General features: G+C 37.7%; 2 pseudogenes; both read right to left on the bottom strand.

Moving 5' to 3' along the window:
• Positions 1-2738: 2738 nt before the first annotated feature.
• Positions 2739-3685, bottom strand: LOC138848862 (RRP15-like protein pseudogene; annotated as a pseudogene).
• Positions 3686-57185: 53500 nt separating this feature from the next.
• LOC100354939 (NADH dehydrogenase [ubiquinone] flavoprotein 2, mitochondrial-like) lies at positions 57186-207514 on the bottom strand (annotated as a pseudogene).
• Positions 207515-270762: the final 63248 nt, after the last annotated feature.

The raw sequence follows: 270762 nt of genomic DNA, 5'->3' as shown, positions 1-270762 counted from the left end.
ATTTAAATATCCCTTTCTTTTCTCATTTGCTGAGACAAAATATTTTTAAATACTTGGACCTTCCCTCAAATAAACATTTCAGAACGTTCTACTGAGTGATTTTAGGGTATATGTATTGAAGATAACCTCTGAACCATTCTATCGAAAGGGTTTTCAAGGAATATTTTTCAATATGTTGAACATAAAGTATGGAATTCTAGGTAAACTGAAGGTAAATTGAAAATAATTTTTTTTTTACAGGCAGAGTTAGACAGTGAGAGAGAGAGACAGAGAGAAAGGTCTTCCTTCCATTGGTTCACCCCCAAAATGGACACCATGACTGACATGCTGCACTGATCTGAAGCCAGGAGCCAGGTACTTCCTCCTGGTCTCCCATGCGGAAGACTTGGGCCATCCTCTGCTGCCTTCCCGGGCCACAGCAGAGAGCTGGACTGGAAGAGGAGCAACCGGGACAGAATCCAGGGCCCCAACCGGGACTAGAACCCCATGTGCCAGCGCTGCAGGTGGAGAATTAGCCTAATGAACCGCAGAGCCGGCCTGAAAATAAATTTTGTATACCAATTTTATACTAAAGAGCTAAACTACTAAGATATGTCAGCTATTTTCAGTACTAAATAGTCTGAGTTTCAAATTTCAATACCTGAAAGCAATTAGTAGCCAACATTAAACTATGCTAAATGCTTAGAAAACATCCACGCCAGCCTTCACTACTGTACTACTTTATTTTTTACTTATAAGACTCTGTTTAATTTTTTCATCAATTCTCACATATATGTGACACTAATACAAAGAGAGCAGATTCAGAGTGGTTCCTAGATACAATCCCAAAGAATATAACATCAGGAAGAAGAAAATCCTAATACTGCTTGTTTAGTTGAATGGAGGTGAGGGTGGTGGGAATGAAGTTCTTACCTTTTTCCCCTCCTTAGAGAATTTAAAGATAACACAGAGAGAATCATCATAATTATTTATCTCACGTTGCCAAAAAATAATATTGCAGGTGAAGTATTTAGGGTAGAGGAGACATAGACTAGTCAAAACATTCACATAAAGATACAGTTTCTCAAATAACAGGCTTGCTCTTAGATTTATATTTAACATTTTTATATCCAAGATGCAGAAATACTTATAGAAGATATCTATATAACAAAAATTATTTTGTGTAATTCATATATGCTTCATAGCCTTCTAATGTAAGTGATACCCACTGATATCATCTAAAATGAAAACTTTATTTATTTATTTAAGTTAATTTATTTTATTTATTCAGGAAAAATTTTGCAAACTTTTTGCATGGTGACCCAGGAACTGATTGATAACAAAATGTAAAGTTTAATATTTAGTCCTGTGGAAAAACAAGTTTTTAGGGTTTATACATTTTTTCCCAAAATTATCTATGAGTTAGGTTACACTGAAATATTATCAATTAGGATACTGAGCACTCCTGTATTAACACTGAGGAATATATTCCCATTTATTCATATTAAAGTGACAAAATGGCAGTTCTATACTATAAGATACTGAAATTCAGAAGTTGGAAAATACAAAATGCGTTTTGAGCTTTGCCATTTTAACCACTTGATATTTTTGGTGTCTACCTTTCTTTAAGATAGCAAATACCAGGCCATGGACTAATTTAATGTAGGCCACATAATACTGGTAACACTCAAATGGGTTTAAAAATACAAACATTTATGCTTTAGCACATTGTTTTGGGAGAATATTATCCCTTCAATATATAACAGATGCAAGTACCTACAACCGGGTAATGGGAGGCAACTATTTTTGTTATGGAAATTATGGAGAAAGGGACAGAACATTTTCGAAGAAGAACCACTCACCTTAATAAATAATTCCCTTACAAACTTGTGATCTGGGGCTGACTTTCACAGGAATTTTGGAATAATATTCAACAGTCTTACTTTTCTCTTTTTATTTAAAAGCTCAATTGATACTAAAGTCAACCAATTCAAGGAAACTTTTAAGGAAACAATATGCAATGAAGTCTCAAATCAGATGTAATATTCTGATGCAAAATTACCTGTTACCTCACTCCATTATTTCATGGCTTAGGTTATCCATAAAAAACAATTTAAGCTAACTCAAATGTTTTGGGAGACAAAAAGAGAGAGATTAGAGCATACCAAATATGTTTCCTAAGAAAGCAAGTATCTTGCATAAGATACACATGAAAATCTCCATCTCAATGAATTCTAAAAAGTAAATGTTAAGTACTTGTTAATATTACTTAGTATATAAAAGGAAATAATATAAAAGTAGAGATCTAGTATTTTTAAAATATTTGTCAGATTACCTAAAATTAAATTCATTGCACAAAATCAAAAATATTAATTTTATGCATGGGTTTCTCAATAGCTTACTAAAACAGACAAAAAAATATCCATCATTCCTAAAAGCTACAAACATAGTCTCTAAAATGGAAGGCAGAGAAATGTTAGCTTCAAAGAGTTCATTTTATTCATGAATTGGCATTGCATGCCTAGAAACACTGGTGACACTGAAACAACCTAGCACAGACATGACCAACTGTAAACATCTGACCATACTGGCACAGTGTGAATCCTGCTGATCAAGTGGATGTATTTTTTGTTGCAAATGTTTTGAGGAACAATGCCTAAAATTATACAAAAGTTGAAAATCCAATTTTAACAAAGTTTACATGTAAAGGGGGAACATCAAAGCTGGTAAGTCTTTTGGCTTCCTTACAAATGGTATCATTATAATTCCAAAACTGTCGGAGGATAGAGTATCTTTGTTGGAAAAATTAACTGATTGAAAACTATGTCGCCTCTATTGTTTAAGAGGTCAGAGTCACTTGCAGATCCTGGTCTGCTGTTATCTGGCCCATCACTTTCCTCGTCCCAGTCTTTCATAGATGCTCCCATCATGAAATCATCACAAAGGATCGTCCAACCTGGGCCCTCTTCTGATTTCACTTCAGTCTGTTTGGCTTTTGAGTTCTTCCCAGTTGAACTTTGCTCATTGGTACTTCCTTCCATTCCTCTCAGAACATTGATAAAATCTTCCTTAGAAACAGTTGATATCAACTTAGCAGACTTTCTAATACAGCCCCCAGCTTCTTTACCCTTTTCTTCAACATTCTTTTGATGGTATTGAACAGGATTAACCAATTGCACCACACCCCTCCTTGCAGTTCTCTGCAGATTTCTCCCTGCTTCTTTGTCTTTGACAACATCTGGCTTTACTCTGCACATCATTTCCCACTCCCAGCTCTTATCAAGCTGTTTTCTTCTCTCAAGTCTTTCTTGCTTTAACTTTTCTTTTTCCTTTTCCAGTTCTGTATTCTTGACTAGAATGGTGGGTTTACTTTTAGGAGTTTTCTTGTTGAGGGTTTTAGCCCTGGCATCCGCCCAGCCCATCTTAGTCCCAGCACATGCTTCTGCGGCATTTTCCTTTTTCTTTGCCACAGGGTTCAACATCATCCTCATTGTCAGCATCTATCGCTTCATCTTCAGAAAAATGACCCTATTCTGATCCACAGCTTCCTACAGATCCTCCACTGTCGGAAGCACCTTTCACCTCCTCTCCCAGCTCAGATGCTATGACTTTGGCTATAATTTTCACCTTCTTCTTCTTCTTTAGTGAATTTTTCAGCTTTTTCCCCCACACTAACAGGTGAGTCCTATACAGCTGCAGCCCTCATTCTCTCCCTACATTCCTATTTTTATTGCAACATTTTTCAAAATAGCAAGAAACAGAAAAAAACTAAGTGTCCATCCATTGATTTTGGATAAAGAAACTGTGGCATACATGCACAAAAAAGGCTACTCAATCATAAAACAGTGCAGTCTTGTTGCTTATAAACTGTAAGTGATAGATGGAGCTGCAATTTTTAGGTGAAGTGAAATGACCTCTTGTTGTATTTTTTTATTTAATGAATATTTTATTTAATGAATATAAATTTCCAAAGTACAGCTTATGGATTACAATGGCTTTCCCCCCCATAACGTCCCTCCCACCCGCAACCCTCCCCTTATCCACTCCCTCTCCCCTTCCATTCACATCAAGATTCATTTTCGATTCTCTTTATATACAGAAGATCAGTTTAGCATACATTAAGTAAAGATTTCAACAGTTTGCTCCCACACAGAAACATAAAGTGAAAAATACTGTTGGAGTACTAGTTACAGCATTAAATCTCAATGTATGGCACACTAAGGACAGAGATCCTACATGAGGAGTAAGTGCACAGTGACTCCTGTTGTTGACTTAACAAATTGACACTCTTGTTTATGGCCTCAGTAATCACTCTAGGCTCTTGTTATGAGCTGCCAAGGCTATGGAAGCCCCCTGAGTTCACTGACTCTGATAATTTTTAGACAAGGCCATGGTCAAAGTGGAAGTTCTCTCCTCCCTTCAGAGAAAGGTACCTCCTTCTTTGATGACCTGTTCTTTCCACTGGGATCTCACTCACAGAGATCTTTCTTTTAGGTTTTTTTTTCCCCCAGAGTGTCTTGGCTTTCCATGCCTGAAATACTCTCATGGGCTTTTCAGCCATATCTGCATGCCTTAAGGGCTGATTCTGAGGCAAGAGTGCTGTTTAAGACATCTGCCATTCTATGAGTCTGCTGTGTATCTCACTTCCCATGTTGGATCATTCTCTCCCTTTTTTATTCTATCAGCTAGTATTTGCAGACACTAGTCTTGTTTATGTGATCCCTTTGGTTCTTAGTCCTATCATTATGATCAATTGTGAACAGAATTTGATCACTGGGACTAGTGAGATGGCATTGGTACATGCCACCTCGATGGGATTGAATTGGAATCCCCTGGTATGTTTCTAACTCTACTGTTTGAGGTAAGTCAGCTTGAGCATATCCCAAATTGCACATCTCTTCCCTCTCTTATTCCCACTCTTTTATTTAACAGTGATCACTTTTCAGTTAAGTTTCAGCACTTAAGAAGAATTGTGTATTGATTACAGTATTCAACCAAAAGTATTAAGTAGAACAAACAAACAAAAAATACTAAGACGGATAACATATTAAGTTGTTCATCAACAGTCAGGGCAAGGGCTGATCAAGTCACTGTTTCTCATAGTGTTCATTTCACTTTAACAGGTTTCCTTTTTGGTGCTCAGTTAGTTGTCACCTATCAGGGAGAACAAGGGGTATTTGTCCCTTTGGGGTTGGCTTATTTCACTCAGCATAATGTTTTCCAAATTCCTAACAGGCATCACTTTTCAGTTAAAATTTAAACACCTAAGAATAATTGTGTGTTAATTACAGAGTTCAACCAATGGTACTAGAACAAAAAAAAATACTAAAATGGATAAAGTATTACATTGTACATCAACCGTCAGGACAAGAGCTGATCAAGTCACTGTTTCTCATAGTGTCCATTTCACTTCAACAAGTTTCTTCCTCTTTGGTGCTCAGTTAGTTGTCACCAATCAGGGAGAACATATGATATTTGTCCCTTTGGGACTGGCTTAATTCACTCAGCATGATGTTTTCCAAATTCCTCCATCTTGATGCAAATGACCGGGTTTCATTGTTTTTGACTGCTGTATAGTATTCTATAGAGTACATGTCCCATAATTTCTTTATCCAGTCTACTGTTGATGGGCATTTGGGTTGGTTCCAGGTCTTAGCTATTGTGAATTGAGCTGCAATAAACATTAATGTGCAGACAGCTTGTTTGTTTGCCAATTTCATTTCCTTTGGGTAAATTCCAAGGAGTGGGATGGCTGGGTCGAACGGTAGCGTTATCTTCAGGTTTCTGAGGAATCTCCAGACTGACTTCCATAGTGGCTTAACCAATTTGCATTCCCACCAACAGTGGGTTAGTGTCCCTTTTACCCCACATCCTCTCCAGCATCTATTGTTGGTAGATTTCTGAATGTGAGCCATTCTAACCGGGGTGAGGTGGAACCTCATTGTGGTTTTGATTTGCATTTCCCTGTTTTCTAGTGATCTTGAACATTTTTTCATGTGTCTGTTGGCCATTGGATTTCTTCTTTTGAAAAATGTCTATTGAGGTCCTTGGCCCATCTCTTAAGTGGGTTGTTTGTTTTGATGTTATGGAGTTTCTTGATTTCTTTGTAGATTCTGGTTATCAACCCTTTATCTGTTGCATATTTTGAAAATATTTTTCCCATTCTGTCAGTTGCCTCTTCACTTTCCTGACGGTTTCTTTTGCAGTACAGAAACTTCTCAATTTGATGCAATCCCAAATGTTAATTTTGGCTTTGACTGCCTGTGCTTCTGGGGTGTTTTCCAATAAGTCATTGCCGGTACCTATATCTAGTAGGGTTTTTCCAATGCTCTCTAATGATTTGATGGTGTCAGGTTGTAGATTTGAGTCTTTAATCCATGTTGAGTGAATTTTTGTGTAAGGTGAAAGATAGGGGTCTTGCTTCATGATTCTGCATGTGGAAATCCAATTTTCCCAGCACCATTTATTGAATAGATTGTCCTTACTCCAGGGATCGATTTTGGATCTTTGATCAAATATGAGTTGGCTGTAGATGTTTGGATTGTTTTCTGGTGTTTCTAATCTATTCCATTGGTCTATCCATCTGTTTCTGTACCAGTACCATGCTGTTTTGATTACAACTGCCCTGTAGTATGTCCTGAAATCTGGTATTGTGATGCCTCCAGCTTTGTTTTTGTTGTACAAGATTGCTTTAGCTATTCGAGGTCTCCTGTGTCTCCATATGAATTTCAGCATCATTTTTTCCAGATCTGAGAAGAAGGTCTTCGGTATCTTGATTGGTATAGCATTGAATGTATAAATTGCTTTTGGGAGAGTGGACATTTTGATGATGTTGATTCTTCCAATCCATGAGCATGGAAGATTTTTCCAAGTGAGAGTGGCAAGATGGTGGAATAGGAAGGGAGCACATTGATAGTCTGGGGAGAGACAGTTCAATAAAAGTGGAGATACTGCAGGTTCAAGGAAGAGTAGGGGAAGAAACAGCAGAAGAAACTCTTCCGGAACTAGTGATTCACAGTGGACCTGCGTGGAGAGCGTGGGAGTCCACAGTTCGGGACACCAGTGGCAGACTCAACACACCACCACTGGAACGCGAGGTCTACCAAGCCTAACCTGGGAGTGTCACCTTTGGCACACCAAACAGAACTCTCAGGCCACACCCATCTCAAGCCTCTAAGGCTCCATCAAAAACAGACAGTCCACTTAATCTAGAGTCATAGTATAACAAGAAAAACACCATAGTGAAGAAACCAAATATCTCCAAATGCCAAACAACAAACACAAAAACCGATGTAATAGAACAAGGAAGTCACCATGATGCCCCCAAATAAAAAAGACACCCCAATTCAAGATTATGAGGATGATGAGACAGAAGAAATGCAAGAAGCAGATCTCAAAAAATTGATAAGAACATTAAGAAGTTCTCAAAAACAAATTCTTGAACTACAGAAATCCTTAATGGACAAGATAGAAAATCTCTCTCATAAAAATGAAATATTAAGGAGGAATCAAAATGAAATGAAACAACTAGTAGAACAGGAAACTGTGATAGTGACGAGAAATCATAATGAAGTGAAGAATTCAATAGATCAAATGAAAAACACATTAGAGAGCCTTAAAAACAGAATGGGTGAAGCAGAAGAGAGAATATTGGACTTAGAAGGCAGAGCACAGGAAAGGATACAGTCAGACCAAAGAAAAGAAGAGGAAATTAGAAATCTAAAACATATTGTCGGGAATCTTCAGGATACTATTAAAAAAACCAACATTCGGGTTCTAGGAGTTCCTGAAGGCATGGAGAGGGAGAAAGGATTAGAAGGCCTTTTTAGTGAGATATTAGCAGAAAATTTCCCAGGTTTGGAGAAGGACAGAGTAATCCTAGTACAGGAAGCTCACAGAACCCCTAATAAACACGACCAAAAGAGAGCCTCACCACGACACGTTGTAATTAAACTCTCCACAGTGAAACATAAGGAAAAGATCCTAAAATGTGCAAGAGAGAAATGTCAGATTATTCTGAGAGGATCTCCAATCAGACTCACAGCTGACTTCTCATCAGAAACCCTACAAGCTAGGAGGGAATGGCGATATATAGCCCAGGTACTAAGAGAGAACAACTGCCAACCCAGAATATTATATCCTGCTAAGCTATCATTTGTGAATGAAGGTGAAATAAAGACCTTTCATAGCAAACAGAAATTGAAAGAATTTGTCACCACTCATCCAACCCTGCAAAAGATGCTTAAAGATGTGTTGCACACAGAAACTAGAAACACGGTCATCAATATGAAAGAAGGTAAAGGAAGGAAACCTCACAGCAAAAGATCACAGGAAATTCAAAGCATATATTAGAACTTATCTTTGGTAAATGGCAGGGCAGTTACCACTTATCATTAGTCACATTGAACGTTAATGGCCTGAACTGTCCAGTTAAAAGACACAGATTGGCTGATTGGCTTAAGGAACAAACCCCATCTATTTGCTGCTTACAAGAAACACATCTTTCCAAAAAGATGCATACAGACTGAAAGTGAAAGGCTGGAAAAAGATATACCATGCCAACAGAAATGAAAAAATAGCGGGTGTAGCCATCTTAATATTGGACAACATAAACTTTACCACAAAAACTGTTAGGAGAGACAAAGAGGGACACTATATAATGATTAAGGGATCAATTCAACAGGAAGATATAACAATTATCAATGTATATGCACCTAATTACAGGGCACCAGTTTATTTAAAAGATTTGTTAAGGGACTTAAAGGGAGACTTAGACCCCAATACAATAGTACTGGGGGACTTCAATACTCCACTCTCAGAAATAGATCAACAGGACAGAAGATCAACAAGGAGACACTAGATTTAAACGACACTATAGCCCAAATGGATCTAACAGATATATACAGAACTTTCAGTCCTACAGCTAAAGATTTTACATTCTTCTCAGCAGTACATGGAAGCTTCTCTAGGATTGACCACATACTAGGCCATAAAGCAAGTCTCAGCAAATTCAAAAGAATTAGAATCATATCATGCAACTCCTCAGACCATAAAGGAATGAAGTTGGAAATTAGCAATTCAGGAATCCCTAGAGCATACGCAAACATATGGAGATTGAACAACATGCTCCTGAATGAACAATGGGTCACAGAAAAAATTAAAAGAGAAATCAAAATTTTTCTGGAAGTAAATGAGGATAACAGCACAACATACCAAAACTTATGGGACGCAGCAAAAGCAATGTTAAGAGGAAAGTCTATAGCAATAGGTGCCTACATCAAGAAATTGGAAAGGTACCAAATAGATGAGGTTTCAATTCATCTCAAGGATCTAGAAAATCTGCAGCAAACTAAACCCAAATCTAGTAGGAGAAGAGAAATAATTAAAATCAGAGAAGAAATCAACAGGATTGAATCCAAAAAAAAAATTACAAAAAATCAGCCAAATGAGGAGCTGGTTTTTTGAAAAAACAAACAAAATTGATACCCCATTGGCCCAACTAATTAAAAAAGAAGAGAAAAGACCCAAATCAATAAAATCAGAGATGAAAAAGGAAATGTAACAACAGACACCACAGAAATAAAAAGAATCATCAGAAATTACTACAAGGACTTGTATGCCAGCAAACAGGAAAACCTATCAGAAAAGGATAGATTCCTGGACATATGCAACCTACCTAAATTTAACCAGGAAGACATAGAAAACCTAAACAGACCCCTAACTGAGACAGAAATTGAAACAGTAATAAAGGCCCTCCCAACAAAGAAAAGCCCAGCACCAGATGGATTCACTGCTGAATTCTACCAGACATTTAAAGAAGAACTAACTCCAATTCTTCTCAAACTATTCAGAACAATCGAAAAAGAGGGAGTCCTTCCAAATTCTTTCTATGAAGCCAGCATCACCTTAATTCCTAAGCCGGAAAAAGATGCAGCATTGAAAGAGAATTACAGACCAATATCCCTGATGAACATAGATGCAAAAATCCTCAATAAAATTCTGGCCAATAGAATGCAACAACACATCAGAAAGATCATCCACCCAGACCAAGTGGGATTTATCCCTGGTATGCAGGGATGGTTCAATGTGTGCAAAACAATCAATGTGATACACCACATTAACAGACTGCAGAAGAAAAACCATATGATTATCTCAATAGACGCCGAGAAAGCATTTAATAAAATACAACACCCTTTCATGATGAAAACTCTAAGCAGACTGGGTATGGAAGAAACATTCCTCAATACAATCAAAGCAAACTATGAAAAACCCACTGCCAACATCCTATTGAATGGGGAAAAGTTAGAAGCATTTCCATTGAGATCTGGTACCAGACAGGGATGCCCACTCTCACCACTGCTGTTCAATATAGTTCTGGAAGTTCTAGCCAGAGCTATTAGGCAAGAGAAAGAAATTAAAGGGATACAAATTGGGAAGGAAGAACTCAAACTATCCCTCTTTGCAGATGATATGATTCTTTATTTAGGGGACCCAAAGAACTCTACTAAGAGACTCTTGGAACCATAGAAGAGTTTGGCAAAGTAGTAGGGTATAAAATCAATGCACAAAAATCAACAGCCTTTGGATACACAGGCAATGCCACGGCTGAGGAAGAACTTCTAAGATCAATCCCATTCACAATAGCTACAAAAACAATCAAATACCTTGGAATAAACTTAACCAAGGACGTTAAGGATCTCTACGATGAAAATTACAAAACCTTAAAGAAAGAAATAGAAGAGGATACCAAGAAATGGAAAAATCTTCCATGCTCATGGATTGGAAGAATCAATATCATCAAAATGTCCACTCTCCCAAAAGCAATTTATAGATTAAATGCAATACAAATCAAGATACCAAAGACCTTCTTCTCAGACCTGGAAAAAATAATGCTGAAATTCATATGGAGACACAGGAGACCTCGAATAGCTAAAGCAGTCTTGCTTTTTTTTAATTAATTCCTTATAGTATTGTCAACGTTTATCCTTGTTGGTTGTATACATGCTGTTTCCTGCCTGGGTTTTTGAGGGCTAAGCCATGATGTATATATTTGTGTTTTTTCTTTTTCTATGATCCATAGAAAAGTACATGAGACATAGTAAGTGTGTGATGATTGTTAATGTGAATGTGGGAGTAATCAAAGTAGGTGTGCGAACATAGACTTAAAAGTGAAAAAAAAACTAGATGAAGGAAATGATATATTACAGTTGAAATAGATTTAGGAATTATTTAACCTAAATCTTTGTTTTTTGGAGTTGATTTCTCAGGCAATGAGCATACATAATTCAAGTGTTTCTGTTTTGCTGTTTTGCAATTATCAATGTGGTATATTACCCTAAAGAGTGTTTTTTCAAAGATTGATTTGAAGGCAGAACTACAGGAGAGGCAGAGACATGGAGAGAGACAGAAAGAGAGAGAGAGAGAGAGAGAGAGAGAGAGAGAGAGAGAGAAAGAGAAAGGTCTTCCATCACTGGTTTACTCCCCAGTTGGCTGCAATGACTGGAGCTTTGTGGATCCAAAGCCAGGAGCCAGGAGCCAGGAGCTTCTTTCGGGTCTCCCACATGGGTGCAGAAGCCCAAAGACTTGGGCCATCTTCTACTGCTTTCCCAGGCCACAGCAAAGAGCTGGATTGGAAGTGGAGCAGCCAGGACTCGAACTGGCACCCATATGAGATGCTGGCACTGCAGGTGGTGGCTTTACCCACTATCCCACAGTGCTAGCCCCCTGAATAGCATTTTAATCTCATCTAAATAGAATAGGGAAAGTGTTTTCCATGGAAGAAATAAATGCAGAAGTTATTTGTTAATATTTGTGTGTGTGTGTGTAAAACAATAAGTGCAGATAATAATGGCAAGGCCTACATTCTGTATTCAAGCAATTTATATCTTAATTAATGTTTTGACAAATATCGTAATCAAATCCCCTTACTAAAGTTCTTTCTATGCTGTTTGCAACTTTATTTCAAAACTGTCATTTTCTGAACAATTGACACTGGTCTTTTTCTTGTATTACAAGTATTGGAACTATTGACTCAGCCCTTTGTCTTTCAATTCTTTTACAGTCTATGTTGTCAAACAGATATTTTTATTTTAATGAAGATATATTTACATCTATGTTTCTTGTCTTTCAGCAATTGTATCTGATATTGCCTCAGCTTTCACGCATCAGAATTATGATTATGTTACTTATTTTTACCTTAAATGTCATAAATACTTTGAAAATAGGTGTTAAAGTCTTTAGCTGAAATTACTCTTTATTTTTTGAATGTTTTGTGGTAGGGATTTAACTTTTCTCTAGATGAAAACATAGTTTAATGTCTTCCCCAGTTTTTCTAAGTTTTTTTTTTATATTATAGAATAAATAAGGAAGACATAATGAAATAGAATTATCTAAGCCTAAAAGAAACATGGTTATTAGATGATGGGAGAAAGCAGGGTATTTTGAATATGAGAGAAGAGATCAGAGAGAGGGAATACTGTGGGCAGTAGCAAGTGTAATAGTGGGGCCAGGTTTGTTTGGTTTAATCTTGGTTGTCACCTCAATGAGTTGGGGCACTTTAGCCTCACAGTATTCAGTTAAGACCTAAAAGAAATATGAGTATTTATTCCTGGTCTTCGGAAGTGGATGCCAGAGACGATGGACAGCTCTGATATTGCAGCAGCATTAGGACAACCCTGAGCATGCTGGATTCGTGTAGAAACAGCCTGGGCATTCCTGGGTAGCAGGTAACAGAAAACAGGCTTCCCCCTCTCTCGTGGTCTGTGGTGAGGACTGATATTTGCAGGCTGCATGTGGGCCTCAGGCATTTGTCAGGGTGGGTGGTCTGACTGTTCCTCTGCATGCATCAACAGAAATAGCCCCAATTGAATATATTACATAAATTCATTCCATTTGAGCTCTCAGTTGCAACTGAAAAATAATATCACCATCAGCCAAAGTTAAAATGATGTATACTAGGGGTAATGCCAAAATTCATGAATACATATTTAGCTAAGATCTCTGGAAGAGGGATGAGAAGGTTGGGATCAAAGAACAAGGAAAACAAGCTTTAATAAATGGAATTGTTTTACCAGGGTGAGGACACTTTTTTCTGCCAAAAGCCATTTGGATATTTATAACATCATTTGGGGGCCATACAAAATTATCAACTTAAAAATTAACCTGCTATACATTTATTGAATTTCAAGTCCCACTGTGGTTGCCTTGGCAGGGCCAGACCAAATATGGGGCCACATGGAGTCTGTGTTTCCCGACCCTGGGTGAACACTGTTTACCTTTCCAACAACATTTAGAATAACTTCTTTAGATAATCAATTGTTTTGAAGCCGTAGCAGGAAACCTTTTGTTGTCTTTTCAAAACTGCAAGCTAAACAAGAGCTTTTTATTTTGAATGTTTACTTATTTTTAAGAGTGACAGAGGTAGGGAAGGAGAGAGTGCGCTAGTCTGGAACTGCAGCAAGAGGTAAAGGTGGAGACAGAAATCTTCCATTTGCTGATTCACTCCACAAATGCCTGCAACAGCTGTAGCTGGACAAAGCTGAAGCCAGAGCCTGAAAATCAACCCAGGTCTCCCACACGGGTGGCAGGGACCCAAGCGCTTTAGCTAGCCCTTACTTATTACCTCCTAGAGTATGCATTAACAGAAAACTGGTTCAAAAGCATAAGGAAAAATGTTTTCTAAGCATTCTGTTGTGGGATTGCAGGTATTCTAACACCTCCCCCACTAAAAAAAAAAGATTTCTATTAATTTATGTAATTTTTTTTAAAATGAATTGCAAAAATTGAATATTTTAATTTTTAGCATTGCTCATATTGTGTGTAAAATTATCACTTGCTTAATAAAAAGTAATTTGATGCGTTAGAAATTTTTACTTCATAGAATTACACCAGCAAAGAGTTTTTTTGTTTTGTTTTGTTTTGTTTTGTTTTGTTTTAACAGCTGTATCATATCACCACCCTAAAGCTTTGTACTTGAGTTGGGTTAAAGCTAAAATATCAAGTCTAATGTAAGTTTATATTTTAGTCTTTTCAAGTGCCGCCTTTAATTATTTTATTGTCTTTGTTTGAATCAACAATAGTTTGGAGTCCAATTTGACACCATAATGATGTTTGACTTCATCCTTCTTCCATCCTTGGGGATGGAAGAGAAGATTGTCAGAGAATTAGACATAGGAAAACAGAATCTATAATGCAGCTGGGTATTGACAAACTTGGAGGGCATCTCCAGACTTCTTGAGATAAAAGCCAGCAAGTTAATGCACAAAAAAAGACAAGAGTTGCCTGTTAAAACACAGCCGTTGGTTCAGAGTGAAAACTTCCCCAAGTCTCCTCAACTCCTGTACCCCAGGTTCCTTTCAGATGTTTATTAATTGCAATAAAATATATTTTAATATTTGAGTTTAAATCATGCTGTAATGTTGATTTTCCTGATTCTGAACAGTATTTTAGCATTAACAATGTAAGTTCCAGGAGAAGATGGCCTGGATCAAATCCTAACTCTCTTTCTCCTTCTTTCACTGGCAAAAAATAGGACTCATAATTATTATTTCTACCATAAAATACCTTGTGAGGCTCAAATACAATAACATTTTTGGGGACAGCATTTTGGTGTAGTTGGTAAAGACTCTGACTGTGATGCCCGCATCCCACATGGGCACTAGTTTGAGACCTGGATACTCCACTTCTGATCCAGCTCCCTACTAATATGCCTGGGAAAACAGCAGAGGATGGATCAAGTGCTTGGTCCCTAGCACCCACATGGGAGACCAGGGAGAAGCTCCTGGCTCCTGGCTTTTTCCTGGCTCAGTTTCTGCCACTGCAGCAATTTGGGGAGTGAACCAGATGGTGGAAAACCTCTCTCTGTCTCTCCCTCTCTGTAATTCTGACTTTCAAATAGGTATACAATAAGTCATTTTTTAAAAACATATTAACTTATTTTCATGACAGTAGCAAACTTTATTATTCAGTGTGACTTCACCATTCAAATTTCCTCTAAATTTACTGATTGATTTATCCATTCATTCATTCATTCATTCACTTATTTTTTTTTTTATTGGGAAGTCAGAGAAAGAGACAAAGTCAAAGACTAGTCTTCCATTCACTGGTTCATTTCCCAAATTCTTCTAACAGCCAGAGATGGACCAGACAGAAGCCAGGAGCCAAGAACTCCATCTGTGTCACTCATGTGGATGGCTGGACACATCTAACTGAGCCATCATCTGCCTACTCCCAGGGTACACGTTAGCAGGAAGCTGGAATCTGAAAAAGAGTCAGGACTCTTAACAAAGGCACTGCAGTATGAAATGTGGGTGAATCAAGGAATGTCTTAACCACTGTGCCAAATGTTCACTCACTTTATTGGTTTTCGATTGTAATTTGATTCACTACCTAATATAATGATCACTGATGGATAATCTGACCCAATTAGAAAATTAGAACAAACCAATCAGATGAAAGGGGGTGGGGAGAGAGAAAGAGAGAGAGATGCTTATTTATCCAGAATGTTAGAAAGGTAAAACCCAAGGACAGAGATCAATAAAATTACTAATCTGAAAAATCTAGGATTCTGTTTTCTACTTGGTAAAGTTTCCTTGACTTCTCTGCAAGTTCTCATTTTTTCTGTGCACAAAAGCTCAAGACACTCAGTAGAGAAATGTGACATGGTTCACACGCTGGGTTCTGCAGCTGGATATATCTGCATGCCACGAATCCTCGCTTAACTTACTGGCCACTTGGTGTTTACATCAGTCTACAATGGATTCCTATGCGCATTATATTGAAAGTGATAATTCTTTGACACAAGGTAGGTACTCAACCAACATTAGTTATAACTTATGGTTATGAAATGTTGATGCAGATGTCTACACTAACTAAAGATACAGTGTTAATTTTGCATCATTTTTTTGTCCTTTGTGCTTCCCTCTTGATCCTGTTATGAAAGGTTAGACAGGCTTAAAGAAATATGAAGCTTTTACTGGCCTCCCATCAACATAATACATTCTGAACAAATACTTCCTTTTTCATGAAGACATAAATTAATGGAAATCATTATAAGCGCATGGTGCAAAAGAAAGGTGACCTTTTGAACTTGAATTCTTAATATTCCTAATTACAAAATAGTCTTTTGATTCTAAGAATACAATCAATGCAGTTATTGTGTTTAAATATGGTCATTAATTTTATAAAATATTTTCCAAATTCTCTTACAGTAAATAATAAAAAGGAGCTCTGTCTATTTGTGTAAGTTTGAAGTCAAATAGGGCTTCTTGCCAGTGACACAAAATAGAATGCCATTATGTTTAACAACATGTAGCTCATTATTTGAGGGAGAATATAAATGGATCAGAAACCTTACTGAATAAATGTTAAATATCATCCCACATAATAATGACCGCTCAACATTTGGTTTAAAACTTACATAATCTATGTATGACAATGGTGAGATGGTTTAAAAGATTTTTAGGGACAGGAGCTGTGGCACACTAGGTTAATCCTCCGCCTGCAGCCCCATCATCCCATATGGGCACCAGGTTTTAGTCCTGGCTGCTCCTCTTCCAGTCCAGCTCTCTGCTGTGGCCTGGAAAGGCAGTGGAGGATGGCCCAAGTCCTTGGGCCCCTGCACCCGCATGGGAGATCAGGAAGAACACCTGGCTCCTGGCTTCGGATCAGTGCAGTGCCAGATGTAGCAGCCATCTGGGGAGTGAACCAGCGGAAGGAAGACCTTTCTCTCTGTCTCTCTCCCTCTCACTGTCTATAACTCTACCTGTCAAATAAATAAACAAAATCTTTAAAAAAAGTTCTTTAATTATTGATCTTTAAGTTACCTGAAATAAGTAATTTTGTCTCTCTCAATCCATTTTTTCTGTAATTTCAGCAAAACAACATAAAGCTGATAATTTTGGAGAAAAATATATCTGATTTTGAAGTTATTTATCCCTTATTAACTTGATATGCGTTGAATTGTCTGTGTTACAGAAACACAGAAAATTCATTTCCACTGCTGTCCTTTGAAATATATGAGGACTTACAGAAGCATCTGTAGTTCTGAACTATGTTATGAGAAAACATTTTTCATGCTTGCTTTGGCAGCACCTATACTAAGAGTCTTAGGACTGTAGTAACCAAACATATGAGCACAAGGAAGAGAATGGAAAGGAAACATCAACTGAAGAAAAAAAGATGAATACATCCCTTTAAAATTATTTTTAAAGATTTCTTTATTTATATGAATGGCAGAGTTAAAGAGAGAGAGAAAGAATCTTCCAACTGCTGGTTCGCTTCCTGAATGGCTGCAATGGCCAGGGCTGGACCAAGCCAAAGTCAGGAACCAGGAACTTTATCCAGGTCTCCCAGGTGGGTGCTATGGCCCAAGCACTTGGGCCATCTTCCACTGCTTTCTCAGTTTTATTATCAGGGAGCTGGATCAGAAGTGTTGCAGCTGGGACCTGACCAATTGCCCTAAATGGATGTTGGCATTATAGGAGGTGGCATAACCCACTATGCTACAATGTCAACTGTCGCTCCCCCTCTTCGTGGAGGAACGACACAGGACCCTGCGCTGTTCTTTCGTCTGCTCGGCCCTCCCCGGGTTTGCTGCTGGTTCTTCCCGGGTTGGCTACTATCCCTTCCACCTCCGTGGAAGGGCAGTTCCCCCTGGCCACATTCCCCACTTCCGCAGGGGAGCGGCACACCGCCGGCCGGCTCTCTCGGGGCTGCACAGGTGTTCCTTCAGCTAGATGTTCCCTTTAGATGTTACCGGTGCATGCCGTCTCTCTCCTCCTTTATAGTCCTCCTCCGCCAATCCCAACTCGGCTGCCCACATGCCGAGTACGCTGCTCTCCTCCAATCAGTAGCAAGTCCTACAGTTTATTGGTTGAACTGGAGGCAGCTGTGCGGAAGCTGTTTACTTCTCTCCCAGCGCCATATTGTGGGAGAGCAGATGCATAGAATAAGTCTTAATTCCAGTAACTCAGTCTAGTCCGGTTTGCTCCCCACAGATCCCCCTTTCTTTTTATTTTTGGCGTTGATACGCGCCTGTCTTCGGTGTCCCGCGGCACACACTCTGCTCTACTTGCTAGAGTTGCCACAGGCTCTTACAAGTCCTATCAATCAGGCAAACCGAATCCGGGTCCTCTCTTCGCCATGTTGTGAGGAGGTTTTTAGGCGCTGATGCGTGCCTGTGTTCGGTGACCTGCGGCTCATACTCTGGTCGAGCCGCCTGCTGGCGCTTACCGCCTTAATCAGGCAGACCGAATCCAAGCTTTCTCATTGCCGTATTGTGGGGGAGACTTATTAGTGTTGGTTCGTGCCTATCTTCGGTGACCTGCAGCTCATACTCTGGTCGAGCTGCTTGTTGGTGCTTACCGCCTTAATCAGGCAGACTGAATCCAAGCCTCCTAATTGTTGCATTGTGGGGAGGCCTTACTGATGTTAATTCGTGCCTGTCTTCGGTGACCTGCGGCGCATAAGCTGCTAGCCGCCGCAGGTGCTCATCGCCTCACTTAATCAGGCAGACCGAATCCAAGCTCTCTCATTGCCATGTTGAGGGGAGGCCTTTCTATTTCTCTATTTCTCTATCTCCGGGCATTCCTATTTCTCCCATTTTACTTCTATCTTCCAGCATTCCTATTTCTCTCACTTTACTTCTAAACTTTTATTTCTCTTATCCCTGCAGCTTCCCGGCGCCTCGCCCTGCCGGCAGGCTCCGCCCCGAGGCTGCTTCTCGGCAGCTTTCCGGCTCTGAGCCGCTTCAGCCCCCGCCTCTCTCATCTGCGCGGCTTCGCGGCTTTGCGCGGCTTGGCTTCGCGCGCTCCGCGGTCTCCACGCCCTTCGCGTCTGCACCAGGGCCTCGCGCCAGCCCCGTTCCCTATCTATTCACGCCCCGTGCTCTCTCTGCACGTGGCAGCTTCCGCGAGTCACACAGCCCCAGCTCACATTTCCGCCACCACCGGCATTCAGTCCAAGTTCCCCGGACTAACCTGGCGAATTCCAACCTGGCGGCCCACGTCTCTGCCTCTGGTTCCAGATTTTCGCCTTTTGCTCCCCGGGCTGACTTGAAGAATTCCAAGATGGCTTAGGTCTCCGTCTCGGCCTGCACTCGCGGCTTCATCCTCCCTAACATTTTTCTCTACCTGGTATGTTTCCCTAAGTTTTCTTCCAACAATATTCCTCCCTCATTTCTCCTGGCTACTCCCCGCAGTCCATATCCGAGTCCAAGCCTCCTCCAGGTTTCACTTTCGCTTTCAGTCTCCTAGCTTCCCCGCCATAGTCCGCATCCGAGTCTATGAAAGCTTTCACTTTCGCTTTCAATCCTAACTTCTTTCCCACAGTCCATATCCAAGTCTATGCCTAGGCTTTCAATAGCTTCTTCCGGCACCTTTCTCGTCCGGCTTTCCCCTAGGCTCTTCGCTAGTCTCTCTCTCCGGTATTTTCCTGCTTCTTCCCGTTTCTTCCCTCCTAAGTTTCTTATCCGTCCTAGGTTTCCTATCCGAGTCACGGCACCATTATGTTGCTCCCCGTCTTCGTGGAGGAACGACACAGGACCCTGCGCTGTTCTTTCGTCTGCTCGGCCCTTCCCGGGTTTGCTGCTGGTTCTTCCCGGGTTGGCTGCCGTCCCTTCCACCTCCGTGGAAGGGCGGTTCCCCCTGCCACTTTCCCCACTTCCGCAGGGGAGCGGCACACCGCCGGCCGGCTCTCTTGGGGGCTGCTCAGATGTTCGTCAGGTGTTCCCCCTAGATGTTCCTGGTGCATGTTGTCTCTCTCCTCCTTTATAGTTCTCTTCCGCCAATCCCAACTCTGCTACCCACACACCGAGTACGCTGCTCTCCTCCAATCAGTAGCAAGTCCTACAGTTTATTGGTTGAACTGGAGGCAGCTGTGCGGAAGCTGTTTACTTCTCTCCCAGCGCCATATTGTGGGAGAGCAGATGCATAGAATAAGTCTTAATTCCAGTAACTCAGTCTAGTCCGGTTTGCTCCCCACAGTCAACCCCTTAAAATTATTTTGAATATTTATCATACTTTTAGGTCTTACTTTTTTTATTTTTTATTTTTTTTAATTTTTTTTTTGACAGGCAGAGTGGACAGTGAGAGAGAGAGACAGAGAGAAAGGTCTTCCTTTGCTGTTGGTTCACCCTCCAATGGCCGCCACGGCCGGCGCGCTGCGGCCGGCACACCGCGCTGATCCGATGGCGGGAGCCAGGAGCCAGGTGCTTTTCCTGGTCTCCCATGGGGTGCAGGGCCCAAGCACCTGGGCCTTAGGTCTTACTTTTAATTACATTTCAAAGACATATTAGTAGTGATATATAGATATATAAAGTATATTTTATATCAAAATTTCTTTAGAACTTCATGAATATGTTTTGCAAACTTTAAACCTTAGTTATTATAGAGATCCAAACATTCATTTGAACATGGTTCCCAATGTTTAAACTATTATCTAAATTTCAATAATTTTTTTTGCCTTAGTAAGCCTTTTTTTAACTTTTATTTAATGAATATAAGTTTCCAAAGTATAGCTTATGGATTACAATGGCTCCCCCCCCATAACTTCCCTCCCACCCGCAACCCTCCGCTTTCCCTCTCCCTCCCCCCTTCCATCCACATCAAGATTCATTTTCAATTCTCTTTATATACAGAAGATCAATTTAGCATATATTAAGTAAAGCTTTCAACAGTTTGCACCCACACAGATACACAAATTTCAATAATATTAATGTCATAACTTATCCAAACAGTAGAGTTCATTTTACCTCTCAAAGATGGAGTATGTATTTAATAAAATTTCCCTAAAGTATTATGGAACTTTGAAATTCAATAAATTACATGAGACCTGAGTTGTGGCTTAACAGGTTAGGATGCCACCATATACATATCCCATTTGGGTGCCAGTTTGAGCCCCAGCTGCTCCACTTCTGATCCAGCTCCTTACATATGCATCTGAGAAAGCAGCAGAGGATGGCCCAAATGCTTGGGTCCTTGTCACCCATATGAAAGATCTGGAAGAAGCTCCTGGCTTCTAGCTTCCATCTGGCCCAGCCAAGGCTGTTGTGGCCGTTTGGGGCATGAACTAGCAGATGGAAGATTCTCTCTCTCTCTTTCTCTATCTCTTTTCTCTCCATCTCTTTACTCTTTCTCTGTAACTCTGCCTTTAAGATAAATAAAATAATTCTTAAAAAATAAATAAACTCAATAAATACAGTGAGTTCTCCCAAAAGAGATTTTTCCAGGAACATTAAGAACTGTTGGTATATTGGGGCCAGCACTGTGGCACAGTGGGTTAACGCCCTAGCCTGAAGCACCAGCATCTCATATGGGTGCCGGTTCAAGTCCTGGCTGCTCCACTTCCAATCCAGCTCTCTGCTGTGGCCTGGGAAAGCAGTAGAAGATGTCCCAGGTCCTTGGGCCCCTGCACCCACATGGGAGAGCCATAAGAAGTTCCTGGCTCCTGGCTTCGGATTGGCGCAGCTCCAGCTGTTGTGGCCAACTGGAGAGTGAATCATCAGATGGAAGACCTCTCTCTCTTTCTGCCTCTCCTCTCTCTGTGTAACTCTGACTTTCAAATAAATAAATAAATCTTTAAAAAAAAACTGTTGGTATAAATCAATGATATGAAAATACCAATATTAACATTATACAAATGTATAGAGATGAATGTTCTAAAATTAAGGATTCAAATCTGCATATAAAGAAGCTAAGAACAGAAGAAAACATTAAATTTAAGATAATAATAAGAAAATAAATGATAAAGAGAAAACCTGATGAAATGGCAAAAAATAAGTAAAAGTTATCAAACCAAACCACAATTCAAATCATGAAAAATATGAATAAAACAAATTAGTTGCTAAAAAAATTGATAAAGAAAAAAGAAAAAGATAGTGTAAATATCCAATGTAATAAAATAGAATTATTTGCAAGTAAGCATAATTCTTATAAAAACCTTATAAATTTATTATAATAAAAGGCTATATTAGAAATGAAAATGATACCCTTCAGGTAGATAAATGCAAACACCCTCAGTAAAATATTAGCACTTATTTAAAAATGTAATATTTCTGAAGTTTGTATGTGTTTTGCCTGCCACAGGTGGGGTAACTTGTTTTATGTTCATTTTTCAAATGGTGATGGAAGAAATCCATATTCCTCTGGTAGTTACCACAGTTAATTTATGTTGGTGTTACTGTAAGGGATTACATTTGGTTTCAAGCTCTATATCAGACTTATAATTTAATGTCACCAAATATTATTGCAGTGAGATTTTAAAAACACTTGCCTACTTTATCTAAACCAAATGAAAGGGAATTAAGATACAAATTTCTTGAACTAGGTTATAAAATTTTCTTTGCTGAGCAAGTGTATAATGGACAATTCAGCCATTCTGAAATCAAGTAGAGATGGAGCGTTTCTCAAGTTATCACTTCACCTCTCAGAGAACCCATTAAAGTGTGAGAATATACAATTCAACAGAGAATGAAGCTGATAATTTAACCACGTGTGGAATTCTGACAAAACACTGATATTCTTCAACACAAACCCAAAATATATAGTTCTAAATATGATAATAAGGCAAAAATTATAGAACAAAATACTACAAAATGTGGCACAGATATTAAATAGTAATTCAGAACAGGCTTTACCCTGATATGAATTATCTTTTTTTAAGGATTTATTTATTTAAGAGGCAGAGTTACAGAGAGAGAGGCAGAGGCAAAGAGAGGTCTTTCATCCGCTGGTTCACTCCCCAGTTGGCCACAACAGCTGGAGCTGGACCTATCCTAAGCCAGGAGCCAGGGGCTTCTCTGTCTCCCACATGGTGCAGGGGCCCAAGCACTTTGGCCATCTTCTGCTGCTTTCCCAGGCCATTAGCAAGGAGATGGGTTGAAAGTGGAGCAGTTGGCACTCGAACCAGTGCCTGTATGGGATATGGGCACTGCAGGTGTGGGCTTAACCTACCTGCACAGCACTCGCCTCCCTGATATGAATTTTCACAGGAAAGTGGTGTATACCTATGGCAGCAATGAGTATGTGCTCTTACATCGCAGATCTCACTGTGGGGACTCAGACTCACCAATGAGCAAGGGCACCGTGTGCTGCACTCACAGGCCGCCCTTCCCAGGAGCAACTCAACCAAGGCAGGAACTCAGAGCCGGGGCCTTGGCTTGCATATTCCCTACTGGTTTTGTGAAAACTTTCTTAGGATTGCACTGCATTTCTCTTCAAACTTTCCTTCTTCATATCCTCCACCAAGGGTGGAAGGGCATCATGATAGGAAGGGTTTCTCTTTGCTTTGCCCCATATTGCATTTTCCCTGGCAGATTTTCCCCGCCGATACACGTCTTTCATGGTTTATTCCAACAGGGTTTCAACTTCTGACAGAATCCAAACTAACATCACTTACAATAACTGTTAAAGAGATTCCTGTTGCTGTTTTTTCTTACTTATTATTGAATTCTTTACTTAATAGAGGGTTAATCTTATGTTTATGAAATAAACTGAAAGTATGCCATTGTAAAAATTAAAAGGAAAGGGGAGGGAGGGTGGGAACGTGGGTAGGAGAGGGTAATGTAGGAAGCATCACTATGCTCCTAAACCTGTATATATGAACTACTTGAAATTTGCATGCCTTGTATACATAAAAAAATTGGTAAAAAGAAACTAGTTTCCTGTTGCTTGTAGGTTAATACAAATAAAAGTAGAATTAATAAAATATTTCCTTATTCCTAGAAAAGTCTGGTACTACATTTATGATGCACATTATGAGTTTATAGTGTCCTAAAACAGAAATTATTCTAACAGAAGTAGTTTGTTGAATATTTATTGAAATCATTTGCACAAATGTAACCTCTCTTGAAATTTTTGTGGAACTTATACAGGGCCTCCAACTCATTTATGCTTGAAGATAATATTCTACCCAAGATTTCTACAAATTCTTTCATGTTTAATTTGTATTATCATTTCAAGCTTTCAGTTACTGCTTCTTGACATTCTTGATTCCATTTCCATATCCTCTTGCATAATATAATTTTTTTACATCTTCTGAAATAAACGACTCACCTACTTTTAAAAAATTTCTAATGAAAAGACACACTTAAACCCATGAAGAATTTGTTGCATAGACAGTAGAATTTACAAAATGTTTAGGAAGCTGGATAAGAATTGCAGAATTTCATTATTCAGTTGGATGTCAGACAGATATATTCTTTAAAGACATGAGACCAATCTGATACCAAGAGTTTTTCAATAATTTGCTTTTCCTTTAGGTTCCTTCCCTCCGCCATGATACCCACAACTGTCTGTGTGTCTTGCTCTTTCCCCTTCGTGCTTCTCTACCTCCTTCATGTCTTCACATTTATATTTATTTTATAGGCACAGAATTTAGGCAATTCTTCATTGACTTGTGAATCCATGCTTTTAGAGTCATTGTGCCCCCTCAGAATAGGCAGCAATTCATAAAATCAGCTTATGTGATGTTCTCTAATTATCACATATTACAAAGGTACCAGGATCAGTTACTAAAACAAGGTATATAGTCATTCATAGGTCTCGGTGTTGGTAATAGCTCAAGTGACGCTATGTGGGCTTGCCCATGTTCACCTGTTGTACCGTGTGGGATTCTTATTAACTGCTATGAAAGGCACATTCTCAGTGGATGATGTAACCGCAAGAGGTCATAGTGAGTGGTGTAAATAATGCAAAGCACTGCACTGTATCATATTTGCTAATATTCCTTCAGATAAAGCAGTTTATAAGTTTGAGCCAAGATACAATCAATCTCTACCTACTCTGGAGGTAAAATAGCCATATAGCAAAGTCTACTTATGCATAATTTCAAAAACGGGATGAGTGAATAATTGAGTCTCATCATAAAAATCATTTGACAAAAAGCATAACCTCCTAAATAAAAGTCTTTAACATAAGTGCAATTTTTGTCTCATTCATTAAAATAATAGTTTTGTTCTTTGTACGATAATGTGGCTATTTAAATTACAAATACAAGACTTGAAACTACCTGTGGAACCTAGACATATGTGAAGAAACAGGGAAAAAGAATGAATTTTTAGAATCTCTAAATATTGTTATGTTCCTAGAATTGTATCTATGAAGTAAATTCTCTTTATATTAATAATAAATTTTGTTAAATCTACAAATTAGTACCAAAATACACAAAAACTAATGCTCAAATGGAAAGTAGGCAAAATAAACGTTTGCAAGATAAGTTCCCCCTGAGAAAAATAAAAATAACAAAACAATCTGAAATTGCTTATGAGAAATATAGTTCTTAAAAAGTATGGGGCGAGCAGCATTGTAGCATAGCAGGTTAAACCTCCATCTGTGATGCCAGCATCCCATATGGACGCTGGGTCAAGCCCCAGCTGTACCACTTCTGATCCAGTCCCCCTCTAGTGCACCTGGGAAAACAGCAAAAATGGCACCAGTTATTGGGCCCCTGTACCCACTTGGGAGATCATAATGAAACTCCTGGCTCCTGGCTTCGGCCTGTCCGAGCACCAACCATTGCAATCATTTGGAGAGTGAACCAGCAGATGGAAGATCTCTCTCTGTCTCTCTCTCCCTTTCTCTCCTTCTCTCTCTCTGTAACTCTGCTTTTCAAATGAATAAAAAAAAATCTAAAAAAAAAAAAAGTATGGGGGGACCAGCACTGTGGGGCAGCAGGTTAAAGCACCAGTTTGCAATGCCGACATCCCATAAGGTTGCTGGTTAGTGTCTCGGCTGCTTTTCTTCCAATTCAGATCTCTGCTATGGCCTACAAAAGCAGTGGAAGATGACCCAAGTGCTTGGGTCCCTGCACCCACATGGGAGACCTGGAAGAAACTCCTGGCTCCTCCTTCACCTCAGCTCAGCTCTGCTGTTGCAATCATTTGGGGAGTGAACCAGCAGAATGGAAGACCTCTCTGGCTCTGCCTCTCTCTGTAACTCTGTCTTTCAAATAAATAAAGCAATTCTTTAATAAAATGTATGGGGCCAAAGTTGTAGTTCACTCATTGCATGCTGCTGCTTGCAATGCCTGCCGTCTCGTGACAGAGTGCTGGTTCAAGTCCCAGCTAGGCTGTCTGCTTCCAGTCCAGCTCCCTGCTAATGCTCATGGAAAAGCAGCAGCAGATGCCTCCAGTACTTGGGGCTCTGTCACTCACACGGGAAACCTGCATGAAGTTCCCAGCTTCTGGCTTCTGCCTGGCTCTGCCTCCACCACTGCAGCCAGATGGGGTGTGAAACAGCAGAATGAGGACCTTATCATTCTCTCTCTCTCTCTCTCTCTCTCTCTCCCTCATTACTCTGCCTGTCAAATAAATACATTTTTAATAAAGATATACATGAGAGGCCGGTGCCATGGCTCACTAGGCTAATCCTCTGCCTGTGGTGCCGGCACCCCGTGTTCTAGTCCCGGTTGGGGCGCCGGTTCTGTCCCGGCTGCTCCTCTTCCAGTCCAGCTCTCTGCTGTGGCCTGGGAGGGCAGTGGAGGATGGCCCAGGTCCTTGGGCCCTGCACCTGCATGGGAGACCAGGAGGAAGCACCTGGCTCCTGGCTTCGGATTGGTGCAGCGAGCCAGCCGGAGTGGCCACTTAGTGGGTGAACCAATGGAAAAAGGAAGACCTTTCTCTCTGTCTCTCTCTCTCTCACTGTCTAACTCTGCCTGTCAAAAGAAAAAAAAAAAGAATGAAAAAACAGATTATCAAGCAAGTAATTATCCCCAGGGACTCTGACATCCAGTTCATCTATTATCTAAAAAGAGAGATAAAATAAGAACAATTTCAGATATGTACAGATAGCTTTGTGACTCACAAACTGCACTACAACAACTTTTGCAGAAATATGTTGTAGAATGCAAACTCTTTCATATTATTTAATAATTTACAAACACCTTAACATTTGCTATTTTATTTAAATTCTCAATAGTACTGACATCATTCATGTAATCATCAAAAATAACAAATTTGAAGTTGTAGACATGATGGATAATAAGCTCAGATTCAGAATACAATTTTTACTCTATTTCTGACATATTAAAAAATTACCCAGACACAGAAGATCGCTTCCCCACATAAATAAATGATTCTGGACTTGTAGTACAAATCCGACACATGATTGCTAAGAACAAGTTCTGAAAATTTGTTACTATATATCTTACACGGTCAGAGGGAAATCCATAACTGGCAATACTATCTAGAGGACACTGAAAAAAAATCTCTGGTTGTGCTGAGAATTATTTTTTGATGATTTGTCAAGGGCATGTGTGTGTGTGTGTGTGTGTGAGTGTGCATATCTGAGTGTAACTATTTGTTATTGTATTCACTTATTGCCAGGTATTTTGCTTACCTTATCAATGGAAACTTATCAGTGAAGCAACTACAAGGATCATTGATGAGTCTTTTGTTTCCCTGCTGGTACAGTAAAACCATCATTCAACTCACATTTGACTAAATGATAAAGAAGGATTTACATATAATTGAAAACTGATCAGAACAGAAACAATTTCTTAGGATTATGATAGTGTAGACTTGTGAGTTTTTTAAGAAGATGGGATAGATATTAATCTTCTTTTCAATTCAGCATAATACCGTATTACATTTCACTTCTAGGTATTTATTTCTGGGTAACAGGAAAGTTCAGATAATTGGCCCTGTGCTTTTAAAATAGTCAGTTATTCTTACCTCACTCTATGCATATGGGTTGTGGTTAGTTGATGTCAATCATTGTTATTATAAAATATTATAAGTCCATTCCCTCAAAGCACAAGAGAATTAACCACTGCTGTTTTGGGGTGTGGTATGAACTAGTCAGTAATATTCTTGGCTTTGATCACTCTTCTGAGAGAAGTGTACTAAAGATTGGAACTGTTTGCTTGGTTGGTACGTGTTACTCAGAGTACATGTAGTAACTGAGACTTGCATCATCATAAAGAATAAAACTAATTATTTCCAGTGCCCTCGAATTTAAGTGTGAGCTAAAATATGCTTGCTAGGTTTTAATAGAGCTGCTGCTCACAAAGCCCTCTGTGGTTATGCAATCATGTCTATGAAAGAATATAAAATCTATTGAAGGCGGTAAAGTTACTAACCTGCAAAATGAAAGGAAAGGGATCCAATGACCTCAACACGTATAAATTTGCCAGGCAGCTTTTAACAGAAGAAAATGGAATTTGTGAATTCCAAGCTTCAGTTCACATTTGAGGAGCAGACTAAATACATTTGATATCCTCCCAGTATGGTCTGTTATGTATCCTACAGGCCAAGACTGTGGAAGCAGCTATGCCTTGAGGCAGAGAACAATAGTGATAGAATTCAGGAGTGAGTATAGAATTAGAGCCAGACAACTCCCTTAAGTTTCTAGTTAGTCATTAAGGAATTCAGTGCCAGGTAGAGAGCCGCAAACTAAAGAATGCTGAAATTGACTCAGGACAATACCGCACAAAGCAGAGCTGCTCATGGAAGAACTCTTGAATTTTTAATATGGTATTGTTCATGGGCAAGTCCCAGTGTGAAGTAATTAAAACAATAGCTAACAGCTAATGACCTTTGCTATGCACTGGGCACAAGCCTCACTTATTCTTCTAACTGGATGACTAGGAAGCTATTTTTAAAACTGTTTTACACATGCCCTTTTTACCTCGCCATGCCTTCTACCACTTTCTGAGTTTAGTCTCATCTCCCACTGTGTATCCATTCTGCTCTACTTCTATGAGTATTGGTTTTCTTACACTTTATGATTTGCTATCTTGCTGTCCATCTCTTCAACACAGAACACATATTTGTTTATTCTGTCAAACAATGTACTTTCCTCTAAGTTTAAACAAAAAGTCAAAAACTTGAACCTTAACTGATTCACACCATCTCTTAAATGGTGTTGATATGGGTTGCTGATATCTCTTATCACTAAGTGATCTAGTCTAAATAAATAATCCCTTAATTTTCAGGGCCTTTTATTTAAATAATGGTCTCTCCACAGACATGCATGATTTATTTGCTCTGTGATCTGTCACTGAACTCACTTTGTGTTTTGCTGATTTAGCATCTATCAGTACTTTCGTTACAGCTGGAACTGCTATGACTTCCCAGCTTAGAGTTTTAAAGCCAGAACATTTCTGAAAGATGCATATCACCCTTTCCTGATCTGTCTCCACAAATTCATTCCTGCAATTGTTTCCCTACTTCCAGATTTTGCTGCATAGCTCCTCAGTAACAACTATTTCATGACCCTGTGTGTTTGCTCATGTGCTAAGCATCCAAGCTTTCTTCACCTTACTAATGACTGGTTCCTTCAGACACTCTCAGAGACGTGTGGACCACTCCTCTGCTGTAACCACTTTAACGACTGTACTTTTGCATGTGCTGGGACACACACACACTTTTAGGAAATTAACTAATAGGTGCCAGTTTCCTCTTTAGCTTATAGCTCTCTGAAGTGAGACCTTGTATTTCTCAAGCAACCAACCTCTATTTCCGGGTCATATTCAGCACCCAGGACGTTGTGCACACCAAAGTAAATTAGACCTTATGTCTCCTATCTCTTTTTATCATTATCAAAAATTTATATTGGGGCTGGCACCGCGGCTCACTAGGCTAATCCTTCACCTTGTGGCGTGGGCACACCGGGTTCTAGTCCAGGTCGGGGCGCCGGATTCTGTCCCGGTTGCCCTTCTTCCAGGCCAACTCTGCTGTGGCCAGGGAGTGCAGTAGAGGATGGCCCAAGTACTTGGGCCCTGCACCCCATGGGAGACCAGGATAAGTACCTGGCTCCTGCCTTCGGATCAGCGCGATGCGCCGGCCGCAGTGCACCAGCCACGGCAGCCATTGGAGGGTGAACCAACGGAAGGAAGACCTTTCTCTGTGTCTCTCTTTCTCACTGTCCATTCTGCCTGTCAAAAATAAATAAATAAATAAGAAAAAAATTTATATTGGTAGAACTTTTATTTTTTGACTACTTTAATATGTTTTGAGTATGTTGTCTTCACTTGCATATAACCGACAACTCAATAAAATATGTTACGGAATGAGAGATGTGGGCTCGTCCTGCGAGGTCTGCGCACTTGTGGGATGGTGCAGTTACGACGTTCTTTGAAGAGTAGCAACGGAGACAAGTTTTGGTGAACATGTCCATTTATTAATGGTCAAACATAAGCTTTTAAAGGGCAGGCAGAGAGGGCATAGCTAATGCAGTGCAACACTAATTCCATAGGATAAAGCTGATATTGGTGTCGCTATGCTTCTCCAATCAGCTTGAAGGTCATGTAGTCTATGGCAGTCTTCCTGATGGGCCAGGGCCACACCCAGGAGCAGTTTACCTGATTGGCAACAGAAGGCAGGAGTGGGAGAAATGTGCCTGGGGCTCTGCCACCAGCCAGCAGTCAGGCTAACACCCTGCATCGGCTAGGCAGGGACTTCACAGATCACCCACAGAGAGATCTGCACCAGTTCACATGAAACTTTAAAATTTTAGAAAGAAGAGGTCTTCAGAAGCAGTTTAATCTGGGCTCATTTCTGCATGATTCTCACCTAATTTGCCACCATGGTGGCAGGATGCTTGCAACAATTCTAGGTGTCATCTATAGACACTACACTGCCTAGGGACAGGAGGAGACAGCATCTCCTCCCTGACTCTGAGAATGATGCATTTAGGATTCTAACTGCACAGCTAATGGAAGGCATATGCTAAAAATCAATTAAAAATAGGAAGCCCAAGTCCAACACTGCCTAAGAAGGACTACCTGAGCAGAATCACATTTTTCACCTTCTGAGATAACTAAAGTAAATTTCATCATACATTGTGGTGTTCTTAGAAATCATCATAGGTCAGAAAACTTATTCTTTATGTTAATAATGTTTTTATACAAAGTCATTTATATTAATTTTTTCCTAACAAAGCTTTCGAAATATTTCATGTATCTAGCAAAGTAAATATCAATAGTATTACTCAAAATTAAACAAAATCAAAGAAAAACAAATAGCAAAAACCTATTACTATACTCTTGGGAATGTATTAAAATTATAAAATATTTATAAAAATAAATAAAAATTGTGGCGCAGTGGGTTAAGGCCCTGGCCTGAAGCACCAGCATTTCATGTGGGCACCAGTTCTAGTCTCTGCTACTCCTCTTCCGATCCAGCTTCTGCTATGGCCTGGGAAAGCAGTGGAAGATGGCCCAAGTCCTTGGGCCCCTGCACCCATATGGGAGACCTGGAAGAAGCTCCTGGCTCTTGGCTCTTCAGATTGGCGCAGCTCTGGCCATTGTGGCCATCTGGGGAGTGAACCATTGTATGGAAGATCTCTCTCTCTCTCTCTCTCTCTCTCTACCTCTCTCTGTAACTCTGTCTCTCCAATAAAAATCTGTAAAAATATAAAAATTGTACCTACATATAATGTAGTAATGGTTTGAGTACCTTCCTAGTTAAAATTATGTACTAAAAAGATAACTAAAAGTAGCAGGTAAAATTACCTGTCATAGAGCTGGTATTATAGAGCAGCAGGATAAGCCACTGTCTATAACACTAGAAAACTACATGGGCGCTAGTTCATCCTGGTTGCACGCCTTCCCATCCAAGTCCCTGCTAATGTGCCTGGGAAAAGCTGCGGAGAATGGCCCGAGTGCTTGGGCCCCTGCCACCCACGTGGGTGATTCAGATAAAGCTCCTGGCTCCTGGCTCCTGGCTCCTGGCTCCTGGCTCCTGGCTCCTGGCTTTGGTCTGTCCCAACCCCGGCTGATGCAGCCATTTGGGAAGTGAATGAGTGGATGAAAGCCCCCTCTCTCTCTATCTCTTATTCTCTCTCTGTAACTATGACTTTCAAATAAATAAATAAATCTTAAAAAAAAACCTGTCATTTGTAACATTCTATGAAAAAGACAAAATAGTATGATGCTTATCAGAATAAATGTGTTTCATATAAACATGATTCATTAAGGAATAATTTTATAGTATACTGTGCTCATCATAATTTATGCATTTCAAAGGAAATTTGTTTTTATATATACTTTCTTCTTAAAAAACATTTAAAACCTTATTTCTCCTGTGGTATCATGAATTAGAGTTTTAATGTCCAGAAAATCAAGAAGGCATGAACAAAAGAATGTCCTTATTCAACAAATATTGGATTAATAAATCCACTTAATGTTATGAATTCATAAAGAAAATTAAATAAAACAATGAAATGTCAGCTTTGTCCTCTGTTGTTATTTTGCTGTTTTTAAAAAAATTATCTGTTGGGGTGCCTCGTTGGCCTACCAGTTAATGCTACTTGTTGTGCTGACATCCTGTGTTGGAGTGCCTGGGTTCTAGCCCCAGCTCTGGTCCTGATTCCAGGTTTCTGCAAACGCTCACCCTGGAGGGGAGCAAGTGACGGCTCACGCAGTTGTGCTCCTCTACTCATATGGCAGACCCAGCCTGGGCTCCTGACTTCAGCCTGGCCCTGTATTGTAGGCATTTGAAAAGTGAAACCTGCAGATGGGAGATCTCTGTTTTTCTCTCCCTCTCACTCTGTCTCACTGCCTTTCAAGCAAATAAATCAATAAGTAATTTAAAAATTATCTGTGAAAATGTAAAATAAAATGTAAAAAGATTATCAAGGACATACTCATTCTTATTGCTCCAACATTTGTAAAATGTGTCTTTCATAAGTTGCTCTTCTATAACCATAACACTAAATTTTTAAAAAATCATTAAAACTTGGTCCACAATAAAAAGGGAAGGAATTAAAAAAGTCAAAAGTCTGTTATTAATAAGAATTTGTGATGTTCCCGCAAATGGTCAACACTGTGGCCTGAATACATCCCTACATCATTCATGTTAAAACTTAATCCCCAGCCGGCGCTGTGGCTCACTAGGCTAATCCTCCGCCTTGCAGCGCCGGCACACAGGGTTCTAGTCCAGGTCGGGGCGCCGGATTCTGTCCCGGTTGCCCCTCTTCCAGGCCAGCTCTCTGCTATGGCCTGGGAGTGCAGTGGGGGATGGCCCAAGTGCTTGGGCCCTGCACCCCATGGGAGACCAGGAGAAGTACCTGGCTCCTGCCATCGGATCAGCGCGGTGCGCCGGCTGCAGCGGCCATTGGAGGGTGAACCAACGGCAAAGGAAGACCTTTCTCTTTGTCTCTCTCTCTCACTTCCACTCTGCCTGTCAAAAAAAAAAAAAAAAAAAAAAAAAAACACAAAAAACCTTAATCCCCATTTCCCCATTGTGGTGGTGTTTAGATGGGGTCTCTGGGGATGTGATTGATCTATGATGAATGGAACCAATGCCAGGATGAGAGTCTGGAAGTAACTGCCTTCCCCTTCCTCTGTGTGAGGCAGAGTGTTCTTTGCACCATGTGAGCACAGAGCTAGAAGGTGCTGTCCATGAAGAACAGGGCCTTCATCAAACATCAGACCTTAATATATACTAAACCTTATTATATACTAAATAAAATTTCATTTTATTCAAAAGGTAGAGAGACAAGGGGAGAGAAACACTGGGAGAGACAGAGACAGTGAGAATGAGAATCTTCTATCTACTGGCTCACTCCTCATATACCCACAACAGCCAGGGCTGTGCCAGGCGAAAGCCAGGGGGTCCAGAATTCCATCCAGTGTTTCCACATGGGTCACAGGGATCCAAGTACTTTAGCCATTACCTATTGCCTTCCAGGGTGAGCATTAGCAGGGAGCTGGATCTGAGGAGTAGTAGCCAGGACTCAAACCAGGTACCCCCAACTCAAATCTGTTTTTTTTTTTTTTTTCAAAGATTTTATGTATTTATTTGAGAGGTAGAGTTACAGACAGAGAGAGACAGAGAGAAAGGTCTTCCATCCACTGGTACACTCCCCAAATGGCCATAACAGCCAGAGCTGCGCCGATCCGAAGTCAGGAGCTTGGAGCTTCTTCCGGGTCTCCCACATAGGTGCAGGGACTCAAGGACTTGAACGATTTTCTACTGCTTTCCCAGGCCATAGCAGAGAGCTGGATTGGAAGAGTAGCAGCCAGGACTAGAACCAGCGCCCATGAGATGCCGGCACCAAAGGCAGAGGATTAACCTATGTGCCACGGTGCTGGCCCAATCATTGATCTTTTTTAATGTGGAAAAGTGTCCAAGTAAAGATCTCCACTATCTCCTCCCATCTTACATATTAGAATGGCCATATTTCTAGTCCCCTGAAGCAATTTCTGCTTCCCTTGGGGAAAAATTGACAGTTTATGGGTACTTTTTCTCTTTCCTATTACTAGGAATATATATTTTTTCTCCTCTTTTCCAGTGGAATATGCTCACAAGTTAGAGGAGAAGGAGTCATATGGAAATCCTAGTGGAGGGGGGCTGGCACTGTGGCTCACTTGGTTAATCCTCCTCCTGCGGTGCCGGCATCCCATATGGGTGCCGGGTTCTAGTCCCGGTTGCTCCTCTTCCAGTCCAGCTTTCTGCTGTGGCCCAGGAGGACAGTGATGGATGGCCCAAGTGCTTGGGCCCCTGCACAGGAGGAAGCCTCTGGCTCCTGGCTGTGGATCGGAGTAGCTCTGGTCATAGCGGCCATTTGGGGAATGAACCAACGGAAGGAAGACTCGTCCCTCTCTGTCTGTAACTCTCCTGTCAAATAAAAAAAAAAAAGAAAAAAAAAGAAAAAGAAAAGAAATCATAGTGGAGAGGCCAGGACTCAAACAGGCTCCTATGTGGGATGCCAGTGCTGCGGATGGCAGGTTAATGCAATGCTCCACAGCGCCAGCCCCAAATCTCCCCTTTTACCATATATAATGCAATAGGTTTTAGTGCAGTCAGATACTTTAACTCAGTTTTAGAGCGTTTTCATGGCCTCAAAAAAAAAAAATCCTGTGCCTTTTATCTGTTACACTGTGCAACCCCCTAAACCTAAGCAACTGTACTGTCTCCGTAGATTTCTCTATTCTGGAATCTCATAGGAATGGAATAATATACTGTAGGGTCTTCTATCATTCACCTCTTTCATTTAAGAAAATGTTTCAAGATTGATCCATGTTGTGTCATAAATTAGTACTACATTCCGTTGTTTTACAGCCAAGTACTATTTTATTGTACATATATAGTACATTCTGCTTATCCATTCATTTAACATGGGCATTAGCGCTGTTTCTACCTTTTGGCCATTAGGAATAATGCTGCTATAAATTTTTGTTTACAAGTTTTTTGTGTGTGTAGATTTATGATTTTGCTATTCTTGTGCATATTTCTAAAAGTGGAATTGCTGAATCATAGTAATTCAATATTTAACATAATTAAGAAATTGCCAGGTTATGTCCTAAAATTAGATAAACTCCCAAACAAAAGTTTTATAAGTTTGTAATGTGAGATAATGACTTGCTCTGTTTCCAGTAATTTATGCTTTAAAAATCTGCAAAATGTTTGCTCACTCTAGCCTATATAATAAAATGCTATGATTTGCAACACTAATTAACATGAATGAAGTGAACAGTTTGCTTCATGCTTCTTTATTATCCTACTTACAAAAGCAATCCCTTACATAGCAACTTAAACATTTAGAATGAGGCTGGCGCCACGGCTCACTAGGCTAATCCTCCGCCTGCAGCGCTGACACCCCGGGTTCAAGTCCCGGTTGGGGCTCCAGATTCTGTCCCTGTTGCTCCTCTTCCAGTCCAGCTCTCTGCTGTGGCCCAGGAGTGCAGTGCAGGATGACCCAAGTGTTTGGGCCCTGCACCCGCATGGGAGACCAGGAAGAAGCTCCTGGCTCCTGGCTTCGGATCAGCACAGCGCCGGCCGTGGCGACCATCTGGGGGGTGAACCAACGGAAGGAAGACCTTTCTCTCTGTCTCTCTCACCATCTATCTCTGCCTGTCAAAAAAAAATTAGAATGAAAAAAGAAGTCATCATAATTTACAAATCCAGAAGATACCTCAAGTTTTCCTAAAGGAGCGAGCCTTTCTATGTACAACTTTTACAAAATAAATGTTGAATAAAAGAAACTGTATTTTTAAAATTTAAATATTACTGGCTAGTAAACTGAGATGTTGGAAGAGGGTAATGTGAAATAAGAAAATTAAGCACAGTTGTCTGTGAGTAATCCTTGACCAATAGAGTTACCTTTGGCTTAAATCCACTAGAGGGACTGTTTTAGAAATGTACTCTCTGTCTGTAATTTTATGGCCAGTCCTTAAGGTATAGAATACGTTCCATATTACTTATTATCATAGTGTGCCAAACTAATGAATCAAAAGCAGTTAATGTTGAAATTTAAAAAAAATATCTTAGCCAAGTTGGAAGAAGCGCATTCAAACATGTCTCAGACGTAAGGAACAAAAACATTCATCATGTGCTTCTGTCACTTTGTGTGTGGGACACATGGCAGGCTGGATATAGACTGTAATTTATAACAGATGCTAAAGCAAAATTATATTGTGATTCTTATGAAAATCTCAGGAAATAATATTTGCATGCAATTCAAATATATTTTCTGATACTTTTGTAGGTTGGAAAATCTTAAAAAGTAATAGATTCATCAACAAAAGAGCTATACATTCTGTCTGTGGTCCGGGGTCTTCTTTGGAGAGTCTTATTCTCACTCATAGCCCAGGTTCATACTCACTAACAAGCCCGGCCTGCAGGACCTCCTCTCCGGATTGCTTCCGCTGTGGACTGTGCTTAGTGCTGTTCCACTGTTAGACAGGCAACCACATTTCTCCTGAGTATTTGTTGATTTTGACACAGATCACTTCTCTTCAGAGCAAATAAAAACATGTCTTTTATATAAATTATCTTTCCAAGTTGGTATTTGATGACATCGAAATTAAGGTTTTCCAAATGTGAGATAACGAATCTGACAGAATCTGATGACCATGTCTAGCAGAAATTAAGTCACGATTGCATGTCATCTTGTGCATTTTCTTCTGACTGCTTGTTTCCAAACTGCAATAATGGATTTTCTTTCCTAGTTGCATCTTGGGTTTACTATTCAAACTAAGACAGCCATTATATCCTACATATGTTACTGAAATATCTTTTGTTCCAATTTTATATATAATATACTGATAAGATTTCTCCAAATCCTTAGTTTCTCTCAAAAAGATAAATAAATTTTTGTAGCTTTCAAAAATATTGCATACAAACATAGATATAAATTCACTTAAACATATGAAAGCACATTAACACACATTTAGACAGCTTATACAGTTGTTATGTGTTCTCAGACTTGGATATTTAACTTCACAATGTATCTTAGAGATAATTGTATAAACATTCCTCTAGAGCAGTATTTGTTTTATGGTAGGATGGTGATCTGTATGAATATACCATAATATCTGGCCAATTTACAAAGTGTCTTTCCAATCGTATTACACACACACACACAATGAATCTTATGTATTAGTGGATATCTGAAATATTTCCAAATTTCAATTAATATAAGGAGATATACTCCAGTATATATTCATATTCACAGAGTTTTGAACACCTAGAAAGCAAATTAAATTCTTGGAAATATACCTACTCTCTGACTAATATTGCCAAAATGATCTTCAAAGAGGATGTGTCAAATTAACCTTGCCATCAAGAAAGAATGAGAGATGTTTTTCTTCCTCTCTTGTTAATATATCATGCAACAAAATTTAAAAATCTTTACCAACATGATCCGTGAAAAACTACTTAGTTCCTAGTTTTACATTTCTTTTATTAAAAGTAAGGCTATTATATCTCTACAAGTTTAAAACTCATTTATTTTTCCTTTTGTATATTCTATTCATGCTATTTTGCACATTTTTATTGTTCTTGTGGCTAGTCTTACTGATTTTTATGTTTTTAAATAGGAGTAAAAATTGGCACTTTGTCATGAATATTTCCTTGGCTTTGACTTTCTTTTAGGTTTTCTCAAAACTTTTGATAATTTTTATGAAGTCACTCTGATAAGTAAACAAATTCTGCCTTTAAGATGTTTGTAAATGGGTAGATATTTAACAGGAACAGATTAGGCTTTAAGCATTCTCAGGAATAGGCATTCAGCCTGGTGGTTAAGACGCTGGTTAAAGTGTCCATGTCCCATATCAGCGTAAGAGGATCCATTGTGTGGTTCTGATTCCTAATTGCTACTTCCTGTTAATGCAAATGCTAAGATACAGCAGGTTATGGCTCACATGACTGGGCTTTATCTGCTCACATAGGAGACCTAAATTAAAGTCCCCAGCTACTGTTTTTGACCCATCTAACATCAGCTTTATGAGCATTTGTGAATTGAACTAACGGATAGAAGCTCTATTTTTCCTCTCTGTCAGATAAATAAAATTATTTTTCTTTAAAAAATCACACTTTAATTCATCAAATGTTTGACAATTATCTATGCAGTATCTTTTATGGCCTTGCATTGAGTTGGTTGCAGGTAAAGAAAAACAAGAAGAATGCGTAGTCCTACAAAATCAAAATGCAAAACTGTGACTTCATTATAATATTGTGTTTATCTCAAATCTGAAATGTAGTTCTTCTGTGGAACAGATTGTTATACAAAGATAAGGATTGAAAAGCAAATATTATCTTCCTTAGTATAGACTGATGCATGAAACAAATGAGTGAACAGAATGACAATTTTGATTTGTGTAATTCATCATCATTACTGACTAAACCTATTTAAATCACTAAAATGAAGTTTTTACCTTTTTGATGTTTATGAAGAAAATGTAAGGAAGATGCTGAGGGGCGTAGAATGGTAATGTAAGAAAATAGTGACTATCTCCTTAGGCATTAAATTCACCTTTCCTCAAACACGCATAGCTATTTAATTAAATTACAGCAGTAAAATTGTAAATTTAATATGAAGTATGATACACTTTTGTTAACAGAGGCCAATAAGGAGCAAAGAAAGGTTTTAAAACTCTGCTAATTACACACATTCAGCTAATGTACCTGTAAATAAATTTCAGGTACTGATTTGCTTTGGAGAAAGAATACTCAAAGTTGGAAATTTCATCTCAGTTTTCTTCCAAGTATTATGCCAATAAAGAAGATTGAAATCCAATAAATCTATGTCAATAAAACTTTCATGGTAATTTAATGACAAATAGAATTCTTATTATGAGTTTCACGAGAGAACTCCAAAACCACATCATATAGAGGTCAGTGCATAGTTCCAACATGCAATGTTATTGTTAATGTGAGTAAAGAACATTCTTTGGAATGAAAACTTCAAACTTCTCAAGCATTTAGCTGTTTAATTACAGAGGCAAGTTAGAATGGCAAGGACATCACTATTCTTGACCATTTTGAGAGAACATTTTGAACTAAGAGACAAAATAAAAAACACATCATAAAGTTGTATATCCATACTAGGCAAAAACTTGTACCTTTCTACCATAATCTATCCAAATGATCATATAATATCTCTTTGGGAAACATAATATCTATAGTGTGAGGAGAAAAAGTAAAACACTATGATATAAAATGTATTTGTTTACTAAGAAAATGGCTCAGTCTTCTGATTCAGATTTAAGTTAAAATAGACAGATATGTTGCCTGGTCTCATAACTCTATCAAGCATAAATTTCACTCTTCTGGGTCATTGGATTTACTTCATTTAATTTAATTAGATTGTTAAATATTGGGTGCTACTAAATTTCTTGTGTAAAAGCAAACCCTATGCTGGTTCTTAACACATAGTGAATTTCTTTACAAAAATTGGCCAGTCATGAAAAATAAAATTATGAGAATCTTGAAAAACGTCTTTACTCTCCAAATATCAATGTCATATGTATCATTTAACTAGCTAAGTTTGAAATTTCTAAATATCATTTTAATTTTTAATTATAGCATCAATCTGTGAAACTTCAGAGATGCCAATGCTTAGTAAAATATAAATGGAATACTATTTTAGCAGGAGTTTTTTGGAATATTTTGTGAGTAAACTCAGCACACTCTTCTGTATATACTTTAAAGATTTATTTATTTTTTCAAAAGTCAGAGTTACACAGAGAGGAGAGGTAGAGAGAGAGAGAGAGAGAGAGTGGTCTTCCATCTGATGGTTCACTCTCCAGATGGCCACAACGGCCAGAGCTGCACCGATCCAAAGCCTGGAGCCAGGAGCTTCTTCCGGGTCTCCCACGTGGGTGCAGGGGCCCAAGGACTTGGGCCATCTTCTGCTACCATCCCAAGCCACAGCAGAGAACTGGATTGGAAGAGGAGCCATCGGGACTAGAACAGTCACCCATATGCGATGCTGGCGCTTCAGACCGGGGCGTTAACCCGCTGAGCCACAGTGCCGGCCCTATCTGTATATACTTTAATATATGCTTAAATGAGCCTCTGTTCTTCCAGGGGAAGAACACAGAAAATCATTGAAAGAATTAAAAGTTGAATATGTGCTCCTTTATTTGCAATAATAGAAAATAATTAGTACTTAACTACCATTCAGATGGAAAGCTTCTTCATAAGAATAGAATTAATAGATGCCATAGAGGAAAATTAACATAGGAGATAAAATAAAAATATAACACTAAGCAGAAAAAATTAGCTAATTATATGTTTTCACCTCTGTTTAATAGAGAAACAAAGAAATTTTTCACACAGTTTACAATGGTCACTCTGATTATAGTGACCATCAGTACAGTGAAATGATAAGAGCATGAAAAAAATCACCATGGTTTGTGGGAAAAGGAAAGGAAATTAAGTAACATTTACTTAACTTATATAATACTGGGAATATTAACTGTCTACATACAGGTCAAAAACCAAAATAATGATTGTGTTATGTCTCAATATTGCAACAATTAAAATAAAAAGCAAAGGACACATACAATACAAATAATCTAGTTCAATTTTCAAGATTTAAATGTCATCCAGAAAATACATTTAATGAATTATTGTTGAATGTGCTAATAAATATTTAATACTAAAATAATTTAAAGGTAATTCATGTGTTAGAATCTACATTTTATTTCTGTTATTTATTTTTCTCCTTGTTTTAATCCAAAGTGTTGAAGTCCAGAATACAGTTATAATTTCTAGAAATCAATAGAGAGGCAATTTAAATGGAATCAATCCTTTTTCACTGATGAAGTAAAAATTCAGAAAGGAGACCTTACTTTTAGTAAAGAACATCAGATTAAATGTTAAGTGACCTACCTTGCATTATATAATTACTGGTTAATACACTTTAGTTTAAAAAAAATAGTAGCAGTATGAAGTAAATTAAAATTTATTCCCTGGAATTTCTGAAGAATCAGTAAAGTACATAGAACATACGTTCCTTCCTTCTGCCAAAAGGAAGCTCAGGGGATCTTTAGTATGTGCCAAGAACCTTGTCTTCTAGTTCTTGGGAATATCCCCAAGATATTGGGGATAGGTCCCAGTGGGACCTATGGTCAATTTCCTTATTTTGCATCATAGTTTTGCAAGTTTTATAGGAGAAAATATACCAGGAAGGAAGTCTCCACTGATCAAGAAAGTAGTTCTTTGGTATTCAACAGCAATGAACACAACAAAAATATTCAACGTAAAAGATTAGAAAGAAGGCTGTGTTTAGTTGCGATTTTGTAATGATGATAATTCAGAGAAGGACACAAGCAGTATGAAGCAATAGATTAAAAAAATAGCAAGTAGGCCGGTGCCACTGCTCACTAGGCTAATCCTCCGCCTTGCGGTGCCAGCACACACCGGGTTCTAGTCCCGGTCGGGGCGCTGGATTCTGTCCTGGTTGCCCCTCTTCCAGGCCAGCTCTCTGCTGTGGCCAGGGAGTGCAGTGGAGGATGGCCCAAGTATAGGGCCCTGCACCCCATGGGAGACCAGGATAAATACCTGGCTCCTGCCATCAGTTCAGCGCGGTGCTCTGGCCGCAGCACACCAGCCGCGGCGGCCATTGGAGGGTGAACCAACGGCAAAGGAAGACCTGTCTCTCCCTGTCTCTCTCTCTCTCTCTCACTGTCCACTCTGCCTGTCAAAAAAATAAAATAAAAAATAATTTTAAAAAAAGCAAGTAATTATTGAAGACTTACCGATTCCAAAGTATATGTTACTTTTAGGGGCATACACATAATATACTATAAATAAGCAATCTAGTTTTTAAAGTTTCTGTTCATTTTAAACTTTATTGTGTCTTAAAATTAGGAAGTGACTTATTGTCTGCAACTTTCATTCACTAAAGCATTTCTTGTGTATATATGAAACATTAGTTATTTTAAAGCATATATTTCTTTTTGTCACCTAGCAGTTAAGAATCTCCATTTGATGTTTTCCAAGATTATTATACTCAGTGAAGCAATCCTTTAAAAGTCAATGAGAAATAATGCATTTTGTAGGTAAACAAAAACTGAGAGAATTCACCACCACAAGATCAACCTTACAAGAAATACTGAAAGGGATCCTGCATTACAAATAAACACCAATGGCTTATTTCAGTAAGTGCAATGGTTTCCAGTTGCATCCATCTTGTTGGAAAGACAGGATTTCATTTTAGTTTACAGCTGAGTAGTACTCCATAGTGTATATATACCATAATTTCTTTATCCAGTCAAAAGTTGATAGAAACCTGAATTGATTACATAGCTTTGCTACTGTGAATTGTGCTGCCATGAACATTGGGGTACAGATAACTCTTTCATTCCTTTTCATTTCTTTTGGTTTGGGTAAATTCCCAGGAGTTGGAATATAGACCTGGTAGGTCTATATTCAGATTTCTGAGGTATCTCCATACTGTCTTCCAAAGTAGATGTACCAGTTTATATTCCCACCAATAGAGTACCAGGGTACCTTTTCCCCACATCCTCACCAGCATTTGTCATTTGTTGTATTCTGTATGAGAGCCATTCTAACTATAGTGATGTGAAACCTCATTGTGGTTTTGATTTGCATTTCCCTGATGGTTAGTGATCCTGAGCATTTTTTTCAAGTGTCTATTGGCTGTTTGAATTTCCTCTCTAAAAAATGCCTGTTCAAGTACTTTGCCCATTTCTTAACTAGATTGCTTATTTTGTTGTTGTTGAATTTATTGAGCTCTTTATAGATTCTGGATGTTAACCCATTATCAATCATGTAGTTGGTAAATATTTTCTCCCATTCTGTTGCTTGCCCGTTCACTTTGCTGAGTGTTTCTTTTGCTGTGCAGAAGCTTCTCAGCTTGATGTAATCCCAGTTGCCAATTTTGGCCTTGATTATCTGTGTTTCTGAGGTCTTATGTAATGTACTGAAGTGAAATAGACATTTTGAGAATCAATGATTATTTACAGCCTTTGTCTTCCATTGGGGAACAGTGTTTTGTTTTTGTTTTGTTTTCTGTCTCTTCATACTATTTGTTGAACTTAGAGTAGGGTTACCTATACAATCATTACATATACTGAAAATAGATCACTGTAAAAATTAAAATTGGGAATCTGAGAGAGAGGAGAAGGAAGGGTTGGAGCATGGGTGGGAGGGAGTGTAGGTGGTGAAATGATACTAAATTCTAAAAGCTGTATATATGAAACATATATAAATTAAATTTGTATAAAGTACTTATTTTTCAAAAAAAATAAAAGAAAAGCTATTTTTGTCCAGAAAAAAATCACAAATTCATATGGCACCACAAAATTCACTAACAGAGAAGATGTAATCAGTATTCAATCAATAAAATGAGAGGTGTCAGTTCTTATCTGTTAATACTACCTTGAATGCAAATGGATTAATTTCTCAAGGAAAAGACTTAGGTTGTCTAAAGGTATTAAAAAATCTACAGTACCCCACAAAATACTGCCTACAATACTACACTATATGCTGCCTACACTTCACAAACAAAAACACACACAGATTGAAAGTGAAGGGCTACAAGAAGGTTTACCAGGCAAATGTAAACCAAAAATGAGCTGAAGTAGTTATTGTCATATCAGATAAAACAGATTTCACAAACTAAAAATAAGGGCAGGGGCCATGGTGCACTAAGTTAATCCTCTGGCATCCCATATGGGCGCCGGTTCTAGTCCCAGTTGCTCCTCTTTCAGTCCAGCTCTCTGCTGTGGCCTGGGTAAGCAGTGGAGGATGGCCCAAGTACTTGGGCCCCTGCACCCACGTGGGAGACCAGGAAGAAGCACCTGGCTCCTGGCTTCAGATAGGGGCAGCTTTGGTTGTTGCGGATATTTGGGGAGTGAACCAACGGAAGGAAGACCTTTCTCTCTGTCTCTCCCTCTCACTGTCTGTAACTCTTTCTGTCAAGTAAATAAATAATAAAATCTTTAAAAAATAAAAAGAAACAAAGAAGGACATTGCATTTTGATAAAATTTCTATTCAGCAAGAAAATACAATCAGACACATATGCACCCAACACAAGACCATACAAATATACACAGGAAGAACTATTAGACTTAAAGAGAGAGACAGATTCCAAAACAATAATAGTGGGTGGCTTCACCCACCTTCATCAATGGACATATCACCCACAATGAAAATCAATAAAGATACATTGGCATTGAAACCTAATATTAAACAAATGGATCAACACAGAGCTACAGGAAAGTTCACCCAAGAACTACAGAATACACATTCTTCTCATTAACACATGGAACATTTTTCTAGAATAGATCACATATTAGGCCACAAATCAAGTCTCAATAAATTTTAAACAATTGAAACCATATCCTGTATTTTCTCAGACCACAAAGAATAAAATTAGAAATCAACAAGAACAATAGAACCCTCATAAATACATGGAAATTAAACAACATGCAACTAAATGAAAACTGGGCAACTGGAGAAATTAAAAAGGAAATAAAACTTTTCTTGAAATAAGTAAAAATGAAAACATAACATATGAAATCCTGTTTGGCACAGCAAACACAGTGTTAAGAGGGAAGTTTATAGCATTAAGTACTTCCATTAAGAAAGAGAAATACCTCAAATAAAAGATCTAATGATGCATCTCAAACTTAGAAAAACAGGAACAAACTAAACCCAACATGAGTAGGATGTGAGAAATAATAAGAATCAGAGCAGAGAGAAGTGAAACTTAAACTAAAGGGACAATACTAAAGATCAACAAAGAAAAAAGCTGGACTATTGAGAAGATGAAAAAAATAGACAAACATCTATCCAGACTAATAAAGAAAAAAAACATTAAAAAAATCAAATAAATGTAGTTAGAGCTGAAAAGGGAGACATTACAACCAACACCACTGAAACACAAAAGATGCTAAGAAACTAGCATGAAAAACTATATGCTAATAAACTGGAAGGTCTTGAACAAATGAATAGCCATCAAGATTAAATCAACAAGACATTTACAATCTAAACAGACCCACAAGAAGCACTGAGATTGAACTAGTAATCAAAAACCTTCCATCATTGAGAAGTCCAGGACCTTATGGTTTAACTACTAAATTATACAAAATATATAAAATCAACTAGTTCCAGTACTTTTCAAACTATTCCAAAATATTTAGTAAGATGGAACTTTTCCAAAGTCTTTTTATGAGGCCAGCATCACTTTGCTACCAAAACCAAATGAAAGCAACACAAAAAACTTCTATAGACATATATCTTCAATGAACATAGATGCAAGCATTCTCAAAAAATTATTAGGAGATTAAATCCAGTACTACATCAAAAAGATCATATGTAATAATCAAATGAGATTTGTCCCAGTTACAAGGGTGGCACAACATTTGCAAATCACTAAACACTGTAAATCACAAGAGGATGAAATACAAAAAACATATGGTTATCAAAATAGAAGTAGAGAAAGCTTTGAAAATATTCAACACAACTTCATGAGAAAAATACAAATTAGTTGTACAAAAATCATGACTCAAAATGGTAAAGTCTCTATATGGCAAACCAGCAGCCAATATCATATTCAATGGGGGAAAGCTGCCAACGTTTCCCCTCAGATCTGGATTAAGACAAGGATACTCATTTTCACACTTTTATCCAATATAAAATGAAATTTAAGCAGGAGAATTTAGAGAGGAGAAAAAAATAAGGGCATCAAAATTAGAAAAGAGGAAGTCTAAATATCCATGTTTGCAAATGACATGATGTTATACATAGAAAAACCTAAACAATCCATCAAAAAGCTTGTAGAACTGATAAGCCAATTCAGTAAACTTTCAAATTATGAAATAAACACACAAAAAGTAGTTTTTATAGACAAATGATGAACTCACTGTAAAGTAAATCAAGAAAGAAATGCCATTCACAATAGACACAAAAAATCAAATATTTAGGAATAAACTCAACCAAAGAAGTGAAAGATCTCTACAATGAAAATTATAGAACACTGATGAAAGAGATCATCAGAGACACACAAAAAGTGGAAAGATATTCCTTGCTCATAGATTGGAAGAATCAATATCATTAAAATGTCTATGCTGCTGAAAGCAATCTACAGATTCAATGTGATCCCTATCAAATGCCAGTAACATTCTTACAAAATTAGAAAAATAAATAATAAAATTCAAATGGAATCAAAAAAGACCCAGAAGAGCCAATACAGTCTTGAGCAACAAAATTCATGATGGAAATATCACAATACCTGACTTCAAAACATACATAAAGCTATAGTAATTAGAGCAGCATGGTATTGGCATAAAAACTGATGGAACACAAGAAAACAAAGAGATCAGATATTAATCCCTATACAAGTAGCCAACTGATTATTGAAAAATGTACTCAGCCCATACATTGGAGTAAGTATAATCACTTCAACAAATGGTGCTGCCAAAACTGGATGTAGATTTGTAAAAGAATGAAGTTAGATCCATACCTCTCATCATATGCAAAAATCAATTCAAGATGGATCAATGGCCTACATTTAAGACCTGAGACTATGGGGTTGGAAGAAAATGTGAGGGGAAAACTGTCATTGATGTAGGGAACAACTTCTTGGATAAGACCCCCAAAGCACAGGCAACAAAAGCCAAACTAAACAAATGGGATTATATCAAACTCAGAAGCTCTGCACAGTAAAGGATATGATTGATAAAGTGAAGAGACATCCAACAGAATATTATATTTGCAAGCCATGTATCCAACAGACAATAATATCCAGAATATATCAGCTTCTTAAAAAACTCACAGCAGAAAAACCAATTATCCAGTAGAGAAATGACTGAAGGAGATCCATAGATAGTTCTCAAAAGAAGAAATACAAATGACTAATAAATGCATGAAAAAGGCCAGCACCGTGGCTCACTAGGCTAATCCTCCGCCTTGCGGCGCCAGCACACCAGGTTCTAGTCCCGGTCGGGGCTCCGGATTCTGTCCCGGTTGCCCCTCTTCCAGGCCAGCTCTCTGCTGTCGCCAGGGAGTGCAGTGGAGGATGGCCCAAGTGCTTGGGCCCTGCACCCCATGGGAGACCAGGAGAAGCACCTGGCTCCTGCCTTCAGATCAGCGCGGTGTGCCGGCCGCAACGCGCTGGCTGCGGCGGCCATTGGAGGGTGAACCAACAGCAAAGGAAGACCTTTCTGTCTGTCTCTCTCTCTCACTGTCCACTCTGCCTGTCAAAAAATAAAAAAAAAATAAAAAAATAAATGCATGAAAAAGTTGTTTAACATCACTAGCCATTAGGAAAATGAATATCAAAATCACAATGGGATATCACCTTACCCCTGTCAGAATGGCTAAAAATCTAAAAGACACAGATTAACTAATGCTGGTGAAGATGTGGATAAAGGGGGGCACTTATACATTATTGATGGAAACGCAAATTAGTGCAACCACTCTGGAAAACAGTATGATTTCTTAGAAAAGTAGAAATAGACTTGCCATGGGAGCCAGAAATCCTACTTCTGGTTATATACTCAAAAGGCATGAATATGTTGCATTGAAGAGATCCCTAAGCCATAATGTTTATAGCAAGCACTATTCACAATAGCCAAAATATGGAATCAACCAAGGTGCCCATCATGAGATGAATGGATAAAGAAAATGTGGTATACATACACAATCAAATATTATTAAGCTATTAAAAATAATGAAATTCTACCATTTGCAACAAACTGGATCCAACTAGAAGACACCATATTGAGTGAAAAAAAGCAGGACACAGAAAAATAAATACTGCATATTCTTCCTTATATTTTGGAGCTAAAATTAAATTTAAAGAATAAAGGAAAAAGAAAAAAAGTGATCTCCTTTAGTTTTCTTACTTAAAAAGTCCACATTGCTCCTTCTAGCTTTTAATGACCCCCACAATCTGGCTGCAATCTAGCTCTTTGCCCTGGCTGAGTTCCAGCCCTACTGAACCATATCTACCCTGTAAACTCCTCATGACCTGTGGATAGTTGACTCCATTCTTTCCACCTGGAATGCCTTACCTTCCATATTTCTGTAGGTTGGAATATTATTCAAAGGCAGGATTGGCTTTATTACTGTCCTAGTGAATACCAGTGGCCTTAACTGTATCACTCATATTGCTTTATTCACTCATAGTTTTGTGAATATGTTAAATATGCCCCTCTGGAACTTTTTCTATTTTTTTGTGATCCCCTCTTTGTTCAGCATTGTATGTTTCTCACATAGGCTTATTAAATACCAGTGAAATAACTAGACTGAAATGTGAATATGCCTTGACTTCTTTTCCAAGTTGTAATGATCAGAATGAATACTAAATGAGCTGAAGTTGAAGTGATTTGTGTTCCAGTGTTACTAACCCAAAATAAAAATTATCCTATTTTGCATTTGTTCCCATTACATGATGTGGGATTGTCAAATGCCAAAATCTGGTTTTAATCAGAAGAAATAGATAAGGCTAATAATGAGTTGTCTTGGGAAGGCTAAAAGAAAAACCAAATTACATTTCTATATTATTAGGAATATGGAAATTTGCCCTCAAGAGTGTGGATTAACTGAATCAGACTGGTAGGATGATTTTTACCAAGGAGCAAAGCCTTCTTCTCGATGTCTTCATCTATTGGCTGCAACAGCTACTCTTAAACTTTTGGGAGATTATTTTTACTTCATGTTACCCATTTATCCTTACCCTATTTCCTGGATCCTTGTGATCAAAAAACAAAAACAGAAAAAAATCTAAATTAATTGAGGTATACTTCATTCTTAAAGGCTTTTAGAGGTGGTGTGTTGGAGATTTCCATGACAGCCTTAGAAGTAATTTTAGACATTCTGCATTATTATACTAGCAGATGGAGATGCCCTGTCCTGTATCACACAATGTAGTTATTTCCTAAGAATGCACAGTGAGCATCTTGTAAATATCTGGGTGGAAGGAAATATATAGCCATAATAAGGAAATTTTCAGCATTCTTGAGCACAGTTTAATGGTATGTTAAAAAGTGATGTCTCAGAAAACTTTCAGTTTGATTTGCATAATCCATCAAGTCTCCAAGTATGACCTTTTTGCATTTACAGCTAGTTGCTAAAACATTTGGCATTTATTTGTTAAGTTTAAATGATTCAAGTAATGAATTTTTCATCCAATGACAATGTTTTTGTTTAAATATCATTTTATTAGAATCAGAATTTATCCTGCATGTTGCTGTTTTTACCCAGTGGACATTTGCATAATGCTAAACACTTGCTGTCTATGTTTTTTGTTCACACCCTTCAAATTCTTTTAGCCCTCTTCCTTCTTACTCATCAGTTGGCCTAACTGAAAAGATTTAGTTCTTTTCATCTGGTTGAATAAATCAATACCATATTTTTAACAGATTTCTGTTCTTCATGTATTTTTTGTTTTCCCACCAACTTCTTAGCAGCCTTTCTGATATAAATGTTCCCTGAATTATACTTAACAGAGCAATATAGAAACAATAGTCACCCCCAAATTAATTATTGAGGGGTAAAATAGATGCTAAAAAGTATTCCATTATCCATCTGCATCACTAAGACAAACTGTTCTCTATTACTTTACCGGATTTGGCAAAGGAAGACTTTGAACTGTGAATTGAAGAAGAGAGTTCTGTACAGACAGTTCGCAGATGTTTCCATGAGATTTTTTTTTCTGTGTGCACTGATGTCAACAGAAAACAACTTACAATTTTTCTCTCCAATTTATGTGCTGTTTTATGTCAGTATACTAGAATTCCCATTGGCATAATTTGCTTTACATTAAATTCCACTTTTCAGTTTTGTGGAAATTTTTGTAAACCACCGAGAGTATATACAGGGTACATAGAACTTGACAGCTTTGTATGACCTAGGTAATCTTGGTGACTTGGATTTGGTTCATTGCCCACCTATCATCACCTTCCTGAATAAATTCTACATTTTGGTAAAAAAAAATCCACTGAATTCCAAAGGTATGGAAAAAAGTTCTCTTATTATAATTCATGTAATTAAAGATATAAAACAATCATAGAAAATACTCACCATGCATCATATGAAAAATGTTCTTCTTATAAGTATATCTAATATTATTCTACAATATTTTCAAATGATGTAAAACAATAAAATGTGGATTTTAGTACCAATTAAGTTCTTTCTAGATTGGAAAGCCTAATTAGATACAAACGCAAAGATGACACAATTTACTGTGTAGTTAAATTCTCCAATACACACAATATCTTTTCCCGGTTCTGCAAGACTGCTGGTTTTGTCTCCTATTGTCAAGAACATTTTACCGCTAAAATCACTGCTCATAATTATACAACAAAGACAAATCTTTCTATTAAAGGCATTCCAGTTAAATTTCAAACTTATTACTTTAGAACAGAGGTCAAAGAGAGGGCTGTCTTGCTCTTGCTAAGCTTCACCACATCAATGAACTAAGAGTTTTTCTTCTTTACAACCCAGAGGAAATACCCTTAACAAGAGGACATCAAAACAATCTATTGGTTGCTTTAGTCAACAGTTTATTACAAGTCTTCTTTGTACATGACACTGAATTAAGTTCTCTTTGAGAAGGCAGAGGACATAAACAGACAAGCAACACACACACACACACACACACACACACACATGCTAGTTTCTGTCTTGTGAGGCACATAGTTTAGTCAGGAATACAAATAAATGAACACATTATTATACATTAAGGGGCTTACACACCAAAATACAATTTGCTTTTAAAGAAATTCAGAGTTATAGAATTATTTTTATTGGAGAGTTAAATGATTAAATCGAGAACTGAAAAGAGCTTTAAAGTCAAAATGATGACATCTTGGAGTTAGAGAAAGAAGAGGCATTGCTTTAACCTTATTTTCTGTATTTATCTCCGTATGTCTAATGAAAATCACATCAGAATGCCCTCCACTTCTCAAAAAATGGAAAAAAAAAGTAACATTAAGTAAAGTGAATGAGGCAGCAAATAATACTTTGTGTTGAAATTAATGTAAGATGATGGCATGAGAGAGGAAGTACAGAGGAGGCAACATGAAAAGGGAGGAGGAAGAGATGGATTTTCTCTTTCTATTCCTCTCCACGTGTTCATAGCCGTATGAAGAAGAGAAGGAACAGTGCATCCAGGCTATTTCTTACCTAAACATTATTAAAATATAACATGAAAAGGTCAAATCTGGTTGTCATTTAGCTCAGGTGTTCCATTGTCACTGTTGAAATATAAACTGAGGGGCAAGTGTTTGGTGCATAAGTCAGGACATCTTTGGAATGCCCACATCCCATCTAAGAATCCCTGGGTTTGAGTCTGAGCTCCTCTTTCAATTCCACTTTCCTGATAATACACGCCCTGGAAGGCAGTGAGTAATGGCTCAAGTAGCTATCCATGTTCCTGCTCATGTCCATTTTAATAACTTATTTCTGACTCCTTGCTAGCAACTGATCCATTGGTCAGACCACACTGTCTCTGTTAATGGTTCCGCGTTTAGACAGAAGTGAAAATATTTTAAGATTCATTTATATTTGACAGAGAGAGGGAGAGAGAGAAAAAGAGAGAGAGATTTTTCCATCCACTAGTTCACATCACAGATGGTTACAATTGTCAAGTCTGGGCCAGACTGAAGCCAGGATCCGGATGCTTCATCCAGGTCTCTCATGTCAGTGAAAGGGGAACAAGCACTTGGAACATCTTTTGCTCCTTTTCCCAGGCTATTAGCAGAGAGCTGGATCAGAAGTGGAGCAGCTGGGACACGAATTAGTGCCAACATGGGATGCTGGCATCATGGGCAGTGGCTTTACCCGCTATATCACAACACTGGCCCCAAAGGGCAAAATTATTACACTTTCATAATACAAAATTCTTGTTTTTATGATAAAATTCAGTTCAGCTTGTCACTCCTTTTATTTCACTTAGCTGAGGCATATTCTTGGGGTAAAGTTTGTCTATTTTTAAAATGTCAATTATCATCACTACAATTCAGCGTCTTTTAAAATTAACAAAAAATGGCTTTGAGATCTCTCTCACTATTATACCTAAAATTGAATTGGTTCCTATTTTAGTTGTAATTAACACATAATAATCTTATATTATATGGGATACAGGGTGATGTTTCAATCCATGTTAATTATATAATAACCAAGTCAGAGTACTGAGCATAACCATAACTTAAAACATGTATAGTTCCTTTGTGGTAATAACAGTCAAGATTTTCTTCTAGCTGAGATATGGGTGAGAGGTAGCAGTGGGAGGAGGCTGGAAGAGAGCTGACTGGTCTAAGTGCCACAATCATGTTGGGAGGGGACCAAAGAATGAGCAAGACTGATTTTAAGATATTCACATCCTTGATTATGCTTTCTGCTAGATTTAGCATTGTGTAATTTTTCTTATTTTCAGTATTAGGTCATTTGTATGTTCCTCCATGAAAACTTCCTAGACACTAACAAAATTCCTGATGTGATGAAATAATTGCTCCATGGAGCTTACAGTCTAGTGGAAAGGAAAGACATTAACCAAGCTAGCATAAAAATAAGCAAAAATTTTTTTAGGCTTACAGTCTCATAAAAAAAAAGAAAAAACCTGGCTGGCGCCGCGGCTCACTAGGCTAATCCTCCACCTAGCTGCGCCGGCACACCGGGTTCTAGTCCCGGTTGGGGCGCCGGATTCTGTCCCGGTTGCCCCTCTTCCAGGCCAGCTCTCTGCTGTGGCCAGGGAGTGCAGTAGAGGATGGCCCAGGTGCTTGGGCCCTGCACCCCATGGGAGACCAGGAAAAGCACCTGGCTCCTGGCTCCTGCCATCGGATCAGCGCGGTGCGCCGGCCGCAGCACGCCGGCCGCGGCGGCCATTGGAGGGTGAACCAACGGCAAAGGAAGACCTTTCTCTCTGTCTCTCTCTCTCACTGTCCACTCTGCCTGTCAAAAAAAAAAAAAAAAGAAAAAAGAAAAAAGAAAAAACCTAAACTCTATATAAATACAATCTTTATATGCTCATAGGCTAGTAGTAAAGAAATTAATCAGACTGGCATACATACACACACACACATATATATAGTTTGATATACAATAAAGATATGATTAGGTTCTATGAAGAATTAGATATCCATGGCTTCAAGCTAAGGGCACCAAAAAGTCTCCTCCAATGAGTTATCTAGGAAAAGGGAACTCTGAGTAAGAAAAGATATACTACATGCAGAAGGAATATCATTTGAAAGTCTTTATGGTAGGATGACTTTTCATTTCTCAGACCCAATGACCCTTGATTACAGGAGACGGTACACCCACTCAGTGTTTGAACTAAGACCTCAGTTTCCAATTGATAATAATTCCAATGGTGCTTCCTTAAAAGGGGTTGTGGCAATTTACTAGAAGAAAAAATAACACCCATTTTTTTAAACAATTATTTATTTATTTAAAAGGCAGAGTTACAGAGAGAGAGAGAAGTCTTCCATTCACTGGTTCATTCCAAATGGCCACAACAGCCGGAGCTGGGCTGACCCAAAGCCAGGAGCCAGAATCTTCTTCCAAGTCTCCCACGTGGATGCAGGTGCCCAAGGACTTGAGCCATCTTCTACTGCTTTCCCAGGCCGTAGCAGAGGGCTGGATCAGAAGCGGAGCAGCCAGGTTTCAAACCACCACTTATATGGTTGCTGGCACTGCAGGCAGTGGCTTTACCCGCTACGCCACTGCACCAAACCCCACCCATATTTTTTGAGATCCTGATTCCAAGTTCTCTGTTTGGCATGCAAATTTGTGAATGCAAAGTGATATACTATGAGTTCAGTGTGCTCTTTAACCATCCTGTAGTGAGTTCCTCAGTCCCAGATTATTTAAATGAGACAGACTTGAATAGTATCAGGCAGAACACTTACGTTGGTTTTCTGATTCATGAAGTAAGAGTTATTTGGATGGGAAAGATCAGTTGGAATCCCCTGTAATGGCACAACCACCTGTGACCAATACTAATCCAACTATTCCTGGACTGACAAAGATTTTAAACCAGAAACAATACTAACTCCTGAAAGGAACTGCAAAAAACTCTTGCCAACAAATAGAATCAGAACCAATTTGTTCTTCTGTGGGAAAGATAGTCTGCAAGTGCACTTTTGTGGTCCCCAACTAGCAGTCTCATAGTCTGTTGCTACATAGTCTGCAGTATTGTCAATCCTTTTAATATGACTTAAAATACCTTATTTGTCTGGTGTACTAATCACATTATGCTAACTGCACCTGGCAGGCAGGATTTAGAAAGTACTTTGGATACCTTGGTAAGACATGACAATGTCTGGGATATAAAGTCAATGAAAATTCATGAGTTCACTAAATGGGGTAACATTTTGGGTGTCAAAGCGTGCCTGACTGATCCTTTGTGAGGTAAAGACAAGTTACTGTCCTTTGCTTACCACTGAGAGAGGTCCATCTCTAGGCACGTTTCTGTGGACATTGAAGGGAATCTTCATTACATTCGGGAACACTTTTCTTTTGTTGAGACCTAGTATTACTATTTCAAATTATACTTAGAGGAGCAGAAGAAATTGTAGCAATCAAGGCTGCTATAGATATTTCCCTCCACTTGTGTTGTAGATATGGCAGATATAATGATATTTTATATGTCTGCCGCATCTCAGGATGCTGAATGGACTTTCTGTAAAATCCATAGCACTGTTACAGCACAAACTCCTACAATTCTGAAGAAAACTATGCTTTGTCTTACAGAGATACTTGACTTTTAAATAGGAAGACATGGCTAAATATAATAAACTCTACTCTTCTCTTGAGTTTTCTGAATGATACTTGACAACGGAAGCCAAAATCATAATATTGTCCTGTGTAACTATAAACATATACAGAGGAAAATTTTAAGATAACCATATTGCTGGCGCCGCAGCTTACTAGGCTAATCCTCCTGTAGCACCAGCACCCTGGGTTCTAGTCCTGGTTGGGGCGCCGGTTCTGTCCCAATTGCTCCTCTTCCAGTCCAGCTCTCTGCTGTGGCCCGGGGAGGCAGTGGAGGATGGCCCAGGTCCTTGGGCCCTGCACCCGCATGGGAGACGAGGAGAAGCACCTGGTTCCTGGCTTCTGATCGGCGCAGTGCGCCGGCCGCAACACAACAGCTGTAGCAGCCACTTGGGGGGTGAACCAACAGAAAAAGGAAGACCTTTCTCTTTGTCTCTCCCTCTCTCACTGTCTAACTCTGCCTGTCAAAAAAAAATAATAATAACCATATTAAAAATGGGGAGGTAAAGAAACATAGAGGATTATGAGGTGTCTGCATTACTCTAACTAGTAAAATGACCACTGTGGAATGTCATATTTAGTGTATGTGTTTAGTACTAACCAGAGCAACCATGAAAAAGCTACACAAAATGACACTCTCCAAAATAAAAAAAACAGGTCCACGGAGTGAGTTATAATATATGATTCAAATACATATTACCTACAAGAAACTAACTGCAAATAATGATAATGTCAGACTGAAGAAGAAGGCTAGATTAAAGGAATAACATGCAAACATTGATTGAAAGAAATGAGGAAGGATTATAATAATACAAAATAAAACAGAATTCAAAGTAAAGTACCAGATACAGAAGGGAACTGTAGAATGGTAAAGTGTTTGATCTACCAAAAGACAGAGTGATCCTAAATGTTTTTGTACCATTCAACAAAATTTCATAATGCATGAAGCAAAAACCTATATCCCTGAAAGGAGAAATAGACAAATCCATAGTCATTATTGTTGGATACTCCAATATCCTTCTCTCAACAACTGATGGATCATTTAAACAAAAAGTCATAAATGATATAGTAAAATTCAATGACAGCATTATCAAACAGACTAATCAGAATTTACAGACTACTTTAATAAAAAATAGCAGAATACATCTTTTTGTTTCAAGTACTCATGGAACAAATACCAAAAGAGATAGTATCCTTCTCCAGAAAACAAATCAACCAATTTTTAAAAATTGAAATTATATGGCATGTCTCCAAACAATAGAATCAAGCAAAAATAAATCACTAGAAGATAACAGAAACATCTTCTGACATTTAAAAACTAAGCAATACACTATGAAATAACTCATGGCTCAAAGAGGAACTATCAAGGGAAATAAACACAATGAACTAAGTGAATATCAAAATATGTCAAAAATGTTGGGTTTCAGCTGAAACGGTAGGAATAAAATACCTAAATCTAAAAAAAATTACAGTAGGAAAGAAGTTAGAAATCCATAATCCAAGATCTAGAATCTAGGAAAATAAGACCAAAATAAGCCTAAAGCAAGTAGAACAAAGAGATAGCAAGGATAAGAACAAACTTCATGATATAGAAGGCCAAAAAAGAAAACTGATGAAACAAAAAAAAAATTCTTAAAACATATTAATAAAACCATCAAACTCCAAACAAGACTGACAGAGAAATAATAATAAAAGAAATGTTGCTAATGTCAGGACTAAAACAGGCCATATCACTGCAGACCAGATCCTTTAAACACCAGTTGGATAACAGTCTTAAGAAAACATCATGAACAAATCTTGACTCTGTCTTAACTGTGTTGCCTTCGACACCCTGGCCAGGACTTGTCCTATAGTTCTGCAGTACATTTCTGTTGCAGTAAACTAGGCACACGGAAATTGCTCTGTATTAGTTTTATTTCATATGATTGTATGCAAATATAAAATTATTTCACTATTTCAAGTTTATTTTTAAAAATAAGCAGATACTGTTGCTGCTGCTTCCTGGTGTATGCTTTATATCCATCTCTTGGTTGTAAAGTGTGACAATGGGACTGTAATCATTCAATTGTTTGTAAACTGAGGAAGATAAGACAAATGTTTATATAGTTTTATGTATAGCTATAATTTTATTAGATATTTTGCTTATAGATACAATAGTCTTCAGACATATATAATATTTAATTCATCCATCTAAAGTGTGTGATTTAGTGGTTTTTACCATATACAGGGCAGTATTACCTCCACCACAATCAATTTTAGAACATTTTCATAAACTCAAAAAGAAACCCCTTACTCATCAGCAGTCATTTCTCGGACATTCTTCCGCTCCCCAGCAATCTGTGATTCGTTTTCTGATTCTACAGAATACTGTATTCTGGATTCATCATAAAGTTGCAATAATGCAATATGACTCTTTTCGATTAATTTTCAATGTTCATCTCTTGGGATGTCACTATTCTGCCTCTTAAGATGCCCAGGCCTTGATCCCTTGAAATGCGTGAATTTGTTAGGTTACATGGCAAAAGGAACTAAAATAGTGATGGAATGCAGGTTGCGTATCTAACTTTAAATGAGGGAACTATTCCGGATTAGCAGGTGAGATGAGGGGAAGCACAAGAGTCCTTTATAAATGGAAGATGGAATTAAAAGCAGGGGAAGTGGGAGAGGTGTGAGAAGACTTGGGCCAGTCAATGTCAGCCTTGAGAATGAAAAATAGGGGTCTGGAAGCATGGAGTGTGGTGGCCACTAGTACCTGGAAAAATCAAGAAATTCACCAGCATAGACCCTCGTGGCACCACTTGTCAATCATCATTAGGCCAATGAAGAACAGAAGAGTAAAGGCAGTGGCAAATTTAAAAGACATTTCTAACAGGGTGCTCACAAAATTGTAAATAGGAAAAGGTTTAGCACAGATTATAGGCATTATTTTGTCAGAAGCTGTAAGTAATTTTAGATTTGAATGCCCTTTGTGATTTTAAATGGCAATGAAATCTAGTCACTGTTTAAAAATAACTCGAATAACATTACAAAAAAAAAAAAAAAAAAAAAAAAGAACAAGTGAAAGACATAAAGCCAGAAAGAGGATTTTAAGACTTAAGCACTGAAAAAATTAAGGTTTTTCCCTGCCTTGGTTTAAATAACAAAAGGAAACAAGCCCAAATTATGAAGTAATTATAAAGAATTAGAAAATATTCTCACTTTAACCATGTAATGTTACCTCAAGACTTTCTGAAATACCAAGATCAAACTCTCTCAGAAACATGTTTTGCTGCCATCCATTTTTGCTGCATGAAGTTGACCTCCTTGAGGAAGAGACTGCTGTCCTGCTAGGAGATATCTCTAATCATCTGTGGGACTCTGAAGCCACTCGTAACAGCCTTTGTCTTGTTGGGAGGATGGGCACAATCTGGGTGTGAGTGTGATATCACTGGGGTAGCCAAGAGAAAACAACAACCGTATAACTTTTCCTGTGCTGCTGCTCTTACAGTTTTAATGACAAACCACTGGATGTCAGGGGTCCAAATGAGAGCTGGTCAATATATCACTTTAGTCACACATTATATTGACATAAAGCCATCTTGTACAGAATTAGAAACCTATAAAAGATATCACTTCTAATAATAATATTTTTCAAATATGCTTTTAAGCACAAATAACATAATTTGAAAGCCTTTGGTATGGGTATTTGAACCCAAATTTATTTGTTCTCTACATATTTTGGGTCTGGAGCACGTTTATTTTGAATCAGTAAAGTAATGGAAGCAGCCTTGGGCTGGGTTCGGCCAGTATTATATTTCTAATGCTCTTTCCTTTTTTCATCTTAATTTTTTTCCCTTTCATCTGAGACTATTCAAATTTTACTAAGAAATTAATGTTTGCCTGTGGGGTGAGAAAAAGATTAGTTCATTCTGTTTGAAAATGAAAGCAATTTTCCACAAGAAAATGAATGAGTTGTTAATTCCCTCTAGTCTACACTTACGCATTTTCAAACTCAATTCCTTTTGGCTGACAGTATGAAAATTAGCTATTCTGGTTGAATAATTTAACAATGGAGGAATGCATACCCAGGGAAAGCTGTTGCATAGCTAAAGACACACTGGACTTGCATCAGAAGGCCTGGATTCCAGTCTTTCTTTTCTTTGTCACATTGTGCTTTATGAATTTGGGCAATAATGGCATCTCTCACCCAGTTTCTTTTTCTGCAAAAAGTTAATGAAACTGAATTAACAATAAAGTAATGATAATTTAAAGTGATGTGTTAGTTTAAATTACACTGAAAAATTTAAAAATGTTTGAATCTGATCAAATCAAAGAAAAATGGATCTTGATTGTGAAGACAATAGACTAAAATTAAGAGATAATGTTACCGTATATATAGCTAAGGAGTTAGTCTGTTAAACTCAACTGTTTTTAAATCGTGAAAAACACTGAGGTTTTCTGCTGCCCATTGCATCACTATCAATGAACAGTGTAACTGATTTTCTTACAAAATCATCACAGCCAACGTGGCATTTGCAATCACGTTATGAACAACAGAGGTCATTGTCACAATGAGTGAGACGTCAGACTCACTCTGGCCATTTCCAAGCAGTAAATGCTTCCATGACTTGGTGTTCCCTCTGTTTTACACGACAACCCAGTGATATTTTGAAGTGTGAACACAAAACCCTCCTGCTTAAAATCAGTCCCCAATCCCTATTGCTTTAGGAAAACGTGTCCAAACTTGCAGCACGACTTATACATTCCCTTGGGATAAGGATTCCCATCAAATCCCCTGCCCGTCTGTGCCAGTTGCCTCTATCCTCACTCTGACACCAGTTAGGACAAACGATTTTGTCACACCAGTCTGAGTTCTTCATATTTATACTCTCTGCCAGGTTTTGTCCTCATTGCTTTTTCCCAGTTTTCACTTTTGACTGTCATACCTGAAGAAATCTACATTATCTTTCAAGATGCAATTTAATCAGTATCTGTTCTGAGACCTGTTTTGTAATAATAGTCCATTCCTATCTTTAAATATACTCTGTGCTAGTAACTATAATACTTATTTTTTTTCTGACTACTAACTCGTAAGCCCCATATTGGTCACGTCTGTTTTATTTCTTGTAATCCTAGCACTCAGCTCAACATCAAGCATACTCTTGGTGCTGAAGGAACAATGTGGGTGGGGATGTCTTAAGATAAATGAATAGGGGCCAGCGCTGTGGTGCAGCAAGTTAAAGCCCTGGCCTAAAGTGCTGGCATCCTATGTAGGGCTAGTTCTAGTCCCGGATACTCCTCTTCCAATCCTGCTCTCTGTTATGGCCTGGGATAGCAGTGGAAGATGGTCCAAGGACTTGGGCCCCTGCACCCACATGGGAGACCTGGAAGAGTCTCCTGGCTCCTGGCTTCGGATCTGCACAGTTCCGTTGGGGCCATCTGGGAAGGGAACCAGAGGATGGAAGACCTCTCTCTCTTTCTCTACCTCTCTCTGTAACTCTGTCTTTCAAATAAATAAAATAAAATTTTTTAAAAAATATAAATGAATAAATAATTCAATTCCATCTAGCGTCAGAGGGCAGAAGTGAAGAGTGTGATTGGACACAGCAAATTGTGCAGTAAAATTTCAACAAGAAAGTATTTTGAAAAGATTGGATAGATGACTTCTATAAGTTGAGTTGTGGAAATAAAAACTTTATTGAATGAGAGATTGGATCAGATAGTACCTAACAAAAATAAAACACTAGTACTACTTACATTCATACAGCGCCCATCACAACAATTAACAAGTGCTTATTATGGACATATGTTATTTTTCAAAATAAGCAGACAGAGGAAGGGTGTGTGTGTGTGTGTGTGTGTAGACTGATTCACCTTTGATGCATCAGTATTGCTGCAAAAAATAATTACAACTTAATTTAATTTTATTCCTCAGCTTTTGTTTTTGTAGTACTTTGTTACATGGGAGGGTACTTCAAAATACTCATGGAAAAATGAATATATTTACTTGATGCAAAACAGTTTGAAATACATGACCAGTTTTTTCATAATATACATTTTCCATGAACATTTGGAAATCCTACTTGTGCATGGATTTCCAAAGTTTTTACTCCCCAATTAACTTATCTCTTATTTTCATTTTGATAAACTTTGGAAAGCATCCTCATGCTCCCTGTCTCTTAGATTCCTGTGGCAGCTGAGAGGCACGGTGCTGACACGATAGCGTCTCACCTGATGAATGCGTGCACAGGCAACTGAGCAAACCGGAGCAGGGCCAGGACCAGGCCAAAGCCAATGGAGCAGGAAAATCCAGAGGGCACTCTGAAAAATAAGACCAGTCTCCAGAACTGGACCACATCTGTTCTACCCACATCTTCTTGCCTAAGTTCATCTAACTCGAAAGAAAGCTCTTCACTATGCAATAAAACCTAAAAGTGGGAATTATGCCTTGTTAAGAATAGCCCTTAATTAATAATTCTTTTGCATAGTAAAATGAGTGCTAGACAGCATTACATCATTTCTTGCTACGTATATGACGCCTTTGTTTTTCTGCCTCTTGTTTTAGCTTCAAGCAAAAGTAGAAGGAATTTGAGTTTGCCAAACCTTGGAAATAGTAAGAAAGGAGCACATTATACTTTTTGTTTATAGACATAATGAAAATGAACCTTCCAGATGCTATTATTACTACCCCATGTGAGGCAAGAAATAACACGCCTTAGGGATTGCAGAGAAAGACCATATAACTCAGCAAGTCTCACTTATAGTTCACACAGCTCCACTCTAGGAACCCCATTTCCCACCCTATCATGACATGATTTGCTGCTCCCTTCTCTCCATTAAATTACAACCATGCTTAGCTCCATAATTAATTTTTATGAGCACAGGATTTTATTGCAATGTTATTCTTGGTATATCACTTATTGCATTATCTTAAATTATTTATTAAATTACTTACAAAATCTATTGTATTTTCCTATATCATGATACTTTGGGGTCAAGAGGTTTATTTGGACAAAGTATGTTTTTTTTTTTTAATTTATTTGACAGATAGAGTTAGAGAGAGAGAGAGAGACAGACAGACAGACAGACAGACAGAAAGGTCTTCCTTCCATTGGTTCACCCCCCAAATGGCCGCTACGGCCGGTGTGTTGTGGCTGGTGCACTGCGCTGATCCGAAACCAGGAGCCAGGTGCTTCCTCCTGGTCTCCCACACTGGTGCAGGGCCCAAGCACTTAGGGATCTTCCACTGCCTTCCCTGTCAGCAGAGAGCTGGACTGGAAGAGGAGCAACTGGGACTGGAACCCGGCACCTATATGTGATGCTGGCGTCTCAGGCAGAGGATTAACCAAGTGAGGCACGGTGCTGGCCCCGGACAAAGTATGTTTTTATAAGCCATGTTTTCAGAGATCATGTTGTTAAATAGGAAACTTGATGTTTACCAATGCAAAGCGAAGAAATAAAAAGAAGCCTGCCTCTCTCAAAGGTTAGCACCTTTTACTTCATTACAAAGGGAGCTTTTATAGATTCTTAACTTTGCCTTTGTAGCAGCTTCACTTCTTATAATGGAAACTTGATTAAAGAGGCTTTCCTAAATAAGAGAGCAGTTTACCTCAGAAGTAAATTTTCTCACTACATAAGATGAAAGGAATTAGAGAGTGCTTTCTTTAAAAAAATAACATTGTTCTATCTTTTTTTTTTTCCCACAGGGTTTTGCATTTCTCTGTTGGCATAGTCTGTCTACCTTTCTTTTTTTTTTAAAGGTTTATTTATTTATTTGAAAGTCAGAGTTACACACAGAGGGAAGGAGAGGCAGAGAGAGAGAGAGAGAGAGAGAGAGAGAGGAATCTTTCATCTGTCGGTTCACTCCCCAAGATGGCTGTAACGGCCAGAGCTGTGCTGATCGGAAGCCAGGAGCTAAGAGCTTCTTCCAGGTCTCCCACGTGGGTGCAGGGGCCAAGGACTTGGACCATCTTCTACTGCTATCCCAGGCCATAGCAGAGAGCTGGAAAGGAAGTGGGGCAACCAGGACTTGACCCAGTGCCCATATTGGATGCTGGCCCTGAAGGGGACAGCTTTACCCACTACACTTCAACACTGGCCTCCTGTCTACCTTTCTATCCAGGAGGAATATCATTTCTAAGAAATGATAATCCTTTTCTCTGGGAAAGAACAGTAGCAAACAAATGATCTGAAATAAAAGTGACACATTTGGAAGAGACCGACTGCCCTGCCTGGGAGAAGATAGCAAAATATGACACAAGGGAACTTCACATTGAATTGAGATCCATGATCACTTGTGTCTTTACCAACTTAGCTGACTAATGCAAGCAGGCTTCAACACATTTTTGGAAAATGGGATGAAAAGAGGATTTGAATTTTCTGCGGACTGCCGTTGGACATGAACATACCTGCAGGCTTCCCAGTCTTTTTTTTTTTTTTTTTTTTTTTTTTTTTTTTTTTTTTTTCAGATTGAGTTAGACAGTGAGACAGAGAGACAGAGAAAGGTCTTCCTTCCATTGGTTCAACCCTTAAATGGTTGCCACAGCCAGCGTGCTGCGCCAATCCGAAGCCAGGAGCCAGGTGCTTCCTCCTGGTCTCCCATGTGGATGCAGGGCTCAAGCACTTGGGCCATCCTCCACTGCCTTCCCAGGCCACAGCAGAGAGCTGGACTGAAAGAAGAGCAACCAGGACTAGAACCCAGAGCCCATGTGGGATGCCAGCGCCACAGGCGGAGGATTAACCAAGTGAGCCATGGTGCCAGCCTTTCCCAGTCTTTAGTAATTGAGCCAAGAGTTGGTAATACTTCCTCGGCAGTGATATACGTATTTCCATTTTCGTGCCCTACCTCACCTTCCCGAGTCCCCAACCCAAAGTTCTTTATCGATCCAAATGCAATTCCTACCACCCCAGATTAAACAACTGCAATCATAACAGGCTAATTTCAACTCCAGAATCCTCTTGCCTTCCCCTGCTGCCTCAAATCCTTATGGTTTTCCTTCTCATCTCTTTCAGTTTCTCCCAGGAATGCTGTATCCACCCTCTCAGACCATGAGGCAGGCTCTCCGATTGGAGAAAAGGAGGACAAAAGGCAAGGCTATAATATCCACTCTCCTTTCCTCCTTTTGGATGGGCATTGAGATGACACTTCACAGCACTTTCCCAGCTCCCGTAGGTTTGTTGTTTCGTGATGGTTTTGTGAAACTGCATTCCTAAGGGAGTTCATCACTGTTTCTTGAAACTTTCCAGAACTTCACCAGAGGAGGCTTCAGCAAATGGAGTTAGCATTTGGATCCTACAAAGCAAGTCAAAAATAACAGTCACCACGTGGTCAACAATATTTATACAATCCTTAACTGTCTGAGCCCACAAGATAAAGGACAGGCATTTTACTGTTCACAACATGCCTGGGAAAATGGGGCTTGCACCAAGCTTTTGGGCCCTAGCCACTTAACAGGAACATCAAGTTCACCAAGAACTCTATAATGATTTATACTGATTGATACACAAAGTTTGCATCCTGTAAATATGTGATTATATAACAACATAGCCCTCATTGTGATCCTGTGTCCCCATTCTTCACACAGTACCAACTTTAGACCAGGCAGTCTTGTTCACGTTATGAAAGGCAGAGTTGCATTTCTCTGTTTTTAAGACAATCATGGGCTTTATTGTTCAAATGAGATACATGTATATTGAAAGAAGCCATTAAAATTACAGGGGACAAAAAGCAGAGAGAAGTATGACTTACAGTTTGGAGATGATTGCAGAAATAATTAGATTTATTGAACTTTTAGAAAATAGGGTGTGTGCCCTTATTACTCTTCTGAAAGATCTGTAATGAGTTTTTTTTTTTTTTCTTCCTGAGTGGCTACGTGGCATATCTTCATCCTTAGATTCACTTTTGCACTTGGACTCTTTCTCACCCTTCTCCTCCTTAGGGAAAGGGAGAGAAAAAGTATTGTTTCAGCCAACTGGCTTTATTAAAACTTTCTCATCCATGAGGCATGAGAATGTGTTTGTGTATCTGCTTCTCTTCTGATTGGCAGTGAGAAACACAACTGTTCTTTAATTTGAACCTTCTGGATTCCATCAATATTATTTAATGCTTGTGTTTAACCCATCGTCAACTCAAGAGCAAGTCGATGGCATGCCTCAAATAATAATTTTAGTTAATTATCGACAATGTGGCATTAACTAAACACTAGCCACCCACGATTCACTGAGGAGGTTTTGTATCTTAAATTTTATTATTATTAGAGCAGGAGAAGAGAAAATAATGGGAGGAATATACTGGAAGTCAAAAGGAGGTCATGAGACTGAAGGCTAGCCTTGATTCAGATGAAATTTATCTGTGTATGGATTGGTACATCCCTTAAGATTGCTGGAAGTTGGTTATCTTATCTATAAAAATTAGGAGTAATATTCCAAAATATTTCTAAGCATAATTTATAAGACTCCTAAGGGTCTTAGATCCTATATTTTTAATCAACTTTCAGATAGAGATAAAAGGACAGAATTAGATAAGCCCCTTTATTGTCAATGGTTGGTCACTGTAAGATTTTATGGATTTGAGAAATTCATAATCAGTCTGCCATTCATTCCTGATGTTTTGCTTCCATGACATTTTTACTGATAATATCAAGGAATTTCCTAGCTGAAATACAATCAAGAGATATCTCTGTGGACCACTTCTCTTATCATGGTTCCATTCCTTTGATATCTTAAAACAAATGGAAAATATTAATATCACTAACAAATAGAAAGAAACACAACTAAACATTCTTCATTGAAAACCACACAATTACTTCCCTTCCCTAATGTTCATCTGTAAGCAAAATCCAAGAACAGTATCTTCTGTTTTTCTTTGTTAGTTCCTGTTCGTGTGTGGAGCCCATCAGGCAATGACTCACAGCCCTGACTTTCAGCCAGCGCAGCTGGATGGACACAGAACACATTTCATATGAAAAAGCATAAAGATAGAAAGATAGGGAGACTATTTGCTTATTTGTTAGTTTATTTTTTAAAAAAAAATCTACACAGTTTACCATCAAAAGCAAGACATGTAATGATCTAAGTAGTAAGCTTCAAGAAAAAGTGAGTTTTGAGGACCAGATAAAATTACTTTTGTAACTGTTAATATGGAAAATACTTCTTTAAGACAATTAGTCCCTTTGGAAACTTGTTTTCTCACACCAAAAGCATACAACAACTTATATCACCAGAATTAAAGGCTAGTGATAATTTAGAGTCAACAAAATAAAATAGCTCCACAATAACTCTGGAGTTGTTGAAAAAATGCGTAGGATTAGGATTTTATGGAAAGAAAATTTTAAAAAATTGTGTGACATCGTTTGAGCTGTGATAAACAAATGAACTCAGAAATACCTGAGTTTGGAAATGGCAAGTAACTCAACTGACACATAACAATGTCAGAGAAGATACATTTTTACAGAAGAATCATCATGGATAAAATAACATTTGTCAGTGCATTAAGTGTATGTGGTATCATCATTCATTGTGTCTTTTGTCTACACTGTAAAGATGAATTAAGCTCTGGGTTGAATATTTAAGTTAAAGCTTTTAGGATATGAAATAGTTTATTGCATGCCTACTATTACTAGTAAGGAAAAAGCTCCATCAATATGAAAGGAAGACTACCTCTTGGGATTGTGCTAATGTGAGCCAAATAGCCTTTTCTGGCCTAAATAATTTGTAATTGAGAAGGGAGAACCTTGGAAACCAGCATTGCACCTGTGCTCAGGCGAATTGTTATTCTGGTGATTGTTAGTAAAACCAGCACTATCCTCCTATTCCACTTGGTAATCTGGAAAGAAAGGAGCCTTCTTACTACTAAAGGGACAGCCATCTCCAGTGCTACCTTCATAACCCCTCTCTTAGAAGCAGCCCGTCTTCCAACACAAACTGAACTTGTCTACTGTAAGGCTCATCGGACTGATAACTCTGCCATCACAGCTGGTAATAACAGTGCAAACCAGGCACCCCGCCAGGCGGCACTGTCTTCCTCTTCCTCTAGCTCGTCCTCCCCTCCATCTGCTATACTGACAAACTACCCTCAAGGCCAGCAATCTCAGTAGCCCTCTACTAGGTTATCTTATTCTATCCCCACCATTTGTTTCATCTAAACATTTCTTCTCTATTATCATTTGTCAAACAGTCTCATCCTCTCTCACCAGAAGATACCAAATATCTTCAACAACTCACCTCTTCTTGTTCTATATGTCAAAAATGAACCTTAACTCTACCCTCCATCCTCCACTCTTCCCTCCCATCAAGCCAGAGGACACCTGCCAGCCTCTGACTGGCAGGTTGACTTCACTCATATGCCCAGAGTACTGCGCTTTCAATATCTCTTGGTACTGGTAGATACCTTCTCTGCTGGGTCGAGGCCTTTCTGACTACTAACAAATGGGCACTAACAGTTTCCAACATCCTGCTTCAGGAGATTATTCCCCGCTTCAGGGTTCCTGGCTCTCTCCAGTCAGACAATGGTCCCGAATTTACATCCCAGGTAACTCAACTACTTACCAAGGGGCTTAACATCCCCTGGCATTTCTACATCCCTTACCACCCTCAATCCTCAGAAAGAGTAGAAAAGACAAATCATACACTAAAAAGTGCTCTGACCAAACTCTCCCTTGAGCTTCACTTGGACTGGATTAAACAACTCCCATTGGCCCTGCTCCTCATGAGGGTCCTTCCAAAAAATCCTCTCAATATTTTGCCTTTTGAATTGGGGTACAGATGTCCCTTGGTTCCTGCAACTATATACTCCCAATCTCCAATCTTGCTGCCCCATCTGCTCTTGTCTCTCCTCAGATATCTCGGAACAGATGGAAATATGTAGATACCTATTGCCCAGTTCCTGGTTCAACCACCTCAGACAGCTTCCCTCCCATTATGGTGGGAGACGAGGTCTTCCTGCCCTCTTCACACCCCCCTTGTTCCCTACTCCCATTAAACTACAAACTAAATGGACCAGACCTTACTGGGTTACTCTCACTACTCCTACAGCAGTAAAGATCCGCTTCTCCCACCTTAAGTGTTCCCTCTCCCTTCGTTATACAGTTGCTCCCACAGGGCCATTAACAGCCAAGTTTACCCAGACTAAAGTCCCACTACCAACGGTGCCTGAAAACTCAGACCCTTCTGTGTTTAATGAACCCGCCTCTAAGAAATGGTGACCACCAGTCACCTGCCATTTCCAACACCTGATAAGTACTGATCCTCTCTTATACGGCTACCAACTCTTCCTATAACTTCTGTGGGAGGAATATCAAACACACTCCTTGTCCATCCACCCTTCCCAGCTCCTTTTGGATATTAAAGATTTGCACCTCCATGGAACCTCCTCAGACTTCACTCCCTTCGAGATCTACAGTTTTCCATACCTCCTCTTACTGTCTCCCTCCCTCTGCCATACAGCATGATGACTTTCCAATAATCTCATCTCTTCTGCCCTTTTGTGCCTGTCCTGCATTCACAGTATGCATGGCAATTTCAAATTTACATCACTTCCACTCCTGCTAAATTATTTAACACTGCCTTCTGCCCCATCATGGGCTGTGCAGGCCCTATTACTCTGTACTTCGATTTTGCTCAGGCCTGCTCAGGTAATTGTGTTCACTTGGCTAGATATTGTTTATCTCAATTTAGAGCAAATCCATTTTATCTCTGCCTAACTAAGGACAACACATGGTCATGTAACGATGCTTACTGGAAAGGGTGCTCATCATGGTCCTGTAAATATTACTATACCAACCAGAGTTATGGCCTCCTGGGAAAACAACTCCCTAAGATCATGCCCCAAGGTAAAAACATTCTAGCTTGGAGGCCACAGGTAGACGAAGACCACTGAGTCAAACCCCTTTTAGCCTTCACTGTAACTGACCCCTACCTTCAGGATTGGCAAGATGGAATGAGGGATTCATCACTGTATATAGAGTTTCTAACATGCAAGATCTCAACAGAACCATCAACGTTATCAGGGCCTACACCCAGCTTCCGTCAGCTCCCATAGATATGGTGGTTGATATAGTAAAGGAGTGCTCTAAACACCTGTCCCAACTAATTAACCTGTCCAAACCTCCCTTAACGTGGCTATAACTCATCAATCTGTCTCTCACCCTACTTTATCAACCACCCAATTCTACTTTACCCTCAGCCCTTTACCAACAGCAATGCTTTATATGCACAGCCCTTTGGGAACCTCCCATCGTGGCTATCCTACTCACTAATGTTTCTGCTTCTACAAACTCCTGTACCCCTAAACCTCAGAAAATCATCAGTCATCTTCTACAATCAGAAGGACAAGGTGCAACATGTTGAATTACCAACATACAGAACAACCTAACAAGCTTTTGCCACATAACATTCCTTGTGTCATCAATATAGTCATCACTTCCACAACTTCCCTTTCTAGTCCACCTGGAAATCCATTTCTCTGTAATTATACCCTATACACTTGGACCAACAGTTTTACACCTGGTCCGTGTGTATTAGTGTTCTTTTCTCTCCATCATACATTATATGACTACTCAGAGTACCTTTTACAGACTATTCCCAGAAGAGATGAGCAATCTTTCTCCCAGTCTTGATTGGAATCAGCTTTGCAGCTACCATCTCTTTGGAAGTGGTCTCAGGAACTGCTCTAGGCCACAGTCTATTAAGTCTATTAACCAGTTCCAAGAACAACTCCAACAACTAGGAGAGGAGGTCACCAAGTCCATTGAAACTTCAGCAGATGCTATCTGGAGCCTCCCAAATCAGATCACCTCACTGGCAGATGTAGTGTTACAAAATAGATGAGCTCTGGACCTTCTAAGGGCTAAAAATGGAGGAACTTGTGTTTTTCTGGGAAAACAATGTTGCCATTATGCTAATCAATTGGGCCAGGTAGAACAAAATGTTAAAAAGCTCTAACAAATTGACACATCTATTAAACAGTCTGCCCTAGGGTACAGAGAGCCTCTCCTCTCTTTCTCCCTATGGAGTCCCCTCACTACTTCGTTAATGCTACTCCCAGGACCATTGGCTGCTACTCTTATCTGTCTTTTGTACTACCTTGTCTAAGTGTTTACAGGAGGTGATAATGGAATCAACTAAAGCCTTCACCAACAAGGCAGTCAACCAAATGCTATCTACTGGGATATACTTGGCTCCCCATCCAGTAGATCAAGAATTGAGATGTTATCCCAACTGTAGAGAGTGGCTCATAGCTCCATGCCAGCAAGAAGTAGCTGTAGAAGATAGATCATGGTCCCTCAACACCTCCTGGGCTCTTGGAGCTGATGTGATCCTACAGGACACTTGCTTTATAAAAACAAAAGGGGAGAATGTTCGTAAAACCAGTGCTGTCTTATCTGAGGTGTCTTCTTAAACCTCAGGTACCATTTTAGGTTCTAGCCCAGTTGCCATCTTGTACAATGAAAGTCAGGTGACCACATGGTCCAATCACAATCATCAGCTTCACCCCACCCTAACGGGATTCACTGCTCCCACATCCTTTTCCCTGAAAGGCTAAAAAAGACCTGCTTTCCTGCATAGGCTCCCTTTGTCACCCTCTCTCATCCTCTGTTCCCAGCTTTTCAGGTCCTCCCTCCCACACACATACCACTACCACTTTTCCTTTAACTTCGGCGTTTGGTGTGATTTGTGGTGGCTTTTCAGTGATGAGAAACCATCCACAATGCTTAATTCAGCCATCTTCTTACTTATGGTAAGAATTCAATAAAGAATGATATATTTCTAATGAAGTTGAAGATGTGTTATCTTCATAACTAGTGTAGAATTCCTCTTTTTAAAGAAGATGTTATATTTTGTTGCAGGAAAAATACTTTGAAAGAATTTGTAAATGGGAAGTGAGATCTTGAGGGCAAGAATTAAATCTGCTCAGGGCAAGAGACGCAACTAAAATGCTTTGTGTAAGGAATGAATAGGAAACTGGAGATGCGAAGAATATACATAGATCTGTAAAATTATTCACATGTCTTTTGTCAAATTGGCCACTGCCAGTGTTACATTAAAACCTGTACCATATTGGACTGTATAGTAGTTTGGCTTTTGACTCACATATCCACAGGGAAAAACAAGATGTGTTCTGAGATTATGAGTTATGACATGAACTGAGAGAAGCATTCCATGTCAGCTACAACCTAAAGAACAATATGGAAAATTACTGATGATAAACTTTAAGGTTTCCCAAATTCAGATCAAAATGATAAAAAGTGCAATAATATTCGCTGGTGGTACATAGCAGTTTAAGCTACTTCCTGTGGTGCCAGCATCCCTAACGGGCACTTGTTCGATTCCTGGCTACTCCACTTCTGATCCCACTCCCTGCTACTGTACCTCCAAAAGCAATAATTTGAGGAAAATAGAAAATGCCATAAACTAAATTATTTAAATCTCAAAGATTTAACTTTACTATTATTTTGTGCCACATGTTTTTCTAAAATGCATAGAGTTGATACTTCTATGTGTGGTTGTAATAATAGTGCTATATGTAGTAAAATATTACAAAGATAAAGGAAGAAACAGAGAAACTTGTAATAATCATTGGAGCTGTAAATATTACCTTTAAAATTGACAGACCCAAAGTAATAAAGGTATTAATAATGTATCAACCTAATGTAATTGAAATGTAAAGAACTCTATTCCAGATGACTGTGAACTAAACATTCAGTTTTGATTTTCAGAAATATCCCTTCTATTAGTTTTATGGTAATTTTAACTATATATTGGTACTGAGATATGCCAAAATGTTTTCAGTAATGTTGGAATGATAAAAATTCTATTTCATTAATTTAATGAATTAAATTATTTGATATTCCAAAGGTAAGTCATTTCATCCTCTACAGTGTAAAAATTGTGTTCAACAAATGGTACAATTACCTTGTATATTTGTATGAAAACTTAAATTTAATGAATATAAAATCTTACTTTATGCAACTGTTATGCTGAATAAGTATCAGCAATAAACATGAAAGCAACAATAGAAAAAATGATAAATTACACTTCATAAAAATTGAGTCTATGGGTTAGTTATATATACTTTTAAGAAAATGAACACAGAGATCAGGTGATAAAGAAAATAATCTTAAGCATACATTGGCCCAAAGAAGAAGATATAAAAATTTACACCGCTACATTATAAAATACAGTTCTGAGAAGAGTGTCCTTGGAGTTCTGATGGGGATTGAATCGCATCTGCAAATTGCTTTGGGTAGTGTTGACATTGTCATACTAATTATTTCCTTTCTTTATTTTTGTATCTTCTTTAATTTCTTCCATTAATATTTTGTAATTTTTATTGTAGAAGTTTAAAAATTTAGCAGTCTAGTTAGAAAATGAACAAACTATATAAATAAAAATTTTTAAGTGAAGAAATACAAATTACCAACAAACACATGAAAATATGTCAGCATTGCTAGCCATCAGGAAAATGTAAATAAAAATCACAATGACGTATCATCATACTCCAGTAAGAACAGCTATTACTAAAAAGACAAAAAATAACAAATGCTCTTGATATTGTGAGGAATAGGGAGGGAAACCTTCTACACTATTGGTAGCAATGCAAAAATTATAATCATTATGGAAAAAGTAGAATGATTGCTCATAAAACTAAAAATAGATATACCATATGACCCAATTTATGGTAATACATCTCAAGTAAATGAAGTAAAGATATAGAAGTTATATATGTATTCCCAAATTTATTACAGCACCTTTCACTACAATAAATACATGGTTTCAATCTAGATGGCCATCAATGGATAAGGAAAATGTGTTATATACACAGCACTGAATATTTCTCTACTATGGAGAAGAATAAAATTCTGACATTTGTAATGAAGTAATGGAAGTGGGGATCGTTACAGAAGATGAAATAAGCCAGATGCAGTTAGACAAATATCACATGTTTTCTTCTTATGTATGCAAATGTACATGGCTGATGCCACATTATTTGGTATACAGATATTTATAAATGTTGTTTTCAACACATTATATATTTACATAATAATATACCATTATTTCCCCATTTTATGATCTGTATCATGAATTCTACATTATGTAGTATAAAATATATCACTTTCAGAAAATTAAATTTGTGTGTGTGTTATATATAAATATAGTTGGCATATTAAGAGAATATGACAAAATGTTAAAATGGTTTAAAAATAAAATAAAGTGAAGGAAAGACAAATGAAAATGTGTCTGCATTTTAAAATTTTGCAGGAAATTGTAAAATCCTTGCTTTTAGAAACAAACCAAAATCTGGAAGCATTTGTTCAATATAAATCAACCATTAGGAAAAGTTTCTCCCTGTGCCTTTTCCCCCACACATTAGCTGCCTGCATTCTCCAAAATTTGATCCTTGCAGCATCTGCCTTTCCTCATACTCTCCCGTCGCCTGGTTTGGGTTATGGGCTTTATTGAGAACTTCTATATCATCCTGAGGTTGTGCACATTTGGTTGAGTGAGTGGGCTGTGGAAATATTTTGCCAAATTTTCATTCCAAGCTCACTTGCCATGTACTTTCATCAAGTCTCCTAAACAGTATGTTCTTCAGTTTAATCTGTGGCTTATATGTGGAATTAAATGAATGAATATTTATTGAATACAGTTTTAGAACAGAGTCTTTCCCTATGCAAGTGTTCAATATATGCTGGTTCTCGTGATCCCAGGCTAGCAACAGAGTATTACGGATTAAGGATAGTAAATAAAGTCAAACTTCATAGGACACAGGCTCCTAAAGTATGTCTCATAAAGTAGACTATTCACTGGGAATATAAAAGAGGGAAGAGATGTGCAATTTGGGACATGCTCAAGCTGACTTACCTCAAATGGTAGAGTTAGAAACATACCAGGGGATTCGAATTCAATCCCATCGAGGTGGCATGTACCAATGCCATCTCACTAGTCCCAGTGATCAATTTCTGTTCACAATTGATCATAATGATAGGACTAAGAACCAAAGGGATCACAGAAACAAGAATAGTGTCTGCAAATACTAGCTGATAGAATAAAAAAGGGAGAGAATGATCCAACATGGGAAGTGAGATACACAGCAAACCCATAGAATGGCAGATGTCCTAAACAACACTCTGGCCTCATAATCAGCCCTTAAGGCATGCGGATCCGGCTGAAAAGCCCATGAGAGTATTTCAGGCATGGAAAGCCAAGACACTCTGGGGAAAAAAAAAAAAAACCCTAAATGAAAGATCTCCACGAGTGAGATCCCAGTGGAAAGAACGGGTCATCAAAGAAGGAGGTACCTTTCTCTGAAGGGAGGAGAGAACTTCCACTTTGACCATGGCCTTGTCTAAATATGATCAGAGTCAGTGAACTCAGGGGGCTTCAATAGCCTTGGCAGCTCATGACAAGAGCCTAGGGTGATTACTGATGCCATAAATAAGAGTGTCAATTTGTTAAGTCAACAACAGGAGTCACTGTGCACTTACTCCTCATGTAGGATCTCTGTCCTTAGTGTGCTGTACATTGAGATTTAATGCTATAACTAGTACTCAAACAGTATTTTTCACTTTATGTTTCTGTGTGGGAGCAAACTGTTGAAATCTTTACTTAATGTATGCTAAACTGATCTTCTGTATATAAAGAGAATCGAAAATGAATCTTGATGTGAATGGAAGGGGAGAGGGAGAGGGAAAGGGGAGGGTTGCGGGTGGGAGGAATGTTATGGGGGAAAGCCATTGTAATCCATAAGCAGTACTTTGGAAATTTATATTCATTAAATAAAAGTTAAAAAAAATAAAAATAAATGAGTTTGGAAGCAAAAAAAATACTATGTGAGTACTAGTTATAGCATTAATTAAACACCTAAGAGTAATTGTGTATTTTTTTAATTTTAGATTATCTTTATATGCAGAAGATCAATTTAGCATATATTGGGTTGGGATTTCGATGGTTTGCACTGACACGGAAACACGGAGTGTGGAATGCTGTGTGAGTACTGGTTATAGCATTAATTAAACACCTAAGTAACTGTGTGTTGATTGCAGAGTTCAACCAATAGTTGTAAGTAGAACATAAAAAATACTAAAAGGGTAAAGTATTAAGTTCTTTTTTTCTGTTTGTTTTTTGTTTGTTTGTTTGTTATATAGTTTTTTTATTTAATAAATGTGAATTTACAAAGTGAAATAAAAAAGTTTAGCGTGCAAATAAGTTAAGCACCCCTCAATATGGCAAGAATCCTGTCCACCATTCTGGAGCAGAGAGCCCACGTCCATCACAGACAGGAAGGGGACAGCAAAGCATGGGAGATACACCAGAATTCTCCCTGAATCTTGGTGCTTTTTAAACATATGTTTTATTTCTAATAAGATTTAAACATTGTAGATAGTTATGGGATACCAAGAGATGTTGTGAACCATGTATAAATTGTATTAAATCTAATCAAGATAAACATATTGATCCTCTCAAAGTATATCAGTTCTCATGACGAAAATATCTAACATACTTTCTTCCAAAGTTCTCTTTGATTTTGAAAGCATACAGTACAGTACCATTATCTATAGCTATCCTATTTTGCAACAGAAAACATAATTTCTTACTCCTAGTTTGCAACAGAAAACATAGTTTCTTACTCCTATCTAACTATAACTTAATACCCATTAATTAACCTTCTCTCACTTGCCACCCTCTGGTCACCACCATTCCACTCACTTTTTGGGAGGTAGTCTATATTTTTGAGCTTATTAGTAAGATTTCTTTTTTATGCATGTCTTATTTTATAAATTATTTTAACATTAGAATATTTGTTTTTTACTTCCAAACCCATTAATTTATGTGATTCAGAAATTAGAAGAGATTATGAAAGACTTCTAAGAGAATAAAAGATTCTTTTTTTAGTGTCTTCAGCTGTGGGTACTTCTGCATCTACTTGAGACAAATTCTGAGTACCTCAATGTGAGGGAAAAAATCTCTCTAATTCTGTCCACTGCCTGATGAATGGTCATTACTCAAAGCAATGACTAAAAGTCCATCCCAAATTTCATATATTTCCATTCTTTGAAACCCAATCATACTCCATTTCTTGTTTATATGTATCATGCTACCTAAAGCTGAGATTGCTGCATTTATTCACAAACAGTTACACTGCTTTTAGAAACTTAACTTTCACCTTTGTTGCCTGCCAGTTACATCACTGATAACCTCAATATTGTTGTTCTTCCTGTCTCCCAGTAGCAGATTCTGAACTACCTTAGACATGTGTGTTCTACGTTCATCTAGGGGTTGACAGGCCTCAATCTCTCTGAAACCTATTTTTATTTGAGAGGTTAGTTAGATCTGAATTTACTATAGTAAATGTGAAAATATATATTTAAATATGGAAATATATGTATGATGTATATATAATTTATATTTTTCATTTTTAAAGTATCTTAAGCAATTATTGAAGCATAGTGAAGGGTGGATAGACAGACATAGATCTAGGTCAATGACAGTATTTACTAAGTTGATATTCTGTATATAAAGATAATTAAAAATGAATCTTAATGAAAAATGGGATGGGAGAGGGAGTAGGAGATGGGATGGTTTGAAGGTGGGAGGGTGGTTATGGGGGGAAAAGCCGCTATAATCCAAAAGTCATACTTTTGAAATTTACATTTATTAAATGAAAGTTTTCTAAAAAATGCTAAAATAATTTTTACCTTCTCTTAATTATTTTTTTAAAATTTTTTTTGACAGGCAGAGTGGACAGTGAGAGAGAGAGAGACAGAGAGAAAGGTCTTCCTTTTTGCTGTTGGTTCACCCTCCAATGGCCGCCGCGGCCAGTGCGCTGCGGCCAGCGCATCACGCTGATCCAAAGCCAGGAGCCAGATGCTTTTCCTGGTCTCCCATGGGGTGCAGGGCCCAAATAGTTGGGCCATCCTCCACTGCACTCCCGGGCCATAGTGGAGAGCTGGCCTGAAGAGGGGCAACAGGGACAGAATCCGGCACCCCGACTGGGATTAGAACCCGGTGTGCAAGCGCCACAAGGCGGAGGATTAGCTTATTGAGCCATGGCACCTGCCTCTCTTAATTATTTTTAATACTTTAATATAATGCAAGAATATTATGTCATTAAGAAGCTTTGTTTCAATTCCCAACTTGACTCTCACTGGGATTAAACATGACAATAGGTCTGATCTGTGTGGGAGCAAACTGTTGAAATCCTTACTTAATGTATGCTAAACTGATCTTCTGTATATTAAGATAATCGAAAATGAATCTTGATGTGAATGGAAGGGGAGAGGGAGTGGGAAAGGGGAGGGTTGTGGGTGGGGGGGACAGTATGGGGGGGGAAGCCATTGTAACCCATGAGTCGTACTTTGGAAATTTATATTCATTAAATAAAAGTTTAAAAAAAAAAAGAAAATCTAATTGCAACAGTGCTTTAAAATAATGACCATGAGGCAATGCAGTTCAATAAAACTACAAATCAAAAAAAAAAGAAGCTTTGTTTCTAGGCAATGTTGAGGGGAAATGAGAAGAAACAGCAAAAAAGGGGGGGGCACTTAAAAATGGAGAAGAGTGGATTCATGAGTTTTATCTTTCCCTGAGTTTTCTATTGTGACATTTCTCAAGAAGTAAAATTTTGAAGCATTTTTTTTTTTAATTTAAGAGGTAAAACTTTTATATGTAAATTTAATAGTAATAATCTAGGACATATCCTTTGATAAATGATTGTGGTCGTGCAACTTTCTTTTTAGGTTGTTAGTTATACTTAAATATTGATTGCATAAAATGACCAAAAATGAGGTAAAAAAAAATCAACATTTTACTGTACACGCAATATTTTAGGAAAAAAGCTTTTGCGCTTCTTAATCGTGTTCTCTGTATGTCCATTTGCTCTGCCAGGTGAGAGTTTACAGACATTTGATATTAATTGTTTCTCATTAATTGCCAAGAGGATTTTAAAAGTTGTCTGGTATTCATGAGCCTACCTCTTGTCTGCATCTTTCTCTCTAACAGCCCAGTGGGGAAATAAAACATTTCATGTTGGGTTTCTAATCCCTCTCCTGCCTTTTACATAATTCTTATCTAACTAGTCTACATTGTTTACTCCTGTGCAGTGCTCTTGAACATTCTGGAGAAATATTTTGTACCTGGTAGTTATTGTGGTCTCATATTCACCAATTTATAACAATATTCTACAATTAAAAAGCTTAGTATACTTATGATGGTGTTTTACTAGAAGTTTTATATGTTTTTATTTCCATTGATTAAACAGAACTAAGGACCCCATCCTTTATATTTTATGAAAATAGTCTTGAAATGTCACCATGAGTATACAATTTAAAAAGAAATGGACTATCACAACATATCGGAGATTCGTAATTTGTTAATAAGTGCCATTTTTAATTCATCCATTCAAGAAAGTTTACTTAATACAAAGAAGCAATTCATCATTAACAGATGCACATTTGAATATTTTGATTAGTAGTTTGGCTAGAAAGACAGTCTAGTTCTTTTAATGTAAAATATAGTCTGAAGACTATTACCCAAAGGATAACATCACACTTGTACCTCATTAGATGAACATACTAGGTTGGAAATTATTTCTTCATAGGTGAAAATTATATTTAGACGAATTTATTTCCATCGTATGGGTGTAAAATCTGTAGCATGTAAAAACCTGTTAAATGAAAAGCTGAGCTCAAGTATTAAGCTCTCCATATGGTTAATACTTGTGGGTAATTGAACTCAGTGTTCTCTTTTCCCACAATTTCTTCTGTAAGGTGAATGAGAACATATTCAATTGGTAAATGGAGGGTAATGTCAATGTAATACATAATTCATGGAAGTCTATATGAAATTTTTCATAGCACATTAGCATTTGTGTATAAAAAGGAATAGCAGTTGAATGCAAAATTGCACTAGAAGAGTTAAATGTACCAAACCACAGAGGGATATCTAAATCTATCACTAGTTCTTGCTCTTGGCTCACTTTAATCATGTACTATATTTTGAAATCTTTGTTATGCAATTCTCTCTGATTATTTACATTCTACCCTTATCTTAATATCTCAGGAGCTTTAACATCGTGTTTTATCTATCCAACACCATCATTTTCAAAGGACAAAACTATAACCACAATAATTTATCTTTACTTACTAGAGTTTAAATCTTTAAAGATTTGCTCACATTTTAGAAGGATAGCTGATTCTTTGTTAGTACTCTATATGCAAATTTAAGCAGGTTTTGAGTAGTTAGTTAGCACAACTCTTTTTTTATTAATTCACCTAGAGTCCATAATATTGCACATCACAAAATTTTTCAGAATTTCAAGTACTATGTTAGATTTAAAAGATGTCTATTGTATAATTTTCTTAAACAATGCTAATTAAATAAAATATAAATATTTCTGTTTAACTTGGTAGCACAAACACTACTCAAGCAAAATTGTTCAAAATTGTCTTTTAGATAAGATACTATGCCAATGAAAGCAGATGAGAAAGTGGAGATCTTTTAAGGAAGAATTATCTTGCAGTGAGGGACAAAAATAGTGGGAAACTTTATATGACATGCTTATTGAAATGTGAAAAAATCTGTGAACATCATACAACTGAGATTGAAGCTGCAAAGTTTGAAAGGATAGAAAACTAACACAACATTGTACTCACTGTAGCCAGACATTACTGTATATTAACACTATAAAGTGCTTCCAGTCATGACATAAGCAAGATTATTTGAATAGAAAGATCATAGTTAGGCTAAAGTTACACTGAAAAATGTACTGAACCTGTGTCAGAGATGGCAGTATCAAGAAAGAACAGGCTTTGCACACACATGTAATTCTTTAGTGTTTTCCTGTACCACTATCTATTTATTTGCCTACCTACTTACCTTCTCACATGTGTTCACGTACATAGGACACAATTGTTGCTAAGCATGTTTTGATCAGACTTTAGTATTTATTTTCTGACTCCTAAGTTCCTATGTTAATGTTGCCAAAAAGGATGTGCTTAATAAATGCTTGTTTAATAAATAAAAAGACAGTACATAACCTTCCAGTTGATTTCTTCATCTAAAAAAATCCACTAGAGTTTGATTTTCATGAGGACAAGACCTACACCTCTCTTATTCAGCATACCATCCCCAGTGCCTGGTGGATAGCAGATACTCAATAAACAAATGCTGAACAAATTAAAGGGTTTCTTACCATATGAACCCCAAGAAAGTGGACTTTAATTTAATTTAATTTATTTGAAAGGCAGAGTGGCAGAGAGAGAGGGAGAGAGAGAGGCATTATTTAATAAGGGAGAGAGAGAGGGAGAGGAAAAGAGAGAGAGAGTTCATCCATCTGCTGGTTCATTCCTCACATGACAGCAACAGTCAGGACTGGGCCAGGATGAAGCTAGGGTGACAGGAGCCCAAGTGCTTGGGTTATCATCTGCTACCTCCCCAGGCTCTTTAGCAGGAAGCTGGATCAGAAGAGGTGGGACATGATCCCAGACACTCTGGAGTAGGTTTGGACATTCCAAGTGGTGGCTTAAGCCCCCACTCCACAATGTCTGCCCCAATTTTAACTTTGAAAACCCGTTCTTGTGCTACCCTAGATTCCTAGGCATCACCTCAATCCCTTTGGTAGTAAGACATACACCCTGAGCTATTTCTTCCTGATAGTAAGTTTATCCAGCAAAAGCTCTTGAAAACAGATTGTACTTTGTGCCAAGGAGTACTACTGCCCAATTTCAATAATTTACCATAGATGCCCTTGAATTTAGCTGAAGCAAAATGGCTGAAGACACAGATTGTGAAATCACACTACCTGGATGAAGCCTGGCTCTGTTCCTTGTTAGTTGGGCAAAATGCTGATTCACAGCAACTCCCTTATCTATAAAAGTGGAGAAAGTCATATGAATCCTAAAGGATTTTATGATAAAAAATGAGTTAATATGCAAGAACTCTTAGTACTAATCCTAATACATACTGTGATGAAAATTATTAGCTGTGACTGTTACTTTTCCTCAGAGCACTTCTTTTTCTGTTCTTTGATACCATTTCCCCCTTTTCTAGTTATCCAGGGAAGCTCCCCAGATAGTTCTCATGCAACCATTTCTCAAAATCAGACATCTATATCCTGCAAGTCATTAATGGGAATAGCATGTTAACCAATTTATTATGAGACTGATTCTATTATCAATTTAAAAATTAACCCCCAAACATATAACCCTCCAGATATTCCCTTGTTCACTCAATTCAGGCTTATTAAAAGAAAATAGAAGATAACCTCTGGAAATGTACTGATTTCCTTCAAGTTATTGAATGTACAGCTCTGTCTCTTGTAACGCATTCATAAATATGTGCTCCTCTCCCACACATTTTATTTAAATGATGCATCTCTCGTTAACTTTAATTATCTTCCTGCACGTGTTGACCCACATTTGTCACTGGCATTAAATTATTAATAAACAGTGAGTCAGGATATAGCAACTCCCTGTTTAGTTGTTCTGTCCATGTGTTTGCAATGTGCGAGGTCACACCATTTGCAGGATGTTTGCATATTCACTAGGGAGCCATGAACAATAGAACTGTTGGAAATATCTGGCTTAGTGGTGTGTTATAGAAAATGAAAAACTCTAAGGACAGCTGTGTAATATAAGAAACAGCTGGAGCAACTATCCTAGAAAAATAGGTGCCTTGGGCTTCTGTGTCTTCAAATAGAATAAGTATAATGTGCTTTCCTTACTTGAACACTTTAAATCTATTTTCATAAGGTTTGAAACATACTTCATAGGACTGTAATACTTGCATAAAATTTAGCAATGCATTGTATTCACTAAATCAAATATTCTGGATATTAATCCTTTTTTCAGATGCATAATTTGCAAATGTTTTCTCCCATTCTGTTTGTTATCTCTTCACATTGTTCATTGTTTCTTTGGTTGTGCAGAGCTTCATAGCTTGATATGAACCCATTTATATTTTATATTTTATTGTTTGTGGTTTTGGGGTCTCACCCAAAATGTATTTGCCTGGTTCAATGCCTTGCACTGTTTCTCTTTGTTTTTCTCTAATAGTTTGATAAGTTCAGCTCTTAAATTTAGTTCTTTTATCCACTTTCAGTTGATTTTTGTATAAGATGTAAAGTGGGAACATTGTTTCAAAATTTCGCCTGTGGAAATCCAATTTTCCCAACAGCTGTAGATGTGTGGGTTAACTTTTGGGTTTCTATTCTGTGCCTTTTGTCTAAATATCTATTTTTATGCCAGCTCCATGCTTTTTTGGTTATAATAGCCCTGTAGTGTGTCCTTTGTAAAAAAAACTATTTATGGAGCCGGCACTGTGGCTCAGTGGGTTAATGCTCTGGCCTGAAGCACCAGCATCCCATATAGTCCCAGCTGCTCCTCTTCCAATCCAGCTCTCTGCTGTGGCCTGGGAAAGCAGTAGAAGATGGTCCAAGTCCTTGGGCCCCTGCACCCATGTGGGAGACCGGGAAGGGCATCTAGCTCCTGGCTTCAGATAGGCACAGCTTCGGCCGTTGTGGTCAATTGGGGAATGATGCATCGAATGGAAGACCTCTCTCTCTCTCTCTTTCTTTGTCTCTCTCTCTCTCTCTCTCTCTCTCTCTCTCTGTCTGTCTATCTTCTCTCTGTGTAACTCTGACTTTCAAATAAAAAATAATAAAAATGATTTATTTATTTATTTGAAAGGCAGAGTTACAGAGAGGCAGAGTCAGAGAGAGACAGAGGCTTTTCATCCACTGGTTCATTCCCCCGATGACTGAAGTCACGCCAATCTGAAGCCAGGAGTTTCTTCCAGGTCTCCCATGCAGGTGCAGGGGCCCAAGGACTTGAGCCATCTTTTACTGCTTTACCAGGCCATGGCGGAGAGCTAGATAGGAAGTGTAGCAGCTGGTACCGGAACCAGCGCCCATATGGGATGCTGGCACTACAGGCAGCAGCTTTACCCACTACTCCACAACACTGGCCCTGCTGTAGTAAGTTTTAAAATATGATATTGTGATGCCTCCAGCTTTGTTCTTATTGCTTTATTGCTATGCCTACTTGTGGTCTTTTGTGTTTTCATACAAATTTTAGAATTATTTCTTCTAGCTCTTTGAAAAATATCCTTGGAATTGCATCTGTAAACTGTATTGGATAGTATGGACATTTCGATAGTATTAATTATTCCAAAACATAAATGTGGACATTTTAAACCATTTTAGGACATGCCACTTGCGGCCGGCACCACGGCTCACTAGACTAATCCTCCGCCTTGCGGCGCCAGCACACCGGGTTCTAGTCCTGGTCGGGGCACCGGATTCTGTCCCAGTTGCCCCTCTTCCAGGCCAGCTCTCTGCTATGGCCTGGGAGTGCAGTGGAGGATGGCCCAAGTACTTGGGCCCTGTACCCGATGGGAGACCAGGAGAAGCACCTGGCACCCGATGGGAGACCAGGAGAAGCACCTGGCTCCTGCCTTCGGATCAGCGCGGTGCCCGGCTGCGGCAGCCATTGGAGGGTGAACCAACGGCAAAAGGAAGACCTTTCTCTCTGTCTCTCTCTCACTGTCCACTCTGCCTGTCAAAAAAAAAAAAAAAAAAAAAAAGACATGCCACTTGCAAATAGGGATAATTTCTCTTCTTCCTCTCTAATTTGTGTCCCCTTGATTTCTTTTTCTTTCATAATGGCTCTGGCTAAAAGTTCCAGGATTATATTGAATAAAAGTGGTGAGAGTGGACATTTTTGTCTCATTCCAGATGTCAGTGAACAGGCTTCCAGCTTCTGGAATGTCCTTATTTATAGAAAATATACCCTGAAATATTTAGAGAAAAGTCATATTTCTTGAATGGTTCAGAAAAATACTCACATGTGAATACATAAATATATATATATGTATATATGCATGTATATTTATATGAATATATAAATTCATATATTTATATGAATATATAAATAAAAATATTTATATTTATACATATTTATATGTATGTGTGTATGTCAGAGAGGCGGGGGGACAGAGAGAAAGAAAAGCAAGAGAGGAAAAGAATAGGAAAAAAAGGGAAGAGGATAAGAAAACAAATAGTAATTAGAGAAATCAGTTGAAATGAGTATTTAAGGGACTCAGTTGAAATGAATCAGTATATGGAAAATTTTACACTAGTCTTGCATCTCTGTAAAATATTAAAATAAAAATAACAATATTAAAATACAGCGAGACTTGATGAGGCTCAGTTTCAACAATCTCTCAAGAATATTTCATAGGTGGTACTTTGAGCTTCAGAATGCACAGAGTGTTCTGTTGTCTATCTTTTAAAGTGACATGAAGATTAATAAGTGGCATCATGTACTCAGGCTTATTTTTCTGTAAAGATATCATTAGATTTTACCTCCAAAATTTGCAGAATACACATTCTTTTCAGTAGTGCGTGGAACATTTTCTAGGATAGACCGTACACTGTGCCATGAAACATGTCCATGAAACAAATTCAAAACAATTTGAGTCAAATCACGTATATTCCCTTAACACAATGAGATGAAGCTGAAAATTAACAACAAAAGAAACCCTAGAAATTATACAAATTTGGAGACTGAGCAACATGCAACTGAATGAACAATGAACCATAGAAGAAATCAAAGGGAAATTAAAAAGGATTCTTGAAACTAATGACCTTGAAAACACAATATATCAAAACCTATGAAATATACCAAAAGGAAAGGGGTGATATCAAATAAATAATCTAACAATCCATCTAAATCAGGGACAAACCAAACCCAAAATTTGTAAAGAAAACTTAAAAATTAGAGAACAAATAAACAAAATAGAAATTAAAAAGCAATAAAAAAGATCAATGAAATGAGGAGCTGATTTTTTACAAAAAATGAACAAAATTGATAAACCATTATCCAGTCTAAGCAGGAAAAAAGAGAGCACACACAGTAAAATTAGAGATGAAAAAACAGTTATTATAACTGATAAGATAAATGAAAAGAATCTTTAGGGATCATCATGAACAACTGATTGGAAAATCTTGAACAAATGTGTAGATTTCTGGACACATATAATTTCCAAAATTGCAGCATGAAGATATTAAAAAAAATAATCTGAATAGACCAATAAACAAGGTTGATATTGAATCAGTAATAAAGCTTCCCAACAAAGAAAAGTCCAAGACTAGATGGCTTCACTGATGAATTCTACCAAATTTCAAGGAACAACTAATAAGAATTATTCTCAAATAATTGAATATTATTCTCAAATATTGAATATTTTAATAATTGAAAGGGAGGTAACCATTACAAACCCATTTGAATCACTTTAATAATTCCAAAAATAGATAAGGATATAACAAAAATAAAATAGACATGAAAACAAAAATCCTTGAGGTACATAGGTACAAAATTCCTCAACAAAATACTTGCAACTGAATCCTGCAATACATCAAAAAGATCATCTACCCTGTGTGAGACTTATCCTAGAGATGCAGATATGACTAAATATACACAAATCAATACACAAGATACATCAACAAAATGAAAGGTGAAATCCCAATAGATACAGAAAAAGAATTCAAAAAAATGCAAAACCTTTTCATGATAAAAAACCTTAAAAAATTGGGTAGAGAAGGAGCAAACCTCAACATAATACAGGCAGTACATGGAAGCCTGCAGCCAACATCATGCTAATGGAGAAAGCTGTTGAACTTGGATATATTTAATTATGTGGGAGACACAGGAGATTTAACAAGATAAAATGAAATTGCAGCAGCAAATAGTGAAATCCTAAACATGAGAAATTCAACAAAAATCTTGTTTTATTCAATAAATTTATAACAATAGAAAAGATGATGTAATTAGTGTGGATTAAAGGACCTAATCAATATATTCAATACCATGTAGCACTGGCTCGAATTTTGAGTTTAACAAGCCAACTTTAAAATGTATGTATGCACCCATGGGAATATTTTGAAACTGGGTATAAATAATTATTGATTTTTGGATGCAGTAATACTATCATTGTATATTTCTAAAGAGAGTTCTTATTCGTAAGATATCTATTGAATTATTTATGGTTAAATGATAATATATTTGATATTTGTTTAAATATAGTCAGTGCTGAAAGTGGTAGGCATAAACAAGAATGCCTATATGTTTCTAATTATTGAATAACTAGGGGTGTAGATACTTGGGGATTTACTATACCATTATCTTACTTTATATATACTGTATTTAAAAAATTACAAAAATAAAGTTCAAAGCAATCTTACTATGGAGGGACTGATAAAGCACAGAGGTGAAAATGCTTTGGCAGTACTATAATAGTGGATACACGTCATCATACATTTATCCAAACCCACAGAATGTGCCATAAGACTGAACTTTAAAGTAGGTAAACTGGCCGGAGCAGCGGCTCACTAGGCTAATCCTCCGCCTGCACCACCGGCACACCGGGTTCTAGTCCCGGTTGGGGCGCTGGATTCTGTCCCGGTTGCTCCTCTTCCAGGCCAGCTCTCTGCTGTGGCCCGGGAAGGCAGTGGACGATGGCCCAAGTGCTTGGGCCCTGCACCCGCATGGGAGACCAAGAGGAAGCACCTGGCTCCTGGTTTCCTATTGGCGCAGCAAGCCGGCCATAGCGGCCACTTGGGGGCTGAACCAACAGAAGGAAGACCTTTCTCTTTGTCTCTCACTGTCTAACTTTGCCTGTCAAAAACAAACAAACAAACAAACAAAGAAAGTACTTCAATGCCCAACCATGAGACTAACTAGGAGATCAAACTCCCTGAGTTCAAGAAGTATGGGTTTTCTGATATATCATAAGTTATCATAAGTTCTGGTAGGCACATTAGTGAAAGAATTTGGCCCACAAAAGTTCGGGAAGCACACATAATTTGCATGAGCTGGTGACTCACATTACCAAGAGGACAGTCTTATTCCAGTTCCACCACTCTCTCAACTTAATATCATTAATGGCCTCCTTGGGAATTTCTAACCACCAGATGACTAAAGAGAAAAATATTTTCATTTGCTGTCAGGCTCCATGCCACATGCATATAGCAGCTGGAAGTGTGATTCAGTGATGGAAAAATCTACTTATGAATGTTCCAAAGGATAATACAACAGAAAATAATTCCTTGAGTGAACTTTAAAGTAGTATATCTTCTATACTTTGTCTGAGATAAACTAAAAGTAGAAATGCATGAATTCATTGATAATTATTAATAATATATGAGGATGACAAGAGACAGATTAAAACATAGATGACAATCACTTTTTGAAAGCTCATAGCTTTTTTGAAGTAGGTTCAGAGTATGAAAACATTTCCATTGTGGAAGGACTTCCTAATATCTAAATAGAAAAGAAAATCTGCTGTGTCCATTTGGGTCAATACCTTTCTCTCTGTTTAGCCCCATATCCACGTGCTCACAGTGGTGATAATGAATTTTTTCATAGTTTCAATTGCATGAATCTCTCATACCAATAGTCAGTTGGCTACCAGTTTACTCTAGGCAATAAACAATTTTTGTCTTCTGTTTTTACCACTATCTGAACATCTGTCAGCTGTTTGGTAAAACATGTAAAATGCTCACTATCACAGAGGAGAATATGATTTGTCACCAATACAGTAGAATCCTATAATGTATATATCAGTTTATTTCTTTATTTTTTCTTTTTTTTATTTGCAAATTTCTTCTGGCTCCTACATCTATATCTTTACTGATTGCCTTGATCAACTTCATGATAATCTATAAGATACTTACTAGTAACGATGGATCTCACTTATCATGGAAGCTACTATCAATAAGTAGCTGGTTTTGAGAAATGCTGAAATAACATGGAAGAAGACTAAACTAGTTTGCCATATGTGGGACAAAAATTGAGGAGAATAAAGTATAATCTTATGTGATGTGACATAAATTATGAATAACAATAAATATTATTCTTTCTCTTTCAGTCAAAATTCTAGACTAGGTCCAAAGTGTAAATAGAAATAATATCTCCATAATGTTTATATGACATTTTACTTCCTTCTTTCATAACTATATGTTCTATTAGTTTGAAGATATTGGAATAAAAGGTATAAAACATTATAACCTTAAATTATATGCTGATTATTTCTGGCTCCAATTGAGGATGTGATTTTGGTAGAGTGGCTTATAACAATATTGAATGGCATTGTGCAATATGACAGGAACAGGGAAAGGAAACAGTGGAAAAGTCCAAGACCTGATGGCTTTACTACTGAATTCTACAGAACATTCAAAGAGGGAGTAATTCTAACACTATTCAAACTATTCAAAAATATTGAACAATATGGAATTCTGCCAAACTCTTTTTATGAGACCAGCATTACTTTGATACCAAATCCAAATAGACATGACATGAAAACTACAGACCTATATCCTTGATGAACATAGATACATATTCTCAACAAACTACCAGCAAATCAATTGCAAAACTACATCAAAAAGAACATCCATCAAAATCAAGGATTTATCCCAGAAATGCAAAGCTGATTCAACAGTACAAATCAAAAAACATAATAAATCTAACAGAATGAATAATGAAAAATATATGTGCATTTCAGTAGATACAGAGAAACCATTTGATCATATTCAACACCCCTTCATGATAAAACCCTCCAGAAATTTACATATACAAGGAACATCCCTCAAAATATGAAAGGCTTCATATCACAAACCAACAACCAATATCATGCTGAATCTGGAAAATGATGAACTCCTCAGATCTAGAACCAAACAAGGATGTCCACCTTCACCACTCTTATTCAACATAGTACTGGAAATTTTAGCAAGAGTAGTTAAGGAGGAGAAAGAAATAAAGGGTATCAAAACTGGAAAGGACTAAGTCAAATTATCCATGTTTGCAGATGACATGATGTTGTACATGGAAAAATCTAAACATCTACCAATAAGTTGTTGGTATCAATAAACCAACTGAGCAAAGTTGTAGATTACAACTAAACATACAGAAACAGTAGTTGTTATGTATGTGAAAGATTAACAAACAGAAAGGTAAATCAAGCAGAAAAATCATATTTCTAATAGCCAGAAAAGTTCAAATATTCAGTAATATTCAAATATTTAGGAAATTCCAAATATTTAGGAATAAATTTAATCATGCAATAGGATAAATTTAATAATTTCTTTAAGAAATTTAAGAAATGACAGATCTCTACAATGAAAATTATTAAACATTGATGAAAGATATCATAAAAGACACAAAAAATGGAAAGATATTTCTTGCTCATGAATTGGGAGAATCAATATTATTAAAATGTCATACTACCTTCTGTATATAAAGAGAAACGAAAATGAATCTTGATGTGAATGGAAGGGGAGAGGGAGTGGGAAAGGGGAGGGTTGCGGGTGGGAGGGACGTTATGGGGGGTTAAGCCATTGTAGTCCATAAGCAGTACTTTGGAAATTTATATTCATTAAATAAAAGTCTAAAAAAAAAGAAATATAAAAAATGAAAAAAATGTCATACTACCTAAAGCAATTTACAGATTCAATGGAATCTCTATCAAAATATCAATGACATTCTTAAAAGTGCTAGAAAAAATAATCTTAACATTCATATGAAATCACAAAATACCACAAATAGCCAAAGGGACCCTCAGCAAGGAAAAAAAAAAAAAAAAACTAGAGGCATCCTAATACCTGATTTCAAAACATACTACAAAACTATAGTAATTAAAACAGACAGGCACTGGCATAAATACCAATACATAGAGCAATGGAACAGAATAGAGAGCCCAGAATTAATAAATGTATATGCAGCCAACTGATTTTTGACAAAAGTGCTAAGACCACACAATGGAGTATATATAATCACTTCAGCAAATGGTGCTAGCAAAACTGGATGTATATAAATAGAAGAATGAAATTAAATCCATATCTCACACCATACACAAAAATCAGCTCAAGATGGATCACTGACCTAAATGTAAGACCTGAGACTTAGAAGTTCCTGGAAGAAAATGCAAGGGAAACACTCCAAGACATTTGTGTAGGGGATGACTTCTTGGACAAGATCTACAAAGCACAAGCAACAAAAACTAAACAAATGAGAATGCATCAAACTTGGAAGCTTTTGCATAACAAAGGAAATGATCAACGGGTGAAGAGCTATCCAACAGAATGGGTATTTACATATTTGCAAACCACCTATCTGACAAAAGATTAATATTCCAAATAAAGCAAAAAAAAAAAAAAAAACTCAACAGCAACAAAAACAGTCATTATGTTTCAGAAATGGGCAAAGGACTTCCATAGACAGTTCTCAAAAGAAGAAATACAAATAGCCAAAAAGTATATGAAAAAAGGTTCAACATTACTAGCCATCAGGGAACTGCAAATCAAAACCACAATGAGATATCTCCTCAACCCTGTCAGAATGGCTAAAATCAAAACACAGAGAGTAACAAATGCTGGTGAGGATGTGAACAAATGGGGACACTTATAAACGGTTGGTGGGAAGGCAAATTAGTGCAGCCACTGTGGAAAACAGTGTGGAGATGTCTGAGAAAACTAGAAATAGACTTGGCTGATGACCCAGTTGTATCCAAAAGACCTGAACACAATGAATCAGAAATATCTGCAACTCTAGCAGCACAGTTCACAGTAGCCAAAATGTGGAGCAAGCCAAGCTGTCCATCATAAGATGAATGGATAAGAAAATATGTTTATGCAGTCTATTGTTGATGGGCATTTGGGTTGATTCCAGGTCTTAGCTATTGTGAATTGAGCTGTAATAAACATTAAGGTGCAGACAGCATTTTTGTTTGCCAATTTAATATCCTTTGGATAAATTCCAAGGAGTGGGCCGGCGCCGCGGCTCACTAGGCTAATCCTCCGCCTAGCGGCGCCGGCACACCGGGTTCTAGTCCCGGTCGGGGCACCGGATTCTGTCCTGGTTGCCCCTCTTCCAGGCCAGCTCTCTGCTGTGGCCAGGGAGTGCAGTGGAGGATGGCCCAGGTGCTTGGGCCCTGCACCCCATGGGAGACCAGGAAAAGCACCTGGCTCCTGGCTCCTGCCATCGGATCAGCGCGGTGCGCTGGCCGCAAGAGCGCCGGCCACGGCGGCCATTGGAAGGTGAACCAACGGCAAAGGAAGACCTTTCTCTCTGTCTCTCTCTCACTGTCCACTCTGCCTGTCAAAAAAAAAAAAAAAAAAAAATTCCAAGGAGTGGGATGGCTAGGTTGTATGATAGGGTTATATTCAGGTTTCTGAGGAATCTCCAGACTGACTTCCATAGTGGCTTACCCAGTTTGCATTCCCACCAACAGTGGGTTAGTGTCCCTTTTTCCCCACATCCTTGCCAGCGTCTGTTGTTGGTAGATTTCTGAATGTGAGCCATTCTCACTGGGGTGAGGTGAAACCTCATTGTGGTTTTGATTTGCATTTGTCTGATTGCTAGTGATTTTGAACATTTTTTCATGTGCCTGTTGGCCATTTGGATTTCCTCTTTTGAAAAATGTCTATTGAGGTCCTCGGCCCATCTCTTAAGTGGGTTGTTTGTTTTGTTGTTGTGGAGTTTCTTGATCTCATTGTAGATTCTGGTTATTAATCCTTTATTTGTAGCATAGTTTACAAATATCTTTTCCCATTCTGTCAGTTGCCTCTTCACTTTCTTGACTGTCTTTTGCAGTACAGAAACTTCTCAATTTGATGCAATCCAAATAGTTAATTTTGGCTTTGACTACCTGTGCCTCTGAGGTCTTTTCCAAGAAGTCTTCGCCGGTGCCGATATCTTGCAGTGTTTCTCCAATGTTCTATAATAATTTGATAGTGTCAGGTTGTAGATTTAGGTCTTTAATCCATGTTGAGTAGATTTTTGTGCAAGGTGTAAGGTAGGGGTCTTGCTTCATGGTTCTGCATGTGGAAATCCAATTTTCCCAACACCATTTATTGAATAGACTGTCCTTGTACTCTATAGAATACTATACAGCAGTCAAAAACAATGAAACCCAGTCATTTGCAACAAAATGGAAGAATCTAAAAAACATCATGCTGAGTGAAATAAGCCAGTCCCAAAGGGACAAATATCATATGTTCTCCCTGATCAGTGACAACTAACCAACCACAAAAAAGGAAACATGTTGAAGTGAAATGGACACTATGAGAAAGAGTGACTTGATCAGCCCTTGTCCTGACTGTTGATGTACAATGTAATACTTTATCCATTTTAGTATTTTTTTAGTTCTAGTTAATACTATTGGTTGAACTCTGTAATCAACACACATTTATTCTTAGGTGTTAAAATTTAACTGAAAAGTGATCCCTGTTAAATATAAGAGTGGGAATAAGAGAGGGAGGAGATGTACAATTTGGGACATGCTAAATCGGACTTGCCCCAAATAGTGGAGTCAGAAATGTGCCAGGGGATTCCAATACAAACCCATCAAGATTGCATGTACTGATGCCATCTCACTAGTCCAAGTGATCAATCAATTTCAATTCACAATTGATCATACTGATAGGTCTAAGAGTCAAAGGGATCACACAAACAAGACTATTGTCTGCTAATACTAACTGATAGAATAAAAAAGGGAGAGAACAATCCAACATGGGAAGTGGGATACACAGCAGACTCGTAGAATGGCAGATGTCCTAAACAGCACTCTGGCCTCAGAATCAGCCCTTAAGGCATTTGGATATGGCTGAAGAGCCCATGAGAGTATTTTAGGCATGGAAAGCCAAGACGCTCTGCCAAAAAAAAAAAAAAAAAAAAAAAAAAAAAATTAAAAAAATTAAAAAATAAGAGGACCTAAATGAAAGGTCTTTGCAAGTGAGATCCCAGTAGAAAGAACGGGCCATCAAAGAAAGAGGTACCTTTCTCTGAAGGGAGGAGAGAACGTCCACTTTGACTATGACCTTGTCTAAATAAGATCGAAGTCAGCGAACTCAAAAGGCTTCCATAGCCTTGAAACTCATGACAAGAGCCTAGGGAGATTTCTGATGCCATAAACAAGAGTGTCAAATTGTTAAGTCAACAACAGGAGTCACTGTGTACTTATTCCTTATGTGAGATCTCTGTCCTTAATGTGTTGTCCAATGTGAATTAATGCTGTAACTAGTATTGAAACAGTATTTTACACTTTATGTTCTGTGTGGTTGCAAACTGATGAAATCTTTACTTAATATATACTAAATCGATCTACTGTATATAAAGATAATTGAAAATGAATCTTGATGTGAATGGAATGGGAGAGAGAGCGGGAGATGGGAGGGGTGCAGGTTGGAGGGAAGTTATGGGGCGGAAAAGCCATTGTAATCCATAAACTATACTTTGGAAAATTATATTTACTAAATAAAAGTTTTTTAAAAAAAGAAAAAAAGATGTTTATAGACACAATGGAATATTATTCAATTGTAAAAAATAAAATTCTGCCATTTATAGCAAAATGGATGTAACTGGAGTAAATTATGTTGAGTGAAATAAGCTGGACCCAGAAAGACAAATACTGCATGTTCTCCCTTATATATAGGGCTAAAATTTTAAAAATAAACAAAAAAGAAAGAAGAAAGAGATGTCTGTGTGTACCAGTGTTACTGTAAATATAGTTTTGTAAAACTTTAATACCTTTATCAAACACATGGTCAATAATATTGTACTACTGAAATCGGAGATGACCACCTAAAATTCAAACAAAAATGTGGCTCTTTAGTGTTCCCTAGAAGTGCCATCGGGGTGCCATATGTGCTAACGGAATTTGGGGTGCCATACAATTTCACCATATACTTACTAATAAATCCCCAATATTAATAAGCGCAAGAGGGTTCCTGCCTAATATTTAAAGAAGAGTTCTAAATACCGGCACAGATAAACGAGGCAGCATGGTACATTTTAGGCTTTTATTTAGTGCGAAAGGTGCATAGGAAAGTGAAAGCTTTATCTAAGAGAGAGGTAAATCTGGGTTCATACTGAGCACCAGGAACCACCCACATGGAGGAGCATCTAGGCCAGGAAGCCTGAAGGAGCAGGGCTACAGCAAGCCCCCTCCTGCCAATAGGCCAGGGAAAAGAGAAGGGGGCCTGATAGACTGCGTCCCAGGCTTTTAACCACAGGGGAGTGGTTAATTAACCTGATTGGCTGGTGGGCACACAGGTGTGGCCAGGTGGGGGCATGAGGTCACACAGGGGCATGGCGAAGGCGTGGTCTTCCAGCTCACAAACCTAATCCATTTTAACCTATATGCCTGCCTACTTCACTACCACAGATTTAATGATTTGTGATTACTTTAAAATTTACTGTATGTGAGTGAACTGGTCATTTTTCCATTCAATTATTGTTTATAGCTCTTACCTATATTCCCACTGAGGGTCTTTTTGCCTTTTAATTATTTTATACAGAAGCTTCAGATTTATTTGTCCTGTGACAGTTTTACTGTTGTATATGAATGAAAGGCCTGCTTGCACACCAAATCCAGGTCTCAACCCAAGAGGTAAGAACTCCAGCTGGCTCACAAGAGAGGTGTCCCTTCCTTGGCCAGGTTTTGGAATTTTGCCAGCCTTCAGCTCATCCACAGTTTCTTCAATATCCTTAGATGTTAGAACCTCATAGTAGTTGTCATTAATTTGAATTATCGGTGCATTTTACACAGGCCCCTAGATATTCCACCTGTTTAAGAGTGAAGCTTGCCAGGTGTAGTTTTCCCAACCTTTGTTCCCAGCTTTTTCTGAATAGCCTCCAGTACTCCCTCAGAGTCTTGAAGCATGCAAGGTAGTAGTGCAGACCTGAACGTAGCATTTTCCAACTGACTTTAGATAATACATGGTGTAAAAGGTGGCTGCCTCATATACTCTCATTGGAGGTACTTGTAAAACTTCTCCAACCTTGTTCACAGCAGATAGCAAACCATCTATTCTGCCTCTGGGCTAAGTACAGGACAGGAAGCCCAGCTGCTGGATAGTTTTTTTTTTTTTTTTTTTTTTTTTTTTTACATTGACCTCTGTCCTCATTTTTTTTCAGGTGGTGTGAAATCAAATGGGCTATCTGGGTTATTCTCAGGAGTATCTCTGTGCTCCTACAGCTCCATTTGCACAGCTGTGTTATGCAAACTCCTTATATGTTTTCCCCACTGGGTAGTGAAGTCAGCCTGGTCAAGCTATTCACCTTTCCCAGCACATTTTTGCTTTTTCCTGGTTAAACTTCTTATTCAGTGAAGTATTAAGCCTTTTTATTGTAATGTAATTTTAAAATGTTATCTCAAAAACTTAAAAAGAAAAAGAGAAAGAAAGAAGGTGGGAAGGAGAGAGATGAAAGGAGGAATGGAGGAATGGGATATCATTATGTTCTTAGAATATTATCTACAAATCATATTGAATCTGTTAAAAATTCATTAAGAATTTAAAAGAGAACATCAGAAAATAAGTAAAGATGCCTGTTTGCTTTCCTAGTCCCAGTTGAAGTTAAAATAAAAACACATGACCTAAGTCCACAAATAAGATGTACCAGCCTCAGACTTTGATCAAGAAGTAGTGATGCTGTGACTAGAATATATATTAAATTCCGCCAGGAGACCATGGTGATAACACCGTGAGATTCCTTGGCTGGTAAGGGTAGAAGCTTTCTGTGATATCCGGGGTCACTGGGCTTGAATGAAAATCAATGCGCTTTTACAGATAGTTTTGTTGCACAGTGTCCTGACTGGCTATATTCTTACAGCTCATTCATGCCATCAAGATATGGATACCACATTAATAACAGTGTGGTTCCTTTTTAGACTACTCAAATCTTGTTCTGTTTCTCTCATTTTCTTCTGTACCTCTTGCTCAGTTTCTCCGGTTCTGTCTTTTTGATTGGTGATCTGGCTAGAAGGAATGTCTGGACTTGGTTTTGCCCCTGAATCATTCTTAATTCCATTCTTTGTCATTTGAGTAAAAGTCTTTCTTATTTCCTTATTTAGCGCGATTCTTTAAATGCATGAATCCAGCCCAGGTACAGACTCTGGGTTCCTAATTATCTGTATAGAGGAATCTGTATCTAGCACCAAGAGCTAGGTACTATGAAGGCATTTTGGTAAACTTACTTTTCTCATCAACTTTCATGCATTTACTCCATCTATTTTCATGTATTTAATAGCAAACTCTCAAAGATGTTTAGAATTTGGTTCAGAAGATTTTATGTTATTGTGTAACTTTAATAACTGTAAAAGGAATGTACTAGGTGTTTAATAATACACAAAGGTATGTACTAATTATAAGGTAATGTTACAAATTTTGCCACCAATGGAAGACAAATATAGCAGCTATTATAAACATACATTCTAGAATATCAGAAAGTAAAAATTCTTGTTAAAGAAATATTCAAGGACCACTAAATATACATTGATCAGTGTGCAATATAATTCAAAAATGACATATCATCTTCTCTATTTTAATTTTTTTCTATGGATAATGAAATATAATCAGCCATCTGATCAGTAATCCCTTGCTACTTAGATTAGGGTTGCATACAGAAAACAGGAAAGAAACAACACTTTGATGAAGAAAAGGGGCTATTACTAAGGATGTAAATAGAATGGAAAGAAGAATGAGAGAAAGGAGGTGGGTCTTGAGGTGGGCTTCATCTTCTGGCTGTTAAGGGCACCAACTCACCTATTCCTTGGTTCCTCAAGGAGTTTAAGATCATAAAGTCACTGCTGAACTCTGCTATAGCTAAATGACAAGTCTTTAAGCCAAGCCACTCCATCTCAGGGCTCCCAGGAGAGGCTCCTAAAAACCCCATTCAGGCCCCATCAGCTTACAAAGCTCTACACATCAAACAGTGTTTTATTGAATAGCTTAGTGAAGGATTCTGCTTCCACAGTGCCTATGCAGGAAGCTCAGTGGACATGATTTCTGTTGTGTCCAAAATACTGTAATGAATTTGATAAGAATGGGCAGAATGACTTCTTCAGTCTAGATTGTCCACAGAGTTTGAAAAATCTGCTAGAATAAACTTCACCAACAATTGTCCTTTTGACCTGATGGCCATCAGTGCAAACAGTAATGTTCTTCCTGTTAATTTTGAACTATCCAAACAGAGCTCAAGTAGTAGGTCATCAGTAAATGAAAAGTTTCATGATTTAGGTGAGAATAAACACAATGGACTTGCAAAGACTTACATTAAGGACCTGGAAATCTACTTAAAATCACTAAGTGGAGGCCGGCGCCACGGCTCAACAGGTTAATCCTCCACCTAGCGGCACCGGCACACCAGGTTCTAGTCCCGGTCGGGGCGCCGGATTCTGTCCCGGTTGCCCCTCTTCCAGGCCAGCTCTCTGCTATGGCCCCGGAGTGCAGTGGAGGATGGCCCAAGTGCTTGGGCCCTGCACCCCATGGGAGACCAGGAGAAGCACCTGGCTCCTGCCATTGGATCAGCGCGGTGCGCCAGCCGTGGTGGCCATTGGAGGGTGAACCAACGGCACAGGAAGACCTTTCTCTCTGTCTCTCTCTCTCTCACTGTCCACTCTGCCTGTCAAAAAAAAAACAAAAACAAAAACAAAAAAAAAACCACTAAGTGGAGATAAAAGTTGGAGCTAGCTAGTTTGAACCAGAATCTGCAAAGAGAAATGTAAAGAAAACTGATGACACTTATACACTGTCAACTAAGGAAGAAAGAAGATTGTGAGCAGCCCATTCCTTGGAAGAAGGAACTGTACAGAATTGATATGATGGGCTGGCGCCATGGCTCACTAGGCTAATCCTCCGCATGCAGTGCTGGCACCCCGGGTTCTAGTCCTGGTTGCTCCTCTTCCAGTCCAGCTCTCTTCTGTGGCCCGGGAGGGCAGTGGAGGATGGCCCAAGTGCTTAGGCCCTGCACCCACATGGGAGACCAGAGGAAGCACCCGGCTCCTGGCTTCGGATTGGCACAGCATCCGCTGTGGTGACCATTAGGGGAGTGAACATGGCAGCCCCAGAACCCACAGCAATTGTCTGTAGGCTACTTTCAGGGTGCCAGTTTCTAGGGCCAAGTGAAATGAATAGGATCCTACCTTTCTTGTGGGCTATCAGGCCTTGAGGATGCCAGTTTCTAGAAGGAGGTAAGAATCCTGAGTTTTGGAACCTCTTACAATAAATATACAAATCTTGTCAGACAGTAAACCATATTTTACTAATGATAACCTATATACTAGATAGTGCTTTGCTGTCTTAGAACAAATTTCTCATTAAATCCTCCAAGGTCATCATGACAGTTCACTTAGTTAAAATTTTGCTAAGTTGAACATGAATTAGAAAGAGGCATAAGACTGCAAAGGAAGCAAATAAAGGAAAGGTAAAACTTTCTCATTATGTTTTGTTCTCTTTTGTAAAAAGGATTTTTATTTATTTATTTGAGAAGTAGAGTTACAGACAGTGAGGGAGAGACAGAGAGAAAGGTCTTCCATCCGCTGGCTCACTCCCCAAATGGCTGCAACAGTTTGAGCTAGGCAGATCCAAAGCCAGGATCCAGGTGCTTCTTCCTGGTCTCCCATATGGGTGCAGGGGCCCAAGCACTTGGGCCATCTTCTACTGCTTTCCCAGGCCACAGCAGAGAGCCAGATTGGAAGAGGAGCAGCCAGGACTAGAACTGGTGCCCATATGGGATACTGGTGCTGCATGTGAAGGATTAACCTACTGCACCACGGAGTCGGCCCCTATTTTTTTTTTTTTTTTTAATGTGTCTATACGAAAACTCTGGGAGCTGGTGCTGTGGTACAGTAGGTTAAGCCTCCACCTGTGGCACCAGCATCCCATGTGGGCACTGGTTCTTCTCCCGGATGCTTCTCTTTCAATCCAGCTCTCTGCTTATGGCCTGATAAAGCAGTAGAAGATGGTCCAAGTACTTAGGCCCCTGCATCCACCTGGGAGACCTGAAGAAGCTCCTGGCTCCTGGCTTCAGATCAGCTCAGTTCCAGCCACTGCAGCCATCTGGGGAGTGAACCAGTGGGTGGAAGATCTCTGTCTCTCCCTTTCTCTGTTTCTAACTGTGCCTCTTGAATAAATAAATACATATTAAAAAAAAAAAACTATGAAGTACTCCACTGTGATTTCTGTAAAGTCTTCATTATTTTACCTTTTGGATTTAGAAGTATAACAATTTTTGTGAATGAATTATTTCACTTAAGTGGCATTGGAACAACTGGATGGATATTTTGAAAGAGATAAATTATGATGTATTACTTATACCCCATAAGTGTTTAAATTCTAGATCTGAAATTCTTGTGCTACTAAAAAGCCATACAAGTAATAAAAACAAGAAAATAAAGAACAGACCAAGGACATCGTATTGAACTGAAGACCTTCTTTGTATATGCCCATCCTCCATATTGTTTAGGCTTAGCCTGTCGCAGTCATATGGCAGTACAAAAAGATTTTTTAGTGTTTTGTACCCTTGCCCTTCAGCAGGCTAGTAGAGTGTTCATGATGAGCTGAATAAAGCAGGTCAAGATTTATTATTGTTTACAAACTTTGCAATTTCATCCAATGAAACAAAGCAAAAACAAAAGAGAATAAAGACTTTACCTCTGAAATTTCATTGAAAAATTACTTTGTTCTTTGCTTTCAAATTTTCAGTGGAAATCCACATTTTTTTTTCTTTAAAGATTTAGTTATTTATTTGGAAGTCAGAGTTACACAGAGAGAGAAGGAGAAGCAGAGAGAGTTTTTAATCCGCTGGTTCACTCCCCAATTGGCCGCTACAGCCAGAATTATGCCAATCTGAAGCCGGAGCTTCTTCCGGATCTTTCATATGAATGCAGAGGCCCAAGCACTTGGGTCACCTTCTACTGCTTTCCCAGGCCATAGCAGAGAGCTGGATCGGAAGTGCAGCAGCTGGGACTTGAACAGGTTCCCACATGGGATGCCGGCACTGCAGGCATCAGCTTTACCTGCTATGCCTCAGCACTGGTCCCCAGTCCACATGTTTTGAAAGGTATAGCAATGCAGTCCTTCTCTGTTGACCTTGATTTCCTCAGATTCTGAAGGGAACTTTCAGTAACCCTTAAAGTGAGGTTGAAGGGAATATTCCACAGGAGAGAAGCAGTGCTAAGCCAAAGGAAAGGTGACATTTTGAAATGCACTGTAGCTTACTGGAAGCTGTTGTGCAGACCTGCTGACTGCTGACTTGGAGAGCATTTGGTGATTCCTACAAGTCTAGGGCTCAAGATCTGTTCTTGTACTTTGGAAAAAAGGAACTTTTGTTGCCTCACATATAAATCAACTGTCCTGCAATAGATCCAATATTTTCCTTCTCAATAAGCATAGAAGTCGACTCTGAAAGATAATTATGGAGCTGAAATATAACATTATTTATCTCTTTTTATTCTACCATAAGAAATTAAATGAAGACAAATCTCCACTTAACAAAGAAATGAACAGCATGCATTTTGCTTTTCAAGGGGTTATTCCTAGGAGATTATGGAATTCTTACCAGTGCTCTGGTGAATTTCTCTAATACTAGATTATGTGTCTGTATGAATAAAGTCTTGAAATCGTTTTATGCTAGGTTTCATGAAAAAAAAAAAAAACCTGAAAACCACATGTATAAAAAATACAGCTGTTACTAGACAATTTTAAACCACATGGTTCTGTCATATGTAGGAAAATATTTTGATGACTAACTGTGGTCATCTTAACTAAGCATCACTTTTTCATTTTATAACTCGTTTCTTTAGAAAGAGGTTCCATTAACTTTGAGATCCCTCTTACCATGACCAGTAAGCAGCTAACGCGATTTTCCAAATCTCTATGGGCAGTTGTGATTTTCTGTAGAGGAGTTTCCTGAATGTTGAAATGCCCTTCCTGGTTCCCAATGACTAAGTTCCAAATTGGCTTGTATTTTTATACAAGACTTTGGAAAACGCTTTTTCCCAGGGAAACATTTCTAATGTTTCTGCAAAACTAGGTAAAACATAAATTGCCTGAAACTGAATGCTCTCCACATTTATGCCATGTGTTTGTGTGGTTCAGGCTCAAATGATGGAGAATTTATTTCTCACTCACAGCAGTAATTTTAGATTGATTGAACAACCCAGACACCTAGGGCATTTCTAAGACAGAGAATCAGTGTAGGAATGTGTCGGTGAGATGAGACTCAGTCCTGGCCAAGGTCTGGAAATAGTCAGTGTAACACTGAGAGTGTCTGGGGCTGGGCCCAGAGTTGACTTAAGACAGGAAATGTGTGCTCTATGGCTCTCTGTCAGACCTAGTTGGGTCTTAGATGTGCAGAAGTCACAGAACATACTTGGAGCTTTATAGCTCCAACTGGTAGATTCAACATTAAGCTTCCCTTTCCTGCTTTCTGACCTAATAGGAATTCTTTCCCAAGTTATGTTTAAATACTACCTAGTGTATTTTGGCTTTTTGTAATTAGAAAAGCAGAAGTCTACAACATGTGCCATGTCTCTGAATCTCAGACTGCAATGATATCATAACTAAAAGGAGCAACATTCATCACACGGGGCGGCTAGAAACAGGGGGAAAAGAGACTTTTCTGCAATAAAATCCATACCAAAACTGAAATGATTAGGAAAAAAATGCTGAAAGAAAATAAAGTGATCCTGACTAGTGCACTTCAAGACTTGGAAATATTTAAACTGAGCAAACTTGAATGTAGTTATGTACACATGTAATATCTATATAGATAATATACATGCAATGTATGTACATTTAATATATACAGAAATAATATGTACAAGAATACTTCAGAGAACTCATGGAAATGGAATCAAAAGTTCCTTTTAGTGCAAGTTTTTTGAAAACCATGTTTTTTTCATAACTCACATTTTCCATGAACTTTCTGAAGATCCAACATATAATTGGCATATTATGCTGCATTACAATTTAGTACATACTCTATAGTTTTCAAGAAATGCATAACTAAAACTAAATTTATCTATATGTGTAAGCAAATATTATACTTAGGAAAATGCACTTTGCTTTAATTTTAATAGGTACTTTAACACTTTTTCACTAGGGTTATTATTTTTAAAATAACCAACCTTCCCCCTTTTCATTTTGCTGAGCTTCAGGTTGAAACAGAAACCACATCAAAGGTGTGATGGAGAGGCAAATAACCTTGAAAGTTAAGCCGCTTTGCTGGGAAAGCCCAGAAACTTTCTCCCAAAGAAAACCCAGTATAAATCATGGAAGTGTGTTCCCAGTTTAGCAGACTGATGTTAAAAGGAAGCAGCCAAATATAGTTTAATCATTCTCATGAATATATGTTTAACTAAAAAAGAAGTGCAACATTTAGAGAACAAGAATAAAAAGCTAGAAACATTCTGTAAGATGCAAGTTAAGAGTTTCATATACAAATGGCTCTCAACTTATGATGGTTTAACTCGGGATTTTCCAGGTTATAATGGTGCAAAAGTGATATGCATTCAATGGAAACTGTGGTGTGAGTTCTGAGTTTCGTTTTTTTCCCACTTTATATATATATATATATATATAATGATATAATATATAATGATATATATATGCTCTGACTCTCTCTTGTCATGTGGGTACCATTAGCAATTACAGTTCACACTCAGCCTTGTGATAATGGGGGGTGGGGGGGATGATACTGTGCAATGTCCTGGGATGGCTGGTGGGTTACATGTAGTAAATGCATTTCCAACTTAGGATGTATGTCTACACGTTATCCCATCGTAAATAAAACAGCATGTGTAATCATTAAAATTTTAGATGTTAACAACTTGAGTCTGTTAGCAAAGTGAAGTAAATTGCAAATGTAAAGCTAAGTTATAATATCTAGTTCTTCTACTACAAAGGAGTAATACACTGCAATATGGAGGTTTTGCTCTGTTTTCCACACTGATTTGTTTTTGGAAATATAATATCTCATGCTGGCCTTAATGTTCATAAAATTCTCAAAGAGTTTGGTCATTATTGCTTGTCTATGAGCATTTAAACTTCTTCTGAGATCATTATTATTCTGTAGTTCTTAATTAGATATGACATATACAATTCACAATTCTCAAATTTCTCCATAAATCAGTGATGTCAAATCCAGAATACAAGAAAAACAAAGTCCATCGTTTTATATTTCAATTTTTCTCTAATATATATTACACTTTAAAAGGTGAATCCATGGTGTCATATGTCATTTAGATAAAACTTAGCTAATATTGTTGCAAAGTGGACATCAAACGCATATGCTTAATACATTTAAAATTGGGTTCATCCTCAGGCTATTTATTTGATATGATACTGTACCAGGAGTCTGCGAGTAATCTGGCTAAACTAAGCAAGATCATGTCTCATAAAAATCATAGAGATTTTTTCATTGACTAGAAGCAATCTGAAAGTGACCTGGAAAATGAGATAGATCTTAATATTATATCTTCATTCATTTTCACATCTAAGTGGAAGGAGGAAATTAGGAGATAGCAGACCAAAGGGAGATAGGGTGAAAAGACCCAAAACACAAAGAAATGCAGAGTTGGAAGGCAATACAGATCACCCTATTTATCCACCTTTATCTATCCAGTATAACAAATCTTTGCTTTAGTATTTATTTTAATACCTTGTTTTTCATTTTAGATTCGTGAAATCTCACCAAATAGATTATATTTCCTTTACTATAAAGTAGTTCTGCATATACTCCTCCACACTGAAAACTGGTAAATAACTACTCATGCACATATTCATGGCAGCACTCTTCTAGCAGCCAAGAAATGTGTACAGTTCAATGTCTATCAAGAGATGGACAGATTATCACACTATGCTATACACTTTAAACAATGGAATATTAGATATCCATAGAAAGGAATGAAATGCTGATACAATCCACAATGTAGGTAAATCTCAAAAAGATCACTCTAAATGAAAGAATTCAGGAAAGAAAAACATAACTTCACTCATATGAAATAGCACAAATGAGTAAACATGTAGACAGAATGGGGTTGATTGGTGGTTAGTAGAGGACTGGAAGGAGGTAGAGATTGTGACCAACTACTTAATGGACATGGGGTTTTTCTATTATAGTGATATAAATATTTTGGAGATAGATAAAGATGGTGGTTGAACATTATAAATTAAAATTATTACGTTTATTTGCAGATCTATCAGTTTAAAACTTTAGTCTTTTGGTTAGCTCTGCTAGTCCACAAGATGAAAAATAAATTGGCTATTGAAAAGGAAAACAAAAACACACCACTCAGAGAAAAAATAACTATAATAAAATTTGGAAAATGTATGAAGTGTTTAATACTTCTGTTTCTTTCAGCTGATTCATTTTTCTCAACTACAGAAATTACTGATCAAGATAGTTATGTATTTCAAGTGGACTCTAAGTATTTAAAACCTCTAATACTCATGTTTTCACAAACTAATTAAACACCATTCTCATACAAGTGATGACCTTGTATTGTGTTTTTTATATTTATACATATAAGTGTATAACTTTGTCAAATTATTTAATCTATCTACTATTTATTTTCTCTGACTGTAAAAAGAATTTGCTTTGTCAGTGAGTCTAGCCATGGGCATATATCAAAAATTCATATGCATACACTATATCCTGAACCTTACAAATGAGAATAAGACAGCTCTTAGCAAGCACAACTTCTTCATCTTCTCACATTTGTATTAATAATCATAAAATCAAATGATATCTACTATCCCTTGATTTTCTACTACCCCCGATTTTACTATATATTGATGATAATTTATAATTATAGCTAAACTATGGACCAATATTTTTAGAGAATTTTCTACACTAATCAATCACAAAAATCTTCTCAATAATATTTTGTATCATTTTGCTTTACATGGTTAACAATAGAAATTTCTTTCAAATTTTAATTCTGTATGTTTATCCAAAGTCCAGTTTTTGTTCTTTCTTTTTAAGAGATAGAGAGAAAAAGGCAATTATAGATAATACCTATCCACTAGTTTACTTCCCAAATGACCATGACAGCTGAGTAAAGGCAGAACTCAGCTCTGGTCTCCCATGTTGTTCACAGGAACCCAATTACCCAAACCATCACTTGCTTCCTCCTAGCTTTGGCTTTAGCAGAAAGCTGGAGTCAGGAGCTAGAGCGATGCATTGAACTGCAGCACTCCAATACTGGACATGCATGTCTTAACCACCCAGCTGCCGGGTCAAACACCTCAAGTCTAGGTTTCAATTGTTGGGATCTTCTTTATTAATATAAGACATAAAGATAGATAGAACTTTCATATATGTTATATACAAGTAAGTAGATGCTATTGGTCTTTATAAAGTTGTGAATAATTTACTGCTTGTAATTATTGTGAAATTTCTCTTTTCCCATAAATTACTCACTGAAGAATGCAGTGATTACTCACACAAGGACACGAAAAGTTCACATTTTGTGGGTATCCACAAAAATATTTAATCACTCATTTATTGCAACAAGCAATTCTTAATGAACTGCATGCTAAAGACTACAGATGTCAACTCTACAAACTGAAAATTTACCATTTATAGGAAACCTTTGTGACATTTCTCATGCCTTAGGAGGTAGGGCTGTTTGTCTAGCTAAGCTATCCCTCTGAATAGTTGATTCTGATTTCTGTATTATTCATGATTCCAGCCTTCTTACTTTCTAAAGTGGAGTAAATTTCTAGACCACATGGTAGGGGAAAGTGTCATCCAAATTCTAGAGGGTTAACATTTACATTGTCAAATTATGCTAAGAAGTTTACCCTAGAAGTCTTGGGACCATACCAAGAAGGTTCAATGACATGGGTCATTTGCTTTCTAGGCCTTATAGGACAGAAGTATGACCCAGACTTTAATAACATGTATTTTTGGTTGAGTAAATGATTGGGGAGTTGTTGCAAGCAGGTACAGCATCTTTTATTTACTCATTTTGTTCCAGTCAGATTTAGATGAAGTTATTTGAATTAACACTTATATACATTGTATCATAAAATTATTTTATTTTGGCTGGCACCGCTGCTCACTAGGCTAATCCTCTGCCTGCGGCACTGGCACTCCGGGTTCTAGTCCCGGTTGGGGCGCCAGATTCTGTCCTGGTTGCTCCTCTTCCAGTCCAGCTCTCTGCTGTGGTCCTGGAAAGGCAGTGGAGGATGGCCCAAGTCCTTGGACCCTGCACCCGCAAGGGGGACCAGGAGGAAGCACCTGGCTCCTGGTTTCGGATCGGCACAGTTCGCCGACCGTAGCAGCCATTTGGGGGGTGAACCAAGGGAAGGAAGACCTTTCTCTCTGTCTCTCTGTCTAACTCTGCTTGTCAAAAATAAAATTTTATTTACTATTTATATTAAGACACCAGAAGCCTGATAGTCTGCCCTTTTGGTGCTGGCTTTTAAATACATAGGATCCAGTTCCAGAAATGGAAATGAATATGTGTACCATTTATTTCAGAACCAAGCATAATAATAATGACTATATGATAATCATAATTAGTAATTTGTGAACCCCTATCTATACAAAACATCATCTAAAAGTTTGTTGAAAATGCATATTATGAAAAATATTATAATACTTAATAAAGAGTTCAACAAATAAAGAGCAAAAAGACCATAGTCTAGCAGGAAAATAATCAAGGGCTATAAACAATAATTAAATTAAAATATTTTCAATTTCACTTATACAAAATAAACTTTAAAATAATTACAAAATGTTTACAAATTATAGTAGTATATAATCCCAATCAATTTCATTTTTACTGTTTTTAAATAATGTACAGAAAAGAGGTTTCATGTATTTCATAGGCACATTTCTAAGAAGATAAACATACTTCTCTCCTGCCGTCACTATCAATTTCTTTGATAAAGTTTTAAAACAAAGTTTGACAAAACATTATATTGCAAGACTGATAAACATGGACATTTCCCTGTGAATTTTTTTTTTAAGTTTAGCTCACATATATAAGGGAGAACACATGGTTTTGGTTTTGTGTATTTGGCTTATTTCACATAACAAGATGTCCTCCGACTCTAACCATTTTGCTGCAAATGAAGAATTTCATTTGTTATAGATGAATAATATTACAGTGTGTGTGTGTGTGTGTGTGTAAAATCCCATTTTTCTTTATCTACTTGTATGATGAGCCATATTTTGGCTGTTGTGAAAAGTGTCTCTATAATCGTGATATAAAGACGTGATACAATGAGTTGCTGTATTTTGGATCTACATGCAGTAGTGGGACTCCTGGCTCATATAGCAGATTTATTTCTAGTTTTTGAGAAATCTCATACTGTTTTCTACTGTGGCTGTACTAATTTGAATTCCCACCAACAGTGTTTAAAAGTTTCCCTTTCTCAACATCTTTGTCAGCATTTGTTGCTCACTCTCTTTTAGTTAATAGGTATTCTGATAAGGGATAAAGTGGTATCTCATTGTGGTTTTGATATGAATTTCCCTGATGGCTAATGATATTTAGAAATACTTTCATATATTGTTGGGCGATTCGTATTTCTTCTTTTGAGAATTGTCAGTAGAGGTCCTTTGCCTATTTTTTAACTGATTCATTGTTTTTATTTTGTTTAATTTTTTGATTCTCTGATGTATTGTGGATAATATTTGTGGGATCAGTAGTATACAATTATTTCTCCCACTGTATATGCAGAGATTCACACTACTGATTGCTTTCTTTGCTGCGCAGAAACTTCTGAGTTTGATATAATCTCAATTATCTAGTTTTACTTGTATTGCCTATGGTTTGGGGGACTTATCCAAGAAATCATCACCTACAGCAATGTCTTTTAGTGCTTCCTTACATTTTCTTCCAACAATTTCCTTCTCAGGTCTTTTTTTAAATTTTTTTATTTTTATTTTTTTTTTTTTTTTGGTTTTTTGACAGGCAGAGTGGACAGTGAGAGAGAGAGACAGAGACAGAGAGAAAGGTCTTCCTTTGCCGTTGGTTCACCCTCCAATGGCCGCCGCAGCTGGCGCGCTGCGGCCGGCACACCACGCTGATCCAATGGCAGGAGCCAGGTACTTATCCTGGTCTCCCATGGGGTGCAGGGCCCAAGCACTTGGGCCATCCTCCACTGCACTCCCGGGCCACAGCAGAGAGCTGGCCTGGAAGAGGGGCAACCGGGACAGAATCCGGTGTGCCGGTGCCGCAGGCGGAAGATTAGCCTAGTGAGTTGCAGAGCCGGCCTCCTTCTCAGGTCTTAAATTTAGGACTTGGATCCATTTTGGGTTCATTTTTTAAATGGTGAGAGGTAGTCTTTAACATATATTTATCCAGTTGCCAGTGTCGTTTATTAAAAAGAACATTATTTTCCCAATTTGTGTTCTAGGTCCTTTGGACAAAAATCAGTTGGTTTTATACATGTGGATTATTTTCTGTGGTCTCTATTCTGCTCCATTGATCTTTGTGCCAGTTTTTATGCCAGAACCAAACTGTTTTAATTACTATACTTTGCAGTGTGCTTTGTAATCATGTATTGTGATGCCTCCAGCTTTTTTTTTTTTTAATTCAGGATAAATTTGGCTATTCTGGGTCTTTTCTAATTCTATTTGGATTTTAGGACTTTTTTCTAATTCTATAAAGAATATGATTGACATTTTAAAGAGGATTGCATTGAATCTGTCAACCGTTTTATTTAATATAGACAATTTAATGACATTAATACTTCCAATTCATGAGCAAGGAATGTCTTTCCATTTTTTTCTGTCTTTGATGATTTCTCTCATTAATGTTTTATAATTTTAATTTAGACAACTTTCAGTATTTCGTTAAACTTATTCCTCAATATTTTAGTTTGTGGATATTGTGAATGGGCTTTATTCATTGATTTCCCTTTAAGTAAATTCATTATTGGTATATAACAATGCTACTGTTTTTGTTTGTTGATATTTTTAATTTTTTATTTAGTAAGTATAAATTTCCAAAGTACAGTTAATGGATTACAATGGTTTTTCTGCCCCATAACTTCCCTCCCACCCACACCCCTCCCATCTCACGCTCCCTCTCCCATTCCATTCACATCAAGATTCATTTTCAATTATCTTTATATACAGAAGATCGATTTAGTATATATTAAGTAAAGATTTCATCAGTTTGCACCCACACAGAAACACAAAGCGTAAAATACTGTTTCAGTACTAGTTATAGCATTACTTCACATTGGACAACACACTAAGGACAGATCCCACATGAGAAGTAAGTACACAGTGACTCCTGTTGTTGATTTAACAATTTGACACTCTTGTTTATGGCGTCAGTAATCTCCCTAGGTTCTTGCAATAAGTTGCCAAGGCTATGGAAGCCTTTTGAGTTCGCCGACTCCAATCTTATTTAGACAGGGTCATAGTCAAAGTGGAAGTTCTCTCCTCCCTTCAGAGAAAGGTACCTCCTTCTTTGATGGTCCCATTCTTTCCACTGGGATCTCACTCACAGAGATCTTTCATTTAGGTTTTGTGGTTTTTGTTTTTTTGTTTGTTTGTTTGTTTGTTTTGGCCAGAGTATCTTGGCTTTCCATGCCTAAAATACTCTCATGGGCTCTTCAGCCATATCCAAATGCCTTAAGGGCTGATTCTGAGGCCAGAGTGCTGTTTAGGACATCTGCCATTCTATGAGTCTGCTGTGTATCCCACTTCCCATGATGGATCGTTCTCTCCCTTTTTGATTCTATCAGTTAGTATTAGCAGACACTAGTGTTGTTTGTGGGATCCCTTTGACTCTTAGACCTATCAGTGTGATCAATTGTGAACTGAAATTGATCACTGAACTAGTGAGATGGCATTGGTACATGCCACCTTGATGGGATTGTATTGGGATCCCCTGGAACGATTCTAACTCCACCATTTGGGGCAAGTCTGATTGAGCTTGTCCCAAATTGTACATCTCCTCCCTCTCTTATTCCCACTCTTATATTTAATAGGGATCACTTTTCAGTTAAAATATTTTCTATTTCACTAACTAAACTTTTCATCTACAAAATTTTTTTTTAATGGTTTCTATCTTCTTAGTGAATTTCTCATTCATGTCACTGTTTTCTTCATTTCTTTATTCTATATTCTTTTTGCATCACACTGAGTTTATTTATAATCATTGTTTTGGTAACTGTTCAAGACATTTCATGATTTCCTTTAGATCAGGATGTATTTCTGGAAAATTATTGCATTCTTTTGTAGGTGTCATGTTTTCTTGCTTCATGTTTCCTGTGTGCTACATTGATGTCTGTGCATCTGGTATTAAGAGTTCTTTCTTTTTTATGAAGTATGTGGAAAAAGAGTTTTGTTTAGATAGAATGAAATATAAAACTTATCTTGTTACTTTGTCTTTGGTTTTAGGTGAGCCCCAGAACTTAACCTCCAAGTGATTTCATTAGTTTTAGTCATTATCAGTAGTGTGTGTGAGTATGATGATTGTCCACTAGGCTATATTTGGCGAGGCAGAAGTATGATTCTGAAGTGGATTTGGGCTTGCCAGGGTGTTCATCATCAGTCCATAGAATTGGGTATTAGTTATACTGGTTTTTTTATATCAGAGCCTCATTCTCAGTGCTAAGGGACATAGAGGGGCCATTCCCCTTGGCCTACTGTGCAAAACACTAGGATGTTGGGCTTGTGGCACCAATAGATGTGGCTCTGGCACTGTGATATGGATAGGACCTTTCCAAGGTCCTGCTGGGAGAATGTGACTGGTGTTGGGCTTATAGCCACAAAGCCCTAGTTCCAGATAACAGGGATGTGAAGGGGACCCTGCTCCAGTCCAACAGGGTAAATACAAGATACATTGAGAATTTTGCATGAGAAGTGTGTGTCTGGAGAGGTGGAATGTGTGCTGGTTCTTTCCTATGTCCCACAGGGTAGATTTTGGAGAGTCTGAGGAATCTAGCATTAATATTCACCATCCTAGTGCTGCAAGATGCTGTGGGATCATTACTTCAGTCTCAGTGTGAGAGCAAGAAACCTGCTCTCAAATACATATGGAGTTCTCCAGATAATACAAGTGAGCATGAGTATCTCCAGAGATTATGTAACAAACATCAACAGTCCCAGACCTGCAAAGCACAGATGGAACAGTATCCAATTCCCATTGCAGCACATAAAGGTGATGCTGGGGCTTGAGCTCTGGGGTACAAGCACTGCAAACTATGAGATGCAGAGGGGCCTTCCACAAACCTGGACCTTTCAGATTTTTTATGGGCTACGACTGGTGATAGCCCAAGAAACTGGAAGGAAGCTCTTGAATCACAGACTGAACAAGTGTGTCTCTGGAGCTTATGGTCATAACTTCCACAGCCAATCTCTGCCCTGGAAAGTTCTTTGTTCTGGCTCTGGTGGCTTCTGATAGCAGTGGAGTGGCTTGCTGTTCCCTAAGTCAAAACTGAGTCTAGCAACTCCACTACAGCAAATTAGAGTCTAGAATTTTGGGGAGAGGGAGGCAATGTGAGTGCCCTTTTCAGAACAAAGTAATTGTTCAGACCTCAGTCACCTCTCCAGGCTGGACTTGAAGTCAATGAAAACTGTGGAATTCTCTCATTGTTCAGGCTTCTAGCCCATAATGGTGGTGGGAACTGTGGCACGTTCTTATCTCTTTCAGGCAAAATGGGATCCTCTGTGCAGGAGCTGATGGCACAGAGTGTAGCAGCCAAAAGTGGCAGCATGTCTGTCTTTTCTCTGTACTTGCTTAGGAGTATCTGTGCTGTTCTGGTCCTTTTTTATTGAAAATTTCCTTCAATCAGTACCCTGGAAATGTGACCTTTCTTTATTATTCTGAAATTTTTCATGGATGAGGTGAGTGTGGCTTTTTTCTTTTTAACTATCTTGGATTCCCCATGAACGTTCTTTAAATCCACTTTTCCATATATTTTTTGAATTGCCCTTGTATTTCTGACCTTAGACTAAACACAAGGGATAGAGATAATAAGAACAAAAATTTTATGTGAGCTGATTATCAAATGGGATAAAATGCATGCAGCCACATGCGTAAAATAGCATATATTAAACACAGTGATAGAGGTAAACACAAGACACTGTAGGAGCCCAAGACAAGACATTGGTCATCCATGACCAATGGATAAAAGAAGCAAAGAAAGAACATTGATAAAGTGCTCAAGGAAGAAACGATGTATGAATTAAATACTAAGTGGTATTAAAACAGTCAGGAAGAGATCATGTTAAGAAACATGAAGATGTTATGTGTACTAAGTGCTACAAAATTGCCAGGTAGACATTTAATTTTGGCTTTCATCAGGATTTGGGAAATTTTTATGGAGAAAATATTATTAAACCTGGGTCTTGAAGAATGATTGGGGTTTACAAAGTTGAGATGAAGATATAGAACATCCCAACAAACATTCAAAAACATGAGCAAAAAATACAAAGTATGAAAGTAGGTGTTTTATCTGAGCTGCTCTGAGGATTCTGGTGTACCCAACCCTTCCCAAGAGTTCCCAAAGGATGTGCCATATCTTCATGTTACAGAGTAAAAGGCAAGAGAACATGTCTAAAATTTTAAAAAATATCTTCTAAATTAAAAAAGGTAATAAGTAACATCCAAAACTTAAAAACAAAACACAAGCAGCAGGCTCTAAGATCCCAAAAGAATTCACATAATCAACAAAGAAAAATGACAGTAAGAAGAAATACAATGCCAACGTGAAGATAATTGTCAAATTATCTAATTTAAGGCATTTTCTCACATTCCTAATAATTTACTTAGCATCTATTATATTCAATGTGGAATTTAGTGGTTCAATTTGCTCTGACTTTATGTCTATTTTTTGAAGGAGATAATTTTCCAACATTGAGACAGAATTCCTCTGTTAGTTCTCATATCTTTTTTATTTTAAATATTTATTTATTTTACTAGGAAGTCACAGTTACACAGAGAAAGAAGGAGAGGCAGAGAGAGAGAGAGAGAGAGACAGGGAGACAGAGAGAGAGGTCTTCTATCCACAGGTTCACTCCCCAGTTGACCACAATGGCTGGAGCTGCGCTGATCCAAAGCCAGGAGCCAGTAGTTTCTTCTGGGTCTCCCATGTGGGTGCAGGGGCCCAAGGACTTGAGCCATCTTCTACTGCTTTTCTAGGCTATAGCAGAGAGCTGGAAAGGAAGTGGAGCAGCTGGGACTCGAACTATCGCACTTATGGGATGCTGGCACTGCAGGTGGTGGCTTTACTCCTTAAGGCACAGCACCAGCCCCTCTCATCTCTTTTATACCATTTGTTTCTGATAGTGTTGGGGGGCAGAAGTGTGGTATGCCTTGTTTCTCATTTCTTTTTGCTAAAGAATCATTTTTCCTATTCTATTTCTGTATACTGACACATGCAAAAGGGATTTCATCACTTCTCATAATATGAACATTTTCCAGAAGCAATTATCCTCCAAAATTGTAACTTATGGCCAACCCCAATTATTTGCATTATCCTTCCTCAAACTATCAAGTTCCAAACTGTGCTCAGTTCATTGACACTGAGTGTTGGACTTTTTCATTCTGAGGATCATTGTGTCTTTCATCCAAGCCCTCTAGACCATTTTCATTGAATTTCTAAAGCCTGATTTTCATTGTTTCTACACATATAGACTGTATGGCAATAGGAATTTCTGTTGGGGTCTGGTTTAACACTTAGGAGTATTTGAAGTTTGTGGAAATGTGTGCCTGCTACGAATGCCAAAGATATGAATGTGTATTGGAATGGACAGAAAATGCAGAGTGATTCAAGTGTGGGGGCATAGTAAATGTTGGATTCTTAGATCTAATACCAAAGCACTGCAGTTGAGAAGAGCAGATCTCTATGCCAGCACAGTAAGAAGCAATCTCCATACAATCCACACAATCTCCATACAATCTCCATACACTCTGCACACATAGACACACCCCCAATTGAAGGCAATGACTGATTGCCACAGTGTGAAGATCATGGTAGCAGCATCATTATCTTTCTTCACATTCGGAGGAATATACAACTTTCTCTTTTGGCCTAACATTTCATTCAGACTTTGTTAAGTGGAAACGTCCAAAACATATGTAATTTGATAGCTACTCAAATATAATCCAGTTAACAAGCAGACGATTTTTATTTCATGCTTCTAAAAATCATGATTTATTTTATTTTTTACATTTCTTAAAAGATTTTATATTGACCTTAAGCTTAATTCATCTGACATAAACTGTCTTAGTAATTACTTGGCTATTCCCTATATTATTGGCCAAGCTAGGGAAATATTTGCTTAGAATATATGAATGAGAGGGGCCGGCGCTGAGGCATAGTGGGTAAAACTGCCACCTGCAGTGCCAGCATCCCATATGGGCGCCAGTTCAAGACTCGGCTGCTCCACTTCCTATCCAGCTCTCTGCTATGGCTTGGGAAAGCAGTAAAGGATTACCCAAGTCCTTGGACCCCTGCACGCTTGTGGGAGACCCCAGAAGAACCTCCTGGCTCCTGACTTAGGATCAGCGCAGCTCTGGCTATGGTGGCCAGCTGGGGAGTGAACCAGCAGATGGAAGATCTCTCTCTCTCTCTCTCTCTCTCTGTCTCCCTGTCTCTCTCTCTCTCTCTCTCTGCCTCTCCTTCTTTCTCTGTGTAACTGTGACTTTCTAGTAAAATAAATACATCTTTAAAAAAAAGAATATATGAATCAGGAACATATATTCATAATTACTATTATATAGAAAACAGAGTTAGCCTTATGACTAAATGTCAAATGGATAAGAAAAATTGTGTATATTCATATACTATATTTCTTCTGCTTAGAACTCCCTGTATACAAAAATCTTTGTCTTTTTTTGTTCACTGATGTAAACCACACGCTTAGATCACAGCACAGGACACAAACAATAAATGTTATTTTAAAATTATTATTGAATAAATTCATAATTATTCAAATGACATAATCAAGAAGAGCTTGGACTGAAACATAGGAATGATCTTGAGTTATGAGTAGAATTTGGATAAGCAGTGGAATAAGGATGCCCAGGGTGTAAATACTGGCTTGTGTTTTACAGTACCCTTTTTGTATTCAGATTCTGATGTCTGACATAATACACAAATTTACAGGGAAGACATGCATACAGCATGACAAAGGCTGTCAAGAGCCGACATAAGGAAGGAGAATGGCCAACTGTTTTTAGCAACTAGATTTCTTCTTATTTTAATAATACTTTCAGTAAAGTGCTAGAGATGGAGGCCAGACTGCAGATCAATTATGGAAGGGGGAAAATGAGGAGACAGTGAGGCTTTCAAACATTTAGCAGTGAAGAAATTATGTAGGTCAATAGTTAAACTCAGCTAAAGTGTTTTTGTTTAAATATCATCTTTAAAGTAGGAGAAGTTTAAGTACATTTGAATGTTGATAATACAGAGAAGATGGTGCTGTGAAGTGAATTAATGTTAATAATAAGTGCAAGATAACACAGAATGAAGCTATCGAATATTATAAAAAAAGGAAGAGATAAACTTGAACAGGAACAAGATGCTGTGATGAGTGAATTAGCTACATTATTCATTGTTTTATTCTAAACATTTAGAAAAGTTACAAGATTTATAGAATCAACACTCAAATTTTCACCATCTTGAATTCATAATAAACACTGAGTGATCATGTAATCACATATCTAGGCATAGTTCCAAACTTCTATAATCATAAATCAATTTTTAATGTATTTTAAAGTAAATAGTAAACTTCAGTGCTTGTCTTTGGTAATTCTTCTACATTTGTACCTTAACTATCAATAAACATTTGTTAATTTTTTCATAAAAACAAACTGTGAAATTTGCAAATATTAATTGTTCCATTGAATGAGTTTGAAAAATGCATACATCGGTGAGAGCCAAACATCTCTCAAGATATAAAGCATTTCCATTAACACTGAAAGCTCTTTATGTCACTTTCTACTAAATCCTGGCCCTCAACCTATTTCTTATTTCATTCACCATAGATCACTTCTGCTTGTGCTAGAATTTCATAAAGGATATAATATTTCTGCATTGAGTTTAACTGATATTGTTACACTTGCTCAGAGTTTGCTCTGCTTTGCTTTTCAGTGTGGCTCATTTTACAAAGCTACCAGAACTTTTTAAACCACTTACTATTGGTAGATAGTACAAACATTCTTGAGCAAGTCTTTTTAAAAAATATACACTTTCTTTTTCTAAAATAAATACCTAGGAATGGATTTTATATGCTCAGGGAAGAAATATGTCTAACTTTTCAATGAAATCTCTGACCATTTTCTCAATATATAACAAAGGCTGCTGGGATGTCAACATCCCTTACAGGAGGGTCTGGGTTTGAGTCCTGGCTCTGCTTCCAATTCCAGGTTTCTGCTAATGTGCACCCTGGAAGGCAAGAGTGATGACCCAAGTACTTGAATCCCTGCCATCCTCATGGAAAATATGGATTGTGTTCCAAGCTCTTGGCACCATCTTTGTTTAGCTCAGGCTATGGGGGGCATTTGAGGAATGAACCATGGAGAGAAGATCTCTGTTTCTGCCTGTCAAGTAAATAATATAATTCTAACAGTAATTATGTAAGATGTCTGGGTAAATTTTATTAAATCTTAGTCACCAAGGTGAGCATAAATCTTATTGTGAGTTTACTTTGCATTTTTCTTTCCACTATCAAAGTTCATGTTTACATTATTTTAAATTTTTTGTTTAAGATTTATTTATTAGAGGCGGAGCCAAGATGGCGGAATAGTGAGGGCGCGCACCGATAGTCCGGGAAAATTTAGTTTAATAAAAGGGGAGTTACGGTAGCCGCAGAAAATAGAACCAAACAAAAATTGCAGGGGAAACCCTTCTGAATGGAGCAGGCGTGAATCGGACGACCTACTGGGAGAACAAGGTCGCCCACCGCACGGAAGCAAAGTCGCGGGACCCAGCCGCAGAAGCCCCAGGGTCTGCGCGACAGTGCTCCAAGGAGAGTGCACGCCACACAGAAAACAGCGGGGAGACTTGAGACGCTCAGGGCTCCGAGTCCACACATCAGCGCTGGAAGGGGAGGTGAGCTCAATAACCCGAGACATTGGTGGGGAAATGGGGGTCAGAATCTAGAGGGGGGCCGGAAAGTGCAGCAAACTCACTACCGGAAAGAAGGAAAAAAAAAAGCTTTGGGGTTTCTCTTCCCCCTAACCTTGCAAAGGTTACAAGCCTGCAAGACTTGAAGAATTCCCAAGAGACAAAGAGCAGGCCTCCTCTTTGGATTTACATATCAGTGGGGGAGAGTTAAGGAACTGAGTCACTACAATTCAGTAACCTAGGCAACCCAGTGGGAGTCCAGAGGAGCCAAAGACTGGAAGCTAAATACCATCAATTCTGCACAGCCCTGCCCTGCAGTGTTACTTACCCCCTGAATAAATAAAATAAATAAATAAATAAAAAGAGAGAGATTTACCACGCATAACCTGAGGGTGTCACCTTTGCACACCCTTAACCTGGAAGAACCAGGCAGAGCTCTCAGGCCCCACCCATCTCAAGCCTCCAAGGCTCCTCCAACAGCAGGCAGTCCACTTAACACGGACACAGTATAAAAAAAAAAAAAAAAAAGAAAAAAAAAAAGCGCACAGTGACGCAAGAAGAATTAACTATGCCGAGTAACAAACACAGAAATAGAGGGAGCAAGATCAACGATGACACTATGATGCCTCCAAATAAGCAAAACACCCCAAGCCAAGAGTATGAAGATGATGAGATAGAAGAAATGCAAGATACGGATTTCAAAAAATTTATGATAAGAACATTTAGAAGTTTTCAAAAGCAAATCCTTGAACTACAGAAATCCTTAATGGACAAGATTGAAAATCTTTCTCGTGAAAATGAAATTTTAAGGAAGAGTCAAAATGAAACTCAGAAACTAGTAGAACAGGAAAGTGTAATAGTCAAGAGAAATCAAAATGAAATGAAGAGCTCAATAGATCAAATGACAAACACATTAGAAAGCCTTAAAAACAGAATGGGTGAAGCAGAAGAGAGAATATCGGACTTAGAAGATAGAGCACAGGAAAACATACAGTCAAACCAAAGAAAAGAAGAGGAAATTAGAAACCTGAAAAATATTGTTGGGAATCTACAGGATACTATTAAAAAAACCAACATTCGAGTTCTAGGAGTTCCTGAAGGCATGGAGAGAGAGAAAGGATTGGAAGGCCTTTTTAGTGAGATACTAGCAGAGAACTTTCCGGGTTTGGAGAAGGACAGAGATATCCTAGTACAGGAAGCTCATAGAACCCCCAATAAACATGACCAAAAGAGATCCTCACCACGACACGTGGTAATTAAACTTACCACAGTGAAACATAAAGAAAAGATCCTAAAATGTGCAAGAGAGAAACGTCAGATTACTCTCAGAGGATCTCCAATCAGACTCACAGCTGACTTCTCATCAGAAACCCTACAAGCTAGGAGGGAATGGCGAGACATAGCACAGGTGCTAAGAGAGAAAAATTGCCAGCCCAGAATATTATATCCTGCCAAGCTCTCATTTGTGAATGAAGGTGAAATAAAGACCTTTCATAGCAAACAGAAATTGAAAGACTTTGTGGACACTCGTCCGGCGCTGCAAAAGATACTTAAAGATGTGCTACACTCAGAAACACAGAAACACGGCCATCAATATGAAAGAAGGGAAAGGAAGAACACCTACCAGTAAAAGAGCATGGGAAGCTCAAAGCATATACTAGAAAATATTTCCGGGAAAATGGCAGGGCAAAGTCACTACGTATCAATTGTCACATTGAACATTAATGGTCTGAATTCTTCAGTTAAAAGACACCGTTTAGCTGACTGGCTCACAGAACACAACCCAACTATTTGTTGCCTACAAGAAACACATCTCTCTAACAAAGAGGCATGCAGACTGAAAGTGAAAGGTTGGAAAAAGATATTCCATGCCAACAGAAACCAAAAAAAAGCAGGTGTAGCCATATTAATATCAGACAAAATAAACTTTAATACAAAAACTGTTAAGAGAGACAAAGAGGGACACTATATAATGATTAAGGGTTCAATTCAACAGGAAGATGTAACTATTATAAATGTATATGCACCTAATTACAGGGCACCGGTCTATTTAAAAGATATGTTAAGGGACTTAAAGGGAGATTTAGATTCCAATACAATAGTACTGGGGGACTTCAATACTCCACTCTCAGAAATAGACAGATCATCCGGACAGAAGATCAACAAGGAAACAGCAGATTTAATCGACACTATTGCCCAAATGGATCTAACAGATATCTACAGAACTTTCAACCCTACATCTACAGACTTCACATTCTTCTCAGCAGCGCATGGAACCTTCTCTAGGATTGATCACATACTAGGCCATAAAGCAAGTCTCAGCAAATTTAAAAGAATTAGAATCATACCATGCAGCTTCTCAGACCACAGCGGGATGAAGCTGGAAATTAGCAACTCAGGAAACCCCAGAAAGTATGCAAACACATGGAGACTGAACAACATGCTCCTGAATGAACACTGGGTCATTCAAGAAATCAAAAGAGAAATCAAAAACTTTCTGGAAGTAAATGAAGACAACAACACAACATATCAAAACTTATGGGATACAGCAAAAGCAGTATTGAGAGGCAAATTTATAGCAATAGGTGCCTATACAAAGAAATTGGAAAGGTACCAAATAAATGAGCTTTCAGCGCACCTCAAGGACCTAGAAAAACTGCAGCAAACCAAACCCAAATCTAGTAGGAGAAGAGAAATAATTAAAACCAGAGAAGAAATTAACAGGATTGAATCCAAAAAAACATTTTTTATTTTTATTTTTTTTTATTTTTTTTTTTATTTATTTTTTTTTTTGACAGGCAGAGTGGACAGTGAGAGAGAGAGACAGAGAGAGAAAGGTCTTCCTTTTTGCCGTTGGTTCACCCTCCAATGGCCGCCGCGGCCGGCGTGCTGCGGCCGGCGCACCGCGCTGATCCGATGGCAGGAGCCAGGAGCCAGGTGCTTTTCCTGGTCTCCCATGGGGTGCAGGGCCCAAGCACCTGGGCCGTCCTCCACTGCACTCCCTGGCCACAGCAGAGGGCTGGCCTGGAAGAGGGGCAACCGGGAAAGAATCCGGCGCCCCGACCGGGACTAGAACCCGGTGTGCCGGCGCCGCTAGGCGGAGGATTAGCCTAGTGAGCCGCGGCGCCGGCGAATCCAAAAAAACATTACAAAAAATCAGCCAAGCGAGAAGCTGGTTTTTTGAAAAAATAAACAAAATTGACACCCCATTGGCCCAACTAACTAAAAAAAGAAGAGAAAAGACCCAAATCAATAAAATCAGAGATGAAAAAGGAAACGTAACAACAGACACCACAGAAATAAAAAGAATCATCAGAAATTACTACAAGGACCTGTATGCCAGCAAACAGGAAAACCTATCAGAAATGGATAGATTCCTGGACACATGCAATCTACCAAAATTGAACCATGAAGACATCGAAAACCTAAATAGACCCATAACTGAAACAGAAATTGAAACAGTAATAAAGGCCCTCCCAACAAAGAAAAGCCCAGGACCAGATGGATTCACTGCTGAATTCTACCAGACATTTAAAGAAGAACTAATCCCATTTCTTCTCAAACTATTCAGAACAATCGAAGAAGAGGGAATCCTCCCAAATTCTTTCTATGAAGCCAGCATCACCTTAATCCCTAAGCCAGAGAAAGATGCAGCACTGAAAGAAAATTACAGACCAATATCCCTGATGAACATAGATGCAAAAATCCTCAATAAAATTCTGGCCAACAGAATACAACAACACATCAGGAAAATCATCCACCCAGACCAAGTGGGATTCATCCCTGGTATGCAGGGATGGTTCAACATTCGCAAATCAATCAATGTGATTCACCACATTAACAGACTGCAGAAGAAAAACCATATGATTATCTCAATTGATGCAGAGAAAGCATTTGATAAAATTCAACACCCTTTCATGATGAAAACTCTAAGCAAATTGGGTATAGAAGGAACATTCCTCAATATAATCAAAGCAATTTATAAAAAACCCACAGCCAGCATCCTATTGAATGGGGAAAAGTTGGAAGCATTTCCACTGAAATCTGGCACCAGGCAGGGATGCCCACTCTCACCACTGCTATTTAACATAGTTCTGGAAGTTTTAGCCAGAGCCATCAGACAAGAAAAAGAAATCAAAGGAATACAAATCAAGAAGGAAGAAGTCAAACTATCCCTCTTTGCAGACGATATGATTCTGTACTTAGAGGATCCAAAGAACTCTACTAAGAGACTATTGGAACTCATAGAGGAGTTTGGCAAAGTGGCAGGATATAAAATCAATGCACAAAAATCAACAGCCTTTGTATACACAAGTAATGCCATGACTGAGAAAGAACTGCTAAGATCAATCCCATTCACAATAGCTACAAAAACAATCAAATACCTTGGAATAAACTTAACCAAGGACGTTAAAGATCTCTACGATGAAAATTACAAAACCTTAAAGAAAGAAATAGAAGAGGATACCAAAAAATGGAAAAATCTTCCATGCTCATGGATTGGAAGAATCAACATCATCAAAATGTCCATTCTCCCAAAAGCAATTTATAGATTCAATGCAATCCCAATCAAGATACCAAAGACATTCTTCGCAGATCTAGAAAAAATGATGCTGAAATTCATATGGAGGCACAAGAGACCTCGAATAGCTAAAGCAATCTTGTACAACAAAAACAAAGCCGGAGGCATCACAATACCAGATTTCAGGACATACTACAGGGCAGTTGTAATCAAAACAGCATGGTACTGGTACAGAAACAGATGGATAGACCAATGGAACAGAATTGAAACACCAGAAATCAATCCAAACATCTACAGCCAACTTATATTTGATCAAGGATCTAAAACTAATTCCTGGAGCAAGGACAGTCTATTCAATAAATGGTGCTGGGAAAACTGGATTTCCACGTGCAGAAGCATGAAGCAAGACCCCTACCTTACACCTTACACAAAAATCCACTCAACGTGGATTAAAGACCTAAATCTACGTCCTGACACCATTAAGTTATTAGAGAACATTGGAGAAACCCTTCAAGATATTGGCACAGGCAAAGAATTTCTGGAAAAGACCCGGGAGGCACAGACAGTCAAAGCCAAAATCAACTATTGGGATTGCATCAAATTGAGAAGTTTCTGTACTGCAAAAGAAACAGTTAGGAGAGTGAAGAGACAACCAACAGAATGGGAAAAAATATTTGCAAACTATGCAACAGATAAAGGGTTAATAACCAGAATCTACAAAGAGATCAAGAAACTCCACAAAAACAAAACCAACAACCCACTTAAGAAATAAGCCAAGGACTTCAATAGACATTTTTCAAAAGAGGAAATCCAAATGGCCAACAGGCACATGAAAAAATGTTCAAGGTCACTAGCAATCAGGGAAATGCAAATCAAAAGCACAATGAGGTTTCACCTCACCCCGGTTAGAATGGCTCACATACAGAAATCTACCAACAACAGATGCTGGCGAGGATGTGGGGAAAAAGGGACACTAACCCACTGTTGGTGGGAATGCAAACTGGTCAAGCCACTATGGAAATCAGTCTGGAGATTCCTCAGAAACCTGAATATAACCCTACCGTTCGACCCAGCCATCCCACTCCTTGGAATTTACCCAAAGGAGTTTAAATTGATAAAGAAAAAAGCGGTCTGCACCCTAATGTTTATTGCAGCACAATTCACAATAGCCAAGACCTGGAACCAACCTAAATGCCCATCAATGGTAGACTGGATAAAGAAATTATGGGATATGTATTCTTTAGAATACTATACCGCAGTAAGAAACAACGAAATCCAGTCATTTGCAACAAAATGGAGGAATCTGGAACACATCATGCTGAGTGAAGTAAGCCAGTCCCAAAGGGACAAATACCATATGTTCTCCCTGATCGGTGACAACTGACTGAACACCAAAAAGGAAACCTCCTGAAGTGAAATGGACACTATGAGAAATGGTGACTTGATCAGCATAGCCCTGACTGCTAATGGACAACTTAATACATTATCCCTCATAGTATTTTTTTTTTGTCTGTTCTACTTAACATGACTGGTTTAATTCTGTAATTATCACACAGTTATTCTTAAGTGTTGAAAATTAACTGAAATGTGATCCCTATTAAACATAAAAGTGGGAATAAGAGAGGGAAGAGATGTATAATTTGGGGCATGCTCGGGCTGACTTGCCCCAATTGGTAGAGTTGGAAACATACCAGGGGATTCCAATTCAATCCCATCAAGGTGGCATGTGCCAATGCCATCTCACTACTGCAAGTGATCAATTTCAGTTCACAATTGATCATAATGAAAGGACTAAGAGTCAAAGGGAGCACATAAACAAGTCTAGTATCTGCTAACACCAACCGATAGAATAAATAAAGGGGAGAGTGATCCAACATGGGAAGTGAGATACTCAGCAGACTCATAGAATGGCGGATGTCCTAAATAGCACTCTGGCCTCAGAATCAGCCCTAAAGGCACTCGGATCTGGCTGAAAAGCCCATGAGAGTATTTCAGGCATGGAAAGCCAAGACACTCTGGCAAAAAGATCTCTGTGAGTGAGATCCCAGTGGAAAGAACAGGTCTTCAAAGAGGGAGGTGCCTTTCTCTGAAGGGAGGAGAGAACCTCCACTTTGACTATGACCTTGTCTAAACAAGATAAGAGTCGGAGAACTCAAGGGGCTTCCATAGCCTTGGAAACTCATGACTGGTGCATAGGGAGATTACTGATGCCATAAACAGGAGTGTCAATTTGTAAAGTCAACAACAGGAGTCACTGTGCACTTACTCCTCATGTAGGATCTCTGTCCTTAATGTGCTGTACACTGAGGCTTAATGCTATAACGAGTACTCAAACAGTATATTTCACTTTGTGTTTCTATGGGGGTGCAAACTGTTGAAATCTTTACTTAATGTACACTAAACTGATCTTCTGTTAAAAAAAAAAAAAAAGAAACTATCAATTCCCAACTTGACTCTCACTGGGATTAAACATGACAATAGGTCTGATCTGATTTCATCATCATTTAAAAAAAAATCATCTATTATTTTTCACTTTATGTTTCTGTGTGGGAACAAACTGTTGAAATCCTTACTTAAGGTATACTAAGCTGATCTTCTGTATACTAAGATAATCGAAAATGAATCTTGATGTGAATGGAAGGGGAGAGGGAGTGGGAAAGGGGAGGGTGGTGGGTGGGAGGGACGGTATGGGGGGGAAAGCCATTGTAACCCATGAGACGTACTTTGGAAATTTATATTCATTAAATAAAAGATAAAAAAAAAAGATTTATTTATTAGAAATGCAGAGTTACAAAGAGGCAGAGGCAGATAGAGAGAGAGAGAGAAAGAGAGGTCTTCCATCTGCTGGTTCACTCCCCAATTGGCCACAACGACTGGAGCTGTGCCAATCCAAAGCCAGGAGCCAGAAGCTTCTTCCAGGTCTCATACGTGGGTACAGGGGCCCAAGTACTTGGGCCATCTTGACTGCTTTCCCAGGCCAAAGCAGAGAGCTGGATCAGAGGTGGAACAGCCAGGACTTGAACTGGTGCCCATATGGGACAGACTGCAGCTTTACCTGCTACACCACAGCTCTGGCCCCTTATTTTAGTTTTTTTTAAAATTATTGAATTTAGGAGTTCTTTATCCAGTAAGTCAAGTATGAAATTACATTGTGAAAGTAGTGATGCTAGGATGGAGCCGCAGCTCACTAGGCTAATCCTCTGCCTGCGGCACCAGCACACCAGGTTCTAGTCCCAGTCGGGGCACCGGATTCTGTCCCGGTTGCCCCTCTTCCAGGCCAGCTCTCTGCTGTGGCCCGGGAGTGCAGTGGAGGATGTCCCAAGTGCTTGGGCCCTGCACCCCATGGGAGACCAGGAGAAGCACCTGGCTCCTGGCTTCGGATCTTCGCAGCGCTGGCAGTAGCGGCCATTTGGGGGGTAAACCAACGGAAGGAAGATCTTTCTCTCTGTCTCTCTCTCTCTCACTGTCTAACTCTGCCTGTCAAAAAAAAAAAAAAAAAAAAGTAGTGATGTTGACCCCTGCCAAGTTTAAAATCAAAGTATAACTTTTTAATTAATTGGTTATTTACTTAACAGGAAGAGAAAGAGACAGAGCTCACATCAGTTCATTTACTCCCCAAAAGTCCCCAACAGCTGCGGCTGAGTCAGAGCTGAAGCTGGGAACCGGGAACTCAGTACAGATCTGTCATATGGGCTGCAGGGACTGAGCCGCTTGAGCCATCAGCAGTGCCCAGGGTCTACATGGGCATAAAGCTGTAATCAGGAGCTGGAGCAGGGAGTTGATTCCAGGTATTCCAAAGTGGGCTAAAAGTGTAGCCTAAAATGCATCCCAGGGTATGACTTTAGACTCTCCCAAATACTGAACTATATTTTTTAAAGTTTATTTATGCATTTGAAAGTCAGGGAAAGAACGAGAAAGAGAGAGAGAGAGAAACAGAGAGAAAGATCTTGTATCTACTGCTTCACTCCCTGGATGCCCCATACAGCCAGGGCTACGCCAGGCTGAAGCCAAAAGGCAGTAATCCATACAGGTCTCCACATGCTGACAGGGACCCATGAACTTAATCCATCCCCTGCTGCCTCCCAGGCACTTTAAAGCTGAATCAGAAGCAGAAACAGAACTCTGACCCAGGCACTCTGATATGGGATACAGATCTCCCAAACAACAGCTTAGCCTGCTGTGGCACAACTCCTACTTCTCCTTCTGTTGCTTTTGTTGTTGTTAAAGACTTATGGGAACCATTTTGCTGGGAAGTGAAAGTTAGGAAGTGAGAGTTCTTTATTTATTTGAGAAGCAAAGATAAAGAGACAAAGAGAGACAGCTCCCATCGGCTGACCCACTCCACAATGCCTGAAATATCAAGGATAATGGGACTGGGCTGGAACCAGAAGCTAGGAACCCAATCTGGTTCTCCCATATGAATGGAAGACACTCAAACACTTGAGACACTACCTACCTGCCTTCCAGGATCTGCACTGACAAGAATCTGGAATTGGGAACTGGAGCAGGAACATCTTTGTTTTGTTGCTGATTTTAGAAGAAAAGAATTCAGTCTTTCATAATAAAGTAGTGTGTATGCTCTAGGTTTTCTATAAGTGTCCCATTTTTCCCAAATTGACCACTTCTATTCACAATTTGTTGAGATTGTTTCAAAGTAATCAACTGGAGTTGGTTTTTGTCATGTTGGCTTGCTCTATTTATGGGAATTTTATATATTTTTCCTTCTTTACTATGTTCATATCATGAATATACATTCACCATTTCAGTAAAGCACAAACCTGCTACTCATGGTAGCATTTCAATTTCCAATATAAAAACTGGGCTCAAAGGGATTATAGAAATGTGCATAGGACTACAGTTAAATCTGAATTCATAGGTGGCACTGTTAGTCTCAATGCTATACTTCTCTGCCTTCCTTATAAAGCGTGTGGGAGAATTTTAAAAAAGAGCAAAAGAAGATAACGAATTCAAGTAAATGTTTAAATTTTGGGGAGAGAGTTGAGGAAGTTCTTTCTTTATTTCTCTTTGAAATTGCGAATAAATCACCTGATGAGAATGTTAAAAGAACAGAGCAGGATTGGCAGGGAGAGGTAGGAATGCTGTTAACATAGACACTTCAAAAATGCATATTAAAGCCGGCGTCATGGCTCACCAGGCTAATCCTCCGCCTTGCAGCGCCGGCACACCGGGTTCTAGTCCCGGTTGGGGCACTGGATTCTGTCTCGGATGCTCCTCTTCCAGGCCAGCTCTCTGCTGTGGCCAGGGAGTGCAGTGGAGGATGGCCTAAGTCCTTGGGCCCTGCACCCCATGGGAGACCAGGATAAGTACCTGTCTCCTGCCATCGGATCAGCGCAGTGCGCCGGCCGCAGCGCACCGGCCGCGGCGAACATTGGAGGGTGAACCAAAGGCAAAGGAAGACCTTTCTCTCTGTCTCTCTCTCTCACTGTCCACTCTGCCTATAAAAATAAAAATAAAAAAAAATAAAAATAAAAAAAGAATATTAAAAGGAGGCCAGAAATATACAATAATATTGACTACTTATTACTACACAAAGTTCAGTTAAGGTGATAAACAATGGCTTTATACTGATATTAATTCTGGAATGGGCTTGGAGAAGTCAAACTGCTGCTGTGGTCTATGGTTGTAAATTGGCCAAATACAGAGAGGGGCAAGTATTCTCATGATATTCAAGAGGGCAATGAAAGGGAAAGGTAATGGTGTGAGGATAGGGAAATGGAAAGGTGAGAGGGGATTGAGAGGTAGGGAGCAGAGAGTTTAAAAGAAAGTAATTCTCAAGTCGATAATACAGGGAGATGAGAAGGAGAAAGGACATTAGATGCATTATGTGAAATGGAAGTGATACCTTTAGGACTGGAGTTGACTTTAACATTTCCAAGTGAAGTAGCTCCAAAGAATGACAAAAACTCACATATGGCTATAGAAACATATCATTGAAAGTTGACAGGAGCGTTCATGCTAAAATATTGGATGTGGAACTATTGAAGTCACTCAAGATACCAGAGAAGAGAAATGAGAACAAAATGCCGAAATCATCGGTAGTGGTTGGTAGTACCCAGGTGGTCATTAGGTAGCAAGCACAAAAAAAGGAAAAATGTTTTCCTTGATTCACTGAGTCTCAGAAACAGAAGGTTTTGTGTAAGATTTGAGGAACAATTACCTAGAAACAGCACTGGCATAAAAGTAAGTAGTAAAATTTATGTGTAAGAGTTTGTTCTACATTCTATCATTTTCCAAAAAATACTGTAATTCATTTTTTGTTTGGTAATAATGATGCATACATATACCCTTTTTTCCTATTTCAGTTTAGTGTTGTGTCTATATATTTAGATTTTAGCTTAGCATTTGACCGGTTACAATTCAGTCTTAGTTCATAGAACAAATCACCAAAAGAATAATGTTTCATTTTATTATGTTCCCATATCCAGATGGGTGGTTTATTTTTCTTTTCTCATTGATTCAATCTCTTATAGACACAATTTAACTTGAGAAGGCACACAGAAAATGGCATGGCTGTTACCATTACTGAGCTTTTTGTTTCAATATAGATCTGATATCCTGCTATTAAAACCTCTTGAAAGTTTTCATAATAAAAGCATTAACCAGAATAAAACTGGCTGTGTTTGGCATTTTATCTCGAAGTATAAATTAGCAGAATGATTTTTTAGTTAAGGCTGAAAAGAAAGTTATGGTGACAACAAATCACTTGCATAAAAAATAGGTCTGCGTTAGCAAGATAATTAAAACAGATTCTTATCCCTACAGACATTGCTACTTTCCAGTTATTGGATTTGAGTCATTGCCTCTGAAAGAATCCATTTGGTGGCTAGGGAGAGATTGGTTATGTTCCTTATGTGCTTTGTGCAAAAGCCAAATTATATTTTCCTTCCAATATAGCAGCTATGGATTCAATTTCCACTGTATTTTTACCATAGAACATATTTTCAGTGTGTCTAGTGTTAGTAGACCAAATCGCCCCCTAGGCTACTGTTTGCTTTCCTGAGAAATCAATAAAGTCAGGTGGTGATGGAAATCCCATCTGTACAGATCTTTCAACAGGAGTCTCAAAATGGCATTAAAACAAGTTGAGGGGGATTTAATGTCAGCTCTGCATGTTATAGAATAACAAGTATTTGAAGTCAACAAATGAGGATCTAAGCCAGCTAAACTTAGGGAAAATCAAGACTAGATTATAGCCAAGCATTGAATGGTAATATATGGAAAATTATTTTATAAGAGTGTGGATGATTGGAATTAAGCACGGGAACATTTGTGAACAGATATTTGATTCTCTTAAAAAGACCTTTTCATGGCAGGAAGTGTGTCATAGCACATTAAGCCACCAGTGTGGGTGCTCACATTCCAGATGGGAGTTCCTGATTTGAGTCCCAACTACTCCGCTCTTCCAACCCAGATTCCGGCTAATGCACCAGGGAAGCAGTGGACTACAGCCCAAGTGCGTGGGTCTCTGCTACCCATGCTTAAGTTGTTGTGGGCAACTGGGGAATGTACCAGCAGATGGAAGTTATCTGCATTTCTATCTCTCCCTATTTATCTGTCATTTTGTCTTTCAAATAAATAAATAAATATTTATTTTCTAAAAAGAGACTTTTTCTCTAGAAAGCAAATTCAAGCTCTCTCTCTTAGGGACAAATTTTTGAAATGAAATATCTAATAATTATTTCTGGAATTATCTAACAATAGCTAAATATTATTAAGGTAATATGATTTTAATCAGAATATAAGCAAGAAGATAATTTTATCAAGCATTTCATTGAAGTATATTTAGAGAATGCATATGTAAACAGATATAAACATTCACAGAATAGGTTTTAAGAGTATATTTATTATCTAATAGTTACAACTGGTAAGTTTTTCTTTCAACCAAAATTGCTAGATGTTTTAGCTTTTATTAGACTAAAATAAACTTTTCACTGATGAGATTGTTTCTCAAATCCTCATAATCTGAGCTGGCTGTTGAGTTAATATGCTGTCTTAAAATGGCAAGTTTGAAAATACAAGCTTTGGGGCCAGCATTTTGGCACAGTGGGTTAAGCAGCCACCTGTGACACCCACATGAGCTCTAGTTCAAGTTCTAGTTGCTCCACTTCCGATCCAGCACCCTGCTAATGTTCCTGGGAAAGCAACAAAAGATGGTCCAAATACTTGGGTCCCTGCCCCCAATGTGAGAGGCCCAGATGAAGTTGCTGGATTCTAGCTTTGGCCTGGCCCAGCCCCAGACATTGCAGACATTTTTAGAGTGAACCTGCAAGTGGAAAATCCCCTCTCTCCCTTTCTTTCTCTCTCTTGCTCTTGCTCTTACTTTGCTCTTGTCTCTGTCTCCCTCCCTGCCGTAACTCTGGTTTTATTTTTTGTAAAGATCTATTTTATTTATTTGAAAGTCAGAGTTACAGAGAGGCAGAGGCAGAGGCAGAGGCAGAGAGAGAGAGAGAGAGAGAGAGAGAGGTCTTTCATCCAATGATTCACTTCTCAGCCAGCCACAACTGCCGGAACTGCGCCAATCTGAAGCCAGGAGCCAAGAGTTGCCCCTGGGTCTCCAACGCTGGTGCAGGGGCCTAAGGACTTGGGCCATCATCTACTACTTTCCCAGGCCATATCAGAGAGCTGGAACGGAAGTGGAGCAGCCGGGACTTGAACTGGTGCCCGTATGAGATGCCAGCACCACAGGCGGCATCTTTACCTGCTATGCCACAGTGCTGACCCCATTTCTGTCTTTCAAATAAATAAATCTTTTTCAAAAAATGCAAGATTTCAGAAAAGAAGAGCTGTAATGGTTTTGGGCATTTCCTATTCTAATATATAAATATAGATTAATATATCAAGTTGTCTCATGTTCTTAAAGAGAATTGGTTTTGTATAAATGTTAGCAGTAGTTAATAAGTTGCTTATCATCCAAACTCATAAACTGCAAAGGTAAAAAGACATTTACTTGAGTTTTGAGGAGTTCTGTTTAGGAACCATGGATTAAGATAGGTATAAATTAGTGTGTTGATGAAGGCAGGTAAGGTAGGAGCTTATACTGAGCATATTTAACTCAGTCATTTAAAAAAAAAAAAAGAATGGAATCCTGTGTTTTGTAACAAAATGGATGCAACAAGAAACCATTGTGCTTAGTGAAATAGGCCTGCCAGTCTCAAAAAAGAAACTATCATATGTTTTCTCTGGTGTGTGGCAGTTAATATAGAATACCAAAAAAAAAAAAAAAAAGAATAGGAATGAAATGGACATCCTGTGATATGACTGTTGGTGATGATTGTTGTTTTTAGTCCGTGTTTATATGCCTATGGAACTGTGGTCTTCCTACTTTTTATTTCTTGAATATTATGATTAGTGGTGAATTAAGCCTGTGGATTAAAATTATATCTTAGCAAGAATTAGTTAAAAGAAGGGAAGGAGAGAGGGGGTAAGAGGGATGGATGGAGGAGGGAAATATGGTTATCTTCTTAAAACTGTACTTATGGAATACATGAACTCTGTTCTCTGTATATTAATAAAAAAAGCAGGAAAAACAAAGAGTTGATAACAGGTAGAGGGACCATGTGATAGGTAGAAGATAAAGAAAAAAATGCTTATTAATATACATAGTAAAAGTGTCCACAGAACAAGAGTCAGACAACTTCTCAACTAATGCAGTAAGCAAATGACTGACACTGGCTGGGTAGGTGGAAATAAGGAGGGGTGTATTGCAAAACCCAGAGCAGGAGCCAGGCAGCCAATGCTCAATTCACAGGCTCTCCCGGAGAGTAAGGCAGTGATTTTGTAGTTCAAAATTAGTGATGAACAGTGTGTGATCAGCTCATGTGTAGGCCTCTGGTTGGTCCACCGTGAACATGAGCTTCCTTTGGTTGATCAGTAATAGGGGCCAGCTTATTTCCTTTGGAAGTTGTTGAGATGCCAATGTAGATGCAATCTATAGGCAGATCATCACTTTGTTTTTAATAGGGCTTGAAGATCCTGAAAAAATTTCGAAGGCTAGCACCAAGGTGTTAGCTACTAGAGTGAGAAATGAATTTGAAGGCCTGTAATTTGGAAACTTGAAGGGCCAACCTGACCTGCCTACCAGTCCCCAAATTCAGTGAGTTTTTCTTAAGAAAGGAGTTGACTTATAAACACCATAGTGAAGACAGAGAAATTATAAGCTCAGGAAGAGCTATTGAGACCATGAGTTCCTGCAAATTGATTCAGAATGAAGGGTAATATATATATTGACTACTGGGGCAATAGTGTCCACTTCCTTAACTTAAAGAACTATTTATCTTTACAGAGGAACTGCTAGGTAAGAGTATCAGGCATGTGGGCTCAGCTTCAGAATGGTTCACAAGTCTTGCTTACTAATGGCCTCACAACTCTATTTTGATTTAATAACAAATACAAAATGTTGTATCCAAAAATGGCCAAATAAATATTCAAGTGTGTATAAAACTTGGGTTGCAGGAAAACCAGTCATTTTCAAATCTGAAGACCCAGACAAATTCAGTCAAGGCCAAAACTTTACCTGGAGTAGAAAGCACAGGATTTCTAATGTACACTTAAATTGTGAAGACTAGAATTGAGTGGAAAAGCAATGTAGTGGGAAAATCTTGTGGTCTTCATTCTGTTGATCTCATTGTGAACCTCTGAGAAAAATCCCTTCCATTCTCCAGAAGGCAGATGGGAAGAGTAATCAGACATTCACTCATAAGGGAGGAATATCACACAGGGGAAAGTACTTTGACAAAGTCTTACCCTATCCTAAGAAAGAGAATTTCTCCCAATTCACCTCCTCCCTCTGGCATTTCTCCCTCTCCAAAGGGAATTGGGAACTGAAACATCATCAGAGGTATTGCAGCTTTCAGGAAATATATTGAGAATGTTATAGTCAATGAAAGAAATAGGGAATAGGAAGAAAAAAAATTTCACTGAAGAAACAATTTGTAAAAGTCAAGGACCTGCTTTGATTGACATTTAATTGAAAGATTATAGAATATGCCCTTCACCCATACTGCACCACCATGCCAACAGCCTCCACTATGTAAAAATGATTATGCCACAAAAGCTATGAAACAGATGCTCTCTGAAGAAGGAGAAATCAGAGGAGGCAAAAATACAGTCAATAAAGGAGGCAAATATAAAAATACTAGAGTAATATTAAGTAACATTATACAATCAAGTTATGAGCCTGATTACCAAAAATCCTGGGGCTGGTGCTGTGGCATAGCAGGTAAAGCTGCCACCTGCAATGCTGGCAGCCCATATGGACACCAGTTTGAGTCTCGGCTGCACCACTTCCAATCCAACTCTCTGCTATGGCCTGGGAAAGCATTAGGAGTTGGCCCAAATCCTTGGTCCCCTGCACCCACATGGGAGACCCAGAAGAAGCTCCTGGCTTGTGGCCAACTGGGGAGTGAACCAGCGGATGGAAGTTCTCACTCTCTCTGCTTCTCCTTCTCTTTGTATCTAACTCTTTCAAATAAATAAATAAATCTTAAAAAAAAAAAAACCTTGCAGTGAAGGTCTATTTATCTCATTTTCTGTTACCTGAGCCTCAGCTGGTTTTGCAAGGTATTCCAAAAGAAGAGAATAAACACAGTCTGAAGACAAGGCAATCATCAGAGCATATTACAATATGACACAGCTATTGAAATTAGGAGAGGAAATTAGAAAACTAAAAGATACAGTTAATAGAAATGTGCATAAATGTAAAAACTATGTATCAGGCAAACACTGAAGAACTGAAAGGAGAAATAGATAAACCCACTATTAGTTAGAAACTTCAACATTCCTGCATCACTGATTTAGCAAGTCCAGCAGCGAAAAAAATCAGTAAGGATATAGACGACTTGAACGATGCATCATTTAACTTTAAATATTTGACACTTTATAAGACTTCATACAATAACAGAATACATATTATCATTCACATAGAGTATTCATTCATTCATATAGACAACAAACTATACCCTAACACATTTGAAATAAAAGAAATTATACAAATGATTTTCTCTGACCGCAATAGAATTAAATGAGAAATCAATAACAGAAAGATAACTTGAAAAATCTTAAGTATTTAGAAATGAAGCAGCATACTTCTAAGTAAACCAGGAGTCAAAGAATTCTCAAATGACATTAAAGAAACTACATGAACAATTTAAAAAAAGAAACAGGAATGGAATATAATGAAGTGGAAGAAAACACTTGAATTGGCAGTTCACCAGAAAGGATTTCCAAATATCCTGTAAAAACCTGAAAAACTGGTTAACATAATTAGTCATCTGGGAGATGAAAATTAAAACCACAAAATTTAAAAGGTGACAATTCTAGATGGTGAAAAGAATGTGGGCAATGAGAGTGCTGATGAGAATATAAACCAGTACAATAGCTTTGGAAAAATGGCAAATTTGAACATGTGCATAGCAATGAAGACATTCTCTTTTAGGAATATACCAAGCATAAATAAACCAAAAAATTATGAGAATGTTCACAACATTACCCATAATACATAAACTAGAGCATAATCTATATTTCTCAATAGTAGGTGTATAAATCATGTATCTGAGATGCTGGTATTGTATTTCTTGACTTCTTTGGTGCTTATTTGGGTAGGTTTTTGTGTGTGTGTTTGTGTGTGTGTGTGTGCAATTTACCAACTCTCAACATTTTGGCCTTAATTACTTTTCCCTAAACATGGTTTATTTCAATAAAATGTTTATTATAAAATTGGAGATAAAACACCAAGTTCCACAATGTGGAATACAGTTCTTCTTGTTCCTGAGTTTATGGCTTCATACCACCCATATGGTCTTAATCTCTACAGCTAAAACATTAATATTATGGTCTTAAAATGTTTAAGGAGTTGTTTTAGCAGACTTTTACTTTTTAGAATAAAAAAATGAAGTTGTTCATTTTGCAATTTTGACTCACATTCCAAAAAGTTATGCAATTTCCTGTCTGATATAGGAAAGTTTCTTGTTTCACTAAGAAATGACCTCTTTATGTCCTCTACACTGTTAGAAAAACATCCTTCCATAAAATTCTTTTTTAAGTTTTTAGCTCTTTTTTCAGGGTTTATGATATTTTCTTCAAAGTCAGGGAGGGGAGTTGAAATTCCTTTCCTTGGATTCCATGTTTGATTGTAAGCTCAGGGTCACAACCCTCAAAGTTGCTTGCTTAATGTGTTTGTTTCTGTTTGGCTTGCAGATGTACTTCATTCACCTTAAAGTATTAAAAGAACTATTTCTTATCCTTAAGATAAATTCATTTTCTGAACATAAAACAGTAATAAAATACTGGAGATTAAGCTGAATTGTAATTAGATCTATATCTATATCTTTCTATATCTATATCCTAACTTTGGTGGTTAGATTATTATAGAGGTAAGTGAACTAATTTATGTTAATGAAATGATTAGGTGGCCGCTCAAAAAATAAATTATTACATTAATGTGTAGTCAAGTGAGTTATAATTTAAGTTGGAAATTCTAATAAGGATATCTAACTATTTTTGGCATAAAGTGATCTAGGATGTTTTCATTATTTTATTTAACTGACGACTGTCAAGTCCATCATTAAAATATAAGAAGATAAAAATTGTCATGAACATTTTATGCATTGATTTATCAATGTATTTTGGTCCTCTAGAAAACAATTGATCTAAAAACACCAGTCTTTTGCACCATGAAACTCAAATGAGAAATGAAAAGTATGTCTTACAATAAGAGAATGTGGAAGGCAAACTCTTAGACATGTCTCACTTGTATATAGTTTGGAGGATGTCAGACTATACATAACTAATTTTGGCATAAAAAAACAAATTACTGAAGTTTCCTGGTAGCAGATTGTTTATGGGAGAGGGTTAATTGTATCGCATGTAATTATATAGGAGTATAATTCAGTCTTTGCCAAGTTTCCTCCATTCCTTCAGGCGTTAGTATACACATGGGTGAGCCAAACCCTACCTCACGCTTTAATAGTTTGTGCTGGTTTTTGCAATGCTAAAGCCATTTTCAAGTATCTATTTTCCCCTCCTCCTTTCAAATTAAATAAGTCTGGACAACTTCTGTAAGTTGGAGAAAGAGCCATCACTGAGTAATGGAAAAAAGAATAAACGTAGAATTGGGTCATTTGGCTTGTTGTCCTAGCATACCCCCTCAGCACTTCTTTGAGCACATCAGTCTTACTGAGTCTGTTTCCTCATTTGTAAAATTTGGATAATAACTCGTTCCACCAATTTCCTTGATTTTTGTGAACAAGTGAGGCAAACCTGAAGCTCTGTGAAAATATATTACATAGGGGCCGACGCTGTGGCTCACTTGGTTAAACCTACGCCTGCGGTGCCAGCATCCCATATGGCTACCAGGTTCTAGTCCCGGTTGCGCCTCTTCCAGTCCAGCTCTCTGCTGTGGCCCAGGAGGGCAGTGGAGGATGGCCCAAGTGTTTGGGCCCCTGTACCCGCATGGGAGACCAGGAGGAATAACCTGGCTCTTGGCTTCAGATGGGCATAGCGCCAGCCGTGGTGGCCATTTAGGGGGTAAGCCAAAGGAAGGAAGACTTTTCTCTCTGTCTCTCTCTCTCACTGTCTAACTCTATCTGTCAAATAAAATTTTAAAAAAAGAAAGTATATTACATAAATATAAAGTGTTGCTAACACTACTACTACTATTTTTACAAGTGACAGGGGCTGTATTTATAGACATTGTATCTGAGCTTAATTCAATTACTTGACCTACGCTGGACTTATTTTTCATAAGACCTAGAAAAATCTAGAATATATTCAATTTTGTAACCTACAGGAAATAGTTAAAGCTTTAGAAACTGCTAATAAACATCTGCCTTATTTAGGTGAAAGTGATTTGCAAGGGTTACCAAATCATTTGCTTTAGATAGTTATAGAACTAAAAGGACAGGCTTGGGAGATGGTACTTACAAAGTCTGAGTTATTGGCAATCTCTGTGTATTTAAATGTACTACACTGTCCCTTGCAAATATGCTACCAGAGGGGCATATGAGGCTATTTGCTGAAACATATTGGCTGTAGGACAGTTACTTCTGAGCAGCTTCCAGCCCTTATTCCCCATGACATTATAATTTGGCTCCCATTGATAGTGGGAACCACTCTTCCAGGCTCTCCCTTTTCCAGTCTGTGGTGGTGCTCCCCACCCTTCTTTGCTGGTCTCTGAATGCCAAAACTTTGAGGTTTTCAAAAGGCAAACACAGCCCGATCCTTCTTCCAGTGGCTGCGTTTGAATGGCTCAAACCGTATGTTCCATTTATTGGACTTGGAGACACAGGGTAAAGAAATTTATGGGAAGGCTCCAGGGGTGTTTAAATAGGCTGTCCCATGTGCTGTAGGTCACGCTGACACTGCAGAGTCCTCAGAATGTTCTCAATGTACCTTCAGTTGTCTTTGACAAGTCGCCAATAGCATTATCAGAGAAGCAGCAATCCTAAGTCCAAAGTAAATTGATCCATCCCACAACATTCAGAAATGCAGCCTGAATGATGGCAACAGCACCCTGCATCACACATGCTTTCAGGAGCAGGGTCCAACAGCTGTTGGGTCTAACAGCTCCACTTAAGGATTTCCTAAATTAATCAAGAGGACGTATAAGGCAATACGGAATATACTGCCCTCTTTTCTCAATTATGCCCATACTATGTGCTTATTACTATGGTAGACTTCATTTACTTTTTTTTTTTTTTTTTTTTTGTCAGGCAGAGTGGACAGTGAGAGAGAGAGACAGAGAGAAAGATCTTCCTTTGCCGTTGGTTCACCCTCCAATGTTCGCCGCGGCCGGTGCGCTGCGGCCGGCGCACTGCGCTGATCCGATGGCAGGAGCCAGGTGCTTCTCCTGGTCTCCCATGGGGTGCAGGGCCCAAGCACTTGGGCCATCCTCCACTGCACTCCCTGGCCACAGCAGAGAGCTGGCCTGGAAGAGGGGCAACTGGGACAGAACCCGGCACCCCGACAGGGACTAGAACCCGGTGTGCTGGCGCCGCTAGGCGGAGAATTAGCCTAGTGAGCCGCGGCGCCAGCCGACTTCATTTACTTCTAACTAATGTTTTCAATGCTAGCATCAGGAGATTACTCACTATGTTTAGAGAATATTGGTGAAAACTGTGTGTAGATGATTGGCAAAAAGAGAAAGGAGGGATGGAGAATGACTGCCCAGAACATCACCAGTAACATATTGGGCATGATTTTTTCTTTTCTTGGGAGGGTGTGGCAGTATATAGGCAACAGAGGAATGGCTTAATAATATTACAGTCAAAAATCTCTCAGAAGCCGGCGCCGTGGCTCAATAGGCTAATCCTCCACCTTGCGGCGCCGGCACACCGGGTTCTAGTCCCGGTTGGGGCGCCGGATTCTGTCCCGGTTGCCCCTCTTCCAGGCCAGCTCTCTGCTATGGCCAGGGAGTGCAGTGGAGGATGGCCCAGGTGCTTGGGCCCTGCACCCCATGGGAGACCAGGAAAAGCACCTGGCTCCTGGCTCCTGCCAGGATCAGCGCGGTGCGCCGGCTGCAGCGGCGGCCATTGGAGGGTGAACCAGCGGCAAAGGAAGACCTTTCTCTCTCTGTCTCTCTCTCTCACTGTCCACTCTGCCTGTCAAAAAAAAAAAAAAAAAAAAATCTCTCAGAAATGCCTTCAATTCCACCTGTCATTTTAGTAACAGTACTTGTATATTTACATCACATCCCATTCATTTATTGTTGGCAAAACATAAAAATCTGTCAGGTTGCTCATATCAATGAGCTTAAAGTCTTCTGTGCTACTCAATATTTTACAATGTAATCCCTATTTTAATTATATAATCTGTCCAAATATTTTATATACTTTTCTTGTTCCAATTTCAGTATTTTCTAGTTAATTTATAACATACTTTCTTAGCACATATTTGTGCCATAACAAATGATAAGAAATTACAAAATGCATTTTCTCTAAATTATAGTTTGTTCTTCAAAATTTTTTTAACTTGGGGCCAGTGCTGTGGCGTAGCAGACTAAGCCACCGCCTACAGTGCCGGCATCCCATATGTACATCAGTTCAAGACCTGGATACTTCACTTCCGATCCAGCTCTCTGCTATGGCCTGGAAAGCAGTGGACAATGGTCCAAATCCTTGGGCCCCTGCATCTGCATGGAGAGACCGGGAAGAAGTTCTTGGCTTCTGGCTTCAGATCAGTGCAGCTCTGGCCAATTGGGAAGTGAACCAATGGATGGAAGACCTCTCTCTCTCTCTCTGTGCTCTCTGTGTAACTCTGACTTTCAAACAAATAAATGAATTTTTTAAAAAGAGAGGGAGGAGATGTACAGTTTGGCACATGCTCAATCAGACATGCCCCAAATGGTAGAGTTAGAAACATACTAGGGGATTCCAATTCAGTCCCATCAAGGTGGCATGTACCAATGCCATCTCACTAGTCAAGGTGATCAGTTTCAGTTCATAATTGATCATAATGATAGGATTAAGAGTTAAAGGGATCACATAAACAAGACTAGTGCTTGCTAATACTAACTTATAGAATTAAAGAGGAGAGAATGATCCAACATGGGAAGCAGGATACACAGCAGACTCATAGAATGGCAGATGTCCTAAACAGTCTCTGGCCTCAGAATCAGCCCTTAAGGTCGGATCTGGCTAAAAAGCCCATGAGAGTATTTCAGGCATGGAAAGCCAAAACACTCTGGCCACAAAAAACAAAAAACAAAAAACAAAAAAAAAAAAAAAAAAAAGAAAGAAAGAAAGAAAAAGAAAAAAGAAACCTAAATGAAAGATCTCTGTTAGTGAGATCCCAACAGAAAGAACGGGCCATCAAAGAAGGAGGTACCTTTCTCTGAAGGGATAAGAGAACTTCCACTTTGACTATGACCTTGTCTAAATAAGATCGGAGTTGGCAAACTCAAAAGGCTTCCATAGCCTTGGAAACTCATGACAAGAGCCTAGGGAGATTACTGACGCCATAAACAAGAGTGTCAATTGTTAAAATCAACAACAGGAGTCACTGTGTACTTTCTCCCCATGTAGGATCTCTGTCCTTAATGTGTTTTACAATGTGAATTAATGCTATAACTAGTACTCAAACAGCACTTTACACTTTGTGTTTCTGTGTGGGTGCAAACTGTTGAAAACTTTACTTAATATAAACTAAATTAATCTTCTGCATATAAAGATAATTGAAAATGAATCTTGATGTAAATGGGATGGGAGAGGGAGCGGGAGATGGGAGGGTTGAGGGTGGGAGGGAAGTTATTGGGGGGGAAGGCACTGTAATCTAAAAGCTGTACTTTGGAAATTTATATTTCTTAAATAAAAGTTAAGAAAAATTAATTTACATGTGATAATCTGAGAAAATAAGATCCCATGCTCCCAAAGTCAGTGTGGAGATAATTATAGTTTCCCACTCTGACCCTTCCTCATCAGGCTGATTTTAATTCATCTTTCAAATTATAAGTGAATGTCCCTGCCATAGAGAAAAACCTCCTTTAAATCCTGGCATGAGCTCCAAGTAGTTTAGGTTTACATTATTTTATATCATTCTTATTAAATATGAATTTGCACAATTGTTTGAATGAGTACAGGATTTCACCTTTGAATTATAGACTCCATGAGGGCAGGCACTTTTTCTGTAAAAATGTTAACACTCCTGAGTTTTATTTAGTAATAGACCCGCCACTTGGTTGTAGTTCAGAAATATTTTTGTATGAGTAAAGAATGAGTATACCAACAGCTCTCTAGCACACAATTCCTAGTGAACAAAAAACCTGTAATTCTAAGAAACCTGGAACCAATTCAGGAAACCTGTGTTCATGATGGACCAGATGTGCAAGCCAAGAAGGCAAGAATGTCTGCTTTCTGATTCTTGTTTCAGTTGATAAAATTATCATGACATACTAATTCTCCCAATTTCTTTCTAACTACCTAGAGAATCAGACACTATGGAGCAATCTGTATTTTGGACTTCTGATACCCTTTTGTAGACCACTCATCAGCTTTAAGTCAAATAGCTTTGGAATCTAGCCCTGCAGTGTGGGTGGTGTTCTCAGTGCACAGTTCAAGCCCTGCATAGTTTTACAGTTGATTACTTTTTATCAACAGAAGAGAAAAGCAGAAATCTAGAAATACAGCTTTCATTGCTTTTGGAGACCAGAAGTAAGTGACTGAAAGTGTGAAGAGTGGAGTGTTTCTTTAATATTCCTTTTTATCATTTCAGTTAAAGAGATTACCAACATTCACACTTCTTTTAAGTTCTACTGAGTATATTAGGGATTTGATATTCTGATTACTCAACAACATTCAGGAAGCCATCAGTTGAATCTACTTGCTTGGCAAACATTAGGAAATGACTAAATAAATAAATGCCAAAGGCAAAGACAGTAAAGACAGCAAATTATTTGAGTCACCTTACTAGGCACTAGAGCCATTTTGATGGCAATCTCCCCTCGCTTTAGTAGGAGCGGACTGAATCCAAATGCTCTCTCAGTTAAGAAGCTTCTGCTTGTTGAATACCCATGAAGTAATATACTTACGCATCCCTCTGTACAGATGTGACAGAAAAGGCATAGAGATACAACAATTATCATATAATCTTCCAATCCTAGGTACCACTAACATTTTGACCTTTAGTTTTGTTCAAATTATTTGTTTGCAATGCGTATTTTGAAAAGTATTCATTGAGCACAAAATGCAACAAATGAAGACCAACAAATAATTGCAACCATCATGCTCTCTATACTTACTTGATTTAAAAATGTGGGGCTTGTCTGTTGATTTGAAATGTTTGGTAATCTTTTGTTTCCCTTCACCATAGTGCTTGTGCTATCAAAATGAACATGTGGCAGAACTTGAAGGACTGTTGCCAAACATATGGCATCCACAACTAGTCATCATAACCTTTGGAATGCTAATTGCAGAGAAGAGCCAAGTGAAAATGCTTAATCGTGCACATATGGCCTGAGGAGGATTTCCTAATGGAGTGACTGCTGTAAGGCCTTTTTCATGTAAAACAGACAAAGTTTAATGTTACAAGAAACACCACAATTAAACACAGTCAAAAATTATGCACATTCTAAATATGAAAGTAAAATGTAATTTCATATCTTTATTATACCTATAAAATGACTTTTCCAAAACTCCATGCCTTCTAAAGGGACCTGCTATTACTCTACTCATTTTTAACCTGAAATTAATGGAATTACAAATGCAATAATTTCCTTGAACTAAATGCATAATAATTCCATGAAAACAAGTCCCACAGCAGCATAAATCTAATATCAAGGTATTGCTGGATTTATTTTAAGCCCTAATATGGAATCAACATTTGTAACTCAAAGAATATCAGAAATCATCACTTTAAATCTTTCACTTGATACATGAGATAATTTTAATTTATAAAAGTTGCATCATTTGTCCAATGCACATAGTTTGGCAGTGGCTGAGCCCAGCTGGACCTATGATTTCATCAATATATCCCAGAGTTCTTGCCATTAATTTAGCCTGTCATACAAAACATACTATCTTAAACAAGAATTTGAATAGATGGATAGAAATTTCTTGAAACAGCAATTTCCTTAGAAACAAAATAAATATAATTTGGCCTTGATTGAGTGCCTTTGGGGATCTGTGTCTAGTGTCTCCTCTCTATAAACTCCTTCTTGCCCTTTCTTGTGATACTGGTTCTCTCATGTGACACACCATCTCAACATATAAAACCATCTATTGAGCCAGTAGAAGCCTCAGACCTTCCTCTCTTGCTTTCTCTCTGAAATCATTGCTTCTAATCTCATCATAAAGCTATTGCCTACATGAACTAAGATTGACTCTAGAGCACGTGGCCAAATTTAAATGAAATTTGTTACTATGCAGGTTATTTCACTTATGTGATAGATTTATAAAAGCTCACCAACAAAGAATATATTTAGAAATTTCTAACTGCCTTGTCTAAATTCCTATTTATTGTTTAAATATTTGTTCATTTATATATTCGAAGGTCAGAGTGTGGGGGAGGGAGAGAGAGAGAAAAAATGTGAAAGAGAGAGAGAAAGAGAGACTTTCCATCCGCTTTGCTGGTTCACTCCCCAGTAGGCCAGGTGGAAGCAGGTAGCCTGGAACTCCATCCAAATTGCCCATGTGAGTGTCAGTAACTCAAGTACTTGGGCCATCATCTGTTGTTTTCCAGGCACATTAGCAGGGAGCTGGATAGGAAGTAAAGTAGCCAAGATTCCAAACTGGTATTCCGATATGGGGTGCAGGTGTTCCAAGCAGCAGTTTAACATGCTGCACAACACCCTCCCCTAGATACTACACATTTCAAAATACCTCTCAGCTCAAAAAATAGCTATTTGTTTTTAATGTTTTTGTTTGCTTAGAAAAAAATACTGATTTCTGTAAGCTGTTTGCAACGGTTACCTTTTGCTGCTTAACAAATTACACTGGAACTTTTTGTCTTAAGCAATGACCATGATAATAGAAATTGGCCAGGGTTCTGTGACTATGTTTCTTTGCTCTGTGTGATGTTGTTAGCAGTTGGGATGGGAAGGAGTAGGATTAGGACTGACTATTCTTGAGCATTCTAACATGGCTTCGCTCATGAGTGCAGTACCTCAACTGGCTGACAGCTGGTTGAGATGGCTGGATCTTTCTGCTCCAGGGATGGGCTCTGACTGCTATCTTAACTTACAAACTTGACTAAGACCTTAGTTTTCCTTCAGGTGTTCTCATTCTTTCTTTGTGGATAGCGGGGACTTTGTTTCGGGTAGCTGACTTCCAGGTGAGTGAAAGCAGGTACTTCTAAGTCTAATTCTTACTTAAACAAAGTAAGCGTTACTTACTTTGTTTTCTATTGAACTAAGCTAATAATAAAGCTACCCAGGTTAAAGGATGGGGCGCAGGTTTTACTTCTTGGAGGAAGAGGTAACATATCTATTTAGGCATGGGAGAAAGATGTTGATTCTTTTGTAGACAATCACTTCTGTGCATTAATGGTTTATATTCATGCAAAATGGGTAAGAATGAGTCTGATTCTACCTTGAACCACCAGTCCTTCTTTTGCTATATCATTTCTGAAAACTTTTAATTTGGACCTTAATAGACATTAGTAATTATTTGGTATTTTACTGTATCTGTTTGTTTTCATGTTTGTCATATGATTATATGTAACCTTTTCTCTACTTTTGTATTTCCTATTGATTCAGATAGACACAGAGTCCTTGGATTAAGGCAAACATATTAGCTATCACCATAAGCAAAAAAATAATCAAAATTTAGTCTCTAATGCACAAAATATACAACTTTTAATTACATATAAACTTTTATTGCTCTAGTATTTGTCTCTCTAGTTTATATGGCACAAACCAGTTATATAAAAGAATGCTATGTATGATATTGTCTTCCTTCAATACAGACTTGATCTACCACTTATGCAAATAATGATAAATCTTAACTGCAAAATGTATTTAAATGATGGCTGCCACATACTAAATGACCTTAGAGTAAGTTTCATTACCTGTTTGACTTCAATTGGAGGGGGAAGACTATGGATAGATACGTGATCATAGTAATCTGGAAGATTATATCTTGTTTTCCAATTTCATATACTTTATGGTTATTTCCTGACTTCCTTTATCAGTTTCCTTCTATTACTCTTTCTACCATTGAAACAATCTCCAAATTCTAAGACTCTTTCCTTGTTCTAAGTTTCCTATTCAGTTGTTTCATGCTTATCTATGTATAATAATCTCATTAATTTATATAACAAGTAAATGTAGCACTATATCGAATAAACAAGCCAAGCTATGACTGTCCATGCTGAACTGAAGCATCAGGGATGTCTTGCCTGAGAAAGAAAAGAGGGAGGACTATCCAGGCTGAGGGTTTATGTGAATGAAAATATGAGTCAGGAGAGCTTAAGGAATGCTCAGAAAATTGTATGTGGTTCTTCATGACTAAAGCAAGCTTAAACATACAGCTTGAGGCTCAGTTCTAGTTTACAGTATGTTTTCTTAGACTGAGTAGTGTTTTTAAAATATTTGAATTATTTGTCAACATTCAATAACTGGGAGATTTCACGTTACACTTTAGAATCCTGGTTTGTCTTGGAAAAGTAAGATGGAAACTGTGAGCTTCCCTTACAGCACAGTAATATAAATTAATCAGGCTAGGCTCAATTCTGTAATAAACAACTACAATTTTTTTCAGTGGCTTAACAAAATAAATATTTAGTCTTTCCCAGACCAATGGTTCAACAAAGGTGTTCCTGATCTGGTGCCTTTTCTAGATGGCTCTCCATCAAGTGATGTATCAAAAGCACCAGCTCAACTTATCTCATGATTCTGTCTTCCTATAAGTTCTTGGAGTTCTCTTTGTTTAGACAAGGGGAAGATGGAAGAGAACAGAGGTTTCATGGCTCAGTGTTAGCTATGGTGGTTTGCAGCTGCATGAGCCAGAAATGAGTCACATGCCTCACATAATGGCAATGAAGGATGAGAAATGTAGCTCAAAAGGAAAAAAAAAATGACTTGTGAGCAATTAGCCAATTTCTGCCACATGGCAGCTGGCCGTAGGTGAGCAGCCTCTGCCCCTTCTGTCAGAGCATGTGTGCATCTTTTCACATCAGTCTGTGCCCACACCTGCTGAATTCACCTGGGTTAGCTTCTAGTTGTTGCAGGCATTTGCATGTGTAAATCTCAAGATAGAAGCAAGAAAAAAGGTTTAGCAAACCTTTCATTTAACAGAAATTTTGTTCTACCTTTTTAAAAAAGAGATAGCACAGTTCACTTTTCAGGTCAATGGGCCATGTAAAGGTGTACAAAGAGAAACAATGACCTGGTCTTTCAGTGAGTCGCTGAATATTTCAAAGCTTTCAGCATTGCTTTTGCTGTATTTTAATGAAATTAAATGTTTGTGACTTTCTTTATGGTGCCAATACTTTTCTCATAGACAGTACTATGATTTATGGACTGTGATTTTGGAGATGGAGAAAGATTTAATGCATAGCCTAGTTGTTTGACAATTTTCTTTTTAAACTTGTCAGCTCTGTTTTGGCTAAGATCAAGTTTACAAACATCAGGATAAAGCTAACATTTTAAAGAATCTTGCTTTAGCAGGCACAATTCTAAAAGTTTTATTTGCTAAGCCTAGGACATCTTAGGAATGTGTATGTGATCTCTCCATACATTTGCTAAAAGGAATGAAATATATAGTAGATTTTTAGATGAATTTAATAAGGGAAAGAAACTTGGGAAACACTGATTTAATCTCATTTCACAGTGAAGTCACTGAAGCCCAGGAGGTAATCTGCGTTGTCCAAAGCTCAGCCATTTAAGTTTCAGGACATTACTAGGTTGTTTTGCTGCATTTATTTCCAAACCATCATTAAGCCCTACTGCAGACACATTTGAGTTGTTTCAGGAGACATGATAATGGAAATGTATCATAATACCAAATAATAGTAGATAGTGTAATACACAGTTTTCTAAAATACTCTAGAGGTATATTAGGGTAAAAGTCTCTGAATATGACTTGTTTTTTTTTTTTTAATTTTTTTTTTTTTTTATTTTGACAGGCAGAGTGGACAGTGAGAGAGAGAGACAGAGAGAAAGGTCTTCCTTTGCCGTTGGTTCACCCTCCAATGGCCGCCGCGGCCGGCACGCTGCGGCCGGCGCAGCGCGCTGATCCGATGGCAGGAGCCAGGAGCCAGGTGCTTTTCCTGGTCTCCCATGGGGTGCAGGGCCCAAGCACCTGGGCCATCCTCCACTGCACTCCCTGGCCACAGCAGAGGGCTGGCCTGGAAGAGGGGCAACCGGGACAGAATCCGGCGCCCCGACCGGGACTAGAACCCGGTGTGCCGGCGCCGCTAGGCGGAGGATTAGCCTAGTGAGCCGCGGCGCCGGCCTGAATATGACTTGTTTTAAAAGATTTATTTATTTATTTGAGAGTCCAAGTTACACAGAGATAGAAGGAGAGGCAGAGAGAGAAAGAGAGAGAGAAAGAGGTCTTCATCCACTTGTTCACTTCCCAGTTGGCCACAGCAGCTGGAGCTGCACCCATCCAAAGCCAGGAATTTCTTCTGGATCTTCCCACGCGGGTGCAGGGCCCCAAGGACTTGGGCCATCTTCTACTGCTTTTCCAGGCCACAGCAGAGAGCTGGATTGGAAGTGGTGCAACCGGGACTCAAATCCGTGCCCACATGGGATGCTGACACTGAAGGCAACAGCGTTACCTGCTACACAGGCCCCAAGAGGACTTTTAAGTTGACAGATCAACCAAATACATGTAAAACCAATGTTCCTCTCTCCTATTGTGCCTTCTTTTACCATCCATGACTTACCTTATCACACACACTCTGCTATCACCCCACCCCAGGGTGGGGCCAAGACAAGTTGGGAAAATTTCAGGGCTGAAACAGATAGATCCCCTTGTGCTACTTTTGACATTTTTTTCTGTGAAAGAAACTATCTTTCCAAAATTCTGACTTTTTGTTAGTCTGGGATCCTGTCTCTGTTCTCTTTGTCACTTTTTTTCTTCTGCTTTCTTCACCAATTAGCAATTCAATCTATTCTCCCTGTTCTATAATCCAATGATCAGCCTTGGTTCCTCTTTGTCTCCCCTGGTCTGACCACCCTGTTCTCATGATTCTTGTCTTTCTTTCTAATAGGCATGTTTTTATCTGTTTTTATCAATATATGTCTCCAGATGGCATTAGACAGCCTAAGCTTCTAATGTGGGCTTAAGACAAAAATTATCTGTGACTTATATTGACCTGTGCATCAGGTTTACCTGGTACTAGAAAACTATATTGTCAATTATCATTTCATTTCTTCATTTTGTTGTTAAACTAGAAGTATTTAATTACAGAATTTTGGAGAGCTAACCCATCTTAATGATATGTTTAATTGAGTTCCCCTGTGCATCTACTAAAAGCATTTTTCTCAGAAGTCCAGTACATTAACATGAGGGAGTAATACTGGGCTCTACACTGGGTAGAACAACATGCAGTACAAGAAGGATCTAGCATTGACCAAATTGCTTCTTAGTATCACATAACCACCAAGGATTCTTCACAGCCTTGTTATTATAATATAATTACATGGGTTCTTAAGGTTTTAACAATTTATTTTTTTGCAAAAATAGAAGTAAATTATAGGCGGGAAGTTAGATATGGTTATGAAGTTTCAAAGGTCTAAAGTTTGACTTTAAAATGTTAAAAAATAAAATACAAGCTTTAAACAAATAAATGTGCTTAGAAAATACATAAAGTTGCTCTCCAAAAAATAAAAATAAAAATTTTACAAGGAGATTCATCATGAATCATAATCTGGCTTTTAGCATACCATAAAATCTCTCTTCCAACCACCAAAATTGGCCTGACATATGAATTCATTGTTAACTTGAAGTCTCTGACAAATAATTTCAACTCTGGGCTATCTCTGTTATATTTATTAACTGTTTTCTCATTTGATTCTTTCCTCTCTTGACCAAAATTAATACTTGCTTCCATTTTTGTGTGCCTTGTGTTATTTCATACTGTCTTCCATTTTCTTCATACTTTCATTTGTAAGTTCATACTTTCTTCCATTTTGTATGCCTTGTGTTACATTGGATCAGATATTTAATAAAAACAAAAGTACACAAGAAGAGTGGACACTTCCCAATTAATCTTATGAGTCTAGTAGAATCAACACCAAAAAAAGAAAAATATATGACAAAAAAGGAAACCATATATCAATATCTGTCATTGCCATTGATTCCACTAACATATAAAAAGAATTGTACAAAATGACTAAGTAGAATTTATCTTGGGAATTCAAGGTTGGTGTAATATCCAAAGATCAATTAACATAATTATATCTGTAGAATAAAAAACAAAAATTACATGATAATCTCAAGGGATGTAAAAATTTTGAGAAAATAACATTCCTTAAGCATTAAAGACACAATTTAACAATAGGAAGACACTACCTCAGTCAAATAAAGGGGGGGTCTATGAACAACTGGTAGCTATTTTCACTAAAACTAAATTTTTCCATCCTATAATCACGAACAAGATAAGTTTTTCAGTGCTTACTATTCCTTTATTGTACTGAGAAGTATAACCTGAGCAAGTAGGCCAGAGAAAGAAATGAAAGGCATCAAATTGGAAAAGTAAAAGTACAATTGTCTCTATTAACAAATGCCCCTACCTTATATATAAAATATTGAAAGGAATCATTTAAAGTTATTATAACTAATAAACAAGGACAACTTAAATCAGGAATCAATATAAAATACTTTTAAAGATTTATTTATTTAATTTGAAAGGTTGAGTAACAGAGAGGAAGAAAGAGAGAGAAAAGAGAGAGAGAGAGATCTTCCATGTACTGGTCCACTCCCCAAATGACCCTAAAAGCTGAGACAGGGCCAGGCCAAAGCCAGGAGCCTGGAACTCCAACAGTGTCTCCCATGTGGGTGGCTAGAGCTCAAGACCTTGGGCCATCACCTGCTGCTTTCCCAGGTGCACTAGAATGGAAGTAAATTGAAAGACCAGCTGGGATTTGAACTTGTACTCCAATACAGGATAACAGCACAGGAAGCAGCAGCTTAATCCACTCTGATAAAACACCATCCCCCAAAAGATAAAATTTTTAAAAATAAACGGTGTTTTTATATGTATGCAACAAACTCAGACCACAAAGGAATGAAGTTGGAAATTAGCAACTCAGGAATCCCTAGAGCATACGCAAACACATGGAGATTGAACAACATGCTCCTGAATGAATAATGGGTCATAGAAGAAATTAAAAGAGAAATCAAAAATTTTCTGGAAGTAAATGAGGATAACAGCACAACATACAAAAACTTATGGGATGCAGCAAAAGCAGTGTTAAGAGGAAAGTTTATATCAATAGGTGCCTACATCAAGAAATTGGAAAGGCACCAAATAGATGAGCTTTCATTTCACCTCAAGGATCTAGAAAACCTACAGCAAACCAGATCCAAATCTAGTAGGAGAAGAGAAATAATTAAAATCAGAGAAGAAATCAACAGGATTGAATCCAAAAAAAATTACAAAAAATCAACCAAACGAGGAGCTGGTTTTTTGAAAAAATAAACAAAATTGATACCCCATTGGCCCAACTAACTAAAAAAAGAAAAGACCCAAATCAATAAAATCAGAGATGAAAAAGGAAACATAACAACAGACACCACAGAAATAAAAAGAATCATCAGAAATTACTACAATGACTTGTATGCCAGTAAACAGGGAAACCTATCAGAAATGGATAGATTCCTGGACACATGCAACCTACCTAAATTGAACCAGGAAGACAAAGAAAACCTAAACAGACCCATAACTGAGACAGAAATTGAAACAGTAATAAAGGCCCTCCCAACAAAGAAAAGCCCAGGACCAGATGGATTCACTGCTGAATTCTACCAGACATTTAAAGAAGAACTAACTCCAATTCCTCTCAAACTATACAGAACAATCGAAAAAGAGGGAGTCCTCCCAAATTCTTTCTATGAAGCCAGCATCACCTTAATTCCTAAGCTGGAAAAAGATGCAGCATTGAAAGAGAATTACAGACCAATATCCCTGATGAACATAGATGCAAAAACCCTCAATAAAATTCTCTCCAATAGAATGCAACAACACATCAGAAAGATCATCTACCCAGACCAAGTGGGATTTATCCCTGGTATGCAGGGATGGTTTAATGTGCGCAAGACATCAATGTGATACACCACATTAACAGACTGCAGAAGAAAAACCATATGATTATCTCAATAGACACTGAGAAAGCATTTGATAAAATACAACACCCGTTCATGATGAAAACTCTAAGCAAACTGGGTTTGGAAGGAACATTCCTCAATACAATCAAAGCAATCTATGAAAAACCCACAGCCAACATCCTATTGAATGGGGAAAAGTTGGAAGCATTTCCACTGAGATCTGGTACCAGACAGGGATGCCCACTCTCACCACTGCTATTCAATATAGTTCTGGAAGTTCTAGCTAGAGCTATTAGGCAAGAAAAAGAAATTAAAGGGATACAAATTGGGAAGGAAGAACTCAAACTATCCCTCTTTGCAGATGATATGATTCTTTACTTTGGGGACCCAAAGAACTCTACTAAGAGACTATTGGAACTCATAGAAGAGTTTGGCAAAGTAGCAGGGTATAAAATCAATGCACAAAAATCAACAGCCTTTGTATACACAAGTAATGCCATGACTGAGAAAGAACTGCTAAGATCAATCCCATTCACAATAGCTACAAAAACAATCAAATACCTTGGAATAAACTTAACCAAGGACGTTAAAGATCTCTACGATGAAAATTACAAAACCTTAAAGGAAGAAATAGAAGAGGATACCAAGAAATGGAAAAATCTTCCAAGGTCATGGATTGGAAGAATCAATATCATCAAAATGTCCATTCTCCCAAAAGCAATTTATAAATTCAGTGCAACACCAATCAAGATACCGAAGACCTTCTTCTCAGATCTGGAAAAATTATGCTGAAATTCATATGGAGACACAGGAGACCTCGAATAGCTAAAGCAATCTTGTACAACAAAAACAAAGCCGGAGGCATCACAATACCAGATTTCAGGACATACTACAGGGCAGTTGTAATCAAAACAGCATGGTACTGGTACAGAAACAGATGGATAGACCAATGGAACAGAATTGAAACACCAGAAATCAATCTGAAAATAAAACAAGATGAAAATTTCATTTTGATAGCATCAAAAAGAATACATAATATCACAATAAATTTTAAGTACAAAATTTATATTCTCAAGCTTATAAAATGTTGTTGAAACAAATTTAAAAAACATCTAATGGGGGGCCAGTGCTGTGGTGTAGCAGATTAGGCCACCACCTGCAGCGCCGGCATCCCATATGGGTGCCAGTTCCAGACCTGGCTCTACTTCCAATCCAGCTCCCTGCTAATGCACCTGAGAAAGAGTGGAGGATGGACCAAGTGCTTGGGTCCTTGTACCCACGTGAAAGATCCAGAAGAAGCTCTAGACTCCTGGCTTCAGTCTGGTTCAATCCCAGCTATTATGGCCATTTGAGGAGTGAACCAATGGATGTAAGACCTATCTCTATGTCTCTCTCTCTCTCTCTCTCTCTGTAAAACTGTGCCTTTCAAATAAATAAAATAATTTTTTAAAAATATCTAAATGATTGAGGAAAATATCCCATATTCATTATTGGAAGTTATAACATTACAACAATCAACAGTTCCACAGAGTGATAACTTATTCAACTGATATGAGAATCTTGGCTGAATTCTTTGTACAAATTGATAGGTTGATTCTAAAATTTCCATATAATTTCAGGGAACTTGGAATAGTCAAAACAACTCTGCAAACAGAATCAAATAGGAAGACACATTTCATAATTTCAAAATGTAGTACAAAGTAACACTCTTCAGGCAGGACTGTGTGGGACTAGCCTAACAAAAGATATATCAATCAATGAAATAGAATTGACAGTCCAGAAATAAATCTATATTTCAATGGTCAGCTGACATGGCTGCCAAAAGCAACCAATAATGAAAGAATTAACAAATAATCAGGCTGAGACAATTAGATAAAAAATTTCAAAGAATACAGTTGAACTTTTACCTCAGACTGTATATATAAAAATTAACTCAAAGTGGATCAAAGTTATAAATCTAAAAGCCAATTATATAAAATACTTAGAAGAAAATAGATAAATCTTCAAGATCTTTGGCAAATATTCCTTAATTATGATGCCAAAGTATAAGCAACAAAAACAAAAATATATAACTTGAACATCTTCAAAATTAAAGGTTTTTGTGTCTCAAAGAACCCTATACAGAAAGTGAAAGACAGTCGACATAATATTAGAAAATATTTGCCCATTATATATCTGAATAGGAACTTATATCCAGAATATATAAAGAGATCTTACAACTTAATATTAAAAAACAAGTTTTAAAAAGGGAAACGTATTTTATATATTTCTTCAAGAAAGACATAAAAATGACCAATAAGCACAAGATATAATGCTCAATAATCATTAGGAAAATGTAAGTCAAAACTTCAATAGATATCATTTCATACACATTAGGATGGCTAGAATTAAAAAGACAATTACAAGTGTTAGTGAGGTTGCTGAGAATTTCTACATGTACACATTGCTCTTTAGATTGAAAACTGGTATAGCCATTTTGGTAGTTCCTCAGATTATCAATCATAAAGTTACTATATGACATATCAATTCCATACTTAGGAATATATCTAAGAAACATGAAAATATATGCCAAAACAAAAACTTGTACTTGAATGCTTAAGGCACCATTGTTCGCATAACAAGACAAATGAGTGCCATTGATTGATAAACAAAATGGATATACCCATGCAATGAAATGGCATTCATCCATAAAAAGTGATGACATACTTATGTATCTGAAACATAGATGAATCTTGAAAATATAACTCTAACTGAAAGAAGCCAATCATAAAAGACATTATGAGATTGCATTCCCACAAAATATCTAAACAGGGAAGTCTAAAGAGTCAGAAAATTAGTGGTAGCTAGGGGTCTTGGTTGAGGGGGCAGAACTTGATAGCTAAACAGTGCTAGATTTCTTTTTACAGTAATGGAAATGTTCTAAAATTGGGCATGGAGATGGTTGCACAGTTCTGACAATATACTGACAACTACTGTATTATACATTTGAAATGGCTGATTTGTAGGGCATAGATTAAATCTCAAATAAAACTGTTAAAAATATAGTATATATACACTATGAAGTACTGGTCAGCCATAAAAAAAAATGAAATCTTGTTGTTTGCAACAAAATGGTTGCAACTGGAAACCATTATACTTATACTTAGTGAAATAAGCCAGTCCCCAAAAGACAGATATCATAGATTTTCCCTGACCAGGGGTAAAAAATAGAGGACCTAAAATGTAATGTATTGGAGTGAAATGGACATTTTGAGATTTGATGATTGTTTACAGCTCTTGCCTCTACTGTTGAGGAACATTTTTTAAAAATATTTATTGAACTCTTTACTTAGTATAGGGTTAACCTGATGAGTATAAAGTAAACTGAAAATACATCTTTGTAAAATTAAGAATGGGAATAGTAGAGGAAGGAGCAAGAAGCATTGGAGCAAGGTCAGGAGGGAAAGGATGAGAAGTATCACTATGTTCCTAAATCTGTTATATGAAATGTATGGAACTTGTATACCTTAAGTAAAATTCTAAAAATGTAAAAAAAATGATAGACTATATTAAGGGCAGGAATATGGTGCAGTGCTTTAAGCTGTAGCTTCAGACATCTGTATCCCATTTTGGAGCGCTGATTTGCGTCCACTTTGTACCCAGTTCCCTGCTAATGTGCCTGGGAAGCAGCAGATGATGACTCAAGTAGCCTTGTTCATCACACCCAAATAGAAGACCAGGATGGAGTTCAGGGCTCCTGGCTTAGACCTAGCCCATCCCTGGCTTTTGTGAGCATTTAGGAAGTGAACCAGTGGATGGAAGATTTCATTCTTTCTTTCACTCTGCCTTTCAAATAAATAACTGACTAATGAAAATAACTATTTTGAAAAAAGACTGCACTAAATTATATTTATGCATACAAAGAGCCAATACCTTATTGTCAAGACTCTAGAGTAATAAATATTTTAAAAAATCTTGAATCCACAGTAAATCAAATCAAAATAAAGCTGCAATTAACTCAAATCCAGCTCAACTATTGACACTTTATTTTTATTTGAAAAGCAGAGTGATTAGATCAATCGATAGATAGATAGATAGTAGACAGCCAGATATCTTCCACCCACTAGTTTATTCCTGAAATGGCTGCAACAAGAAGACTGGGCCAGGATGAAGCCACGAGCATGGAACTCCATCCAGGCTGTCCACATGGGTGGCAGGAACCTAAGTACTGTGCCATCTTCTGCTACTTACCAGATGCATTATCAGGAAGTAGGATTGGAAGTGGAGATGAGACTTAATCTCAGGCACTCTGATATGGCAGTGGGTATCCCAAACTATGGCTTAACCTGTGCATCATGATATTGGCAACAGATTTAAATACTTTTAGTACACTGTTGGGATGTTTGCCTTACCCAGGTCTTCAGTTTTAGCACTGATGAGGTTACTAACCTCTGCTTGTTCTTTATTCCTGAGCAGCTTGCTTTAAGCTGTGAGAGCTCTCTGCTGCTTTACACCCTGCAGTGGACTTTGGACTGCTGAGGAATTCTCTTCACTCTTCTGCCCCTGGTCTTAGAAAGCCTCTCTTCAGTCCTCTGCCTTGCCCTTGTCTTTTGGAAACCAGCCAAGGATCTCTCGACTCTCTCAAAGTGAGCTAGTCTCTGAGGGGGTTCATGGTGTTCTTCCAACTCATCCCCAGACATCTGAGCTGAGCATAGTGTGCCTGGAGGAGATGTTTCTCCTAGCTCTCCCTACCCCTCCTCCAAAGTTCCTCTGCTGGAAGACTGTAATCTCTGGGAATTTCTTTCAGTTTTCTTTCCCCACCCCTAGTTTCAGCACTCGGTAAAGATCAGAAGGAAAGAATTGGCAGCAGTACAGTTTTGTTCCATGGCTCAGGCTCCACTGGAATTTAACCTGTCATGCCAGCCCACTTGCAGCCTTGAGAAATGCCAAGTTAGGCTGGTCTTCTTCCACCCCGTCCATATGAAGGAATCCTTTTTCTCCCTCCTTGTCAGTTTTAAGAGATCTCTTGATCCTTCTTTCTTATAAAGAACTTGTCATTTTCTGGATTTTAATTTGTTTGCTTCTTGGCATTCTCTGCTCTCTGTGGGTTTTTATAAATCTGATTATGTAGTTTTTCCAATGTTTTGGTTGAAAGGGTGAGAGTGACAGTCTCTTGCAACTTCCAACGTCTCGACTTACTAAAAATTGGAGGGAGAAAAACAGGTTACAGAGACGTTTTTTAGTGTAGAGTGAGCATTTTTCCAAGTGTTAATTCTTATAAATCACACCTAAATGTTCAAGAAGCCAAGCAAGCAACAAAATATCTACACATGGGATTTTCTCATCTCAGGTACCCCTGTCTTCCCAAGAGATTCTCATAATTCTAGCATAATTCTTAATAGGCAGTCATGTTATAAAAAGAGATGTGACAAAATTCAAAGGGGGCCTTCAGAATCATATGGGCCAACTTATCCAGACGTTTGCAGTCTTATTGAATCTGTTTAGAGCATGCAGAAGTGAGTTACTTCTGCTGGGAAGGGTTCAGTAAGTTAGGAACTGAGTCATTTCTCTTGGTTACTGTGGTAAAAATGGTCAGACCCAATGATACACTAGATGGATCACAGAAGTGTGCAACTTTTGTTGAGCAATAAATTCCTCATAGGTCCCAAAAACAAAGGGTTGAGAGATATTCCATATATGCCCCAAGGACAAAAGATTGAGAAATACCTTTATATGCCCCAAGGAGTTGCCTAATGCCATAAGAATAAGGCACCATATGGCTCTTTTTTCATCGCTGATATAAAATGCACAAACCTATGGACTGTAATTGTCTCATGTGGAAAATTCCTCATATCTCACCTCTAAAATTGACTGATAAATGTCAAGTATTCTTCTGAAACCAATAAAAGGATAAAACAAGGAACTAATGCATCCAACTGAGTTCTTGATATGTTATATTTTCCAAGTATAGATTTCTCAGCTTACTTCTTGGGCCTTTAATAAATGAAAAGAATTATTAACAGTGACCATGGAGTCACTGCTTATAATAAATCATTCCCTAATAATAATAACACTTATGTAATACTTAGTATATTCCAGCTACCAATTTAGTTATTTACATGTAAGTCTTGACCAAGAAAAGAGAACCTTATGATCTATGTACAATTGTTACCTCAATTTGACAGATTAGCAAATTGAGTCCAGAAATGGCCAACATTTGCTCATGCCCCAGATAATGGTAGAGTTGTATCCCTTGCTCATAGATTTAAAAAAATGAATTTTGTTACTATCCAGCTGCAATTTTAACTCAATAAATTGTTCTAATTATTGCTATCCATATTTGAAGCTGTTTACTGACATAATGCAAATGAAGACCAGGCAGGCCTATTTACTGAATACGTTCGTTTTTTAAATTGACTATTTATATAAACGTTCTTCAAAAAGTTTGTGGAAAATGGAATTAAAAGATAATCTTCTTTGGTATAAAAATGCTTAAATCCATGCAGTTTCTCCAATTCCCATGATTTTAATTTATTTTATTTTAAAATGTATTTTATTTATTTGGGAGGCAGAGACTGGCAGAAAGAGAGAAAGACAGACAGACACACACAGAGAGAAAGAGTACCCATTGGCTTGTTCATTCTGTTAATGTCTACAATAAGGACTGAGATTATGCTGAAACTGGGGGTTGAAATCTCGATCCAGGTCTCTCTCATGGGAGGCAGGGATTCAACTACTTGAATCATCAGCTGCTGCCTCCCAGTGTGTGCATTAGCAGGAAGCTGGAGTCAGGAACCAGAGGTAGCTCCCTAAACCCAAAAACTCCATGTGGGGTTGGGGGACCTTAATCACTAGGCCAATCATCTATCTGTTCACAAAATTTTTGAAGTCTTTAGTATTAGGAAACCTTCATTCTTTCTGTGTTCACTCTCAATATCAAATTTCCCTACTCCTTAACTAGAAGGAAAGATACTGCTCAGACAACCAAAGTAACATTTTTAAGAAGCCAAATTTTGAAAGTCTTTTAAGTTTATCATTCTCACTCTTTGAAGAGATAATACACTTGGATCACATAATACTGCTTTTGTCATTTTATAATTGTAGCTTTCAAACAACAAAAGAACAATGCTATAAACAAAGCAAAATTTTTCCAACAATGTGTTATACCCATAGAGTCTGTGTTGAGAGCTCAGTAATAAATAATATTGTGTGAATTTGTACAATGCTTATCAGTGTTAACTCCTAAAACACGACTTATCTCAAAAATATATTTGAATGTCATAAAATTCCTGCCTCGCAATTCTTTTGTTGAAAAATCCAAATTCCTTTTGGTTGAGACCAAACATGGGTGTGGTGAAAGTAATGCTAAGATAAAAAACTTTGGAGGGAAAAGCTTTGAGACACAAATTTGCATGAATATTCTAAAAGAACAAACTGATTTATATTTTATATGAAATATTTTTAAATAAAAGAAATGATATAAGGCAAAACAAGATGAAATGCAGGTTAAAAAAAGCCATGATTATGTGCATATATATTTTTTCATAATATTTTCCAATTATTTTAATAACAATAGGCCTTTATGGATAATAAACCTGGTTTCATACTGAAAAATCAATTTATTCTAAGGCAAACACTGGGTTAAATACATAAGCCATAATAAACAATTTTATAAAACACATAAACACCAATTACAACAAAAGCAAAACATCTTTCTTTCCAAGTGGCCATAAATTGTCTCTTCATGAAAATTATTTGCAACGTATTCTCATAATGATAAGACACTATTAACCACTATGTAACTAAACACAAGGAATTAGCCTAGGCAATAGTGCAAGTTTCACTTTTGTCAAAATTATAACTATAAATTTCTAATATTTTATTGTTAATTCAACTCTGAAACTGAAATTTGTATTTTTAATCTATTAGACTAAATCTCTAAATTTCTAAAATAACTATCCATATGGGGTTACTTCAAAAACTCATGGAAAATGGAGTTAAAAGTTAAAAAGACCTTTAAAATAAAATATTTTATGAAATTTTTAAAAAAGTTAATTTTGCTGTAAATTTTTAAAAAACACATGCATTTTATTTCTATTTATTTTTTTTATTTTTGACAGGCAGAGTGGACAGTGAGAGAGAGAGAGAGAGAGAGAGAAAGGTCTTCCTTTTCCATTGGTTCACCCTCCAATGGCTGCCGCAACGGGCAAACTGCACTGATCCAAAGCCAGGAGCCAGGTGCTTCTCCTGGTCTCCCATGGGGTGCAGGGCCCAAGCACTTGGGACATCCTCCACTGCACTCCCGGGCCACAGCAGAGACCTGGCCTGGAAGAGGGGCAACCAGGACAGAATCCGGTGCCCCGACCGGGACTAGAACCCGGTGTGCCGGAGCCTCAAGGCAGAGGATTAGCCTAGTGAGCTGCGGCGCTGGCCAACACATGCAATTTTTAATGTGCCATTCCCATTAACTTTTTGAAGGCCCTTGTATATAAGTATATATTGTGTACTAGAGTTCCAAATAATTATTCAATCAGCAGCAAGGTATTTGTTTAATCAATAATTACAATGGGGGGCATAAAACAAGGAACTAAATTACATCTGAGGTACCATAATTGTAAAAAATTATGGAACTTTAGCAATTTAAGATTCTTTGTGAATCCCAAATGGGTGCTATCACTGTTTTCTGTAACCATGTTCGTACTCCCTTTTTAAATCATTTACCCCTATGAGAATAACCTAATCTAAGAAAGTTAATACAGAGTAACATGCCTTGTATTATTGCTACAACTGGGATTCTTTCTTTAAAAATATATATTATTTAAAGGTCAGAGTTGCAGAGGGAGAGGGGGAGACAGAGAGAGAGAAAAATCTCTCCCTAGATGGACTCAATGGCCAGGGTTGGGCCACGAGGAAGCCAGGAGCCAGGAGCTTCATCCAGGTCTCCTATGTGAGTTGGGCCTCTTCCATTGCTTTTCCCAGGCCATTAGCAGGGAACTAGATTGGAAGTGGAGCAGCAGGGTCGCTAATGGGCACCCACAAAGGATAGTAGTGCTGCAGGCAGCAGCCTAACCAGTTAAACCACAATGCTGGCCCTGGATACCATTTTACTAAACTCCCTTCTCTTCTTCATTATGGCTCATTTGGTCAAGTTATCTTAATTTTGTACAAGCCATAGACTCTCTACCTCCAAGAGAGACCTTGATTCGAATCCAGGGTCTGTCTGTATACTTAGTGTAAGTTAATCACCACCATGTGAAATTTAGCAATATTGGATTATTAATTACACTTCTGTCAAAGTTTACTTAGCTCACTTTTACACTAACCAATACCCTGTCATCACTTCTGGGACAGGCTTCAAAACTCACTACTACAGGGGATTTCTGAGATCAGCTACCATCTCTGATTCACAGTTTGGTACTTTTTCTACCATCCACCCACTCCAAAAACAATAAACTTTATTCTAATTTTAAATCAAATGAGTGTTTATTGCAACATGCTGATCTAGACTTAGTTTGAGTGTACCACTGTGTGGATGTATTTCAAAAAACAATATAAAGTACAAATTTTGAAAATACTTTTCTTCATGTACACATTTACACAATACACAGACATGTATGTATTTTTGTATGTGTGCTGATTAAAATCGTAATCTAAAATGTTCTTTTCATTATTTTCATTATATAAATTAAATTCACAATAATTTAAATATAAGCAATTATAGATTTAGCAAATCCCTCATGAAGCATTAAATTATGTAAAGAAAACAACATTAGCACAAAAAAGATATCAGTGACTTATTAGTTTATTGAATTACCACAATTCATTAGTTATAATTACATATAAAGCATTCTGTAAGCGAGTTTATTCACTGGACTCTTAGCTGAATGAACCCACTGTATCTGTTATACCATCTTTTAAAAACCATATGACAATATGTAATTTTAACTCATCTGTTTATGAAATTTTAAAATTGTGTCCTCAGTGAAGTGGCCCTCAAGATTAATTCCATTAAGTACAGACTTTTCTTTCAGAGGCACAAAGAATAGAGCTTATCTTCTAAAAGAAGCAAACAGCAAGTTTCCAGAATTCTATGGCCCTAGAAATTAGTTAGCTGCTAGATGGGATTTGAGTATCTGAGTTTAGGCAATCTCACGAATACCCATATATGCGCTTTCCAGCACTATGGATCAATTGATGAATTTCCACATGTAAATGTCCCAGTGTTGAGAGATGACATTTTTAAAAATATTGCTCTTTTCTCTTCTATACTTTATCCCTTGGAGTAAAGTTTATAGAGCAAGAATGCTCTAAAATAGTGTTTAGATGTTGCTTGTGGTACTCAAAGTAGAAGTTTTATATTGAATCATTGTTGACAGAGAAAGCATGTTCTACGTTGCTCATTTGTCCATGCATCTCCTACTTCATAACTCTCAAAAGTAAAGCGTTTTGATTAGATCATAGAGCTGTGCATGAGGGAGGCTAGGACAGGAGGAATAATGAGGGAAACCCATTTCCTGTCTGCCCTCAACAATCCTGGGAATGGAACAGGGACAGACTGGAAGAGAATGGATATGAAAGCCTGGTTTTGTCTCTTTTAAGCTGACCCATTGTTGATGGTTGGTCAATGTTTCAAAATATCAAAACAATTTAAGGAAAATTAAAAGTGAGAGAACTTTTGCCTGTGTAATGATTTGTGGAGTGATATCAGGTGAAAATTCAACTTATTGGTGATTTGTGTGAAGAAAAGTTGCTGATGTTTATTATCCCCGAATTGAGTAGACAGGAACAAGAAGCAGATGAGAGTCTGGGAGGGAAGATTGCAGAGACGGCCTTCAGCAGGTAACAGAGGTCAAGAGAGGTGGTGATCTGAGTCAAAGTCAAATGGGAGTCACAGCCAGACTTAACAAGTTCTCCAGGTTGGAAAAGCTGGAGAAAAGCTTAATCAGCCAAGAAAGCTAAGAGACCAAACACAATTCACAGCAGACACTGACTTGTTCAAGTAAATATTAGGCAGTCCAGATCACTTAGAAACCAGAAGACTAGCAGATCTGCAGATCTGCAGACCCCACCTTGTCAATCCAAGAGGTTACATAAGACTCCTGCCCCATTCCAAAATTCCATCTTAAAAAAGAGTAGAGTTTGGGATGAGAGTATGAAGGAAGCTGTTTAAAATGACTAAAAGGACTTAGTTTGCTGTTAGAAGTAAGGAAGTTTCCGTGTATCTCAATGGTATTAAGTAAATTGGGGTCTCTGTAGGTTAATTTGGGGGATGGATGATATGTCTTCAATTGAATTCGAATCTACTACTACATTTCATTTGTTAGTTTTTTTATCCTTACATTAAAAATGAAGAAAAAGAGGAGGGAGAAGGAAGAAGGGGAAGGGAAGGGGGAAGGGAAAGATCAAGACAAAGAAGAAGAAGAAGAGGAGGAAGAGGAGGAGGAGAAAGAACAAGAAGGAGGAAGAGGAGGAGGAGAGTTGGAGGAAGAAGGAGGAGGAGAAGAAAAAGAAGGAGTTATTAATAAATTAGTAGTAATTATTTAAGATTACTATCTGCAGATGTGGTCCCAAATTGGTTATATATTATTTCATTTATTTTTCACAATAATCTGGTGAGGGTATCCTAACTATTTCTGTATTAACAGATGAAGAAAATACTTAGAATGGTTAAATCATTTCCCAAAGGTGTAGAGCCAGAATTCCAACCCACACATTCTGACTCCAAAACTTGCTTTTCAAATCACTGGCTGGAGATTTTGTGATGTCATTGTACTGTTCATTTGGATCTGAACTTGTGGAAAGAAGGGGCTTGACACTGAATAAGAAACAAGTCTGGATAAATGTTTTATTTGTCTAATTTTTACTGAGTTGATCATGTCTGTGCTTTAACATGGCAGATAAATTTTTGGGTTGCTTCTACAGACACTAAAGGAATATTGCGTTCACTTAAAACAGTGCATTTGAGTTAAAAAAATCTCTATTTGGATTTCATACTTCTATTGATCTGTCAGAGCTCTTTCTCAACTGAGGAAATCCATCCCAATAATGAAGTAATTGCCATTAGATAGCCATTCTTTTTATTATTGCCTGTATTCTATATACTTGCACATTATCTTTTTCCTTAACTTTACTCCCTCAACTCATTCACTTTTATCTTTCTATTCTCTTTGTGTTTACTTCATTCTTTTCTGTTCATTTTCTTTAATCAATTTCTTTTGGTGGTAAGGGGTGAATAGTTCTTTTTATTAGGCCTCTGCCAGTTTCTATTAATCTTAGCAGTGCAATTATGGCAGAAAAAATTCAAATAAAAGGTAAAAATTCTGAAAAGTCATTTGGTGTTGGAAAAGTTATTTATTTTTCCCAGTTTCCTTAACTGTAAGGTAAGGGAATTAAATGGGATAGATTCCAAAATTCTTTCACTTCAATAAACATTTAAAATTTTTTTAGGTTGCCTTTTTTCCTCAATAAATATTAATTTATTATGATAAATGATAAACTTTTATCTAATTACACATAATTCTATGAAGCTATCCTGCTAAGACTTTGATGGAAGGATTTTTTTTATTTGTACTATTTATTTTTTTTTAACTTTTATTTAATGAATATAAATTTCCAAAGTACAGCTTATGGATTACAATGGCTTTCCCCCTCATAACGTCCCTCCCACCTGCAACCCTCCCCTTTCCCACTCCCTCTCCCCTTCCATTCACATCAAGATTCATTTTCAATTCTCTTTATATACAGAAGCTCAGTTTAGTACATATTAAGTAAAGATTTCAACAGTTTGCACCCACACAGAAACACAAAGTGAAAAATACTGTTTGAGTACTAGTTATAGCATTAAATCTCAATGACAGCACATTAAGGACAAAGATCCTACATGAGGAGTAAGTGCACAGTGACTCCTGTTGTTGACTTAATAAATTGACACTCTTGTTTACGGCATCAATAATCACCCTAAGCTCTTGTCATTAGTTGCCAAGGCTATGGAAGCCTTTTGAGTTCACCAACTCTGATCATATTTAGACAAGGTCATAGTCAAAGTTGCTTTTTACATTTTACATAGAAGATAATTACATCTACACAATGCCAAACATTAAATTAATTAAATAAAAAACACAACCCATAATTCAGATGTTTGGTTTCCATAACAGCAATCACTGGGAAAGCTTGGTTTTGGAATGATTTTATCTAACATTATAAGCACCATTTGTAGGCCTAATGAATCAATATATTAATTGAGTTGATTGTTTGTATTTAATTCTCCAAAAATATTCTTAGATGAAAATCAGGCTCTTCTAATATCCGTGAGTGTTTTTTGGCAACAATTTTATAACTTCTCAAGAACTTGTTGAAATTTGAATAAAACACTAGAATCTCAGTGGACTTGGTTTACAGAAACCTTTGTTTTGTCAAGCGATTTTCTGTCTTGAAAACAAAGATGAGACAAGATGATTTCTTAGTCAAGTCTTAATTTTGTTTTGGAATTCTTGGAGAATTTTGTTCTTTTGCTACCAATATTCCTTTTCAACACTTAATAATTAATAGTATCTTTCTCATGCCTGAGTACCCTCCTTTACTGCTTGAAGCTATGTCTGTTAATTTCTCTTGATCATTACTTAGTTGTGATTAAGCAAATTTAGTCAACATCTTCTCGATAAAAATAACTGAAGTGTTTGAAAATGCTACTCTGTAGAATATCATCTTCCAGATGTGCTGCGAAGAGCATCTGTTTTAGTGTTCAAATTAAAATCTATTTTAGCATGAAGGATGTTTAACTGGATGAATAGCATAAAATGACTAACTATGACTGTGTGGTCACCTTACTTTAAGGTTATTGAAGGAAGTTTGGATGCAAGTAAATAAAGGTTGAGGTCTGTTTTCAAATATGAAGATAATTTAATTATAGTGAGTTTTAGAAATAAAACTTCCGCCGGCGCCGCAGCTCAATAGACTAATCCTCCGCCTAGCGGCGCTGGCACACCGGGTTCTAGTCCCAGTCGAGGCGCCAGATTCTGTCCCAGTTGCCCCTCTTCCAGGCCAGCTCTCTGCTATGGCCCGGGAGTGCAGTGGAGGATGGCCCAAGTGCTTGGGCCCTGCACCCCATGGGAGACCAGGAGAAGCACCTGGCTCCTGCCTTCGGATCAGCACCGTGCGCCTGCCGCGGCGGCCATTGGAGGGTGAACCAACGGCAAAAGGAAGACCTTTCTCTCTGTCTCTCTCTCTCACTGTCCACTCTGCCTGTAAAAAAATAAAAAAATAAAGAAATAAAACGTATTTATTGATTGCTTAGCTCAATTACAGGCATTAAAAAACCATATCATCTTTAATCAAAACTTGATATAAAATTTCAGAAAGGAAAAAAGAGTTATCCAGCCATACAAGGAAATATCTGAATCAGAATTCAAATCTTGGTCATCTTTCTCCTAAAATGCTGTATTTTCCAAAACCCAATGTTGTCCCTATACCTAACTGGGCCAATACTTCACATAAAATACACATATTTATTCCAATAGTTTTGCAGACTTTTAAAAGATTATTTTCTCTTTAAAAATTATTAATTAATTTATTTAATATGAAAGGCAGAGAGAGTTACAGATATCTCAATATGCCCGTTCACTTCCCAAATACCTGTAACATCCAGGACCAGGCCAGGTTGAAGTCAGGAGCCAGGACCACCTTTCAGTGCACCAAACATCCACTCCCAAAAGATTATTTTAACATTATAATATTTCACATAAATCTAGATTTACAACCTCCATGAACTATCAGAAGACATGATGTTTATTGTTTAAAAATGGATTTGGTTTTTGAGAACTTCTTAATGTTCTTATCATTTTTTTGAGATCTGCTTCTTGCATTTCTTCTATGTCATCATCTTCATAATCTTGAATTGGGGTGTCTTTTTCATTTGAGGGCGTCATGGTGACTTCCTTGTTTTTATTACCTTGGTTTTTGCGTTTGTTATTTGGCATATTGGAGATATTTGGTTTCTTCACTGTGGTGCTTTTTCTTGTTATACTATGACTCTAGATTAAGTGGACTATCTGTTTTTGATGGAGCCTTAGGGCTTGAGATGGGTGTGGCCTGAGAGCTCTGTTTGGTGTGCCAAAGGTGACACTCCCAGGTTAGGCGTGGTAAATCTCTCTCTCTCTCTTTCTTTTTTTTTTTTTGATTCAAAAGGGAAGTAATTCCACACAGCTCGCGTTCCAGCGCTGGTGTGTTGAGTCTGCCGCTGGTGTCCCGAACTGTGGGCTCCCACGCTCTCCACGCAGGTCCGCTGTGAGTCACGCGTTCCGGAAGAGTTTCTTCTGCTGTTTCCTCCCCTACTCTTCCTTGAACCTGCAGTATCTCCACTTTTATTAAACTATCTCTCCCCAGACTATCAGTGTGCTCCCTTCCTATTCCGCCATCTTGCCGGGGAATTCTGGCAAAAGATCTCTGCGAGTGAGATCCCAGTGGAAAGAACAGGTCATCAAAGAAGGAGGTACCTTTCTCTGAAGGGAGGAGAGAACCTCCACTTTGACTATGACCTTGTCTAAACAAGATAAGAGTCGGAGAACTCAGAGGGCTTCCATAGCCTTGGAAAACTCATGACTGGAGCATAGGGAGATTACTGATGCCATAGACAGGAGTGTCAATTGGTAAAGTCAACAACAGGAGTCACTGTGCACTTACTCCTCATGTAGGATCTCTATCCTTAATGTGCTGTACATTGAGATTTAATGCTATAACGAGTACTCAAACAATATATTTCACTTTGTGTTTCTATGGGGGTGCAAACTGTTGAAATCCTTACTTAATGCATACTAAACTGATCCTCTGTAAAAAAAAAAAAAAAAGAAATTATCAATTCCCAACTTGACTCTCACTGGGATTAAACATGACAATAGGTCTGATCTGATTTCATCATCATTTAAAAAAAATCATCTATTATTTTTCACTTTATGTTTCTGTGTGGGAGCAAACTGTTGAAATCCATACTTAATGTATACTAAGCTGATCTTCTGTATATTAAGATAATCGAAAATGAATCTTGATGTGAATGGAAGGGGAGAGGGAGTGGGAAAGGGGAGGGTTGTGGGTGGGAAGGACGGTATGGGGGGGAAGCCATTGTAATCCATAAGTCGTACTTTGGAAATTTATATTCATTAAATAAAAGTTTAAAAAAATGGATTTGGATGCCTCCCTTTAAAATAGGCATCTACTGGGCACTAGTATTTGGACTTCCAGTTAGGATGCTTGCATTCCCTATCAGTGTCCTGGATTCAGTACTTAGCTCTGCTCCTGACTGCAGCTTCCTGCTAAGGAAAGCTTCGGAGAGAGTCATGATGACTCAGGCTTGGGTCCCTGCCACCCCACAGCTAGGAGCCATTGTGGGTAATTGGTGAGTGAACAGGAGTTAGGAGTTCTTTCTCTATCTTCCTACCTTTCTCTTTGTCTCACTATTTATTAAATTTATAAAAAGACAAATACTCTTGATATTGCACCTCCAGATTCCCTGCTAAATTATATATCTGTTGTATAAGATTAAGTATTTACATTAGATAAGCAAATAGCCAGTCTAACTTACTTAAGTTACCTTTGCATACATTTGAAAACACCTGAATATTCAGAGATAGGAGAGGAGCCAGAGTTGAATAGACAACTGTAAGTGAATTTTCATTTTTTTTTTACCAGTAAATAGTGAATGTGATGAGACTCTTCCTTACTGCTGAATATAAATTTGCATATAACTTTACAATTCAGGTTCGTGTGAATAGTATGGGAAATGTATCAAAGATATTGCATGCCTTTCACACACAAAAAATATGACACATAGGCAGTGCTGGTTTGTCACATGTCCAGATGGAACATATGATGCTGTCTAATAGACGAGAATCTTCACTCAAAAGAATGCGATCACCAAGCCAACATGCTTTTGCTCCCTTATAAAGCTGTAACATATGCACATCTGTCACTCAGCTGTGTAATTCATATTTAACCCATGAGAGCACCTACTTTCAAATTAAAAAGTCTTAACATTAATTTTTTTGATAAATATATTAAGCAAGGCATATCCCATATCAGATGCCAACTATTAACATTTTCAGTCCATTATGATTTTGTCATGAATTTGGTAACATGCAGTCATGAGTGGAGAATTGTCTGGTATACTTGTGTCCTAATAGCCTTTGTAAAGAGAGGTAACTTAGTCTTATAATGACTTGGCACAAAATTCTAGTTGTAGAAAGCAATATTGCCACAAACTTTGGTCTTGCATACCTTTAACAGGTAAGTTTGACTGCAGGGTGTTCTGTTGCATGGTAGAGTGACTATAGATAATAATAAAGCACTGCATAGTTTTCTTTTAAAAGCCAAGAATAAAAGAATTGAATGTTTTGCCATTAAGAAATGATAAATGTCTTTAAATTATGTATGTATTCTTAATATAGAGAACAGATTTAATGTAGCTCAGAGATATAATTCTGAGAATATAATGATACTTCCCTTCCAATTCCATCCCTCCCTCCCCCTTCTTTGCTTGCTTTTAATGTTCGACAAAACATATTTTTACTTCACAATACAAACCAAGGCTTAATACTCTCCACTAAATACAGACTACAACAAGGTGAAAATAAAAAGGCTATAGTTCAACAGGATGCTATAAACAACAATAAACTGAAAAGGTATCATGCATATACAATAAATTTTAAAACAATCACATATAATTAAGACTAAAGTAGTATTCATCTTAACCATTTCTTTAACAGATCTAAAACAAAGTTTGACAAAACTATTTGTGCAGCAATACTGATACACGCAGGTATTTGTATCTTTTGTCTTTGTGCTTTTCTTTTCTTTTTTAACTTTAGCTCCCATATGAGAGGACATGTAATTTTTTTCTATATCTAGCTTATTTTATTCAGCATGATGTTCTCCACATGAGTCCATACTGATGCAAATGGTAGTTTCATGGAATCTCATTCTTTTTTTATAACTGAATAAGATTTCCATTACTTATATGTATATATATTTATATATATATATCATGTATACAAAAATAATAAGCGTTTGAGAAGATAGATATGTTTACCCTGTTTTGAACATTACAAGATGGCTACACATCAAAACAGCAATGGTACCTAAAATCGTGTATAATTTTTACGTATCAAAAAAATTTTAGAAAGAGACAAAAACACACAAGAAATTAATAGTAAATGGCATTTGATTATATCTTATTTGTTTACTTGTTTAACAGAAAATGATCTTGGGCCTGCATGTAAAAAGTTCTCTAGATCTTGATGTGAATGGAAGGGGAGAGGGAGTGGGAAAGGGAAGGGTTGCGGGTGGGAGGGACGTTATGGGGGGAAAGCCATTGTAATCCATAAGCTGTACTTTGGAAATTTATATTCATTAAATAAAAGTTTTAAAAAAAAATTCTCTAGAAAATGCTAAGAGCAGGTTTGATATGGAGAGTAGATTCCTTGAAGAAATGAGGCTTTAGATCTGAAAAAAGAGTTCACCAGGTAAACAAAAGAGAAGCAAAGATGTTAAGCAAAACCAATAGCATATATAAAGGGCCTGCACTGGGAGGCAGCAATGAGCAGAAAGGTACTAAAATAATTTAATCATGGCTGGTAACAGAGCAGAGATGAGTATGAAATGAGGCTGGGGACATGGAGAAGAGCCAGACTAGGCAGGGCTCTGTTTATCATGTTGAATAGTTGGTTTGAGATAAATAGAGAGCTATAAAGAGGTTAAATGCAAAATAGACTGTGTTATGAAAAGATCACTCTTACTGCCATATAATGAAGCAATGCGCAAGAAGCCAACATGGATGCAGGTAGACAGGCTGGTGAACAACTGCAGTAAATATGTGTTTTTTTTTTATGAATATACATCAGTTGACCCCAGTACTTGATGACTTAAATAAATAAATAAACATTTATCATCATCTCACAGATTTGAGTGTCAGAAACCTGGGCATAGCTTAACTGGATTCTCTGACTTTCACTTTCTTACAAGGCTGCAGTCAAGGTGTTGTCTAGAGTCGTTGTCATCTCAAGGCTCAGCTGGAAGATCATCTATTCCCAGTTGCTTGTTGGAAGCATTCGGTTCCTCGTGAGTTGTTGGACAAAAGTCTGAGTTTTCTTGTGACTCTTGGCCAGAGGTCTTCTTCAACTTCTTTCCACTTGGTCTTCTGTCCTGGCCAGCTCACCAGATGGCAACTAACTTTCATTCCAGCAAGAGTGAGAATAAGAGCAGGACAGCAAGACAGAAGCCCAAGTCTTTTTGGTGTATAATCACAAAAGTGACATTCATCACTTTTATTTTTTATCTTGTGTTCATTAGTCACTAGCCCCAGCATATACTGAAGAGTAGGAAATTACCCAAGTATAAGAAAAGTAGGAATCAGAGATGATTAGGACATCTTACAGGCTGCCTATCACACTGCAGAAAAGATAACTATAGCTTGGATTAGAAAAGTCCAAGAAAAGTATATAGATTAGCAAGATAGTTATTCGAAAACAAACAAATGATCTCAGTGAGAGATTGTTGTGTGCTGAATCATATCCCTGCACTATTCTTCTTGAAGTCCTAAACCTGGTGCCTCAGAATGTGACTACTTTTGGAGATACTGCCTTTAAAGATGTGGTTAACAAGGCAAGAATTTGATCTAGAAGTTAAGACAGTTAAGATGCCTATGTCCCATATCAGAGTATCAGGATTTGATACCCAGCTCTTATGCCTATCTCCAGATTCCTGCAACCCTTGCTAGTGTGAATCCTGGGAGGCAACAGCAATGGCTCTAGAAGTGGGAATCCTACCACCCACAGAGGAGACTTTAGCTGAGTTCCTGTCCTGTCTTCAGCTCGTCGGAAGCATTCATTTCAGGCCTAGGGGAGTGAGAATGCAGATGGGATCTCAACCTGTTTCTCTCTCTGTGTGTATGTGTGTGTGTGTGTGTGTGTCTCTCTGTCTCTCTCTCTCTCACCTTCTTTGCCTCATCTATCTCTTTCTCTGTCTCTCTGTCTATCAAGTGAAGTTTTAAAAATATGTAATTAAGTTAAAAATGGTTATTATGCTGAGCCTTAATCTACTCTGGCTTGTGTCTTTATTAGAAGAGGAAATTTGCACACACAGACACCAAGAGTATGTGTGCAAAGAGAAAAGACTTTGGGAGTACACAATGACATGATTCCCGACTCCAAGTCAAGGAGAGGGATCGCAGGAGATTTCAAACCTTTAGCCCCCTTGATTGTAGATTTCAAAACTTCATAGCTATGATAAAATTTATTTCTATTTTCAAGTTACCCAGATTATGATATTTCATTAGGGCAGCCCTGGAAAACTAATACAGTTATCAGCTCTGAGAGCTAAGGAATATAGGAATATTAAAAATTTTTGTGGCACTGTTGTTGTGGCATAGCTGATTAACCCTCTGCCTGCAATTCCAGAAACCTATATGGGTGCCAGTTCAAGTTCTGGCTGCTCCTCTTCCAATCTGGATCCCTGCTGATGTGCCTGGAAAAAAGTTGAAGATGGCCCAACTCTATGGGTTCCTGCCACCCTCATGAGAGACCCAGAAAAGGTGAAATTCCTGGCTCTTGGCTTCATATGACACAGCCCGGGCTGTTGTGGCCAGTTGAGGAATGAAACAGTGAATAGAAGATTCTCTCTCTCTCTCTCTCTCTCTCTCTCTCTGTATCTCTTCCCTCCTCTAACACTACCTTTAAAATAAAAAATTATAAAAAACAAATTTCACAAAATATTTTAACTAGATAAATAGAGAAGTCTAGTACTAACAAGTAATATTGAAAGAGGAAAAAGTTTTAGCAGATAAGTTTCTCTTTAACTAAGCAAGTTTGGTAGAAGGTGGTTGGGTAAGGTCAATATTAAACAGCATGAGGAATAGACAGTAAGAGGGAGGAAACGTAGATAAGAACAGTCACCATAACTGAGAAATTCTGTGTGTGTGTCTGTGTTTGTGGGTAGCAGAGAAAAAAGTGGTTAGGTGCATTAGAAGACAGAAAAAGAATTGTTTTAAGGAATAATATGAGGTTGCTGAGAATAAAAGCATAAAACCCAAATCACAGAACATGGGAAAGAATAATACCAAGTATAAAGAGGAGCTTCTTTACTATAAGATCTAAATGCTTGGATGTTGGTATCAGGAGGAAGCAATATGTATATAGGGGTCAAAGACACACACTCAAGGAGCAGGTGTTATGCTGCAACAGGTTAAGCTGCTGTTTGTGATTCCTTTATCCTATATCTGAATGCTGATTTGAGTCCTGACTACTCCACTCCCAATGCAGCTCCCTGCTAATGCACCTGGGAAGGAGCAGATGATGGCTCAAGAACTTGAGTCCCAGCTACTCATGTGGGAGACCTAGATGGATTTCCTGATTCTTGGCTTCAGCTTGGCCCAGCTCCATCTGTTGAGCCCATTTGGGGAGTGAATCATCAGATGGAAGATCTTTCTTTTTTTTTTATTTGACAGGTAGTCATAGACAGTGAGAGAGAGAGAGAGACAGAGAGAAAGTCTTCCTTCCGTTGGTTCACTCCCCAAATGGCTGCTACAGCCAGAGCTATGCCAATCCGAAGCCAGGAGCCAGGTGCCTCTTCCTGATCTCCCATGTGGGTGCAGGAGCCCAAGCACTTGGGTCATCCTCCACTGCCATCCTGGGCCACAGCAGAGAGTTGGGCTGGAAGATGAGCAACCAGGACTAGAACCCGACGCCCATATGGGATGCCGGTGCCACAGGCAGAGGATTAACCAAGTGAGCCACAGCGCTGGCCCCCTAGATGGAAGATCTTCCTTTGTGCCTCTCCTTCTCTCTGTGTCACTCTGCCTTTCAAATAAATAAATGAATGTTTTAAAAAAATGACACAGACTCAAATTAGAATGGTGACAAACTGAGGAATGAAACAACGAATAGAAGATTCACTGTGACTGATGTTTGACTCTGCCACCAACTATCTGTGTCTCTGAGCTCCTGTTACCTCATCTCTAAAATGGAGATAAAAGTAATATGTTCCCAGGGCAGTTAATATATGTAATTTTAAAAATATTACATTAAAAATGATGAAGGTCCTTTCAAAGTCCATATTGTAAAGTTGTAGTACAGAGTCTGTCCCACAATGTTATTTTTTAGCAGTATTTAATTATAATTAGAGGCATAGAAAATAGATATTAGAATTAGGTTATGTTTTTCCAGATAGACTGGTAATACCTCAAGAGAGTAGAACAAGGTAGTTGGAGCATGTTGGCAGAAAAGTATATTTCGTGAGCTTTAGGCTAGATAAAGAGGGATCGGAAGCAATAAGATATGGGGTTGGACTTGGAGACACAAATCAGGGTCTGTGCAGTGGCCACAGATAGTAATAAAAGCAGAACATCTTGCATGTCAAGGTGAGTATCTTATCTGTGATTCAACAATAATTTTTACTAGTCAAAATGGGATTTATATGAGCAGTAATGGTATATGAAGAAATAACTTAGTGTAAATTAGTCTATTAAGAATCATTAAGTGAAAGTGCCATAGTTGAATGTTTGCAAGTCCATTTGATGATGTCTTTGGGATAAAGACGCTTTCTTAACATATTACAGGATTTTTATGGGACTATATCTAGTTAAGTAGCTTCTGTACAACAAAGGAAATAGTCAACAAAGTGAAGAAGCAGCTGAAAGAATGGAAGAAAATATTTTCAAAGTATGCATCTGATAAGGATTAATATCCAGAAAATACAAGGAGCTCAAGAAACCCAAAAATAACAAAGCAATGGGAAAGGACATGAACAAGCATTTTCCAAAGGATGAAATATGAATGGCCAACAGGCTCATGAAAAAAAAAATGCTTTGGATCACTAACCATTAGGAAAGTGCCAATAAAAACCACAATGAGGGGCTGGTGCTGTGGCATAGCAGTAAAGCCACAGCCTGTGGAGCTATTATCCCATACGGATGCAAGCTCAAGTCCTGGATGCTCCACTTCCAAACCAGCTCAATAATAATGAACCTGGGAAAGCAGCAGAAGATGCCCCAAATCTTAGACAAAGGAGACCCAGAAGAAGTTTCTGGCTCTTAGCTTCAGACTGGCCCAGCTGCAGCCAATCTGGTCATTTGGGATGTGAACCAATGGATGGAAGATTTCTCTCTGTCTCTCCCTCTCTCTCTCTCTCTCTGTAACACCAACTTCCAAATAAATAAATTAATCTAAAAAGAAAAACCACAATGAGTTATCAACTCACCCCAGTTAGAATGGCAATAACCCAAAAATTCAAAAAAAAATAGCAAATGCTGACAAGGGTGTGGAGAAAAAGGTACCCTGATACTCTGTTAGTGTGAATGTAAACTGGTACAACAACTATGGAATAACCATATGGAGTTTTCTCAAAACTCTAAAAATAGGTCTATCATATGACCCAACCATTCAACTACTGGGAATTTACCCAAAGGAAGAGAAATCAGCATATGAATTTTACCCTCATGTTTATAGCAGCTCAATTCACAGTAATTAAGATATGGATTCAACCCAGTTTTCATCAACTGATGACTGGATAAAGAATGAATACTATTCAGACATAAAAAGAAACCATGTCTTTAGCAATAAAATGAATGAAACTGGAGACCATTATGGTTAGTGAAATAATCCAGATCCAAAAAGACAAATATCACATGTTTCTCAAAATTATGGTAGCTAATATATATATAGGCTACAAAAAATTTTAATGTATATGAGTAAAATTAACATTTTGGAATTTGATTGCTGTTTACAGCCCATGTCTATATTCCTGCTGAGCAGTGGCTTAAGTTCCACTTGTTAAATTTGTTATATGGAGCATTAAGTCTGTGACTATAAAGTAAATTAAAAATATGTCCAGGGCAGGCACTGTGGCATATGGGCATCTAGGCACCTCTCTGGTCCCAGCTACTCCTCTTCTGATCCAGCTCTCTGCTACGGCCTGGGAAGGCAGTGGAAGATGGTCCAAGTACTTGGGCCCCTGCACCCATGTGGAAGACCCTAAGGATGTTCCTGGCTCCGGATGGCACTAGCTCTGGCCGTTGTGGCCATTTGGGGAGTGAACCAGTAGATGGAGGACCTTTCTCTCTGTCTCTCCCTCTCACTGTCGGTAAATCTGCCTCTCAAATAAATAAATAAAAATCATAAAAATATGTCATTTCAAATATTAAAAAAGAAAGAAGACAACAAGGAGGGATAGAGAGGGGAAGAGAGGGAGGGAAGTATCATTGTGTTCTTGGAGTTGTATCTATGAACTATATAGGAACTGTTTTCTTTATATTAATAAATAAATAAATTTCAAAAAGGATATTCTAGTAAAGAAAAATAATAAAATCTGAAATAGTATTACTAGCCATGAGAAGCACAACTTGCAGAATGAAAAAGAATGTAATAATGGAGGAACATTTTCAGACAGAGAAGGGATAGAAGACCATTTACTCAATGAAAGGTTAGGTTTAACAGTGGCCTTCTGGACAGGTTTTTATCCTATCATCTAAGACGCCAGTTAAGATGTACACTTCAGAGTACCTGGGTTTTGATAGGGACTCAAGGTCCTGACTACAACTTTTGCCAATGCAGACCTGGGAGAGAGCAGTGATGGCTCAAGAGACTGGGTTCTTGCCTCCAATATGGGAGACCTCCTTTGAGTTCTAGGATCTTGACTTTGGCCCAGGAGAGTCCCAGCTGTGTTAGGCACTTGGAGAGTGAACCAGTATAAGAAACTCTCTCTCGCTTTCTGTCTGCCTCTCTATAAAAAAGGTGGCCCTCAATGTATCTACTTATAGTGAAAAAGCCATTCCTTGGTTTGAAATGCTGAGATACTTTCGATGAATGATATAGTCAAGCTAATGTGACTATAACTTTCTCTCTAAATTCTGAGATACCTGAGATATCCACTGTGTGACCACAAATCAGTTAAACCATTGCACACTTAAAAGGAAAAAAGTTATTTTCCTCTTAGGAGAAGAAAAATTTGTGTTCACAGCCCAAAATATTCTAGATGTGGGGTTAAATTCAGCCAGAATTGGGATGGGGTTATTTTTATGGAGTACCACATTTATAAGTGTTAAAGCTTTAATTTCAGAAAACTAGAAAACTACAGAATTACTACTTTCTGAGAATTGTTCAATGCATATTGAGTATAGAAACTATTATTCAGAGATACTGTATAGAAATAACTAAAATGTATATTTGTCATTAGAAGATTTGTTCATCGTTGATGACTAGGAAGCTCTCATGCAACCTGAAACAGTATCATCACTAACAAAATAGATCAGGGTGAACTTACTGTCATGCCAGGAGAAAGCAAAATTCCAGTAACCATTTGGATCAGAGTATGAAGAACTGGGATCAAGGCAAAAATGACTTTCAAAAAAGCCATTTCCTTAGCAAGAAAGGAATCAGAAAGTGAGAAAAGAGTAAATGCAATTTTAAATCTGTTTAAGTATTTTCATTTATCTCTAGCACTATTTGACATATTCATCTATGCTATGGAATGGACAGAGATGCTATTGTACAAATAAGAAAATGTGCTGGGCTAACTGATGATAGGTTCAGTAGGAATGCAGTGGTTAATTGTAGGACAGCATGGCAGGAAATCAAGTTATTGAGTCTCATTTTGGTTTTTATAATAACCACGGGCAAAAGTTCAGCCTCTCTGAACCTCAATTTCCTCACCCATGAGAAGGTCTTAATTTTAATTGATTCCTGTGACGCGCTTCAGCTCTAAGTTCTGTGACTGTCCATTCGGGGTCTGTGTCTTCCTAGGTTGCTATAGCAACACTCCCTGGATTCTATGTAATAAATTAATTGTATTCACAAGCAGATTATCTGTTGCCTTTTGGAGATAGAATACAGAAAGTTTCAATTTCATGATTTTAAAGAGGCAGGAGAAGGGTCTATCACCATGTGGTTTTGGTTATAGGAAAATGTAAAGTACAACTCTTATTCAACTGTGGGTGGTCGAATGGGGGAAAGTAAACAAAGACTGGTTCTGTAACATGTTAGGTCATTGCAATTTTGTGTTTGTGGAAGCTGCTTGAGAAAAGATAAACAAACAAATGCTCAAATCAAGTGAAAAAAGAAAACTTTTTGTTAGCTGCAGTTACAAGCAGAGTATATTGCTCCATAAAATGAAGAAAGCTAAAGATGTCAGTCTTTGCTTATTTTATCATTCTCTTTCACTCTCATGCAGATGGATAACACACTACAAAGACTCACCTTAAAATGACCTTTGCAACATTAATAATCCGTAAATCAACTTTAAATACACCTAATTTCTGTTTCATGAGTTTCCTTGGTAGTTATTTTTCTAAACATTTTACTCTAAAATGCTGAAGATACATAAAACTTTAGTATGACAGAAATAACACATTAATAGAGATTCATATAGGACCTGTAGTTTTCATAAGAAATAACAGCATTATGGAATTGAAGTCTATAGGAAGAAAATGTAGTTGAAAATTGTATAATTATATTGTGGATGTTTTTTCATTGGAATGATTATAGAATGTCTATCATATGACAGTAAAACATGAAGATAAAATCCAGTTTAGTAGATATTCCACTATTTGAAACCTTACAAAAGCTATTTATTAAGCCTATAAATATGAGTAACAGATTAGGATAAATTCAACCTGATTTTTTTAAACAAATAAAGACAAATAAATATATAAAAAGAATAATCTCCAGGAAAATGATAGCATTCATATGATCTGTATTCTTTCCTGGATGCAGATGTGATATTTCTCTGCTTGTGATTGTGCCAGTTAATCCAAGGAATTTTGAAGGGGAATTATCTGTGCAATTTTTAAAGATAGCTTCTGTATTTTTTATTAAAAGCTCCTTTCATTATCAGATGTTGTTTCTGAATGTTGAAATCTTAAAAGAGGGCCTAAAAAGATTAAATATTTTATTTGAGTAAATCCATGTATTTTTCTTTTTTATGTATTTATTTATTTATTTTTGACGGGCAGAGTGGACAGTGAGAGAGAGAGAAACAGAGAGAAAGGTCTTCCTTTTACCGTTGGTTCACCCTCCAATGGCCACTGCGGCAGGCGCACTGTGGCCAACGCACTGCACTGATCCGAAGGCAGGAGCCAGGTGCTTCTCCTGGTCTCCCATGGGGTGCAGGGCCCAAGCACTTGGGCCATCCTCCACTGCACTCCCGGGCCATAGCAGAGAGCTGGCCTGGAAGAGGGGCAACCGGGACAGAATCCGGTGCCCCGACTGGGGCTAGAACCCGGTGTGCCAGCACCGCTGGTGGAGGATTAACCTATTGAGCTGCAGCGCCGGCCTAATCCATGTATTTTTCTTGACTATTTTTTCCTGTTTGTATTTTTTAGTATTACTAATAGTAATATGTGTGCATGGATGAATGCTAAAGTTAAAACAGGAATTAATATAACAATGATCAAATCACACTGATGGTCCCTAATTAGCTCTTTTCTTCACTGATCTTATTTAAATGATTAATTTCTATATCACAGTTGAGAAAATTAACAATCTATTTTAAAATGTAAATACTTACAAGTAGGGGGAATATTGTATTATGTTTCAACCTTTAGCTAAGTAGCTGATAATGATTTATTTAGTTCTCATATAAAAGGTTTTTGTGATCATGCCATTTTCAAAGGCATTTCTTTGAATTAAGAAATTTTGACTATAAATTTTAAAAATAGTTTAGCCAGTGAATTCATTTCTATGTCAAAGAGTGAAAACCAGGGTTAAAGAATCAGAGTCCCTATATATGCTTCATGTGAAAAGAACCTCTGACATATAGTTAGAACCCAAAATACATTCAAGTAAGCATTGTAACTTGCTTCTTTAGTTTTGTTGTTGTTGGGGCTGGCATTGTGGCGCAGCAGTTAAAGTCACCACCCACGATGTTGTCATCCCATATGGATGCTGATCCATGTCTAAGCTGCTCCATTTCTGATCCATCACCCTGCCGAAGATTTGGGAAAAGCAGTGGAAGATAGCCCAAGTGCTTGGATCCAGCCTCCCATGTTGGAGAAATGGATGAAGGTCCTGGCTCCTGGCTTAAACTTGGCCTAGCCCTGACCATTGTGGCTATTTGGAAGATATTTCTCATTCTCTTGCTCTCTCTGTAACTCTGATATTCAAATAAATAAATAAATATTTTAAAAAGATTTTTTGTTGAGTTAGGGCTAGACAGTAGCTGTTTTGTATTGTTTTACTGTTGCAGACCCTAAATAGTTGTCAGCTTTGAAGATCTCTCAAGCTTGTGATTATAAAGTAAATTGAAAGTATGTAATCACAAAAATGAAAAGAAAAAATAATAAAGGAAGGAAGAGGAAGGGGGGTGGGAAGTATCATTATAGTCTTAAAATTTTACATATGAAATACCTAAAATCTATTCTTTATATAAATAAATAATTTATTAACAAATAAAGAGCTCTGAGCTTTTTTAAAAAATACAATTATTTTAAACATTTGCTTAATTGCTAATCTTTCTCCTTCAGAGAAACAGATAAAATGTGGAATAAATAACTTTATTTCTTTATGTATGAGTTAGAACCACTTGTGGTCAGTCTATCTTTGTATGACTCGACTCATGCAGTTTTATAAATTGAAGGGTAATGAGTCAAACCCAAAATTTTATAATGAGATGTTTAATTTTTCTTCTAAAAACCCCATTATTACATGGAAACTCTCCATGCTGGAAAAGATTCTGCATAACCACTGAATATATGTGTGGATTTCATTTTGTTTGCATTCAATTTCTGCTTATAGTTGAAGAGAACAAAATAATTTCAGGGATTTCTCAGATGTGGGAGAATATGAACTTGTTTCATTCACCATTATTTATTGACTTTCCATTACCTGCTAACTGCATTCGATAAGTAGGAATAGAAAAATAAAACACACTTCTTGTTTAGGGAATATTATGTTGACATGCTATATTGGAAGCCATACACATGGTAGAAATAATCTAGGGAGAAATTGAATATTGGAATAGAAGATGGCTCAGGAAATAACCCAGGTGTCACCATCAATTCATGGGCCAGTAGAAGATTATGCATTAAAAGACTGGAAAAGGATGTCCTTAGGAGGAGAATAAGAAGGAATGACGTCACTGAACAGAGGGACATGAGATGTTCATAAAATGTATTCCCTAGACTTCACCAAGATGTCTTTTATTTTTCTTCTTTTTGCAAAAATGTGGAATTTTTTAAATAATCCCCAATGTATATTACCTTACAGGATGGGAATTTGTTCTTTTCATAACCTACTTCGCATTTTAGTTTTAGAAAAATATAAATGAGGTCAACTCTGATAAGAGAGAACCATGGGAATAGAGCCAATCACTTCCCAATCCAGGAAGTATGGCAAAAAATCAAAACTAGATAATAGAGGGATAACAGGTGCATTAGTTATGTGGATCTAAGTCTGCCTTCTCTGGACATTGGCCTGGAATGTGAAAAACTAATAGATAAACCAAGAACACTAAATGAATGATTTTTTGATAAGTAACTGATCTACAAGATGATTTCAAGCCAATGGTAAGGGTTTGCCAGCATATCTACAGGTTTTGTATTTATCATAATGTCAAATTTGAACCAGTCAATTTATCTTGGGTACTGGCATGATATGGCAAAGAATGGAGACCAAATAGCACTAGCGAGTGTCCAAGGGAAGACAAATCAGCAAAAAAGGCAACTCTAATTCTGAGCAAATAAAATGTAAATAGGCCACAACATAATCAAGCAGACAATAGCAATCCCCTACAGAACACCCTGGGGTATGGACAGGTCATCCAGGTCTCAAGAGAAAGCACCATCATATATCCAATCACCATCTGGAAACTAGAAGATCCCCTTTTCCCTGTCACCGCAGGGCCTGAAGTACATGTCTGTCATGTCAAGTGATTTAGAGAATAGCAGGAAGGAAAGAGAGGGATCTGAAAGTTTTGATATATTATTACAAATGTTTGAATTAAACTTGAAGAACTTGAAGAGACTCTTTGAATTACTATAGATTGTAAGTGTCAAACTAAATTATGGATTTAATTCTCCACCTCAACCCAGCAACTAAATTGATGAAAATGATAATGGAGATCATAACAGCTTTAGAAAATAAGGAAATTACATGTCATTTATGTTACTTCTTTTTTATATTTGTGTATATCATGAATACAACAGTAGAAACATGATAATTCTTCCCACTATATCCTCCCTCCCAGCCACTCTTCCATCCCTCTTCCTCCTCCCTCTTCTGCTTAGTCTGAGATGGAAGGGAGGAAGGAAGGAAGGAAGGAAGGAAGGAAGGAAGGAAGGAAGGAAGGAAGGGAGGGAGGAAGGAGGGAAGGAAGGAAGGGAGGGAGGGAGAGAGAGAGAAAGAGGGGGGGAGAGAAAAAAGGAGGAAAAAAATAAAAAATAAAATAAAAACTAAGAAAACTGTTCCTCAACAGTCTAGACAAGGGCTGTTCAATGTTGTTGCTTCTCGAAGGTGATTTTGCTTTTTCCTCCCCTTCCTCTTTTCCCTTCCTTCCTCTCCCTTCTTTCTTTTTAGAAACTTAATTATCTTTAAAGAAGAACCCAAGAGTGATACAACTTTTGCAAACTCTTAGACATAACTATAACTTATGAGACACAATAATATCCTTCATTTAAAACATGACAAAGAAGTGATTCTTGATAATAAGTTTTACTATTAAGTCTCATGATACAACTCTTTGGGGACAGAGGTCCCATGGGAAGTTAGTGCACAGTGACACTTGTTTATTTAACAAATAACATTCTTATGTATGACATCAGCAATCACCCAAGGCTCTTGACATGAGCTGCCTCAGTTATGGAAGCCTTTGGGATCCACTAGCTCTACAAGGCCATAATTAAAGTGGAAGTTATCTCCTCCCTTCAGAGAAAAGTACATTCTTCTTTGGTGACCACTATTTTCCACTGGGGTCTCACCAACAGAGGTCCTTTATGTAGAACATCTTTTGCCAGAGTGTCTTGGCTTTCCATGCCTGAAATGCTCCCCTGAGCTTTTCAGCCAGATCAGAATACCTTAAGGGCTGATTTTGAGGTCAGAGTGCTACTTAAATTGATTATCATTCTATTAGTCTGCTGTATGGACTGCTTCCCATGTTGGAGCCGTCACTGCTTTTTAATTCTGTCTGTTATTATTTCCAAGCTCTTAGTCCTATTTATATCATCACTTTAACACTTGATCCTATCTATATGGTCACTTAACCACTTAATCCCAACAATTTGATCTCTACAACAAGTAAGCTGCTATTTTTACCAGCCAGCTTAATGAAATTTGGGGTCCCATGGTATGTTGATAAGCTGTACCCTTAAAAGTAAGTCTGTAGGGATGTATGCAGAACTATAGTGCTTTGCATTTATGAACATCATACATTTCAAAATTACAACTTTAGGAACATGGTAATTCCCACCATGCCCACCCACTCTCCCATTCTCCTTCCTCTTCCCTTTCTTATTCTCATTCTTATTATTTACTAAGATCTATTTTCACTTAACTTTATACTATACATATATGGTAATTCTATGTTAAATAAAGAGTTCAATGATTAGTATGAAAGAAAAAAAATGGGAAAGAACCAGCCATCAAACAAGGAGTTGCCTTTCTCTGAAGGGAGGAGAAAACTTCCACTTTGATTATGACCTTGTCTAAATAAGATTGGAGTTGGCAAACTTAAAAGGCTTCCATAGCCTTGGCAACTCATGACAAGAGCCTAGGGTTATTATTGACACTATAAACAAGAGTGTCAATTGTTAAGTCAACAACAGGAGTCACTGTGCACTTACTCCTCATGTAGGATCTCTGTCCTTAATGTGTTTTACAATGTGAATTAATGCTATAACTAGTACTCAAACAGTCCTTTACACTTTGTGTTTCTGTGTGGGTGCAAACTGTTGAAATCTTTACTTAAAATATATTAAATTGATCTTCTGTATATAAAGAGAATTGAAAATGAATCTTTATGTTAATGGGATTCAGAGAGGGAGCAGGAGATGGGAGGGTTGAGGGTGGGAGGGAAGTTATGGGGGGAAATAAAATAAGAAATTATTATAAAGGAAAAGAAAAACAAAAATAAAGAATAAAAAGCTGTTCCTTGACAGCCAGAGAAGGGCTGTTAAAAGTCATTGCTTCTCCAAGTGTCAACTTCATTCCTATAGGTTGCCTTGTAGATGCTCTATTAGTTATCACAGGCCAGGGAGAACATATAGAATTTTTCCTTTTTGGACTGGCTTATTTCACTAAGTATAATGCTTTCCAGTTTCATCCATTTTGTTGCAAATGACCGGACTTCAAACATAACTGAGTACAACTGAGTAATTTTTCAGTCAGCCAGGTATGCATCTGGTTTTTTTTTTTTTTGTCTTGTTTTTTGACAGAACTCTTTGCAAGATCTTTTATTTGAAAAGAAGATGTGACTTAAGTGAATAAATGAGGTATGATTTCTCTGTTGTCCTACAATCTTCCTATCCTGAAGTTGATACATATTTTTGGATTATAAAACATTTAAAAATCTTTGACTGATGACTGATGCCTTTTATTGAAAGACTCTTAGCTAGAAAAATGCAACCAATACCTATTGGCAATATAGCATATGCTGACTATTGTGTATTCGGTAGTTAGTAAAAGATAAAGCTTGTGGAAAGAACAGTGTGCAGAACCTTGTGTCAGTGCTGGAAGTATGGAGGGAGGTCTTGTGTGTTGGAATTCCTGTGAAAACCAAATATAGATAGAATATTGAAATAAGAGCATCCAATTGAATCATAGGGCACTTCTAGGTGGGAAGAAGTTCTACAACACAGGGAAATATAATTTAAATAAAAGGCAATAGACAGGCAGTGCCATTAACATCTGTTTTTATTTTAAATGCAAACAAATTGTAATCACATACAATGTTTCCTTGGATTCTTACATCAACCTTAAGATGGGTTACTTCATTTTACCAAGTGGTAAAGTTTCTTGTCAAAGGTCATAGCCCATTAAATGGAAGAATCATATCTGCAATCCTAGTCTTCTTTCACTTCGTACATTTCTTTTCCTATTGCAATCACAGTAGTGACTTTTCAAACTTAGTAGTTTTGAAAATATCCAGCTCTACATTTTTGAACAATCCAGAACAAACAAGCACATCTTCTTAAAAAAATGACCCACTAACTTCCAGAATTGGACACAATTCAGGTCATGCAATCCAACGTAATCTCTCAAGCTCTGTTTTTTATTAATATTTATACTTGTAACATATGCTTAAATTTTGGGATTAGTGTAATTGATAGGTTTTTGGTAAAAAGGATTTGAGCTTGTCCAATGTCAGCTAAAAGATGATATGGCATATGAATGTTGCCTGCATTCCAGAATTCTCAGAAGGAACAGTACAAATGAAATGTACTGAGTATATCAATTAATAATGACTCAGAAAATATGTAGTTGTATTTGAATTCTAAAAACGTAAGATATATTACTATATTCTATAGTAGAAGCTGTTTTTCAATAGAGAAGCATGAGAATGGCAAACACGTATTTTCCCAGTTGTAAAATGAGATAATTTTGCCTTCATTCTTCAAGAAAAATGATTTTTATTGCTGTAAAATGGGCATGTGATAGGACATGCATTCAAAAAAAGATCTCATATATTTATTAAATAACGAGGATTTGCTATAAGAAAAGAATTAAGGAAGAAGGGCAAACATAAGAGCCATTCTCAAAAGACTGCTCAATGTGCTCATCACCACTGATGAAAGTCTGTCTTAAGAAAACAGACATCAAGCTACATGGCTTTTTTTTTTATCCACTGGTTGTATGGTATACATTTTTTGTCATCTTGAAATTTCAGTATTTGTGAATCTTCTGTTATAGACATATCTCTTGTAAGTTGTTTATAGATTAGATCTTTTCACCTAGTTTGACAATCTTTGTCTTCTAGCTTGAAAATTTTTATTCTACACACATAAAAAATAGTTACCTACTGCTACTGTTGTTGAAAATGTAAAAAGTAGGCTCATTGACTAGTTGTCATTATTTTTAAGGGAACACATATCTTATTTGTTTATATTTAAATTCTATATTTTTTAGAACTGTATTATTTATTTACTTGTTTAGTTAGCTAGTTAGTTTTCTGGGGTTTATTGAACTTCTTAAAATTGTAGATGAGTTGGGGCCAGCATTATGATACAGCATGTTAAGCCACTGCCTGTGATGCCGGCATCCCCAGTGCTCCATTTCTGATCCAATTCCTTGCTAATATGCTTGGGAAAGGAGAAAGAATATGGCCCATTTTACTTGGGCACCTGCCACCCATGTGGGACCAGGGTTGAGTTTATTCTTTTTTTTTGAGATTTATTTTATTGATTTAAAAGACAGAGTCATAGAGAGAGAGAGACCTTCCATCTGCTGGTTCACTCCCCAGATGACTGAAAGGGCCTGAGCTGAGCCAGAAGCCAGGAGCTTCTTCGGTGCCCATCCTCCACTGCTTTTCCAGGCGCGTTAGCAGGAAGCTGGATTGGAAGTGGAGCAGCCAGCACTCAAACCAGCACCTATGTGGGATGCCAGCACTGCAGGAAGGGCTTTAAGCTGCTGCACCACAGCGCCATCCCCCATATGCAGCTTCTAACTCACCACTTGGACCTGGCCCAGCTCCAGCCATTGTGGCTCTTTGGGGAGTGAACAAGCAGATGGAAGATATCTCTTTCTCTTTTTCAGTGCATGCACACATGTGTGTTCATGTGTGTAACTCTTTCAAATAAATAAATAACTCTTTTAAAATTTGTAGGTGGGTATCTGTGGCACTTTTTAAAAAAATTCTCAAAGTTCTTCCTTTCCTACTTGAACATATTGAACAGACAGAGTGTATGTCTCCACCTCACTGAAAATGAACTTGTCCATTTAACATGCTTTGGTCAGTGGATGTAGGGAAAATGAGATTATGTCAGTAGGTAGCCAAGTCCTTATTAAATACCAGTTGTTTTCACTTGTTCCTCTTCTGCTATTGCTAACATCATGAGAATGTGCTCAGATTCATCACCAGTCTCTAATAAGGGTCAATTAGAGCAGTAGTGAACTTGGTCCTTAATCATATTGAAATTTAAAAATCATGAACAAAATAATTAGTTTGATTCTAAGCTACTGGAATACTATGTTTGTTACATAGTTTTGGCAGTTCAGGTTTCTGAGCAATACAATATCTTTCATCAGTTAATGAAAAAATTGAGCCATTTTTTTCTTTCTCTCTCTCTCTCTCTCTTCATACACACACACACATAACATACACATGCATACAAATTAAGCCTCTTCACAATTTATTCTGCTTTTAGTCACAAATTTTTTTCTGAATTTTGATGATTTTGTGCTCTACTCTATTTGTAAAAAATGTATTTATATATTTGAAAGACAGAAGTATAAAGAGAGAGGAAGACAAAGAGAAAGAGAGAGGTGTTCCACCCACTGGTCCACTCCACATGACTGCAGCAAACCATGGCTAGGCAAGGCTGAAGCCAGGAAACATGTACTCTATATGGGTCTCCCACATGGATGGCAGGAGCCCAAGTACTTTGTCCAACATCCACTGCCTTTGTAGGCACATTAGCTGGAAGCAGATTCAGAGGTAGAGGAGTCAGCACTTAAACTGGCATTCCAATTTAGGTTGCAGGCTGTGCAGGTAGCCACTTAACCTGCTGTACCACAACACTGGCCCCCTTTTTGCTCTATTTTAGATAATTACTTCATTGCTCTATTTTATTATATTATTTATAATATAATATTTATATTATTTCTTTTAACTTATATTCCATATATTGAATTATGTATTCAACTTTGTTTAATCTCCTTTGTAAAGTCTGTTATTTCTCTATAGTTACAATTTTCTTCATTTTCAAGTATATTATTTTTTACTTTTTAAATTTTTTTTCTTTTTTTTTACTTGAAAGCCACTAAGAAAAAAAAAAAAAAAACAGATGGACAGAGAAAGAGAGAGAGAGAGGAGAGAGAGAGATCTTTTTGGTGGATCACTCCCCAAATGCCTGTGACACGCAGGTGGAAGCCAGGAGTAATAGCCCAATCCAGGTCTCCTGATTGGTTGACTGGGATCCAAATACTTGAGCCATCATTTGCTGCCCTCACAGGGGCCATCAGCAAGAAGTTGGAATGGAGGCAGGACTGGATCTCAGGCACTCTAATAAGGAATGCCAGCCTCCCAAGCAGCAGCTTAACCACTGAGCCAAACACTTGCCTTAGATTGTGTCATTTTCATAGATTCCTACTTCCTGTAGATATAATCAATGTGGTCTTGTACATTTTTCTTAACAGTAGTCAGGATACTGGTTTTTTTTTTCAATCTACATCTAATAATTTCATAATCTGAAGTCTTTACAGTTGGCTTCTTTATTCTCATTTCTGCTTGTTTAAATTCCTTTTCTTGTGACTGATTTTTTAATATTTTTCATATTTAAAAAGTTTCTAATCTGTGAAAAAGTTTTCCTTTTTCAGTCAGGATGTGTGTGAAGGTAGCTTCTATATTTGCTTGCCTTTTTGATTGCATGAATACACTTTATTTTGTCAGTTGTAATCGAAATCTTGTCTTTTTTTTTTTAGCCTTCTTAAAGGAGGTTTCATTTTGAAATAATTTACATAGGTTTAAGTTGGTTTCAGAAGGATAAATCTTCTGAGTAATGTATTCCATCATAATTGGAAACAGAAAGAATCTGAGAGTTTATTTAGGCCTCTTCATTCTACTGCAATGTTTTCCTGTTTAATTTTCTTTTCTTCTATCTGTTCTTTCCATTATCTTAATGTTTGTGCTGAAGTCAAGCCTGAACCAAATTAAAATACATTTGAAAAAGCTAAAAAAGCATGACTAAAGTCAGCCTTACAGTTAGTCTCATTCACATATTTTGTTTTTATGAGATTGGGACCAAACCCTAACCTTGGGCCCCAATTTAGTAGAGTCATTTTGTTTTCCTTCCTAAGCAATCGTATTTGGAAAATTTTGGAAATTTTTCTAACATAGTAGCAATATCTAACTCTCCCAACTGCCTTTTTACATTACTGATATACTTTTTCTGCTCTTGAAACCTCATGCAAAGTCACGCTTCATAATGAAAGACCATCTTCATGCAAATGTCTAAACTTCATCTGACATTTGCTACAGAAATCTTTTTTTAGATGTATTTATTTATTTGAAAGTCAGAATTAACAGAGAGAGAGGGAGAGACAGACAGAAAAATCCACCATCTTCTGGTTCACTCCCCAAATGGCTACAATGACCAGCACAGGGCCAGGCTATAGTCAGGAGCTTCATCCAGGTCTCCCACATGGTTGCAAAGGCCCAAGGACTTGGGCCATCTTCCACTTCTAATCCAGGTACTTTGCCAGGGAGCTGGATAGGAAGTGGGCAGCCAAGTCTCGAACCAGCGCTTATATGGGATGCTGACACTGCAGGCAGGGACTTTACCTGCTTCGCCACAGCACCTGCCCCATAGAGAAATATTGATTGCAGTTTTATTTGCCTCATGGAAACTCAAGGCCACTTTCTGAACATCTTTGCTACTGCTTGCTGGTGGAATCATCACTTTTGTATCTATCCTCTGGATGCCAAGTTCTCCCCTTCCCTTACTTATCCCACCTCCTATAGCTGTATATACAGTAGACTCACATCTTTCACCCCTACTATGGGCTAGATATAATTCCACATCCTGGTCCCTCGATGCTTATTCATAAGCTTACAATTCATGAAACCTAACACCTCAGCATTTACCATTGAAAGACATGGTAAAGAAGAAAGGTGAAAGTCAATTACATTGTTTGTATAAACATCTATCAAGAATGAAACCAACCGAGTCAGTAGCATTAAAAAACAAACAAACAAACAAACAAACAAACAAAAAAAAACCAGTGCCCCATATCTACTCCAAAAGCTCTGTTTCCATTGCTGAAAACAGGAGCACCCCTAGCTTTAGCCTTTCAAGGTTAATCGCCTTGACAGATTCTCTCTCCTGCAATGAAAGTTCTCCTAATATGTTGGCTAACCTTTGTAACCTAACTCATGGAGGAAAGGTATCAGACATAAAATCTGAATTACAGCTGTGTTGTTTCAAAATGAATAATGTCTACTGAGTGAGACACTGAGTCAAGGGTTTAGTTTGCAGCATAGGGAAAATATTTGTGAGTGTTGCTGGAAAAGCTGACAGCCTAGCATCTGCAGCCTCCCTTTTAGATAGAGAAACATGGCAATGAAAGTGAAGTGCTAATTTGGCTAGGAAAGCAAATGCAACTTGTGTAACCGAGTCAGGGGTATCCATATGAGAAGCTCTATTTGATGATGAGTAAGCCTCTTCTGTTCTTGGTTTTAGAAAATACAGTTATGAACAATTAAAATGTTAAAAACAAACCTCTAATCTTAAATCAGAGAGAATGGGTTTCCTGGAAAAAAGAGCAATTGGAGCATTCTTGTTGCTCAGCACATAACGTTATCTAAAGGAGAAAATAGACCTAATAAGACCTATAATAGACCTAACCACGGCTTCCATAAGCATAAGGGATTAGTAAACACTGCTGTGTTGACCTGGGCAAAATGCAGATCAGTTGAGTCCATATTTCTAGCTGTTGATGTACTGTGAATGCTATATTTAAAAATCCTGTCAGAGTCATCATTGTGGCCTAGTAGGTAAAGCTGCTGCCTGTGACACCAGCATCCAATACAGGGGCTGGTTCGGATCCTGGCTGATCCACTTCTGATCCAGCACTTTGCTAATGGCCTGGGAAAGCAGAAGAAAATGGCCTAAGTGGTTGGGCCTCTGCCACCTACAAGGGAGACCTAGATGAAGCTTCTGACTCCTGGCTGTGGCCATTACAGTCATCTGGGAAGTGAACCATTAGATGAAAGATTTCTCTCTCTCTTTCTCTAACACTAATTTTCAACATAAATAAATAAATATTTTAAATAATCCTGCTGCAAAAGTGGGCTTTTCATTGAGGGCAGCTCTCCACACTCATAATTTTCTCCAGACACTACTAAAAGTCAGAGGAAGGAAAGAGTGACCTTGAAAACACCAGACAGTATTCCTTTTCTTATTCAATTTGTAAAAACTTAAAGATCTTTACAAGAAATAAGTTGCTTGTAATTTGGCTAGAAAGATCACTTCATAAATCCTAAGAGCTATTTGTTTAATCACTTTTTTGAACACAACTTTGTGCTGATATGTGAGATTTATAAATTTAAAACTAGACTATTTATGTACCTTGATAGAATTGAAAAAAATTACAGGAGTCTCAACAGAGAATCTGTTTTAAGCACCACCACTAACTAGCTGTGTAACTTCGAACAAATAGCAATCCCTTCTTCTCATGTTGACATTCGTTGGAAAACACTAAAACTATAATAGCATAATGAATAAATAATTAAAAGGACAAAGCAAACATTTTCATAAATATCAGCTTTTTCCAGAGTTAATCAACAAGTATGTATTAAGCTACAGATTTATATAATCTGATCTTGCCTCAAAGAATTCTTCCCAGTGTGGAAGCAACACTGATTAAAAAAAAGAAGTGAAAGATACAAGGTATGTAAAGTTATTTTCAGTTATAATAGTCCATAAAAATTCAAGACCAAACTGAGCATTCTGCCTGCATTGAAATAGGACTTCCGAATCAGGAAGTCAGGAGAGGCATACAGTGCACAAGGAGTTAATTGAAAGAAAATGACCTAATGAACTCTAGGGAGGCAACCATATTGCAGTATAAAACATTTTCTTGGCTTCTAAAGTAAGTATTGATTTAATAATGTTATAAATGAAGTAATATGGGAACATAGAGCCAATATCAGGCAGTGAAAACCTGCAAGCAAGCTGATGAACATGACCTCTTTTAAAGAAGCCATTTGCATGATCAAATAAGCACCATGATTAGCAAAGTAATATAATATAGATATGTTTAAATTTAGCAAGTAAATTTGAGGAATGCACTCTAATCATTATTAAGGATGATAGATTTTTCAAATAACTTTTTCAACAGATAAATATAATTACTTTGTAACACTAAATTCAAAATATTAAATTTAATCTAACAGTCTCAAAAGCATTATGCAATTTATCTGTGTGTGAAATGCTCAAGTGATTTTCTAATGAGGAAGATGATTATTTTCAACATATACATGTTAAGAAAAAGAAAGTATGGGTTCTTTACAATGTAACAAAAGAGTTTAAGGGAATGAAAGAAGGAAGGGAGGGAGGGAGTAAAGAAGAAAGGAATGAAGGGGGGAAGGAGAAAGAGAAAAAGAAAGAAAGAAAAGTGTCCTACTAGTAGGTATTCTTTATACTTCTGTTTCAAATAAAACATGGCATACAGAGATTGTAGCTGTAGGAAAAATATTTGAAAACTAGTCAATACTTACTAAAATATCATTGTGTATAGCATATTGTATATAATGGTTTGGGTTTCATTTTATTTTTAAAAAAACTAACCAAAATAATTTTATGTCCATTATAAACCATAATTTTTTTTGGTTAAAAAAAATGGGATGGTCCAATAGTGTGGCATAGAGAGTAAAGCCTGTGGTGTCAGTGTCCCATATGGGCACCAGTTCGAGGACTGGCTGCTCCACTTCCGATCCAGCTTTCTACTATGACCTGGGGAAGCCGAGGAAGATGGCCCAAGTCCTTGGGCCTCTGCACACATGTGGTAGACAAGGAGAAAGCTCCAGGTTCCTAGGTTTGGATCAGCCCAGCTCTGGCTGTTATGGCCATTTGAGAAGTGAACCAGTGGATAGAAACCTCTCTCCTCTCTCTCTCTGCCTCTGTAACTCTGCCTTTCAAATAAATGAATATTTTTAAATAGGAAAGAAATAAATAAGATGGAGGGAAAGAAAGAAAAAAAAGGAAAAGGAAATTCAAATGTATACTACTTTTCATCAGATATGTTATCTTTTCATCTGTCTACTCAATGTGCTTCCACTTTTACATTTGTTTAGTCTCTGAGATCTGTGTACAAAATACAGGAATTAATAGAAAATAAACTAATTTTTATGCAGTGATTTAAAATTTATTTGACCTACTAGATTAATTAAATATTTTCCAATTCTTACAAGTCTATAGAAGCCCCTAACTAACAGCAGGAAACAATAAAGTTGAGCCATTCCCTTCTCATGCATAAAAATCAAATTAATACTGCAACATTAGCCCAGAATTCAAACATTTTGTAGCTTTTTGTATTGGGGGTCCATATTGAACATTGCCAGTGTTGTTCCTGGTATGTTCTCATTGCACTTTTTCTGATTTAGGCATCTGGTTTGTAACATTTTAGTAAGGTTTATGCAAATAGTTAAAAATGTAGGCTGAGTAGACCTCAGTTGGGCCAGTGGTAAATGAAATGCTTTTGTTCAAGGTTTTGAACGATGAGTCTTCGACAAAGCATCCTCTGAGTCACACTAATGGTGGAGCACTATTTAGAAGGTCATTCAATGCCACAGCTCATCTCACCACACTTCACTGACTTTCTTCTTTTACTAAATTCCATAAAATACCTAAATGCATTTCCAAATAATGTCATGTTGTGCTTAAGTTAGCTCAAGCAGGTTATTGTCACTCACAACACTAGAGGAAAACTGCAGCATGTAGTTTGTGTGCATGTGAATGTACTATTCCATGTACTATAGATGGATAGATTAGATAGGTAGATAGATAGATAGATAGATAACAAAAATCTGCCTTTCTTGATTTTAAAGGGAGTTACACAAACAAAAGGGAAAGTGAATATTTCATTTCCTATAATAGATCCTTGGAAAGTCTAACTATACTTAGAATAGACCTTTGGAAACTCTAATAAACAGATATTCATATTTTCTACTAATCTAGCCCTATGTATTTAGAATGAAGTCTATTGTCATTCACTGCACAAATTTCTTTTTCTAAATATTCTTTCTGTAAGAATATCAGTATTTTTAGTCAGTAAATACTGCCAAAATCCCAAGTCTAAGACAAGGAAGTAACACTTATAAATTAAAAACACAATATTTATAATATCTTTAATTTTCATTCTTTGTTCATTACTTTTTTTTTTTTTTTTTTTTTTTGGACAGGCAGAGTTAGACAGTGAGAGGGACAGACAGAGAGAAAGTTCTTCCTTCCGTTGGTTCACAACCCAAATGGCCACCACGGCCGGCACACTGTGCTGATCCAAAGCCAGGAGCCAGGTGCCTCCTCCTGGTCTCCCATGGGGTGCAGGGCCCAAGGACTTGAACCATCCTCCACTGCCCTCCCGGGCCACAGCAGCGAGCTGGACTGGAAGAGGAGCAACCTAGACAGAATCTGGTGCCCCAACCTGGACTAGAACCCAGAGTACCGGTGCCGTAGGTGGAGGATTATTCTAGTGAGCAGTGGTGCCGGCCTGTTCATCACTTTTGAAAGTGAAATAAAAAAAAAAATTTTTTTTTGAATGGAGTGTTTAGGTTCCCTATCATTATAGAATTTCTTTTTCCACACTAGTCAGTGACTTATTCTAAATTGTAAATGTTTGTAAAGGGTTAATTGTCCTACATCAAACTTGTATTCTGTCCACTTATAGAGGAAGAGGAAGTGGAACAGGTAGAAGCTAGGTCTAGTTCATATGCCTATGAATCAGTAAAGACTAATGTAATGTCCCATGTTGATTTGATTATTTGATATATGGTGAAAACTATCTTTAAAGTCAAACAATACTTGTGTTAACTGGAAGATCACAATGTATATTCATCATATTTTTCAGGTCAGATAGTTCTTACTGTGAGCAAAACAGTTAAAATTTTACTGTAGGGTATTTCCATTTGGGTTCTAAAGAAAAGCATCTGTAGAGAAATCTATGCAATATATAATTTGTCCAGATTAGTTTTTATTTGAGGAAAGAAGTTCTGAAATGTATCTCAAAGGCAGTTACTCATCAATTGAAAGTCCTCCAAAAAGAGAACTATTGGGAAACTTTGATATGTGGTGGTGGAAAAAGAAAAGCTCCCTCAGTTTTTTGGAGGGGATAACTTTAAAAAAAAATACTTAATGGTTAAGTTTACTTGGTGCAGTAAAGATTAAACTTGTCAATTTTAACATTGCTGTTACATCTGAAATAAACTTACGTGATGTTCTGGTAAAAAAAAGAAAAAAGAAAAAGAAAGTGAAATACCTACTGTCATCAAAATATTTTTCCTTTTCAGTGTTTAAAGCACATAGATCCTCCTTTCTCACCATTATGCATATTGGATCAAGAGGCCAAATATTTTATGTTTGTTCTTTTCTAATATTAACATATATTTAATTTTCAAATCCAATGATATAATAGAATTCAGAGTTCCAAAGAGTAAAGAAAGACATAGAAATAGAAAGAAAATGGGAAATATCTATTGTTACATGAAAAGATTATTCTCTGTGGGCAAACTACTTCCCACAATCTCCACACTAAGTAAGGTAAATTATTTTACAGAGGTTATATGCTTAAATAAATACATTCTCAACCACCCAAGTGGAAGATCTTGAAACACTGGGAGATGTTTTGCATTTCTGGTATCTGACCTGGATTGAACTGGACACATTGAGATAATGTGAGAAAGACTTTTTGGCTAGCAGTGGAAATCAATCTGCCAGCATTCCAGTGAGCATGCCTTTTTTCTGTCCACTTTTGACTTTGAGAAATCAAGCTATGCTAGACTGAGTTCTTATTTTGAACTATAGATAGACCATGAAACTCTTTTGAGAATGACTAAAATGTTTAAGGCCAACTTATAAGAGCATACAATTTGGAAGGACAAAAAATTTAAAACACTTGATAAGTGAGCAACATGGATCATTAGAACACGTGTTGGGGAAATGATACACCATACGGTATGGTAATTTGACAGTAGGTCCTCACCTGGTATCCATTTGAAGCTGCTCCAAGTAGATGTTCCTCACGGAGACAGATGAGAAATATTTTACCATCCTCATTTAGTGAGAAGGAAAGGGCACGTTAACATCTGAATCCCTGCTGAAGCTGTAGCACACTAACTTCATATACAAATCGGTTATTTTCTGATTACCTAATTTTGTAATTTGAAGTAAATTTAAACTTTATTTCTTCTTAACCTGCTGAACCACAGCCCCGGCCCCCTGTAAATTTAAACTTTATTAATCTTCAAATTGATCTTCATCCACCAAACGTAACTTTTAACTTTTACAGTTTTAAAATTTTCTAACAGGGAACAAAGAACAATGAATAACAAAGTTTGGAAGTTGTTAATTATTTTATCTTATTCAAAAGTAACTTGATTTTGGTTAGCAATCATTTAATAGAGTTGAAAGGCTTCATCAAAGGTCACACATCCCAGAAGATCCTTTTGAGGAAAGAAGTGGCACAATATCCCCATGTTATACAAACATTAGATTTTGCGTAGGTCTATCTCCACACAGTCACAAATTGAGCCCACTTTTGCCCTTTCAGTCATAAGTAAAGAAAAGGAGCAGCTGGCTCTCCTACTTTGTGTATTCATCTTTTTTATATACTGGAGATAGGGCTCATCTCTCAGTGTTTAACCAAGAATAAACAAGTGCAGAGCCTTTGGACTTCACTAATCGCTTATATTCCTAGCTCATTAATAATCATAGGAATGACCCCTGAAACTTAACTGATTTTTTTCCCTTAAGTTGTAAGAGAAGAAGTAGACAGAGTAGTCTGAAAAGGACTTAGCCATTTCTGGAGCATAAGTACTGAAATTATGTTTTATGGCTATTAAGGGATTTTGCACAATTTCTTTATTTTAAGGAAGACAAGCTGCAGATTTTTGCCTCAAATTGGTTAGTTTTAGCATGTGTTTCCAACAGTTCTCTGTATTCCTTTACCACATTGGCTATTTTCATCCTTAGCCCCTAGTAAGAAGCTAAATATTTATGTTCTATTTGGACTAATAACCAATCTCATGTTTATAACCACTTCATGCTGCAGACACACACACACACACACACACACATGTGTTAAAACATTAGCATTCCCACTGGAAAAGTTGCAAAATCATCTAACTTCATGTTAAAGGTCAGAAGTTTTGAAATGGGAAAGCAGGTTTCAGAATTTAAAAAATCCAAGATGAATTATGTGACTATTGTTTCAAATGAAATTGGAATTAGCCTCTTTTATTAGCTCTACTGCTAGATAAATTCAGCAAACTCAAGAATCCAGAACTAACCCTCTCCAAAGGCGGTTGTTGTTTCACATAACCTCTATGCTTTAAAGCAAATTGGAAAACAGAAGGTGTCTAAATGTAACCATTACTGAGTAAATCATTATCATTATTTACCTGGTTGGGATAGGATGATTAAAATTTTTAATATTATTCCTACCAAATACCATTATCATAATGTCTATGTTTGTTAAGTTACAATGGCTGCAAAAATTAACAGAATTTCCAAGTGACAGTGGCATTAAACAATAGAAACAGCTATATTTTGCTTAACAGAAAGTCTGTGTGTTGGTCAGGAAGCTCAGGAGTCATCAAGGATCCAGACGCATTCTTTCTGCTCTATCGTGTTTTCACACTTCTTCCTCATATTCTGATTCCAAGCTGTGTGTAACTAAGATGTACTATATCCATCGTCAGAGTAAGCAGCAGAGAAAGAAGAGTTGCATATAACATTAGTCTCATACATTTTTGTATTGAGAAAATTTTTTCTAGAAACACTTCTTTTTAGCAGAATTTCTCTGTAATCAACCCTTCATCACTCCCATCTTCAAGAAGTCTAGAAAAGTAAGTTTCTGTTAGAGGAGTTTAAAATTACCATGACTGGCATAAACTAATTACAACTATTTCTTAAGTTTACCAGATGCCATTATTTTCTAGCGATAAAAGGTTCCCAGTCAGCTACTTAAACAAAAAGACCTAGCAGGAGTGTAAGTTTTGGGAGAGTGGCTGTTGTTGGAAGTTAAAAATCTCTAGCATCCTAGAAATTCCTTCTGAGCTACCATGTACTTCAATAGGCACCACTATATTAACGGCACATCTTGGAGGAGATATGTTTCAGGAAATAACATCTGATAGTCTTTATGTACACAGTGCGGAGGCCTGCACAGGAAACAAAGCTGTTCTGAACTGAGGAAAGACTGGAATGCAGAGATCAAAAGGGTTCATGCTGTCTGTAGGCCCCACATCAGTGTTTCATCTGAGCTGAGGCTAACTGGAATCTGTAGAGCTGGGCTTATGATGACAAAGTCCCTGCGTCTACCCATCCTCCTCCTGATGTCTCTTTCCTTATAGTGCTCATACTGCTTCTCTCCTGGAACTCTTCACTCCCTCTGGATCCAAGAAGTTTCATATGTGAGCAAGTCTCATCCCATCCCAAGCTAAGGGAGATTCAAATAAAAGGTAGTCATAGCAAGTAGACAGAGCACTCTTTTTAGAGTTTTAACCAAGACATGGGTCTTTTTTGATTCCTCACTCATCTTGTCCATAAAATGCAGATAATAGTAGATGCTGACAAGATGAGGCTGAAAGCATCACTATTATCTGCTTTTTACAGATGAGGTGAGTGAGGCTTCAAAAAAGACCCACGTCTTTGTTACAGATCTAGTGGTTGTGAGGATTAAATAAAATAGTTACACATGCCAAGAGCTAAATAAATTTTGTAGTTTTATGAGGGTCTACAAAAATGGTGGACTTATCATATATGATATCTTTAGTAAAATATTTGAGGTAAATGTAAACAATATCATAGACTTTTCTAAAAACTATAAAATAGATGTTCCCAACATGAAAGAATCATCTCATAGCCTCTTCTGCCACTTTAAGTGCTGGAAGTCACTAGCAAAATATCCACTGAGTTTTAAGAGCAAAGATATTTTTACTCACACAATAAAAACAATAGAAAGACAATTTCAAACACTCAAGGACTCAGATTATAGCCCACATAATCTTTACAAAAAATGTTATTCAAACCATACTTTCATTGGGAACAACACTGAAATCATTCTGTTAAAAACTAGGTCAAATAAGTCATAATTTCTGCTCAAAACCCTCTAATCACTCCCACTCACCCAAGGGTGAATCAACAATCGTCAAAAAAAAATAAAAAGCATCTGGACCCTGTTACTTCTCTCATCTCATAGTCAACCACTCTCACAACTAATTCCTCAATTCTGCTGCAGTGACTTCTTTGCTATTCTTTAGAAAAGCCAGACACATTACTCTGGGTCATTTCAGAGATAGTCTTCTCTACTTAGAATGAATTCCCCACATTCCCATAGATGTGGGCAAGATGTTCTCTCACCTTCTTGCTCATTATCTGTTCTCACTATGAACTGTATGACCAATTGCTTCTTTGTTTATCCTCATCCGTAATTCCATTTTCTTGTTCTTGTCATCTAGAATGTGAGTCCTTCATGTATATTAACTTCTATCATGTTTATTCCATGATCTAGTCATTTTGTTCAATTTTAGTTCTCAAATTTTGTTCTACATTGCTATTTCGTTTTTTAAAATAAAAAATACATATCTGCTATTTTAAAATGCTTACTGCATATTTTATTTTGTAAGTGCTCTTCTTGGTCTGTGATTTCTCCTATTTTTCTAACAATTTATGGATTATATATCTTCTCAAATATCTCAAAGATTACATATTCAAATTTTTAAGTTTTCTAATCCTTGTCTGATTTCTATGTCTTACATCCATCACTATGTTTATCCATTTTTGTATTTTCCTTCCAGACTGCTAGTATTTGTCAAATATCTAGAGATCTGGGGTCAACAATTCATATTTATTAGCAGAATTTGATTTAACTCCACATAAATTGCTATTTACTTTTCAGTAGTGTTTGCTTTCATACCTGATAGGAAGGGATGATTGAGATATCCAGGTAAATTCAAGGATCTGTTGAAAATTTTTCGTGTGTAGCATGAAATTTTGAGTAAGAATACTAGTTTAAGAAGTGCACAAATACAAAAGTAAAGTATTTTAGTTTGGAAGTGTCGCTCCCCCTCTTCGTGGAGGAACGACACAGGACCCTGCGCTGTTCTTTCGTCTGCTCGGCCCTCCCCGGGTTTGCTGCTGGTTCTTCCCGGGTTGGCTACTATCCCTTCCACCTCCGTGGAAGGGCAGTTCCCCCTGGCCACATTCCCCACTTCCGCAGGGGAGCGGCACACCGCCGGCCGGCTCTCTCGGGGGCTGCACAGGTGTTCCCCTTAGATGTTCCCCTTAGATGTTCCCCTTAGATGTTCCTGGTGAATGCCGTCTCTCTCCTCCTTTATAGTCCTCCTCTGCCAATCCCAACTCGGCTGCCCACACGCCGAGCACGCTGCTCTCCAATCAGGAGCAAGTCCTACAGTTTATTGGTTGAACTGGAGGCAGCTGTGTAGAAGCTGTTTTCTTCTCTCCCAACGCCATATTGTGGGAGAGCAGATGCATAGAATAAGTCTTAATTCCAGTAACTCAGTCCAGTCCGAGCTGCTCCCCACAGGAAGTAGAATGCTTCTCATAAACACTTCTGACAGGTGTTGCCTCTTCTTGGACCGTGGAACTACGTGTCTTATCATTCTTTACTTCCCTCAGTTCACTATACACATTGTGATAAGACCCTCCCAATGATTATTATTCATTTAATGTAGAAGATAAGCATTGGGTTTCCATCTTTGAATAAATGTAGAATGCTGCTCAAATGTGCACACAATGAGGAACCACCTTAAGTCACATGCATTTCTGTGTCTTAACAATCCTATTCTTCCCTTGTCTGACAGATTTAACTTAAATTTCTTTTGAGTTTGATTGGTAATAACATCCTCCTCATGCACAACATCTTATATCTGCACTTTTTTGAAGTTGTGACTTTGTCACCTGTCGATTTTTTGCCATTATAAACCCCTTCACTGTTTTCTTTTTAAAAAATTGTTAATTAATATAAAGAGAATAGATTTTATGAATTTCATGGATACAAACCTAAAAAAACCGTAACTCCTCCCTTTCTCCCTCAATGCCTGCTCCAAACTTCCTTTCTTTAACTTTCACAATAGCATAACTTCAATTTACATTATAATGATATGCTTAATGAAACACTAATCATAGTGTTCAGCAAGTAAAAAAGAAAGACCACTGTTCCACAGGAATAGAGACAAGAGCTAAAAATTATAATCAAATCACAAGACATTGTTCTCTTTTGTTTTTTGTTTATTTGTTTTTAGATATCTTTATTTTCCCCCCCAAAGAAACCTTTTATTTAAAGAATACAAACTTCATGAATTTCATAAGTACAACTCTAGGAATACAGTGATTCTTTCCACCACACTCACCCTCCTACCCACACTCCCACCCTTCCTACTCCTCTCTCTCCCATTACCAGTCCCATTCTCCACTAATACACAGACAGACAACTCTACACAGTAAAGAGTTCAACAATCCGCCAAAAGCACAAAAAAAAAAAAAAAAAAAAAAAAAAAACACACAAAAAACTGTTCCTCAGCAGTCAAGACAAGGGCTATTCAAAGTCATTGCATCTTGCAGTTAATTTTACTTCTTTTTTTTTGTTTGTTTTAGAAACTTATTTAACTTTAAAGAAGAACCCAACAATGATGCATCTTTTGCAAGCACTTAGACATAATTATAATACAACTCTTTAAGGACAGAGATCCTACATGGGATATTAGTGCACAGTTCCTCTTATTGTTAATTTAGCAATTAACTCTTACATATGATGACAATGATCACTCAATGCTCTCGACATGAGCTGCTTGGGCTATAAAAGCCTTTTGAATCTGCAAACTCCATCAGTGCTTAGACAAGGCCATAAGCAAAGTGGAAATTCTCTCCACTCTTCAGTGAAAAGTACCTTCTTCTTTGATGACCACTTCTTTTCAATGGGGTCTCACTCACAGAGGTCCTTCATATAGGTTATTTATTTATTTATTTTTTTTTTGGCCACAGTGTCTTGGCTTTCCATGCCTGAAATGCTCTCGAAGGCTTTTCAGCCAGACCAGAATGCCTTAACGGCTGATTCTGAGGTCAGAGTGCTACGTAAAGCAATTGTCATTCTATGAGTCTGCTGTGTGGACTGCGTCCCATGTTGGAGCATTCACTCTATCTATTATTATTATCAGACACTTAATCCCATCCATATGATCACTTTAACACTTAAAATGGTAATTTTACCACCATGCTTAAGGGTACTTGGGGTCCCATGGCAAGTTTTTAAACTGTACCCTTAGGAGTAAGTCTGTAGGAATATATGAAGAACTATACAGCTTTACAGTTACAAATTTCATTCACCTCATAAGTACAACTTTAGAAACACAATGATTCTCCCCAGCATGCCCACCCTCCAACCCATGCTCCCATCCCTCTTCCTCCTCGCTCTCTTATTCCCACTCTTATTTTTCACTGAGATCTATTTTCAATTTACTTTAAACACATTTGTTTAACTCTATGTTAAGTAAAGAGTTCAATGCATTGTATGAAAAAAAAAAACTGTTCTGCAACAGTCAAGACAAAGCCTGTACAAGTCATTGCTACTCAAAAATGTCAATTTCAACTCTACAGATTTCCTTTTAGTTGCTCTATTAGTTATCACAGGTCAGGGAGAATATATGGTATTTGTCCCTTTGGGGTTGCCTTATTTCACTAAGCATGATGTTTTCTAGATTCAGAGAAAACATAATATTTGTGTTTGGGGATCTGGTTTATTTCACTAAGTGTAATTATCTCCAGTTGTTTCCATTTTGTTGCAAAAGACAAGATTTCATTATTTTCCATGGCTAAATACTGTTCTACTCCTTGTATATACCACATTTTCTTTATCCAGTCATCAGCCAATGGACGTCTGGGTTGATTTCATATCTTAGCTATTGTGGATTGATCTGCAATAAACATTGGGGTACAGATAACTCTTTCTAAATGCTGATTCCATTTTGTCTAGGTAAATTCCCAGGAGTGGGAAGGCTGAGTCATATGATAGATCTATTTTCAAATTTCTGAGGAATCTCCATACTGTATTCCATAATGATTGTACAAGCTTACATTCTCACCAATAGTGTATTAGGTTACATTTTTCCCCCACATCTCATCAGCATTTATTATTTTTTAATTTTTGGATGATTGAATTCTAACTGGGGTGAGGTGAAAGCTCATTGTGGTTTTTATTTGAATTTCCCTGTTGGCTAGTGATATTGAGCATTTTTTTTCATGTGTCTGTTAGCCATTTGCATTTGATCTTTTGAAAAATGTCTATTCATACCCTTTGCATAATTCTTATCTGCATTGTTTGTTTTGTTGTTGTTGAATTTTTTAAGTTCTTTATAGATCTTGCATTATAACATTGCACATAATTATTGGATGCACAGTGTGCAAATATTTTCTCCTATTCTAAAAGCTGCCTTTTCATTTCATTGAGTGTTTCCCTTTCTGTGCAAAATCTTCTTAATTTATAATCCCATTTGTCCAATTTTGCTTTTACTGTCTGTGCTTCTGACATCTCTTCCAAGAAGTCTTTGCTTATACCGATGTCTTGCAGTTTCCCAAAGATTTCCTCTAGGTATTAGATGCTATTAGTTCATGTATTTAGATCCTTGATCCACTGTGAGTTGGTTTTTGTATGAGGTGTGTTGCTCCCCGTCTTCGTGGAGGAACGACACAGGACCCTGCGCTGTTCTTTCGTCTGCACGGCCCTTCCCGGGTTTGCTGCTGGTTCTTCCCAGGTTGGCTACCATCCCTTCCACCTCCGTGGAAGGGCGGTTCCCCCTGGCCACTTTCCCCACTTCCGCAAGGGAGTGGCACACCGCCGGCCGGCTCTCTCGGGGGCTGCACAGGTGTTCCTTCAGATGTTCCCCTTAGATGTTCCTGGTGCATGCTGTCTCTCTCCTCCTTTATAGTCCTCTTCCGCCAATCCCAACTCGGCTGCCCACACGCCGAGTACACTGCTCTCCTCCAATCAGGAGCAGGATCAGCTCCTGGAGGTCATCACTCAAGTTGGCAAGAGGCAGCTGCGTAGAAGCTGTTTTCTCCTCTCCCAGCGCCATATTGTGGGAGAGCAGATGCATAGAATAAGTCTTAATTCCAGTAACTCAGTCCAGTCCGAGTTGCTCCCCACAGATCCCCCTTTCTTTTTATTTTTGGCCTTGATACGCGCCTGTCTTCGGTGCCCCGCGGCACACACTCTGCTCTGCTTGCTAGAGTTGCCCACAGGTGCTTACAAGTCCTATCAATCAGGCAAACCAAATCCGGGTCCTCTCTTCGCCATGTTGTGAGGAGGTTTTTAGGCCCTGATGCGTGCCTGTGTTTGGTGCCCTGCAGCACATGCTCTGCTCTGCTAGAACTGCCTGCAGGTGCTTACAAAACCTAGCAATCAGGCAAACCGAATCCAAGCCTTCTCATTGCCGTATTGTGGGGAGACTTATTGATGTTAATTCGTGCCTGTCTTCAGTGACCTGCGGCGCATAAGCTGCTAGCCACCCGCAGGTGCTCACCACCTCCCTAATCAGGCAGACCGAATCCAAGCTCTGTCATTGCCATGTTGAGGGGAGGCCTTATTTTTCTCTATTTCTCTACCTCCGGGCATTCCTATCTCTCCTATTTTACTTCTATCTGCCAGCATTCCCATTTCTCTCATTTTACTTCTAAACTTCTGTTTCTCTTATCCCTGCGGCTTCCCGGCGCCCGCCCCGAGTCTGCTTCTCGGCGGCTTCCCGGCTCTGAGCCGCTTCAGCCCGCGCTTCTCTCATCTGTGCGGCTTCCCGGCGCCCGCCCTGCGGCGGGCTCCCAGCTCTGCGTGGCTCGGCTTCGCGCGCACACTCCGCGGTCTCCACGCCCTTCGCGTCCGCACCATGGCCTCGCACCAGCCCCGTGTTCCCTATCTATTCACACCCCGTGCTCTCTCTGCACGCGGCGGCTTCCGCGAGTCACACAGCCCCAGCTCACGTTTCCGCCACTGGCATTCAATCCAAGTTCCCCAGACTAACCTGGCGAATTCCAACCTGGTGGCCCACGTCTCTGCCTCTGGTTCCAGATTTTCGCCTTTTGCTCCCCGGGCTGACTTGAAGAATTCCAAGCTGGCTTACATCTCCGCCTCGGCCTGCACTCGCGGCTTCATCCTCCCTAACATTTTTCTCTACCCGGTATGTTTCCCTAAGTTTTCTTCCAACAATATTCCTCCCTCATTTCTCCTGGCCTCTCCCCACAGTCCGTATCCAAGTCTAAGTTTCTTATAGGTTTCACTTTCACTTTCATCCTGCAGTCCGTATCTGAGTCTAAGTTTCTTCTTGCTTTCACTTTAAATCCTAACTTCTTTCCCACAGTCTGTATCCGAGTCTATGCCTAGGCTTTCGATAGCGTCTTCCGGCACCTTTTCTGTCCGGCTTTTCCCTAGGCTCTTTGCTAGTCTCTCTCTCTGGTATTTTCCACTTCTTCCCGTTTCTTCCCTCCTAAGTTTCCTATCCGAGTCACGGCACCATTATGTCGCTCCCCCTCTTCATGGAGGAACGACACTAAGCCCTGCCTAGGCTTCATATCTGAGTCACGGCACCATTATGTCTCTCCCCGTCTTCGTGGAGGAACTACACAGGACCCTGCGCTGTTCTTTCGTCTGCTCGGCCCTTCCCGGGTTTGCTGCTGGTTCTTCCCGGGTTGGCTACCATCCCTTCCACCTCCGTGGAAGGGCGGTTCCCCCTGGCCACTTTCCCCACTTCCGCAGGGGAGTGGCACACCGCCGGCCGGCTCTCTCGGGGGCTGCACAGGTGTTCCTTCAGATAGATGTTCCCCTTAGATGTTCCTGGTGCATGCCGTCTCTTTCCTCCTTTATAGTCCTCTTCCACCAAATCCAACTCGGCTGCCCACACGCCGAGTACACTGCTCTCCTCCAATCAGGAGCAGGATCAGCTCCTGGAGGTCATCACTCAAGTTGGCAAGAGGCAGCTGCGTAGAAGCTGTTTTCTCCTCTCCCAGCGCCATATTGTGGGAGAGCAGATGCATAGAATAAGTCTTAATTCCAGTAACTCAGTCCATTCCGAGTTGCTCCCCACAAGGTGTAAAATAGGGACCTTGTTTCATACTTCTGCACATGGAGAATAATTTTCCCACACTATTTGTTGAAAAGACTGTTCTTCATGGATTAATTTTAGTTTGTTTATGCCCAATTTTCCTCATAGATTGAAAAATACAGGGTGAAAATGTTGACTGGTAAAATGTTAATTGAAAATTAACAATTGCAAGAAGTACAATTGCAAGAAGTACATTTATGATGAACAAAATAAAATAATTGATTCGGGAGTGTTAACAGACTTTCTAAAATAGACCACCACAGTATTCCTGATTATTCAACTGTGAAGCACTAGTGAAAGGAATTTCACTATGTATTTGTACCCTTACAACTTAGCTCTTTTGGCTTCTCAAAGCTTGTTGTGAAATGTATTATATGACCCTCTGGAGCCAATACCTATCTTTAGATTCCATTTCTATGAATTTCAGGGAAGGTAAATGTGACTGCCAGCCAGGAATTTTAGGTTGAATTAAGTTTCATGGCAAAGGTGACAATGAATGCCAAAAGGAAAGGAAGGTGCTGGTTCCAATAAATTATGTGAATATGACCTCAATTTTATGGGAAGCAAGCTGTAAAATTTCATAGCCCAAACTTCTCTTGACCTATTTTAACATATATATTCCTTACTCTGATTCTCTTGTCTTTGCTGATTTTCTTGATTTGACCTTTTGGTTTGTTCTTCATTCTTTCCATCCTCACCTCTCTTGTAAAGTTCTATAAGAAAATACTTCAAGATGATAGAAAAGCAACATGTTAATTTCATTATGGTATTCCATCCTTTAACAATTATCTTGACTAGGGAATGACAGCTGAAATTGGTGTAGGAGCCTAAGACTAAAACTGAGTTTCTCAGAACAAAAGTCAAGACATCAAAGCCAGTGAGACAAAGGAAAGAAGCACAAGCACATGGCATTCACTAACTTATAACAAAGGAATGGAAATCATTTTCATCTTAAATTGATGATTCAAATAAGTTAGAGCAGGAGAAAATAGAACATAATACAATTGTCTACTCTGATACCAATGTTAATTTCATAAATACTATTGCTTTCATATTTGTCTTAATAACTACTGAAAGGTACATATGTAGTTAATGGCTGCCATTTAGAGGCTGAAGTTTCATTAGATGTTAGAAAACTCTCTCTTGGAGGCATTGTAATTAGCATAGACAATCATCATCTGTTTCAAATGATTTTTGGAGACACAATTTTAGGTCCCTTCCAGTTCTGATCCTTTGTCTGGGTCTAAACAAAGCGAATCATTTCCAAACAATGTTTTCAAATGCACACATCAGCATTTTCTGGGACCGCCTCTTTTAAGAGGCTCAAGTACAAGGATAGATGTGGAAATGAACTTTCACCATTCCTTTCATGCTAAAACACAATGCTCACTGTTCAGTCTTCACAGGGTGCTTCGCTCAAAGCTTCTCACACCTGCTTCTCCTCTCTGCCCCTGCCCAACCTACTGTACTCAAGCATACATATGTCTGACTTTTTTAGCTCAATTAATCCCTCATTTCCTTCCAAGTCAGACTTCCCAGCTGCAAGGAAGATTATTAAATCACAGTTTGTATGTTCTATTTTCTGTTCTCATGTGGAATAAGTTATTGTTGCCAAAGTTTTATGATATTTTGCAATAGTAGTCTAAATGAACTAAAATATATGCTACAGTCACATATTCCACAGGGTCACTGTGAAATGACAGTAAGTATACAAACATAACTCAACTATAACTGAAGTTATAGCAATTTGTATAGCATGGTTATGAGTTTCCTTGTGCCTAGAAATATGTGTTTCACAGAATGAACATTAAATAAATATTTATTGGATTAGATTTTTATTTGTAAACCTATAAGGTAAATACGGTATAAAATATGAGTGCTTTCTTCAGACTAAATTGATTGTAAATGTATGAGGTTTATATATTTGGAAGCAATCTTTTCAGAAGCCTTCAGCTATATATGAAGGTAAATGTTTTGCCCATAAACAATGAGAAGGCTAAAATCAAGCCACTAGAAACCTTCTAACAGTCCTCTCATTTACACAAGATGGAAATAAGCCACTAGATTGCTCCTGGCAAAAGTGTAACTAGAGCTGAAATTCTGATGCCTAGATTGACTTGAGAGATTCAGGTACATACAACAGACATAAAATTCTATTTACACATGCAAATTTTCCATTTCTCATCTGTTTGCCATAGCTCTGAAATCCTAGCATGAAAGTATATCACTTTTAATTATTCAAGATTAGAAAGAACAATGACCTGAATCCTCACATATTTATGAAATGATACTGCTAATTAAATGCTTCCTCCAGTCTCCCTTGGTAGGCGATAGGTTACCATGGATCTGGAGAATTATATGGATGGATACCTAAAACTTTTCCTCTGCTGTTATTTTTATTTCTCCCATTAATCTTTATCCTAAAATGATATATTCAACCTAAAAGTCTAAGCATGTGTTGGTACTGACAAAATATGGAAAAAGCATAATCTCTCAGGTTTTCTAGCCCACTTAGCAGCTCCTAGTTATAAAAAGAACATGAGAATCCAAAATCTTTATCTAATGTGTCATTTAAATAGAAATCACCTGTTAACTCATGAATACTTGATTTATCCAACAACTCACTGTCATAGATAAGTTTAAAATTCAGTTAACATGACTCTTGCTAACATTTGATTTACCTGATCCCAACAAGTAATATCGATACAATTTTTAACCAGCATTGAACGCTGATTTAACAAAAGTATTCATAACAATCCCATAATATTTTCAAGTCCTTCAGTCTACTTGGAATGATGACATTAGAAAACGTATTAAAGGGCTTATAGGAAGTTTCTTACTTTATTATTTAACAAACTACAGGGGAAAAAGACAGTACACTTGCTCTTTCCTCACTGGAATGATTAAAGGAGTGTGGGAACATTGTTAATACTATTCAACGACATATCAGAAGTACTTGACCAGACAGTTGTGGGAGATGATTGTATAACATTTAACAGAATCTTTGGCTTCTACAAACTAGATGCTGTTTGTAGCATTCTCCCAACTGTGAAAATCCGAAGTGTTCCAGACGTTGCCAAATGTCCTCTCAGGGGCAAAATCTGCTCCCCCAAACCCTAGTTGAGAAGCATTGTATTATATATAAAGCTGACAGAAAAGATAGCAGCAGGATGAGATAAAAATTCACTAAATTCGTAATAATATCAAGTCTCTAGGTCAACTAATTCTGACTTATTCACACCTGGCCTACTATATGTGGCAGTAAATCCTTTATTTCATAACCACTATGAGCTTATCTATCTCCTGCATTAATAGCAGCACAAAGGATATTGGGAACATCTGAAGTATACTGAATATTTGTATGAAGTAATAAAAATATATAATCTCAAGGCACAGTAGACCTTCCAAACTCTCAGACCTCATGCTTAAAGCATGGTACCATTTTGAGAATAGAGCCTCTGCAAGAGAGTCCATCTTTCCCCAAAGATATCATGGCCACTGCTATTCGGAGCCCAACAACTACTTCCATGTACCTTGTGGGGGCTGAGGCCAGGACTCTCCACAATACATGGCTCTGGAATCATGGCTGCTACAGTTAGAAGCCCCAGCAACATCAGCACTTATATTTCAGAACCTGAACACATACCTGCCTCTGGCACTGTGGCTGTTGTTGCCATTATCATTCAACTTCATGAAGTCTGTGGTCAAGCACTTTTGGTAGCTCACATCCACTGCAAAATCACATCACTGTCTCCACAAAGCCTGCAGTCTAGATCATTGAGGCACTCTAGAAACTGCTAATGTGGGTTATAGCTGAAGAAATCATGCGGAAACAACATTTCTGTGCTCACCCAGAGCCCAAGACAAAGCACCCACCCAAATGAGACCCTACACTCCATTTAAATGAAAAAAAGTCTTAGGGCTGATGTTTTCACATAATGGGCTAAGCCACTGCCTGCAATGCCAGCATCCCATATAGGCACAATGGTTCAAGTCCCGGTGCTCCACTTCTGATCTAGCTCCTTGCTAACGGCTTGGGAAAGCAGCAGAGGATGGCCCAAGCACTTGGGCTCCTGCACCCAACTGGGAAACCGAAATGCAGCTCCTGGCTACTGGCTTCAGCCTGGCGCAGCTCTGGCTGTTGCAGTCATTTGCCTTCTCTTTCTCTCTCTGTAACTCAGCCTTTCAGGGAAAGGGAAGGGAAGGCAGAAAGGAAGGGGCGGGGGAGGGAGAAAGGGAGGGGAGGGGAAGGGAGGGGAGAGGGTCTTTACCCAAGAAAGTTACTTCATAAAATGTGGAGGAATGACTTTTGCAATAGATGTATAGACAGGCAACAGATGTACAGACATCAATATAGGGCCACAAAAGCATTAACAATTGAGGAATCGTGACACCACTATAGTTGCATAATATTTCTCTAGAAATAGATCACAATGTAAAAGAATATAGTAAACTTCTTAAAATGGATTCAAAATAATTATTCTAAGGAAAGTCAGAAAGATGCAAGGAATACAGATAGAAAATTCTACAAAATGAGGGAAACAATTCATGATCTGAATGAGAAAATCAACAGAGACATAGAAATCACAAAAAAGGAACAATTAGAAATTCTGGAGTGGAAGAGTGAATCAATGAGATAAAAAATGCAGGGTCAGCATTGTAGCAGGTTAAGCTACAGCCTGCAACACCAGCATCTCATATGGGTGCCAGTTTGTGTCCTAGCTGTTACACTTCTGATCAAGCTCCCTGCTAATACACCTGGGAAAGCAACAGAAGATGGCCCAGATACTTGGGAATCTGCCACCCATGTGGGACACCCAAAGAAGCTCCAGGCTCCCAGATTAGACCTAGCCCAGCCCCAGCTGTTGCTACCATTTGGGGAGTGAATCAGCCGACCTAAGATCTTTCTCTGTTTGTCTCTCCATCTCACTCTCTGTAACACTGCTTTTCAAATAAATAACTGAATCTTTAAAAAAAAATACAAATACAATGAGGATGGTCAATAACACTCTAAACTAAGCAAGGCAAAGAATTTCTGAACTTTCTGAAGATAGGCCTCTTTAAGTAATCAAGTTTGACAAGATTAAAAGTTAAAAGATTTAAAAGGAATGAAGAAAGACTATGAGTCTTCATGGGCATCATAAAGTGAAAACAAACTTGTATAATGGAGATCCCAGAAAGCCTAGAGAAGATAAAGGCATCGAAAACAGATTTAATAAACTTATTTCTAAAATCATGCAAAGTTTAAAGATATAAGTACATACAGATCCAGGAATTGCAAAGGATTCCTAGCCTGTAACACTGCTAAAACAACACCAGTGGCAGAAGATTCAGACACCCTCAGTAGCAGGTAGTCCTCAGTGTCACTAGGCATATTAATTACTCTGTCACCACATAGGCTTCATCTGCACTGGGTTCTCACTCACACCAACATCATGCACATTGCAGGAGTTTTCCAGAGAAAGACAGGCTGTGAAGACTAAAATAAGGTTCTACTTCTTCAAATGCACAAAGATCAACACTTCATTAAAGGACCCAGAACAATCAATGGAAAATGACATTGTCAAAGGAACAAAAATAAGGTGCTAGTGACTAGCCTTAAAGAAATGGGGATGCATAAACAACCTGACAAATAATTCAAAATGATTATTTTAAGGAAGCTCAATGAACTTAAAAAAATTGAGGAAACAATTTTTAAAATAAGGAAATTGTAAGTGATCAAAATGAGCGATTAATTTTAATTTTCTTTATTTTTGACTAAACATATGTTTAATGTACATTATAATCTAAAGGTAAATGCACACTACATAAAGAGTTCAATAAAAAAAAGTGAAAGGACCCTATTTCAGCAGGAATGTATGCATTGGCTATAAACAATAATCAAATGAAAAGCTGTCAATTTCACTCATATACAGTAAATTTTAAAAGACATTGATCATTGAAATGGACACTATGAGAAACAGTGACTTGATCAGCTCTTGTCCTGACGGTTGATGTACAATGTAATACTTTATCCATTTTAGTATTTTTTTTTGTTCTAGTGCCATTGGTTGAACTCTGTAATTAACACACAATTATTCTTAGGTGTTTAAATTTTAACTGAAAAGTGATCCCTGTTAGGAATTTGGAAAACATTATGCTGAGTGAAATAAGCCAATCCCAAAGGGACAAATACCACTTGTTCTCCTTGATAGGTGACAACTAACTGAGCACCAAAAAGGAAACCTGTTAAAGTGAAATGAACACTAGGAGAAACGGTGACTTGATCAGCCCTCACCCTGACTGTTGATGAGCAGCTTAATATGTTATCCCTTTTAGTATTTTTTGTTTGTTTGTTCTACTTAATACTTTTGGTTGAATACTGTAATCAATACACAATTCTTCTTAAGTGCTGAAACTTAACTGAAAAGTGATCGCTGTTAAATATAAGAGTGGGAATAAGAGAGGGAAGAGATGTGCAATTCGGGACATGCTCAAGCTGACTTACCTCAAACAGTAGAGTTAGAAACATACCAGGGGATTCGAATTCAATCCCATCGAGGTGGCATGTACCAATGCCATCTCACTAGTCCCAGTGATCAATTTCAGTTCACAATTGATCATAATGATAGGACTAAGAACCAAAGGGTGCACATAAACAAGACTAGTGTCTTCAAATACTAGCTGATAGAATCAAAAAGGGAGAGAATGATCCAACATGGGAAGTGAGATACACAGCAGACCCATAGAATGGCAAATGTCCTAAACAGCACTCTGGCCTCAGAATCAGCCCTTAAGGCATGCAGATCTGGCTGAAAAGCCCATGAGAGTATTTCAGGCATGGGAATCCAAGACTCTCTGGGGGGTAAAAAAACCTAAATGAAAGATCTCCACGAGTGAGATCCCAGTGGAAAGAACAGGTCATCAAAGAAGGAGGTACCTTTCTCTGAAGGGAGGAGAGAACTTCCACTTTGACTATGGTCTTGTCTAAATATGATCAGAGTCAGTGAACTCAGGGGGCTTCCATAGCCTTTGCAGCTCATGACAAGAGCCTAGGGTGATTACTGATGCCATAAACAAGAGTGTCAATTTGTTAAGTCAACAACAGGAGTCACTGTACACTTACTCTTTATGTAGGATCTTTGTCCTTAGTGTGCTGTACATTGAGATTTAATGCTATAACTAGTACTCAAACAGTATATTTCACTTTGTGTTTCTATGGGGGTGCAAACTGTTGAAATCTTTACTTAATGTATACTAAACTGATCTTCTGTTAAAAAAAAAGAAAGAAAAAAAAGTCATTGATCATTAAAACTATAGTAGTATATCATTCTTAGCAATTTGAAAAATATTTAAAATAAAGTTTAGAAATTTAAATAAAAAACAAATAGAAATATTGAAGCTGAAAAATTTAATGGAAGAATTGACAATGAAATAAAAAGTATCAACAACAGAATTGAACAAGCAGAAGAGTCTGTGAACTCAAAAACAGATTATTTAAAAATACTCTAAGTTATGAAAAAGAATAAAACAATGAGAAGGAATGCAGAAAACAAACTACTTATGTAACAGCATGAGAACAATAAAGTTTTAGTCATATAAGTTAATGAAGGTGAAGAAGGAGAAAATATAATCAAATAGAAAGAAAACTTTCTAAATACAGTGAAAACATGTAAATAGGTACAGAAATTCAAATTTTAAATTATATTCAGTTCCAATAAGATGAGCCCAAAACATATTATGTTTAAATTGTCAAAAATTGACGACACAGCATTTGACACAGTGATTAAGACACTGCTTAGGAAACCCAGATCCCATATCAGGATGGGATCATGATTTGAGACTCAGCTCCGTTTCCCATTCCAGATTCCTGCATGCTGGGAGGCAATAGACCCGACTCAAGTAATGGTTCCTGGAACCCATGTGGGAGACCGAGATTGAGTTCCACCATCCTGGCTTCAGCCTGACTCAGCCCTGATTGTTGTGACTATTTGGGGAATGAAGCAGTGGATGGAATCAATCTCTCTCTGCCTATCATTCTTTCTCTCCTCTTTCCCTTTCAAGAAAGGAAAAAGGAATCCACAAAACATCTAGAAAGCAACAGAATCACAGTAGTAATTTTCTACCTATCAATAATATACTTCAGTATAAAGAGATTAAATCCTCCAAATGACGTAGATGCCTACATGCTGCCTACAAAAGATTTACTTCAATGGCGACAGCACATAGAGACAGAAAGTGAAAGACATTCCATGTAAATGGAAGCAAAAAGAGATTAGGAATAGCAATACTTAATGTGAGATAAAAAAGACTTAAGTCAAAAACTGTAAGAGAAAAAACTCATTATATAGTGATAAAGGGTTCAAATAGCAAAAAGAAATAACAGTTATAAACATATACACTCACATTTTTGCAACTAATACATTAACATAAACACCAATACACATGAAGAAAAAGATTATTTACAATACAATAATAGTAGGAAAGTGTTGGCTGGTTAAAACCCCAGCCTCTAATACTGGCATTGCATATGGGTGCTGGTTCAAGTCCCGGCTACTACACTTCTGATCCAGCTATCTGCTTATGGCCTGGGAAAGCAGTAAAAGATGACTCAAGTGCTTGGGACCCTGCACTCCCATGGGAGACCAGAAGAAGTTCCTGGCTCCTATTTTTGGATCAGCCAGCTCTGGCTGTTTTGACCATTTAGGGAGTGAACCAGTGGATGGAAGACCTTTGTCTCTGTCTCTCCCTCTCTGTTTCTATAACTCTACCTCTCAAGTAAATAACTAAAATATTTTAAAAATACTAATAATAGTAGGGAACTTCAACATCCCCATTTTCATCAATGGATAGATCATTTAAGCAGAATGTCAGTTAGGAAATATAGGACTTAACTTATACCATAGATCAAAGTAAACCAACAGATACTGAAAACTATAAATTATTGAGGAAAGAAGTTACAGAGGACACTATTAACTGGAAAGATATCTGTGTTAGTGGGTTAGAAGAAATAATACTGCTAAAATATCCATACTACAGAGAATTATATACCAATTAAACATAATAAAAAAATTTTAATGACATCAGTTAAAAAACTATAACAAGCAATCTTAAAATCATGATGCTAAATAGACAAAGCAATTGAGCAAAAAGAACAAAGATGGCTTCAAAATATACTACAAATTTACAGTAACAAAAACAGTATGGTTCTGACATAAAAACAAGTAAATAAGTCAATGAAACATAACAAAGCACCCAGAAGTTAATCCACATGTTTATAGCCAATTTATTTTAAACACAGATGTAAATAACACACAATGTGGGAAAGGCAATCTCTTCCAACAAATGATGTTGGGAAACTGGATATCCACATACAAATTATATGGATAATGAAATAATGAAATTAGACCTTAACTACCACCAGTTACAATAATAAATTCAAAATGGATCAAAGAATTAAATGTAATATCTAAAACTAAGAACTGCTACAATAACCATGAGGAAAATGTTCTGTAATATATATGCATAGAGGCTTTGTACAAATAAATATAGAATATAAAACATATTCTTCATGAAAATACATAACAATACTAGTCTTTATTATACCATGAGTATCTTTTTCGACTGGGTACACACTTTATCATTTTATAGCCTTATACTGTGATGTTAAGGAAATTTATTATGAGTTAATCATTTTCCTATTGTTGATATTCTGATTTTATCCATTAATCTAGTAACTTGATTCTACACAGAATACTTTTTGTATCTTTATGCATAATTGTTATTGACGCTACTCTTTGGACTGAGATTTTTTAAAATTTTGATTTATTAACATTATTTTTAGTGTAAAGGAAAAATATTTTCTGTTTATCTGTTTTGAATTAGTCACCTTATGATATTTATCTTTATTGTTTTAATGGATTTTTAGTTGAATTTTCTAGAAGTGAACTCATTTCATTTGAGAATAATTGTGGTATTATCTTTTTTCTTTGTGTTATTTGGTTGGTCTAGTTCTACCTGGCACATTGCATCTGGGAGAACTTCCAAAAATTATCTAAATAATACTAGTAATAGAAATTATCCCAACTTCTCTCCAGAATAGAATCATTTAAATGTGCATGAACAAATTTTCTGTTAGGTATACTTGAACAACTCTTATGAATTTTAATGATGTTTAGGAAATTCCTTTTTATTATGGGTTTTCATCAAGATTATACACTACTGATATTTGTCAAGTGCTTTGTGTACAAGATGGCACTTCTTGATTTTTCTACTTTAATTTGCTAATGTAATAAATTATTCCGATAAATTTAACATTAAATAACACTTTCACTCCTAAAATAACTTGTTTGGACATTAGCTATTATATAGTAATTTACTTCTTTTATTATATCAGTGGTAATTTTTAATGATGGATAGAGATGGCTCTGTGTCTATTTAGCCAATGTGGCATAATGGAAAAATGATGAAATTCTGATTTTCAGTGAACTGCAATCAAAATCCAAGTCGATTTATAAAGTGACTTAGAGTTGTTAGCATTCCTGAGCTCCAATTTTCTCATCTTCATTCAGAAGTATTATAAGTTGCTGAGTAGAAATTTTTCCAAAGATAAAATGTGAGATGATATTTAAAATCCTAGCAAGGGCCCTGCTCTCCGCAAGTGCTGTTACCTGTTCTATGTACTGACAAGTGAAGAAAACAGCATAACACAGAGCTATCCTTTCAAGCAGATCAGGGTGGCCTTTCTCCTTAGCAACAGAGGAATAATCTGTGCATCTCTGAATCTCAAGGGTGACATAAATATCACACTAAATAAAATATGTTTTACCATTACATTTTAAAAATAGCAGACCTCTGTGAGTAAATCTCCTGTCTGGGGTACCTTTATGGCAATCTGTCTTCTGTATAACAGACTTGTTTGATCCAAACATGTGTTCTTGTCAAACGTTTCCCAGAACTCCTTATAGCTACACCAGGGCCAGTGAGTTCTCCATCCCTAAAATCTCTAAAACATATTTGTAGTTGAATAGTTATTGCTGTTTCCTTTCTTGAATTTCTTTCTAGGATGCACAAAAAAGCAGAGGGCTGCTGTTTACACAGCCAAACTTTCTCTGTGTCTAGAAATTTCCTTTGGCCGTCTATCAAGTAGGTTTCTAAGTATGATCAGCAAACAAACTACTTTGGAAATTGTGAAAGCAGCTACCAGGACTATGTACGGCACAGATCAAGTTTTAAATAAATTTTAAAAATTGATTTAATAAATCTAATTGAGCGCTTGCTGTTTTTCAGACACTGTGTGTCATTGTGAATATTGTGCTCAGTATGACATGCACCTGTCCCACATGGAGATTAAAGATTACAAAGGAGATGAATCTCAAATACACACATGATTCCCAACTTACTGAAGGTAATGGAGCACTACATAGCATATAGTAAAACATATACATATAGGTATTTCAAAATTGCCTTTAAATCATATGGTTCAGGTTATAGGTGGAGTCTTAATCTCTGTTTATACTGTTAATGTCCAAGAAAAACAATTGAATATATTATGATGGAGTTCTAAATATTAGATGAACTGAATTGCCTCAAGATATGATGCTAAATAAGCAAATTATTAGCTCATTAACTTCAAAATGCAAGATAGTATGCATAGTTAGAGAATACTGATAACAGCCATTTGGAGTTTGGTTAGTCTCTTCCAAGAACTAAACATTTCTTTCATATCTGTTAGCAACACAGCACAAGAAAAGGCTACTGCTCAAAAATAGAAAACTGAATATTCAATTGCTAGTCTAGAGTAAGCCTTAAAATACTGATTGGACAAATATAACACAAAAAAGCAGAATATTCTGAATAATTGAAGAACAATAAAAAATGCAATGTCTATAATTCAATATGGAGAATAAAAAAACTACAGATGAATTTTACAGAATATTAAAGATCCTAGATGGATAATTAAGGGAAGACTACTCTTTGACCAGCCTAGTCCTACAAGGTGAACAAGGGTAGCAATTACTTCTAAAGAATTTTTTTAAAAAATAGCATGCATTATGCTCACACTGGCAATAATTATTAACAGTCAACGTTGGCTATTATACAAATTCCACAATGGCTACATGAGGAGCTCTTGATAAGCAATACATGTCAGTCATCGGATCTTTATAACTCTCCCTCCCCCCTAACATGTTAGATATAATTACTCTCCCCCACCTCCAGTCACTTTCTATGAATTTAGAGTGATCCTCTGAGGGAGCTCAATCCTCAAGGAAAACAAGATCCTGAAAGGCAGAATCAACCTCCTCCTGAGACAAGGGATTGCCAAGGTACGGCTTTCTCCATAGAAATGGGTCTGAGAAAGTACAGTAGGCACAAAACGTGTATCAATATTTCAATATTTTTAGCATGACCTTCCTGTCACCAGAATTTTAAAAATTCAAATATCTCTCATCAACGTAAAACCAAAAACTTTCCTTATTGTCCATGTCTTATTGTCCTTATTACCAACCTGCATTGTCAAATTCATCAGACATCTGAGTTGCTGATCTTATTTTATGTAGGAGCAAGCTTCAGTAAAATAATTCAGCACCAAATTAACCTCTCAGCTGATTTTTCAACATTTTTTGTCAGCTCCTCCTTCTTCAAACATTCTATTTCCTCTGCCTCTATAACAAACAACTTCTTGGCTGTACTAACTCTTTGTAATAACACTCAGCTTTGCAAACTCAAGTGTTAGATGTTAGGTAGAGTTATTTTAGGCTAGTGTGTGGGCCCTTTTATTCCACTCTTTCACCTGTCTACAGCTTCAGATCTAAACTAGACATCAATGTCTTCCAAGTTCACATTTTTAACCTCAGATAATTTCTTGGGGTTCCAATTTTGGATGTAGGACTACTTGCTGAATAGCTCCACTTGAATATATCGATGAACCTCAGACATAATATGATCAAGACCAAATTCCTGACTTTTCCATAAAAAAAAAAAAAAAAGACAAAACACATATAAGGATGCTGGAGGAAGCTAGACAATTCCCATTCCCAATAGTGATTCTAAATTTAGGAAAATATATTTTTGGTCATCTTCTTGACACCAGTAGGCCCAAAAGTGTTACAGGAAATTCTCTGGAAAATGCTTGAATACAGCCTTGAGAAAGTATGTGACCTTCATATTGATCAGTGAAACTCGAATATAGTTCTGATTTGCCAGTCACCGTGGTGGAGGCAGGAAGAAAGAGAGGAAAGGCAACATTTTAAGTGTGTTATACCATTTATTGTGAGGTCATTGGAGGTCCCTCATTAAGAATATATATCTACAAAAAAATAAAATGTAGCCACAAGGCCATAAAATTAATACCCTCCACAATCAATTCTTTGAAAATTAATGTATAAATTTAATGCATATGTAATATCTATGAAATAAAACTATGATTTTAAATATCACAGAAAATATAACATTGATTTATTTTATTTAAAATGTTTATTAGGTGTTAATTGACTGTAAGTCTGAGTGTCTACTAGTCATAAATTCTCAGCTGAAGGTTGTAAAATGTGGTAAAGCCATTATCATGTACCATTTTACTGCTAATGTCATCAAATCAAAGTTTTTTTAAGACATTTTCAATTTCTTTTTTAAACCTACAAAACTATTCCATAAGAATAAATACTAAATTCAGAGTCTGATTACTGAGCTTTCAAATAAAGAATTTGGCAAAAACACACGTAGCTCACTAAACTGAAGACTTTCCTTCATTCATTCAACAAGTAATCCATACTACACTGGTAGCTAAGACAATTCTCAGCCTCAGAGCTTGGTATAGTTCTCTCTCCAAGAATTTTAATCCCAATCTTGTTAAATTACATCCTGTAAAGATTTATTTTGGCCCTCAATCATTAAATTTCTATTATGATTCCTCTTATATCCAAATATCATTTGACACTGACAATTCATAGTTTAAATTATACACAAGTCAATTAAATGTTTTGATTTCTCAGTAGTTGGTTGTCTCATTTTTTCAAGTATTCCTTAAAAATTACTTCATATGTATATAAAAAAAAACAAAGTAGACAATGTAATTAAGAGCCAGATTTGTTTCTCAATTTGTTTCCCTACCAGAGACTTCATATTTTAAATCATTCTAGGTCATTTATGAAAACAAATTTTCTCATCTGTTCCTCATCACTATTTATACACCTTGTAGATCCCACCCCACCTGTTGGCAGTAATCTGCATGGTTATGTTATTGGAGGGAAGTATTCATGCTGCTGGAATGGAGAGTGAATGAAAGGGGTGTGTTCAGGGATCTGCAGAAGTGTTTTTCTTGAACCATATTAACTGGCCTTTAATGCCAATTGACTCATGCAAGATCACACACTTCCAGCACAATGAGGGGAATAGTGTGGATATTCTGTATCCATGTTATTTGTGTGAAAATGAAAATTCAGCTGTCCTCTCCAAGAACTGTTTTCCTTTATCTGTTCATCACTAACTGATATCTTACATTTAGATTAACAACACTAAAAACACTTCACATACAGCTATTAAAATTAATGATTGATACCATTGGGCAAAATCAGCTATGAATGCCTTGTCTTGACCCTCCTTCCTTTGTCTTATAATTATCAGTGGCATATATACCTCTTAAACTGACCCACTATGTCAAAAATGGCTTAAACAGAATATATATTACTTGTATTTATAGTGCCAATGTTCAGCACATATTGGACAGTAGATACTTTGAAAGATGTTCATAAGAGAACTAAAATATGCTAGTTAATCACATCACTACTCAATAGTCTGACATATTAATAAAGAAAACCACAATGTACAGGAGAAAAACACTAGAACTTTACCACTAATAGGTTAGACTACTCCTATAAAACTCACCTATTTTTTTTTTCTACTTTGTATTGCTTTCACACTTGATCTTAGCTAAAAGCCCAAGAAGCAATTGTTCTATTGGTTTTTTAATTTTGACTGCTCAATGGAATCATTAGAGAGTTTTTTAAATATCCCACCCAGATCACATTAGGTAAAGTAAATCAAGATATTGGAAGCAAGACGCCAGCACTGATTTCCTAAGGCTCCTGTATTGATTCCAGTGTACAACTAAGATTAAAAAACTTTTTCAGAGAAATCTGAAGGATGAAATCATTTCACTGGTATGTCTTAAAATAAGAAGTCAAGCCAATTTCAAAAAGTGACACTAATGAAGATAATTAATTTGAATTGACTTTAGAATTTCTAAGAGAATAATGATTAATATTTTAGTTCTTCAACACCAGTAAGTTGGAGGATATTTTCAGATCTAAAGATGAAATTCTTTGTGTTTGAAAAGTTTTATGATGAGACAGAAAGTACATTAAACCCAGAAGAGTTTTCCTGGATCTCAAAGATTCTCTGCTGTCAATTAAACTGTGCAGCCCAGTTCCTCACATTCGAAATAAGCGGGTTGGGTAAGCGCATCTATAAGCTCTCAAGCCCCACAATTACTTGCAGCAACTGATTTAAAAAGTTTCATGAGTAATTATATTAAACAGTTTCTAAAATGTACAACTTTTATGTGAAGTGTTATCCTTTATATTTATGATAAAATATACCTTTGATCACATTCAAATTTCTTTGTGTCATACTTAAGAGCTCTATTTAAAAAGAAAAATAAATGTAGAGTCCTTTCATATTGATGGAGAGTTTTCCTGGGCTCAGATTGTTGGATGTGAAGTCCCGATACCAAGGTTGCTAGCCATAATCCCCAGTACCGTCATACGTAGCTCAAAAATTTTGTGAGGAAGAAAACATCATTTTTTTAAAAACAGATTTATTTATTTTCAATGAATTCCAGGGACAGAGAGAGACAGATCTTCCACCCTCGGGTTCACTCCCCAGATGGCTGCAAAAGCCACAGCCAGGAGTTAAGAGCTTCATCTGGCCTTCCAGGTTGGTGACAGGGGCCAAGACATTTGATCACCTTCTGCTGCTTTTTCCAGGCCATTAGTAGGGAACTGGATTGGAAGTGGAGCAGCCGTGATGGAAACCAGCACCCATATGCGATGCTGTCATCACAGGCAGCAGCTTTACCCACTCTGCCACAACGCCAGTCCCTGAACATTATTTTTTTAATGAGAAAACTAAGCTTGTAAGAAACTCGACAGTTTGCCCAGTCAGTTGCAGAGCCAAGCTTGTGCTGTGTCTTCTTGACTCCAAGTCCAGGGGATTCTTCCCTACACCTCACTGTCATGACTGGGCATATGGTTGCTCATGTGTTTTTGTGTGTTATTTGTTTCAAATTGATTTCTTAATTATTATTTAGCTTATAGTTACTGTTAATTAATTCCTCTTGGGGGAGAGGAAGCACACTAATACTTGGAAACCATTTGAGATTATGGTAAGAGGGGCAATGTAAATTATGTAAATGATATTAAGATATTAAATGATGTTAAAGAAGACCAAAAGAAACATCTCTGGATCAGAGATGAAAAACCTACTCTTACCTCTTCTGTCGAACAGTTGTGTATTCCTAGGTGGGTCACAATTTTTCTGTGTTGTAGTTATCTTGACACTTTAAAAGAGTGGAGACCATGAATTTCTTAGGCCTTATATTCTAATCCCTAATTATAATAAGAATGAAATTATCTTACTAGCATAAAATAGAGGTTGTTCAATATGACTAGGATATCAATTCTGGTTTGTTAGTTTGTTTGTTTCCTTCTAAGGAGTACAAATCAGCTATTATTTATCAATGGGGAATATAGTATAGATCATCAAAGAATTTTCACTTGAGGGACTGGTGTTGTGGTATAGTGAGTAAAGCCACCGCCTGCAATGCTAGCATCCCATATAGCTGTTGGTTCAAGTCCCAGCTGATCCATTTCCAATTCAGTTCCCTGATAATGTACCTGGAAAAGCAGCAAAGAAGGGACAAAGTGCTTGGGACCTGGCATCTACAATGGGAGATCCAGAAGAAGCTTTGGCCTGGCTAAGCCCTGACCATTGTAGACATTTGGGGAGGGAACCAGGGAATGGAAGACCTCTCTCTCTGTTTCTCCCTTTCTCTCTCTGTAACTCTGTCTTTCAAATAAATAAAATGTCTTATTAATTTATTACTTTAATATGCATTTAGTTAGAATGTATATGTCTTTAGTTGTCTTTCAATACCATAATCTGATAATGGAAATATTTTTTGTAATTTGGTTAAATTGCTAGAAACAGATACCATATTATGCCTACTTTTCCTATTGACATACATTTAATTTCTGTACATGTAATTTCATTGTGCACATATAAAACATTGCCTAAATTATATTCCATTTTTTTTTATCAAATGATAATAAATATTGGACAACTATATTAACCTGTAGAAATCACATTCTGGTTTTGTTTTGTTTTGTTTTGTTTTTAAAAATGGAGTTGCAGAAAAAGAGGGAGAGACAGAAAGAGAACAAGATCTTCCATCTACTGGTTCACTCCTCAAATGACCACGAAGGTGAGATCAGGCCAAAGCCAGGAGCTTGGAACTCCATCTGGGTCTCCTAGGTGGGTGGCAGGGGCCCAAGTACTTGAGTCATCTTTTGCTGCCTTCCCAGGCACATTAGCAGGGAGCTGGATTGAAGTGAGGCAGCCAGAATTAACAGGTGCTCATACAGAATGCCAGCTTCACAGGCAGTGACTTAATCCACTGTGCCATTAACAGTGACCCTAGAAATCATATACCAAAATCCCAGTCACATAGGTAATTTGTGAGTATATAAAAATATAAACATCACCGTGGTGGACAGAATTCAAAGATAAGTCCCAAAATTTTCTAATCCAATTTCTGGTACTGTGAGTAAACTAGACATTATACCCATGATTAGAGTATACCGTATGCCACAATCAACTTTGGAAAGAGATTTTTAAGGTGGGCCTGACCTTCTCACAGTGCTTTAAAAATCGAAGTTTGCAGGGCCAGAGCTATAGCTCAGCAGATTAAAACTGTGGTTTGAAGTACTGCATCCCATATGGGCGCTGGTGTGAGTACCAGCTGCTCCACTTCTGGTCCAGCTCCTACACCTGGGAAAGCAGTGGCGGATGGCCGCTGCACTCTGGAAGAAGCTCCTGGCTCCTAGCTTTAGGCTGGCCCAGCCCTGGCTGTTATGGACATTTGCAGAGTAGACCAGTGAATGAGAGAAGATTCTCTCTCTCATTTTGTCTCTCTCCTTCCTTCTCTCTGTAACTCTACCTTTCAAATGAATAAATAAATCTTTTTTAAAAAATCTAAGGTTTTATGGCTGTTTATAGAACAGAAAAAAACTAGAAACATAGGAAGAATCTGAGTTACCATGACTGGTTTGAAGATGTTAGAGTTCATTTTAAAGCATCTGGGTGACCTCTAAGAACTCAAGTTGACAGTCTGATAGCAACTAAGGAATAAAAGTGACATGAAAAGAAATGTTTACACTGAGCTTCGAGAGGAGAAACGAACCAACCAATATCTTGGTTTCACCACTATGATATCCTGGGCAGAAAATTTGTGGCTGACAAAACTGTGAGCTAATACACCCATATATATATATATATATATATATTTTTTTTTTGACAGGCAGAGTGGACAGTGAGAGAGAGATATAGGAAAGGTCTTCCTTTACCGTTGGTTCACCCTCCAATGGCCACTGCAGCTGGCGCGCTGCGGCCAGCGCACCGTGCTGATCTGAAGCCAGGAGCCAGGTACTTATCCTGGTCTCCCATGCAGGTGCAGGGCCCAAGGACTTGGGCCATCCTCCACTGCACTCCCGGGCCATAGCAGAGAGCTGGCCTGGACGAGGGGCAACCGGGACAGAATCCAGCGCCCTGACCAGGACTAGAACCCAGGGTGCCAGCGCTGCAGGCAGAGGATTAACCTATTGAGCCACGGCGCTGGTCTGCATATTGTTTTAAGCCATTAAGTTTATGGTCATTTGTTATAGAACTGAGAACAAATAGAATTCACTTTGATCTCAATTTTCCTTATGTAATGTTAATAATTTTAGTCAATACTACAAAAGAACTATTAACAATAAAATCAAGAAAGCATTTTTCTATGTGATAGATTTGGTATGGAATTTATTCAAGTCTTCGTTGAACAAACAGAAATCTATCTTATCCCTCCCTCAAAAGAATAAACTATTCCTTTTCAAAGCTATTCTACAAAGGCCATTCACAATGCATTTCTAAGTAAAATCATTTTCGATTTTAGCAAATTTCTTCTTGGTCTTAATTTCCTTCAGATAATGTCATATAATGTATTCATTTATACAGTCTGCTGTTCTGACCTAAGCTTTTTATTCCTCATATAAAATTTATAGAAAGTGTAGTGAAAAATAAAAAAAAAAAATGAATAAACCTTTTGAAGCTATCAGAAATGAATGAGGCAGGATTGTAAAGGGAGCCAAAGTGGCAGTAATGACCCAGGGAATCTCGTCTCTCGCTGTCATAAACCGCAGGATTTTCCTTGTAATGCATTTATAAACAATCTCCTTCGGCCTCTCATGAATTTAGCTTCATCTTGTCATAATATTACTCATTTGTACCAACTTTTCAAGCACTATCCTTCCCCTTAATTAACAAGTCGTTTCCAATCTACGGATTCAGAGTCATAGAAAGACAACCTGACTGGATTGGCTCACGCTGTCCAACAGCCCACATTTAAGGTCATTAGCCAGCCCCAGGATGCCTGGCACCAGATTCCTGAGTCAAGGAAAGGGTGGAGACCCAAGCTGTAAAAGGCAGGCGGCCTATGTGGCAATCGGGATAGGGACACCCAAGGGTAGACTTTGCTCAGTGATCATCATCTCTGATAGAAACATCATAGTTACTGTCTCCCTCTCTCTGACTTGCAAAGTAAAATCTGCCTTATCTCCTCTTACCATGATAAGAGGAAACCATTCTTATCTAACAGGTTGGAGACATAAGTACAAAAGAATAACCTTTGCAATTAATAAATTAAAATACAGTTGGTCTACTCATAGAACATTTTATGCATTAAAAATCATTCTAGGACGGCGCCACAGCTCAATAGGCTAATCCTCCGCCTGCGGCGCCAGCACCCCGGGATCTAGTCCCGGTTGGGGCGCCAGATTCTGTCCCGGCTGCTCCTCTTCCAGTCCAGCTCTCTGCTGTGGCCCGGGAAGGCAGTGGAGGATGGCCCAAGTGCTTGGGCCCTGTGCCTACATGGAAGACCAGGAAGAAGCACTTGGCTCCTGGCTTTGGATCAGCGCAGTGCGCGGCCGTAGCGGCCATTTGGGGGGTAAACCAACGGAAAGGAAGATCTTTCTCTCTGTCTCTCTCTCTCACTGTCCACTCTGCCTGTCAGAAAAAAAAATCATTCTAGAATGTTACTGTAGTATGTAAATGGCAAAGAAAACTGTGCTGAAGTTAAGTTTGAAATTAATAGATAATCAGAACAGAACTGGGAATAAGATTGTTAACATTAAAATTGTTAACATCCATCAAAAAATATGAAATTTTGTTTTTATCTGTATTAAGATGACGTTTCTGGTCTTAACTAGCCATCAGTGACAGATATTTCAACCAGGCAGTGTGATATTTCAAGAATATAATAAAAGCTCAAAAGAAATGGCATGTCCTTTTATAGGGTAACTAAAAATTATCTCATGCCTTTCCATAGTGAATCAACCTTAAATACAATCAGAATGGATGAGAATGGCATGTTTGAAGAGAGAAATAATATGAATAAAAGGATGGCAATAGTGAGGATGAACGATGCCAGTTGAAATAAGATGAAAACATGGAACAAGGCTTTGATGAACATTATAAAAGTTGGTTACTAGTAGGGTAAGCCCTCAGTATACAGGAAGACAGGATAGAAAATAAAAAAGAAACTATTCATAATGATTTAATGAATACAACGCAATACATTTAAAAACCACAGCTAAAGTTTGCCCAGTCTTTTATTTACTTTATGACAGAACCTATTCTTTATGTTTATGGATGCTTGCAATTCTCACACTAATCCTTTGATGTATATATTATTTTTTTCACTTTATAGATAAGAAATTTGAAGCAAAAGTGGCTGATTGACTAACTCAAGATTCCAAAACTAAAAGGGGAATTTGTAGTAAAAATATCTTGTATGCTGACATCTACCTTTTATCATTCAGCCTACTTTTACTAGCCTGTATTTGCTTTAATCTTTAACACACTTGAAGAAAATTGATTATAGTCACTGTATGCATAATATATGTGCAGTTATTGATGAATATGTTTCTGTGTTAATATTTTATTTTGACAGGCAGAGTTAGACAGTGAGAGGGAGAGACAAAGAGGAAGGTTTCCTTCCGTTGGTTCACCTCCCGAATGGCCACTACGGCCGGCACTGTGCTGATCCAAAGCCAGGAGCCAGGTGCTTCTCCTGGTCTCCCATGTGGATGCAGGGCTCAAGCACTTGGGCCATCCTCCACTGCCTTCCTGGGCCACAGCAGAGAGATGGACTGGAAGAGGAGCAACAGGGACAGAACCGGCGCCCCAAACAGGAATAGAACCCGGAATGCCGGTGCCGCAGGTGGAGGATTAGTCTAGTGAGCCACGGCGCCGGCCTCTGTATTAATATTTTAAGAGTGAACATGAGAAGAAATGGCAACATGCTAACCAAATTTGGCTTGGGTTGTACCAGGTTTAAATCTGGTGGACTACAGTGATACTCACTTTTTAAAACATTAATTTGGAAAACTAATAAACAATAATCCACGTGAACAAATATTCTTGTCTATTGTTTTAAACCCCAAAATATTTTGAGCACTCAAAACAAATTCATTTCAAAGAGAATATACTTTGTAACACTAAGCTGACCTTTATTGCTAGTTCCCACAATTTATCACTTGGATACCACAAAGTTGAATTCTTCTTTTTCAGAATTAAGCTGCATGTTCTTTCATCTATTTTTTAAAACTGGAATATATAGAAGCTTCTTGTAAGTTTGCTCTTTTCAAGTTAACAATTTACAAAAAACTTAACAAAAAGTTATTGTAAGAAAAAAATGCTAGCACTTGATATGTTGCTTGCCTGTGATTCTTAGATAAACTGACATAGGAAATAAAAAAAATCAAATTCATTTGCAGCTAGTGGTGTTTTTCTCTAAATTTACACTTATTTACTAATATTTATTTAACTTGTAGCTCCTTCATCAGTCACGTTCACAAGGCTGGAACAACGTTTTCTGACTACTCCTTTTGACCTCATATTGCACTAAACTTGTATGTATTATTCTTGTGTTTTGTTCCAATAATAGTTGTAGTTTCTTGTAGAAAATTTTTTGATTAATCAGCTAATAATGCAGTGAATTTGTCTGAGGGCTGGAGGAATCAAGATTCCAAAGAAGAAAGAACATAAACATGCGTGAAAATATAGAAGCCCTAACCTATTTAATGATAGTGGTTTAAAACAACAAATTAATTTTTATTTTTTTAAATCTATAAGAAGTATCACTATGTTTCTAAATCTATATACATCAAATGCATGCCATTTCTATATCTTAAATAAAATTTTAAAATAAAATCTATGGAAATCAGAATTTGAGTAACTGGTTAGCATATTCTAAAGGTAGTTATCTGAATATCCAAACTTCTACAACTTAATAAAATGTGATGATTTTCCTTTGAGTCAGGAAATTTGTCATGTGGCCTTCTCTTGTTTTCACTGTATCTGAGTTCACTGTAGAGTTCTAATTAAACTAAAGAACTCAGCAACTTTAGAAGAAACCACTGAGATTTTCAAAGTCTTGTTGTATAATTTCCCTGAAGTAATTTTGCTATAAGCAATTTTAGTTTTTCCAGTCACTCTCAAAGTGTGCATTTGTTTATCTTCTCAAAGATATAAGTTATTTTCTAAGATGGTTAGCTAATGATTAAATTAAAGCCCAGCACTTAAAGTGAAAGTTAAAGACATTAATGCATTAAATATTTAGTTTCCTGCAGTGATAAAAAGTGTAGATCCTTAGATGCTTTACCTTGAAATGTTTGATTGTATATGAGCAGTGCTTAACAATAATATCTAAGTAGCCTTTCAGTTCTGTCCAAATATAAATAATCTGGTGTGGAATATTTTCTACTGCTACTCAGTAAAATTTCCAGTTTTATTTTGCAGATTTTCTCATATGATCTTTGATTTTACATTCACATATTTGATCTATTTTGAGTTAATTGTGTGTAAATTGTGAGATCTGGGTCTAGCATTAGGATATCCAATTATTGCAGTATCATTTGTTTCAGACTAACCTAACTGTTGAATTGCCTTCACATGCTTATCAAAATTAACTTTATCTGTGTGAGTTCTCTTTTAAGTTTTCTATTCTGATCTATAAATTACTGTGTCATTTCTTTTGCCAATACCAGACTGTAATTTTATAATGAACCTTTAAATCTGTTAATGAGAATTTCCTTTATTATTCTACATCCCATGTCTTACCATATAGGTTTTAGAATACTTCTTTTAACATACTCAAAAATACTTACTAGTAGTTTGCTTAGGATTGCTTTTTAATCTCACACCAGGAAGAATTGCATCTTAACACTATTGAGTTATCTAAACCCATGAACTTGGGAATTATTTTATTTCTTTAATTGGTAACTTTCAGTCTTTCACATAAAGAGTAGGTGCACGTTTTGTTACATTGATAACAAATTTTTAAATTTTTGTTTTGGGTGATATGAATGTGTAAGAGGTGTGAGTGTGTGTGTGAATGTGTGTGTGTGTGTGTTCCTTCAAATTCAGATTGTTCAATGCTGGAGCATAGGAGAATAATTGATTTATGCCTCTATTAGTTAACCATTGATATTTTTGGAGTTAGTAACTATTGGCAGTCTTGATGAATGGCAAAATTGGACCCGACATATCCTGATTCTCTTTTAAAAGCCTACAATTTTTGGTGCTGTCAAAAGGACTCAATAGCTGCTAGTAGAAAAACTGATACTGGAGATCAAAAAGATGGAAATATCTGCTTTACAGCATGGTGATTAATCATTTGCTAAAGCCCATAATAACATGGAATACAGTTCATGTCCCCAGTGCTCTTGTAGCTCCAGGGGAATATGTTGGAAAGCAAAGTGTTGGTTGTGTGTATTGGTTGCCACTGGATAGTTTTTGCAGCAAATTGCCAAAAAGAAATGATGAACTCAGGAAAGAATTAGCCAGTTTCCAAAATAGAGGAGGAAAGAAATAGACTAGAAATACTACCAAAACCTGTTTTTTTTCCCAAACAACCAAAGATTGAAAAATACTTTATGTGACCAAAATCTATGAAAACCTTCCACTGATTAAATTACCTGTGGGCATACAGCTGGCTACAGGTATAAACCCAATAAGTCTTTTTAATTTATTTTTTGTCTAAGGATGCATTATTGGACAGTAGGGTCTCAAAGAACTGCTCCAAGTGAGAGAGAAAGAGGGAATAGTAGAGGAACAGGGAGGGAGATAAAAGGAATATGAAAAAGAAAACAAGAAAGTGTATTATTTGGGAAATCATCTCCAAAAAATAGTGTCAGTCTGGTTATTGTCCCAAGGATCTGCCTAAAATCGGATAGATAATAATCTTACTAAGTTTACAGGACAATGATACCACGTAAATAACCAGGCGCCCATTCTTCTCGATTTAAGTGATCTTTGGACACCCAACCATACATAGGCAGGAAATGAGGTAAGAATGGCAACACTGAAAATTCCCCAGTGCCCACCTTAGATGGGTAAAGAAATATATTAGAAAATATTACCCTACAGCGGGTGTAGCTAGTAGCTTAAAAACAGTGAACAAAAAAGTTCTTCCCAAGAATTAGAATCACAAGAAAACCAGCATTCCGTACCACCAGGGAAGAGGACCTCATAATTTTTCCCAGTAAAATTTTAGAACTGCTGTGAATCAAGGCCTGTAAAAAGTCCCTTATTCTTCCCCTTTCAGAATGAAAGTATTCATTGTCGTTCTTTCTCATTACTGCATATTAGATGTGCATCTGGTTGAGGAAGTGGCATCTTTTAGCTGTGTTCAGCTTAAGACTCCCCAGATCAAGGCAAGCCACATCAGACCTTAAGAGGAGCCCAGTGCACATCACTCAGGAATGCTGGGTGTTAAGTAAACTTTGTGGTTGTAATTTTTGAAGTAGTGTTGAGTGCATTCTGCCTCAAAGAAGCAGACTGATCAGAATACTTGGAGATCAAAAGAATGAACTATGATAGATAGAACTCAGTGCCTGAGATTTCTAGGTCTCCTGTCTTTCCAGACATGTCGCTCTTTATATTTAAGCATAGTCATAGGACTAGCTTTGGCCAATGAAATGGGAGCAAAAGTGAAGTGCCACCCTGAGCAGAAGGATTTAAGGAATTATATTTTCCATATATTATTTTGCTCCTCTATGAGCTGAATTCAGATGTCAATCAAAGTGGTCTCCTGAGCAACTCCAGCATGCAGGAACCCCAGCCTTCATTATACTAACTGCACAAGAGGGAAAGACATTTCTATTACATGAAACTACTGAGATATGGGGAATTATATACCCTGATGATTGTAACAGGCAAATGACACACCTACATTTCACATTAAACTCAACAACTTCGTAGAGAAATAAAAATGTCAAGATTATGCATAAAATAAATCAGGTTTCTATGTCCTTCAAATGGGCAGTAGTCATGAAAAGCACAGAAGAAGAACGAGGCAGATGGATCCTGATCTAAGCCAGCTTGGGAAGTCTGGGTTTGCAATCCTTCCGCTTCCTCTTCTGTGGATATTCATCTTTAAAGAAAGGGTGCTGATTTCTGCCCACCAGTCCTAACCTCTAAGTAAATAATCATATGCAACTGAGAACATAATTTTGGAAAACATTTAAAAGAGAAGGTGCCATTGGAAGTTAAAAATAATCAGTATTTGGTTTGGTTTGGAAATCCTGGAGAAAATCGTATGAGAAGCAAAAAAATGATGAACAAGTTTGTGCACATTCACCTTGGAAGCAGTAGTCAACCATGGTTTGCCCCTTTTTCTCTTACCCTCTCTCCCTTTTCTTTTGTTTCCTATTCCTACATTTATTCCTTTCACTGTGTTTTTAAAAGGTAGTTTTAAGGTAATACACAATATGCCACAGTAACTGAAAAACATATGTAAGGGAATGGTCACTGAAGGTATATTTTCCTTGGGGCCAGCATTGTAGCATACTTGGTAAAGCCATCACCTGCAATGCCAGCATCCCATGTGGGCACCGGTTCATGTCCAGGCTGCTCGATATCTGATCCAGCTCCCTGCCAATGTTTTGGGGAAAGGAGTGGAGGATGACCCAGGTGCTGGAGTTGCTGCTACTCTCAAGAGAGACCTGGCTCCTGGATCCAGCCTGGCTCTACCCTGGCTACTTTGGCCATCTAATGAGTGAACCAGTTGATGGAAGAGCCCTCTCTGTCACTCTTTCAAATAAATAAATAATTATTTCAGAAAAGATATATCTTCATCAAAAATCTGTATTTTAATCTACATGTTACATAAGAGTCAGATTAAATTCTATTTTAAAATGTGAAGAAAATTGAAAGAGAATTTTACTGAATTTTCACAATAGCAGGGAAATCCTGGTCCTCCAGCTGATAGAAAAAGTTATGACTTGATGGTAGTCTAAATCTAAAACTTCACAAGCATGAGTAAATGTTTTCACTAAATGTGAAGAGAAATGTCACCATTTTGTTATAAAATGAAGGCAGATGTTTTATGCAATACAAACTTTCCTGCAGGCTGTATTATTATTATAATTATCTAGTAAACCATTTCCTTAGGAATTTTTAACATTGTCCTTTAGCTATGAAGAACTTAATGCATAACATACTAATATTTAGTGAAAAGAAATCCACAAATGTCTATTTATGAAGTATGTTTCAATATTATGTCAACATCATGGGAGTACATATTGATTTCAATAAACTATGATTTTTAAAGTATGAATTTATAAGGTTACATAAAGTGTCAACACAAAATATACAAAAAAAATAGATCTGTTAGTGAAGGCATTTGGATTCTCCAAGGACTGTGTTCCCAGGAACAGACCACTTTCTGAGTGCTTTTTTCCATGACTCTGATGAGACTCATCTGGGTCGCTCACAACCTCCTCTGGGGAGCTGGCAAGCAGAAAGGGGACTGCTGCAATTGGCCTCCCGGCTCCCCACACCACCCGCCTCCACTGCCCTCAGTGAAATTGACTGTCTGGGAAGACAAAAGTGTTCAGACTGAGAATTCAACATCAGGTTTAAGCCGTGCCAAAACCCACTTTATTTAATGTAGACAGTGAGTTTCCACCCACAGCTTCCATCTATGTGAATGTTCCAGTCCTGGTGGCTCATGAACAATCTTTTCCTGTGGACAACTGCCAGTTACTTGATTATTATATTTTTCTTTCTGACTTTGAACTTGAATTATCTTTCACTGGTTGAAAATCTGAAAAATTTGCCCCAAAAAACTTAACTCTTTCCTTTAATTGTTCTCTTTATGGAGAAACATAATGGTATGAGCTGAGCTAGCACTGAACTGAAATTAGGGTTAGAAAAATCAAATAAAATATACATTTTATTGGCACAGGAGAAGGAACTAGCTGTTAAGGGACTGTTGTTTATCTTTGATATTACTACTATTTTATTCAACACACACCTCAACCAACAATACCATAACTTTAACCTCTCAGAAGTTAGTATTTAAATCATTCTTTTATTCATAAAGTCATACAGAGGTTGATTTTCTCTAAGTTAACATTTTTTCTCACTATTTATCATAGCTCCTATTATTTGAGTAGAAGGTACTATATGTGAGTTTATGTGTAATTTCAGAGAGCTATCTTAGCAAAACAGAATGAGAAGTTTTAGCCAAGCTCAATAAAATATTATTACAGTAGGGCCAGCACTGTTGCATAGCCCATAAAGCCACCAAATGAAGTACCAGCATCTCATGTGGGTTCCTGTCTGGGGCACTCCACTTCTGAACCAGCTTCCTGCTAATGGCCTGGGGAAAGCAGCAGAGGATGGCTCCTACTACCCATGTCAGAGACCTGGAAGAAGATTCTGGCTCCTGGCTTTGGCCTGTTCCAGTGCCATGGGCTGTCATGGGCTGAATCAGCTAATGGAAGACCTCTCTCTCTCTCTCTCTTTCTCCCCCTCTCTCTACAACTCTGACTTTCAAATAAATAACCTTTCAAAAAATTTTAAAATATATATTGCATGGCAGGCGCCTTGGCTCACTAGGCTAATCCTCCGCCTGTGGTGCCGGAACTCCAGGTTCTAGTTTTGGTTGGGGTGCCGGGTTCTGTCCTGGTTGCTCCTCTTCCAGTCCATCTCTCTGCTGTGGCCCAGGAAGGCAGCGGAGGATGGCCCAAGTGCTTGGGCCCCTGCACCTGCATGGGAGACCAGGAGGAAGCACCTGGTTCCTGGCTTCGGATCCATGCAGCGCGCTGGCCATGGCGGCCACTTGGCGGGGGGGCGGGGGGGGTGTGTGAACCAACGGAAGGAAGACCTTTCTCTCTGTCTCTCTCTCTCATTGTCTAACTCTGCCTATCAAATAAAAAATAATAATAATAATAAATAGAAAAGAATATTTATAACTTTAAACATAACAAAGAATATACATTTTATAAATCAAGATAATTTATAATAATTGTCTTCTATTATTGCTTAAAGAAATCTTGAAGAAATTTCAAAAGGATTTTTTAAAAAAGTAGACTACCTCCCAAACCCCACCAAACGTCTTTGTCTGTCAGATCCTGACACACAGCATTTCCAGTCCTGTTATAAATGCTTCCATTTCATCTGAGTAAGGGGGTCATATGAGGTCAAGAGTGTGATGATGAGAACACGTTGGCAACAGCAGACGTGATTTCTGGATTTGAAAAAGGTAATTTACTTCCATCCAGAGTGTCCGCTGAAAACTCAGTCTTTGTTCCTGATGACGAGTGTGGGTGGCGACCTTGTATAATTTTCATTTTCTAGGTAGCTTTCACAATGCTTCAAAAATATGTGAGTGCACCAGCTCCAAAATAAACCACGTATTTTAAATGAGATAATTGGAAAATTTTATAAATTTGAATGGAGCTCTTTACTTTGAAATTTAAAAAAAGTACAAAGAAAAATGTTATGGCTTCCTATAGGTAATTATGGTATGAGAAGAGTAATAATAATGATGCCATAATCGGCAAAGGCAAGTATCTAAACAAACTGCAGTTGCCACAGGAGCAGATCTTTATGTAGTTGAGAGGTGACAGAAACATTTATTTCACATTAAAATCCAAGATTACTTGCTAGGTCAACTAGAACATCTCTTGTCAAAATCCATCAAAACTATTAAGCTTTGTAATTAAGTAAGTTAAAGGATTTCTAATTGATATTGATTTCTTGTCACTTTTGGGCCTGGCCCTGTGGCTCAGTGGGTTAAAGCCCTGGCCTGAAGCGCCGGCATCCCTTGTGGGCACCGGTTCTGGTCCTGGATGCTCCTCTTCCCATCCAGTTCTCTGCTATGGCCTGGGAAAGCAGTAGAAGATGGCCCAAGTGCTTGGGCCCTGGCATCCGCGTGGGAGACCTGGAAGAAGCTCCTGGTTCCTGGCTTCGGATCAGCACAGCTCCAGCTGTTGCGTCCAACTGGGGAGTGAACCAGCAGATGGAAGACTTCTCTCTCTCTGTCTCTACCTCTCTCTGTAACTCTGTCTTTCAAATAAACACAATGATTCTTTTTTTTTTAAAAGGATTTCTAATTGATATTGATTTCTTGTCACTTCTTTTTCTCGGGTTATACATTTATGATATACCTAGCTTAATCTTGACCAATGTTATAGAGAAGGTATTCAGTTATGTAATTTAAGGAAACTTGTATTTCTGTGTTTCTGTGTTAAATAAAAGGCCAGGATGATAATGGACATTGACTTGTACATTTCTGTTAAGCAGAAACATAGCCTTTTATACTAATTGAAAACGAGGATCTAATATTCATTTTCCATTACTACTTGACAATTTATCACAAACGTGGTGGGTTAAAACAACATGTTTTTATTATCTTACAATTCTGCACATTAGGAGTCCAAAATGGGTCTCCAAGGCTAAACCTTTATTAAGTGAAAAAAACTCACAAAATTCACAGAAATAAAAATATGATATATTACTAAAATAAATAAATTATAATCCAGGGAGTATATACAATGAACTCAGGGTTCTCATTTGAGAAAAGATTTTCCTTGCTATTGTAAGTCTATCACAAGGATATTTCAATACATGTTTTGTAGTTATTGAGGTCAAAAATGAAAAAAAACTACCCATGTAATATGAGGGAATTTTACCTTTCATATTCTTACAGTGTATACATACCACATTTTCCTTTTTCATATTTCTGAGGAATCTCCATACTGTCTTCCATAATAGTTGTTCTAGTTTATATTCCCAACAACAGTGTATCAGGTTAACTTTTTTTTTGTATAAGATGCAAGACAGCAGTCTTATTTCATAGTTCAGCATGAAAAGATCCAATTTTCACAATACCATTTTTGAAGAGACTGTCCATGTTTTGCAGATTTATTTTGGCTTGTTTGTCAAAGATTAGCTGGTTGTAGATGCATGGATTAATTTCTGGGTTTCCTATTCTGTTCTGTTGATTTATACAAATATGTTTGTGCCAGTACTAGACTGTTTTGATTATAACTACCCTATAGTATGTCTTGAAGTTGGGTATTGTGATGCCTCTGGTTTGTTATTATTGTTTAAGATTGTTTTAGCTATTCAAGGTCTCTTATGTTTCCATGTGAATTTTAGCAGTTTTTATTTTAGGTCTGAGAAAAATGTCTTCAGTATTTTGATTGAGATTGCATTGAGTCTGCAAATTACTTTCAACAGTGTGGACATTTTTATGATATTAATCTTCCAATCCACAAACATAGATGATTTTTCCATTTTTGTGTCTTCTATTTCTTTCTTTAATGTTTTATAAATTACATTATAAAGATTTTTCACATTTTGTATCTTACAAGCTCTTTCTCAGCCATGGCATTGATTGAGTATGCAAAGGCTATTTTTCTTGTTTGATTTTATATACTGCAATTTTACCAAACTCTCTTAAGCATTTCAATAGTCACTTAGTGGAGTCTTCTCATTTCTCTCCATATAGGCTCATGTCATCTATAAAGAGGAATAATTTAATTTCTTCCTATTCAATTTGTATCCCTTTGATTGTTTTTTCTTGCCTATTAGATCCTGCTAAAATTTCCAGAACTATATTTAATAACAATGGTGAAAGTGGACATCCTTAGCTGGTTACAGATGTCAATGGAAATGCTTCCAACTTTTTCTACATTCAATGTGATGCTGGTGGTGGGTTTATCATATATGCCTTGATTATGCTGAGGAATTTTCCTTCTATAACCAATTTGCTGTATTTTATTGAATGTTTTATCTGCAACTATTGAGAGAATCATATGGTTTTTATTTTCAATTTGGTAATGTGATGTATTGCATTTATTATTTGCATATGTTGAATCTCCCCTGCATACCAGGGATAAATCACACTTGTTCCAGGTGAATGATCTCTCTGAGTACTGTTGGATTCAATTAGCAAGTATTTTTTCGAGGATTTTTGCATCTATATTCATCAGGGATATTGGTCTATAGTTCTCTTTCCTTGTTGTATCTTTTTCGGTTTTTGAATCAAGGTGATGCTGACCTCATAGAAGGAGTTTGGGAGAATTCCCTCCCTTTCAATTGTTTTGAATAGTTTGAGAAGAATTGGAGTTAGTTCTTCTTTAAAAGTTTGGGAGACTTTAGCAGTGAAGCCATCTGGTCCTGAGCTTTTCTTTGTTGGGAAGGTTTTTTATTATGCATTGAATCTCTATCTTGCTTATTGGCATATTTTGGTTCTCCATGTCTTCATGACTCAATTTTGGTATATTGTATGTGTTCATAAATCTATCCATTTCTTCTAGATTTACCAATTTGTTGGCATATAGTTGTTTGTAATAATTCCAGATGATTCTTTTTCTTTCTGTGGTATCCATTTTAACATCTCCCTTTTCATCTATGATTTTAATAATTTTGGTCTTCTACCTTTTTTCTTGATCAGTTGGGCCAATGGTGTATCAATTTTGTTTACTCATTTCAAAAAACCAGCTGTTCATTTCACTGATCTTTTGTGTTATTGTTTTGTTTAAATTTTATTCATTTTTTTTTACCTAATTTGAATTATTTCTTTCCTCTTTCTAACTTTGGGTTTGGTTTGCTCTTGTTTTTCAAGATCCTAAGATGCATTATTAGATCATTCATTGATGCCTTTCCAATTTCTTGATGTAGGCACTAATTGCTAAAAAGATTCCTCTTAACGCTGCTTTCACTGTATCCCAAGGGTATTGATTTGTTGTGTTGTCTTCTTTGTTTGTTTCCAGGAATTTTTTTATTTCACTTTTGATTTCTTCTATGACCCACCATTCATTCAGTAGCATCTTGTCCAAATCCAGGAAATTTTCTGCTTTTATTTTCGCTAAATGAGTTTTCTAAGTCATTCTGCTTTTCCACTCATTCAAAATGTTGTTTGTTGGTAACCCATAGATCCTAAACTTTCTATTCATTTTTTCTGATTTCTTAAAATCTAACCATGATATTTCAAAGGCTCTGTCTTACAGCTCAGATATTCTTTCTTTGGCTTCTGTTCTTCAGGCTTTGCACTGTATTTTTTATTTGACATATTGATTTCTTCATTTCTACTATTTTGATTTGATTAACTTTTAATATTTCTTTTTCCTGGCTGAATTTCTCATCCATGTTATTCATTGATTTCTTTAATTCATGTAATCTATTTTCTGTGTTTTTGGGTAATCTTACAATCGAACTTTTAATTCCTTTTCAGTCATTTCATCAATGTTCTCATCGTCACAGCCTAATATTGAAGTATTATTGTGTTCCTTTGGGGAATCATGTTGCCTTTCTTCATAATTCTTGTATTTCTACAATTTTTACACATCTGGAGAAACACTTGTTGCTATCTCCTCTAAAGTCTTAGTTTTGGGAATGTGCCCCTAGGTGTAGTGGTTTGCCTGTACCTTCAGGGGATATTCAGACATGTGTACTGGGTAATGCCAGGGAGCTCTGGCCAGCATTTATGGATGGAGCAAAAGTCCAGTGTAATAACGAAATAAGTGTGGCAGCTCTCCTCTATAGTCAGTATGGGGGAGGGGATGATCATTCTGCCTGGTGTGATCACCACCTCCACCCTTCTCTATGCCAAGGTGAACCTCTCTGTGTCTACACCCCCCCCTCAAGTGCATTAACTGCACAAGGAATCTATGTGCTACCTGATGTGAGCATGGAGAACTCTTGATTTCCAGTCACAGGATGCAGGGTTCCCACAGTCACAGGCTATAGAGGATCCACTCTCTGCCCTGGGAACCTCTGTGTCCAAGAGAGAGCAGCTCTAGCCCTGAGCTGGGCGCCTTGGTGTGGATCAGGGGGAAAGCAATGTGCCCTCCACAAACAAAGTTAAGTGATCACTCTCCTCTCCACCAGCTCGTTCACCTGGAATCAAAGTCAGTGGGGATCATGAGTTTTTCCCCAGACAAGATCACTAATGAAGCACAGACTTCTGCAGAGTCTTCTCAGCTTGTTCTGGGAAGATGGCCTCCCTGCCAGCCACCACCTGGCTATGGGAGTTGCTGGTGGCTTTCCACGAGCTGCTGCGTGTCTGTACAACCCTTGCTGCTCCACAGAGTCTGTCCTCTTACTGTAGATTTTACTGAAAACCTCTTCAGCTATCTACCAGGAAGACAGATCCTCCCATTTTTTTCTGGTATTTTCAGGAGATCAAAATCATCAGATCTTTTCTCCATTCAGCCATCTTGGAACTCCTGGGTTTAGCTTGAATGTTGAACCTGCTGTGACTGAATCCCAAATCCATCTATTTATCCATTTTTAGCTATAGATAAGTCTTCCATGCTCTTACTTTGAGTTCACAAAAATTAAAAATTATGAGAGTAATATTACTTGAAAATCCCAGTGTGAGAAATGAATGTGTTTGTATATTTCTTCCTCTGTAAAATCCTGGTCCAAAATTATCTATTGGAATTTAGAGATACAAAACAATTACATTAATAAATACTTAAGATATAAATCAATAATGTCAAATTTGTAGTCAATCTTTGGAAAATTGAATTAAATCCTGCTATATCACTCAATGTCTACCAATTTGCCAATTCAAAGAATCAATGACATTTCAAATATGTTTTGTCTAGCCCCAAAAGAGGAACAGTAAAAGTAACATGAATTGCTTGAAATTTCAAAGTTGTAATAGGCAATACTTGTAAAAATCCGAGTTTCTGGGTGTCTTTAAAACCACAAATTTGAACATAAAGAGAAGAAAAACAAATGTAATCTTAGCATTACTCAGAAAGGGCACCATGCTATGCAACAATCTGTTGGAATCATGCTGTTTTAGTGGAAGGACATGACACACTAATTTATTCATCCTTTCTCTACTCTAGGTACTTCAGCCTTTCAAATCCTCTGGGTATTCCTAAGCACTGTACATCTCCTTCTGAGGCATTACAGAAAATAAAATTTCATGGTGTTTAAACTGGGTTGTTTTTGCTTTCAGAACATGGGAGAAGAGAAACAGAAGTGTCTCTCCAAGGTCTAAATTGTGACGGTACAGATCATGGATGCTACAAGTGAGGGTCACTTGCTTTGGTGTGAACTGCTGGATCCTGAGTGACAAAAGTGTGTTGTGCCCTAAATGTACAGGGAAGAATTAACTTTACCCATGAAGAGGTCTAGTCCTTGTCCTCAAATTCAAGGGTGATATGGCCCCTAGAATGTACTTCAGCATGAAAGTATCTTTGCTGGGGCGTTGGCCACCTACAGCCTTAAGGACAGGGGCTTTGGAACACATCATCTCAGTTCTAAAGTGAGAGAAGCTGGAGGCTAAGGCTACTCACTGAAGCTCTGGGTCCTGGAGACCTGGGTCTCCCAAGAGCACCTCTGTATTTTTGTTAATATTGAAGTCATATTTATCCACATTCCCTCTTGTAAGAAGTCTCTTGTCTATTCACCACCTATCCCATTTCCCTCACTTATTTATTCTTTCTCTTTTTCCTTTTATTACAACTTTATTTAGATATAATAAGCCAAGTATTAACTGTACATGATTAAAATCGATTGGTAAGATTTGATGTATGAATACATTCAGGAAACCATCACTGCAATCAAGAAAATAAATATGTTATGTACAAAAGTTTCTTTGGATCCCACTGCAATCCTTCTTCCTGCACCTCTTGAATACCTCTGTGCTAATCATTTATTTGTTTTTTATAATTGATGAATTCATATTTTATAGAATTTTATACAAATGGAACAATACAGAACAGACATATTTTAGACTTTTTTCTAAGCATAATTATTATGATGTGCATCCAGAGTGATGAGTAATTTTAGATTACTGCTTTTTATTGCTGAGTAGTATTCTACTGCTTGAGAAGTCCCATAACTTGCTGCTCATTGGCCTATTGCTGAAAATATGGATTATTTACAGTTTTTACTGGAATATTACTACAAATTAATCTGCTAAAACAATTTCAAAACAAGCATAGTAATATGCTTTCATTGCTATTAAGTAAATCACTAGGAATAGAATGAACTGGTAAGTTACCCTACTGGTTAAGACACCAGTTGGCGGCAGGACATAGGCATTGTGACACAGGTGGCTAAGCTGCTTCTTGAATCACCTGTATCCCATATTAGAGTGCCTTGTTCAATCCTACCTATTCAGCATCCAATCTAGCTTCTTGCTAAATTGCATCCTGGGAGGTAGGAATGATGATGGCTCAAGTATTTGAATCCACCCACCTGGGAGATCTGGATAGTCTAGCAACAGTCCTGCTGTTGCAAGCAATTGGGGAATGAACAAGTAGATGGAAGGAAGATTCATTCTCTCTCTCTCTCTCTCTCTCTCTCTCTCTCTATCCCTTCTTTGCCTTTTAAATAACAGACACCAGTTGAAATGCTTGCATAGTGCATTAGAGTGCCTGAGTTCAAGTCCTGACTCCAGGTCCTCACTCCAGCTTCCAGCTAATGTAAACCTTGGGAGGCCACAGTGATAGCTCAAGTAACTGAGTTCCTGCCACCCACATAGAATGCAAGAATTGAGTTCCCAGCTCCAGCTTCAGTCACAGCCAAGGGACAGTCGTAGGCATATGAGCAGTGAACTAATGAATGGATCCCTATCTCCCTCTTCCCTCTTCCTCTTTCCCTCTCCCTCTCCCTCACCTACTCCCTCTACCTTTCTCTCTCTCTCTCTCTCTCTCTCTCTATATATATATATATATATATATATAATGTCTCTATATACTGAAAATGTTTCAGCTTTATGGCATAATGGGTTAAGCCACCACCTGCAACACCGGCATCCCAAAACAGCACTGGTTCAAGTCCCATATACTCTGCTTCTGATGCAGCTTCCTGATAATATGGCTGGGAAAATGGCCAAGGGTGGTCCAAGTGCTTGGGCCTCTGAACCAATGTGGGGGATCTGGATGAAGCTCCGCTCTCCTGAATTCAGCCTAGCCCACCCATTTGTGGAGTGAAGCAGTGGATGGAAGATATCTCTCTTTTTCTCTCTCTCTTCTCTCTAACTCTACCTTTCAAGTAAATAAATAAATCTTTTTTTTTAAAAGAAAGAAAATGTTTAAAGAATGACTGAGTTATATGCTATATGTCTATCTTCTTAAGAAACTGAAAAAAATATTCAAAACAATTTAATGTATTTTTTACCAACAGTATATGAGAGTTTGTTACACATCCCTGCTAATATTATAATTTTAGACTTTAGGCCTTTACATTTAATTACATACTTTTTAAAAAAAAATTTATTCATTTATTTGACAGGTAGAGTTATAGACAGTGAGAGAGAGACAGAGAGAAAGGTCTTCCTTCCGTTGGTTCACCCCCCCAAAATGGCCATACAGCCAGTGCGCTGCGCCGTTCCGAAGTCAGGAGCCAGGTGCTTTCTCCTGGTCTTCCCATGTGGATGCAGGACCCAAGAACTTGGGCCATACTACACTGCCCTCCTGGGCCACAGCAGAGAGCTGGACAGGAAGTAAAGCAACCAAGACTAGAACCTGGTGCCCATATCGGATGCCGGCGCCGCAAGGCAGAGGATTAACCAAGTGAGCCATGGCGTCGGCCCCATTTTAATTTTAAACTTTTTCTAGTAAGTGTTCAACATAACCTAATGTCTGTTTCAATTTATATTTCACTGACCACCATTTCATAAACTTGGTACCTTCCATTCCATATATATTCTTTAATAATGTGCCTGATTTTTATTGGATTATTTTATCACCGTTGAGTTTTGAAAGTTCTATATATTTTTAAAATAAATTTCTTATTAAATATGTGCCTGGCAAATATTTTAGCTCTCCTCATTTATTTAATAATTCAAGGAGCCAAAATTTTAATTTTCATGACTTTCTGCTTATCAATTATTTTTTGACATATTGTGATCCAGATGTTATATCTAGTAATACTTTTGCCCAAATCAATTTGAAAAGGATTTTCCCCTCAATTTTCCTCTAGTGGTTTTTTATTTCATTTTACATTGAGGTCCATCATCTATTTAGAGTTTATTTATATACATGAAGAAATGTGTGGATCAAGGTGCATTTTAATGGATATAATTATTCGAGAATAATTTAAGAATTAAATTTTCCCATCAAATTGATTTTACTACCCTTACTGAATACCAGTTAACTATATATTTATTTCATCAGCTTATTTGTTTATTTTTATACCGTAATCATACTTTCTTGATTACAGTAATATGCTTAAATTTTATAGTACAACAAACAACTTAAAACAGCATATTTCTGAACTACCATTTGATATGTTAATATACTGTATACACTGTAAAATGTTCAAATCTGAATTACCACATATAATATCTCAAATATTTATTATTTCTTTGTGGTGAAAACATTAAAATCCCTTCTCCTATATTTTTGAAACATACAGTGCATTATCATCATTTACAGTCAAACTACTGTGCAATAGAATGCCAAATAATTTCTCCTATCTCGCTGTAAAAACTCAGTAACCACTGACCAGGCTTTCCCCACCACTTGCCCTACTCTGTCGCTCCCCCTCTTCGTGGAGGAACGACACTAAACCCTGCCTAGGCTTCATATCCGAGTCACGGCACCATTATGTCGCTCCCCGTCTTCGTGGAGGAACGACACAGGACCCTGCGCTGTTCTTTCGTCTGCTCGGCCCTTCCCAGGTTTGCTGCTGGTTCTTCCCGGGTTGGCTACCATCCCTTCCACCTCCGTGGAAGGGCGGTTCCCCCTGCCACTTTCCCCACTTCCGCGGGGGAGCGGCACACCACTGGCCGGCTCTCTCGGGGGCTGCACAGGTGTTCCTTCAGATAGATGTTCCTGGTGCATGTTGTCTCTCTCCTCCTTTATAGTCCTCTTCCACCAATCCCAACTCTGCTACCCACATGCTGAGTACGCTGCTCTCCTCCAATCAGGAGCAGGTCCTGCTGTTTATTGGTTGAACTGGAGACAGCTGTGTAGAAGCTGTTTCTCCCTTCTCAGCGCCATATTGTGGGAGAGCAGATGCATAGAGTAAGTCTTAATTCCAGTAACTTAGTCTAGTCCGAGTTGCTCCCAGTTGCTCCCCACACTATTTCCCCCATCCTTTAGTAATCACTATTCTACACTGAAATTCCATGAGATCAACTTTATTAGATTCCACAGGAGTGAGCTCATGTGGTACTTGTCTTTCAGTGCCTGGCTTCTTTCATTTAACATAATGACTTTTAGTTCACAACTTTAAAACAAGTCCTGAAGATAGTTGGAATATTTCAAATTTAATCTTCTTTTCAACTTGTTTATTCTAGGTGCTTTGTATTTCTTTATAAATCTTAGAATGAGTTTGCCAATTTCTACAAAAAATCATACTAGTATTTTCAGCCAATTTGAGAAGAAATGATATCTTAATATTTTTGTGTATTTTTCTGGTATATCACAAACATTTATTTATATCTTCAATACAGTTTTATAATTTTCACTGTATATGCAGCTGCTACACACAATTTTTCATATTTGTCCTTTTATTGTATTTTTCTTTTAACTTATTTTTTAAAGATTTATTTATTTGAATTGCTGAGTTACAGAGAAAGAGGGAAAGACAAAGAGAGCAAGATCTTCCATCCCCTGTTTTGCTTCCCAAATGACTGCTTTGGCAGGAACTGGGTTAGGCCAAAGCCAGGATGCAAGAGCTCCTTCCAGGCCAAATAACTTGGAGCATATTCTACTATTTTCCCAGGTGCATTAGCAGGCAAGTAGATCAGAAGTGGAAAAGCCGGGACACAAACTAGTGCCCATGAGGGATACTGGCACTGAAGGCAGTGTTTAACCAGCTGCACCACAGCACTGGTTCTTTAATTTATTTTTTGAGATAACATATTTTTATTGCATTGTAACCAAAGGATTAATTGCTCTACTTGAATAATTCATCCAAGAAAAAGTAAAAAGACCATAATCCAGCAGGAATACAAGCAAGGACTGTAAACAATAAGCAAGTGAAGATATGTTCAACTTCATTTATATAAAATAAATTTTAAAATAGTCATATAATCATTAAAGCTGTAGGAGTATATAATTCTTATCAATTTGACAGATTTAAAACAAAATTAAGATTTTGTGTTTTAATGCTACTATAATTGGTATTTAAATATCAAATTTCGATCTTAATTTCCCAACATTAAAATAAAATTTATTTTAATATATTCTTCAGCTATCCTACAATGTTCTAGATTTTGTGGTTGTAATTTCTTATTTTCTTAAATCGATAGCCTTCATTATTTTTTCTTGACATATTGTACTGTTTCCAACATCACATACAATGTCAAACAGAAATAGTGAAGTGAATATTTGCATTCTTGCTAATTTTAAAAGAAAAACATTCAGTCTTTCATCATTAATATGTTTAGCTGTAGATTTATCATAAAAGCCTTCTATCAGGGCTTTTCATTCATATTAAGCTAGACTTTTATGGATGTTGGATATTTCTAAAGGTTTTTGTACATCTGTTTGGATGATCATGTGTTTTTATTTTCCAGTATGTTAATATAGTGACCTATATTGATTTATTTTCAAGCTTTGATACACTTTTCATTCATTATATAAAGTCTACTTGGCCAGCAATTTTTTATCTGTTTTTTAAGTATTGTTATATTCAATTTATTATGGTTTTGTTAAGAATTTTTGTGTTTTCACAGAGGACATATAAATTTGTTATTTTCTATTTGTGTCAAATCTTATCCTGGTTTTGCAACCATAATAACACTGACCTCATAGAATGAGTTTGCTGCTTCTTCTTCTTCTTCTCCTTTTTTTTTTTTTTTTTGATCGATAGGCAGAGTTAGACAGTGAGAGAGAGAGAGAGACAGAGAGAAAGGTCTTCCTTCCGTTGGTTCACCCCCCAAATGGCCGCTACAGGCGGCACGCTGTGCCGATCTGAAGCCAGGAGCCAGGTGCTTCCTCCTGGTCTTCCCACGAGGGTGCAGGGCCCAAGCACTTGGGCCATCCTCTACTGCCTTCCTGGGCCACAGCAGAGAGGTGGACTGGAAGAGGAGCAACCGGGACAGAATCCGGCCCTCCAGCTGGGACTAGATCCCAGGGTGCCGGTGCCATAGGTGGAGGATTAGCCTGTGCTGCTTTTTTGTTTTTGATGAGTTGTTGTACTGTACACTTTGTTTCTTATTTCACTAATAGAATTCACCTGATATCTACTACTAAAGCTTTTTTATGGGAGGGTTTTACAATTTATTTATTTTAATTTTATTTGAAAATGAGAGAAACAGAGAAAGATCTTCCATCTGGTGATTCACTCTTCAAATGTCCATCATAGGCCAGGGCCAGGCCAAAGTCTTAAATGTAGCACTCAATTCAGGTCTGCCAAGTGAGTGGCAGTGACTCAAGTCTTGAGCCATCACTGCTTCCCCTCAGGGTGCACATTAGGAAGCTGGAATGATAAGCGGAGGGAGGAATCAAACCCAGGGATTCCAATATGAAATGTGAGAATCTCAAGTAGCTACACCACATACTTGTTCCTTTTAAGATTTATTTATTCATTTGAAAGGCACAGTTACAAAGAGAAAGAGAGAAAGAGAGAAAGAGAGAGAGAGAGAGAGAGAGAGAGAGATCTTCCATCTTCCGGTTTACTTCTTAAATGGCCACAATGGCCAGGGCTTGGCCAGGCCCAAACCAGGAGCCAGGAGTTTCATCCAGGCCTCCCATGAAGGTGCAGGGGCCCAAGCACTTGCGCCATCTTCCATTGCTTTCCCAGGCGCATTGACAGGAAGCTAGATTGGAAGTGGAGCATCCAGGACTTAAATCGGTGCCCATATGGGATGCTAGCATTGCAGGTGGAGGCTTAGCCATCTACCCCACAATGCCGGCCCTGAATTTATATACTTCCAATAAACCTATGGCTATTCAGATTATTTATATCTTTTTGCATAAACATTGTACTTTGTGCTTTTCAAGGAATTTTCTAATTTCATCAATATTTTCTAATATACATACATAAAACTTTCATGATGTTTAATATTTTATAATAATTACAATTTTGTAATGATAAATATTTGAATAAATATAATATGTAGTAATTTCATCTCTCGCATTTCTGATAATATAACTCATTTCTTTTTTTTGTCCTTTTTTCTCTAATCAGCATGACTAGCTGTACCAGTTTTAATTCATTGTCTCAGAAATCAGCTTATGTTTTCATTATTTTTTCTGTGGTTTTCCTTTTTTTGATTGCACTGATTTTTGCTTTGATATTATTACTTATCTTTTGAGTTTCATATGGGCAGCATCTTATTGAACTTGCTTATGTGTCTAACTTAATGAACTCTACAGTTTAATCGGATATTTAGAGCATGTACATTTAAAGTTGTTGTTATTGATGTTATTTTTAAACCTAAGATTCTATCTGTATTTTTCTGTATCATTTTTGAAAAAATTACATTAACCATAGAGTATCACACTGAAACACTTCAATGAACATTTTTTAAAAGATGGGGAGGGGGTAAAAGAGAGAGAGTGAGTTAGAGAGAGAGAGAGAGAGAGAGAGAGAGAGAGAGATTGCTTTTATCCGCTGGTTCACTGCTCAAATGGCTACAACAGCCAAGACTTGGCCAGTTTGGAGCCAGGAGCCAGAAGCTCCATTCAGAAGTGCCATTCCGGTCTCTCAGGTGTGGCAGGGACCCAAGTAATTGACCCATTATCCGCTGCTTCCTGAACACAATAGAATGAATCTGGGCAGGAGGCATAGTAACCACGAATCACACTGGCATTCTTATACGGGATGCTGGTGTCCCAAGTGGAGCTTAACTTGCTGTGTCACAAAGCCTACCCCGTATTTTCATTTTTATCATTTGATCTACTAATGTCTGTTATATCGTTTTTCTCTGTTATGCAGAACCCAGTCTTTTAATTTCCTTTACTCTGAAACATGTTTCTAGTCTTTATTTATCTTTTATGGCTTTGACACTTTGAAGAGTAAAGATCCACTTTTAAATCAAATTTTCCTTTTTTGAGTTTGTCTGATATTTGTTTACAATTTGAATAAGGCTGTATGTTCTTACCTAGAATCTTGCATAGTTAATATTAGGCCTTTCTAAGCTATCACATCTGGAGTTATATGATATCCATACGTCTCTGATGGAGATATTTATTTTGAAGTCTTGGTCGCGTTAGTGCCCAAATCTCCACTCTACAATTTTTCTTTTCCTGTTCTGAAATTAATATTCTGTTTGTATTCTAAAAGTATGAACTTTTGTGACAAAGCCAGGTGTTCTACTACTAATAAAAAGTGCTTTCTAAATTTAATATACAGTCATGATCTTGCTGAATTCAATATACAGCATAATATTTACCAAATGATTACTTTCCAACTCTGGAACTCTTTCTATGTTTATTAGTTTGTTGGTATTTACTTTAAGAAAAAAACTCTCTTCATTATTATTAATATAAATGAATAAATTCCCACTTACTCAGTGGCTTATAATTCATTAATTATTTATATTCAGTAATTATTTTAGTGCTCAAATGTTCCCAGAATTGCTCAGAGCTCCTTCCAACTGACATGTGTACCCTTATGACACATTCCTATTTTATTTTTCTTTGGTATTTCCTTACTTTTTTGGCATAAGTAAAAGTACCTGAATCATCCTGTACGTCTGTACCCCAATGCTGGTATCAAACATTTTTTCAAGATGACCTAGAAAATGATCTTGGAAATATGCAAGGATATATACACAGACACCATTTATCAAAACTAGAGTTATCCAAAGACATACACATATGTACACATGTACATAAACATATATGGACACCTTTAAGAAATCATGAATTCACCCTGATATCTCCAATTCCAATTCTAATATATCCCTATCAGAATTCTTGTTGCCTTTCAATATCTCATATTTTTCCACAGTGAAAACTCTGCTCCCAACAACAATAAACATGTTTATTAATTCAGTTATTTAGCACATCTAAAATAGTTTCATAATTGATTTCCTTATATAGTAGTATAAAATGAGTTTAGAATTTTTATGTGATACTTCAAATCTTACTTTACTAAAAGTGTGTTTCTATGATCATAAGTTGCTTCAATTACTGATCTTCCCTTCATTGTAGTACTCTACTGAAATGTAATTAGGCATTTATTTTGGTATAGTTTCAGGGTTTTTTTTTTTTTTCTTTTTTTGAAAGATGAAGTAGTAGAGAGAGAGAATGACAGAGTATGAAAAAGATCTTTCATCCATAGGTTCACTCCCTAAATGGTCACAATGGATGGCACTGAGCCAGGTGGAAACTAGGAGCTAGAATTCCATGAGGATCTCCTACATGGGTGCAAGGACTGAAGTGAGGCAGCATCCACTGCCTTCCCAGTGCATTAGCAGGCACTGGATCAGAAGCGGAGCAGCCCAGGACTCAAGCCAGTTCCTCGATATAAGATGTTGGCATCACAAGTGGAGGCTAAACCTGCTGCACTATAACACAGGCCCTTTCTTTCGTGTTTTTTTTTTTTTTTTCAAGATTCATTTGTTTATTCATTTGAAAGTCAGTTACAGAGAAAGAGGGAGACAGAGAGAAATTTCCATCTACTTCTTCACTCCCAAAATGGTAGTAACATCCAGGGATGGGCCGGGCCAGGCCAGAGCCAGGAGCCAGAAGCTTCCTCCAGTTCCCCGAACAGGGTGGTAGGGGCACAAGGACTTGGGCTGTCTTCTGCTGCTTTACCCAGGCCATTAGCAGGGAGCTGGATTGTGAATGGAAAAGCCAAGACACGAACCAGTACCCAGACGGATGCTGGCATTGCAGTGGCAGTTTCAACCACTATGCCATAATGTTGAACTCTTCCTCTCATGTTTGTAATTACATTCTTCATTCCCATTTATCTAGGTTGAACTTGATAAGAATATTTTTATACTATCAAATGTCAAAATTATACCAAAAGCATAGGCCAGAAAATTGTTAACTCTCCTCCTTCATTTTCCGCCTGTTCTCATACTGCCTGTCTTTTTGAAGTGTTGTGAAAGTTGGATTCATACCACAAAGCATAGGAGCATTGGAATTTGATTATTATTTGGCACTAAAATGAGTATAAATGCGTTGTACATTCTGCCAGAGTCTAAATATGTATACGTGTGTTTCTGTTTTTATCATCAAAAAACAAAACACAAAAAACTTAATTATAAAAATCTCACTACCCCCTGAGAAGTCATCTGCGGATCCAACAACAAAAAACATATCTCCTTATGCAGTTCTCTCTCAGGACTCTTATCATAATACAAAGTAAAAGAAGGCAGAGGAGACAAAAGCAGGGGAGTAGAAAGCAGGGGGAGAAAGAGAGAAAGAGAGAGAGAGAGAGTAAGAGTGGGGAATAAAGGGAGGGAGAGATATAGAAAGAGGGGAAGAAAGAGGAGATGGAGTGAGGGAGGGAGGGAGGGAGGGAGAAGGAGGCCAGGAGAAAGGAAGGAGAAAAAGCAAAGGAAAAGAGGAGAGGGAAGAGGTGGAGGGAAAGATGGAGACATAAGTGGGGGAAAGAAACAGAAAGAAGTGGCCATCCCTTTTGTATAAATCATTGTTTTCTACTTGGTAAGGGTGTATATTTTTCAAAGGATATAAAAATAGCTAGATATGTTGAAAAAATGTAGGTTTATTAAAAACAATGTGTACATATTCTTCCTGATAGTAAGAGTGTGATTAAATACAAAATAACAAAACTGACAATATTTTACATATCCTAATTTGAATTGTGTTGGAAAATGTACTCATTATACAGAATTATTTATTAACCAAAAATTGAGTAATGGTATTAATCAAATTATTGGTATAAAATAGGGATTGCCCTATTTCTCCCTGTTTCTCCTACTTACTCCTCTCCTCTCTGCCACTCTCAGCCAGCATTTCCATCTCCTACTTCAAAAACTCACTTAATACTTCTTTTCTTTTGCTTACATTTTGAAACTAAACATAAAAATTACACATTTACGTGGTGTACCGTATATGTTTTGATAAATGCCTTCATTGTGCAACATCCAAACAAGGTTAAACATAAATATATCTATGTTCTCAAATGTTTCATCATTTCTTTTTGGTGAAATCCTTCAATATCTTTCTTTTAGCTTTTTCTGAATATGTAATGCATTAATTCTTATCTCTAATCACTCCACTGTGCAGTAGAAGCCCAGAACTTATTACCCGTATCTGACTATAACTCATGACCTGGTAGTCAACGATTTTCCCATTTCTCCATCCCCTTATACATTCCCAGCCTCTGGCAAGCAGCATGCCACTCTCTGCCTCTGTGAGACTAATTTTTCTTAGATTCCATGTAAGGGTAAGATCATGTTACAGTTGCCTTTCCATGCCTGGCTTATTTCACTTAGCATAATGAGTTCCATCGCCATCCAAGTTGCTGCAAATGACAACATGCCATCCCTTTTATGGTTGAGTAGTATTTCATTGTGTGTATATACCATATTTTCGTTATTCATTCATCAGTTGATGAACAATTAGATTGTTTCCATTTCTTTGCTATTGTGAGTAGTGCGGTAACAAGTGTGGGAGTGCAGATGTCTCCTCAGAATTGTTTTATTTTGTCTAAATGTATCTTCAGTAGTGGGGTTGGTAGATCAAAAGATAGTTCTATTTTTTTTTTGACAGGCAAAGTTAGAGAGACAGGGAGAAAGGTCTTCCTTCCGTTGGTTCACCCCCCAAATGGCCGCTACAGGCGGTGCGCTGTGCCGATCCAAAGCCAGGAGCCAGGTGCTTCCTCCTGGTCTCCCATGCAGGTGCAGGGCCCAAGCACTTGGGCCATCCTCCACTCCTTTCCCAGGCCACAGCAGAGAGCTGGACTGGAAGAGGAGCAACCTGGACAGAATCTGTTGCCCCGACCGGGACTAGAACCTGGGGTGCCAGCGCCGCAGGCGGAGGACTAGCCTAGTGAGCCTCGGCACTGGCAGAGAGTTCTATTTTTAATTTTTAGAGGAACATTCATACTATTTTCCATAAGGCCTGTACCAATTTACATCACCACCAAGAATTTTCAAGGATTCCCTTTTCTCCACATCCTCACCAACAGCTGTCTATTTTTATTAGGGTCACTGAAGTTATACTGGATTGAAGTTATACTTCATTGAGGTTTTAATTTGCATTTCCCTGATTAGTAATCTTGAGTACTCTTCATGTCTACATGTCCATTTGTAAGTCTTTTTTTAAAAGAAAAATCTATTGATGTCTGTTGATCATTATTTAACTGGATTGGGGAATTTGCATTATTGAATTATCTTTTGCTATTGAGCTATTTGAGTGGCTTATACATTCTGGATATTAATCCTTTGTGAGGGGGACTGGCACTGTGGCATGGTGAGTGAAGCCACTTCCGTCATCCAGCATCCCACATGGGTGTCGGTTCATGTCCTGGCTGCTCCATTTTCAATCCAGCTCCCTGCTAACGAGCAGGGGAAAGAGGCTGTTTGGTCCCCTGAAACCCATGTGAGAGAGACCCAGATGAAGCTCCTGGCTCCTAGCTTTGACCTGGCCAAGCCCTAGCCTTCGCAGCCCCCTTGGAAGTAAACCAGCAGATGGAAGATTCTCTCTCTCTCTCTCTTTCTCACTCTCTCTCTCTCTCTCCTTCTGTCTTGTCCTCCGCCTCTTTGACTCTGACTTCAAATAAATATTCAAATAAATAACCCTTTAAAAATCCTTTATGAGATGTGTATCTTGCAAGTATTTTCTCTCATTTGTAGCATAACTCTTCACTCTGTTGATTATTTCTTTTACAGTGCAGAAGCTTTTCAATTTAATATAAAGCTTTTGGTCAATTTTTGTGTTTACTTCTCGTTATTTTAGGAACTTGTCCAAGAAATCCTTGCCCATTCCACTTCCTTATATTTCCCTTATGTTTTCCTAGTTTCATTTTTTGCAATTAGGATCTTGATCCAATTTTCATTTGATTGGACTCTTATATAATGAGAGACAGGTGGAAAAGATCTAGTTTCATTCTTCTCTATGTGGATATCTAATATCCCCTGAACTTTTTACTGTCCCGTGGTTGGATGCTGCAGAACGCTGCCTAGCACAGACCTCCCCATGGAAGGACCAGCACCGGGCTTCACAGAGAAGAAACCAAGCCTAGACTCAAGAAATGACATAACACCCCCCACTTCTTCCTCCAGAAAATGACCCTCGCCATATGGTGCTGCCTGAAGTTGAGGGAAGGACAGCGTGAGCAGCCAGTGGCCATGAACGCTGTGATGCTTATTTGTACCCAGAGCACAGAGGCTGCCAAAATGCGACAGGATCGAGGCCCCTGCTACGACAGCCTGGCTGCCACGGTGGTGTAGTCTGACACTACTGCAGCCAGCTCCAGTTGATGCTGACCAGAATACAAATCTGTCCTACTGGGACCACAGATCTCTGCCTGGCTCCAGGTTGGGTCTAGAGCCTCCATCCGAGGGTACCAGTCTAGTGGCATTGGCCACTTGGATATGTCTGGCATAATACTTTCCATGCATAATCTGCTTTCAATGACAAAGTCCTATGTTTACTTTCATATCCTACCTGGCTATGGTTGGAATCTATCTCCATGTTACATTATTCTAAGATTGAAGAAGGGATGATAGAAGCAGCCTCTTGGCCTTTAGGTTAATGCAAGTCCAGAAACTGGGTACAAGGATGATACTTCTGGAGCAGAAATTACAGTACCATGCTCAGTACTGGGATTCAGTGTGGCAGGCATGGAAGAGGATTCCAGTTCTAAGGCCTGGAGTCAGTTTCTTTCCCATCTTTCAGGTCAAAGGCTTCTATCTCCACACTATGTTTCTTAGACTGGGTAATGTTAATCTGGACAATTCTTACTTTTCTGGATTCTTCAACGTGTCTTTTCTTATTGCTACCCCAAAACAAGGTACTATAACCTCCCATCTGGTTTGCTTAACTCTTGGGAAGGTATTTTTACTCTTAAAAACTGTGAAGTTGATATTTCTGAGGGAAGATGATTACTAGAGAGTCTTATGCTGTTCCTGTCTTCCTTACCTCCTTGATCAATATTTTTTATCATCTCAAAAATCACAGTCCAATGTAATTTCTCTTCCAATCTGTATCATATTAATTTCACAGTCTTTCTTCTAATTCATCATATCTCATTTGTATTTATAGACTTGTCAATCATTTCATAATTCTAGAAATCACACTTTAGCAAGTTGACAATTTCATGATAAATTAATATCCAACTTACTATCAAATCATTTAGTAATTACAGATAGATTAGAAATACACTAAGTAACCAATATCAAATATTTATCTCTAAATATTAAAATATGACTAAATATCATTTGTTAGGCTAATATTTCACAATTTAAATCTTCATTCTCACATTTTACTTCATCATTCAGTTAGAAAAAGGCTGCTGCTCTGCTTCCAATCCAGCTCTCTACTGTGGCCTGGGAAAGCAGTAGAAGATGTACCAAGTCCTTGGGCCCCTGTACACGTGTGGGAGACCAGGAGGAAGCTCCTGGCTCCTGGCTTCTTCAGATACCCCCAGCTCCAGACATTGTGGCCATTTGGAGAGTGAGCCAGTGTATGGAAGGTCTCTCTCTCTCTCTCTCTCTCTCTACCTCTGCTTCTCCGTTACTCTGGCTTGCAAATAAATAAACAAATCTTGAAAAGGAAAAGGAAAGGATAGGAGAGGAGAGAGAAGAAGAGGGGAGCAGGGGAGGGGAGGGGAGGAGGGGAGGGGAGGGGAGGGGAGCAGGGGAGGGGAGCAGGGGAGGGGAGGGGAGGAGGGGAGGGGAGGGGAGGGGAGAGGAGAGGGGAGAGGAGAGGAGAGGAGAGGAGCAGGGGAGGGGAGAGGAGAGGAGGAGGGGAGGGGAGGGGAGAGAGGAGAGGAGAGGAGAGGAGAGGAGAGGAGAGGAGAGGAGAGGAGAGGAGAGGCTGTCACTGGCCGATGCTGTGGCATAGTAGACTAAGCCTCCACCTGCGGCACTGACATCCTGTATGGGTGCTGTTTGGTGTCCCAACTTCTCCTATAGGAAAGAAGTGGAAGACAACCCAAGTCTTGGGCCCCTGCACCCACATGGGACATCCTAAAGGAGCTCCTGGCTCCTGACTCTTGGCTACGGATTGGTCCAGCCCTGGCTGGTGTGGCCTTTCTTGGTGTAAAACAGAGGATGGAAGACCTTTCTCTCTGTCTCCCCTTCTCTGTGTCTGTAACTCTACCTCTCAAATAAATAAATAAATCTTTTTAAAAAATAAAGAAAAGGGCTGCACGGTCATGGATATTTTATGTAAGCAGTTCTAGGATAGATGCACTGCCTTAAAATATGTTTGGGTTATTTTGACTCTAACGAATAAAATAAGCACAACAAAACAAGTTAAGAAAAATTGTTCTTATATAAAATTCTCCTTTATTTAAAAGACCTTTGTTTCTGTTTTTCTTTTTTTTTTTTTTTGAGTGTGTATTTAATTTTCTCAATGTGGTATGAAAGAGAAAGTTCGATTTAATAATATATGGGAGCTTCTATCAGCACATTTGTCTTGAGCATGAAAATTAAGTTTATGCCTCTAATGATACCAGATGGTCTGCTATTCCCCTACATTAGTTCATAGTCTGAGGAGAATTGTAACACGTGGCAAGCACAGCAAAGAGATGGATTCCAAACCCTTCGCGGAGTTCTAAAAGATGGCAGTAATATTTGGACAGAGGAAAAAACACACATGGTCTTGGCAGCAGTTTTTCAGGCGCAAACTGGTCCCACCCTTTGTCTTCATCCACATTTCAAAACTTTGTTGCAGTTTAGAGAAGCATAGACAAAGGAAAAGCCTCTTACTACAAATCCATGTAGGTCCACCCTTACTCATTGAAAGCACAACTTCTAGGTCCAGACAAACTGATATTTGAAAGTATACACCTTTTAAACCTCGAAAGACAAAGGGCAGATTAGACAAAGTCAGGGCAAATAAGAAACAAGGCTAATATTTTGGTTTGGAGTTGTGCAGGAAGTCTAGAAATACTAGAAGTACAAATATTGGGTGTCCCAGAAAACTTTGTATAGGTAGTTTTAGAGCAATAAAGAACACTGTTTTAACACAAGTAATAATTTGTGAAACTTGATACCCAAGAGTTGATGAAGCCTGAAGATGTAGGAACATTAATTTGACTTTCATAAGGTAATTATTATGAGAAAAATAGCCGATGAAAAAGTCATCGCTTGGAGACAACCATTGTACTTGTGAAGTGATTCTGTCTCATGGTGAATATTCAGCAAGATGAGCTGGAAGGCATTTTGAATTCTTTCACTAAAATTGTTTATTGGGCAAAAAATCTGTGTATTCACAAAGGTTATCTCTTATCTGAGTGCAAACAAGAACAGACCTGAGTACTTTTTTTGATTTTTTTAAAAGATTTATATTATTTATTTGAAAGTCAGAGTTACACAGAGAGTGAAGGAGAGGCAGAAACAGAGAGAGAGAGAGAGAGAAAGAGAGAGGCCTTCCATCCGCTAGTTCACTCTCCAATTGGCTGCAACAGCCAGAGCTGCGCCGATCCGAAGCCAGGAGCCAGAAGCCTCCTGCAGGTCTCCCATGTGGGTGCAGGGGTCCAAGGACTTGGACCATCTTCTACTGCTTTCCCAGGCCAAAACAGAGAGCTGGATCAGAAGTGGAGCAGCCAGGACTGGAACCGGTGTCCATATAGGATGCTGGCACTGCAGGCAGCAGCTTTACCTGCTATGCCACAGCACTAGCCGCCAGACCTGAATACTTTATAAAATACTTATTGAGAACATGCTGTGGTCTAGGGAACTATTGGGTTACTAAAATAATAGATAGTGACTTTTGAATATTCATGGAAATATTTCTGCTGCAGTTTCAATATATTTTATTACTCACTTTAAAATTTAAATATGAAATAATTTATCTCTCTAGATAATCTAAGCCTATTTTTTGGCAACAAAATAAAGTCCAATTCCACAGTACTTCTGCCTTGTCTAAAAGCATCCATACTCTTTCTCTCAAGAACTGTCAGCTTTTTTAATCTGTGGTTTCCACAATCAACCATATATGGAAAGTATTTGGATATACAAGTCATATCTGTACTAAACATGTACAGATTTTTTTCTTGTCATTCTTGTTATTCTGATAGAGTGGACTTTGAGAAGAATGTGTCAACCAGAATACATCAGGAGGGAAAGAAGAAAATGGTACATTTCAAAAACTTACAGTAGATCATGATGATCAGAGTGACTACTGCAGTGCTGGGAGCCAAACCAGGAAAGTCAGATGAGGAAAAATGAAGAGAAACCTATTTAAGGTCTGAGTATTCATCCTAAGGGTGGTAAAAATGCAATTGACAATTCATGTGTTAGAAAGTGATAGGATCAGATTTGGATTTTAGAACAAACTCTCAAGGCAGAGTCTATAGAATGAACATAAAGAGAGGACTGGAAATAGGGTTAGAAAGTTCCTATACTCAGGCCAGTGTTCTAGCACATAGAGTTAAGCTACTGCCTGCAATGCCAGCATCACATATAGAGTGCTGATTTGAGTCCCAGCTTCTCTGCTTTGAACCCATCCAGGCTAATGAGCCTGGGAAAGCAACAGAAGACAGCCCAAGTACTTGTGGCCTTGCCACCCAGGTGGGAGACCAGGATGCAATTCTTGGTTCCTGACTTCGCCTGGCCCAGACTCAGCTGTCTCTGCCATTTGGGAGTGAACCAACAGAGAGAAGATTTCTCCCCACTGCCCCCTATCCCCCGGCTTCTTCCCTCTCTCTCTCTCTCTCTCTCTCTCTCTCTGTCTCTCTGTCACTTTGGATTTCAAATATATAAAATAAATCTTTATTTAAAAGAAGTTGTTAAACAAATCCAGGGAAGTCATGGACTATGAAGATAAACTGTGAGGAAGAGAGGTGGATATATTTGAAATAATGAATACAATCTAATAACATAGAATTGGAAGTTGCCTGTGAGAAATCCAAGTGGATGTATTTAACAGCCAGTTGGATACATAGCTTGGCCATCAGGAAGGAAATCAGAGGTGATGTGAATGTTTGTGTTTATCTTATTAATTCATTACTTAAAAAATTTATTGAAGTTCTACCATGTCCAGTATTTGGGACTGTGTATTAGGTACTTCTGCAAAGAGAGAACAAAATAAACAAAAAGCCCATGTTGTAAAACTTATCATTGAAGGCGGTAACCCTTTGAAGTGCATGTGAGCTTTCCAAGGTGTATGTCTTCAGGCCCCAGAGAGATGAGTGTCAATCACACTATGGTTGTGATTACCAAAGCCATGTTCTAGTGCTGAGGGACAGAGAGGGGACTGTAAACTTGTCTCCCTAGGAAACCGTGAAGGGTAGTGGGGCTTGTAGCAACAATAGCTATGGCCTGAGACTGTGTGATACAGATGGGACCTTCCTCAGGTCCTGCTTGGTGGATATGACTGATGCTGGGGCTTCTAGCATCCAAAGCCCTTGTCCCAGGAGTGAGAAATATTACGGAGACCTTGCCCCAGTCATACAGGGTAAATATAGGTTATGATGGGGATTATGCATTGGCAGGTATGGGTCTGGAGCAGTAGAAGGCAGGTAAGTTGTTCTTTGGGTCCTTCAGGGTAAGTTCCCATTACTCTGAGGAACACGGTACTAATAGTCATAGTCCTGGAGCTACAAGATGCAGTGGGATCCTTACACAGTTCTCAATGGTCAGTGTCAGATATGCGGAAGGTGGTGGACTGGCAGCCACCAGCCTGAAACAGAGGATTGTGGGCTGGGTCTGCTAGATCTCACAGGTGAATCTGAGTTACTCCAGTTGAAAAGACAATAATGAAGTGGAAAAGAGAAGGCAAGAGGCCAGCAAGAATCTGCAATTTTAAATGGAATAGTCAAATAAATACTCACTATGCAAAGACCAGAAAAAGATGAAGGAGCCAACCATGCATCTACCAGGAAGAGTGATCCAGGTGAGTTCAAAACCCCTAAGAAAGGAATCTAGTCAGTGTATGCTTCAGTTTATGTTGGTAATTAAAACTGAAGGGTATGCAAGAAAAATGAAAAAGATAAAGAAGGGGAGTGAGGGGGAGGAGAAAAGAAAATGAAAGGAATTAAAAGCGAAAAGAAAGGCAAAGGGGAGGGGGAGGAGGAGGGGAGGGGGAGGGAAGGGGAGCAGAGGGGGAGGGAAGGGGAGGGGAGGGGAGGGAAGGGGAGCAGAGGGGGAGGGAAGGGGAGCAGAGGGGGAGGGAAGGGGAGTGCAGGAGAAGGGAGGGGAGGGGAGAGGAGGAAAAAGTTATCCTTTACCTTAGGGTAAAGGAGATGTATACAGTAGTCCTTCCTTATCTGCAGTTTTACTTCTGTGATTACAGTTAATTATGGCCAATTATAGTCCAAAACTATTAAATGGAAAATTCAAGAAGTAACTTTAAATTGTGTGTCACTCAGTAGTGCGATAAAATTTCCCACTGTTCCCCCAGACCACAAATCATCCCTTTGTCCAGCATTTCCACACTGTATGCCATCTACCTGTCACTTAATAGCTGTCTTGGTTATTTGATCCTTTGTCATCTATTTATGTTAAGTAACCTTTATTTTACTCAGTAATACTTGCAAAGCTCAAGAGTAGTGACAACAACAAGGTGTAAGGTGCTTCTTTAAAGTGAAAAGGTTAAGGTCCTTCACTTAATATGAAAGAAAAAAACAAAACTCTATGCTGGGCAAGAAGGAATGAAATCTTTTGAGGATAGAAATAAAATTCATGGTAATTTTGCTGTTGTATCTCAAACTGCAAATGTTACACAGTTCATGATAAATGCTTGGTTAAGATGGAAAAGGCATTAAATTTGTGGAAGGGAAACATGAGCAGAAAACACATTTTGATTGAAGGCATTATGCAGCACCAGAAAGCACTAAGCCTATATGAAGACATCAACCAGAACCCTTGAAATGAGTGAAACCAAGTAATTTACTGCAAGTAAGAGATGATGACACATACTGAGGAATGTGTTTGGACTGAAAAGTATAAAAATTACTGGGGAGACTGTGTATGCTGAGGAAGAAGCTTCTGCCACGTTTCCCAGAGCTGAAGAAGTTAAGGAGAGAAGATACTGTTCAAAGAAAGTTTTCCACTGTGATGAGACCAGAATCTTCTAGAAAAAGATGCCCGGTAGAATTTAAATTCAGAAAAGTGAAAAAGGAAACACAGAGTTCAAACAAAGCAGGATAGATGAGCTGAGTGTGAGTAGAATGTGGCTATGTTGCAGGATATAAAATAAAGCTGGGGTCAGTGTACAGAGCAAGGAACTCAATCTCAAAAATGAAAACCAAAATCGTATTTTGAGAGAGAGAAAGAATATATTAGCATAAATTTTACTACGGTGCATTGCTGTGACTGCTCTATTTTATTATTAGTTTCAGTTAATCCTTCATTGTGGATCATTTAAATTAAACTTCATCATGAGCATGGAGGAAAAAGTGTATGTTATATATAGGTGTCAGTACTACACTTGGTTTCAGGCATCCTCTAAGTATCTTGGAACATATCCTTCATAGAAAAGGGAGAATACCATAGTTCTGTATTACTGTGAAAATAGCCATTTAGATATATAATTTCTCAAATGAATAAAAAATTGCCTCCTTTAAAATAGTGTGTAATAAAACGTGTTTTACTCATAAATACCAACAAAGCTATGGCATAATTCAGGGAATTAGTCTTTGTAGATGTGTTTCCTTCAACTTTGCTTATTCTAAGAATACTTGGATTATGATCAAAAAATAAGAAATCTGTCTTTTAGGGCAATTTTATCCATTTTCATCTCCTACTTGATTTCATTAAAAAAAACCTGCTGGATGCCTAACCTGAATACAATTCTCTGTTTCTTGTTAAGGAAAAAGAGATATCATGAAAGCTCCCTGGTTCTGAGAATCTATCATTGACCTATGCAGCATTCTTAAGATGATTATGGATGAGAGAGAAAGCTAGACGTGGTACCATGTTAAATTTTTTCCAAGTAGTATGCAGGACAAAGATAGGTTGCAAGATGGCCACAGTTCATGCCTCAGTTTTGATCTAAGTATAATTTAATAACTGGTGGAAAAATATAAGTGATCATCTTAGACATCCCTTCCACTGGAAAATGCCTCATGATCCCTTCAACTGGATCATGTGTCCCGTATGTATTCCCAAACTACCTTTATCATAGCATTTTCATGTTTGTTAAGATTAGTTCTTCATTTGTCAACCTCTTGATAGATGTAGAGTTATTAAGAACATGAATCAGGTGAGTATCTGCTCATCCCTAAGACCTGCTCCAATCATGATGCTTAGCAGATAAGAGGCACTCAGTAAATATATGTCTAAGATATGAATGAAGGCATGAGCCAGTTCAGCAGCAGTACTTCCCTGTGGAAACAATGAAATAGTACCCACTTTTTGTCTATTAATTATTAATATGCAATCATATTTCCCTTAATGTTATTCTTTTGCAATCATTTTGTAACAGATGCTTTTACATTTATCTCTTACACAAAGTTATGATGCTGGTATTGGTCCACTATCACAGTAATTTATTTTTAATCCTAATGCTGTATGCAACATGTAGCTTTGGAGGACCTAGAAGCTTGGTGAGAATCTCTGCCAGGCCTATGAATCATTACCCTAGAGCAATATTAGTACAATTGATTCCATACAACCTATTTCAATATTGTCTCACCAAGAGCTTCATTTACTTGGCAATATTAATATGAGAGATTTTGCTGACATTCTCTAACATGACATCTGCAGTATCAGAAAGTAAGCTGAGAATCTGCTTAGTTTCAAGCATGTACCACTGTACAGTTGCAAGGTAGCAATTTTGAGGTGCATGTCCTACATTTGTAAGAGCATTCACCCTTCTGACCACAATTAGGGGTTACATCGTTGTCATTGTTTTTTTAAACCAGAGTGAAGTACTTCCTCAGAAGGACCAGAGAATATCAGTAAGGTCTTAAGTCTTTGCTATGGTTTAAGTATAATTTGTCTTTACCCAAACTCACCTTGAGGCTTGGTTCTCAATGTATAATGTCAAGAGGTAGCTGGGCCTTTAAGATGTGTTTGAGATTATGAGAAATCTACCTTGAAGGATAATTCATGCTTCCTTAATGGGAATGGATTGACCGTGACGGTTGTTTAGCACTTTCCCGCTCTTCTCCAAGACCACATGCTCTTCTGCTCTTCTTCTAAGTATGGAGCAGCCCATGCCCTCTCTAACAGTCAAGAAAATATAGAGCCATGAGCAAAAGTAAACCTCATTCCTTTATGAATTACTCAGTCACAGGTAACAGAAAACAGACTCAAAAAGTCTCCTATAGAACCATCTGAAGGAGGCAACATTGCTAAATCTGTAAAATAAAAAAGCCATATGAATATTATGCCATGATAACTAAACAAACCAGTCAAGAAAGACACTGGTCACCCCATCTCTTGATTCTAACAGCCCCAGTGCTTACTAAGGAGTCAGCATTATTTCTAGTTTTTATTTTTTAAAGATTTTTAAAATTTATTTTAAAGTCACAATTACAGAGAGAAGTAGAGGGAAAGAAACAGAGAGAGAGAGAGAGGGAGAGAGAGAGAAACAGAGAGAGAGAGAGAGAGAGAAAGAGAATCTTTCTTTCAACAGTTCATGTCCCATATGGCCACGAGAACCAGGGCTAGGCCAGGCCAAAGCCAGGAGCCAGGAGCGTCACTGGTGTCTCCCACTTGGGTGGCAGGGGCCCAAACACTTGGCCATATTCTGAAGCTTTTCCCAGGTCATTAGCAGGGAGCAAGATCAGAAGTGCAGTGGCTAGGACACAAAACAGTACCCATGTGGGATGCCAGCATTATAGGCAGCAGCTTTATCTGCTATTCCACAATTACAGTGTCTAATATTATTTTTAAAACCATTTGCATATTTTGATATGAATTTCTTTGACTCCCTGTGTAACAGTCAAAGGTAAGCAGCTTTCTTTTTTTCTAGGTATATTTCACTAAACCATACCAAATGGGAAAACAAGGATGTCATTTTCTATTAGTGAGCTTCTCTAAGGATATTACCTCATTCTGAAGCATATTATTGAAAAGGAAAGTCTAGAAATTAATCAGGCTATGCCAACAGGAAATACTAGATAAACTCAAGTGTAACAAAATAAATAATAGCAAAGAATTAATCTAAGTCTGATTAATCCCTTACTTTTTTTTAAACTGTGGTCAAAAATGAAACACACACACACACATAATATATAATCTAATCTCAACAGACTTCCAAGTATGTAGGATAGTATTGCTAATTATAAACACAAAGTTGTACAGCAGATCACTAGAATTTACCACTTTCCATCCTAAATTATGTAAAATTCTAGCAGGACCTTTATATGACCTTTCAGGACCAGAGAAGTAAAAGAAAGTGGCCTTGCTACTTTCTCATTGAAATAACTGACTAGCTTTAAAAAAAAAAGTTCATGTAAATTTTTCAAAAGTCCTGTTTGATTCTCATTATCTATGTTTTGCAACAATGTGCTCTAGAAAAAAGAATGATTGTTATTAAACCAAAAGAATGAAAGTATCTATTCCTGTGGGTGCTATTTTGAAAACAGAAATTTGTCGATAGATATGAAATGTATTAAAAGAGGGAGAAGAATGTTTGAGCAAATAGTTAAAAATTTGGGTTGAGAATAAAAGAAGCTCATTATGTGATCTTTTAGGAAGTGTTTGAATGTTTGAACTAGAATAAACCATAATCAAATTATGCTGTCCTTTTAACTGTATATGTGACAGAATTTCTGAGTGTTAAAATAATTTGTTCAATATTAAGCAGATCATAATGTCTTTAAGGCCTGAGGTTTTTCTACATTACTTTCTGTTTATACCCAGACAAACTCGATGCAGTGCTTTGCACAGAGTACATGTTGGAATAGCATAATTAACTAATGAAATAGAAGCTGTTTTCACCATGTATTAGATATCACTGTGTACTTGCAGGCATTGCAAGAATTGTTGAGAAGTAATCTGCAGGCAATCTGTTCAAAGTGGATAATGTTATTGAAAACCTAAAAATGAGAGCAAATGGCGCATCTTTCAAATGATTAATGTAAAAACAAATCAGCAAAAATCGGTATTCAGTTAGTGCCCTGATTTAATGAATGTTAATTATCTGTAATGTTCTCAAGGACAACTGTTCTTCATGTTCTTCGATTGCTTATGACAGAAAAGGCATACATAGCAAAGTAAAAATGTTATTTGAAGCTAAACTTCTGCTCTGAAGAAAATGGAAAGCAGTCAAGCTCACTTTAGAAAGAGCGATAAAGAGAGAAAGGGATGAAGAGAAGGCCAAGCTTGAGAAATGTGGGGAAATCTAGGGAATGGTGTTGTAAAGCAAAACCTCTGATCCTCTTGGAAATATTTGCCTAAGTATGTCATTTCAGGACAGCTCCTTGCCACATATGTCAGCTTTTTTGGAAGCCGTGTTCATTTCTGCACTGTCAGGATGGGATCATTTTGTACAGTTTACAACGTGGACAAACCCTGAGGGGAGGGAAAGCTTAATTTTTCACTTTCTGGTTTTACTTGGCAAATTCAAGCTCAGAACTGACTACAATGAAACTTGGATTATCTGAATGCATTTCTGAGAAAAATAAAGATAGGATTAAAAGGTATAAATTATGAGAAGAGTGAGATTATATTCACAGAGATCTCTGCATCCCTTTATATATATATATATATATATATATATATATATATATTACAGGCAGAGTGGACAGTGAGAGAGAGAGACAGAGAGAAAGGTCTTCCTTTGCCATTGGTTCGCCCTCCGATGGCTGCCGCGGCCGGCGCGCTGCGGCCAGCGCACCGCGCTGATCCGAAGGCAGGAGCCAGGTGCTTCTCCTGGTCTCCCATGGGGTGCAGGGCCCAAGCACTTGGGCCATCCTCCACTGCACTCCTGGGCCACAGCAGAGAGCTGGCCTGGAAGAGGGGCAACCGAGACAGAATCCGGCGCCCCGACCAGGACTAGAACCCAGTGTGCCGGCGCCGCAAGGCGGAGGATTAGCCTAGTGAGCCGCGGCGCCGGCCTTGCATCCCTTTTTATATTAACACCATCTTGATTCAATGCAGTAGATTTCAAGGACTCTTCTGTAGATTTTTAAATTCCATAGAGCACTGAAGTTTTCTTTCCCGGTATTTATTTTATTTTTGGAAATACAACAGAAATAATGCATCTTTAACAGGACCCTCACATTATGTTTTCAAAAATATTTTTGTGCCTTTTGTATGGAAGTTCCTTTAAATCATCCTTGAAATGTGCAAGAAAATCAGAATTATTACCTTATAGTCAGCTATTGTTTTTGAAACAGTGTCACACAACTTATTTAATTCCACTTGTAGACAAAGATTAGAGTTAATTATTTTTGGTGTTAAAAAAAATTAAACATCACTTCAAATGTATCCACCAAACAGAACACTCAAAATAATGCTTTCAAGAAATATGTAATGGAGACAAAAGTTGAACTAAATTTATTTGCCCCAAAATTATCCCATTACAGAAGAAAATGTTGAATATAAAGTTTCTCCCATATTTCAAAGTATTTAGGACTACTAAAATCAACATAATAAATGGTGTTAAAACAATGCAATCCACTTTTAGCTCCTATAAGATCACCTTTTTGCTTTTAAGGCACCACATGAGTGAAATTGTGTGATATTTGTCTTTCTCGCTTTGACTTATTTTACTTAGCATAATGACCTCAAGCCCCATCCATGTTGATGCATTTTTATGGTAAAGGTTGATTAACAAGTACTATGTTATAATGAAATAGAAATAAGAAGTACCGGGATTCTATTCCACTTTAGGATGACCTTAGAAAATGTCAATGTATTGTGAATTTCTCTCTAAAATAAAAAAGATAGAATTTTATATTTTTATCATGAAGAAATATTAAACGTTTGAGGAGATAAATTTGTTTATCCTGATCAGACGCTATACAATGTATATATGTAGCAAAACATCACACAGTAGCCTATAAATATGGGCTGTTAAATATGTCTGTTGAAGTTTTAATGAAAAAAGAAAAACTACCTGGTTTTAAATCTTGGCTCTGTAATGTACTGTGTGATCGTAGGCAAGTCAGTTTACTCAGTTGTAAAATAGGCGCAAAACTGTGTGTAGGCAGGCTGTTTGGGCTCATTGGATTAAGCCATCGCTTGGGATGCTTGTATCCCACATCAGGGTGCTGGCTTGAGTCCCAGCTATTCTGCATTTTGGATCTAAATTCTTCTAAAGTACCTGGTAGGCAGTGGATAATGGCACAAGCGCTAGGGTTTCTCTCACCCATGTAAGTCCAAGATTGAATTTATGACTCCTGGCTTCAGCCTGGTCTAACCTTGGATGTTGTGAGAATTTGGGGAGTGAACCACAGAATATGCCATTTCTTTCATTTTCTCTCTCCTCCTCCTCCTCCTCCTCCTCCTCCTCCTCCTCCTTCTTCTTCTTCTTCTTCTTCTTCTTCTTCTTCCTCTCCTTCTTCTTCTCTTTCCTTTACTTTCCCTCCCTCCCTTCCTTCCTTCCTTCCTTCTCCTCCCCCTCCCCCTCTCCCTCCATCTTCTCTTCCTCCTTCTCCTCCTCCTTCTTCTCTCTCTGTTACTCTGCTTGTCAAATAAATAAATATTTCTTTAAAAAAACTCATAGGATTTCAGTGAGGAGGAAATAAAAAAAATACTGTGTGTGTGTGAATGTCTATGTGATGAAGGGTACTGCATTCCAGTCCTTTAAATGCTGTGAAGTATATAGAATTGAAATTGTGCTTAATAAGTACTATATAATAATTGTTGTTGTTTTTAAGAGAATATCATTATTTTAATTATGGGCAATCCCTATAATCATTTTTCCATGACTGACTATTTTGTACTAATAAAACCAAAACACATAATCAATTTTATTATATTAAACATTTATTGAGTACTTTACATGCCAGAATCTGAATCAGGCATTAGAAATGCAATATTTCTCAGATTTTATTTAGAGATTATTGAAAGTCCATAAATCACACTTTTGGGGGCTAACTACTTGAATTGCAGAGTCCAAAACAATTTCTGGGACAATTTTAATTGTGGGAGACTGTATTCTTCCTCATGCAACATCATCCCTTGCCTTTATCTATGCAAACAAACACTTACAAGCCAAGCTTTCTCATAAATTGATGGGGAAAAACATTATCTCTTGGATAGTGATCCAAAGTAAACACTTCAAATAAGATATGCTTTGGGAAAATGTTAATAAACTGGCCTCTGGCAAATTATTTGACTTTCCTTGTATTTCTTTCACTTGGCAGGGATTTTATTTTTGGGATTTAGAAAAAGTAATAAAGAAAAATATCATAAGACTTTACAGATGAATACTTTTTTTTAATTAGGTGACAATTTTCTTACAAAATTACCACCAATCAAGGTTGAGAATTAGGAGGCCTTTGATTTTCATTTAAATTGCTTAAATTAGCCTTGAAAAAAAATAAAATTGCCATAAAACTCTGAATCATTGGTATTCTAGTAGAACCTCAGTGTCTTCCAGGTCAGCAGGTCCTTACGGAGTGCTTGTTCTTTGAGTCTGCACAATAGCTACCAGAGTGACAATGATCACCAAACTGACACAAGCTTGCAGTCTCACAGAACAGATAAACTAGCAATTACGAGTAATCAAGTAAATGATCACAGTAAACAAATAACTACCAGGAAATAAATAGAGAAAATTAGGGTTGTAGTCATTCAATATAATCCATATTTTGGCATTTTCTATAATATTTTAAGATCCCGTCTTGAGATTACTCTATCACCAACTCTTGATGTCCATTTCCTCTAACTGTTTAGAAGACAAAATGAAGAAATGTTAACTACACTGAAGTAGTTTTAGAAATAACAACAAAGAAAGTTAACACCATGTTGTGTGCACTTAGTCACCCAAAGTGTTGATTGGCTACCATTATTGCTATTGTTTCATCTGGCTCACAGGTTACCTATCTTCTCAATAACAGCTAGTGAGAATTTTGCTAAGTAGTGTGACTGCAATCATTAACAATTTGGTGACATTCCAAAATCCACAACCCTTAGGAATTTTCCTGGATCCCCTACTTGGAGAAACATTGCAAGCAACTTACAGCACACTAAATCAGAAAGGTTGGCCTGGAAAACCATTTATGTAATTCTTCTGCTTTTGTTTTAGGGAATCTTCCAGCAGAAGTGTCTAGAGAATCAGATATAATTTGAGCAGGGTATGCTAACGTGGCTTCAACAATGATTTTACTTTTCTTGTAATTTTGTACTCAACAATCATATTTTCCAGTGATGTGTCATGCTGTCCCAATTGACTGTCTGGTCATATTTTGCTCTGATGTTTGCTATAGTAAAAAAAAAAAAAAAAATGCAGATATAAAGTTGCCTCCTTCAACTCAAGGTTAAATTTCACTGAAATCTCCCAAGATGTATTTGCTACCTCTACTGCTCCCAAATATATATGATTTCAAAGGGTCTATCAGTTCTTGATTGTATTTTGCATGGGAATTAGCAACTCTTTGGTATTTTAAATCATTTCCAAAGTTTGTTGGCTACAAATTTCTTTTTGATTAGTCATCATAACAAATAACTAGCAAATGTATTTCTTTTTTCCTTTCCCCTCCCCACCATAAAAAAGTGTTGGTTGTAGCACTTCAAGTTGGGAATTCTCACACAATCCACCATAGTTTGATCCCATATTGCCTCCAACTACTAACTTTCAGCTGTTGACCTACCTACCACTGCCAGCCACACCCAAAATGAAATTTTAGGAGTGACTGTTTCAGTTGGAAGCCAGGCAGTGATCAAGAGAGCCACACCCTGATGCTGTATGTAGATCAACGTAGCTTCTCACTTGCAGCTAGTTTTTTCCTCACAACTGAAAAATGGTTTCCAGTTCCTACACATAGAATGCTGTTACCTGCCTTGTGTGTGTCCTTGGTATACTCAGTGGAATAGATTGAAATTTCCACAATTCTCAAAGGAATTTCAACGAACAAACCAAGCCACAATAAAACAAAGTTTAAGCTTGTGTTTTCCATGATGTGTTGAATATCTGTATTGATGAGAGGATAGGAAATTTCTGTACTTCTATTTGATATTTTGTGTTTTTTTATTTCATCAACAAAGAAATTGAGTCAAAGGAAATTAAAAATAATTTAAACAAAAAGTGTTAGAATTTCTGTTTGAAGTTTCTTATTTTCATGATTTCACTTATGTGTCATTTAAAATACTTATTACCAAAATCAAAATGATTAAAATTTGATGCGTTTTAGTATCAAAGAAGGAGGTACCTTTCTCTGAAGGGAGGAGAGAACCTCCACTTTGACTATGACCTTGTCTAAACAAGATAAGAGTCAGAGAACTCAGAGGGCTTCCATAGCCTTGGAAACTCATGACTGGAGCATAGGGAGATTACTGATGCCATAGACAGGAGTGTCAATTGGTAAAGTCAACAACAGGAGTCACTGTGCACTTACTCCTCATGTAGGATCTCTGTCCTTAATGTGCTGTGCATTGAGATTTAATGCTATAACGAGTACTCAAACAATATATTTCACTTTGTGTTTCTATGGGGGTGCAAACTGTTGAAATCTTTACCTAATGTATACTAAACTGATCCTCTGTAAAAAAAAAAAAAAAAAAAAAAAAAAAAAAGAAGAAGAAATTATCAATTCCCAACTTGACTCTCACTGGGAATAAACATGACAATAGGTCTGCTCTGATTTCATCATCATTTAAAAAAAATCATCTATTATTTTTCACTTTATGTTTCTGTGTGGGAGCAAACTGTTGAAATCCATACTTAATGTATACTAAGCTGATCTTCTGTATATTAAGATAATCGAAAATGAATCTTGATGTGAATGGAAGGGGAGAGGAAGTGGGAAAGGGGAGGGTTGTGGGTGGGAAGGACGGTATGGGGGGGAAGCCATTGTAATCCATAAGTCGATCTTTGGAAATTTATATTCATTAAATAAAAGTTAAAAAAATTGTTTCAATTTATTTTAAGCTAACTTTTAACTTTTCTTTAGTTCTTTCTTAGCTCTAATAAATTACCTCTATTTCTTTAGATTTTATAAAGTGTTTCTTTTCCAGTGGTCTCTTACTTGTGATTTTTTATGATAAACAGAGAGTTTAAATGCTTTCAATTTGTTTGCTCACAAGTTCTATTGTTTATTTTCTCTACTTTAGAAACAAATTTATAACATCTGGAAGTTTTTAAAATTCATTATAAATCGAAAAACTTCCTATGCTGGAAGGAGTTATCTTCCTTGTTCAAGTGAAGGAAAGGCTGGTAATAATTAACTTATGGAAAATTACATAAATTCTAAAGGATGCAAAGCAAATAGATTACTTCAGATGTATTTTTCTGGGTTGAGTATTTAATATTTTATGTCATATGACATTTGGTATTTATGAATCACCTATCATAGGCAAGACAGTGTTTAACTATTGTGGGGTATAAAATGAGGGATAAATTGCAATTTTGCCCTAGAGTAGCTTTCAGTCTAATGAGATAAACAAAAAAAAAAACATAAGTTAAAACAAACTAAGAATCATGGGAAAAATAAGGGAGATTAGAAGGGGAGAATTATTTTAATATTGATGATCAGAGAAATTTAGTATAATAGATGATATTTGGGCTGAGTCTTGGTAGGATATCATCCTAGAAAGATGAGGAAAGATAATTTTCTACGGAAAGATAGTGTAAGCATGAGGATTGGCAACAAATAATATAGCTTAGATGTTGGAAAAAAGGGAGCCTTTCTATTTCTCAAGACAGTGCTTGAGTCAGGCTGAATTACATGTTAAGAATGCTCTATAAAAGAGCACTTAGTCTCTTGTTAGGTCTGAAGTGGGAAATGGTAATGTTACTGGACATAGAAGAATAGAAATAACACAATATTACTCTATTCAGTATAATTATCCAAGGGATTTTCACTTTGCATACTCGAGATTGCATAACTTTTATACGGAGAATCTTAAGGTTTTTGACTTAATTCCTTCAGAAAATGTATCTAATATCTATTAAATAAAGACATAACAGGTAGAGATTGATCTAAGGTTGGAGTTCGATAATTTTTAAAGAAATAACTGTTATGAAACACCTGACATTTTAAATATCACATTCCAATACTGTCATGTCTTCTACATTTAACAGCACCTACTACTTACAAGGGACTGTGCCCACCCCTGTGAATGATAGAGAAAAAAAGATAGGGGTAGGAAATAAACAGGAATAAAACAAACACACACAAATAAAGCAAAGTTGCTAAATCCGCATTCCCATGAGAAACTAAGACTCCAGAGGCTAACCCCTGGACGTTTGGGAACAAAAGAAGCCCATTTGCCCTAGTCTAAATTCCTCCAAGAGTATGATGTTGGAATTTTCCTTAGACCAATAACACACCTTAATATAGAGCTTCTTTAAACATGATTTGATATATAGACAAAAGTGAGATCTTCAAATAATTAAGCAGAATATGTTTTACATGATCAAAATGCTAACTTTATAACTATATTGTGTCAAGCAATAGTTATGCTAAGTTATACACAGAAAGGCCACGTTCATTCTATTTATTTTGGAAGAGGGAGTCCAAAGGGGATTTTCTTTTAAGATTTTATTTATTTATTTGTGAGCTAGAATTACAGACAGCGAGAGAGAGAGACAGAAAGGTTTTCCTTCCGTTGATTCACCCCCAAAATGGCCGCTAAGGCCTGCGCGCTGCACCAATCCGAAGCCAGGAGCCAGGCGCTTCTTCCTGGTCTCCCATGCAGGCACAGGGGACCAAGCATTTGGGCCATCCTCCAATGCCTTCCCATGCCACAGCAGAGAGCTGGCCTGGAAGAGGAGTAGCCGGGACTAGAACCGCTGCCTATATGGGATGCCGGAGCCGCAGGCAGAGGATTAACCTAGTGTGCCAGGGCGCTGGCCCCCGAAGAAGATTTTAAATTCTTTGTCTTTAAGAATGATTTGAATTGCCAGACCCTAAATCTGGGTCCCCATGAAGTACCTGAATACAGAGAACATTGATAGGAATTAAAATCACTGTCCATTAGAAACATGCAAACTCAAAGATTTTGGCTTTGGCCTAGCTCATGCTTCTATTAGAAGATAGTGATTTGGGCCTTCTTTTCATCTTCAGACATAATTGGCTACGTCTGAAGAGCTATTGCAGCTGTGTTGG

The sequence above is a fragment of the Oryctolagus cuniculus genome, chromosome 3 (genome assembly GCF_051225735.1).
Source record: "Oryctolagus cuniculus isolate XC-2025 breed Fujian yellow rabbit chromosome 3, ASM5122573v1, whole genome shotgun sequence".
Lineage (NCBI taxonomy): Eukaryota > Metazoa > Chordata > Mammalia > Lagomorpha > Leporidae > Oryctolagus > Oryctolagus cuniculus.
The sequence above is the reverse complement of the archived record's forward strand: the minus strand, read 5'-3'. Positions and strand labels throughout refer to the sequence as shown.